The 241,711-nt window shown below is 43.2% G+C and overlaps 2 protein-coding genes and 1 long non-coding RNA gene across 5 annotated transcripts; 1 reads left to right on the top strand and 2 right to left on the bottom strand.

Moving 5' to 3' along the window:
- Window positions 1–27,928: 27,928 nt before the first annotated feature.
- Window positions 27,929–90,397, bottom strand: PARVA (parvin alpha). Of its 3 annotated transcripts, XM_088175671.1 has the most exons (14): window positions 85,181–85,289; window positions 62,041–62,267; window positions 51,629–51,718; window positions 51,459–51,529; window positions 50,747–50,849; window positions 48,576–48,716; window positions 46,542–46,657; window positions 41,057–41,115; window positions 40,200–40,219; window positions 38,914–38,975; window positions 38,145–38,213; window positions 36,810–36,911; window positions 35,952–36,024; window positions 31,574–32,657 (listed from the first exon to the last, which is right to left on the bottom strand). In XM_088175671.1, the coding sequence occupies exons 2-14, from the start codon at window positions 62,066–62,068 to the stop codon at window positions 32,581–32,583; spliced, it is 1,011 nt and encodes a 336-aa protein (XP_088031797.1). In that variant the 5' UTR covers window positions 62,069–62,267; window positions 85,181–85,289; the 3' UTR covers window positions 31,574–32,580. The 3 variants fall into 3 exon arrangements, with proteins under 3 accessions (XP_014737949.1, XP_088031797.1, XP_014737950.1); XM_014882463.2 differs by lacking the exons at window positions 62,041–62,267; window positions 85,181–85,289 and adding an exon at window positions 90,180–90,397 and having other exon boundaries at window positions 27,929–32,657; XM_014882464.2 differs by lacking the exon at window positions 85,181–85,289 and having other exon boundaries at window positions 62,041–62,350.
- A 155-nt stretch (window positions 90,398–90,552) lies between these two features.
- Window positions 90,553–110,954, top strand: LOC148221744 (uncharacterized). Its single transcript, XR_015807603.1, has 5 exons — window positions 90,553–90,632; window positions 93,496–101,954; window positions 103,910–103,960; window positions 109,681–109,765; window positions 110,368–110,954. It is a non-coding gene; the product is annotated as an uncharacterized LOC148221744 (long non-coding RNA).
- On the bottom strand, window positions 96,736–213,315 carry MICAL2 (microtubule associated monooxygenase, calponin and LIM domain containing 2). The gene is made up of 36 exons (XM_088175745.1): window positions 213,226–213,315; window positions 191,567–191,927; window positions 173,873–174,080; window positions 173,142–173,258; window positions 172,072–172,173; window positions 170,092–170,247; window positions 169,062–169,162; window positions 167,183–167,440; window positions 166,180–166,295; window positions 164,423–164,549; window positions 164,143–164,233; window positions 163,905–164,052; window positions 161,245–161,444; window positions 160,677–160,789; window positions 157,588–157,659; window positions 156,901–157,050; window positions 155,674–155,778; window positions 154,239–154,457; window positions 153,926–154,027; window positions 153,198–153,326; window positions 147,098–147,196; window positions 146,605–146,685; window positions 145,069–145,255; window positions 143,910–143,998; window positions 142,845–142,944; window positions 126,628–126,817; window positions 123,643–123,815; window positions 121,760–121,834; window positions 118,173–118,270; window positions 115,223–116,525; window positions 109,686–109,780; window positions 107,696–107,788; window positions 106,180–106,273; window positions 101,202–101,301; window positions 100,004–100,077; window positions 96,736–99,142 (listed from the first exon to the last, which is right to left on the bottom strand). The coding sequence occupies exons 2-36, from the start codon at window positions 191,828–191,830 to the stop codon at window positions 98,958–98,960; spliced, it is 5,814 nt and encodes a 1,937-aa protein (XP_088031871.1). The 5' UTR covers window positions 191,831–191,927; window positions 213,226–213,315; the 3' UTR covers window positions 96,736–98,957.
- Between the last annotated feature and the right edge of the window lie 28,396 nt (window positions 213,316–241,711).

The raw sequence follows: 241,711 nt of genomic DNA, 5'->3' as shown, positions 1-241,711 counted from the left end.
ACAGCCATCCTTGCAGCCTGCCACTGACCCCAGAGCCTCTTGAAAAGGAGCCACTTGAAGCTCACGTTGCAGTTTACAGCGAGGCTGCAGCTGTTTTTTACCTTTGTGGAGCAGGCATGGAGTGTGTGTGTGACAGGCAGGAGGTGTGCACACAGGACACTGACTGAAACCTGCAAAACAGAAAAGTGTGCGACAAGTAACAATATCAAACCAAGCCAAAGTCTGAGCAGGTCTTGGTCAAAGAGGGAATGGAAAAACAAATGTATGTTAGGATATTTTTTTTCCCCACATCATTCCACACTGGCTGAAAAATTTCTTCCCCAAAACAGGCTACAAGAAACCCTTTCACATATGCAGAATTTCTTTTCTCTCCAACTCCTTCTTTCCAAATAGCTCTGGTAATATTGTCTAATAAGTGTCTGAGTGCCTGCACAATTGGTAAAATTCAATCACTTTGCAGATGTCTGCACAAAAGCCATAGTCTCCTGAGTGCACTTAAAGATTACCAACTCTTTTCCAAAGTTGGAACAGAAAAATGGGACAAAACATTGCCCCCTAACACCTATAACACAGATTTTTTTAGTCACTAGGCTTTAAACTTCATCAACTATGCTCACTGCATGCACAGAAATGTGAAATGTCTTTAAATAAACGTGGTTTTTTTCCCCATAGGGCTTTCAGAGGAAGTACCAAGAACACTGACTTTTAAATTCTTTGCATATGCAGGGCCCAAAAGGTATCACAGCTCTGTACATGTGGAGGGAGAGCAGCAAATCCCTGGACAATGGGGAAGTAGAGTTTGGAAACTTCTTACTTATAGCAGTTCTCACAAATGACAGTGGTGCAAACTTTGCAGGACCACGCTCTCCTTGTGGAAAAGAAAACAAAAAGAGGATTGTTTCTGCAGCCACCACTGTGGATGAACACAAATCAGACTCTAACAAGGTTGTAGCTGCTTGCTGTACCTGCAGACAGACAGCTCACTAGCTCTTTAGCAATTCAGAATTCAGAAGAATTGTGGAAGAATAATTAAATTTACCTGATGCCTGTCTATTTTCCTGTTAACTGCAAGCAGCAGGGAAGGCTCACACAATTCTGCCTGTTTCCCAGGTTCTGAAGTTCTCTGTCAGCATCCTTCAGAGGAAGAAATCCTCCCGTGGCAGAAAGACAAAACCAAATGCTTGGGGAAGACTGGGGGCCTTCCACTGGCACGATGTAAAGATTCATCCACAATCCACAGTTTTCAGCTCAAGGCTGGGTGCTGACAATATTTTGCTCCCAGGCCACTGTACACACCAGTGAAGCCAGCAGAACTGAGGCCAGGATGGACAGCAGACCAGAGTGGGGGCTGAAGCACAGCCCTTGTGAAGCACAGCCCTTGTGAAGCACAGCCTGCGAGCTCCTGAAAAAACCAACTTCCTCTGAACACTGAGGGAGGGAAATTCTCTCAGGTACAGCTCTCTCTTTCCACCTGGCTCACATACCCTGGAGATTGTCCTGTCATGCCACACCACACTGGCAGTCACTTCAAAAAACACATACCTGGAATGCCCATGGCTTTGTGACAGGGAAAAATGGTGTACTGGGGGGAGAAAGGTCTGAGCATTTGGACAGATGGTAGAGAGGAGGTAAAACAACATCAGGATCAGCCAGGCTGTTAGTCCAGCCACTGTCCCTGTGCCAGGGGAGGCTTGGGAGGCCCGATGGATAAAGGAGGAAAGTACATTGGCAGCACAGTCATAGGCAGAACTCTGATGAATTGCCTGCTCTCTGTTTATTGATGAATGGCTTCTTCAGGCACACAGGTGCGCTGAGAATTACAAAAGCTGGAGAAAACAAAGGGACATTGGGACAAGCCCAGGCAGGGGCATTTCCTGGGGACAAATGCTTATCTCAGCTAGAAAGGAGACATACAAGTGGGGAATATGAGAAAATGTGGCAAGAAAGGGAAAGAATGAGATTCAAGAAACAGGCACCCATAAAAGGACTTCAGGGAGAGAAACTGGGGAAAGAGACAGAAATGAGGAGAGAAAGTGAGAGCAATTTTTGAAACTACAGGCAGAAGACAGGAAGAAAGAAAGAAAGAAAGTTTTAAAAGGGTGATAAAAATGGAGAAAGTGAAAGCTGAAAAGGAAAAGGAATTGATGGGGCAGAAAGAACTGCTAAAAGGAAACCAGCTGGGAGAGTGAGGGAGACTGTAGCTTGGGAGATGAAAAAATAGAAATAGTAGAAAAGGGAGACAACAGTGAGGAAAGGGAATTAGCTTCACCATGGAAGAAGTAAGGTAAGGAAGGACAGAAAGAGCAAGCGAAAGAATTAGAGTATAAAGGGCTGCAGCACTATCAAGCCCTGCATTTGTCAGTGAAATACTGTTTTGAGTGCAAGTCCTATTGAGTCTGGGGCAGAGGCAAGTGTGAACATGCTTAGAGATAAGGTGGAGGCTGGACTGTGCTTGACATGTAGGAACCACTTCTGTCTTTATTAATGAGACCGCTGATAGCAGGGGGCACTGGGAACATGAGTTACACATTTCAGCCCAGCCACCCAAAAACAGAGCGTGCTTCTGAGTCTCTGAGAGATGAAACAGCACCCAAAGACAAAGGGTTAACAGAACTCCTCTCTGGGAATAAGTAAATTCATCTGCCTAGAGAGCACTGGCAGATGAACACAAGATGGACTTTGCAAATTCTAGATCCAGAGCCCATTTTGGACTTGGAATGAACCTCAAAGCTCAACAACACTTGGACTCCGTGTTTTGGTTACAAACACTGAAAGAATTTTAAAACTTTGCATTTGGATTGCAGTTCAGATTAGGAGAACCTCTAATCCCAGGAAATGCTCAAAGCACTGCATAGATTAGGGTTAATCTATGGAGTGCAAAGAATTAAATATCCAAATCAATGTGCTGCTGAACGTGCCAACAAAAGAGTGCTGTGGGGAGGCTGTAACGTAATGGAACAGAGCTCTCCATATTACAGATCCAGCTGCTGAGCTCTGTAAAGCAGCAGACAGCGTAAAGAATGAAAACAAATAACAATTTAATAATGAATTACAACAATTGAGTCAAGAGGAAGCCAGGACATGAACCATGGCCTCAGAGCCCAACCGAGTTAAAATAGTACAGAGAGTGGAAATATATAAATTCAGACAATCCTGGCGGCTTATTTCTAAAGGTGAACTGAGAGCTTTTTAAAATGACACTACCAGAGTGCAGGGCTGTATATTTCTCCCATTGATGAAATCACTAACACTGAAATGGTGTGGCTCTCGTCCTGCTTTAGAGCAAACAATGTAGGCACAGCAGCCCTGTGTCCTTCTCTGATAGCAATAATTCCTAGGGCCACTGATTGAAACAAATTGCTGTCAGAGCCACTCATGTGGTTGGGCTTTTAAAAATGTATTTTGTTCTACAAATTTTGTGGTGTTACTCTCCTTTCTTGCTGGGAGAGGGGAAAAAAAGGAGAAAAAAATTCCCATTCAAATTCCTGAAGTATCTATTTGGTTCATAAAAATTTCAGGTTTATGAGCATTTCTCAGCCTGCTTAATATGCAAATAGCATATTTTGTTCTCTCCCTTCACTTTGGCCCGGATTACTAACGGTGTTCAGATTTTTGATGTTAGGTGCAGGTAATTTTTAATCTTCTTCAGTATCTAATTACCTAATTTATTTTGGTTTCAATGGAGGTTTAGGTGGGCATTCTATTCTGGGAATCCCTACACTTATCTAGACACATGAATAATAATAGTAGTACAAATAGCAATAAAAACAACAGTAACAATAATAATGAAAGATACCTTAATGCTGATCTTACCCACCCAAGTGCCCTTGGAGGCTTCCTTTGGCTCGTGGTTGAGATCTGCACCCAAGGAATATTTCAGAGCACTTTAAAGCACCATCTGCTGTGAGATCTGTTGCACAAGGTCGTTCCCAAGCATCCACTTATCTCACCAAAATGACTCCACAGGTGACTCCTGCAGGCAGGGGCATTCTGCCATCTCAGCACAAGAAATGGAAGATATTTCACTAGAGAAAGTGCCAGGCAGCTTCCCCAGGGACATGATGTGATCCTGTCACACCAAGTGACACACATGTGCCAAGGGAGAAGTTGCCACGTGTTAGGAAAGGCTACCAAAACCAGTGGAGCACAAGTGACAATGTTTAAAGTGGAAACAAACTGTCCCAGACATGAAAGAATTGTTTAACAGTCCTCATCCATACAAAACCCAAAGTACCACTGGAAGTTCTGACAAACACAAACCCAAACTTCATGCGAGGGGCAGGGGTACCCAATATATGATCAAGGCAGGTAGGACAGATTGCACACTGAAGGCACAACTAGAATACTGCCATCCTTATTTTACACTGATTTTTCCATTTCTCCACTCATGATGGAGGTACAATCACACATGGTAGATAAAATTTAGAGAAAACAGAAGTGAGAAGGTCTGAGCTCTGCAGAGGTGTTAAGGGTGATGTTGCTAAGAAGGAAGAAGTCAGGAGATATCTGTCCTCTTGTCAGAGTCTTCTGTGCCACCTGAATAATGAGACTTGCAAAAAGTACCTGAGTTTCTCATGCTTCATTATTTTCTCAGTGTGTTTTCTTCGGCTCTAATAAAATGCAAACCGGTTCCAGATACCTGCAAAGCTCAGAGTTTATTCAGAACAGAGCAGGGGAGCTGAGAGAGCACAGCACCAGTTCTCAGGCAGTACAGAACTAGCAGGATTCAGTCTTTCCACTTTTAAAGGGGGAAAGAGGGAGAGGAGAGGCAAAGGAAAGGGACTCTTATGAGAATATATTCCCATTTCCTGTTAAACTCAACTCTTCAGATGTTCAAATGAGTATAAAACAAAATCAAAGCGAGGTAATCCATTCCCTACTGCAACTAATCCTTGAAGGCCAGGTTTACATGGTTTTTTGGTAGGAAAATTACAAGGAGTAATTTGCAGTTGATTGGTAATGAAAGAATAAAAAAATTACCTAAAGCTGCTGGGAAATCCTAATGGTGCATGGGTATGCAGTTAGATGGGCTCGCTTCACAGGGATGAGAGCCACTGAAGCAAGTTTCTGGAATGGCTATTACAGAACCTGTAGTAGTAAATATCACCATGCAAATCCCGACCTTTCCTCATCCCTCCCACGGGGGAACCACAAATGCTTTTCATCTAGCCGGTATTTAGGAAGACAGTTTAGAAACAGGGGTGAAAAAAGAGTCAGCTGAGGATGTAGGAGCCACTGGGGCCCATCAGAATAGGATCCCACTTTTCATTTCAGCATCTGACTGTCTCTTCTCTCACTGCTTTTCCTGTTGTGTTCCAGAAATGGCAAACGGCAACTGGACTGACAGTGTTACTTGAAATTAAAACAACTGTTTAATGCATTTAAAACTCAGAGTTTTGCAGCTTTGCAAGCTCCAGTGGATAGAGTGGCTGCCAGGAAGCTTAACCCTGATTGCAGATGCTCTCTTTGTTCTGGCTTTCCTGCTCCTGTGCTCAGGATGTGTCACATCCCATGGAGAGCCAGTCAGGACACGGTGCCAGGGCTTGGGGTGGTCCATGGAGCTGAAGGACTCCCCAGAGCAGAGTCCTGCAGGAAGAGCAGTGTCCCCCAGGCGTGGGGGAATGGCAGTCCAGTGGGAATGGCCAGGATGTGTGGCAGGAGGAGGGGAGGACAGCAGGGCTCCAGGCAGCAGGGCTGCGTGCTCTGCCCGCAGGGGTGGCACAGGTAAGTGGGACACTCACACCTGCGAGTCACAGCCCTCCAAGTGGTCATTACAGAGCTGGGTAGGAGAGTGTCAGACAATGAGATGGTGGAATGGACAAATGTTTATCATAAACAGAGGATCCCGACCTCATTGCACATGTGATTTCATCTTAGGTGAGCTCACAAGCCCAGTCACTCCACCACCTGCACAGCCTTGTCTGTTTTATGCTTCTTTTACCATCTAGATCCTGAGGAAATTAATTAATTTATTATTTTTCATACTCAGTCCCAGATGGATGGTAATTGTCAGCATTTTCCAATTGCATAACATTTATCATTTTCAAAACACTTTATACATACAAAGCAATTCATCCTCACACCACCCCTGTGCCCTAAGCATTAGTATTTCCTTTTTACCAACTGGAAATTATAATGGGAAGTCAGAGCAATGCTCACAGCAACATTCAGTACCATCCAAACACACCTGTAGCACATCAGACTTCCCTAATGCAAGCACACAGCACACGCACCAAGCTGCCCTCAAGTAGTTTTTCTTTCTTATTTACATATAAAAATCCTCTCCTCAGCCCTGGTAGTTCTTCCAGCTTTCTGGTCTCTGGTAGGGTTGAAGAGCCAAGCTCCCAACTTGTCCACAAGTCAGCTTCCAAAATACTCTAAATGAGTACAATTTTTTGTGCCTTAAGATATTTTATCCAAAATGTATTCCAGGTACAACCGATAGTTTTTAAAAGTCATCTTTCTAATTTATTTGCTTACTACGAGGTCACAGAGTCATCTAAATTCCTCGTGGGTACAGAACTGAGGTTCACTGAAAATCAGGCCCCAGCTGAGCTTTGGTGAATTTTTAAAGTAAGCAATTAAATGGCTTGTAAAAGAGAGGTATTTCCAAGCTGACATCAGTAACTCTTGGAAAGAACTGAAGCTCAGAGGGGCTGTGTTCTCAGCTGCAGCAGAGCATTCAGCAGTGTGAAACTCCTTCCAAGCACATGCAATGGGGAGTACTTTGATTTATTAATCATAATGGCCTTACACACACAGTTGTAGGCAGGGGAAGGCTTTGAGTCACTTCTAGCAGCCAAAGGCAAGTAAAGAAGAAACCCTGGGTAGTAGTTAGACAAAACTGGAAGCCTCTAACGCCTTCCTTGGGCAGTGTTTCCTCCTCTGATGTTGTCCATAGCAGCAGAGGGCAGTGCAGCTGGCTGAGCTCTGCCAGGACACCCCCTCAGCACAAAAAGGTTCTGTGACCCCTCTGCTCAAAAAATTACCTGAACAAAACCTAAAAAAAATACCGTGTTTTTTTCCCTGAGAACATCTTTTCCTTCATTCCTTTTAACAAATATTTTCCCTGCACTGGTTGTGTGACTCCAGAGCTGATGCTCCCAAGGACAAACCTGCTGATTTTGCTCTGGTGTTTGACAATTCTTGGGAAAGGGCAGGTGCCCAACAGTGAGACTCAGCACAGGTGAATCAGAGGGGCTCAAAAGGGAAATGCTGAGGACAGCACAGGAATCCTGCCCTCTGCCAGCAGGGACACTGGTCTGGCACAACAGGAGGTGTTCAGCTGTGACCTGAGCCCCACTGGGCTCTGCTCAGGGCGGGGGTCCCTGCTCTGCTTTCCAAACTGGCAGATGGCCTCTGTGCCTCCCAGAAAGAAGGGGACATTGCCATCCACTCCCTTGCAGCAAAGGAGCTCAGCCTCAGCCCACCCAGCACGGAAGGAAACCCAAGTTTAGTGCCATCCTCTGCCTGAGATAAGCCCACCCCTCCAAGCCCCATGGAGGGAGCCCTGCCTAGCAGAGCCTGCCCTGGAGCAGAACAGCAGGGTCTCCTTCAGGGATATTAACTGCATTTTACTGTGCTCCTGGCAGAAGAAAGCAGTGGGTTTCTCCCAGCATTTCTGGGCAAGATCAGTGGGTATTATATCCATCAGTGGATATTCCCCTCCAAACTGGGCACTGAAATGGGATATAATCTCCTCTTTCCAGGAGGAGCATGGACCTTTCTGAGAGGTAAGGGGGCTCCATCAGTTGTGTGGCCTCAACAAAGCCTGGGGAAAATGCATTTGTTGGCTTCATCTGGGCTGGAATTAGACATTAATGCACCTCTGCATTGTAACTCCTGCTCACTCTGCTCCCCTTAGCAATGGAAGAATTAAAGGTTGAAAAAGGGCCAGAGGCAATGGGAAATATAAAGCCAGTTGGAAGGGACAACTGCTCAGAAGGAGCACTCATTGATTTTACATTTTTAATCCCTGGGCTGGGCTCCTCCTGATCAGGCATTATGGCAAAACAAGGGGAAAAGAAACTTGCACAGGATGGAGTTGTTTGAGTAACACATCAACACAAACACCCTACATGTGAAACACTGCCCATAGCTCCCTGCTCTGTTTTCTCTCCTCTGGGTGACTCTGGTCTAACCTGTCTCATCAATTCAGGCCAGTGGAAAACAGTCACTAAAACAGTTTGTCTGAGACATGGGCTCGTTCTGCTGCCCAGGTTTGAAGGGTTTGTGGCTGTTTACCAACATCCCATGGGCACTGGCTCAGAAATGGGAGCCAGCAGCAGTGGCTGAGCAAGGCAGTGCATATCAGCTGAGCTCTGGCTGCTCAGTTCTGTCACAGCTTTATCCATGTGAATCCTGCAAACAGGCCATGAATCTGCTGCAGCACTGGGGAGGGACTTCTATTTCTGCCTAATTTTTAATCTCCAAAAGCATGAAAAGAAAGATAATAATAACATAATGAAACTTCATTAAAGTGTAGCAAATGGACGACACGTGCTGTGCTCCTCTAAGGCACCACCACTATCAACTGATGTTATTGGTGAGCAGGAGAGTTGAGCTATTAAAAATCTAATTTATGTCTCTTTCTTCAGCCCGTGACTCAAACCAGTTTTGCAATCAGTTACAGGTTAACTAGCCAGGGTTAGGCAGGGTGGGGCCTGCAGCAGATTGCAAAACTGGTTTATTCAATGTACAGAGGGAGAAAACATCCTCAAAAACAGGCGTTCTGGAAGAAGAGCAGGTACCTTGCTGTCAATTACAGTGCAACAAAACAGATTTTCAGGCCCCTCAGGCTCACAGGGTGAGGCACTGCATGCACTGCTGCAGCTGCAGGGCTGCCCTGTGCTGGGGCACACCTCACCTGTGCCAGGGCAGCTGGTAAACACAGCACACAGACACAGGCAGGGGACATGGGGGACACTGGGGGACACTGGGGGACAGCTTCAGGTGGATGGGAGATGTACCACACTGTTGGTGTGTCTGAGAGCTCTCCTTGGCATTAAACCGAGGAAGATGCAATGGGGAAAAAAATAATTAAATTACCTCAAAAGTCTCTTGTATACGTGTTAAAATATGTGACAGATGGTTTCAGAATCTTGCACTCTCTCTTGCTACCAAGGCAGCTCTTTTTTTAGTTGTTTCCAGACAATACAAATGTAGGCATTGTACAAGACTCTCAGAGAAAAGATGAAGTATATGATCTGCTCCCCTTTATGCAGCCAATGGCTCCATTGTACTCGGGAGTTTTTCCAGTCTATAGCCTTAGAAATGTCACCAGAAACCAGAGAACCCTGCTTTCACTTGCATCAGTGCGTCTTTCGTGTTGCTCCAACAATGTAGAAAGGTCCCAAACTTGAAGTAAAAAACGCATTTTAGCCAATTTCACAGATATCACAGAGAATTCTGCGTTGGACATCACCCAGAAGGATGCAGCTCTGAAGTGTAACATTGTCACAGCAGTGAACATTTGTTGTGGTGAGACACCAGAACACACTGGTGGGTCAGAGGAGCTTCCTTCCCAGGAAGTTTTTGGGAAGTTGGGATGTGCCTGTGCCAGGGTGGTCTGGGAGCATTGATCCCCTTTCAGTGCAGGACTAGACATTGTTTTTCTGAAATCCCTCACAGTTCTGCAGTTCTAAATGGTTCTGGTTTCTCAAGGGACAATTTCTTTGTGTGTCAGTCAGCGTGATCTGGTTCTATCCCCAGAACATTGCTCCATCTTTTTGTAAAGCCTATCAGCTTACCAACTGTAGTAGTGAAAATTAAAAACTGCATTCCTGGAATTGGCTCATTTCCCAACAACATACCGAAGAAAAGTACACAGAAAATGTATCACACATCATTTAATTAGGATTATTTCTTCTGTGTTTGCTACAGTGTAAACACTTTTTCACTTCTTGCTCCCCCAGCCTGTCCAGCCCAGCTGAGTTGTGAGCTGTGATCCTAAGGACATCCCACTATTGTGCTTTTAAACATGTAATTAAAGATTCCCCCTTTCATCTATAGACTCCCCCAAAACTGTTTGAAGTCCTTCTCTGCCTGCATGGCAGGCTGTTTTTTGCCTCAGAAGATGTCAGTTTTAAATGAAGCTGCCACCTTTGGTTCTGAGCACAGCAGCCCCTCCGTGTTTCACAGTAACATCTGTTGGGAAGGCACTTTACAATGCTTCCTAGTGAAACTCCAGGTATTAACCCAGATTTAACATCTAGAGCCAAAACCAGTGCTCAGGTCCAGTGTCAATCCAGAGCTCTCCTCCCCTTGCCCATGGAAGTGGCCAGTTTGTATCCAGAGCTCCCCAAGTGTCCTGTGCTGCCCCACAGAAGAGGCAGCAGAGCCTCTGATGGCTCCTGGCTGGAACCTACAGGGCAGCAGAGAGCCAGGGGAGCAACCTGCCTTGGGACCTGCTCCCCTGCCATCCCACAGAGCTGCTTTGCAGGGGAACTGGCCCACGTTGTGCTCTGGCTTGCAATATCAGGGACCTGTCCAGTGACAGTGTAGCCCAGCTCCCAAATTTCCACGATGATAAAAAAACCCCTTCAGCTTGTGTAGACATCACTGTCAGCCTTTTGTAGTGTCTTACTGATGCTGGAGGCATCAGCCCCCGGGGAATGAGACTGGAGCTGGCATTTCCCTGCCCTGGGAGGGAAGTGGAGCAGCCCTTGGTGAGAGCTGCACTCGGGGTGATGCAGTAATGAGGTTCTGCAGTCCATAACTTTTCACTGTGCATTTCCTCCCCAAGGAGTCCCGGGCTGCTTTATTGAAATCACACACACAAATAGGTCTCAGTGCATTTCTTGGCTGTAGATATTAGGGAAAAAAAGCCCCTCAGATGATTGTGAAATGCTCTGGTGGAACCTGCAGAAATGTGGGCTTTATTCCTGGCTGTGGGACCAGCGGGAGGGTTGACTTCAAAGGAATCTTTTAACCCTTTTGTGTCGTAGAAAGGGACACTCACCTGCTCTGTGCTGCTGTCATGCCAGCATGGGCTGAGCTCCTCCTGGGAGCCTCCTGTGACCTCCCACCCTGTTCCCTGGGCAGCTTCAGCCCCAGTGGCAGCCAGGACAAGACCTTCACCAGCACCCTGATCCACAAAACAAGCAGGACTCTTTACTGTTGTTATGACTGCAGCTGCTTGACAGAAATCCCATAAAGCATGAGGTTATAAAAAAATAATAAAAACATTTAAGGTCACTAAAAATGTTACTTTGATGCTGAGTGCCAAGTTGGCATGGCCAAAAGTGACCTGTCACAAACTCCAACACTGCTTCTGCTCCCTGCACTTCCCAGAGAAATGCTCAGCCAACCCTTCCTCCACCCACACCAGGCTACCTCAGCACTGCACCAGGGGCTCTGGCTTGTGCTGCTCAACTCCAGTTCAGAAATTGCACTGGATGAGGCCAAAGAGGCTTTGTCAGCACCTCGTGCTCTGCACCCCCTGCCCATGTTATGGGCAAGCCAAGCTCCTAATTTCTAAACTGCTGCTCTGCAGGTCATCATTAGAGTTGAGCTGCAGTTATGTCTCATCTTGGGATGTTCTGTCATAGCATGTGAAATATTATGAAAGTTAGCATTTTTCTAAGACAATAAAATCTGCCTTTCAGAAAATCTATGGTGAATATTTATGAAAAAAAAATTAGGTAAAGTTTAGTTTATCTCCATTTTTATGACTCCTCTGGATGGCAGGACAGATGTATTGGCTGCATAACATATTTTTTAGAGTTAGAAATATATAGCCATCTGTTCAGCTCATAACATGTGTTAATAGGTACCTCAAATTTCAATTCAAGAAATAAACATTTTAATAAATAACGTAACAGTAAGAAACTTGGGTTAACTGATGGAGACCTAGCTGTAGTAGTAGTGCATCTGTTTGAGTTACTCATTACAGAAATATTCAGGTACAAAGTACCTGGCTAAATGGGACCTTTAGCTAAAAAGCATTTTAAAACTGCATTTCCTGGAAGCTTGTGACTGAGACTAAAAAAATGACCTGGCAAAAAGACTTCCAGGTTTGTGTTGACACTTGGATACATTTTAAAGTGATAAGAGAACTTTAGTAACCATTTACTCACCCAAGCATCATAAACTTCTCCTATGGTCTTGGTGGGCCAGAGATGACCCTTTAGACAACCTCAGACCCAGCTGGATTTGGAGTTCAGGCTCCCAGCTCTAGAGAAAGAAAAAAATCCCTTGCAAAATAGATGAGTTAAGAGCACCATTAAATGAATCTCAAATTGCGCAGGACCCTGCTGAAGTGGTCTCAGTGCAGACAACAGGCAGCTCTGAATTTGCTCTGGAAGGTGAGTTAGCTCTGGGTGACTGCACTGGGTTACCTGGCACAGGTGAGCATGAAACAATAAAGTAAAAGTGTGGTTTGGGGTATTTTCTGCTTCAAAAGGCTCTTTTTGCCACGTGGTGAAAAAAAAGTGTAAAAAGCTGTAACTCCAGGTCTTTGGCTGCCAAGATGAAGGAAATGTCACTCTCAAGCAGATGGTGCTGCTGATGCAGAAGGTCAGAGACTTGGAAAATCATTTAAACAACCCAAAACAAAAGCCAGGGAATGGTAGCGACAGTCCATTATTATCTTTGAAAATTAAAAAGAGGGTTGAGGAGGAACAGCAGAAAATGAAAGCCAGTTTATCCTGAGATTAGCTGCAGCAAATGTATTTGACTTCCTTAATAAGAACTCGAGGGAATCATAAAGAAATCCTGGCCAGATCCCTGCACTGGCAGGTGCAGCTCTCACCTGAGCACGGGGAACCACAGAGGACACAGCATCCCCATAATGAATGTCCTTTACAGCAACTTTCACTGCAGAGATGCATTCCACTTCCCCACCTGTGGGCTGGAGGGGGATCAATGCCCTGGCTGATGCTGCTCCTGGCCCAACCTTTAATTTTGAAATTTTTTAAAATTTTTTTAATTTGTTCTGAGCAGAGCACAGAGCAGTTGACATCTGCCATCCCCAGCCAGCCTCATTCCAGCTGAGCAGGCTGGTGAATTCCAGTCCTTTGTGGCCAGCACAGGGCAGAGGTGATACCAGAGAAGTTACAAGAAGATGACTTTCTGATTTCATAAAGTACCTTCACAGGAACTAATTAGGGGGTAAGTTATTAAGGGAGAAACCACCAAGTTATGAATGAACTGTCAGTTGCTGTGCCAAGTAGCTTGCATCAGCAATTACAGGCCTAAATGTTCTGGGTAAAAGCACATTTAATAGGACCCTTTCACGGGCTGTGCAGTCTCTGTCACAGGAACAATTTAGTGGTTCCTTTGTCTGTGCCAGCCACAGAAGGGCCTGGAAGATCTGTGATCTCTATTCAACTTCTGTGACATGAATTTGCACCCATCTTTGCTATTCATTAAACCACTTCCCTCCCCTCCCCCAACTTTTTAGCTCTTATGCCTGGGGAGAAAATGTGATTCAAATATATTTTGGAACAGTAAGATCTCCCTGAGTCTGCAGAGAGCCTAATAAGATGCTTGTGAATATAAACTGCCCTATTCACATTGATCAGCACCTTCTCTGGGCTCACAACCACAGAACTGTTAATTTTTCAGCAATACACCAGAATTAAGTGAATTTTTCAGATGGGCTTTGCCAGAGACACAGCACCTTACACTTTGTTTCTGCACCCTGCTGCAGTTCCTGCCTCAGTGGTTTTCCTGGAAGCTGGAATCTGAGGGATTGTGGTGGATCAGTCCCACTCAGCCAGGCAGGTGCAGAGCTCAGCTCTGGCCCAGGTGACACCAGGAGCCCACACCAAAGTGCCAGCTCCTGGTACCCACACCGTGCCTCTGCATCTCCAGGACTGCTTAGGAATGGAATTCCCATGTGACAGACAGCCTGCCAGCCCATCTACCTACAGGAGGCAAAACCAACCAGTGTGCTGTAATTTTTCATGCTCTCCTTTTCCCCAGAACAGCTTGTCAAAATCCAAGCAGCTTTTAACAGTTGCACAGTAAAACACAAGCATCGACAAGCTTTTGCAAACACACAGCTCCAAACAGAAATAATTCCCACACAAATAGCCTGCCACAGCTCAGCAGCACACACAGGCTTTGAAAACTCCTGCAAACAGAAAGAGACGTGGCATCTGACTGGAAAGAACAACTTTCTATCTTGGTTTTAAAATGGAGTTTAAAAAAAAATGATCTTCCATTTTTATCTGTTCCTTATTAAGACTCACATCAAAAAAAGGGAATATTCATCCTGAAGTTTGCTAAGTAAGAAACTAGCTATTGGTACAGTATTTCCTATGTGTTAGTATTCAAGTACTTCCAGATTACGATTAAAATATTATGAGCTGCTTTTATGAGAGCTGAAGTCATGTAAGGAGATTTATATAGGCTATTCCAACCTTCCTATCAACTGCAACTTTGCTTAAGGCTACTGTTTATGCATTCAGAAAATACTGGACATATCCAAGGTCTAAGGCACCAGAAAAAAGGAAAGGGAGGCGAGCATCTGTCATGCAACGTGGAAAATGAATCCTTCTAGCAACTCCTGCCCAGCCCTAGATTAATATGGATTTACAATTAACATCATCAGTGAATCAAGCAGAGTTGTAATTGTTTTTGCAGCTATTCCAAAACTTTCTTCTGCACAGACATAACCTAATTCTAACTTAGTGAGACAGAACAGCTTGACACATTTGTTATCTAAAGACCACTTCAGCCAAAGAACATAATGAAAAAGCATGGGAACTTGACTCAGAAGCAAAGGCTCTTCTTTAATATTGGTTCTAAAAATAAAAAAGCCGCTCCCCCTTACAATCTCATTATTTCTTATTCTCAAAGGTCTAATTTTGCCCCAAGGACTGCTTCAAAAATACATTCTCTTTGATAGGATTGCTTAATACTGCTCAGTCAAGTGGGATTAGAGCCTTCTGAGGAAAAGAACATATTTCTCATTCATTTTCTTGACTAATTAGTAAAGATTACTTTGGGAAACCTTAGCTGTAGATGTATCACTCACTTCTCCTTCTTCATCGCAGTGGGGATTAACAAGCAGGGGCTCCTGCCCAAGAGCAGTGACAGTTCTGTGACACCAGAGCCTGGGGGAGCCCCTGCTGTGGCTGCATCCTCCTGTGGTGGCCACCAAGGGCGACTGAGCCAGCACAACCCCTCTGGAGTGGTGCCTCCAACCAGTCCCAGGGAGAAAGGAGTGAATTCCCATCCCATGCAGCAGCCGAGGGCAGGGAATAGCCCTGTGACCACAGCTCTGGAAGGGAAGAGACAGAAGATGAGCTGGGAAGAGCAGGCACGATGACAGGCTCAGTTTTGGGTCCTTTCTTCCCTGTGCCATGGCTGGACACGCCTGTTTGTGAGAATTAATCCCATTCCTCCAGGTTTCTTTCCTTAACTAAGTTTCTTTCCTTAAACTCAGTGGATTTGTACAGACACACAAAGAAAAATAAAAAGGATGTGCCTGTGTGCTATGAAGTCTAAAGCAAACAAGGACTCCCCCTTCGTGTGGTGCTGGGTTTTCACTGTGCATTACACCATCAATACAGTCAGGTATTGACACCTGAAATCATTCCTGATAAGGCTGAGACAAGACAAAATCAGACCCAGGGATCTGAGTCTCATGAAATCAAGAGCAGGATGGCTGTCAACATTAATGCTAAATAATGACTCAGACCTTCAAAATCCATGATGTTGACTTATATTTGTGATTTTTTTATTTTATGTACCCGACTGCATTTAGAGCCCTATACATAGGTCCAAGAATAGGACCCAGCCATTGCATTTCCTACAGTTGATTTGCTGGAGTGTTTTTGTAATCTAGTAGGTAAAACTGTCAGGGTGTGAGGCAGAAAAACAGGCTTTAGGAGAAAAGCATGAGACAAAGCTGAGATGAGCTTCCCAGCAGGAGGAGAAAGGGGTTTTTCCTGTTCCTCAGCACCACTGCCCACCAGCTGAGCTGGGACAGTCACCCTAAAACAGCCACAGGGCCACAAGAAGGGCTCCTGACTTCTTTGGAAGGCTGTAGCTCTAAAATTCATCCTCTGGCTTTCTGGTCTAACTGTGCAAACAGTGGATTTCAGACAGATGCTCAGAATTAAGAATACAACACAAATCCTGCAAGAGGTACTAAGTCTTTTTTTTTTTCCTGAGAGAGAAAAATATTCTAGAACAAAATTCCCACTCTTTGTGGCACACTTTCACTCTGAATTTCTGAAGAAAGAAAGATTTCTTGCTTTGCCTAAGTGTCTGGTCATTAGAAACACACTGACAAGTGATCTTTTATGTGTAGAGCTATATACACCAATCTAGGTAACAACAGGATAACATGTTGGGAATTGTTCACTTCCTCATGCCCATATAGCATCTTTCACTTACTTTCAGAGGTTAATAGATGCAAAAAAAATATAAAAAAATAATAAAAAAAAGAGAGCAAAAGAATCCAGGAACATCATTCTTAAAGCACTGCCAGAGCTTCTACTTAGACAAGGACCTATTACAGCAGGTGATGAAATCCATTCCTCTTCACTTTACAGAATGGGACCTGATCAGGATGTTTCTCTTTCTTGAAGAAGTTCTGTCCTAAAAAAATGGTCTCTGAGCTTGACAACATTAGCAATATTAATTGTGCCTGATAGTATTTTGGGACCTTTGCAAAGACCTCTCAACTAGAGATGAGCTGCTAAAAAATCTTCTTTTTTTCCTAAATGTAGCCGAATGTGATGTGTTGCCATGTCCACCAACTGCAGACACGATTTTTCAACAGCTCCAGGGATTGATGTAATACAGCTGTAACCATGAAGCTTCTGGGAAGCACAACAGGACCTCTGGGACTCTGCAAGCCTCCCTGACACTTCCAGAGAGGAATTCTGTGTCCAGATTTCTCTCTCAGGACTAAAACCACCACATCAGGCAGCAAGGAATCTGTGAAGAGCTTCTGAGTCTGCAAGATTGCAATGCAGATTTTACCTTCCCCCAAAGTATCAGGGGGAGCCTGAAGGGATAGCTGTGAAAACCCTTCAGAACTCACCTGCACAGGCAGAAGAGCATCCCCAGGGCCAGCGTGGCAAAGAGCACAGCTCACCTCACAGGGCTGTGATGTCCCTGCAGGAGCCAGCAGCACTGGGAATTGGCACCTTCTGGCTGCACCCTCACTGTGGATCATCAGCTCCAGGTCCACTGCTCTGCAAGCACAGCTGGCACCTCTGGAGCTGCTGCTGAGCTCTCTGCCAAGGAAAGGGCAGCCCCTTCTCCTGACAAACACCCATTGTCACAGGCTGCTGGGGTGATCTCCAGGTTGTTGGGATATTCTCTAGACTGATGGGGTGCTCTCCAAGCTGCTGGGGTGATCTCCAGGCTGCTGGGGTGCTCTCCAGGCTGCTGGGGTGATCTCCAGGCTGCTGGCACTCCTGGGTCTCTGTGAGGATGAACCAGGCTGGCAGCAGTGGGGATGGAGCAGGAGGAAAGGACAAGGATTCTGCTGAACATCCTGGGAAACTCAGGAGTTAAATGTTAGAAGATGTGGATGTTCACAGGCCTTGGCTTTCAAAGATGCTGAAGTACCTTTGAAAAGCCCAGTTCTTCAGTTATATTTGGGCACCTAACAGCCATGTGTATTGGCAGCACCAGGCCTTTAAGGATGTAGGACAGCAGTTCAGATTTAATTAGGCCAGTGACCAGCACAGTCCCACTGCTTCCAGCTCCTGCTTGACTCTGCCCTGAAGCCAGGCATTAAGGGATGCTTGACCCTGGCATATCTGAAAAGTCCAAGTAAATTAGCCATGATCTGGATGGAAACGTGGTGGCAGAGTAATGAAAGGAAACAATTTTATTGCTAGAGACATGCTTTAATGCCTAAACTTCAGCATGTACTTCATTTCAGAAGTCATGAGCAGTCATAACAGAAGAACTAAACCAATCCAAACCTTTTCAAAATGTTTCACTGATAATAATGTAACTGTCTGCAGTTTCTACAACCAGAAACAGATGTAAATAAGAATGGTAATATGATGAATTGTCAATACAAAATGAAGTTAAAACTAATTAAACTCAAATCTCTATATAGCAATGTACATTGGGTTATTAATCTTGTTGGGACAACATTCTGGCTAGGAGGTAGTTAAACTTTTGTATTTTGAATTTGATCTTGTCTTGTCACGAAATGAATTTGAAAATTCTGTAGGTGGTATCTGTTAAAAAACTTCCAGCCTGAAGCACATGGTTAGCATAGGACAAATGTTCTACATTGATATGCAGGAAAGATTTGCCTTGAAAGATTTTCCTTAAATCAGAACACTTGAATAAGCACACTTTCTCTTGGGAAGCAGTTCCTGTGGTCAGGTAGAGCACTCTGGGTATTTCCATAGGAAAATGGTCAGTGTGCATCACAACAAAGTGTCACGCTTTTGGAAAAAGCAGCTCTGCCATGGTGTGCTCTGAATTACAGCAGGCCTCAAATGGTCTCCAGATGCCAAGTCACCAGTTCAGATATCCCATCTGTCCCAATGTCCACTGCATTTCTTCAGAAATTTGGGCACATTAAAAGTAGTATTTCTTTAGTGCGTCTCTTTTCCCTCTCACCCTCCTCTGCCAACATCACCTCCTTTGGGATGTTCAGCCTCCAAAAGGCTTTGGGGGCAGCTTTTGCACAGGAGTCCCACTTTGGATGCTGCTCTGACTCATAACACTAAAAAAAAAAAAAATAGTCTTTTCTCCTCCTCACACAGCAGTGTGCACTCTTAACTTTGCAATACAAAATCTCTGATCCACATCCATCCCTGATACAACTCTTCTGAAATGAATGATTTCAAGAACGGGTTTGGCTGTTGATTTTAATGCCAGAAAAGTGCCTCATCCAGGGAGAAAGCAGAAACTTAACACAAACTTCGGTGTGTTAGACAGCCCTGTCACCACCACGGCTCTCTATTTGCTTTTGAATAGGTTTATTATTCACATCCGTTATTTCTAAATCTGGATATTGCATTTGTTACCCAAAAAAAAAAAAAAAAAAAAAAAAAAAAGAGAGAATTAGTTTAACTGCTCGAGACAGGGAGTGCTGAGACAGCTGAGTTCCAGCATATGTGAACAGCCCAACTGCCCTCATTTAAAGAGATATTCAGCCCTCTAATAAAATGTTGGTTTTTAAAGGTCTCCTCTCCTGAAGCACATGTAACTACCATGTACCATTGCCATCTAGTGGAAAGGTAAGTAAGGACACAGGTTCTCCTCACTTGAATAGCTGGCCCTGATGATCTCTGAGGATTATTTCAGCTAATTCGGAAAACGTCTAAGAAGTGTACTGTTGAAGTCCACACATCTCAGTGCCTGCCCTGCTCCCAGGGAAATCGATGCCTTCCCATTTTTATCTTTCGGTACGACGAAGAGAAGTGTTTGGTTGCTGTTAGCAATCTACTGGAAAGAGGTTTTGTTTGTTTTTTTTCTGAAATACAGGAAACTTAGTTTGTTTTCTTATCTTTGATTTAAAGTAACAATAAATAACAGAAATACAGCGTGTTAGTGGGTACCCAGGGTTGATGAGGAGGTATTTCAGAGACAACAGCTATGACAGGGGAGGTGGTGGGACAGCAGAAATAGAAATAACACTGCAGTAATGCAGCTTCTCCTTGGCTGATCCAAAAGAATGAAATTAACTCCACTTTTCAGCATTAAAAGCGTATGGAAGTTTTGGGCAGGCTGGCAGATTAAGCAGTAAATGGAGGAGTTTCTATACAGAAACTCTAGTCAGGCTGGAAGACTTATTTCTTGTAGCCATTTGTTTAATGAGTTTACATCTGCTGTAACATTCAGAGAAGTCAGCAGAGCTCAAGTGTTTGACAGCTGCTCCTAAAAAACCCAAGGAGGGTGCACTTTGCTCATCTTCCTCACAGCCTTTAGATAAGGATGAGAAATGTTACACTGGAAGGCCTCAAAGGCAAAATACACCATATCTAGTTTTACTAGATTCTTATCGTTTACAGTTCACCCTAAAACTCCCACACATTTGTTTCTTAATGTCCCTCATGCTCCGTTAAACCTCACTACAGCAATGTTCCCATAGGAATGTGGCCACTTGCCAGACTCTCTCATGAACATTTCATTAATCTTCTTGGCTCTCATACAAACTACAAAACATTATTTGTTAGCAATTTAACTGTTTTGCTCCCAAATGTGCCAGAAATGTGATCTTTGCTATGCTTTCATTCAAGAATACACGAGGATAATTATAGAGTAAATGAAAAGAGGGTTTTTTTACATTTAGCAAGATACAGTGCCAAGAAAGGTGAACTGATTACATCTCGTTTCTGGAATTAATTCTCATGCTATCCTAGATGCCAAATCCCTCTCAAATATTAAGATCTAACTGAAACTTAGCAAACTACACATTTAGATACAGTTTTATTTCATTACATTACACAAATACCTCTGACTTCTTTGAATAATTGAGATCATACCATATAATCTACTTACTTCAGAGGATAATTTAACAGAAAATATAATTTCTGTTTTCTGGAAGCTTGGCCTGACTCATGCCCAGTGGTGTTGAGAAAAGACAATTGCTGGCTTTGCAGTAAGGAGGAAGAGTCTTGGAAAGCCTGCAAAGCTTTCAAAGCACACATGACTTGCTAAAGAGAAGGAAAACCATTTAAAGGAGCTTCATCTTCTGCAGAGCAGGGGAATTAAATCCAGACATGCAAACACACAACTTTTATTTCATAAAATGGGAAGCTCCAGAGGGGGATCTGTGGATAGAGCTGTCCTCAGGTGCATATGACAGTGTTAGGAAAGAAGCAGGTTTTATCACTGTTTCCTGTGGGCTTAAAACCCAATAGTATCACACAGACTGAAATGCAACTCAATTTCAAGTGAGAAGTGCAACATCTTAATTTCCTAATTCATACCTTCATATGTGTCAACTCCACGGGGTCTGAGTTTTTATTTTTTTTTAACTAGCTATTAAGAAATACAGTTCATGCCTCAAATCCCATGTTCACTTTGCAACAAGAGGACTGTTTTCAACTGTGCATCCATGGCACTGAATGCAAAGAAATGTGCATCAGCAATGGGGGGTGAAGAGTAAAGAGTGAATTAAGGCTGCAGCCATTTAAACGGACAGGAACAGAGAATTAAAGGGATGCAGACAAACAACAGCACTTTCATGGATCTGTTTTCTCTTCTGACTTCAGTCAGTGCACACAAGACACCAAAACACTTGGGAGGAATCCAAACTCAGGCTCTTTTGAGGTTTTCCCAGCACATTTTGGATTTAATACTGTTCTGCAGTGTAATGGGCAGAGACGTGGAGCCACACTCTTGAGGGTGTGCAGCACTAAACCCGAGTCTGTGAGAGCAGGCACGGATCTGACCAGCCACGAATGAAGCAGTCCCACAGCCTGTTTGCTGGATTTTTTAAAAAATCAATCCTTAGGAGAAAAGAAGAAGGAATTGCAAATTATGCTGCAGGATGTGCTGGGTTGTGGCAAGAAGGGATCGATACAGTTCTTTCAATCCTACCTTTAAAATGATAGCAGGAGGATGAGTGAGAGATTGTCCCCAGTGTGTCCATAGAAGGTGAGAGGCTGAGGACAGAAGTAAGAAGCTCTATCAGTTGTTACATGCAGCCAGATAAAGAAACCATCCAGAGCCTTTCATGTGGCCTGGAGAGAAGGAGGAGGAATGGCACAGTGCTTAAGGACATTTTGGAAAGAATGGGGGTTTGGTGAAACAATGGCATGATCAGCTGCATGGATGCTGGATCCCAGAAACCTGGGTTTTTTGAGCTTTCTGTGCTTTTGGCACTGACCCCCAGCAGAACACTGCTTTGGACCTGAGGCCTTGGAGAAGGCTCCAAATTTGAGTGATGGAGTTAAAATCACGGGTGTGTAGTTAAACAGAAATGTGTGATTTCACTTGGTGAAGGGATTTTAATTTGAGGTTTTTATAATATAGTAATAAATATAAGACAAGATGGAGAATTTTGAGTGTTGTTTCTTTCTGTGTTCTTCCTTCTTCTCCATGATTTCAGGCAGTAGTTTCTGGTTGGACAGTCAGTGCTGCACTGTGGGTCACAGGAGTTTGGTTATTGGATCAAAAGTATAAATAATATAAGTGTTAATTTTCTATTAGACTAATTAGCTTTAAAAAAAAACTTGTAACTAGCTAAATTCACCTCCATTTTGCTCACTTTTAGCTGGTAGCTGGAAGTGTTGTTAAATTCTCTGTATTTTAGATAAGATTTAATAAACAACCAATCCCGAACATGAGAAAATTCGCCTCCTTCGTGTTTTTAATCCTGATTCTGAGTGAAGACAATAAAAAACAAAGACAAGCCACTGATAACTAGTACAAATACCACCTTTTCACATGGTTTTGATTGTTTGGATATTGGGTCCAGCAGCTGCCTTAACCAGGGAGAAGGGACAGCTAGAAAATGAGGTAAGTGGTAAGGCAGGGGGCTTGGGGAGCTGGCAATTTTTGAAGGGATACAGTAGTTAGGAAAAATTTGGCACAAGTTCTCAGGAGAGTCAGTCAATGAGGAAATAAGCAGTGGCACCCAGGAAAGCACCTGTGGTTTTTTTAGATGTTGATGGGAGAGCTGCTGCAGGGGCTGAGGGCACTCACCTGCAGGGTTTAACTTTTAACCTGCGAGGATTAAAAGCACAGACAAGCCCTGGTGATTTCTGTCCATGTGCACCAGCCCAGGGACCAGAACATCTGTAACTTGTCACTGGGAATGAGCACTCCCAGTTCAGCTCTCAACCAGTGGCAAAGCCCAGGCAGATGCCAAACACAAATCCAGGCAGAGCCGAGCTGCTGTACGCTCCTGAAAACTGCAGGACCAGGAGTCAATAGAGTATAACTGACCTAATTTCTTATTTTGATTTCATAACTAAAAACAACTCCAGGGAACCCTGAGCACAGTCTTGCTCAACCCACGCCATAATTGGACTGGCTGATTGAACTAGCTGGTTGGCTAAAATTGTATTCTGATTAAATTGTAAGACCTTTCCTCCAAATGGCAAAGCTCTCCTCCCTGTAATTCCTGAGAGATCTATCCGAGAATTACAATCTAAAGAAGAAGAGAGTGCACAGTGTCAGGCAGCCTCTGTTGTTCCCCTCAGCAAGTTATAAATAAATATAGAATACTTACAGTGCTCTGTACTAGAGAAAGCCAAGATCAAGGCCAAGTGTCACAGTCCTCCCTGAAAATAATTGCAGCATGCAATGTAATCCCACATGCTCCAGCAATATGTAGTCTAAATAGAAATGAACAGCATAGAACTGGATTGTGGGTGGTGGAATTGTACCAGCCCTTGGGGATTTTATGTTAGTTAAGAAATGCTGATTAATAGAGAATGGTAAGTTTTAATAAGCCACTAAAAAAAGAGGAACTGCGTTTAAATAACAGGCGTGTCTTGATTCCTTGGAAGAAATCTTCTGATTCTTAACTGGGGGAATTCACCTAGTGGAAAATGTTGTCTGAGTTAAGACAGCAGTTTTCTGTTGGTGTTACTGTGGTTTCACTCCCCACCCCAGAGGTCTGCCTGGGTAGCTGAGCCATTGGGAAAGAAGCCTTAGAAGCAGCAGAAGTTAATGGTCTTGACACCAAAATTACTGGGTGAGGTTGTGTCACAGCAGAGCAGAGAACAGAGCATCACAAGACTCCTGGGGTTAAATGTTGAAGATCCAGCAGCACAAGATAGCTCAGCAAAAATTCATGTAAGTGCTTGGAAGGCAAATCACAGGTTTGTTGGGAAATATTTTAATGAAGGTGCTGGGACTGCTGTGCCCAGCGAGATCCCCTTCCTCACATCAGGGAACAAACGTTTCTTCCCCCTTCTAGTGGCACAAGTAAACATTCCTTAAGTACAAAGTGAAGGAGAGCTCTGGATCTTTTCCATTACTGAGCACAGGAGCACCTGAGGTTTGATGCAGATTTCCTTGTACAAATATCTCCAAAGAAAGGAGAGCTGACCCAGAGAAACTTGCCCATTACTGTCAAATCATCACATCATCCTCTGCACCCTGGTGCAGACTGCAGATCTACAAGGCTTTATAGGTTATATAAAGGAGCTCTGTCCAATAGAGGGCCTTTGTATAAGCATTAAAAAAGGAATCTAGACAGGTTTGGTAATCCAACCACAGCCAATGACGGCATAAAAAATCCACTGTAGCAAAGGAAAAATGAAAAGCAAGGTCTAGTTATCAGCAATGGCATTTCAGAAGTCAATGTTCAAAACTTCCAGCTGAGGAATACACACGTCCCTGAAAAGCAGCATAATATCACATATTACAATATAATATTACAATCTGTGCCCTAACTGTGCCTCCTAGCACCTGGGTAACTTTCTACAGTGACTGGGAAGTGCAGATTGCAACAATTCACTGCCACATCACCTTCTCTTGCAAGGCAGGACAGTGTTCTGTCCAAGACAGAAAAATCTCTGGGTCTGGGCACAGAGCTCTGGCTAAATGAAGCTGAGTCTGCTACGTGCCTTTAATTTCCTTGCTTTGATGAAAGTCTTAATGTCCCCACTCAGGCAATGAGAAGGTGAGTTAGGGCTTTATCAGGACTAACAGGCAGCAGGCAGAGCTGAGGGCAGATCTCCATTAAGTGCTCCAAGCCACTGGAATTAACCTGTGGGACTGCAGAGTCTGGGCAGTAGTGGCTCACATGCAAGTTTTCATTTCAGAGTGCCTCCAACTAAGGCTCTTTTCAAACCTGCCCTTTTCCCTCCAGCTCTCCTCTTCATGCTCCAGGTAACCTGGGCCCTGCCAAAGCACAAACATAACTTATTAGCCACAGACAGCTGGTGGCACACAGAGCACACTCCTGATTAATTTATCAGTCTGGCTAAGTTCATGTCCAGCTGGCCCACCCTTCCTGGGTTATGTGAGCATGCTGCAAACTATAAAGTGATCACAGAAAGATACACTTCTGTATTCTTCCTTTCAGCCTCTCTGCTTTCATTCTGTGCTTGTTTCTGTAGAAATTGTGGTGGGGTGGGATGGCTTCACCAAGTATCTGAGTGCCTGCCTCCCATTTGCATTAAGAATCCCTAAAGTGCCACAAGGAAAGTGTAGTGATAAGTAAGATTCTCACTTTGATTTATGTCAGGATTAGAGAGGGGTGGTTTTGTTTCCTTGGTTTTCTTTTGATTCTTTTAAACTTGTGTAAATATAATTAGTATCACTTCTGTTTTGACACTACTCTAAGTACTGGTTCAGATTGCCTTCCTTGCAATTTGTATTTGAGGAGTTTATTTGATTTTAGTATTGCTTTATAAAGTGAAGGCACAATGATCCAATTAGAAATACTGATAAAGATATTGACCAAATCATTCTTTACAGGAAGGAAGGAAGGAAAAATTCTCAGTCAACAAAATTATGAAAATCACAATGGGAAATGCCACCTTAAGACTGTACTTCTATTGAAATATTAACCACCACAAATTCGTTTTCCATTTATCTGAATCAAGACTAGGAATATTTTCCCAATGTACTTAGAATTCTGAACTTTTTTTTTTTTTTTCTGTTACTGTTCGTACAGTTTGCAAGGCAAACAAACCAACCTGATTAATTACAATACTTTAAAAGTCTGTCAAATACAGCTGTTCTGTCACTTACCTTTCAGGCTAGTGCATTCATAGGAATCTTTTTTTTTTTGTACTATTATCTCATTAAAAAAAACATGTAAGTTTAGCACAAACTATAAAAATGTGTTGTACACTTCAGCTAATCTAGTATCTTTCATTTCTAAGGAGGATTTGGGTGGAGGCCAAGTTAATTAAAACCAGAATAGAAATGGGTTCTATTCACATGAGTCATATACCTCTGACTCACAATAGAGTCTGTGCAGCTAATGGGTTAATTTGTCCTGATAACAGAAAAAAATGAAGCTGGAGGTTATGACTGTTTGGAGTGAGAGCTTGTACGAGGTTTTTATGCCATTGAGAACACAGACCTGCTCTAATGATGTCCTTTCTGTCTATTCAAGTGCTGTAACAAACAGTTCAGAAGGATCTGGAGGTACAGAAGGCTCAGAAATGCAGGACTGATGCCTTCAAAGCTCTGTTAGTGCAACGACATGCACATGGAAGTGTTTAAGTGACTGTCACAGAGAGCAGAGTCTCAGCCACATGCAAGCAGCCTGTAATGCTGGTAATATTCCAATATTCCCCCAGGCTGATGGCCCTGCAGCACCTCCAGGGCAAGGATTCCTCCCAAGCCACCTGGCAAATCCACACACTCACCTCGCTGCCAGTGCTGAGCACCCACAGCTCTACACAGAAATGGAGAAATCTTCCCAGCTAGAAGCCTTCTTACCTCCTCTGGTCCCTTTGTCCCTGGGACTGGCACCCACACCAGCCTCACTGGGCACTTTGGAGCTCCTGGTTTTACCCCACAACTTCAGGGCAGAAAGGTCCAGAAAGGGGCACTCACTCCCTAATCCACACTTATTGTTCTATTGTGAGGTAGAGAAGTCCACAGCTCCCAATCCACACCTCTTGTTCTGCGGTGGGACAGAGAAGTTCACAGCTCTTCACCTGCACTCCTGCAGGACTGCAAGCCTTTCAAGACAAGGACACCACCATTCATGTATTCAGTGTATCATTGCATATATATGATGCAGAATCCTGGCAGAGAGGAGTGAAAGTAAAAAAGTTCAGCAGGGACTTCACACTGAAACAGAGGTAGATAACACCAGGCTGTTTTCTCTTCAGAATATGTTTGGGAATTTTAACATCTTGTCATTGACTGAAATACAGAAGCAGGCCTTACAAGAGGCCTACAAGACGGGTTTTTCCCCAAAAACCTTTTCCACCTTTTCAGCAGCTTTATCACCAGGTACACTCCCTCCTCTGCTCTCCTTCTGTCTCAGTTAACGTGGAGTCACTCTGCACAATGAGTTGCAACTTCAGCTTAGGCATCAGCAGTGCCCCTCCAACAACAGTAAAAACAGTTTCAGCATCATTTCATCCTGCAGGATTCTAAGAAGGAGGAGGAATTACTCCCATGGCTACAGAAGGGTACTAAACCCAGACCTTTGTGTGAACAGCACTGAGAAGATTGAGGCAGCCAGACCATGACCTTGTGTTGTACTGCAATGCTCGAAGAAGAGCAAGGCTCCTTGCTCCTCAGGACAAACAAACAGAAAATGCAGGACAAAAGCTTCAAGTGCATATGGAGGAGGTTAAGAATGTGGATCCTAAGCAGGCAAAAGTGCTTCTATCCAGCCCTGAGTAACAGACTGGGAATGGAGATTGGCATTAAAACTCACCCAGTCTTTAGTGCTCCCTGTTGATTAGGCAGCTCTGCCTGGTGGTTTCAGCTTTACAAGCAGACCTTAAGATCAAACACCTGCTTCTGGATTCAGGCCAGTAATTCAGTGGCTATAAATGTTGATCTGGAGCACTTTAGATGCCTATATTTTGGACTGGTTCCAAGCTCTGCATTGAAGCTCCTGCATTCAAGGGTCGCAACACAAACAAGTTTATTAAAAACCAGATCTCAAAATCTTCCTAAATGCAATTATTTTCTGACATGGACAATATAATTTCAGTTTGAATGTTTTGCTAACATTCTGTAAGATTTGAAATTAATAAAACTGCTCTGCAGAGAATTGCATTAATCCAGCTGGGATATCCCCACTGAAGTGCTCAGCAATGTCCAAAGGAAAGGTGTACTTTGCTACTTGGAGTCAAAGACAGCATTTTCCTGACCTGCTGCTGTTAATCATTTCAAACACATGTTTACAAGACTGCTTTTGCCAACCCACGTTCAGCTGTCACCAGCCCCCACAGAACATAATAATAAACACCTTGCACACCCACAAAGGGGTTACTGGAAAAGGGCTGGGTGCAGCGAGAGGTCTGGAAGTTTTGAGAACACAAAACACACAGCTTCCCGAATTTTCTGTCACACAACTCACCCTTCCACCCAACAACAACATGCAGTGTTCATTTTCAGGTGCAAATTTTATTGTGAATCGTAACAAAAGGTTTCAGAAAAAGCACAGGAAAAAAAAAATCAGCACGAGCGTGTCTTTTACTTACAGAGTACATATATTCTGTGAAAGCTACTAACTCTGCAGTTGAAGGCAATGCAGCTTAACTTGAATAATTATTTTCGGATACATGTTTAGCCAATTTTATTTTGTTCTTTTCTTTTGTCTCAGTTAACTTTGATACTGAAACTGAGGACCAAATGTTTCAATGACTAGCATTGTTGCAGAGTGCATGGTATTAAATTGTTAGACAGATAAGAGAATATCATTATTGCAGAAAGAAATTCACACAAAATATTTTTAGACTACACAAAATTAGCCCTTGTAAATGTTGAATGACTCAAATCCTCTTTGGAAAATTTGTGGATACTGAGGTATGCCTAATTAAAAATTTTTGGTGATGCTATCTCCATTTTTCATGTGACAAATCAAAATAAAAAAATCTTAATGCAAACTAATTGTAACTTTTTACAAAGGATTTCTTCAGTCTGTAATTGTACTTTGACTGTAAAGAGAAAGCCCACACTGATTCTTACAATAAAATGACAGAAGTCTGGTAGGTAACAGTGTAAAAATCTTGCAAGAGGTCTTCAAGGCACTGTTTTCTCTTTAGATGCTTGGCCATTCATGAAGGTTGTTTTGAGAGGAAAACAAAAACAACAAAAACTAGACCTAAGGCTGGCACCTAGTACATCAAATATCACACATATCTTTCCCTAATGAAACAAACTTCTAAAAGCCATTCTGCTTTACAACACCGTGGCTTGCAGTGAGGTGTCTGCTAAAATAAAGTGAAAACTGTACTTCCAGAATAAAAAGCAAGAGCAAAAGTGAACCAAGTGGCATTTAGCTCAATCACCACGGTCTGCTTGAATGCAGCCCCTCCCCAGCACTGCACCCCTCTGCAGAACAGAGGCTCTGGTGATTTCCTGCCACTGGCTCCACAATTCACTGGAGCACGTTAGGACCTCATCCAGCTCCTGCTGCTCCACTTGAATTCCTGAGCTGTGGAGCTGCAGGGGCTGCTGCCCTCTGTAACATGGAGATACTCCTGACTAGGAAATGGAAAGAACTGGATATTCTGCAGTCAGCTCATTCAATAGGAAACTTGGTTCAGAAATACAGAGCAATCCAATTCTGGGCTTTACGAGCGTGTCTTGGGTAAAATAATGCAAAGGTTCCTTTTTAGAGGACTCGTTCTTTATGGCAAATAACAGCCAGTCAGCTGAGAAAGAAATCTGAAAGGAGCAGGCCTCAAGATATTAGGATTTTAGGTAATTATTTTGGCTATACCTTATTGACACACTGTGAAAAATCTGTAGTTCCTCTTTAAAAGAAACCCAAACAATAAGTTTTGTGTGGTGGAGAGAGCATGCCAGGATCCATCAGAGGGAAAGGATGCCCATCTCCAGCCACAAAATAAACCTAGGTACCATATTGCTGGATGCAATGGAGGAATCAGAAGTCACAGAAAATGCCTCTTTTGGTGGCTTCACATGTCCCACAGCAGCAACGTTTGTTACTCAAGGCAGGCCAAGAATTGGCCACTTTTTGGTGGCTCAGCTGCCTCTGTGTGGCACAGCACAGCAGACAGGCACACTGGGCTCCACGAGATCCTCAGGCAGTGCCTTGGACTTATCCTACCTGGATTTAGGATCCCAGCAGCCTGGAGACCACAGGCTCTCTCCTGGAGGAGCTCATGTCTTACACCAGCCAAATCAATGCATTTGGGTCCACTTCATCATGTAAAGTACTTATAAATAAACCTGAGATTGACTAGCATTTAAACAACTTCTGTCCTGAAATAAACAGTGGGGAGAACTCTGCTCTCAGCAGTACCTCAGGGTGCACTGCTGTGTATCAAGAATAGAAAAAACACAGGTGTGGCAGAATTTGGCCCAGGTAACTTTTCCCTTCCCTGAAGGAAAGGGCTGGCCTACACCAACTGCTGAAAAGCAAGCTGTCTACAGTGGTGTTATATATTTCTCTAGTATTCTGAATCAAAGCAATAAATATTAAGATATAATATCTATATTAAATTTCGTATTTATCTGATAGCTATTTAAATCTACACTGTTAAAAATATAAGCAGTGACCCACTCCTACATGGCAGCATATACTATTTGTGTTTAAGTGTTAAAACTATCACATGGATCTATATTTACATAAGATACTGTTGTTTATATAGCAGATTTTAATTTACAAAAATTCTTACCATAGGATAGATAATTGTGGAAAGGTCGGATATTGTTTAAGTGTTTCTATGGTTCTGCATAATTGCATTTCAGCATGAGGATTTAATAATTCTGTCTCAGTTTAATAAGGATGGAAATGAAGTCTGACAGATAAATCTCCAACAGTATTATAACAATACAGCACAAGAAATACTTATTTGCAAGTCCGGGCAAAGAAAACAGTTTTACTGTTCACTTTACACATATAAATCTCCTCTTTAAAGAAAGTGCACTCCTGAAAACAAAGGCAATCAAAATCTTTCAGTACTGTTGAAATGTAAAAGTGTTGTGGCTGAGTATGGTCTGCAGAAAAAAAGAGAATTCATTTCTTAATTAGCTATTAGAATTACTACACTAGGTGTGCAAATTAAAAACTTGCACGTTAAACATCTAAAGAAGCTGAAATTGCTGCTGATATATACATGAGAAGTTCTGCCTCAGTTTGCTCAAAAAATGTTTGGTTAATTCCTATTGTGTAGCTTCTCAGATATTAAAGATATAAGGAAAACGTTCATTTTTATTGAGGTCAAAATGTCCAGCTACTTCTGCCTGTAAAGGGCAAATAAGTGCTGCTCTGTGTACCTCTAATTTCAGAAACTCAGTTAAAAACACACAGGTAAGAAAATATTTTAGTAAAGATATTTAGAGTGCTTACTACAATCAGATAATTTCTGAGATCAGACAACATTCAGGTAGTGTCCTTTGAATTGAACACTGACCTTCCCTTGAAAAAGTTCATATTATTTCCCAGAAAAATAATTTCTCCCCCCCAGCAGAAGTCAGTATCACCTTACATCTTACTACTAAACATCAGCTGGTGTTTAGCAAAAACAGGAAATAATTGCTGGAGTTCCCTCTGTGCTAATGTTGTACTGGAAAGCTCTACATAAAAGAAAAAAAAGGAAGAAGCCCTGGGAAAAGGAGAGCTGTGCAATGCTTGACATGGTGAGGAATGTCCAGCTGTTATGGGCAGTCCCTGCCAGCCCTGCCTTTCTCCTGACAACGATGCAAGAATTGACAGATCACTTTTCCTCTGCCCTGAGCACTTCTGCCACACCTGCATGGCTTTAACGAGTCTCTGAAGATTTCTGAAGAGTTACCTGGGAATTCCAGCCTGGGGATTTTTTTTTCCCGATTTTGTGAGCCAGGATCCCAGGAATCTGAGGTTGCAATACAACATTTTGATTCAGAAGTGATCCAGGCAGTCTCCACCAGCTTCCCCTGGAAGCACAACTGGTGCTTGGTACCAGTCTAAAGGAACAATCAACTCCCATTTCCCTTCTGTGTCTTGGTTAAAGCTAAAACCAAACAGGTAACAGCTTATAATCGGTGGTAATTAAATAAAAACAACTTTGTAGCCGTGTAAAATCACCAGAGAACTTCACACTGTAATGGAATCTTTGCAGATGGAAGTAGTTTTGACCATTTCTAGAAAACTAATCTTATTTTTTTTGTGTTGAACATTATGCAGCATCACACATTCATCACAAAATCAACCAAAGGGACAATTATAAATTCTATCTATCAATCAATCTAAGCTCACAATCTGATAATCTTGTGATTAAACTGCCAAAATAAAAACAAGCCATTCTTCTACTTTCTAATATTATGTAATAATAAAAATATTATAGAAAAGCTGTATTATACAGATATGTCTTCCTGAAAAGTGTTCTTTGCAAAAAAAGATCTCTGCCTTGAACAAAAAAAGTGACAAGCAGCAAAGTGTTGCTCTGTGGAATGCTCAGCAGCACACACTGATGCAGAGTATCACATTATAGCAAGGCTGAAGGAATGAGTAGCCACTTCATTTTGTACCCATACAAATAAAGCCTAATGATAGCACTGGAACTATACATTCACCAGGTTAAGCTGCTTCTTTTTAGCTGTCATGTGAACAAGTGTATTTAACCGTTTGTCCCCATGCACATTCCTCACAATTAGAATGGAACCTGTCTTATCATGGATAGAATATTCTTCCCCTTCCCAGATTAAAAAAGATATATGTAAAACATAGTACTCAGTACAGAATATTCCTATGATTGGCCCCAAAGGCTGATTTGAATTAAGCTTACTAAATTTTTTTTTCATTGTTACTTCACCTATTAAAAACAGCATGAAGACAAGTGAGACATGAATTCCCCCAAAATACACCCAGGTACCTTCCCCCAAACCCTTTTCTCTCTGTAAGTTATATTAGTTTTAAATCTGCTATGAAAATAGTAGTGCCAGAATAATCCACTAATAATGAAAAATTCTTCAGGTAAATGGTTTAGTTCCTTTTAGGATAGATATGCAGAGGAATACTGATGAAAGAAATGCTAGTTATGATGTTTTCTTTGTTAACACTCCTTTGTGACCTAAATCAATTCTTCACTCCACGTTCCTGTATTTGGAAAACAAATTGTACAGTACTCTCAGTGTAGACTTCAAGTCACAATTTACAATATCTAGAAAAAAGACAAGGGAAAACAAATTAGTAACTTCATTAGCTCCAAATGTTTTCCAGAAAAAAACAGTGCCCATTCTCTACTCCTTTCCCTTGCTCACATTAATACCCGTGAACATTAGATCACAAGGATGGCAAAAAAGAGTAGAAATATTGATAAAACACAATTTTCAAACTGGCAACTCAAAACTTGGTGCTTTAACCACTTCTAGTAAGGGATAGAAATAGCTACAGCTGCTGATGCTGAAATGTAACCAAGCTCAGATGCTCCTGAGTCCAAGTGTGCCCAGGATTACACATTCTTGTATGACTTTAGACTTTCAGTGGCTGAAAAGGAATGATTTGGAAAAAAAGTCATGAGGCAGTAACCAGTGGAACCTTCCTCTTATGTAAGAATTGTAGGACTTGGCATATTCTGGGCTGCAGCATCCTTTACACTAGGCCTCATTTCAGCAAGATAGCTAGGGGCAAGTTGGAATTTTCCAGAGGATCTAAAGAAGCTAGGTATACAAGTGCTGCTTGAACAAACATCTGAAAATTCTTTGAGTTAGCTGACATTCATGGCTGAATCAGTCCTCAGAAACTCAACATCTAAAGTAAAGGATTTATATGAAACAAAAAGCTAATGAATACCTTCTGTTTCAAAGAGCAGTTCTTGAGAAAGTCAATATTATTTCACAAGAAATCTATAAAACAAACTGACAAGTACTACTGCAGCAGTCTACACTAGTGCTTTAGTCAATCTCAAACAGGGATTCAGGATTGCCCCCAGAAAGAGCAGAGTGGAATTAGAATTGTCCTGTCTCTTTCTGTTGAATGAATGCACAGGAACTCAAATTCCTAACTGAGGCTCCTGGAATTGGCCAAAACCTCCAAGTAAACCCAGTAAATGGTTTATTGTAATCATCAGAGTTTAGCCATTATATTTATCTATATTGATGTTTCTCATAGGTTGTGGTCACACTTTGAATAATTAATCCAATCAAAGCTATGCACGGTGTCCTAAAGTATGCCAGCTAAAGATACTGAATTTACATCCTTGGACAAAGGGTGGAAACACTCAAGCCTAGATTTTATGCTGGGCCTGTGCACAGTCATGTAACCAGAGCCAGCATGGGTTTGTGGCTCTTTATAAATCAGATGAAAAATGCTTGGTATAAAATGAAGAGGAAATGCCAAAAGCTGCAGGAAGGGTCCATTGCCCCCACGAATCCCACTGCAATCTGCAATACTGTTTGCATGTAACACTGGAAGTTTCCTCTTTCAGGCCAGCAGAAGGTGCAGAACTACTTTTTTCCAAATACAGAACTATCAAAAAGTTACTTTGTTAGGTCTTTGCAAAGACACCACCACAAAAAGAAGATGCCACCACTACAACAGAATTCCACAGAAGGGCTCAAAGTAAAAGTAGCACACTCCCAGAGAAAGATGGGTTATTTCCATTGCTACATGGGTTTCACCAACACATGTAACATTTTACTGGTTGCAAATTTCTAAAAGAGAAACTTGAGTTTGGCTTTGATGTACACATTGCAAGGAGTAATCTGAAAAAGCTCAAACTGCAAATGAATTCGTTATAGACTCAGCAGATTAATGTTCCGGCCATTTTTAAAGGTCACAGAAAGCTTTTTATGACCTTTTCAATTATATTGCAAATAACCCAAATAAACTGTTGACCCCATAAAAATCATTGGTTTTCATACTCATTTATTTAACTGCATTCTTTTTTTTTTTTCCCCACTAAATATGTTTTTCATATTCTAAAGCACTTTTCAGCATATTTTTTCCTCGAGAACCTCAAAGAAACAGTGTAGGAATTCAAAGAGTATTTAGTGTACACATTTAGGGTAAGATCCTTTTCAATACTCTTTTGCTCACTGGAAATTTTAAGTACGGGCATTGTGCCCAATGTAACAACACATAAAACAGATGTGTTTTTCCATTCACATTGGGCAGGAAGTTTCATATTAAGCATTTCAATAATTGCACAAGAAATGTCTTATATATGCTGAAATATCCTTATGGCTTGATTTATACTGGAAAAATTAGCTGTCCCCTAGAGCAATAAATACCTGAAAAATTAAATGCCATAAGAATTTTAAGCCTCCATGGGGAGTAAGGGATCACAGATACTCTGTGTTTTACTTGGATCCCTCGATTTCACTGTTTCCCCTTCTCACTTTGACTATTTCAGATGTAAAGGTTTGTGATGCACTCACCAGTGGTTTAGCTAAGCGTGACTGTGGATAAGAGTTCAAGCAACCAAAAGAAGTGAAAAAAAGCCAGGCTGGGTAGGTCCAGATTTAATGCACAGGCTTGATGCTGAGATGCATTATTTTGTGTGTGTGCATGTCTCTGTGGCTGTTATAACCTGGAAATTGGGAGGGATGGAAGAAATCCTGAATGGAGTAGAACCTGATTCAGCAACGAGTGCCTGAATCTCCAGGGAGTCCTGACTGTTAGAACACTGACATTAGCTTATGTCAACTCCTCAGGGAATGACAATCCAATGTTGTGGCAGGAAAAGACTGTGAGCATCGTAGAATGTAAGTCTGAAATTGGTCTTGAAAAGACACAGCCACATTGGTTATTATGGCAGGGAACCTGCAGGAGCCCAGAGACCATTCCTGGTGGGAGCTGCATGCCCAGCTCCTGCATGGTAAGAAGTGGTAACTTCTCACAGGAGGAGCTACAAGAAATACCCACTAACCTGGTGAATCAAGGGCTCTGTCTCCAGCCTGAAAAGCTGGATTTAAACACTGTATGCATATGAGCAAAGAGGAGTGGAACCCCAATGCTCCTCAAGTCAGCAGCAGAACCTTTATCCTCCCTGAAGCACATTCTTCTGTTAGAGCCCAGCTCCACATCTAATTTAAATATGCACGATTAGGTCCTGCATTCAAAGGCATCTATGTGAATATGTGAAATTCTCCTTCCACAACATCTCCCTCTTTTGTGAAAATCTTATAAATTACTGGAATACTCAAGGTTTAGTGTGAGAATGTGAGATGGAGGAAAATGGAGCAATTGACATCTGTCAGTGACACCAACCACAACTGTGTTCCTTTTCTTTCAGGGAATATTGGAGTATTACTGCTTATGTTTGGCCAATGAAGAAAGGATATACTGCAACATTTTAAAAAGTGCATTTAAAATTCAGTGTTCTTGAGCACTACAAAATATACCTTGCTTGTTGCTGCTGCATTAACTTAACTTTCATTTAGCCACACCATAACCTTGCAAGACCTGGATCCAACACAGATTTTTAGGAGATACAAAAAGGTAGAATAGGTACCTTCTGGTCTTGGCTTTGGTTTTTCCAATCCACCATCCTGCATGAGCTCAAATGCAAAGGACACATTGACAACCTGGCAATGCAACAAAGGCAGTTTGTTGTTTTTTGTTCACCCTTGTGAACTCTGTACAGAGCAAACGGTCAAGACAAGATATATTTAAAGTTGCAGACCCAGATATTCAGAAGGAAAAAATAGTCAGGGCTCTGTATATCTGGTCTTTGGAATCCAGACAATCCATTGTTTTGCTGTTAATGGGCGATGGGAGTTGAAGAAAGATAGAGGTAATTGAAAGTTAACATGAACTAACATAACCCTTAATAAAATGACTTACAAGTAAGCTCAGCCCTCCTCCTACAAGTTCAAAAATTGGAACATGATGGCCCCTGAAGTGCTCTTGTCTTGAACAGACAGATGAATTGCCTGGATAGCTACAGACACTGATGTAATGTTGGTCTTAAATTGACACATTGTACATATATGCCTTTATGCTTCCAAAACCCATTAAAGCTTTCCAACGTTAAATTCTTGGATTTTGGACACACAGAAAATCAGTTCTGTCATCAGTGCTTGTGGGTAATCCTATATACATTAATGAACAGTAGGTCTCATTCAATGACAGCACCACACAATGGCTGCCAAAATCTGTTAATACTTGCTAACCACTCCATCATTAATACAATTTTCTGTTTTACTCCAGCTAATTATTAACGCTGATTTTTTTAAAATACTTGGAAATGGTAACCAGTACTGTCCATTCTTGATTTCAGCTGTTAGCATCAAACTTATGCAGAAAAGTTTGTGTTATCCTTCTACAACTAGACGTGTTTATTTTTAACAGAAAAATGAAATCTAGTTACCTTTTGTTCAAAACTATCAGGAGTCAAGAAAAAGCTGTGCAGGGGAACAAAATATCCTTCCAGAAGACCCATTAGCAGGACTAAGTACACTCCATCTGCAAACTGTGGAAAAAAAAAACCAAACATTTCTCAGTATGTTTCCTGAAAAATATCTCACTGCTAGTGAGAAATTGGGGTATTGGAACAGGATTGCCCAGAGAAGTGGATGTCCCACCCCTGGCACTGACCCAGGCTGGATGGGGCTCTGAGCACCCTGGTGTGTGGAATGTGTTCCTGCAGGAGGGGTGGAACTGGGTGATCTTTAAGGTCCCTTCCAACCCAAACCATTCCACGTTTGTGTGGTTTTGTCACAGGCCTCTCACCCCTACCCCAGTGGCATCAGGTCTGTTAGCAACCCATCACCTTCCTGAGGCAGGTAATTTCCTTCAACTGATGGAAATACAACCTCTCCTCTTAGGGAGTTCAGATCAATGCCTAAGGAGTTTCTAGGTACATTTGAATGTTTTCCCCCAAAGTAAACAGTGCAATGAGCAGAAATGGGGAATGCTCTTTTTAAAGCCTTTACACACCGTTTCCATCTAAATCTTAATTTTGCCTTTGAAAAATCTCTATCAGATTGGTAGGTGTTCAAATAAAGCAGAGATTTTTAATAACATGAATCAAGACAAAATAAAGCCTGACCTGAAGACACCTGGGGTTTTTTGGTAGTGCAGATCCCATCCCTTGCTGCCTGACCCCATAGTTTTCTTATGATAACTGCCTGAGTTGTTCACATGGGGAGGTATTAATGCAGCAGGATTAAGCTTTCCTTTGAGCTTCTTTTCAGCCAATTTAGCAGCTGAGAACAAGGCAGAAGAGCATGCAGCACACTGTTGCTGTGGTGCAATGGAGCCTGCAGCCCAGCTGTACAGCTGCCTGCACACTTGAGCAGCTCTGCTCCCAAGAATCCCGAATTTCCCCCTGGACAGAGGCACTGTGCTCGTGCAAAGGCAGGCAGCAAACAACTGCCCAGCCTGGAGCTACAGCAAACCAAGCACACTGAATTCCTTCCTGACCAAAACAAGCAGGTCCTCCTCACAGCACTTGGCAGCACCCAGAAGGTAGCATCTGGTAATTGATTTTTATGCTAATGGAAGTACAAAACTGGTTTAGACACTTAATTGGTGATGGTCTTCTTTGTAGAAACATATTTAGAAAGGAAGGGTTTCCTGCTGAAATAACATCTTAAGAGCTGGTTCAATAATAATTCAGTGAAATTTCTGGAAAAAGCTGAGGGCACAGTGCATAACACAGTGCAACTACCTCTCCCCTTTAAGAAAGGCTGTAAAATTCTACCTGCGTGTCCAGTTCAGTCACCTCCAAATTCAATTTATTCAGATGCTTGTTCACAAAGGTGATGAGAGTCTGAAATATGAAAACACTGCAATGAAAGCCTAGTCAGCAGGGCAGCAGTTCAACACCAGCAGTATGAACTCCACTCAGAAGAGAATCTGCATGAGTGAAGAGACTGCAACACAATCTCCGAATTTTGAAATTGAAACGTGACATGAAAAATTGTTTTTAAATTATTTTTTACATGAATGAAGAACAGAAATAAAATGAATGTGATATATATATAAATTTTTAAAATATACTGTTTATATTTTAAAAATACACTGTTTAAACACAGAAAACCCCCACATTTTTAGCAGACTATGGGGAAGTGGGTAATTGGACTCCACTCAAATCTGACAGCAGCCAAAATACTCTAGGGTTAGACCTCTGGCAGCTGTAAACTGGATAACTCCTTGGCATCAGTACAGTCAATGTACCAGTTGGGTTCTACTCAACATACACTTAGTGAGAACTTTTCTGATGGAAACTTTTGATAACTATATGTTGTTCCGTATTCCAAAGTTAAGTTCATGCTGCTAAACATGAAACAAAAAGTAACATTATAATCATGACTTTGTGTATTTAAGCACAAAGCTTAATTGTACTTAATGTATGCAAAGCGTGCCAGTTGTGCATTATATCCACACACACTCACCACATCCACAGCATGTGATACACACAGGCACGCACATGAACACATTAGGTATTCTAAAAATAAAAACATTCCAACCTTTTTCACTACATTGAGCTTGTCTGGGGCATGGTCAAATAAAGTGTCGAATGCATCTCTCTCTGAAAAACATTCAGGACCATTAATATAGTGAGCAGCAGTTGTTCCAGTGCAGAATAAACACTTCCTGAGACACACATTCACTTGAGACAACACAGTCAGCAAAATGGTTCAATATAGTCTCTGTATTCCAAGTACCAAGTAGTTTTGCACACCCCTCTCTTGCTGCAAGCTGCTAGTAATTTATTCTCTATTATTCACAAAAAAGCATCATTTTCAGGTAGGATTTGGATTACCTAAAAACCCTGTTTCTCAAAAATGAGCAAAGAATAGTATCTTTATGCATAAAATCTTAAACAGCCAGATACAGACAGCCAAGTAACCAAATAATTTTCTGCAGAAGAACATGAGTTTACATTGGTCACTACATCTACAGAGGAAGATTTGCCCCACGGGCCACTGACTGCATTATTAAGCATCTCAAGCAGGTTTATGATCACACATCTGCAATACAATCCTTTGTATAGATGTTTTGGGCCACTCTCAGATGCAATATAGGGCACTATCAGCAGGATCAACTTAAGGTAGCATGACTGGAATGCTACTGCAGTCACCTTCTGAAGAAAACAGAAAAATATATAAAAAGGCACCAGAGCCTTTTCTGAGCAATTTCTGTTTCAAAAATCACCTGAATGACAGCAAATGACTCAACAAACATTCATATTCCTCAGTTAAAAAAAAAAACAAACCAAAAGCCAGAGTAGATCCAAAGGCATTTGTAAAAATCAGACTTTACACCAAGCCAGACTCAGGTGAGTGTTTGCTGTTGGCCATCCTCAGTCCTGGCAGTGAGACACATGAGGCACAGGACCAGGCATGGTGTGCAGGCCTGCTGAACAATGACTCCACATCTTTAAAGTATAAGTAGGTGATGGATGTGGAATATCAACATTCACCAGCTGGTTCATGATAAGACACAGTTTCACATTATGCTGGGAGCTCATGACCATTAATACCTCTGCAGTAATGTTCTGGAGGTTAAACCACAAAGCACATGCAAATTAACATGTGCTGAAAAGCAATGAAATGTGTTTTAAAGATGGTCAGAGTGATTTTCATGTTTTTTTCCCCCTTTTGTTAATTGCAAAACAGCCTGTGGTGCATATTTGCTAGGGCAACTTGAAATCCTCTCCTTTCTTGCCATTTGATCAAAGTGACCACCCACTGCAGAACTCATGTACACTCTGGCTGCCTCAAGAAAAGAGACAATAATCAAATGAACTTACCATGCCTTCCTGACAATGCCCTGTGGAAAAACAAAAAAAAAGGAGAAGAAAAAAAGTTACATATAATTCACTTGCAGATATTGTGCTGCAAAAAAACCCCAGCATACATGGTAAGATCTTCAGCTTGGTGAATAATGGAGTAGATTCATGGAATTAGGAGAATTTTGTGAATAACTTCACCACGTTACTCCAGCTGAGGATCTGGCTTAGTTTGGAGTCCATCAGTATAACATGTCTTGGCTTCACCAAAGTCTCACAGCAGGCCAGATCTCATATTCCCTGCTTTGAACCACATCAGCACACCTTGCCTGAATAAAGAAGGCTTTTTCGTGTTGATTTTGTGAAAACTTTCCCCTCTGCTTTGAAGATGCATCTACCACACCAACCACAACAGAAATCCCAAACAATGCTTGGGCTGGTTCTAATGGACTGCAGGACTCTGCTCCAGTTGATCTTTCATATGGCAATCACATATAAATCCATACAGACTAATAATAAGTTAGTAGTGCAGCTCCTCTCCATTCAGTTAGAAACCAGGATATTCTACTACTGCTCTCTTTTGGTTTGGAATAGCTTTTCTGTTAGAAAATGTTCAGTGAGGTGGCACATACAAAGCTGACTCCCACCATTTTACACATCTGAAGTCCTGCTTTTAGTTCCCCTCTCTATTTCCTCCCCCTTTTGTATTTTTAGATGCTTGTTTGCAGCTCTTGAAAAGGCTAAAATACAGTCACTGGCTGATGCATCATCTTCCCTGGAACCCCAATACTGACATCTAAATATCAGCAAATGTTTGAATTTCTGTGACGCATCTGTGTTCAATTACTGGACTGCTGGCAAAAGTGGTGTTGACATACTCAGTGTTACCAGTTATTTCCTCTTGGATTTGTCGAGACTGGAGGATTCCTTCTCGTTTCTGGAAAAAGGAAAAGAAGGGACATTTTTCTCAGTAAAGTTTTATGCTTAGGGTACAGTAAAAATTTGTGATCCACAAATATAATTAGATAAGAAACCTGCAGAATAAGAACTTTCCGTACACAAATTTTCAGCAATATATTATTTGACCCTTGCAAGTATTTCAGAGAACTCTTTTATACATTAACAAGAAACCTGAAACTCCACCTGTAGAAGGAAGTATTTCTTTTCCTTTCTCCATTGTTCTTAATTCACTTTTCTTTTAAAGGCCCCAATTCAGCGAGACATTTGAAACACCCAAACACATATGTAAGTATTTTAGTGGAGTTATGTCTAGGTGAGCTGAATTAAGCCCTGTATTTCAATGAACAGCTTGGCAGATGGTGCCCATGCTTCTCTTTTGCAAAATATCTTGCTCCCAGGCTATTTTTTTGTTTTGTTTTTGTTTGTTGGTTTTTTAATTTTTTTAAAAATTTTTTTCTCAGTGTTTCCTCTCTCTGCAGACAAAGAGCTGTATTGGCTTCTGACAGAATCCAGAATGGAGGTTCCACTGACACTGCCATGCTGCTCCAGCAGTGACTCTGATGTTCCTCAGATGGGAGAAGCCTTTCCTGGCTGCTGCTGAGGGTCCTTTGTGCAGAGGCTGTGCCCAACCTGGCAGAAGCCAACTCCAATCACTGCAGTTTGAGTCAGCTGCAAAATGAAGCACTTGAAGAGTCTGACATTGTTTCAGTTTGCTGATCACACTCATCTGGGGCTGGTGTAAATACCACACATATGTTTTGCCTCTCTTTGTGTTTTCTCTGTCAATTCTGGTTCGCTGGTATTACCAAAAATTTGCAGTACAGAGAGAAAAGTCAGGCAAATGCTGACAACTCCATTTAAAGTCTAGACATTAGACAATTACTCATGATCTTTCACTCCTTGTCACACAAGGAAATGAGAAAAATAGATTTATGCTGGTCCTAGACCCATCTTCTAGGTGGAAAAGAGAAAAGGAGAATAACCTTTTAGAAAAGTCCTTCATGGTATGTGAACTGGGGCTGCTGCTTTTCCCTGCCTGGGAGAAGACAGCACATCCCTACCTGAGGCAGTCCTGAGTGTGTGAGATGTGCTGAGGACTGAGCCAGGCTTGTCTATTCCTTCTACACTGCATTACTAAAATATATCAGGAAATATATTTATTTCTTGTAAGAAAAGCTGAACCTGGTCCTCTGAGTCACTCCAGACTGGCACTTGGAGTAATGTGAACTGTCCTTTCAGCTAGTTTCAGTTTCAGGGGGTTTTCATGATATTTTTTAAAGTCCTGTTTCTAAATACCTTGCACACAGTAAAAAATGCATTCAGGGAGGACCTGTGAGCACTTGAAAGACTTACAAAAAAAAAAAACAAAACAAAACAAAACAAAAACAAAAAAAAAAAAAAAAAAAACAACAAAAAAGGCGAGGAGTCCAGGGTGTTATGTACTGGAAGGGGGGCACAGCACAGCTGCAGAGGCTTTGTCTGTCACACACCCCCAGAGTCTGAAGAAAAATGACATAATTTAGTGCAATCTCTACTTCAGCTTGTGCAGACAGCAGGAAGTGCTTCTCCAGTACTAACTGAAGTAACTTCAAGTTACAATCTAGTTCATGCTAGCTCCACTTGGAATTCCACTCTGTTTGGCATTTTTGTTTATTTTTCCCTTTGCTGCAGGGTGAAAGGAAACTTTTATTTCCTCCTCATCACGACTCTGACATGCCACTGATGCCTTATGCAAGAGCCCTGCTGCTCTCATCTCCTAGAGGGGCTGAGCATCACAGCAATGCTATCTCTATTTTCACTGAGCAGACTGGCAGCATGGGAGCAGAAAAAGGTTTCTAATGCTCTAAACCTTCTCTAGTACTGATATTGCAAATATTTCCCTTTTGATAAACTGTAGACAATATGTTATAATCAAAAGAAACCTGCACCTCAATCTTATTGTTGACAATAACAAAAACAAACAAACAAAAAAACCGAAACCAAAATGATCCCAAACTCTTGTTTTGTGTCTGGCACCTGACCCCTAACACTGATGGGATTTCTACACTGCCCTAATACAACCTGCATCCCCTGGACACTTACCTGACCAGACCATGTCAGGGCAGACCTTCCTGTACTTTTGATTTGCAAAAATGCTGGTGAATTCCCAACAGAATGGGCCTTAAAACACTGCTCTGAGCACCTTCTCTGAAGGCTGCTTCTCATACATCTCTTGCACTTTAAAAACTCTTCACTTCAAAATTGACCTTTAGAATGATGTCACCTATTGTGAGGTTTGTCTTACACTAGACAGAAAATACACAAATTTCCTAAAAATACAGAGAGGTGCTACTGAGGACTGAAAGACTGTCCAAAGGCAACACTGGCTAAAATTGAAACAACAAACTATAAAAATCAACATCAACTATCTGACAGACACTGAGAAAAGAGGCATGAATTAAGATTCCCCATTAAAAAGAAAAGCTGGACATGCATTCCAGTGATGACAGAAGACCTTAGAACAGGCTTGGCATTTTCTTCCCTCATGGCTGAAAGACTTCACAGAAAGCCCTGAAGATATTCCTAATCACTTACAATTTAAAATTGGCAACTACTCCTAGAACAAAAAAAAATCTGAAACTGGGGTAGTACATCTGGAAATAGAAAAGATCTCTTCTTATCTCCTTTTGTGTCAGCATTTCTATGTAACTGAGGGCCAACTGCTTAATTTCCCCACAAAGTCCCAGCCTGAAAATCTTGCCATTATTTGGATGGCTTTTTGCCTGTGTCTTGTTACAACTAATTTCACCTGGAGGACCGTGTTTTATAATTGCCACAACAAAGTGAAATGCAAAATTATTCTGGAGCTTGAAAGAACAAACACATTTGTCAAAGGTTCAGAGAAGACTTCACTGGAACCTGGAGGCAGTGCTGCTCCAAAACATTTCCTTCCCAGGACCTTCCCAGGTAGTGGGACCAAATATCTCTGATTAAGGTTGTGATTTACACACTCATCTAATCTCAGTCATTTCCTAGCTTTGCCTAAGAGTAGTTTATGCACCCAGGAACTGCTGTCCCAGAACATGCTGAAGCCATTCTGGTTGCTCTGCCAATGCATTCTTACACTCCCTGACTTCCATCTCCTGGACACAAACAATCTGTCATCTAACCATTCGTGGATGGTAGAAATACATAATTTTTAAGAAGAGGCAAAATGATGACAAGACCCAGCTCTCCAAAAAAGCTCTCAGTCATTTCAGTAGATACGATCAAACAAAGCCTGGGCTTTGTTCAATGTTATTTATTCTACTGGTATGGCAGGAAAAGAAAATAATAGAGTAGCTACAAAAGGTCCAACTATCACATTTTTTCCTAGTTCAGCTTAAACCCAGATTTTGTATTACTCTCATTGCTAACAGCTTTTGTACAAAACAGCCAAAGGAAACAAGCTTTCATAAGAGCTAGGCTGATTACCTGTTGGACATGAGCACATTTTTTGTTTCACAAATATCTTTTTTTCTATTTCAATGAACTACATCCAGCCAACACAGCAACCCTCACGTTTTATGTGTTTCTATGCCTAACAAAATCATGAAATTAATTAAAGGAGTCTTTCTTAAAAGACTTCATAAAAGTACTTTGTCCTTTCATTTCTGTCTCTCTCCTGTTCTTCTTATCAAACCCTACACAGCAGAATTTTAAAACATACTGCTACTGCATAGTCTGCTAAGCTTCCCTAGGCTCGATCTTTGTTTACAGAATGCACGAGTGTTTAGAACACGAGGTGTGCATGCCTGACCACTAAATTAGGAGTTAGGATCTGCTGATGGTTGATTAAAACTCTTGTGAGCTCAAAGGGTACACGATGCATGATACAGAATCAGTCCCATAGGATGTGAAAGATAGATTTAAAAAATAAAAATAAAACCTCACCCAGCATAAAATAAAAATGAGAAATGTCTCAAACAATTACACTAAATATACTGGCCCCCACCCTCTGTTAATCAGCAGAGCTCTGGAGTCCCACTGACTGTTTTTCACCAAGGTCAGGCTCTGCAGGGCAAAATCTCCTTCAACATTACTTGGATTTTATTCTGGTGCAACTGCTTTCCCTGCAAACCACTGGCGCCTGAGCTGCAGCTGTGTAACTAAGAGTGAGCCAGATTCTCCCACTACTTATTGTTTTAAATTGGTTTATCTGTACTGACTTCAGTGGATTTGCTGTTGAACTACATTAGCCTGTTTAACAAGAGGACAGCTATGCCCACTGATTTCAAGTGGAATTTTGTCTGGAGGTATGGAATGACAGCAGAGGTTCTCATTCTTTCTTTTGGGACTTAGGTGTTATTTTTCTCATTTAGTTTTCCATCATAAAGATGCCCTGCTCACTGCAGTCCAGATTTCTTCAGCTGGTTTTGGCAGAAATTTGAGATAAACCAGTACAAATAATACATTTATAATAGCCAAAGGAACTATGTTTCTTTGAAGCCTTAGTGCAGATTCTCAGGGATTCTCCTTCATCATCTGTAGAGAAACCCATGAAGCAGAATCTGAGTTGATGAGTCACTACCAGACATCAGTGACACATTTACCAGAGACTCTCCTTCAGATTTCTCCCTAAGTTACAAAACTTGTCCTACTTGAATTCTAGAACAGAGAATGTTTACTTTCTCAGATCTGTTTTACAGATTTTCACAGAACTTGAGCAATAGCTCTTTCAATCAGTTACTTCAGGGTAACATCAGTTAAAAGACATAAATAAAGACAGTTGCAGTGTGAAAAATAAAGGCAAAGTTAAATGGAGAGAAAGAAAAGCAGATTAAATGGGAAGAAGCCAAGTAAGATAGAGAAAGCACAAGCTCAGCTGAAAGAAAAATGATGAACAGAAAAACATGAAGAGTTTGAATGGATGAGGCTCTAAAAAGGAGACTGACAAAAGGTTTAGTTGATGGGGATTTTTTTGCATGCTTTTGAGAAAAGCAGCACTGTAATCAGACTAAATTAGCATGCACAGGACTGAAAAAGAATAGTTAGTCACCTAACAGGAATCTGAATGTAATAAACAGTGACAATCCATCATTCAGTGCCAAGAATGATTTGAATCTCTACACAAGTGAGAAGAGCATCAAAAAATGGGGAAAATAATAATTCTAGAGATGATACTGGGTGATAAACACAACAATAATAGTATTTCATATATTTTTAATGTCACAGTCTGGCCACTTCACAGTCAAAGTAAGATGTTGTGAGCCAGAGCTCAGTCTGGGAAAGCACTCGTGCAGTTCAGCAGGGAAGATGCACGAGTGTTCCCTGCCAGCCAAAGAGACACACGCATGCCCAGCCAGAAACCACAGATGCATTTTGGCAAGAAACTCCTCAGTCAACTTCACAACACTGCCAAGAGCTGTCTAAGGCCCCTCTTACCTGCACAACAACCACCTGAATGGACACATGGTCAGGGAGTCGGATTGGTGCTCGAAAATACTGAGATAAGGCAACCAGAAGATGAAGTATGGCTACGAGGCTTTTAGCGTGAACAGCTGAAAGACATATTCAAAGCACAAGTTACAAACTGCACAGGTTTTCACTTCTGCTTAGGATGCAGGGATTATGGGACTCTTTTCCTCCTGCCACCTGGAGCCAGGGGGCACCTTTAAGGCACCCCATCTGTAGTGGGCTCCTGAAAGATGCATCAGCACCAGCGTGCCACTCTTTGCAACGTGTCTGGATGCCACAGGCTTGTGGAGATGGAAATCTAAAGTTAATCCAAAAGCCAGATTTTATGTACCACAGTTTAAGTGCTGTCTCTGCATTCTCCTTGCCTCTCTTTTATTCCTTTTATTTCAATAAGGATTTATGGACTATCAGAAAGATATTTTTGTACTCATAACATGCACTTATTCATTTTTAAGTGTCACAATGTCTGCAGGATGATAAACGAGCCTGTTTTGGCACAAACCTTAAGCAATAACTTATTAAACTCAATGACTCAAACATTCCTCATGAAGTTGTTCTAGTTCTGTTATTGAAGCTTTTTTGCAGCAGGTTTCATATATGGGTAGTTACCACAAACACAACTTACAAGACATCAAAAGCCAAACTCTATGAAATCCTTGATCAAGTATCAAACCATTGGCATGAATGTGGATAATTTCCAATCCTTATTATCACCTTTCTTCTTCTTCTACTTTGTTTTTGCATTTCCCAGAGTAGCATTCCTAAAAGATCTTTGACACTGCAGTGCACTTAGTTTTTTTGTACTTGAACTAATCATTAATCATTACTGCACTGCTGAAACATGATCAGATTCACTAAAATATCCTTCCTCATACTCTTACAGAGCAAGTCTCAGCTATGCCATGGAGATACACATCCATATAAAATGTGGCACTGCTGGCAAATGCTGCTGGAGTGCCCGTGCTCAGGGATGAGGTGCTTTAGCAGAACACTACAAGGATGTTTGTCTGCCTACCACCAGTGTGTGCTACAGCTGGGCCCAGCTGCTGCTCTCTAACTCTACTCCAGCCCTAAAACACATGTAAAACATTAAATTAAAACTAGAAGTTAAATTGTCAGGCCACTCCAAACACCCCGCCTCCAGCTGCACAACAGAGAATGGAAAGAAAACTTGAGGGAGGTTGAAAAAAGAAGGGATGAAAAATATAGCAGGACCACAGAAAGGGGGAAAGTCAAATTGCCAAATGTTCACTCTTCCTCCCTCGAGATATTGCTCTCCTTCTTACTAATTTGTTGTGCATGGAACAGGATACAAAACTGCTCAGCACCAGACAGGTACAGGAGACAGGGGAAATGTGATGTACTGGTCATGGTATTCACCAGCATGACACGATTCTGAAAACCAAACAGAACAGATTAAGAAGCCTAATTTTCTAAAACTGATAAACTACTTTCTGCAACACATACCCACTGAAGTGTCTCGTTTGGGCCACTGAAGGCATTTTTATTAGACACTGCTGTGTTCATTCTTAATATAATAGAACAGGATGGGTGCAGAACTAGTCCTGATGAGAGTTTTGTAATCAAAGCTAGTGGTTCAGACTTAGCCTGAAATCATCAGAAATATTATTCATATCTATGTTGCAAATTTCACACAGAGTTCTAGCACCTAACTCTCCTCATGTCTATCTACTGCCATTTCTGCAGGTATTTGCCTGTTTCAACAAACCAATTTAGCAACACGAAACTTAAGCTGGCATGCACGTGGACTTCAGAGCAAAGGCAGGCTTGGACACACTCTGAGAACACACCTAACTGAACCTGAAGGCTGAGCACCAGTGAAGAGGGTAGAGTGGCACATCTGGAAGTGCCCTTCAGAGCAGTCCCTACCATAAATCCCAGTTTCAGCCCTCCCTTACCATTGGATATTTCAGAATTCCAGATGACACCTATGAACTCCCAGCTGTCAACAAATAACAGTAGAGCAAACACAAAACTTACAGTCAACATTCCACTTAATGTTTCTTTGAGGGAGTTTAAGGGTTTCATTGATCTTTTCAAGCACTGTCTGTAGCTTCTGTTTCTGAGCAATTTCAGACTGAGTAACTTCTGCAACATTCAGCTTCTCACTTTCAAGCTTCTCTGAAGTGATAGAAGAAAAAATGGAGGAAAAACAATTGTCAGATCCAGGAAGAGCACAAAAACATTCCATGCACCTAGAGATACATTCAGGAGACATCAGACTTCCTAATTTCATATTTAACTTTTTTTTTTTTCCAGAGCCTCTTTCCCTCCACACTTCTGAGCTCCTAAAGATAAGTTCATATTTTGCCTTTAGTTACACGCTGACAAGGAGAAGGCCAAGTGCTGCTCTATGCCACAGCAGTGACTAACAAACATTTGCAGCAACTCCCTTTGGGGAGCACCAGACTTGGAGGTAAGGCCCATTACTTCTGTTGCTGCTGGATAAAGGTTATTCTGCATGCAAGTGGCTTGTACAGCAGACCATCAAACCTAGGAAACAAATTTTAACATCAACTTTAAGATTTATTTTATCAGTCTTAGCCTCCCAGCTTCTACCTCAGATGCAGGAGATAAAAATTTTACTTGGCCTATTAGTGATAAAACTGAAGTGATTCTGTATTCATAGAGGCAGAGGATGCATCACAGCAAGGCAAACAAATTTTCATGAAAACAAATAAAACCTCAGGCCATTCCTCTCTATGAAACCACAGCCATTTTCTGCACTCAAAATTTGCAGTAAATTTTAAAATATTAATTTTATGAATTGGTTTGTTACAGTTAGTACAATTGCTATGCATATACACACGTGGATTATTGTTTACCCTTAAAGAGTAAGCAAAGAAAATATAGCAGCTCCCTGGTGACAACACCAGAAACAAAATGCTTGGCCACTTATCAATTTACTTCTACAAAAGACTATCTTCTTAAGAGATATCTTATTTGGTAAGAGCTGATCTTGTTCCCATCCAGGCCAACTGAGTATCTTCCCATCTTCCCAAAGGGAGTGAGCCTAAACTACCAGCCTAAGATTCTGCTATCTCCTAAACCAGCCTAAGAGCTGCTATGTCCTAATCCTGCCTAAAAACTGCAATCTCCTAATCCAGCATAAGAGCTGCTATCTCCTAATCCAGCTATCTCCTAATCCAGCTATCTCCTAATTCTGCCTAAGAGCTGCTATCTCCAAAGGTTTCTTGCACCTCCTCAGAAATCAGTCTGTGCATAGTCTCACCCCAAGACTGAAGATTTAGTAAGCAGAGACCTGATCCATAAGGGTAATGGAAAATATTCCTCAGAAATCAATAAATGTTGGATCACTATATGCATATTTAGAGTCAGGCTGTGTCTGATACACATTTTTTGAATTTTGGGTGAAGTCACTGGAGGTCTGCCCATGACAATCCAATTGCTCAGTCTGGGCATATCCAGCCCATCACAATATATTCAATAGCTTAACCATTCATAGAGGGGAACAGTCTGTGAAGTCTTTATTAGGAGTGCTCACGTGATGTTTCAGGATTCATTTAGGATACTGGAAAGAAATTTACTGGAGACTTTATGAGCTGTAATAACTAAGAAAATGGCTTTCAAGCCAACAGTGTAAAAAGCACATGCCAACTCTGCATTAGCAGTTTCTTTTCTCTATCTGTTTCTCAGCTGAAGCTCAGTTTGCAGTCCACTGGGCACCATTACCTCAGTCATGTTAAAAGCCAGACATCAAACCAGAAAGAAAATCCAACTTTCCAGAGGAACCTTGCAATGTGAATAAACTACAGCACGGAAGGAGCAGAGATTAAAAACATCCACCATGGTACTGAGAATGCCCTTGCCTTCAAACTTACTTTCCACTTGTAACATGGTGAAGTTTGTGCAGCCCATATGCAGATAATAAATTTAATTGGAGTGAATGCTGCTGCCAAGACAAGAGCCCTCCCTGTGCAGCACCCCAGGTAGGCTTTGTGCACCACACATTGCACTGCAGCCACGAGGGCTGTGCATACAGCCCACTGCTCAGGGCTCTTGTAACACAATGCTATTTTTATATCACTTAGTGGCACAAATGTAAGATGATATTGAGGCTCCTGGGCAGGAACAAGAGATCCACTTATTGACAAAGTGCCTCAATGCTGTGCACGTGTATTTTTTCTTACCAAATAATTTCTGCAGTACTTGTCCATCATATAGGTCTTCAGCCAAGTCTTTCACAATAATCCTCTCTCCTACCAACACATCATTAATCCAGTCAATTAGTACCTATGTGGGAAACACAAATTTGGCAGTATTATACACTATTCATTTGCAATTTAAAACATATGTCTTTTTTTCTTAGCAGAAAGGATACCAAAGCTGCAGTGGCTCAAAATACAGTCTGACAAATCTTCAGGAGCAAACAGGAAAGACTCAGCAAGGACTCATCTGAGGTGGCTGTGCCAATGCACCACAAGGTCTACACAAACACTAATTGATGCAGAGTCTTCTGCAGTGAAATCTTTCCCTGGCTTTCAGGAGCATTTTAACATCTCATTGTGAAGCCAAAGGTGCTGAAGTTGATCTTCATGAAGTGTCCTGCTAGACTTCTAACCCCAGGAATCACAAAGACAAGGGAAAGTCAGTGTGATTGTAGATTGGGGTGGGATGGGACTGAGACTCTGGACTCAAGATTTTAGTAGAAATTTTTAAGTTGTGCCACATCTAGAGAAAGATACTACCACAAATGATCTCCCCATTTCACTGGGATTCATGAACCACGTGGTTCCAACTAATTAATATCTAACCAGTGCCTTGAAGTGTTCAAGTGAAAGAGGCAGAGATTGAATTAAAAATAGTTCCACTCTCTTGAGAGGGTTTACATGCTTTCATTACCTTCATTAGTTCTTGTAATTTTGGATCATTTCTTGAATTTGGATCCACCATTGTTCGGACTTCATTCTCCTCTGGAAGTTTTAAAAGAAAAACATTAGAAACCATCCCAGGCACAACACTTCATTTTATATCAAGCTTTCATGTTGAGATGTAAAATTGTTGTGAATTACCTAGCATAGTGTCCTCAGGGTCTAGTTCAAATGGAATGGGACTGAGAGGTAAGTTAATGGCATTTATTCCTTCTTCCTGTAATTCAGACACTAGGAAATAAAAAAAGAAAAGCTTGGTCAAATTTCAATTTAATTTTACTTACTATTTCACTAAAAGTAGCATTAATTGTCTTAATTTCTTTATAAGAACATGACTCTATTAGATAAGCCACTGGGTGTAATTACAGCAATAAAGCAAAACTAACAAAAATGGGAGGCCCGGCCAACAAACCTTTACTTGTATGAGTACATTTTTCATGGATAATGGTGCTGGAACCAAGGCAATTACCTCAAATCTTTTCCAGGATATGGCCCCCTGTCCTCAAACTCTTAAAAGGCCCGCTTGCATGTTAATGGTGCTGCCATTTGAACGCTAATGAATCATTTCAGTTGATGGTTATTGCTGTCAGTATGGCCCTGGAGATGCTGCAGGTTTAGCTCCTGGGGTGAGTCTGTGCCCCCAGGCAGGAGTGAGCAGGCTGAGGAACCATCCTGGGCTAGGATGCAGCTGCAGCACACAGCACACTCTGCTCTCAGCATGCTGATGAGTCTGCACTGCCTAGCTGCAGCAGGCTGCAGGATGCTTCTGGCCCATGCTCTTGGCCTTTCCTCAACACAAATCACAGCAGCAAGGCACGGTGTAGGATGATGAACCCTCTGAAGTGTTGCCGCAGTGTGGAGTCCACACAGGTTGAGAAAGAACCTGGACACAGGAATGGGGAAGTAATCCCAGACCCCACGGTTTGGAGATACCAACGGTTGTCAGGAAATATGGACAAGGTCTTACTCAGCCAAAGTCCCCAAATTCTGCAAAAATCAATGTTCTTGAGAAGACCAGAAAGATCCAGAGAAGTGGTGTAAAGGGAAGCCTGTCGCTTGCTCCGTACCTGGCAGATCTTTGTTCATTGCTCTGGATGACCCAAACTCCAATAGGTTGCAAAGACAAAACTCTTCCTTCACTGCCCAAACATTCCTAACAGAGGACAAGGAATACCAGCTAGCCAACACACAATGAATGCTGTGCTGTGGAAACTGCCAGCACTGAGCAGGGAGAGAACCAGGGCAGGGATCACTCAAGCTTGTCCCTTGCTTTGGGAACCAGAAATCAGTGCAGGGCTGATTTACCAAACCAGGGAAGGGGCTCACTGCCTTATCCATGACCAGGAATGTTACCACCCAATTTCCAGTGCACACACCTTCAACAGAACTGGTTGTTAGCTCATCTGCTCCAGTGAGAGTTTAAACTTAAATAACTTAATCCAGGAATCCCACATACAGCTTAAAGATTCAGGCACACCTTCTGACATGTACTGAAATATCTGACTTATGTGAAGATGCAAGAGTCACTATCCAACTATTCAGATTTTCCAGCTGATGCTGTCTTCGTTTTATTCTGAAAATTACAGAGACAGTTTGATTTCTAAGAAAACAGAGAAGTTCTTTAAAGATCTGTTTTGTCTCTGCCCTCATGGCTGCCTCATAAGTTAGCTTTGCTTCCTTGGTGCAGCAAGTATAGCTAAATTCACACAAACATGTAATCATCAGTCACTTGGTGTGATAACAGGACTTAGAAATTTCCAAATATTTTCTATGCTTCATGAGATATTTTGTGGTCTGCCAGATGAAATGTTTCTGTGCATGCTTCAAGAATCTGTGTAGCTGTATTCAAGCATCTATATAAGACTCACAACAATAATGGCTGCTAGAATGTTTATTCCTTTTAATGGTACAAAAATAATTGAAAAATCCATTACCTTCAACACTGAACCTGTAACTTCATTCCATACACTCACCCTGCTTATGTGTCTGTAACATACAAACACTGAGCAGCTCTAAAGAGACATAAAACAACATTGACAATAACAGTTCCCTTGATTGTTGTATATTCTCTAAAACTGATGGCTGAAAGCAGTGGACCAAATTAATCCCTCATGTAACTCCACTAAGTTCTGAGGAGTTATAGCAAGGATGAAGTTGGTCCAGCATGTACAATCTCGGGAACTGCTTGCACTTAATGGCAATTGTTGAAACTGCTAGCACTCCTTAGAGGAAATCACTGTTGGTTTCTTGGTTTCATTAATCTCTTTGATTTTTTAATTTTTGTTTTGTTTTGTTTTTTTTTTTTGGTTTAAAATGGTTATGGGCATAAAAATGTCAGTGGGTAGAAAACTTCCCTGTGGAGGTCTTTCTTCTGCTCTGAAACGTTTAGCTCATGGAGGACTTCCTCACAAAGTGTCCTAGGCAGAAAACGTGGGATCTTTTCACATCAGTCCCAAGGGGAGCACAGGAAATAAAATCTACCCAAGCCAGCTGCCTCCACTGAGCTCTCCTGTCCCAAAGGGCTGGATGCTCTGCTGGGTGAGACCCACTGGAGAAAGCAGGCAGCTCGTTTTCCAAGGGAAGGACAGTGATGAAAGCTTTTGGCTCCTCTCTCCAGGGAGCAGCCTGCTGGCAGAGCTCGCTGACAATTCTCCAGGGAGACTGAGTGGACCTTTCAAGGTTGAAAGCTATGTAAAGAATTCTTTACAAGGCTCACTGGATCGTGCTGTACCTGTCCTCTAATGTGCACAACATTCTACCTTTACTAATATGACCTCCATCACATTCTCAGAGAAAAAAAGAGAAAGCAAACAAACCCCTGCCACATCTTTGCATGAGAAGTGAACATAAAACACAAATAAGATAATAATAAATATACATGGGAACTAAAACATTGACGTGTTCTAGAATGCAAGTGTTACATTTACTGCACAGCAGGGGCTAAGCTCTGCTTTCTGTACACTGCTGTAAGCACAGACATTTTGCACACCTGCCAGAGCCATTTACAGAACACCACACCTCCAGATGATCCAAAGACCCCAGATGGATCCCGTTTTTAGAGAGGACAGCCCCTCCTCAGCCTCTGCACTTTGCAGTGCACAGTCCATACCCCAGGCTGGTATTAGTGCCATAATAAAGGTTCTTCCTGCCCTCCTGTCCCCCACAAGCAGCAAACATGATAGAGAAACCCTGAGCCTGACAGCATCTTTTTCATTTTTTCCCCCAATACTCAAGAGCAAAGATTTAACTGTGGATTAGTAATACTACTAAATGGAGCAGGTAAGCACATGCATTATATCAAACTGTATGTAAACTGACAGAAAATGTATTATGTAGTACAGCCTCACTTTCTAAGAATTTCCATCAAAAAATACCATGACAAATCACTGCTATACATTTAGGTGTTTATAGAGCAACCACAAATATGTGATTGAGGTTAAGAGTTTGCATACCACAGTTTCAGTAGAGGAGTCAATTTTTCAGCTGCTTTTCATTAATTTGTTTTAATTAATTTTCATGGAAATCACTTCAGCAACTTAGTATTTTAATAAAAAGAAAGAACACAGTATTTGGGCAATTTTTGCAGCAGCTGAAATTAACATAACATAATCTAATTTCTCGAAATACTTTGAGGAATGGCTTTGGAGCATCAGTAAGAGCTGCACTCCGAGCCTTACAGTGCAAGTTCATCAGCTACCACGGGGCTTATGCTCATCGTGCTGATATTGGGAAGAAAGGGACTTCATCCCTTTGGACATGACAGCAAAATCCAGTCCTTCAGGGATTTTTTTCAGTCACCATACTGAGTGGATCTGGCGGAATGCACTTTTAAAGCAAGACCCTGAAAAGCAGCAGCTGCATCTGGGCCGGACAAATCTCTGTGGACCAGCAATGTGAAAGTCCCAGTTTTAACTCCGGATGAGGAAAGGACATTTCTGCTCAGACTTCTGATTCAGCCCCACGTGCCAAATTTCTTATGATGTAATCAAGTGCAACTCCACTGCTATCAGCTGTCAACAGACTTCCTCCTATCATGCCAGCACCAAATTTGGCCCCGGAGCCCACGAGCGAGCCTGCATCAACAGCGACTACAGCAGCTATTTTAAGCTGGATGGAATTCTCGCTGTTGTAGATGCTGTGGGATTAGGAGGTCACAAACCTATGCTGTGGAAGGCAGGCTGTGCTGAGAGGCAGAGCCTGCCCTGGGCTGTGTGTGCATCCAGCTGCCATTGGGGCTGCACGTCTGACAGCGGAGCGCTGCCCATACGGTTCAGATTGCCTTAATGCCTCCAGCACATGCAGCCTGTTGCTCCACATTGTATTTATTAGACAGTTTCATTTGGGTTTTTTTACTCGTTTATTTTGTGCGCTTGAAGGCTTTTTGCTGCCCTATTTAGTATTCAGGGCTTAGAGTTATTCTGATTTGAATGAAACACATCTCATTATTTAACTGAGCTCAGCGATGCCACATCACCCAGTGCACTCTCTGTGGTTTAGATGGATTTTATATCCATCTGAAGAGTCATGAAACAAATATAGCAAGATGCAGAGTAAAACAACCTCTCCTCTGAGTGCTGCAGCCATGTCTTCCCCATGTAACTGGTTTTGTACTTACAAAATTAAAATTACTCAAGTGCTACAACAGGAATGGATGAATTCTGAAAGTGTGTGATTAACTAGAACCAAACCATAATTTTGGAGGAGCACAATGCCACACTGCATATACAGCTACAGACATATACATACATAACATTTCTGCAAGTCTTTAATTGCCTTTCTTTCTTTCTTTTCTTTCTTTTCTTCTTTAGCATAAGGGTTTTCTAGTCAAGCTCTTCATAATTTTAAAAGTTTCACATACATTGGGTTGGGGGTTTTTTGTTGTTTGTTTGTTTTTCTGTTTGTTTTTTGTTTTGGGTTTTTCGTGGGGTTTTATGTTTGTTTTTTGGTGGAGAGTTTTAATTTGTTTGTTTTAGGGGCTTTTTTTGTAGAAGCTGAAATTTGCTGACATTCACCTGACTCCAAGAGTTTAAGCTTTCTATAAGAAAGGCAAAATCTACCTGATATTTTAAACTGCTACAGTAGGCAGCAGCTTTACGTGTCATGTCTCTATCTTAAGCTAGTTTTTCCTGGAACAAGCACCATTTGGAAGGATAACTGCAGACATCATATTGCCAGAACAACCCTAGATATTTGTATGTATGCCCACATTCAAACATGCATGCCTATGCTACGTCCATTTAGATACATAGCCAGAAATTACAGCCAGTTTAGAAAAATGCTGATTTTCAGCACAAAATGTCTTTACTGCTCTTGTACAAGACATACACTCAATTATAGCTGAGCCAAATTTAGATGAATTGGGTTTGGGTTTCACATTCCCTTTATTGGGTGCAAATTTCTGGTAAATGCCCATGACCTCGATGGTTTGCTTTTGTAAGCACTCGTGCACAACAGCAGGTTTAGCTCTTCTACTGCCTTGATAGCCTGTAATGCAGACTTGAGTGTAAATGACTGTATCCACACAGATCTCAGTGGATTTGTGCTGATTTATACCAACTCACTGTTCCCTCTCACATACTCCAGTTCTATAAACCCATATAATTCCACTGGGGTAATTCTGGATTTGTACCTGTAAATGAGAAAACTGACCAAAATTAAGACAGCTAGAAAATGAGAGAAAAAAAGAAAGAAAATATATTTTCAAAAAGTCATAGTTCATTATACTATTTAGTCAAGCAAACTTACATAATTGCTTTCTGGGCCACCTATCCAAAATGTTAATTTCTAATACCTGTGGCATGTGCATCTTAGAAGTCCACAAAGGGAAAAGAAGATATTAATCTAAAATAGTACTGCCTAATTTTCTGGAATACATAATTCATTAAACATGGGTTCTGGCAGCTCAACTTTAACTCTGAAACAAAAGAAATCCACACAAAAGACAATAAATCTGCATTACACATGGTACTAAAATGATCCAATGGATTTATAGATGTTTACAAGTTTGCAGAGTGTGACACAGCGTCCACCAGAAATTTGATATTCACAGCACTAAACATCATAAACATATGTCTGCAACTACAAAAGGGCCTTTTTATGTGGGGATCATTGTTAAAATTGTCTTCAGAACATAAACCTTAAGTTGTAAATGCTACTCCCCATTTATTCTCCAAGACATAACAAATGAGGGAAGAAAAGCAGAGATATGTTTGTAATTGAAAATGTTTCTCAGGAAATGATCTGTACAGGAACATCATTCTCATTCCATTAACTGCTGACTCCAAGCCAACCATTTGTAAAAGTAAATAAATATGCAAACTGGCTGACAACAATGTGCCTGCCTTTAATGTTTCTGCATTAGTACTCAGTCTCCAAAAAAGAATCTATTTTCTTTTCTCATTTCTCCATTAAACCAAACATGGCATGCACACAAAAGGAGCAGGAGTAATGCTGCTCACAAAAGGAGATGGGAGAAATGCTATGATTTGATTTTCGTGTATGCAAAACAAATTATATGTCTTTTGCCTTGAACTTTCTTTAAAGTCCAAAGCCACTCTCGAGTACCTCAGTGACTAGTTTGCTGTTCCTTTCTTCTTTTTTTGCAATTGGCAGGGGAAAAAAAAACCCTCCACAGACAGACAGACAGATGTCTGGTCTAAGTAGGTAAAAAAAAAAAAAAATCAGGAAGCAAACTCAGTCCTTTTTTAAAAGAGTACATGTGATTCTCTTTTGCTAGCTTCATTAAGCCTTCCATGCTTTCACATTTCATTTGGGATGAAGGTTCCTTCTCAGAATTCCCCTCTAGTTTCTAAGAGGTAATAAGCAGTGAAGTGCCAAGCTAACACAGATGCCAGCCATTCCATTCATTCCTTCTACACATCCTCTCAACACATCTTTTAAAACACGTAAGCAGTATCTGCAGATGTTTTGAAAAGACTGTCACCCTACAGGAGTGTTTAAAACTCCTCTGAAAAATCCCAAAAGGCAATTTGGGGAATAAACACAGACAAGAGTTCAATTGATGCTGATTCTTATTCCCAGTGAGGAACAAACCATGCGTATGAGAAACGCTGTGACCATTCCAAGTTCTTATCAAAATGTGTTGTGTGGAATCTGATCCCAAAACAAACTCCAAAGGGTCTCAGATACTTTGCTAGGGTGTTTGTGCAACAGAAACATACAGGTTATTAGCTGGTGGTACCCCTACGTGCAAAATACTTCATTGAAACAAATCCTTTGACAGCAAACTACTTTATGGAAAGAAATCCTCTGGCAGCTAAGATTTCCAACTTACTGAGGTATGTACTGAGAGATCCCTGAACTGGTTTACTGGGGATCTCAGAATTACACAGAGTACTTGGGGCCATACAGAGAGGAAGGGACAGCATCTGTGTGCTCCTCACTGACACTTTGGTACTTCTCCAGTTACAAATCTGTGGGTAGAAGGCAGGCAGACCTCTTGGTGCAAGTAGAGGCAATTGTTCTTCTTACACGCTCACCAGCCTGCTGCAACAATTTTTTCCAAATACTGTGGAGTGGAGAAGCAGATTTTACAGGGCTGACTTGCCTCAATTTGTGAATCACCAACCAGCTAAGAGCAGCTATTCCAACATCAACAAGAGGCGTTCATGCAGAGAAGACAAAACCAAGGATCTGTTCCAAGAAGTCTTTCCCAGCTCAACAAGTTCTAGCTATTCCTAAGAGAAAACCCCAAAATAGTACACAGGAATGTGAGGGCAAACTAGTAGCAAGCTGAGGATTTCCTGAATTTCTTGCTGTTTTCTTCTTGTATATGTAAGCCTTGTTTCTGAAGGACAAAATGTTAAGAGAGACCCTCTGCATCTCAGCAACCTAGATGAGTGCTTCTTCTTGAAAGAAATAGAAAAACGACGACTTTTACTGGAAAGTTAAAGCTCCTTCTCAGACACTACAAACTGGTTTATGTGTCACACATGGCCCCATTTTCAAACTGCAGTTCCTAGAGCTACTTGTGTTTTGAGATAAGCATCTCATCATCTTCAAGGAAAGACCCTGTGACAAAGGAGTAAAAGATTTCTAGTAAGTGGCCAAGCATTTCTACATCCCAGAAGGTAAGAAAACAAACAAAACCAAAACCATGTTAGAATCTTATGAGAGCTTCTCATGCCTCAAGATCTTTCTCTACTATCAAAATTGACCAGGATGAACTTTGGGATTGACACCAAGGCTGGAGAAGTAGCAAACATAAGAGTGATGGAATAACAGTCATCTGAAGAAATTAAAGTAATAATAATGAACACAAATACGTAGATGTATTACTTATTTGCATAACTGGTAGTTTGGAGTTCTTCACTACCTTCTGTTTCAATCCTGAGTATATAACCACGGTTCTCAGATTCAGGAGCTGAATTGACTTCCAACATCTAATTCTGTTTTTCCCCTTGACTTGAAAGATTTTCAGTTTCTTGCTATGTTTAATATTTGTTCCTAACACACAGATGGTTTCTTCAAGTCTCTGCAATATGTCCTAGGTAACTGAAGTTTGTAGTCAAGGACAGAATCAGGATCTAATTTGGGAAGTGGGATCCAACGACAGGCCTTCAATATGGCAAGAATAGGCTGTGGCTTTAGCTGGATCAGCAGAAACCCAGCTACATTCTGAAAGAAAAAGAGGTGGATTTGGTAAAAGGCAGCAAAATGAGACCTTAAAACGGAAGAAATATATCTTCTAGCATCCTGAATCTAAACTGCCCTTCAGGGTTCTCTTGGCCAATGTGGAGGTTTGACAGCAGAAAAGCTTCAGGTAGCTTTGACCGCTACAGCAAGGGGAGCTCCCTTCCCCATCCTTGTCTCACAGGAGTGGGCACTGTCCAGCTGACATCCCACGTGTGGAAGCCCCTCTGCTTCTCCCAGCCATGCAGCACTAAGGGCTAGCTCAGGGACAAAAGGATCAGCCAGGACTGTCTGTGCAAATCCCTGCCTAGAGGGAGGACTTTGGTCAGTGGGCATAAACCACAGTGTGGTGTGATCAATAGCGTGGCTGTGCTATCCTCCTAAAGCACATTTACACAAAAGTGTAAGATGATGATGCAAGACAGGACTTTGGTAGCACAAACTAGAAATCGTGTTTGGATTAGGAAAGCAGAATTTGTTCTCAATTTGCACAGGAAATAAATCAACGCTTTCCAGCCTAAGTTTTCAAATCCCTTCATCAGAATTAATTCATTTAACAGAAGAAAACAGCAGTATTCTCATTCTGCAGCACAGAAAAAAACCACAATTCTAGTTTAAGAAATAGATCTACATATTTCCTTTCTGGAGACAAATTGCACTTGTAAAATGGAAGCCTGGCACTTAAAATACAGCCTTAAAAGCTTGTCTCTAATGTTACATTAGCCTGACAGAGCAGACAGGAATACCTGCACCTCTTGCTTTCCAAACCCATAGCAAGGCAAATAAAACATCCTTTTTTCCATATAAACCAGTTATAATGATTTTCATCCAGCCCTGTGGCTTGCCCTTCACAGGCTCTGCCTGGTACCCTCCGTGCATTCCTAATTTTGCATATTTCCTTATAAAATCAAACAGCTGCTCCAGCTCCCAAATGCCCTGTCTAAAACAAACCACCTGACTGAAGTGTTCATCTGATTGTGGTGTTTCTGTGAAGACCAGCACTGTAAGGGTGAAGCCCAGCTCTGAATTACACCTGCACTGTCCTCCTCCAGGAGATCTCAAACAAGCTGGAATTTCGGAGCAGCACTTGTAGAACCTGTCAAGAGCTGTCAGACAAGGGAAACTCCCCCGTGTGAACTCCTACCTGCCAAATGCATTTCCTGGGCTGCTGTCATTGCCAATGTACCGATTTCATCAAGAGGAACAATCACACCAACACTACACCTGTGGCTGTATTTCCTACTTTGCAGGTGGGCATACCTAAACCTGCAATTCAATCATCCACATAAATAACCTCAAATGGGTTTTACACCATGGCTCTAACACATTTGGAGTTTCCCAGAAATATTCTGCAGCCTTCAGCTTTGATGTTGTGAGTTTGTGTTGCTATTCCTCTTAGAAAGTGCATAATGCCATGAAGTTTTGATTTTAAGAAGCATGAATATTAAACTTCCCGACTGTATAACACATAGTCCATTTGAAAAATGCTATCCCAAGCATGCTTTTGACTATGAATGACAACTCGTCCTGAGTGCAAATTCAGCTGATAAAAATCACCATTTTCACACTGGAGCCAGTGTTACCCAAAGACTGCATTTGTACCAAACTGAAGCTAATAGAAACATATAATCTTATGAAACATCACTAGGATGAAACAGCTAATTCTATTTCATATTGCAGAAATACTTTCACGGAATAACATTAAATATTAACAGACTGCTGTATTTTCTTCTAGTTTTACCCAGGAAAAATGAAGTCTGACACGAGTAAGAAGAAAATAAACTCTCATTCTTATCTTCAAACTACTGCAAACCGAAAAATAACTACTATTGTAAAAATACAAGGTTAGAAAGCATAACCAGAAAAGCAAAACAACCAGATGAGTCGGTCTGGGCTCCTACCTTTAGGGCAAAATGCTCCACAGCCCATCGTAGGGTCGCTGGGCCACCCTCATAGTGCATCCCAGGGGGACCTGCAGTCCTTGAGGTGCTGGAAGCCCCTGGCAGGCCCCTGTGCTGCTCTCTTCAGAGGAGCTGTTTCAGCTTTCCAGCCTGTTTTCCTGCAGAATGGTCCAAGCTCATCACAACTCCCGGCTCAGAGCATCGCTTCAGAACAAGCGACTGACTGCCTATATAATTTAATATGATGCCACATGAGACTCATAGACCATCTGCAAAAGAAACTAAATCTGCTTTTTGCAGCTTGGTGAGTTGCAGTTTTGGTTGTGTGTTTTTGTTATCAGTCATTCAGTCACACAACTAAACAAAGTGCTCAAAGGGCAAGTGCAAAGCACACCTTTTTAGCCATGCCAGTCTGTTTCTGTTCTGGGTAACTTGTACCTCTTCCCCTTGTAACTGAATAAAGTCACAGTTCCCCTCAAAGCATAGGAAAAGTCTGTGCATAGACTCTGCAATAATGAATGGGAAATTTCTTTTTTTTTTTTTTTGTCTGAATTGAGATGCACATGTGATATTACCAAATACTACCAAATTCAGATCCTGATCACAGAATTCTTTTCTCTACAAATACTTCCCTACTGAAATAATTAGCAACACTCACATGGATCAAGGATTAAGCCCTGAAGCAGGCAAAAGCATATAAAAAGCTAAAAAGCAGAGAAAAGGAGAGGTATGAGCCATCAAAAGAATAATAAACTACTGGTAAGAAATAAACTAGTTTTATGGTCTATGGGTTCTTCCAAAGGGGGACAACAATGAAAATATAATCTAAAGCAATTACTTACTTGGGCTAAAAATCAAATTCCTATGAAGTTTTCTACAGACTAAAACTTTTCAGAAGCTATAAAATGTCTAAGTGCTTGCTTCAATTTGGAGCAGGAGGGAAGTGACACATCCCTGGCTCATTTCTAAGTCATGAAAAGTAGTTACCTTTCTAATTTCCAAAGGAACTCCATTTAAAATACCAGTGCCAAAAGACAAGCATGGAGAATGGGGTGCTATTTATTGTTTAGGGTTACTCAGCTGTGCTACACAACATCTCTCCCCAGGTTTCATATAAGGTATGATTCCTTGCAGAAAAACTCTCAGAGCTCTCCTAAGTGTAATGGCACCACATTCTTTGCCAGTCCTAAGGAGGCTCTGATACACACTGCTCTGCAGCTTTTGGGTCATTCCTAAAAGCAGCTCTCCCTGCCAACATTTCTATTTCATGCTGCACTCTCAAGCAGTAATGGGGCTCCCCATTCTGACTCCTGGAGCCCCACTGCCTTCTGGCACTGAAAACCTGCACTGCTGGACTGCTGAATAACAGCATTCAATTATGGACAATACTGAGCTGGCAGCTCTTCACCAAGCTTCCCTTTTCTTAATTTCTGAATAGAATCATAAGTGTCCCAGATACTTCATTATGGCAATCCTGTCTGGGACACAAGCACAACTAAAGGAAAACAATGCTTCACTTGAAATGTCAAGAAGGATGCTGGAAATTATTATATATTAAGCAAATTCACGAAGTCTGAAGTCACAGCTACCTGCATCATCAATTCAACCTATTTTATAAATCATTATTTATATCTGTTTATAAAGTGGTGGTTTTAGCATGCACAAAAGTAGTTATTTTACAAAAAATAGTAAGTAAGATTTGTTTCTTTTATGCTGAGTTTTTATACCTACAGAAACAGACAAAAGATCATGCCCAGGTAATAGGTGAGGTTACAGCAGAATAAGAAAGCTGCAAATCAGCTAAAGCAGAGCTCTTTTCTCGGAAGGTATAACACGGCAAGAAGTTGACAACTTCGGCAGCTCTCAAGTGCACAGCTTGGGGACTCAGTAGAGGAATTTCTACTCCTTCCCTCTGCAATCCATTTTCACTTGTCACAAGCATAAATTCAAGCAGAGCTTGATTTCTAATTCCTGTAATACAGCAACAACAACATCAGCTTTCAAGAAGCCTGTGCACTTTTTTCTTCCCTTAGCAGAGACCACTGCAGGGAGAAAACCCAGCACATTGGCAAGATGCTTTGGGCCTAGAGTTTCCCAAACTGCTCCTAAGGGCTCATTTTCAACCCTGCAATTTTCAGCTTTGTAAAAACAGAAATATGGCCAGGGAGGACTAAAGTCTTACTCAAGCCGTTTTGGCCATCAATACAGGAAACAATTCAAAGGCAACATGACACTGATAGCTTAATTTGTGAAAATGGATAAATACTGGATCTGCCACATAGCACATTAACCCATGTAACAAATAAATACAGAAATAGCACTGCAATACTTGGTTAAAAGGTTTTGGTTCACAGAGGAGGAAATTCAATTAAAGCATGTAATGTCAATTACTGTCATTTGTAATTTTATTTTGCTTCCCTAGAAACAATACAGATGCAGGATTCTAAAGTTACCTGCATGTTTGATGCAAATGGGATAAAATTATCTAGGTTCTGAGAAAATCCAGATAGTAGTAGGGAAAAAGCCCACAGTTTTACCTAACCTCTCTCGTGGATCTTCTTCAGAGTGTTGGTCACATGAGGACTGACAAGCCTTTAATTTAAACACATAAGACAACAACCCAGACCTGAAACAGGACTTTTATGTTTCAAAAATGATGTTAAGTCATCAGAAAGGCTGGGAGGAGAACAACTGCTTAATTCTCAGCTACTGCAAATGGGCACAGCTTTACTAAAGCCAACAGAAGAGCACTGACTGATATCAGAAGAGAATTCACCCCACTGTTTATGCTGATTGATTCCAATTGGAAAATTCCAGGCTCCTAATTGTTTCTGCCTCCTTTGCCCTGCTCTGTGTAAAAGTGACAGAGACTAGAAGCCATGTGGAAGACTCCAAGCATCCCAGCAGCACAGTAACAAACATTGCCAAATCTCATCAGTGCTTTTTCCCCTTTGCCATGGGAAATGCACTGCAGCATCAGCACCCAGCTCTGCTTCCACACCAACAGCAGCAGCAGAGCTCAGTGCTGCACAGAAGCTTCCTACCCACAGCAGATTCTGCTCAAGTCAGGAAATAATGCAAAAAATTAAATAATTAAACTTGCTGTTGGTGACATAAATGCCAGACATCTTTCTACCTTGCAAATTGTGATCTGAGCTACACCAGAACCAGCAGAAAATCTGCTGTAAAAACCTCCAAGCCATTTTCCTTTAAGCATCACCACTTCTAAATATGGAAACATCCTGCCTTTGAAAACCCATACTTTCCTCAATGGTGTAATGCTACAGTGAAATGATGATTAGAATTATAGGAAAGAGCTAACAAAAGAAAGACTAAATCAATCTGATGCTTTCTTATGCCTCTAAATGATACATATAAATCGTGTCTATCAGGTTCCCCCAGGCTATTTCAGGAGCAAGCAGAACACAAAATGATGCAGATTCATTACAAAAAGTCTAAATCTAATCTACCTGAATTTAAAATGCCAGGAATCATGTGAATGGAAGAAAAGATGACAGACCTTGCATGTTCTACATAAGCAGAAACAAGAGTCACACAAGCAGAGAGTCACACAAAGTGCTCATTTACCAAGAAATTACAGGTTAGATCCCTGGCAGTGCCAACATTTACTGGTGTAACTGCAGTGAGGAGAGAGGTGTCTCCAAAGAGCCTTTGTGCCATCCCCTGCCCTCCAGAGGATGATGTGAGCCTGGCACTGAGGGTATGGGTGACATCTAACCTGCCCTCCCCACTCACCAGGGCTAAAATTCAAAAGTTAAGAATTCCAGCCCAGGCTGTGTGGTGCAAGGGGAGAAGGTAGATACCAGAGTTATGTTTTCAGACATGCAAATTATCAAACGGTGTCCTTCCCAAATAACACATGTGAATGCTGACAAAAGTCATTTAAAAGGGGCGATTCCAGCTAGATCTAGGTGGCAAATGCAAGAAAAGTAGACTATTGAAAAATAAAATGCTACTGATGTGACACAGTTCATCCATAATATAACTGACATATGGCAAAAAATAGGTTAGCAAGAACCTGAGGAATTCCAGCTCTCCCAACATGTTAGTATTATTTGCAATGCACCTTGCAAGGTCCAAATGTTACTCAGCACAGGCAGGCCCCTTGCCTTTTCCCCTAAACACACAGGAGGAAGAGAATGATGTTATACCTATAAACACACACACTTTTTAATGCCTCATATCATAAAAAAAATCTTTACTACAACCATACATGCACACAAAATGGGATGGTTTGGAGCACTCAATAATACAGCCCCTCCCTCCTAACAGGTCAGCCTTGTTCCCTGCCATTAAATCAAGACACATTCAGGTTTAAAACTTTCACCTGGAACCAGACTTCTTGACTTGCTATGTGCCGACATTTTAAACTGAATGCAGAATAACTCTTCTCTCATTTTCCAAGCTATGTTGGTCTAAAAATCTAAACATCAGCAATGCTACTGAAAATACAGAAACAACCTCAACGTCAACAGAATCTCAGCAGCACAAAACCAGCATGCAGTTCAGTCCTAGATCATAACTCCTGCAGATTTCTCTTGTGGCACAAAAAATATTACTCACCAGTAGGCAACACAATTGATTACCAAATAGTTTACTCAGTGTTATGTCATTGTTTCTCAAGTGGAAAAAGTACAGTGTACTGACTCTCAGGGATGCACTGAACTGGCTCAAAGTTTGTGCTAGAGCAAGAGGAAAAACTTGATTTATAAACCTCCACATTAACAAGTGCCTCTTTCTTGTTCCTCTGTCTCTCTGCCCTGCATTTAGAGTTCATGTTACTGGAGCTGGATTTCCTCTAGGCCTGGGCCCTGTTCAGTGACTGCATTACTACCCCAGTTCCACTGGAGATTGTGTTTGCAGAGCCCTGCCAAGCTGGCACTATGGTTCCTGAGAGACTACTTTGCCTGACATGCAGTAAGCTATTTATTGACACACCACTGCTCCCATTCACTTCTGCACCTCGGCACTGAACTGGATTGCAGTTCCATATGTTGGATCTGTTACACTTCTCTGGAAAATTATATTACTTTGGGTAAATAAAAAGCTAAGAGCAGCAGGAAAAATATCATAAAAATGCAGCCGAATTTGTTTCATCCTGCCTCCATCAGCAAATTTGGTCTATGACCTCGGCATATGAGTCATGCAAGTGCTTTAAAACTTGCAGTGATTTATATTTTCAGGATAGGAAGTTCAAGGCTTATATTTCTGTTCCCCTACCATACATTATTTTTCTTTACACACAATTTCTTGATAATAATCTATCTAAAATATATAGGCATCTTTTTTTCCTACTTCGTGGTACACATTAACCAAAACCATTCATCTCAATAACCAGCCTCTGGGTTCTTGGCAGAGTACAGCTGAATGTGTAGGTTATTCCTGGAACCATACTAGGCTGATGCTCTCATCATAGTTTTAGTCATGGAAACAGGCTTCTACCAAGACAGGCATTGTTTGTTAAAAAGGAAATTCCCAGCATATCTGTCAGAAACGAGGAGTAATAGGGTACACCACTTAAAAATGTACTATTTGCATAGGGCTGTTCATCAGAAGGCTGTAGTCTGCTCTACAAATCAAGTGGTACTTTTTGGAGCTTTGGGCTCGTGTCCTGCTGAGAAACCAGTGAGTATCCACAGCCCCTCTGCAGCACAGCTTCACTCCATGAGACTTACCTTTATCAAGAGCAACAAGTTCTCTCCAGGCTCTGAAGAGAACTAGCAAAAGAGCTGACTGCTCAGTTTCTCTAAGCATTATTAGTGGGGGTTTTGCAGCCACAGACCTGTGTTTTCTGTGGTCTATCTGGCCTTCACCACAACACTTGCAAGGTTACAAGGAGGGTCTCACTGCCTCGAAAGGGGTAATTTGCTTCCCTTGTGATTCATGAGAGCCACAGTGCAGCTCTAGCCATGGATATGGGACTTTACCATGTAGGGATCAACTCTGAACTGCTGTATTGATCACTGTGAGCTGGACTGATTGATTATTGTGAGCTGCCACTGATTAAGCACTCTTTGCCTCGTTCCTGTAAAATTTAACAGAGTCCCTTCATTGAAAAACGGTGTAAAATCCATCTCCACTGATAAATTCTTTGCAGCTCTGTGTCTTCAGCACTTGCCTCTGTAGGATATTTTTTGACAGCAAAAGCGAAGTGTCTCACTCATCAGAGCCTGGAGAGTTTGTGTCACACTGGTGTGTATCCTCCTTGCTCTCTTGGACTGGTCCTGCCCAGACAATGAAAACTTTTTCGTCTCATCTCTCTAGACTACTAACAGAGATCAATAATTCTGCTTTATCTAATGGAAAATCTCTGGGGTCTTGTGAATCATGTGTTGGCAGCTTTATTTAGATGGAAATCTGTGTTCATCCCTGGGAAGCCTTGCTTTAAAACAATTTTCTGTAACATTCAGACTTCAGTTGATCTTTCAAATCATTTCTAGTCTGAATGAGTTAAAACACAGGTGAAGTTTCCCTGCTGAATGATCAGCTCAAGCACAAAACCTGACCTGACAGATCTGGATCAGTTTTAGAAGTCGGCTGCAAAATGTTACATCAGTGAGCAAGTTAATCCTAACCCAGGACCTGAAAGCTTCTGTTTTTCTTCAAATGTTTCCATTTTCATTAGTACTACAGGGCATGTCAGGCGAATCCTGCCCTTTGTTACTTGTGCAGCCCGCTTGCAATTAAGCTAACAAGTCTGCCGTAGTACAGGATGGTGTCCAAACCCTTTTCATAGCTGTGGTTGCTCAGGAAGAAGAAAGCAAACCCTTAATTTGTCACTGAGGTAAGCATTTATCAACTGCGGGCACAAAGGAAGATCAACACATCTCTGCTGTTTCAGAGCTACAATGGCACTTTAAGCCTCCTGATACCACTTTGATGCAGACAATGCCTATTATCAGTATTTCATGAATATGAGAACAGACATAAAGAAAAAAAAAGCAAAGAGAATTTGCATGCAGCCTCAGAAGAGAACAGGATTAGTGTTCAGGGGCTGCTGGCTCCCAGGCACAGGCTCAGTCCCCCACATCCATCACTCACCCACTGCCCTGATTCAGGCTGGTCACCTCCTCAACGCTGCTCTCCCCTCGTCCATCTCCCCCCCCAAATATAAACAAACAAACAAATAAATAAAGGTGTGTGTTATCACCTTTCCAACCTCCCACTCTGGTGCTGCTCCTGCCACCTCCTCCCCACGGCTTCCCCCCTGTCCACTCCACAGCTGCAGGCACGGAGCCAGAGCTGTCATGTCCAAAGGATCTTGTTTTCCAGATCCCACAGGGAGCAGAACCAGATAGGTACATGATGAAAAACAGTGCCTCACGTTGCCAATCTAATTTCTCATTTTTTGAATGCAGGTATTAAAAATAGGAAGATTATTGTTGACTCTCTCTCGTCCCACTTAGTGGCACCTTAGACCGACTGTTTGAACTTTGCCTTAGAAATCTGTTTCCAGAGTTAACTGCTGATTTTACATTACATCCTAGATTATTTCTCACCATAATCTGCAGTTTCTCTGTAAAACCTTTCTTCCTTTCAATTTCTGCAAAGTCTTTAAACAGTGTTAGGAAGAGAATCTGATAGTCTACACTTCTCAAAATCAGTGTAGGCAGAACCAAATCCAAAAGCACTGCACAGGCAAAAGAAAATATTTCCTGGATCAATCGAGGCTTAGTACAAGAAAGGGAAGATGTTGCCTTTAACAGTCAGAGGAATCTGCCACCTTGTGAAAGAGCACAGGGCAGCCAAGCCGTGCTGAGGAGCACACAGGAGATTCTCCGTGCCTGGCCCCTCGCACAGCAAACCTGTGGGTTTACAGAATTACAAAACCCGTGAGTTTACGGAATTACAAAACCTGTGGGTTTTACGGAATTACAAAACCGGTGGGTTTACAGAATTCCAGCTGTCTCTGCCCTGCCAGGCCAGAGCTGTGCCCCACCACAGCAGCACCTGCATGCAAATGCAGCAGCATCAGCTCAGGGGCTCCGAAGGGAACCACTTGCCATAAGTAAATGCACTTTGACAGCAGCCCCTAATAAGAGGAAGGAAATGAGGGAGAGAAAGAAAAGTGATAGGAGACAAAAGGACTCTATAAAACAGGGCTTTATTGCTTTCATTTGCAGCATTTTCCCTTTGTTCTGTTGAGCCTTCCAATTCCAGATACTGCACAAAAGAGATACCTGTCTAAAAAAGTTTATTTCAATCTGAAACTGACTTGTAAGATGCTTCACTAATTCAACAGCCCATTATCAGGAGTAACAATGAGCTACCTCTAATTAATTTGGTGCAGCCTTTGCTTCTGATACCAATCAAATCAATATTAATGGGGAGATTGTGTTCTCTCATTACAGCACAAAATGGGTACCAATCTTCTCATGAAGATTTTTGGACCATAAACTGTGTTTGAGGTCAGCGTAGCTGGCTTCTTCCCACACCCCTTTTTTCAACCAGGATGGAAAAAAATTTATAATGATGTGCTATTTAGTACCTGGATAAAAATCTACATTCAGGCTGCCTACACCGAAAGATTGAAACCAGTTCAATATGAAGAAATCTCAGTCTAAGAAAATAAAGATTTTAGTAGCTCGCAGAGCTCAAATTAAACACTTAAATAGGTAACACTAGATATTTCTCATGCTGCCTCACATTTCTCTATTTATTTTTATCTGCAGGATCAGGCGTGTTAGAGAGGGAGGCCTGGTAAGAATTGCCTCAGCCATCATTCTTGGTTACTTACATCTGTGGTCAATTTTCCACACTTTCTTCCATAAAAGGTAAAGGAGGCACTGTACTTGCAACAGGATAATCTAAACAATATGAACAATGTTACTGTTGAAGACCATCTGGCTCATCAAGCACAGCTACAGACTTTTAACTCCTTGAATAAAGTGTGGAACCCCGCAGTGTGTTTTTTTTAATCCAAAATTCATTTTTCAAATGGTAGAAGTGTAGGTCCTGGAGACATGAGGGATTCAGACAGAGAGAAAATTCAGTTTCTGGTTTTATCCTTTTAGTATCTTATGGATGTTGCAATTCAGGCTACAGACAAGCACTCAGATGTCAAATTTTTCTTTAAAAAAAAAGCCCTCCGTGCATTACTGGTGTGTGTGGGGTTGGCGATTCAGAAGGGAGACAAGAGGGTTAAGTATTTCATAATTCACTTCAACTTAATGGCCTGATTCTGCCACTTCTTAAAAGGTAATAAAAGCCACAGAAGGGTCACCAGGAATTAGAGGAAAACAGGGAGGAGGGATAAGGGTGAATGTGACCAAAGAAGGCTTTTGCTAATTGTACACACAATTTCTGATCCGTAGATAAATTAACAAGTGGCCGGTCTCTGGGACAGAAACGTGAAAGCAGCGTAGGGACAAAATAACCTGGAAGAGGGCAAGCCAGGAGGGAGAGCACAGGGATCCCCAAATTCCAGAGGGAGCCCTGGAGCAGTGCTGGGGTTCACCCAGGATCCATGAGGGAGAGCACAGGGATCCCCAAATTCCAGATGGAGCCCTGGAGCAGTGCTGGGGTTCCCCAGCTCCATCTGTGCCTCAGTTTCCCCAGCAGCCCTGGTGTTCCCCAGCCCCATGCTGGCACACAGAACAGCAGCCAGCCCCTGGCTTGCAGCACGGCAGCTCCACAGACACACAGCAGTTAAAGAGTCTTACACTTTTAAAAGGACTTCCAAACACACTTGTTTTCCAACTGAGCAACAGAAAGGATTGGATTTTGTCACGGGTCTTTGTTCAGTTTTCGCTCAGCTCCGTGATTTCTCAGTTCTCTGATTTCTCCGTGCACGGAGTGGGTTAAAAGTCCCATGAGTGTTGGCTGTAACAGGGCAGGGTTTTGGTTCTCAAGAGGGTTGTTATCCTCCAAAGAAGTTTTAATGGCATTATAAAAACCAAACCAAAACAAAACAATAAAAACATCCAAAACAAAACCAAAAAACCCACAACCAACTGGTTGCTGAAATACTTCAATGCTTTTTATTTAATTTCTAAACATATTTTTGGAAAGGAAAGCAAAGAAAATGAATTAGAGCATAGTTGGATTTTTTTCCTTTTTGGTGTAAACACAAAAATTAATTTTCATATTCAGCGGTTCATTGGTTTAAATTCTGCATCTTGCTTTAACTAGAAACATCAGCCTATCTGGTTTCTAGGTAGAGCACACACAGGGCTGAACCTTCCCCTACAGTAAGTTCTTCCAGACACTCCCAAAAACATGTGCCCTCAACCCTTTCTCAAAGTCTACTCTAATTTAGATCTAATTTTCATTGAAGCTATTATATCATAAGCCCACTGCAATATGTACTGACATACATATGCTGAATTCTTGGCTTACAAAATCATTTTAAGATGCAAGAAGGACTTTTAAAAATTATTTTAAAAGAAATTGCATTTAATATATGTTCATGACTCATCAATTGAAAAAAAAAGCAATGTTACAGTAAGCAACATCAGGCAGTTCTATGATTAATGGGGTCAAAAAGTTAGAATTCATGTTCAAAACTTTGGCTGCTCACACTGAAACAATTAACCCTATCCATCGAGCATCAGGCCCCAAAAAACAAGGCAAAATTTCAGAAAGAAGCAATACTGTGTTACAAAACACTTATTTTGGTGTGGGTTCCTTCCCTTCGAAAACAGAGCAACAGATTTTGCCCATTTATCAAGAGATTCTCAGGGTGTAACTTAAAACAAATCTGGCTTTGAATGTGAGATGTTAAAGTACAATGTGTAAACGAGGCATGCCCTAATGGCTATTTTGCTGCAAAAAGCATCCTGTTTTCTGCTGTACCAACTGGAAGTCCCTTTGCTCCTACTTGAGCTAATATTAGGGTTTGAAAAATGAAATCAGCAGTCATTAGATCAGCACGGAATCTGCTGCCCAAGCCTCCCGTGCGTTCACGGCAGCGCCGGTTACAGAAGCTCGGAGAAAAATCATTCCATTTATCTCACTGCTAACTCGACCCAGTGCTCATGATAGCCAGCATCAAATGCACTGTAAGCAGCTCCTGGACTTTAATTAAGAGCATTCCACAGGAATAATGCTAACACGTGCTGGGTGATAAACATATAAGCACTAATACTGTTCTGTAAAGCCTTAAATTACACGCTCCAGTGCGTTGGCTTTAAATCCTGGAAGACACTGGCACCAATTGCTGGGATTACAACTTTCAATTAAATCTAGAACTAAATTACTGGATTTCAAACTATTTCTTTAATCCACACCTGTCTGCTAAGCCTTTCACCACATTCACACTTAATAACCCTTAACATTTTTCATCAAGAAAACTCAAAGGTTCTTCCAAATTAAATTCCCCGTCACCACTCCACTTCACACATCTAGAAACTGAGGCCCACAATAATTAAATATCCCAAACTAATGCAGCAACCTGTGCCATGGCCACTGCTTTTGAAAGGGGTGATTGCACCTTGATCTAAACTTGTTGATGAACCTCACTCCCACATGATCGTCATCTCTTATGCAAGTATTTACATGGCCTTATGGTAAATCATGCCACGAAAAAGCTTCAAATTAAAAGTGAGGGGTAGAAGGGATTACATGCATGGAAATGAACACAGCTAGGTTTGTGGCCATTATTTCTGAGGCACCTCTAGGTGGGCACCTTTCTAAATGTGGTAACAGAACGCTGTATTGACTCAGCACAACAAAAGTCTGCAGCTGCCTTTGAAAACCTCAGTCATGTTTCTATTGAAATCTAATTTCATCTAATTGAAAAGAGATAAAAGAAGAAAACAAAACCAAAATAATTTTCTCCTCCTGATTCAGGACTGTTCTCTATTTGAAGAAGTAGTTAATTGCTTTTCTAAATAATGTTGGGCTTACTCAGACTAGATCTCACCAAGAAGCATTTGGCCACTTCTTATGAATTTCATACAGCAAAATACTCAGATTTTCTTAAAACCTCATGTCCATACTCTTATCCACACCACAGCTGCATGGATGCTGTGCATGGTGGAAAACTGTGACACAGGGGAGAGCTTTGCACCTGCATTTCCACTCCTGGAGTGCTGTGCCCCGTTCTGGGCCACAAAGGTGCTTAGTGACCTGGAGCATCTCTCATGAGGATGAGACCCAAAGTCCCAAAGCTCCGGTGCACTCAGGGATTCTCCAACTCAGAAATGCTCAGAAAGTTCAAATATTGAGAGAACTGGAGAACAAAAGCACAGAACAGGACAAAGACTCTGCTGAACCATGCATACCCTCAGATACTCTCTACATGCACAGACATCAAATAACTAATTCAAATTAAAGAAATCTAAGCCACATGCATATACACCAACACCTCATTCCTTTCCTGCACTCCTACAAAGAGTTAGATTCATTTAGTAGCCTGGTAAAAAGCAGTCTATTGAACATATATACTCTGGGCATAAGATCTGTCACAAATTAAAATTATTGAGAATGATTCTGTCTTTCATCTAATGTTTGATCTATTTCATTAGGTATATTGAAATCCTTGTACACACCGGGAAGTAAACGGCCTGACTATTTTGAGAAGTGTGAAGCTAACAAGTATCACTTCTGAGGAAAAAAAAAAAAAGATCCTCTCCTTTGCTGGTTGTCATTACAAAAGTAGGTAGCTGTTTCCTGCAGATGAAATCCCTGAAACTGCACATTCTAGTCTGTACTCTGTAGTAACTGCTTTGAAGCCAAAATAAAAATGCTGCTGCTTCTTGCAAAGGTTTCCATGTCAGTAACAACAATGTATGTAACACTTTCAAAGCCTGAAGAACTAAAGGACAAGGAGGACTCTGCTCAACATAAAATCCCTTACAGTGCCTGGATGAAATAACTGAAGAAACCCACTGCAGCTGCTTGTACTGTCTCTAGGTTTTGGCATTCATTATTTAAGTTCAGTGGAAACTGTTCAGCCTTGAAGTAGACTGACTCATGCACTTTAACTTCCAATTTCCTGCAAACAATCCATTAGTTTTTGGCAAGTTTCATACTGCACAGTACTTCCCTGAAAAGGGCAGCTCCCAAACTCTTCTGATTTCAGCAGCCTTTTTCCAGTTTAATGAAAGTAGAATTTGTACTCGTGCCCTTACAAAACTGAGTGTGATCCCCACCTGAAGGTGTCTGACACACTTAGCAAAGGTAGATGAATGACTTTGCTCAGAAAGGTTCTGTCCAAATGTACTTGTTGGGACAAATCCTACTGGGCTGTGCTATATGGGCATTTCTCAGAGAGCATGAACTGAGTTTAGATGTGCACTGTAAAGTTTTACCTGACAATGAAAGCAAAAGAAATATTTTCATACTACCTATACCTCTTCCAAATGTGCACTACCTACTCCTACACTTGTCTGCTTTGATAACAACTGAAATGAGCTACTTGATAAGTAAATGCTAATTCCATCTTTTGTAGCTACAATAGTTTTTAAATTTACCATTCTCTTCAAATATTTTGTCCCCAAGTGGTATCCGAAATATGTCAGTAACTTAGAATGGAAAATAACTGTGGTATCTCTATTGCCACCAATTGGTAACTGTAGATAAATGTGGTCTAGTAAGCAGGGACTAGTAAAATAATTCTTCCATCCCCAGGATGCAATTATTTAAAAATGAGAAAAGAGATGAAAGTATCAACATAAATACATGTGCATACAGCTTTCAAAGTATTCAGTGAGATTCTAAACCTCCAGTTCAGCTGACACAGTAGAAGAGCTTTCTTAAAATGAATGTTGTTACTCTGTGCACCTTGCAGAGTGTGGTGCTTGTGTTTATCCACATTCTAAAAAAGCTACAGTAAACAGCAGCACAGATTTTCACATCTCAGTATATCAAATCTCCATCTACAACAAGGCAATCATAAATAGGTTGCACAGTCCCGTGGTTTTCATGTTCATTCAGGTCCTTAGCCCTCTCTTCCTGGAACTGTCAGCAAGCACAATTTCATAACTGAGATCTGCAAAATGCTCCACTCTTTATAAGAACTGACCTCACATCATCCAAGGGATTTCACTTAAGTGACAAAACCATCAAATGGGCAGTGGCCACTGAGGGAAAGTCCATGTGCAACAATCTAGGCAAGGTGGTTTAGTAGCAAAAAAGTTTATCAAATGTAGAAGCAAGCTCTAGAAATGTTTTGAAAGGCTTGGTTTTAAGTGTTTAAAAATATATAGTGACTACCAGGGGATTTTACACATTGTGAGAATTTAAGTGGCTATGGCTTTGGAACTGAAGCACCTAGACCTGCTATGTCATTTGGGTGTTCAAAAGACTCCTACCAGCTCTTCAGGTGCCTGCATTCCAGCTGGGAAAGTCCAACAGGTATTTAATTCCCTACTGCTGTACCTGGACACAGGCATAAACCTGACTCAAACAGCAGGTGGTTATTTCCCAGCTTCCTTTCCCAAGCTAGACTGTGCACAGGTATTTCCACTGTAAATAAGATACACAAAGGTGGCAGAGCAAAGTTGTAATAATGATTACAACTTTGAGGGTACCTTATTTTCTGCAAAATGATGTGATGTTTCATAGTAACTCTAAGTTTGTATTATTTTTTTGGTATGTGTGTTGCTATCTTCCACCTCAGAAAGAAATCTCCTACCTTGCTGAATCCCCTTGAAGTATCCCCAAACACTGGTTAAATGCTCAAGTGCTCAAATAATTAGCATAAGCTTAACTTCCTTCCTTCCTCCCTCTTTTAAAAATGTGCAATTTCTTGCAGCTTTATTTAAGGTTCAGTCTGATCCATTCCCTCTTTGCTCTACATTTCCAAGCCTTAGCAGAGAATGTGCCTGATATAGTCTTTAAGCTCTGCCTGCTCTGACATGATCCATGTATGCGCCTCTTTGAGAACATGAATGGTTTCCTGACTTGCCTCCTTGACTTGTCTCCTTGCAGGCTCATTGTTAGGCAGGGAATTAAGTGGTTTGTCAGACTGATCCCAAGTGCTTAGCATCTGAACAGCGTGAAGTTTTACTCCACTGAGTAAGAAAACATTTCCCAGAAGAACTTCATCCCTCTAGCCACGCTAACTGCCTACACACAACTCTACTACTCTGACAAAAGAACAAAATTTACAGACGTGCTTATCTCCCTGAGATTTATTACTGGAACTGGAGACTGATGGTTTGAACTAGGGAAGCACATGAAGCAGATCTGGTACAGTCATCCAGGGGTTAAGCTCATTTGTTAGTGCCCTTGCTGTTTCTTGCTGTCAGGCACGGTGCATCCACTCTCTAAATTCTGAAAAGAACACCGACCTTTAATCTGTGGTATTAGTTCCTTTGACAAAATGGAAGATTATGTCTTTCTCCCACAAGCCTTCATGCAAAGCTTAGCCAGCTTCCATCTGGTCTGGCTAATTAAATGTAAGTTAACATTAAGTTAAGAGCCAGCTCCAGCCCACAAACCTTCTATTCTGCAACAGCAGATTTATTAATTGGCCAAACTATCTGAGTATTTAATACCAATTTTTGATTACTTCTATTTTATTCGCTCTGTCATGAAAACAGGGAAATGTTTTTGAAGACATATTTGCATAATTTCAGTTCAGAAACACAAAACACCAAGACGTGCTAATAAGATTCTGAGCAGCCATAACACTGTCAGGTTTTTTTTTCTTCTCTATTTAACATGTTAATAAAGTACCATCATAACAGTGTGAAGGACCTGCCTATTATGCACAAGATGTGGAATCACTGGAGCTGTACACTTTAAGCTGGCCCTGACCCACAATCTGGCCCTATATGTACTAAAAACTACAGTCAGTTGTTGTATTCCTTATTCAGTCAAAACTTTCTTTGACCCTAATGAGTGTTCTGTCTGAATGAAGAAAAAAGGGATTACATCTAATATGGGCGAGCTACTAATTAGAATCATGCCCACAGCTATTTTTTTGATAAAATTCATTTGTAAAAATGAAAATACAAAGAATTTCCTAAGTCAAAATGGTGCTTTGCACTGCTTTAACATTAACTCTGTGTAGGTCTGGTACCTAATCTATTTCACTGTATTTAACATTAGATGTTAGAGAAGAAAGCAATTCAAGACTTTTAAAATAAATAATACAGAAAAGTTAGATTTATAATTTTTCTAACACCTGACATTACTTTGAGAAAGACTGTTATTAAGTAATACATCTTCAACCTCTTAACCAAACCTTCCTTCTTTGGGATAGAGTCAAAGATCACATTAAGAAATGTTATTATTTCATATATCTATTTAATATAATTCCTGCTGCTACTGTATGTAAAGCATATTTAAAAATTCAAACCCCAGGAAACTTCTACCTAGTTCACATTTAAAAACCAACTGACCAACCAACCAAACACAACCAGTTAAAAGTTTAGTTTCATATAAAATTCTAAACTGTATCAGGACATGAATCAGAGAGTTAAAAAACCAGCAAAAGCTGTGAATGGCATAAAGGTGCCTAATGGAGCAAGACTAAACACAGAAATGAGGAGACCACTGCTCCCTTCCACTTCTTTGCCTGCAGAAGATCACATGAGTAAATCACCTTTTCTGCCTCAGTTGCCCAAGCAGATGGTGCAGCAGAACAAACATTTCTCCTTTTCTGACCTCACCTTAAACTTCTCAGGTGTTTCAGTCAGATAAAGATGTTCTGTGTAAGGGCAGACTGTTAGCAGCTGATATTATGTTGGGAATAGAAATGGACAAGCAATTAGCTTCTAAGAGACTCCGAAAACAAAAATGCTATTTTACAGGGTGCAACACCAACAACAGACACAAAGCAGTTCTGATTGTCTGTAATATGGGATTTCCTTGTCAGCTTATTCTGTTCTCTCCTCTAAATTATAATGAAGTGTTTCAAAAATAAAGAAATAAATAAACAAAATCCCCAACCCCTTCTCATTAAGGTTTCATTCTGTGTCCTATCTCCTGCCTCACTTTAAATTTGTGTTCGCACTGTGTACACCAACTCTTTATTTCAACAGCTCACCCTGGGACTGCTGTTCTGCACAGAATTGTTACCTTTCCCTGGGGCCAAAGCAGCGTGCCTGATAAAATCCACTGGGGTAACTCCTTCAGAAAGGAAATCCAAGCAGCCCCCCAGTGCAGTGTGAAGGTGCTGGTGTGCCTCTAAGGGCAGGCAGGAGGGCTGAGCTCATTCCCAGCACAGAGGCAGGAGCTGCCCAGCCCGGGGACACAGCAGCAGCCGCCGCCGATTCCTCCGCACGCATCGCTGGCACTGGCCCGGGCCAGCTTTCCTCGTCAGCTGGAGCCACCTTGTGCCCTGCACAGCACCTGCACCCTGCTCTGCCGAGGAAAAGATCTGTTCACATGCTGGCCTGCCCTGCATGAGACAGCAACTCCGAAAAAATATTTATTCGGATTCTACATTACCGCTCCAGTTTGGGAGTAACCGTATCAGATCGGTCACAGATGGTTTATTTGCGGGAAGCTATTTCAAGTCAGTTAAAAATGAACAAAAGTATTAATAAAGCTGCAAATCAACTGGATGGTGATTATTATTTTTTCCAGTTCAACCCAGCACTGCGGTAAGGTTCTAGGAGTTATGCAAGACACGAAGTCACTCTGAGCACTTGTGGTACCATGAGGAATACCACCACCATTTCCCAGTTTATTACGTGTCCTTATGTACAATTGAGAATTAAAACAAAGCAGTGACAAGAATGCGAGACCACGAGTTTCACTCTGCAGTCAAAACAGCGAAGTCTCTTCCTCTGCACTAATGAATTTGAGCGCACAGCATAAAAATGTTTAGAAGTGTTGCAATTCAGATTTGGCCTCTAGCCATAAAATTCAAATGCAGCTTTCAAACATGCCCAAAGTCAGAGCTGAATTTTTTTGGTCTCATTATAAAATAGGGATCACATGAATCAAATATGTCTGGACATACTTCCAGAGGCTACTGGGGGAAATTCTGACTCGGGGCCAAATCTACCATATTCCTGTTCTTTTATTCTGACAGGATCAATACCAAGCGTGTTGAGGATATGAGCCAATAGCAAGAGTGATGTTCTTTATTCCAAGTGGATAGGACAGATGTGATCACATCTTCTAATAAAATTAATACTTATCATTTAAACATGTAAGACTTGACATTTCTTCTTAAGCCTGAAAGCATAGGCCACAAAAAACCCCAAACAAACCACAAAATCCAAACCCCTGAACTACAGTTACAATGAAAAGTGTTCTGACCTTTTACCATTCTTCTTCTTCATGCACTCTGACGACAAGTTAGGCATATCATCTTTTGAATTCAGCACTGCAATACATTATACTGCATTTACTCTGAGCACTCTGACATTATCATTATCTTCTTTTGTGCCCGACAGCAACTGCAGCTCCTATAATGCCATTATTGTAATTAAGAACAATCTGAACCATTGACAGCGTTGCCTCGTTTGCTCTAGAATCCCCTGTGCATTAGTGTTCTTCTAAACCAGTATTTCACTATTAATAGTTTGCTACTTTAGAACTGCCTACGGTTAAAAAAAAAAAAAAAAGAAAGAAAAAAAATTAGGCCTCAGCCTAACTCGACGGCCAAAGAAAAAACTTGCTAAGAAAATATAAATGAAAGGCTGTGCACTGGCAAACTGTTACACTTTTCTTTACATGTGTTGAAAATGGATTCACACCCTGCCAACCTATTCAGGCCGTTACCCAGGTGAGGAAGCTTATTTTGGCTTGCTTCAAAAGGACCACCTGTACAGATACAAAAGAAAACATATCTTCTCCCACTAAATGTACCCAAAGTACTTCTCTGTCTAAACTCTCCCTTTCATTAATCCAGCTCACAGTTGGATAAGTAGGGCACGGCAATTTAGGCATTCTTGTCTGGCAAATGCTGGCCTGAGCTCCCAGCCCTGCAGCACACGTGCTCTGCAGGCTGCCTGCACCTGTCCAGGTGTTTGCTGAGGGTGATGCCTGCCTGTCCCCGGGCCAGGAAGGTGCTCAGCCACAGCCCTGTGATCACCCAACACCCAGCCTTTCAGACTGTACCTCCAGGGAAACAACACACCGTGGGCCAAAGAGCTGCAGGTGCAATGGCAGGACAGCACTGACACATTGGTAGGACTGCACTGACACATTGGCATGCGCCTCTTCCAGCCCAGGAACGGCCTCAGAAGCAACTTCAGTTCTCCCTCGGCAGTAAATGAGAAGCTGAGTGCTAAATCCTAACAGAACAGAACCCAGCAGTCACTACCTGCATGCTGTGTGAAAAGGGACCATCGCTGGTAACACTGAGTTTTGGGCATTTTTAGTAGATGTGAACACAGCAAAGCACTGTATGAAAATGATAAAGAAACAAGGCTGGTGGAAAAGAGCTGGCAACTCCCAAGCAGATTTAGACAGATCTGATGGCAGACTTTTTCTTCTTGTGAACACATATTCCATTAAAATGCTATGAACCTTATGTTAAAGGAACATTCAGGAAATTATAACGTTTAGGCTACATTTGGAATTTTTTATTCTTTCGAAGCTTTTGCAGTGTAAGACTGTATTTTTATGTCTGGGAAATCACTGCTGGGCTGGAGCTGCTTCTCTCTCCACCACACCCTTCAGTCTCTGCCCAGAGCTTCTGATGGGGAACAGTGCTCACTGACAATTGCTGCACCCCCTCTCCTCCTAAAGTCCCTTTTCCCAAGTAGGATTTCACAGGTTTCACTATGAATAAAGGCTAATATCACCCATCACTGGGTCAGTGCCACAGGCTGCCCTACCACTCCACTGGAAAGGCAAAGAACAGGAGCAGCTCCATGATAAGCAGGAATCAGAGAAGCCAGAGGGACTTAACCATAACTGCAACTACCAAGAATGACTCACAGAAATTCATATTCCAGGTGTTTTCTTCCACAAAAAGAATTATCTAAGTAACATATTGTCAGCCATGGTACACCGTGTGCTGCTTGACACAAAGCTCAGTAAGAAGTCAGGAAGAGAAGGGCAAAGATTAAAAGGAAAGCAGTATTGCCAAGTCAGGACCTGTGTGGTCTCTAATTTTTTATTAAATCCACATACAAGATAAGAACATTTGATAGCACCACATGCAATTATTTCACATGGACTACTATAAAACTGAAAGGAAACCAGAGCATTTGGGAGACTGTAGAGCCTTGTTATTTTACCCTACAGTTCCTTAATATTTTGAGAGAGATCACTGCTTGATGAACAGTGGCACAGTCTAGAGCCAGGTGCAGGATTTGGGTGAACAGATGGTGGCTAATCTTCCTAATACAGCTCTGCCAGTACAACTCACTCTTGACCAGTCACATCCCTGGGTTTTTTCCTGGCCCTTGGTTTTCTCTGGCCTGAGCACAGCTTTTCAATGGGTAGTTGCAGAGTAGACTAGGGATTCACAAAAGGCTATTGATCTGATTTTGCTTTTGGTCCAAGATAACTTTTGTTCATATTTCAGTTTGGTCACTAAAGTGAATTAACTCATGGGTGCACTCCACACACACATACACACCCAATTCCAACAGGGACAAGGGTATTCAAGCCAAAGAATGTTATCTATTAGTAAGTATTAGCACACTAAGCAGAACATGCATGATGATACATAGAGAGCAAGGCTTTGCTACTCAGTGCTCCAACTGCAGCCACACACTGCAGAGCAGCACAGAACTACTCTGAGCTGGAGAAGGCACACAGAACACACAGAGAGCAAGTCACATCTTCAGCCCCACATCTGGAAGAGCTGCAAGTGAAAATGTGAAGCACTGCAAAACACCCTGCCTTGCAGCTCACCCTCCCTCCAGCAAAATCTGCATCACACTGCTTCCAGCACAGCACGGACCTGCAGGCACCTGGCCTTGCAGGATGTCTCCTTTTGGGGCTGGCTGCAGTTCAGCTGATAAAACTGCTCATCATCAGGGATACAACAACTGTGTTTGAATTGGAACTGGTGTGGGGAGGAAAAGGAGCAGGACACAAGCAGCAGACGGAAAAGCAACACGATTTTAGGTACCCGTCAATCACTGGTTTTCCAAAGTTTCACCTCACATAGAACTATATGCCTACAACTGCTCATTTCAGCAACGCCAGCATTTTGCTGAAAAAGACTGCAGAAGTCTGGATTAAGCTATTAGGAAGCACTTGATCTCGGATACAGTGACACAACAAATGAACTGGACTGTCCTTATCTTAATCTCCATGAGAAAGGCAGAGAGCCCAGTATTAAACTACTGGGTCTGCAGGGAGGGCATCAATTAAGGCTTGTGAAAGGCATTAAAGAAAGAAAATAAAAATTAGGACACATCCCAGAGAGTCTGTCCAAGGGAGACTTCCAGAAGCACAGACCTGTACTTAGAGGAAGCTGCCTTTAAGGTGAGGGGTTTCACAAGATGTAAAGCCCACAAGGAGTAAACAAATTCACTGAGAATTTTTGTCTTGGCCAGAGTCTTGGTCTCTTAGGTCTTCTCTTACCTTCAAGGCAGATTTCTTTAAATGCAACAGGAAACAGCAGAGTTCTAAAACTCCAGGTTCTCTTGACAGCTCACTCACATCACTGAGGATGAAAACTTCATCCTTAGTTGAGTACTTCATATTTATTCTACAGCACTACTCGATTATATCCTTCACTCTGCACACTGGTGATCTAAGGGAATGCATGCTTTAAATCTGGAGATGTAGAGAAAAAAATAGCACTGAAACAAAGGTGCATCAGTCTGAGCTGGTCCCTAGCTGTTTTTGTTTTTTTACTTTTCCATGGCTCCATCCTGTAATCTGAAAGCATTGGAGGCTCTTCAACCACTTGTCCAATGCATGTTTAGTTTTAGCTGAAATCTCAGCTCAGACGATGGAATTATATAAATTGGAAAAAGTCAGGAAATAGAAGACATACTTCTGCAGCAGCTGATTTGCCCACGTAATTTAGGCTGCTTTTGCAAGTCAAATGGAAAGACGGAGCTCAGTGGCTCTACTGCCCTCATGCAGGTAGTCAGAGAATAGTAGAATTCATGGCTGTTTGGGGTCAGAACAGGCAATCAAAGCCCAGGACCTTGGTACATGGCAAAAAGGCCTTCTTTACAATACAAACAGGGAAGGGCAAACCAACAGAATTTTGTATGAGCTTTGTAACAGCTTCATAATCCTAAGAGGTGTCAAAACAGGTATTTCATGATTTCTGAACACGAGATGTCTGTGATGGCCTATGTGAGTCACAAGTGTGCCACTGGAGACATGTAAGATCCACCCAGACCCACTTTTAGCCCCCACCCCCCATTCCTTTTTACAAAACATTTCTGGCATCCGAAACATCCCACAGCAGTAAGTTTCAGCAACTCATCACGCACAGCCTGGCTCTGTGCTCCCTTCACACACATCCCTGGCTGCTTGCAGGCTCCTCCTGCCTCCAGTGAGGCACCAGCACGGGCTCCTTTGCCTCCTGTGTGGCACACAAGAGGCTGGCACTGCTGTGCCCTGTGCTCACACCAAGCCTGGCAGCACAATCCCACACCTGTGTGATCCAACCCCTCTGCACCTGCTGGGAGGCACTCACGTAAAGCAGGCACACACTCATAACTCTGATATACACTCAATAACCTGATGGCAAAAACGCTGCCACTGGGGCTCACACGTTCCTGCAGATCTGAGCTGTATGTGAAACACATGGACTAAGCACAGCTGGGCTGGGCCCTGCAAGAATATTTGAAACAGTGAACCTTTTAGAATAATTTTAGGATTATCTTTTACTTTTGAGGTTCAGAAACGCGTTGACAATATTTTCATGTCTTCCTCCGCACCAGCTGGGGCCAGAGGCTGTTAAAAAAGGGGGACAGAAAGGGCAGAGCTGGGCTGACAGATGCCGAGCAGCCCCAAGCAGGGCACAGCTGTCATTCACATCCGTGCCCGGAGCTGCATCTGCAGGGCCATTGCCAGCCCAGGCAACAGGTGTGTGTTCAGCTTTCAGAGGCAATTCTCTTCCTTCCCACCCAGCAACCCCTTCCACCGGCACAGCACAAGCCTCCCCAGACACCGTATCCCTGGCAATTCAGCTGCAAAGCTCACAGACAACACCCCACTGCCGTCCTCCGTGTGCTCAGAAGGCTTGAAGCAATGAAATAACAACAGACAAAGCAAGCGGGCCTCCCCTCTATTCTTCTGCTTGTCCACGCTCCTTCCACAGAACAGAAGTGTTTTATCCACTTACAAGAGCTTGCTCCAAGGCAGTGATTCCTTCAGTGGTGATGCTAACAGGTTTTGGCCAGCCCTAGCCCTGCAGCTGTGTGCAGTGTGCCCGTGGCAGCACACCAGGACACGGAAACGTGCGGCACAGAGCACGGGGAGAAGGTTGTGAGCACGGTGCAGCTGCTGGGCAGTGAGGCTGGTGCTGGAACACGTCAGTGTCAGACAGCAGAACCAGCTGCTCAGCTGCTCTGGTGGCACTGGAAGACCTTGATGTACTCATGTGCTGCAGTGAGTGACACTAAAGCCTTTCCCATTCCTCCTTTTCACAGGAGACACCACATGCCATCCTCTAAACACACCAGTGAAATTATGAAAATTATGAAATTAGCAACCATGGTTCGTTTCCATCATTCATGCCGTACATTAGCAAATATGATGGTAGGACACAGATCAGCTCTTCCATCTCCTGCTTTTAAGTACAGCACCAGAGAAGAGCAGAAGAAAGGAAAAGTCTGCAGTGTTTCAGCCAGCCTAGAATCTCTCACACAAGAAACAGACAAGCACAAACATCTACTGACACAAAAACTCGTCATTTGCAATTGTGCAGTAAGTTTCAGAAACAAGTCCAAAGAAAATGAGTCAAACTCTAGCAGAACACTTCTTGTACACCAAGAAATAAATTTATTTCATCGGAAAAGGCCCAGACTAAGACAAAGGCATGATCTGTCTGTCAGTGGGTCCCACAGCAAAGCATTTTACTCACGGATTGCAGAAAGACATTTTATGTAAAACACCTGAAAAGCTTTCATCACTCTACATTCACTCTTACTTTGTGTTCTTAGATTTTTCTGATTCCATGTTATTCCATAAAATACATGAAGATTAAGAAAGTTAAGGTTATTATCAAAACCACCAGAATTTACAATATTTTACACTGTTAACATATTCTCCCCTGAGGCACATGGGGAGGCGCACTGCCTACTGTGACCCCATATACCAAAATTAAATCAAAACAAGACACACACAAAAAAGAAGAAATATCATAAGTGGAAGACAGCAGAAAATTAATTCTTTCTCCTGCCCATCAACCCCAAATAAACTGGGCAGAAGAGCATTCAAATGACTGAAATGGTTGTCACATCAATTGGAAAACTGACTGAGCCCATACAATTGCCCTCCACCAAACTGACGGGTCCAAGCTGTCTGTTTCCCATCTGCTCCTCTGCAGTTTAAGCAATTCTGAACTTCACTGCCTGTTCCCAAATGTGTCACAGATTTATCAGCATGTCAGGGGCCAATACTTTACATTCTCCACTAAGGTAAGCTATTAGGAAGAGCACATTTTCTGTGTTTATAATTGCCAGGCCAGGAAAATTTGAGGAGGACAATCACATATAACCTTACTGAACCCACCATGAAAAATTCATTAGATAACACAATCCCTTCTACATATCTTTTTTAAAAAGGCCATTCTGTTCTCTTCTTACATGTGTTTAAAGACATGTTTAGTACACAGTACAGACTAATAAAAGGAGATTACAAAAATCTAATTTGTAGGGGGTTTTTTTTGCTCATATGATGAGCTCTACCATATATCTGAACTCCTAATAGATAAGGACTGGGATCCTTCACTAGCAAATATGGGGTGGCCAGTCGTCAAATGCCTTTCAGGATTAAAGGGAATGGAAAAAACCACAAATAACTTCTTACTAAAAACCACAAATAACTTCTGCACACCTCAGTTCAGTTTGCAGACAGGCCATCAAATATTCCAGTCTTAGTTCACAATTCTGTCGCTGCCTAAAAAGCTAATTCAATTAATTCCAAACATACTGAATAATTTGTAATTTTGCTACCTTAACAGAATGTGCACTCCATTTGAAGATGCAGCTGCAGATGCTCTCACAGGGAAGACCAAAGCACAATGTTCTCATCCTTGAATTACACCCTGGTGATGAGACATTGTAAATGAAAGCCACACTAAGGCTCTGCGTGACAGACGACAACATAAACAACTCTGAGCTCCAAATTCCAGATTCTATCAAATACTCTCTAATATTTAATGGCAATGTATTTTCCATATTAACATATGTCTTATGGTGTGACTAATCCCTGCTTACATCGTGTGATATCTCAAGTATCTCAGGTTACTCTCTTTGTTTTGGTCAATAAGTTGTGCTCTGATATTAGAGAATTGATTTCACCTCTCTAGGCTACCCTCACCCCTTCCACCATTGCCAAGAACTTTGAAATTCATAAGCATAGGTCTGCTATATATTTTATATATATTTATGCATATAAATTAATGTCAATACTGAGATCCCATTTTATGTTGTATTATAAAGTATTTTTGCTACACTGAAACTACATAAACTTTACTCTCTTCATGAATAATCTGCATTACTCTTCATCATGAAGTCTCTTCAGATCCTAAAGGATTTTCATTTGGTGAAGCATTTTGGGTCTATTGTTGCAATATACAAAAATGTACTTTTGACAACGATCAAAACACCTGTTGATGACATAAATACAAAACTCACAGGTGTGTAATCGTGTATCATCTACAACAGTTAACTACACAGATAGCAAAGATGGCACTAAAGTGTAACCAGCATAGCCCCTACAAGAGATAAAACATTTTTGCATTATTAAAACCCATCAGTTCTTAGCCCTTGTGGTAAAACACTGGAATAAATCAGTACGCTTCTGTTCTCTATGGAACAGCAGAATTTACCCCAACTGAAAGACATGGATATTTTCAGCTGTCCCTCATTTATCCTGACTTACACTGAACACTTTCCAAAACATCCTGTGTGTAAGCAGCCGAATGACCACTTCTATGACCAAGACCCACCTCCATAGGAAACCTGCCATAGGTTGGTTAAAGCAGGGAAAAAAACCACCAAAGCTCAGATCCTAGATGAACAAGCAATCTGACCTCTGAAATTCCTAGCTAGGCTCCAAAAATACCTGGAGTCCTACCAAAAAAAAAAAAAAAAAAAAAAAAAAAATAATAATAATAAAAAAAAAATAAAAATCAGCACAACTTAAGATGGAACCTACGTGGGCCACAACCAGCATGGAATAATGCTCGTAAAGAGTTTGCAAACTTGTATTTACTTTTAGTAGAGAAAAAGTTAGAAGGTAAGACAGAGTACAGGCTTCACAGGAAGGCTGAAGCCATCTGAAAGTGTTTCAACCCATAAATCAATAAAAAGAAAGATAAGATAGCATACTATCAATTTCACCTCTATGTCTGCTTCCACCAGAGAAATATCACAAACACACACCCAAGTGAAAAGGATACTAAGGTGAAATTAACACAATACGTTTCTGTCCATCAGCAAATAAGAGTCCTTACAAAGATAATTAAAAAGCCCCAACTCTTTAAACCATTGTTATTTTTAGACAGACCTTAGAAACTAGGGAAACACAAAACACAAGAACAATGCAGTTTCAAAAGGATAGACAATGATAATGAAATGGCAGGTGCAGGTTTTAATCAATAAATGTAATACATTAAAGTAATGCCTCTAACAGTCTGCTGGACATTTGAGACTTCAAGTATCTGTTACTAAGGAAAAAACATTTAATAGTAAAAACAGTAACATTTTAATGGACATACCCAAACTGCCACAAATAGGCTCACTTAAAGATCTCCAAACATACCTAGGATATGGACTCATCAAGGAAGACTGTTGCTAACAGCCTCAGATACTCTAACAGAATAACTTTAAAGAATAAGTAATTAATGGAATTGTCATTCTTTACTGTTTCATCAACATCTGGTCCACCTGCAAGGACCAGAAAAAGCCAAACAACGTGAGCACAACCGTGCAACACAGATTTAACAGAAAAGCAAGGCTGTACATCACAGAAAGATGCCATGAAAATTCCAGAATGAGGAGCTGCAGTCTCCCAACTGTGTCATCCCTGTCCTCAGCACTGGTGCTGCTCTGAAGCACCGTGTGTGTGTCTGGTTTCATTGCCCATGTGCACACGAGGAGCAAGCATGCTGAGCCTCATACCCTTCTTCACACTCACCAGCAATGAATTTTCCTCGAAAAACTGTTCTGAAGTAGCTGTTACTTTGGCTCTATTTGCATCATATTTAAATCAAGTTCGGCTGGGAAAACGATGGGTCTCTTTCATGGGATTTCACACGGGCAAGTTCAGCAGGGGGTGGGTATTAATTCACATGCAGGGACAAAAAACCAGACTGCTGCACACGCTCGGCGTTCTGCAAAGGCTCACTATCGTGAGGCTAAAACCTTTTTCTTAGCTCAAGGATAACTGCGTTTGGAGCGGCTGTGAACATTAAATAGTTGTGTGCATTACACGGAGCGCTGTGTGCTGACCACGGGCACACCAGCACACCGTCTGTGGTGAGTCACAGGGCCTGCAGCACCGCGATTTTGGGAATCCGCACCCAACTGCGGCGGCAAATCCTGCCGAATGAAAATCCCCGTGCGCTCCCAGGCCTGAGGGACCCGCTGCGGGAACGCTCCTGCCTTCCTTCCGTCCCCGCACATGGACCCTGGGAGCCGCGCACAGACCCCCGGAGCTCAGCACAGATCCTGGGCACAGACCCCGGGCACAGACCCCGGGAACTACCCCAGGAGCGGCTCCCGCGGTGCCAGCGGAGCGGCGAGCTCGGGGCGGCGGGACTGGACCGCTGTGCCCGGAGCGGCGGGGCCGAAGCGGAGGGCTGTGGGCAGTGGAGCCGGGGGCAGTGGAGCCGGGGCAGTGTGCCTAAAGCGCCCCCGGCTCGGGGCAGTGGAGCCGGGGCAGTGTGCCTAAAGTGCCCCCGGCTCGGGGCAGTGGAGCCGCAGCGGCGGGCCCCGGGCGGCTCCTCCCTCGCCGCTCGCCTGCCCACCCCACCCCGCACGTCCTTCCCCGCCAGCCCCTTCCTCCCGCTCCCCAGAGCCTTTTCCTCTCCCCCTGTCTCCTCCCTCCCTCCTTCTCCCCCCCCTCCACAGTAAGGTAACTCCCAGGAAATATGCAAACCTGTGAATTTTTACCTTCTTTGGCTTTCTTCCTCCTGGCCAGCGTGCCGCCGAGCTTGCCCAGGAAGGAGTCATCCTTTTTTCTGGAGGGAGGGGATTTCGGGGTAGGGGACTTGGGGGAAGAAGGGGATTTCTGCGGGGAGCTCGCCATGCTGGGCCAGCGGCCGCCGGCGCTGCGGGACGGAGCGGGCGGCTCCGAGGCCGCGGTGCCGTGGGAGGCTGTTCCCGGCTCTGAACGGAAGCGGAATTATTTCAAGCATTTGAGGCAGCTCCTGCTCCACTCTCCCGGCTCTCCCGCTCCTTCCCTCCCTCCTCCCGCCCTCCTCCCGCCGGGGAGGGCCCGCTGCCCTCGCCCGGCTCCCGCAGCTCCGCGCTCCGCTCCCGGCCGGGCACACGGAGCCTGTAGGGGCCGGGGCAGCGCCTCGCTGCGCTCCGGGCTCCAGGGGAACCCGGCACACCTGGGCTGGGGTGAGTGACCCAGGGCAGGTGACCGTGCCCGGGGTGCCGAAGGGTGACGGGAGATGCGGACACGGTGTCAGGCTCGCACCGTTCAGTTCATCCTCTGCTACCCCAAGGTGAAGGGCCGGGAGGATGGGAGGGTCCCAGCTGCCAGCAGATGTTTGTACCGATAGAAAAACAGGATCGTGGTCAGGTTTGGAAGGGGTCTTAGAGATAATCTAGTTTCCAACACACTGCCATGGGCAGGGACACCTTCAATTAGACTTGATTGTTCAAAGCCCCATTTAACCTGGCCTTGAACACTCCAGGGATGGAGTGTCCAGAGCTGCTCTGGAGAGCTTGTTCCAGAGCCTCACCACCCTCCCAAGAAAGAGTTTCTTCCTAGTATCTTGTCTAAACCTACACTTCTTCAGCTTAAGGCTATTTCCTCTTCTTCTGTCACTCACTGCCCTGGCAAGAAGTCCCTCTCCAGCTGTCTTGTCACCCCCTTTAGGTACGGGAAGGCTGCTAGGTGTGCCAGGAGCGTTCTCCAGGCTGAACAACCCCAACTTTCCCAGCCTGTATTCATGGGAGAGCTGCTCCAGCCCTCTGAGCACCTTGGTGGCCTCCTCTGGATGTGCTCCATCACGTTCATCTCTCTTGTGTTGGAGGCCCCAGACCTGGACACACAACTCATGAAGTAATAAAGTGTCCCTAAATAGTTTCCTTCAAGTTGAAGTTCAAGCTTACTACGTGCATATCCATCTGGATAACATTTTGCAAAGCTCTTCTGCCTGCAGTTCTCAGCTGTGGCTGTGGTGAGAAGCAGTGGGCATCGTCATACCCACTTCTACAAAACAAAACAACTTTTGTAGTCAGACCAATATTTCCAGCCTGTGGAAGGAAAGATGACTTAACACGATAGATTGCCTATACCAACCCTGCTTTGATTTGCAGATGAGCAGCTTAAGGGAGAAGTATGTTTAAAGCAGATAATTTGCTGTGACTGGTTCAGGAGGCATCCAGGACTGGAACAGCATTAATGTCATCTGGATGCACTACTTTCACTTACCACTTAATCACTTGATTAACAATTCAGGCAAAAAGTCACACACACTTCATGCAAATATCTAGTTATCCATTAGGCATAATAAGTGAAATGAAATTACCATGAGGATATTTCTAAATCAGCTAATAATTGTTGTGTTTTTACAAGCTGGTAACATTGGTTAGCTGATGAGGGGTAGACATCAATGCCTATTTGTTGCATGCAGTTAGTATGTGCCCTGGAGAAAAACTCAATTCATCCATCCTGCCATCAGTTCTAAGCAGGAATGAGCCCAAGCCTTAGCACAATCTTTCCTTACCTTTGCTCTCTGGTTCATAGCACCAGTTACACAAATTTCAGCCTGAATTTCACACATTATTCTCTTTTTTCAGAAGCACTGCTTATACGGTGTATGTATTAGGAGATGAACAGTTTTGAATAATTTTTAATAATATAATAAAAAACAGTTTCAAAAGGAGAAATACACACATCAAGCACTTTTTAAAATATGCCTGTAAATCTGTGGCATTTACAAACAGAACAGTGACCCAGCTGAATCTCCATTTGGAGCTAAATAACTGTACTTGGATGTCAGTATAGGATTTTGTGGGCACAGTAGAAGAGAGAACATTTTGGCAAGCACAAGTGTGCTTGTCTTTGTATTTCTGTACAGAAGGAACAAGCCTGAAACCTCACAAGGAGCAACGGGTACTGGGCTGTGCAGTACAGGGTACTCAGAATTCTACATGCATTTGCTAAGTCCCTCACAAAACTGTTGAAAAGACCCAGAATCTTTCCTATTTCTCAACACTCAGTATATGTAAATTAATGATAAATACAGTATTGCTTATTTAATAGCCTCGTGAACTACGTCAGTTTGACATCACAAGGGGAAAAAGTTAAATGAAACAATGTGTTTAAGATGAACTTTATCAGATCTGGAAACTCAAATACTGTGTTTAAGTAATGATGCTAAAGCAACAGCCAGACCCTAAGTTTACAGCTTTGATTTTGGGATTTCTTTCAGGATTTATGTGCAGTTCATTGTGTGTAACATTTCTGCAGTATTTTTCCAGTTGTGACGTTTCTCTTTGAGGATAGTTAACAACATTTTCCCCCTGTATCTTAAATTTAGAATTACATACGCTACCTTATTTTTTTCTTTTTATGTAGGAATATATATGAAAATATAGTCTTAAATTAATATTGCATTCATCACAAAAGCCTTTATAGGTATACACAAGTTCTAAGTTATGGCCTGAAATTAATATTGCCTTTATAGGTATACACAAGGTCTAAGTTATGGCAGCTGTGGGGATGGAGTTTGCTCTGCTCTATATTTGACAGTGGAACACTTCCAGGATCATGCTCCACGATCCCAGCACAGGACACAGCAGTCAGCAGGCTGCTGTTCAGGCTGGCCCTGCTGCACCTGGCACGGAGAAATGAGGAGCAGACCCTGGGAGCTCTCACCACGCTCCCTGTCAGCGCCTTGTTCGGACAGATGAGCCAAACATTACATCAAATTAATTGTATCCTGCTCACATATGTACTTTTGCCAGGCAATAAAAGGTGGCTAAGTCCCCTCCTCCTCTCCACCCTTCAAATAATTTTTATTCACCTGCATATCTGTCCATGCACAGCTGGTTTTTATTTCTTTTAATATGAGACTCAGAAAGCTCAGGAGCAGAGTTTTACTTTCCTAATGAACCAGAAGAGGCAAGGTATGTAATATCCCAACCACAGGCTAGGCTAGCAAGAAAGAGCAGCCAAGCTGGTTAAGACTGTGCAATAAATCATTTACTTGCCTTAGAGTATTTTTTAATACTAACATTTTTCTCCTAGGTGTAGCTCTGCTCCAGCCTTTTGACCATTCGGTCATTTAAAGAATGGAAGTGGAATTTTAAAAAGCGATTTATCAACTTGCTGCTACTGCTGTGCTTGCCTACAGGAGCACCCTTTGCTGACTTCAGGAAGAGGAGAACTAGACCAAAGTCTACACATTTTATTTTCCTGAGCACTTGCAGTCATCCTTGTGCTGGCCTGCCAGCTCTGTGTGGTGAATTGCTGAACGTGCCCACCCCTCCCTGAGTAATAGTTAACAGCACAGCAAAGGAGCCTGCAGAGCAGAGGAGGTGTTTCCACACCATCTCCGTGTGCCTGCTTTAGAACAGCAGAAAGAATCCTGTCAGGGATAAAAGGGCTCCACGTTTTCATTGCCAGCATCACCTAAAACTCATGCTTCAAGATAAATTTCTTTCCAGCTCACAAGGTCAGATTTAAGATTGGACATATGCACATGCTGGAATTTAAAGGACACCTATGCTTTCTGCTCTTAACTTCTTTGGTATAAGAATATGCTGTTCAAATAATATAACAAAATAACATAGTTTTATAAAAGTAATGGAGTATTTCCAAACAGATTCTTAAAACATATAATAATTTTTTTTTGTACATCAAGGAGCAAAATAGACAGATGAAGATGTGATGAGGAAAAATGTACATGAAAGATAAAAGATAACATGTTGTATACAGCCACTGAAATCAATAATTTGAAGGCTTCAGAGGAAAGAAAGTGGGTTTAAAACTTTTTGGTAAAATGGGAAGGTCATCCTGGTATTCACTACTTTTGGTAACATGTTGTTACATCAATTAGTTATTCACAAAAACTAGGCCAAGTTTACTTGCATTTGCAACTGTCCTTCTTGAGACAGTTTTAGGAAAAAAATCAGTATTATGATTTCTTTTTCTTAATAAGCTTCAGTTGTGCCCTTCATCTGGGCCTGTGGTTATGTACAGGTGTGTTACATGAATATTCCAGCAGGCACAATACTGGCATGCAGGGCCGTCAGGTCTCTTCATTAGAAGCAACAGAAGAAACCACAAAATTTTTTTTCATAAATATCAGGCAAAGAGATCTGGGTGAAATCCAGCAAATACCTTTGCCATCACGAAGTATTTGCCAGGACCCAGGCTCATGGGATGAAAACTGAAGGAACAGTATTTGCATGATGCCAAAATGTGCAGTCCATGCAAAGCCCAGCAGGGACAGCTCTAGATCTTAACAGAAGCGAAGTCTTAAAGGATATACAGAGTCTCCAGTGTGCTGGGCCACACCCTGTTACTTGCTCAAGCAAGCAATAAAAGAGTGTATCTTTCAGGAAAAGGACTACTAAACCAATGTGAAAATCTCAGTGGAAATCACACATGCCTTGGGCTACAAAGCAGAAGCTTCAAGGCACAAGACCTTTAAATTTGGCTCAAACACACTAAAAATCAGTAAGATGTCCCTTTACTTTGGAGGCAAACGGATTGGTCTTGATTCAACAGTGATTTACAAAATTGTTTTCCCGAGCTTTTTACAGAATCACAGAATTGTTTAAGTTTGAACACACCTTTAAGACCAAGTCCAGCCATTAGGCCAGTACTGCCAAATCCACCACTAAACCACGTCCCTAAGCACCAACTGAGCTTCTTTAGACCTGTGATCTTTTGAAGAGGGGTAAGGTGGGAGTGTGCACACACTGTGATTAGAAGAACCCCAGTAAATTCCTGTGATGGCATTGCTGCCCTGCTCCTGGGCCAGAAAAATCCACAAGATGGGAAGGAAAGGATGTGAAACTAAAAGGAAAATCTCAGTTCAAAGATGCCAGAGATCACACTGGCCTGTGAAGAGAAGCAGCTGTCCTGTGAGGAGGCGAGATCTATCAGAGTCCAGAGTCACTGAGCAGGGACAATTGTGCTGGCCCCAGTCTTATCCCCTTCTCTCCTCTGGGCAGCACATTGTCTGGGGCAGTAGGACTCTCCCACTGCCAGAAAGCAACAAAACAACATGACCTGATAGAGGTAAAGTTAGTGCCATTTGAAAATTGACAATTAATTGACAATTAAGATTTTGATCACCATTTGATCAACACTTTTCCTTCGAGTCTTCAAGGAGCTGTTCTAATTTGTGTGCCAAGCCCAAGGAAACCAGCTGGTGAATTCCTGTGTAATCACATGTGGAAGTTGTTCATCTCCTGGGGTTTGTAATCTCTTCTGTTAAAGATGCCCCCTAGCCTCAATGTCATTATTTCTGAACTACAAAAGGGATCTGTGCACTGCAAGATGCTGCGATTTACTTACCAGTACATGAGTTCAGAAGATGATTTAATTTCTTACCTATAGATCTGTCCTCATCACACATTATTGCACTGTAGGTGTCAGTGGAGAGAAATTTCTATGGAAATGATTCGGGGACTTCAAAGAGTGAAACAGAATTTTATTCTTTCCAATAGAAAATTTCTCACAACCAGCCCATTTAGACACACTCAGTACATTCCAGCATATCACATTATACCCCGAAATGACAATGCCATGAACTTAAAAATGAGTAAATCTATTATAAATTAGTGAGCCAAGTTACAGAAAAGATTGAGCAGCAAGAAAACTGATAACCAAACCAGTGCTTAAATACATTTCTAGTACAAGCCAACCACATGAATTGACCTATGAACAGTGCACATAGCTTCTCCTTTTTTTTAACCCCTTTCTCTAATCTCACAATACACCATGACCTGCTTTAAATGACTTAGGAATTTATGATTTTCTAAATCACTTGCACGGTTTATTTTTTTGATCTAATCTTGTGAGGTACTTAATGTCAGGCAGGGCAGCAGTAGCCTGACAGGTTTTTCCACCCAAGAGCAGGCAGTTTTGGGTGGAGCATGTGTAACAACCACAGGGCATCCAGAAAAGTGTTTCTTTAGCAAAAGAATATTTTTGGATGGCCCTCAGCTTCTGTGGATTCTAATACTCTCAAGAATGCAGCTAAAGGGAAAGCACCCTTTGGAGTTTGGTTTTATAGCTGAACATGTATCTGCTGTAAGCACAAATCTCAGGGCTTATTTGCAACAGCAACACTAATGTGAATGGACTTCTTAATTGTACAAGTGAGGTGAAGAAAAACAATCCTTTATATAACTGGAGATTTCTGCAGAATTCTCCTCCTGTGCGAAGCTCTAAGAATTTTGCTTTCAAACTTTTTTTAAAAATCCTTTGAAACCATTATTACTCTCACAGAAAAGTATGACTTTTCCTAGGCTGTCGTTTTCTCCAGGACTGCATGAGGCAGGATTGAGACAGTGATAAAACCCAGGAATTTTCTCCACAAAACTGGAAATACCAGCAGATCTCAACAGAGAAAATTAAAATATTTATTGCTGCTCTGCCTCTCCTACTTTGTGTCAGTCTTAAGTAATAGAGTTAGATTGAAAAATCAATGACTGCAATCCATCTCAGTAAAAATGTCATCTGAAGATCAGGTATGCTTAGGCTATGAATGAGAAGGGGAAAAAAACAGTCTGGTGGTTATTTTGGAACACATTTAATGATTCTTCTGTGTCTTTTCACTGTGATGAAAGACAAATTATATGTTAAAGCCCTGAATGCTGTGTTTTAAGGGCATCCCTTCAAGTTATGGTCACTGAGAACACTGTTTAAAATCTTAATTCATATCTTATTGCTAATTATTTACCAAACCTGTAAAGCTGTCTACTCTACAGTGCACAGCTTTGCTGTACACAGCTGTTAGAAATAAACATTTTTCCACCAAAATCAGAGACAACATCCAAAATGTAAAATGCAACCAGACACTCTTACGCTCTCTAAACAGACTAATAAATAAAGATAAATAAATATTGCAGGGCAATAGTATAAAGCTTGCACCAACAGAGGTATATTATTCATCTGTGGCCAACAGCAAAAACTTGCTTTTACCTTTAGAAAGGGTATTTCAAATTTCTTGCAATACAAAAAAAAAAAAACAAAAAAAACAAAAAAAACCAAACAAACAAAAAAAACCCCCAGAACCAAAAAAGCCCCTGAAGATAACTCATAAATTAATGTGACAGGATCCAGTGTGTCTGTTACTTTGTTTTAGTACTCACCAAGAGGTTTTTCAGGTTAAAGCTTTGTTAACAGGAATGCTTCTGTCTTTGCCTGTACCATAGGCTGATGCTGCAAATTAGCACTGTTCACAAAATAATGAGAACATCAAATCTTCCCAGAGCACGAGGTAAAAGGATATTAAAAAAAAAAACAAACCTAAAAAACAAAAAAAAAACCCATTCTTTCATTTTCCCTTTGTTCTTTCCAGTTTGAAAATCTAGTGCATCACACATACAGTTGGGAATACTACCAATCTTAAATGGCAGAATTATCTCTGATTTAAGAAGTTACTTAAATTAGGAGAATGTTCTGCATGCTGTTTTGCCAATATCTACAAATGCATGTACAGAAAAGATAGGAGATGGTCCCTTTAAGCAAAAAGTATGCATATATTCTCAAGCAGCAAGATAAATGTAATTTAAATACACTCACAATCTTTTCTATCAAATGTTGGTATTAAAAACTCAACATTTTTTGCAGTCCTTTTATGGGATGATTCTTGGGGAGGTCTTTAACTGCTATACCATTCATCACACCCAACAATACAATTTCTGATTTTTTTAAGAAGAAATTGTGAAGTCTGTCATAGTAAAGTCTGCCCTATAAATATCAATTGGGTCTGAATTACTATTTTAAAATTATCTCGTATCATCTTTTAAAGACCTCAGTCTCTGATATACAGAAACTTTTTGAGCGTGTAACAGCTGAAGGATAGTCATCTCTTTGATAATCCCTTACCATTTTACAAAATGCAGGGATTTAATATTGCTTTAACTTCTTGTTCAAAAATACACAGTGCAATAAAACTTATAAATACCTGAAAAATTAATTTCTGACATTGCATTTACAGTAGTTTTAGTAAGTGCTTATATGTAGTCATTAGTCAAACGACTCTTCCTCCACCAGAAATAAAGACTAACCCTATTTTTATGAGATGCTTGTTTTCTGACTTTTCTACAGTTGACCAGGCTTGGCTGTGCCAAAATATTAACAAAGCCACACAGAGATTCAGACAAACAGATGGAAAGTAAGGCTGTCTCAAAGATGCTAAGTGATGTCATCATGTTCCTCAGAAACTCTACTCTCAGCATTAAAATACAACTCCAAGAGAATAATGGAGCTCTGATTTCCCTTTCACAGACCCTGGTGCCCATCAGACAGGCAAATTCAGTCCAAATCTGTGTCCCAGTGATCCTTTGAGCTGACAGTGAAATGACTGTCTCTGCTATAAGCAAAAGGACTGCTTTAAAGCTTTTGATAACAAAATGACGTATTTCCCAAATAAGCTGATTTTAAATTTGAATTCCTTCATTTTCCAGAAGACTGTATCTCTGTGACAGGGAGTGCTGCTGCAAGGATGTTTATTTGCATGTGGCTGTTTAAATCCTGCTCAGTTGATAACCTGTAGATAGTATAAGGCTTTCGAAGTGCTGGTCTTCTGCTCTTTCTTTCACTCTCTGCTCTTCTAAGGCACAAACAAGTCTGTCCCTTTCTTCAACCACTTTCATCATCTCGGTAAAAATTTCATGCTCTTCGTTCAGATCCATCTCATCTTTGAGGCTGTCTAAAAGGTCACGAAAAAGAGCTTAAGAACCTGATCACTGTTTGCCTTTTAACTGTTAGTGCACAGCTTGAATTAACATTATAGTCAATAGCAGTTAGCATTGTTAAAGTTACAGTTCAGGGAAATTTTCTCCTGGATTTGGGCCACTTGAAGTTAGGGTTCCTAGGGTATAGAGTAGATTTTTTTAAACAAAATTAAGACTGGAAGCAGTAGGAAAAGCACTACTTAATTATAGAAGCAATTAAGCTGTTGTTTAAATTTAGGTTATAAGGTAAAAATCCCAACATGAAATGTAGTACCTGTAAGAAAATGGAAAGCATTTTTCAGAAAACGTACTGAAAACTGCTGTCACTTGCAATCCACATGCCTAGAACACAACAGGACATTTTGAGGTACTCAGTGCTATGGAATCACCCTTCTCCCTGCATTACTCCTCCCCATGGGTGGATTTTCAAATCCCAAATGAAAGGACAAGCCCAAGCTGTAATCCCAAGCACCACAAAGCAGTTCCAAAATACTGTGGTAACCAGCAGTGCTGGTTAAGAGCAGAAAACTTCTTCTGTGTAGGTGACTGAAGAAGTTCCTTTCCCTGCTGTCCATCCCCAGCTGGACACGGCTGCCTGGAGAGCACAAGCAGGGTAATTACTAATTACTCGTGCAGTGCTCCTGCTCCAGCTCGGTCTAGAACTGGGCAGCTCAGCTCAGCTGTCTTCACCAGGACTCAGATGAAGAGACCTCACATTTGTCAGGCTGGGCTGCACTCAGAGGGAGCACAGGAGCCTCAGCCAGGTTCTTTTTGGAGCAAACAGGGTTGGCACGGGTGTCCCTGTGGGCTGGAGCACACTGTCCCCTTTGACTCACCATCAATGGCCATTTTCTCTCTCAGCTTCTGTTCCAGCCTGCTTTGGTGGTCCTCCAATTCTAGCTCTTGGGCTCTGGGTGTAGCAAAAAGTATGTTAAAGAAGCTTTTTTCATTGAAAACATGTATGTCAATATGATTTCAATGACGAGATTCTGTGTTCTGTTTATCCAGTATTTTCTCCTCATGGGCTGCCAATGCTAAAAGGTTCACCTGTGCCAACATCTCCAGAGCAGCTCCAGAAGTAGCACTGCCACCTTTTACATTATATATGGGGTTGAACTCCCCCATACACAGCAATGCTTAAGGCTTTGAGCCATCTGTGCCTTGCTGCTGGCACCCACAGTGGAATTCTGCATAGTGCTGAACCCACACATGAACCCTCACCAGACCCTCTGCACAGGACAAGTCCTGAGGCAAAGGAGTTAACACATCCAGACAACAACTTTTTGTGTCCTGCAGTGCTAAAAGCAGCCCACTGTTGCCTTTTTAGCTCACAGACAGAGTGAGAAGAAAGCATTGCTATCACAGCACCAGCACATCTGGAGAGAAACAGCTGGAGCTCAGGGCTGGGCTGAGTGACATGGAAATGATAAATGGCAATGAGCAGCCTGCACAGGTGGCAAACCCAGGGGTGAGTGAGGACTGCTGAGGCTCCCACATTGCCCATGAATAGTGGAGAAATAGCTGAGAGTCACCTCCACCTGTCTGAGCATGTTCACAGGGAGGCAAGGTGAGGGAGCTACAGCAAACATCCCATCCACCACAGCAGTGGCATCTCAGGTGAGGTTTATTTGCTTCTTATGTTGGTGTATCTGCTTGTTTCATGGCTGTAGTGAATTTCTAGATCTTTTTTTCCTATGCTAAATAAAACCAGATGGATTTGTCAGACTATTTCCCTTTCCAGGAGAAGGTGCCCTGGTGTTCACTGGACCCACATTTTATGAAGGCAAAGCATCTCTGTGCACACTGGTTCAGAGGATCATACAGAACTGAAATGTTTGAACCGTGATGAGAGGGAAGGATGAGGAGGCCTCAGCTGCAAATCTACGTTCAAAACAGGTTGTAGCTACTCTGGATTTTATTCCTCAGCTGTCTCAAACACAGAAAGGGGTTCAGGTGTATTGTGAGTTGTGAGTACATTTTTTTCCCTCTCCTCTCCCCTCCCCGTCTTTAATACTAATGCTTGTCCTTACTTACATAATCAGGAGCTCAGACTCATAACGCATCAATTTATTCTTCTCCATGACCAGCTCAAACCATTCGTGCAGCATCTGATTTTCGTCCTTTGTGCCTGAATCTGTGTGAAACAGGAGACTTCAGTCTGCTTTACCAGCTTTCTTTCCAATGCTTTTGCCAACTAAGTTCTCCTCTAATAGTCTTCCTGTGCAAGCCTATATGACTTCAAATGGAGATGGTTTTGCTATATGCAACTTACCCCAGAAATGGCTGAGTACAACAGCTATGACCTTTCTGTCTGTTTTTAGTTGACAGTTGTGGTTATTGCAACTAAAGATGCGTTGGAATTTAAAACACTTTTGTCCTGAAGTTTTTTTCCTTTCAAATAATCACATAGACTTTACTGGGCACTATTTCTGTCTCTCAGCTCTGCCTTTGACAAGATAGTGTCTGTTGAAACTGGGCTTCAGAGCTGAACTGTGTCTAAGTGGATATTTCATGAACACCATCAGCCTTCAGGATGCACACACTGGCAAGTAGCAACTTAATCCCTGCTTCCAGTAGACATCAGATGGAGTAGCAAATTCTCTGCAGATTTCCCTTCACTTGTCAACTGGTCTCTAAATCTGCATCTGCTTTGAATGACAAATCTGTGATTAATGGGTGGCTTTATAACACTTTGGGCCAGGGCATCACTGATAGAGAGCCTTTCTCCCAGAGAGCTCACAGCTTGACTCTGCCTTGCTGCTGAAAAGGGTGGATCTCTTTCATCAGGTAAGGATCTTTACTCTCCTAAAATACCATCTGTACAAAACTCTTTGGCAATGAAGAACCCCTGGGTATTTTCAAATGGCAAGTCAGAGCACATATATATTTCTTTTCCTTGCTGTCCTTTTTAACATGTTTTCTGTGGATGGAAGCTTATATGATTTCTCCTACTCCAAGAGGGACTGCACCTTTATTTCATATGACTGAGAGCACTGAAACTTAACCCGAAAGGTCTCAGGATAAAGCTCCAGAGACGCCAATTAACAAGAGTATCATTAAACTGGATTACCAAGGGGAGAGACAGCCAGAATCCTGGGAAATTCAGCAGTGTTTCTGATGCCCTTCAGTTGTCATTTTGAAATGTGCTTTGTGTTTTGCCCCAGGAGTTACCCTCTTGTCTCTACAGCTTCAGCTGCCCCTCGTTCTAAGGTCAGAGCCAGGGTTTGACTCCACTCCAAAGCTGCAGTTTAAAGCCCATCATTGGGCAGTGAAGGCCTTTAGCCATCCTTCTGAGCTGAGGGGAATTGCTGGGTGTTTGGGATCACCAGCCACCATCACCCCAGGGAACCCAGGTCACCTCCTGCCAGCACCTGGAGTCACCTGGGCCCCACACCAAGGACAGGAGCCACGCTGCCATGGGTGCACTTTGTCATCAGGACTTGACCCCAACTGGAAATTACCATCAAACAGGAGCATAAAAGAGTGGGAGAAAGCAGAACAATCTCTCTTCAATTCCTGCCTGATTCCATTAAAACTTGGCAGCAATGGATGTGTTCCTGTGGGATCTTCCAAGTGAACAAGTGGTGACAAAAAGTGTCTTCCTAGAGTGACAGCAGGAGAGGTCCTTGCTGGACCATGCCAGTCCAGGGATGCAGAGCCTTAGGTCTTTGTATGCCACCATAAGAAATGGTGGCATCATCAAATTTTGATCTATTTTACTGTCAGTAAAAACACCTCACAGACACAAAAAGTTACTCTTCCATTTTTGTTGTTTCCTTGTTCAGGCAAAAATATTCCTTATTTTAACTTTTCCTCTTTACATTTCAAGAGCTCTGTATCTCCAATAAAAGACTGTGTATTGTAGGTTGATTGAGGTAAGCAAAGATAACGCACTGTGCAAAAAACCATTCATTTTTGCAAAATCCTCAGTGCAAGATGAGATGAAAGTAGCCCTTGTTTTGCCTCCTCCTCCATCCCACAGAATGTCCCCTAAGTGTTCCCAGGGGCATTTTTTTCCCTGAGCTTTTCAAATGTTTGTTACTGCCAATGTTAATTCTTATTTAATTCTCATAGAGTGCTTGATGCCTTCCAAGGGCAGAACAAACCAAAGAAGCATTTTGGATAATGCAGCTTGACAGATGCTGCAGTTTTTTATAGGTTAGAGGGAAAAGAGTTTGTGAGGCTTTTTTTGTGAACCATGTTGGCTTTTCCCTAAAGCAAACCTTTCCTCCTGGTTTAGCTGAGTCTCCTCTGACTGTGATCCATTTGAAAGTCAGACATTCTTCTAATTACATCACAGGTATTTCTATTTTCATCACTTTTGAGGGAATTGTATAGGCTGGGGAGGAGTATTTGCTAAACCTGAACCTTCTGGTCTCCAGATGGATGTTTCACTGGCCCTCTTTAGAGTCATCACACAGGAAAGGGATCTTGGCCAGTTTTCACTTTTTTGGGTACAGTTAAACCTCATATTCCTTATTTCTTCAGGCTTGCCACTGATTTCTTTTGACTCTGTTGAAAATTCTGAGACACCTCGGATATTTTTGTGAAATCAAAAACTAGCTACAACATGTGCAGATATTTATTCACCTTGCAAAGCATGGAGACATTTCCTAACGTTCTCTCAACACAGGTTTTCTTCTTTACCATCATTGTTCATTACTTGTTTAGTCAACTGAGTCCTTATGCTAATTTCAGTGGAAAACGTGTTTTGAGATTTTTATTTCTGTATCTTCTTGTAGGCAGAAGCTTTCCATAAGCCTTCACAAATGTCAGTGGAAAACAAAGCAACGGTACGTCAGTGATTTATTATTTGGCATTTTGTAGCTGAATAAAGGAAATAACGAGCATGAAAAATTATTCATAGGACTGATATTATTTCTTCTCTTTTTTTGGGGTGTTTCTTTGGGGGAGTTGTTGGTTTTTTTTTCCCCTCTAATGCTTGAATTGTTGTCACTTCAATTAGAAGATCATCAAAACCTCATTTTGCTCATCAGTCTTCATGGCAGTTGTTTCACACCCACGCATGTTCTCTTCTAATTCAGTTGAGGAGCTAATGAATAACTCCCCCTAACAAAGAGGCCATTCATCCCAGGCTCACAGAATTATTAGAGGAGAGTTGCGTAAATGTCACTGCAGACTGGTGTTTGCAGGCCTGCCTCTAAATTTGGTTATTCACAACCTTTGCAGCTCGATATTATTGCTGAACTGTGATCGTTTTCTAATTACCTTAATAATACCTATTAAATCTCTTCAATTGCATAAGCGCAGACCTGCTTAAATACAACTTAACCTAATAAACACTGGTCATTCATTAAACAATAATGCTCATTATTTTTAGGAAGCTTGAACAGAATATTAAGCTCAGCAATTCCTGCATCATTGCACATATGTTTCTAGAGCAACAAAGCACTCACATTTAGTCTGGTAAACTCATGGCTTCGTGCTTTTGCACCACAAGAGTTATTGAGAGACAGTAACATCCTACCTTTCAGTATCTGCCCTATTTGTAACTGGCCACCTACACACAAACAATCAACAGGGAGAAAAAAACAGTACTTTCACCTTAATGAGGGCAATCCAATTACCAGGGATGGTAAGAGAATGAGAAGCATCGATCTCTTGGCAGACAGCCTTCTTTAGGAAATGTGATTGTCAAAACAGCAACAACAAGAAGTGGCTCTGGGCCATTTATCCTGGTGCTCAGTGTCTATCCCAAGAACTAGAAGCTTCTTGTCCCTCTATATTTCTGAGGTTTCCAAAAAACAACCACCTTTATACAAATGAGAAGAAAAAAGCTAACTCTCCAAATTCTCACAGCCCTTTTAGCAGACTTTCTTACAGGCAGTAAGAAGGGGTGCTGTTTGATAAAGGAGTATGATTTCATTTAAGAACAATGGATGATAAATTTTTAAATAAAATTTGGAATAGACTGACATGACCAATTCTAGGAAATTAGTTAATAAATATAAAGGGCCAAGAGCTGGCTCTCTTGCTGAACTGATTAGTGCAGTGCCAGAATAGGGGTGAGAGCTGCTATGAAATATGGCATTAAAAAGGCCAGCATGGAGGGGTTGGACTGGATTGCCTGGTTAAGACAACAACAAGATCAGGTGCCAAAACATATCTGGGTTTTCTGTGTTGTACAACTGCCTGTCAGGAAAACACGAGGCTCAGTTTTCTAAAGGGGAAGTAAATAAAGACACGTTTGCATTCAGGCTGTCAGTCCCTCCAGCACAGAGCCACAGCCCCCTCTGAAGTCCCTGAGGGGCATGGTTGGCACTCCCAGCCCCACTGCCAGGGAGCCCTGTCCCTCTGCTTCACCCCTGGGTGCTGGACAGCAACACCAGGGCTGTCCAGGGGCAGCACCCCACTGCCCTGGGTGCTTGGCAGTGCCTCTGCTGGGGCCAGGGTGACACCCCTGTCACCTTCTGCCCATGGGGGAGAAGCTGTGCTCTTGGGGTCTGTGTGTGTGCCTGCAGGCTGCTGTTGCTATAGCATGGCCACTGGCTCTAATCATATTAATGGCATTTCACACTCCAGGAAAGTCATTAAGGACTCTGTTACTAGGCACGGGCTGCTGCTGGCTTGGTAACTGAGATGCAGCTCCTGGAAATCTCACTGGTTCCCTCCACAAGATGAAATTAAGCTCAGGATGGGACTTAAAAAAAAACCAACCAAAAAAAGGGGGAGGGTGGTGTTGGGGGAAATATAAATTCAGGTTCGGTAGCATTGTCAGTAATTCCAAATCTGTGATAGCCAACAGAATATTTAAAGCATTCAATAAAAAGGTGCTTGAGCTAACAGAGAGTTTGAGAAAAAGGTTTATCAATCATTTTTGTCCTGCCAACTATTGCTCCTTTTCAGATTTTGCACCAAACTATTTCCATGACAACCATCAAAACCTTCTGCTTTGGAACAGGTTAAAAATCCCACCACTAAACAAGCAAACTGTGCTTTGTGTACAGGTTAAAAATCCCACCACTAAACAAGCAAACTGTGCTTTGTGTACCTGCTTCTCCTCTTAGTTCTCTCTCCAGTTCGACACCAAAAATCTCCAGAGCTCTTTGTCTTTCCTCCAGCTCTTCTAGCTGGCGCTGGACTGCCTGCAGAAATGTAATGACAGAAAAGCTACAGACACAGCTTCAAAATTCAGAGACAAAAGATGGTCTCAGTGCTTAGAGAAACAGCCTGGAAAGGTCTCAGAGGAGCCGTGGCTCTTGCCAACTCATTGAGTGTTCCAGGCACCTAAGCAATTTAAATGTACCACTAGGTGTCCATCACAATTTTATGTATCACAGGCACCAAAAGAACCTCAAGTTTTTTCCCGAGTTTTAGCTCTCCCATTGTAAAAAAAAAGAGATCACAACATTTCTGTGTCTCACAAGGTGTAAAAAGTCAATACTTTAATATTCAGAGACATATATTGTGAGATATTACATTAGTAAAGCTCATATAAAGGGGGAAGGTTTACAGCTGGAAAGCTCTGCTAGCTATTTTATCATCCATGGGGTTTTGTTTGGCTTGCCTTCATATTTCACCAGCTTTTGACCCAGAAAGAAAAGGGTCTAATAGCTAAGATGTGACAATTCAGCAGCACTTCAGGAAGGATTTCTACATCCATTGTCCATTCCCTTTGAAATAAGATTTTTAGAGGTGTGGTGGGGATAAAAAGCATAAAACACCTTTAAAGGTTGAAATGTCAAAGACAGATGCTCAGCAGTTCCCATTTCAGGCTGTGTTAGGGCATTCCAAACCAAGCCCTCAGCAACATCCTAACAAATACGAGAGATCATTCAAAAAGTTTGGACTTGATTGTCTCCACAAAGCATTAAAATAGGAGTCATCATGTATGCATCTAATGTTACCTCAAGATAATTTGCAATTCTCAGATAAAAACTAAAACATAGCTTCTCCTCTTCCCTTGTACTACACAGGATACATCTGAGATCAAATTGTGCAGAAGTGCATTTGCAAATCTTAAACTGTAATTGGAAATAATAATACATCAGTAGAGTCCAGAGCTTTCCTAGCATTTTCTGAAGAGCAAGGTCTGTATAAAATGAAGTGACTTTCCATCATTAAGGAAAAAATTGATTCACTTTCGTTGTTGTGGCAGGGAGAGAACAAAAGCCATCACTGTATTTTTGCATCCTCCTGTAATGCACAGAGATAATGGCTGAGTTTCTCACATTCTACAGGGTTGATGTTATTTCCCCTTTCTATCTCTTTCCCTCTTCAGTTCCCCTCTCTTATTGCCAGTCACTGTTCCCTCTTGTCCTTCATGCACATTTACAAAATTATGATGGCAATTATGGTGACTCCAGGGACTGACATGGATTTGTGCCCCGGAGAGATGCAGGGCCCTGCCACAGGCACCTCCCTGCTGCTGCTGGCTGGGGGGATTGCAGCCCCGAGGGCAGTGAGCCCCCTGAGCAGTGAGGGGAGGTGCAGAGCCCCTTCTGGGTGCCCCCATCCCCAGAGTCCCTCTTGTAGACAAAGGGGACACCTGTGAGCTCCATTCTCACCTGTGCTTTGTGAAGCCTCTTCAGCTCCTCTTGCTTAATCAACTGCTTTGTCTCCTTCTCCAGCTTCCTTCTCTTTCTGAGAGCCCTTTTTGTCTTTAAAAGACACAGAGGGAAAGAAAAAGGCAATCAAAGCACGAGTATGCCATGGCAGCTTTCCTCAAAGCTCCCCAGAATGGTGGAGCCACTGGGGTTGGGACTGACCCCTGGGGACAGTCAGAGCCCATCCCCTGCCCAGAGCAGGGTGAGCTACTGCAGGGGGCTCAGGCAGAAGGGAAACATCCATGGGGGAACATTTACATGCATTTGCTGTGCTGGCTTTCAAGCTCATAGGGCAACCCTAAGTGAGTGTCAATAAAGCGTTTCCAAATCCCAAAGCTGACTGTGTACAACAACCCACTACACATGGCCATGCACAGGCTGGGCAGAGCACCAGTTTAAGGAAATTCAACCCATTTCCATTGCTACAGCTATAAGGTGATAAATTCCCATCATGGGATACTACCTGAAGCCCTGTGAAACCTTCCCTAATGCCATGTCTGTACTTATTACAGAGATTTTTGCTTTTCCCCAGGGCACTTGTTGCTGCTGTCAGGAGATCAGGACAGCAGTGCTGCAGGGCTGGGCAGGGAATCACTGCCATTGCTCCATCTTGCCTTCGACCCAAGCTGTCCTGAAGTGCTTCAAGGCTGTGGTGTTCCCATTTTTGAGGAGGCAGGATATTTGAGCACCACTGGACAATTAAAAAATTAACCAGCCAGGAAGTCACTAAAATTTTTCTCACTGAGTTCTGCCAGACACAAATGGTGGCACTGGGAAAACAGCAGCCAGAAGTGGCATGAAAAAGGATGGTAGGAGGCAGCTGAAAGAAGCACACTGAGTGGGGAATGTGCATCACAGTGAATCACTGCTAATGCCCATGTGCAACAGCTGATCCTTCTTCCCATTTCTGGCAGCTTCCCTGGAGCTCTGTCCTCTCCCTGCCTGCTCCTGCCCTCCCTGTGACTGCCTGAACTGATGGGGGTTGCTTCTATCCAGTTTGCTCCCATGCCTCCCTTCTTCTCTTTATTTTATTTAAACCTTTTTTTAATTGACCATAACATTATTGTACTATAGATTGTCTTTCCTGTAACAGGAAAGGTGAATGAAGAATCCTGCCATCTCAGCACATCCTGACACAGAGCCACTGGGGACAAGTGCTGCCACACATTGGATGGAAACAGAGGAACCAAAGCACAGCAAAGTCCCACTTAGCTTCCATATTTTTCAGTGTTTTGTTTTCCTTCCTCTTCCCCCCACCCCCAAAGGCAGCAGATCAAAAGGCCACCTCATACTATTAATGACATTTAGTGATATTCTGCAGAGGAAAGAGATGAACACATTTCTGATGAGCTGCTCAGACACTAAAAGCTGTGTTTCCTCTCATCAGAGCTGGGTAGGGGGGTTCAGGGTGCTGCAGTCCCCATCTCCTGCAGTCAGCCTTTTTGGGGTTCAGGATGCTGCAGTCCCCATCTCCTGCAGTCAGCCTTTTTGGGGTTCAGGGCCTGGGTGTGACTCTATCCTAATCAGCACAAGTGTGGGAGCCACAAACAGAGTGTGCTCCAGGCAACCTGCCTGCAGCACTCCTCAAATGAATCTGTATTCCCCCAAAGGAAATCTGCATCTGTTGGCTTCATTTTTTTCAAGGGTTTGCTTGTTGGGCTACATATTAAGGCCACTTAAGAATCAGCTTCAAAGTGGTTCCAGTGAAACATGTCTGTTTGTCAAATTAAGAGCTCCTCTGGGATAACCTGGGGGAATTAAAAATCCAAAGAGGTAAAAGAAATGTTGATGTTCATCTGTCCTCGTGTGTTTTCTCTCCATGACATGTATCCTCCAATGTTCTGATCCCCACCTTGGAGGAATTGCTGCATGGTTTAGATCAAAATCACATGATGGGTTTTAAATAAAGCCCAACTAAGGAAATTCCTTTCTGTTTCCCACTCAAGATTACCTTGTGTGTTAATGAAGGCTTGGATTCAAATTCCTCATCGGAGGATGAAGTAGAATACTCAGTAGCTTGTTTTCTGACAGGTAGGTGTTCATGTGCTGAAACACAATAACAAAATGGTCAGTGAAGCAAAAAACACTCTTCTTTAACTTAAACAGACACTTTGCACCTGCCCTGAGTTCTAATCAGCAGCACCTAGAGCAATTTGGAAATTCAGCTGACAGCACTAATTAAATTTTTTATCCCTGTCAAAAACTGTCTGGCTATATATTTTATTTTATTTTTTTCCTAAGTACTACAAGTAAATTAATTCCTTGAGCACCGTGCATGTAGCACACTGTTCTGAATGCACTCAACAGTCATTAAAATGTATATGTGAAGTTAGCCATATTACCCAAATGATTGTATAAGGCTCACTATACAGTGTAATTGAATGCACCAAGTCTGAGCCAGCTCTTAAACAAATTACCCTTATGTGGCTTGTAGCATCTGGCACCCATTTTTACTACATGACATCTGCTCAGTGTAAAATAGTTGGCGTCAGAATGTCTGGTCATATAAAAAAATCACAAATGTAATCAGAAGCAAATGGACTAAGAGAACAGGGCTTTATCACACGGCCTCATGCAACATAAATATTTCATTAATTATGTCTAAACAAACGTCACTTATTTTTCTGCTTTAGGAATATTATCACATCATTGGGCTGTTGATTAAAATGCCATAAGAAGTCAGGAAAATCCATACATCACAACAATATACTCCATAAGGAAAACTCAAAGGAAAACTCAACTTCTGCCTTTGCAAGAAGCATGCTTTCAGAATTATAAATTAAATTACTTTTAATTGCAGCAATTTTATCATGCCTGTTTTCCCAGCATCTTGTTTCAACTGGGTGTAAATATTTGAATTTCTTCTTAATTTGTCTAATGCATAGCTTCATTCTCTTTATTTCAGAAAATAAAACTGCTTTTGGAACATCTGTCTCTGTGCTTCAACCTGCTGCAGGGTTAATGATTAACAGCTGGGCATCTTGGAAATGTACATTATTTAAAGCTAACAGTGGTCGTTTTTCTTTGTATCTACAAGGCAACAGTTGGCTTTCTAGGTGTATTCAGATTGAAATCACCTCCCCTTCTCCCAGTGTAGATGTTTCTTCTTTGCCTTGCTCTGGGTCCTGGGGCTGAAGTAGGACTTCTGCCTCCAGCCCCAATTTAAGCTCAGGATCTGTGAAACAATTTCATCCCAGACAGTAAAGCAATAAAAGCAAATCCGAGTAATTTGAGGCAGAAATCCTGATTAGTTTTTCTTTTTTTTTTTCAGCAATCTCAGTTTTAGAAGCAGCCAGCCCTTGTGCTCAGTGAAGCTGCAAGCTCAGAGGGATCAGTGCAGCAGACTTGGGTCCTGTCCTCCCCTTTGGGTGATATCAATAATTTAGGAAGCATTGCAAGGTCTAGAGGAGAAGTAGCCTGCTCCAACACAAGAAGACAAACAATCAACAAAAAAACCCCAAACCAAAACCCCAAAAACCCCTCCAACCAAACAGGGTGGGATAGGCAGAACTTAGCCAACAGCTGTGAGAATTTGGACAAAACAAACACAAAAATGTTCAAACTTAGGCCATTTTACTGAGTCATTAAATTCTGCAATTTAGAACTGCAATGCTAAAGTTACATGATAATAATTTGCCTCCAAACATGCCAGGCCTTAAAGTTTGATCTGCTACAGAGATGATCTCAAAAATTTAGGTTGTTTTCCAAATATTAACTCAAGTCTTCTAGACTTGAACTTTCACTTTGTAGGCATCTCATTCCTTCAGACTGGGAGTTGTTTATTACATATTTCCTGAGTACTCCAGCATCTCCCTAATTTCCAAATTAGCATATGCTATACTAGAGCTGTCCCTCCCCATGGAACAATGAAAGTGCAATGCTTTTGAGAACCTCTCCCTTAACATGAATATCATTTTCCCAGGAAACCTGAGCTCCTCTGAAAAGCAAGAGAGGTGTCATGTGAAGGGGCTCCCAAGGAGATCCCTTGTGTTAGATGTGGGAGCACTCCTGGTTGTCCTGGAGATTTCTAGGGAAAACCACCCCTGGTGTCCATCTGCCTGCCACAGCTCACTTCCCTTTCTCTCCTGGGGTGTTTCTGTGCCATGGTACTGACTGCAGCCTAAATACAACACATAAAATAATAATAAAAATATTAATAAAATAAATAAATACAATAGCCTGTCTTGGAGCAGGAGCTGTTTTGATAACACAATGCTGTATTAATGTAACTGTCCAAGATTGCATGTTTTTGTAAAGTCATGGGAGTTAATCATGGCCACTGTAAGAATGTCAGTGTTTCACAAGAGAGAGAGATAAAGTTACACTTATCTATCTCTTGGTGTCCAAAACCAGATGGAAGCTGGCAGGAAATGGAAAGAATGGCCAGTGGAAATCCAGTAGAATGACCAGCAGAAAGACAGGGCTTGGCTACTTGTTTTCACATCTCACATTTACACACAGATTTCTCACGTGTGTAAAATCAATTTACACATGTAATTGATCTTCTAGTGCCTCAGTTCCCCTTCTAAAATACCAAATGAGTGCAGGAGCAGTGTCCTCACTGAGCTGAACACTTCAAACACACAGGCTTTCTGGGGCACAACAAGGCAGTAATGGGAACCTGAAACATTTGCAAGCAACCCCTTCTCAATCTAAGGGTGCATAAAATCAGCTGAGTTCACAGCACATTACATTTTCTCATCAGCTGAACCGCTTATTCTGCTAAAAGTATCAGTAATTAACATGGCACTTTGGCATTTTATTGAATTTTAAAAGGGCAAGTAGGCTTAGGAGAGAACAGGTATCTATCTGATTGAACAATTCTATTGATCGGTTTTTTGGGGGGAGTTTTACTGCAGGTTGGGACATAAAGGAAGCATCAGAGGACAAAAAAGCCTTAAAGATATTTGTGCAGTAAATCAAAAATCTGGAATAGCACTTGGGAAGTCCAGTGTGGTTATTTGTGGGCAGTTGTATATTCTACAGGCAAACTTTGGATTTCTTTTTTTTAAACCAGTCTCTCCCTGAAAAGTTTGCATGAGCCCCCATTAATCCAGTGAGCTTTGTCTAGAATAAATTAAATATCAGAAGTGGTTTCTAAGTATTTGGCTACTCCCCAGGGGATTTCTGTGCCATGAGCTGGCCCAGGCTCATCTCAAGCCCATGAATTTTTGTCACCCAGCTCATTCTCTGGAGCCACAAGCCACGGAGGGAGGAAACACCAGTGCAATGCAATCCCAACCATACCTGCACAGAGCAAGTGGGACCCCACTCAGGACAGGAAAGCCCTGCTGCAAAGAGCCAAGAGGAGGATTAGGAGGAGTCTCATTAAATTGGCTTCTGCAAGGTGCTGGGAGTATTTTTCTTTTCATTAAAGAAATTTTCTGAAATTTGCAGTAAATTTCAAGAGAGGAAAATAACAACAAGTGTGGGCTAAAGCTTGTCATCACTTCATGCCTAAAGTTTGCCAAGCAAGTGCCTGCATGAGACAGAAATGCCATTTTTGAAAGCCAAGCAGGACTCAGCTCTTTTCTAATTTTACTATATACAGATTTTCTCAAATATGAATGTTTTAAAAACTTCAGAGAGCTACAATGTTGAAACATTGAAGATAACAGATTACTGGGCAAATGGCTAGATTAGAATTTAATTTTCCTTTTTCTAAACAGACTTTGCATTGCCTATATTCAATAACTGTGATAATTTAATAATTTCTCTTTTGGCTTGCACAGAGCAGAGGAATGCAACATGTTACACCAGCATGTCTTTTCAAAATATTTTCAGCATAAATAAAATATAGCATTACTCAAACCTTGCAAGAACTTTTCCCATTTCAGTATGAGCACAACATACCAATTATTGTAATGCATTTAGTACAGAGCAAGTCGGGTTGGCTTAGATGATGGGCAGTGATGAGGTACAGACTCTGAAAAGAGTTCCCCATTTAAGAACACAGAGAGAAGTGTGAACCAGCAACTCTCTGTGGCTTCAGTGCAGCCCTGAGCATCTTCTGCCTCAATGGCAATGCCTGGTTTTGTGAGTTGTTGGGTAAAGGATGCTCCATGGATCCAATCAAAAAACCCAGGAACCAGAGCAAGAGTTATTCTATCAGTTTTATGGTATCTATCAGGAGTTATCTATCAGGAGTTATCTATCAGTTTTATGTTATCTATCAGGAGTTATCTATCAGTTTTATGTTATCTATCAGTTATCTATCAGGAGTTATCTACCAGGAGTTATTTATCAGTTTTATGTTATCTATCAAGAGTTATCTATCAGTTTTAATGAGCTCCAGATCAAGTGACTTACATCCTCTATCTTCTATCATCTACATCTTCTATCTTCTTCTCTGCTCACAGTGTGTGGCAGCTCTAAAGCAGAAGGGGATGCAAAAGGATCTGGCAGCTCACTGGAATATTTCAATAACTTCCCATTTCACATGCAGGTTTTATTGCTGAGGCACAGCAGCGATTCTGGGGTTCCAGTTTGGGTTGCAGTTGCATAAAGCAAGAGACAAGCAGGTGTGTTGACAAAATTCAATAGCTTATTTAGTTAAATAACTGAGATTTGCTGCAGTGGGAAGATGGATCACAGAGAAAGACAGGTGGTAATTCTTTCTGAACCTATGCTCAGATCACTCGGATTGCTCTTGGTTTGGCATCAATATTTCTTGTCTGCAGTTTCAATACTAACCTTGCTCTTGCAAGCAAACAAGAAAATTGATGCCTTTTAATCACTGCCCAGATAGACTCACAAATAGGTCAGAGGAGGTCAATAGGGAGCTCTCTCTTCTCAAATTAAACAACAAGGGGATATTAATGACACTGCAAAACTCCCAAAAGTATGTCCACAGTGTAGTTACTCTGGGAGCAGAGCTGAGGAGACACCTGCTGAGGAAGCACAAACACAGAGCACAGCTTCTTGCTGCTGCAACCATATTGCTTCAGCCTCAGGTTCCTCATGGGAGAGAAAACAAATGTACCCTGCACTGCAAAAATCAGAGGTTTTGGTGCTTGTCCTTCTGCTTGCCTGCTCCAGTTCCCCTTCCACAGCTCTGTCACTGCAGAAGCTGCTCTGCCCAGCATCCCACTCTGCCTTGCCACCCCTTCCACCTCTTGAGGACAATTGCCTGACCCAAACATGTCCCAGGAGCAGCCAGCAGCCAACCAAGTTTGGGTCCAGCAAGCTGCTTCTGCTTGCAGAACCACTCAGTTCCTTTTAATCTGTAGCAACTCTTAAATTTCAGCCACAAAATGTATTTATTAAGTCTCCTTATGTAGAAAATGACTAGAAATTAACCATAGCACAAAGCAGTATAGATGTGTGCCTGCATGGTCACACACAGGTCTTTTAAAGGTTAAGTGCAGTTACACAGTAGTAATGATGATGATAATAATAATAACAATAATAATAATAACAATACTACTACTAATAATAATAATAACAATAATAATAATAATTACAAAGTAATTCCACCAGGGTCCTCACCTGTGAAAGGGTAACACAACCTTTCTGGAGAATGGTCCTTAAGGACAGGCAGAGATAACATCAAGGAATTCTGTTCCCTTTCACGAGCTTTGCTTCTCAGTCTATTGAAGAGTGACCCTTTTTGTGCAGAGACATCCAGATTACCCTTGAGGGAGCTCCTGGGCTCTGGAGATGAAAGAAGAGTGGATTTTTTCTTACAGACTTCATCCATGGGGGTCCCTAGAGGACGGTCTTCAAAGGTGAACTTTTCTAGGAGTCCTGGGACTTCCTCCATCCTAGTGCAAGCTGGTTTCTGAGGTATATGGGTTGTCTTGGAAGGCCTGTAGGGTGTGAAGGACACCTCTTCCCTGTGATCCCTTAGAGATATCCCTTCAGAGCCCACAGAAGCATGAGACAGATTTGGGGAAGGGCTCCTATCTCCTACATCTTTTCCTGCCCACTCCCTTACTCGAGGATCCTGTGACTGAGTGTTATTGTTGTTCCTGTTCCTTTGGCTTAGGGAATACCCAGGAGTGCTGGGGAACCAGAAGGAGTGTTCTGAAGAGGCTTTGACTTTGCTGTCTGAGTCCTGCTTTAGTGCTTCTGGAGATGAGGTTAGAGGCTCCCAAAGGGACCTTTTGATAGCATTGGCTATGAGCTTCAGTGGGGATTTTGGCTGCCCAGCTGCATGCTCCCTGGAAACCACATCTGGAATCCTCAGAGCATGCTTTGTGTCTGATGATGAAGTTGGTGGAGCAGCACCTGCAAGTGAGAGAGGCCCAGGACGAGCAGAGTGTTGGAACACTTCTCTTCTCCAGCCAGCATCCTTTTCCTCTGGAGCACTCGGGGCTCCACCATTCCCATTCCCTGGGGCTGTCCTGCTCGGGCCAGACAAGGGCTGCTGTCCACTACGAAGCCCCAGCCTCTGTTTTGCCTCCTTTAATTCTTGCTCAAGCTTTCCTTCTGGGTTTCTGCTATTTTTGCCATCTTTCTCTTTCAAATCCAGCAATGACAGCGCTCGGCTCTTCCTGTTGAAGTGCTCAGGTTCAGAGATGCATTTCCGTGGTTCTCCCTTCCAGCCCCGGGCTGGCTGTGTCCCACTGTCACTGTCTGTGTCTTCAGGCTCATACAAATCAGCAGCCAGTGTCCCATTGCCAAGAGAGGTCCCTGCAGGACCTGTGGTGCTGCTCTGAAGAGAGCAATGGGGAACATAGCAATGTGTGTCTTCAGGCATCTCCCTGCCTCCTTCTTTTCTTTGAAATACTGGGCTGCAGGGTTTGAAATGTCTTCTTGCAATTTCTGGTGGCTTCTTGTAAGAAGTCAACTGTGAAGTGCATAAAAAAATATTTTAGGGATATAAAAACACTGCTTTGTGTAGCTTCTATTTCATAAAATATTCCAATCCGTTTTAATCTTAACATAATAGTAGTGAACATAATATTTAATTTATATACAAATACACATGTAGATGATAATGTGAGAAAAGCTTTTCTCCCTAAAGGGCTAATATTTCTCTAGAAATAGAGATCTAATACTACTGGAAATTTTAATAGTCTAAAAATAATGTTATTCATGCTTAGAATCTGCCATATCTTTATGAATTGCCTTTAATATTTTCTTTAGAAAGAAACAGTCCTATCTCCAGGAAAACAGACAAGAGCAGATCTGCTCTATTCTCCTGTGTGTGTTCTAGCTGCACCACCTTAGAGTTTTGAGCAAGCAAAAGAGACCAGTATCCATCCTCTCCAAATGTTTTTCTAATATTGCATGTTTATGCAGCACAGGTAGGAATGGAAGAAGTGACCAAGAAAAAATTATCATATCTAAGATGGTAGTTTTAAACAATTCAATTGGTTCCCTCTTGTGATTATTTTTCCTTTGATAAAGGTTTAAATTCATTATTTCAGCCACCAAAATAGTAACAGGGATAAATGTATGTACACTTTATGTAGCCATACAAAACTAGAGTTCTTCCTTCCTTCTTAAAAGGGAGGCATTTTATCATCAGTGCTATGTGATAATGGATGGTGTGAAGATTGAATTCCTGCTTCCACTTATGTGCCAGATACCCAAATTCACAGGGGTGAAGCCATTAATCTGTCTGATTTTCATTTCCCAGAAGCATCAGAAGTCAGGCAATGATGCTTCCACTTTGTTTCACACTTCTGTTTAGTGGCTGAAATTGCTACTGGCCAGGATCTCGGATTAAAAAAAATGTAAGAAGCACAATAAACAAATAAACACCCTCTTAAGTCTCACTTTTTAGAGTAAGAAAAAGGCCACTAAGCAGTGCTGGTAGAGCAGGAGCTCTCAGGGGTGCAGCTCTGCTCCCCAGGGATGTCCCTTCCTGGCCCTATTGTCCTGCCCTGGATCTCAGCCACCACTCTGCATGTGGAAGAGTTGATTTTTTCCCAGCATAGACCCTGGGCTCAAGCAATTTCAGTCATGCTTAACCCAAGGGTGAGGACAGATGTGCAGGGATGGAGGATGTGGGCTGGTCCCTGCTCCCTCTGGAGTGCAGGGATGTGCTGCCCTTTGCTCAGGGTGCTCAGTCACCATCCTCCTGCAGGGCTGCACTCATGGCACCTCACCCTTCCTCAGCCTTAAAAAACCTCAAAGTAAAAATAACCCAGAAAAATACCGTGGAAATCCGAGGTCCTGCAGGACACAGAAGATGCTCCTGAGCAGTGGGAGATGTGAAGCCCTTTTCCAGCCTGAACTAATCTGTGATTTTATGACTGCTGCAACAGATTAGTGGCTAACTCCCTGTGTGATGGAGGCCTGAGTCTCACAGCTGCTTGATTTGGGAATGATTACATCAAATCCAAGAGATTACATCAAATCCAAGTCTCTTCCCCACGAGCAGCACAGGGCTGACTCCAAGCTCAGCAGTTACTGTGAGGACCAAAACTATTGAAACTGCCCCAGCAGCAGCCCCAGCCATTCTGCCCTGCACAATTCCCCTTCCCACCTGTGTTGGGGAGTGCTCCTCTGCAGCACCAGCCTGGCAGCTGGCTGAGCTGTCCTTCCCCTGCAGCCCAGGCTTCCTGCTTGACAGCAGAGGAAAGCCTGCAAAAGACACAAAGACACAACCTTTACCTTCCCATCGCTATTGACTTGGTCTTAAGTGAAGTCTGCAATTAAAGAAGAGTGGAAGATTGAACTCTGTTCTCCTGGATAGAGTTAAGCTGAAGAAGTGATCTCCAACATTGCTGTGGCCTCGCTCAATGTGTGTGTGTGTGCTGTGCCAAACACATGCTGATATTTTCAGGGGTGGACCTGAACTGCTTCCCCTTCTTGGCTGGAGGTAATGAAGCAGCTTTTGAGCTCCAGGAAACTGTCTGGAGAAGCAGCCCTCTTCAGAGGGCTTTCAGGCAGTCAAAACAACCTGTGACTTTTGAACTTTGGGTAGTTCCAAGAAATGAAGGAAATGGATGACTTCTGAGAGGGCTGTCCATCCAAACAGGGAAAACATGGGAAATGCATCCACCTGCAGGCAGCAAGGACAGAAAAAAGTCTCCCAAGCCAGGACAACAGGCAGCACCATGGGGCTCTCCAAGGATCAGGCAAGGTAATTAATTACTGAAGGAGGCACCTGAAGGGAGGCAGGAGAACTTTCCACTATTTGTGTGGAAATTCTACACAATAAATAATCTTTGGACAAACAAAAGTATCCCTGATCCAAGATATTATCATGTCCAGCTATAACATGACAAGTATATTCACAGCTCAATTATTAACTCCCAAACTCAACCATTAGTTTCAAGGTCCATGCAAACTTTGGTTCCTCTGCTGGGGATTACAAGGTGCAGAAAGACAAGAGCAACACTCCAGGGAGAGAGAGAACAGTTCCTGCATGGGGACTTCAGCAAAGCCAGGGAGGGAGGCTGAGTCCCCTTCCCTCTGTGTCTCACCTATTTGTACCCAACCTTGATGCAACTTGTTATGTTTTTTTATGTTATATTTTTTCTTTGATCAAGACTGGAGGGACACATTGTGCTGGAGCTGCCAAGGAGCTCCTGCAGGGATGGCAACCAGGCTGATCTTTATATTCTGGAGGATCCACAATTAGGATAAAAAAGGCACCACCACCACCTGCACAAGACAGGCTCACAAGGAGGGACCTGCACGTGTGAGAACACTGCTCCACACAAAGCCACAGCTCCCCATCTCTCACAGGGAAAACACATTTTCATTCCCACCAAAACGCTGAACCTGTATTTTCAGCTCTGCTTTCGAACCAGGATTTTAAAAACAAACAAACAAACAAACAAAAAATAAACAAAAAAAAACCACAACAAAAAAAAACAACAAAAAGTTCCCTAGGGCACTATCAGGATCTGCTTGGCCCAAAATCCAAGATAAATTAAGAGCACGGTGTTCCCTGTGGCCGTGCAATGGGGATTAAAGGTTTTGAAAGGTAATATCCTGCTCTGAGCCTTTCAGCCAATATAGCTGTGACACTGATTTCCTCTCCTTGGCTGCCTACCCCGTGCTGTTTATGAAACATATGTGTTTGGGGAAATATGTCTGAAAAGGAGATGGAGGTTTTTTTCGTGTGACTGATGATCATATGAATTCCTGTAATCAAATTGGATTAAATATAGAAACCATGGCTTACACTCTTCCTCCAGAGAGTAAAAAAAAAGCTTTTATTCTGCTCCCAGTGTATGCTGACTGTGCTTTACACCTCATTTTAACAGCATACTTGAGGTTCAGGCAGACTCATGCAGCACATTGCTTCCCTCTCAAAGGCTTCTGGCTCCCTCTAGAGCCCTTGAGGCACGTGGAAGATTCTAACAAAATGATGGAAAAATTAATTGGCAAACCATTAAGTAATGCCCTTGCTGAGAACAAGCTGGAAATCAGTCAAAATTAAGAGTGACACCCCCTCTAGTCTCCTCTGCTTTCCTGTCTAACAATCTTTCTTACCCCCCCCACAAACCTGGATGGAGAATCATTATTGACTGATCTTCTCAAAACTGAGATCAATTAAGGCAAGACTTTAAACCCAAGCCTTTGGTGGAGCCAAACTCTGATGTCTGTGTGTTCACAGTACCCAAGAGGCAGAGCCAAGGCTGGCAGGGATGCCAGGAGACTTTGGGACCCTCCCATGGCAGGCGTGGGGAGCTCTCCCCTGGGTGGCACACCCAGTGTCAGGGCATGGCACAGCCTGGTGGCTGGGGGTGCAGGGCATCCCAGCCTGTCCTGTCTGCCACAGCTGCCTCTCCAGGGACACAGCTTTGTCCCCTCAGCACCACGAAACAGCCCTGAGTGTGTTCCACTGACATTTACTGAGTTATCCCAATGGGAGGCACTCCAGGGGACTGTGGGTGGGTGGGCAGTGACACTGCTCATGTGCACCTGGATTGAAGGCAAGGCTGATGCCAGAAAGAGGAAATGCATCTTATCTCATCATTTGAGATATAAAAATTCATCCCACAGTGGGTACTCTCAAATAATCCCAAAGATTTCCTGGGCATTCAAAGCAAGCAACCTGAAATGCCTCTGAGCACTGGTCCACTCATGGGCACAGACACCCTATGGTTTCAGAAGTTGAGCCATAACTTCTCTGAGCAGCAGCAGAAATGCCTCTCATTGCAGAGGGTTAAAGAGCAGCTGTCACCATCACTCCCAGATGTGAGAAATGGATTTGTAAGGGATTTTTAAAGCTTGTTTGAAAGTTTACACTTTTGTATATTTGTATGTAAACTTTTAAAAAATCCTTTACAAATCCTTTTCTCACATCAAGGGCCAATGTGATGGTGCTCAGATATTGTGGCACTCTCAAGCTGTGACACTCTCACACTGTGACACTATTAAATTGTGCCATTCTCAAGTGTGACTCTCAGTCTGTGACTCTCTCACACTGTGGCACTCTCAAGTGTGGCACTCAATCTGTGACACTCTCACACTGTGGCACTCTCAAGTGTGGCACTCTCAATCTCTATCAAATCACTGCATTCCTGTGTGATTCCCACAGGGAAATCCTGTGTGATTCCCAAACCAAGGTAAACTGCTGCAGGGCAAGAACCACTAACACTCATTTTCACCCACTAACACTTATTTTCACCATCTCACCTGTTGGGATTGTCTTTCTCCCTTTCCCCAACCCAAAAATATCACCTTGTGGGGTTTTCCAGCAGAAAAGAGGTGACAGAGCAGTGTGGGAGTGTGTCATCAGGCACCAGGAGCATTTCTAATGAGTGACATCAGGCCAGAGCCAGGGTCCCACCTGAGGAAAGCAATCACTGCAGGCAGGGCTAGAGAGGAAATATGCAGCACTGGGCCAGGGGTGTGTGCTCCCACCTGGAGAATTAAAGTGGACACCACCTGCTGATGGGTACAGCTACACAGAGAACAGTCACACAGAAGGGCAGTTTGATTTTATGAAGGTAAGAAAATGGAAATAAACCTTTGGTGTGCTTCAGATCTCTGTTTTCTCAACTAGTGACTCAAAAATGTAAAAATTCTAAAGGAAAGGAGGGAAAACAGACAACTAAAAGACAGGGAAAGAGCATGAATAGAAGATACAATCACTTCTCAGGCTCTACTCACTCGTTTGGATCCTTCTCCTCCAGTTCTGGCACTTATTTAACGCTGTGGACTGGAAGCTGTTGGCTCTCTGGAGTGCTGAGCAGGAACAGAAGGGACACGGGTCAGCTAAAGCAGCAAACACAGAGAGCCAAAGAGGAGCTGGGGAACAGCAGAGAGGAGGAGCAGAGGGAAAGGGCTCAGCTTCCCCAGCAGCCTGCACCGGGAGAGGGCAGCGCTCACCGCGGGCACGGAGGGGATCAGGAACACCCAGTGATCCCAAAAACACACACACCGGGCATGGAGGGGATCAGGAACACCCAGTGATCCCAAAAACACACACAGGGCATGGAGGGGATCAGGAACACCCAGTGATCCCAAACACACACACAGGGCATGGAGGGGATCAGGAACACCCAGTGATCCCAAAAACACACACAGGGCATGGAGGGGATCAGGAACACCCAGTGATCCCAAACACACACACAGGGCATGGAGGGGATCAGGAACACCCAGTGATCCCAAAAACACACACACAGGGCATGGAGGGGATCAGGAACACCCAGTGATCCCCAAAACACACACACAGGGCATGGAGGGGATCAGGAACACCCAGTGATCCCAAAAACACACACACAGGGCATGGAGGGGATCAGGAACACCCAGTGATCCCAAAAACACACACAGGGCATGGAGGGGATCAGGAACACCCAGTGATCCCAAACACACACACACAGGGCACGGAGGGGATCAGGAACACCCAGTGATCCCAAAAACACAGGGCATGGAGGGGATCAGGAACACCCAGTGATCCCAAACACACACACAGGGCATGGAGGGGATCAGGAACACCCAGTGATCCCAAAAACACACACAGGGCATGGAGGGGATCAGGAACACCCAGTGATCCCAAACCCACAGGGCATGGAGGGGATCAGGAACACCCAGTGATCCCAAACACACACCGGGCATGGAGGGGATCAGGAACACGCAGTGATCCCAAAAACACACACAGGGGATGGAGGGGATCAGGAACACCCAGTGATCCCAAAAACAGAGGGGATGGAGGGGATCAGGAACACCCAGTGATCCCAAAACAACACAAGGGCTGGGATGGGGAACCCTCACTGATCCCAAACCCACCCAAGGAATGGGATGGTGCCAGGGCCACCACCTCAGCAGCCAGGGATGGTGGCAGTGTAACAGCAAGGAGAAAAAGGATGAAATCCTTTAGTGGCTACATGGAGCCACACTCTGCTGGGCACGTTTTGGGGTCTGCTGCTGTCTCTGCCTTCAACAAGGGCTCTGTTATTCAAAAGTTGATTTGAATTGCTGTATAAAACCCCTTATTTTCTGCTTGGATTAAAAATGCATATATGGATGTGGGGGTGGTGGGAGATGGGAAGAAACAAATGCTGGTGGCCTTTTATTTTCTGCAGAACCATGTCTTTGGCTGCTTTTAGCAGATCTTTTAGTTCTGACCAGCTCCAGAAAAGTTTGTTCCTAAGAGATTGCTCCCAAGCCTCTCCCCACTTCCCTGCTAGCTATATCCTTTCCTCCCTGTGCTTTCCCTGCCTACAAAGCCCTTCATCAGCTCCCTGTGGAAACCCAAATTGTCACAAGCAGAGCTCTCTGGTGACTCCCAGACTCACCCTTGCCCAGGCAGTGCTGCAGATACTGCATTGCCTAATACCACCCTAACCTTTTCCCAATGGAAATTCATCCCACCCCTGCAAGCCAAGCACGAGGCACAGCTCCTCCAGGTTACCCTGCACCATGCAAATGGTGCTTGAGTTACAGCACCAAAAAGGCAGAAAACCCCCCAAAAAGACAACATGTAGAACACCCTCCACTTGGAAAAGTCTCCCCCAGTGCTGCCTGCACGCCCAGGTCAGGACAGTGCTTACCATCGGCGACTTTGGATGTCCTGGGGCTGTCCTCGGGCAGCACGGGGCTCCTGATGAGCGATGCCCACCTGTGGATGGGGCTGGAGCAGGCGGGGGGCTCGGGCAGCCAGCTCTGCCCCTCGCCCACCTCCGAGTTCCAGGAGTCCCCGGTGACATCAGACTCCAGCTCTGAGCTGCGGGCAAAAGGGCAGCATGCAAGGGGGACATTTCCAGTGATGGGACATTTCAGGGGGTGCAGCAAGCACCAGCACAGCACTGGCACCAGTGTGGGTGTCTCAGAGGAAGAGCTGCTTGGCAGCCAGAGCTGATGGCCTCGTTTTCCCTCCTTCACCACTGTTATTATGATTTGCTGTAGGTGCCACTCAGCTGAGCTATCCCCATTCCTATCAGACTCTGGATTTGCACCCACAGCCATGATATTCACCTGGAATCAAGGTGCTGGGGTGAAACCCCTCCCTGCTCACATAGCAGCTGCAAGGCTGTACAGCAGATGAGGTAAAGGAATTACCTCAATATTTGCAATATTGGGATTGGCCTGCACACAATGCACGAGGGTCAAAACTCTGCACTTTTCATCTTTTTCCCGCAGATCTTTGAAAATAAGAAGAGAAGGAAGCCTGGAGGAGAGACATGAGGATAGCCCAGCAAGCAAAGCTGAGTCCAGAAGCTGCAGAAAACTGTAAGCATAAGTCTGGAGAGAGAGGAATGAGTGAAGCTGCCTCAGCAGCCTTCAAATGTGCAAAAGGTGTCTGCAGGAAAGAAGGAAACAAACTTCTCATTCCTAGGAGCCAGCCCATGGAACACTGAGCAGTGCAGGGAGGCACCCGAGCTGATCACAGAGGCAGATTATGGCATCCCCTGTGTAAATGAAATTAAAAACACTCCACACAAACACACGTGTGGATGACATGCACGTCCTGACCTTGCCCCAGGGCACAACAACGGTTTGAGGTGATTATTAGCCCTTTTTCTAATAATCAGGCACTCCTTTCATCTCTCAAGTCTGTAGGGAGCAGACACCATCAGCCCTTCTGATGTGACCACATTCCCAGTGCCGTGAATGAGTGCAGCAGGACCCAACTCGGCCTCTTTTGCATGCAAACAATACTGCCAAGCTAATTCTTAGGTTTGCTGTGGTGACTAATAGCTGTGCCTCCAGCCCAGAGCAGCTCACACCGTGAGCAGTCCCGTTGGGGCAGCCGGAGAACGCTGCTCTGTGCTCACACAGCAGAAAGCAGAGCTTTGTTGTCACAGCCCAGCAGGAAGAAGAGGTAAAGGAGAGGCTGCAGGTCCTATAAAGCCTCACATTTGGGTAGCACCCAGCAGTCCTGGCCCCCAGCTTCACCCAGATCAAACCAGCAGTCCTGGGAGGCCAGGGCAGCAGGACAGCAGGGAAGGGAACACCTCTCCAGGTACACTGCTCTCTCAGCAGGCTGAATCAGAGTGGCCTTGAATTTCATGCTAAAACACACTTTTTAAGCTGACTTTCAAGCAGATAGATATAGACATATATATAAAAATATAAATATATGAAGGCTTTGATAGCTGAGACCCTGTGTGGATGGAGAGACACCACGCTGAGATCGGGCAGAACGCCACACCAAAGAAAAAGAAAAAGCCCTGCCATTAACATTGATTGATATCTTTCTGTTTTAAAGAGCAAAACGTGTGTTTTCCTTGGCCAGCAAGGAGGTAAGTGCTATAGCATGAGGTTTCTCCTCTCATCTCTGCTGGAAGGGGGGTCACTGCTTACAGTACCTAAAGGCTGAACTGCAAAGCTGTGTCACTGAGCTGGTCACCCTCCCAGTGGCACAGCAGCCAGCTCAGCAGTGCCATTTGTCACTTGATGTTCCTCTCGTCCCCCTTTCAGGCAGGGGCTGGCCCTGCTGTGCTGTCACCTCCTGTGCCACCCCAGTCCTGCTGGAGACAGGCTCTGCTGTCCAGGGCAGGAAAGGAGCTGATCCCTCAGACCAGGGCAACCATCACTGCCTGGACCAGCACAGGGAAAGGAGCTGATCCTTCAGACCAGGGCAACCATCACTGCCTGGACCAGCACAGGGAAAGGAGCTGATCCCTCAGAGCAGGGCAATGGATGAGGGCAGCCCGAGCTGCAGGGTGTTAGCAGGGGTGTGAGCACATGCTCTGCTGGGGAGCTGTCAAACAGGCAGGGAACCCTTCCCTGTGTTCTCCATTTCCTCATGGACAGGCTCATCCTTCCCTGTAAGAGCACAAGCCCCATTTGCATCCACCCCAGGGAACAGCAGAAAGTTGCATTTGTCAGAGCCAGGCTGCTCTCCAAAAGCTGCACACAGGGTGTCAGGAACCTGAATGAGCTTCCCCTGCAGAGCAGCAGTGTTTGCAACACTTGGGCTCTTGGGTTTGCCTTTTTTGCTTTTTGTTTTTTCACTCCCCCTCTCACGTTTTAGTTGTCTGTAAGGAAAAGTGCTTCACTCAGGGGATACCAATCTAATCTTTGGATGGAATGAACTGCCACAGAACCCTGCCCAAAAGCAAACATATTCTAATGAGTGTGCAGAAATTGGGCTTCCTCTGACAGCTCCCCAAGGTTCATCAGATTTCAGATTTCTTAGGGATGGGCAGGCTCCCAAAACCCAGGAGAGGTCCAGGGTGGGAGGTGGCCACATCACAGGATGCACCTTTTGCCACAACACGCCCACTGCCCAAATCCCTGCGTACCAAAAACTGTCCTTTCCAAGAGCTGAACCCAAGCTGATCACAGCAATGCTCATCCCTGTGATTCAGGCCCCTGTGTGGGATGGGAATGTCTGAAGATTTCCTGCAAAGTGATTCATTGTGGGGATTTATGGCTGTGGTTAAGAACAATTGTTATTCTAAGCATTCATGGGAGGTTTTTTTTTGGTTCTTCCCCCCTCTAGTTGTACATACACCCAGTCCTGTATTTTGTTATGATTCTCCCTAGCATTGCAGAGAAAGCCAAGCTGCTCTCAGGTGTGTTTGAGGTACCTGCTGGCATCACTGGCCACCATGACCCGGACAGCCAGGAGGTTGTGCTCGGCCATCTCCTCCTCGGGGATGACCCTGACGGGGACCCACTCGGGGCACAGCCAGCGCTCCAGCTCCAGCTCCTGCTGCTCCGCCGTGCTCCTCGCCTTCTTGGGGGACGTGGGCTCGTCAGCCACGGGCAGCCAGCAGCCTGGGGAGGCACAAAGGGGACAGCAGCCTGTCAGGGGGGCAGGGAGTCCGTGGGGAACCTCACCCCCGCACTGCAGTGCTCCTTGGCTGGGTTCTGCCGAGACAGCCTGGCACAGCACAAACACCCCTGCAGCCCAGCACAGCCCTGCCAGGGCTCCTCAGCTGGCAGCCAGAGAGAAGGAACCTTCAGGGGCAGCCTGGAACCCTTCAGGAGCAGCCTGGAACCTTCAGGAACAGCCTGGAACCCTTCAGGGGCAGTCTGGAACCTTCAGGAACAGCCTGGAACCCTTCAGGGGCAGCCTGGAACCCTTCAGGAGCAGCCTAGAACCTTCAGGAGCAGCCTGGAACCCTTCAGGAGCAGCCTGGAACCCTTCAGAAGCAGCCTAGAACCCTTCAGGGGCAGCCTAGAACCTTCAGGGGCAGCCTGGAACCCTTCAGGGGCAGCCTGGAACCTTTCAGGAGCAGCCTGGAACCTTCAGGGGCAGCCTCAGCTGCTGCAGCTGCAGGTCCTGGTGCAGCAGGATGGGCACCAGGCTGGTGGCAGCAGTGCCACACGTGCCAGCCACACCTGTAGGGGTTTGTGGGATCTTTTCCAGCCCCATACAGACCTGTGTGTGTGGCAGGAGGCAGATGAGCCAACCTTGCTCAGGTGGCTGTACCTTCAGCCTCACACTGGTCAGTTTAGGACAGAGGGAGTGAGCAAAATAAACACAGACCCTTCAGGTTATTTTTGATTGCACACAGCAAATACACAGCAAAAAGCAGCAGCATCCCAGCAGATGAACAGCACTGAACTTCACATGTAGGCAGGGACAATAAAGAATAAAAGCATGTTTTCCTCATTCACCCCAGGTGAGGGAGACAGGAGATCATCTCTCTCTCTGGGAGATCCTTCATTTCTGAGCAGCCCCATCCACCCACAAACTCCCATCCAAGCAAACACAAACATATCAGCTGCAGAGTTTCCTGGGGCTAGGTACAGAAAGTACAAATGGCAAGCTCCAGGAGAGTGGCTGTGCTTGGTTCACTGCCCATGTGTGGTGCTTTTACTGCATCCAACTCAACACTGGTGCTTCTAAATTACACCTGTGTAAGTGGGGAAAAAATCAAACTTGGCTTATTTTCTCTGGAGCAAACCATCTAGTTAACATCAATTAAACTCCTATTTAACTTTAGTGCCTCCATTTATTGCAGGAGTGCACTCACCTCCTTCTCCTTGCAGGAGTTTTCACCTAGAACATGCTCAGCCCCTACAGCCAGCTCAACAGCACCACAGCAGGCACAGAAACCTGTGCAGTGTTTCCTGACTGCACAGGTTTCATTTCCTCTGGGACACATGGGAAGAAATTCATGCCTCTGATTTTTATGTCTGAGTTCTAGTTTGGCCAGCCAGGCCACCCACCCAAGGATGCTGTGGGCTCCAGCAGCTAAGTAGAAATCAGTGTTTTGAGCCAATTTGCAAACCCCAAGTCTTTCCACCCAACTTTCTCCTTAAAAGATGGTGCATTTTACTTGAAAATCAGAGCAAGCAAATGTAAATAAGTTTGTCAGCTCTTTCTATGAATTCTGTAGCCATGCTGGCAATAAATGCTGCCCAAGGTCACTTCAAGTGGCTGCTAAAGAAAGTCAGTTTTGCCATTGGCTTGCACACTCAGTGTTCCTTCCTCTATGGCACCACACTTTCCCTGCCACGCTAACAGGAAAGAGGAGAAAACATGGTTTTGACTAAGAGACACACAGCTGGAGACCATCAACACCCACAGACAGACACACAACCTACAGTGATTCCCAATGTGGTTCCTGAACAGGAACACATTTCCAGTCAACACATCCCTCTGCAATAGCTCACTGCACATCCAGTGTCCAACCATGAGGGAATGTAATGGAGCTGGTGAAGGAGCTCAGGGTGCCACCCAGGACACCAGGTGACAGTGATGGATGGCACCATTACCTCTCTGAAGAGGCTAATTTCTGTGCTTGCTTTTTTTCTACTGCATTCTTCTTTTTTTTTCGTTTTTTGTAAGCTTCTTTCTGGCATCACAATCTGTCCCCTCTTGAAGTGTGCACCCAGGAGCTGACCCTCTCAGGAAGCTGTTCAAACAGCAGAGTTCTTTCTGAGAAGTCAAGTTTACATCCACAGTGATACCTGCAGCAGCACATGGCAGGGGGGTTGGCCTAGCCCTCTGTAGGTCCCTTCCACTCAAACCACTCTAGGATTGACAGCAAACCCTCTCCTTAATTACTTATTTCATCAGTATTTGCAGTGTGACATACAAATTGAATCAATTACGTTGCACTCAGCTCCACAAAAGCAGAGGCTGGACCATGCTGGTGTTTCAGTGCACAGGATGTGCACACGGGCTCCAGCCCTGCCTTACACACCCCACAGGGCATTTGGGAGTTTGGGCTTAGAGCCTCTGTGCCTCATCACAGGGCTGCACCTCGGCTGGCAGGCTCAAACAGAAAGCAGAGATGTCCCAGATGTCCCCCAGCATGGGGGTTTTTGGAGGCTCTGAGGATGTTACAGCACCCAGCTGGTCCCTCCTGCAAAGCAGTGGAGTTTTCAGTCCCTGAGGACAGCGGGGCTCTGGAGAGAGCTCAGGCAGTGGGTGTGCTGCTGCCAGCACCCCACACCTCGTGGGGGGAGTGTGGCTGACCCAAACAAAAGGCCAGAGCTGCACAGGCCTGGATCCCACCTGGCAATCATTCCCTGCTCCCCCAGAGCAGGGCAAACACATCCAGCACTGCCATGGGCCAGCACTGCTGCCCGTGTTTGAGGAGGATCCACAAGGAGAAGTTATGTTCTGATACCAACAAAGCATTCAAAAAGAAACCTGGGACCTCTTTAAAGCCCTTACTTTGCACAGTTAGAGAAAAAGGACTATGTGAACTAATTTCTGCTGAATCAGCCCAAAGGCTGAGTACTTACACAAAGGTGAGGCACGAGTTTATGCTCCTGAACAGATGTTAGGGGTTAACATGTTAGATGTTAAATTAGAAGCAGGTTATCCAGAAAGTTCCAGCCTCACAGCTCTCCCTGGGTCCTGAACAGCCACTCATCCTTGCAGCAAGGACTCAGATGTCAGAACAGCATGGCTGAGCAGGAGGACCCTGATTTTCTGGAATTCTGACTTCAGAGTGGAAACCAGGCTGTAAACCTCAGTGCCCTGATTGCCATCACAGTGCAGGTTGGACTGCCAGGACCTCAGAATGCCAGTGAAGGACCTGAGGCTGCTGATGCTTGAGCCCTTTCCTAATTCTGTGCCTGGCTCTGGAGTGAGGGAACCTCCCCATCCTCTCTGGGCAGCCTGCTCCAGTGCATGATCAATGCACAGGGAAGAAGTTGTGCCTCATGTTCAGCTGGAGCCTCCTGTGCACTAATTCTGTCCATTGCCTCCTGTCCCATTGCTCAGCACTGCACTGAAGAGGACCTGGCTCTGCCCTCTTCTCACCCTCCCTTCAGACACTGATGGGCCTTGAGCAGATCCCCTCTCAGTCATCTGTTCTCCAGGCCCAAATCTCTCAGCCTGTCCTCGTAAGAGAGATGCTCCAGCACCTTAATCATCTCCTCCCCAGGACTGGAGATTTTCCATTAGAAGCCATGGGACTGAGCCAGAGGAGCTGAGCTTTACAAAAGGTGAAAGCTGTGGAGTATCCCGTGTGCAGGATGGCAAAGGCACAGCCCTGTTCCTGCCTGTGCACAGTGGTGCCATGGCACTGAGCTCTGTGTGGAGCATGGGGCGTTCCCAGAGGAAACCCCAGTCCTCAGGAAACAGTCCCTCAGAATAGGAAACAGCCCCTCAAAATAGCATTTCCGTAAGGTCTGACTTCATTTCCATCTCATGTACTCACTCCACATTTCCTCCTCCCTGTGCCTGGACATGAAACACTTCCAGCAGGGGATTTACCTGCTCCACAGCACCCTTTGGACCAGAGGTCCTGATAATCCTTATCCAAAACCCTCAATGACCATGGAAGGGCCCTGCAGCCAGCACAGCTCAGCTGTTGGTGCTGCTTTGGGCTCTGCACCTACACAGCCCCAACCTGCTGCCAGGATTAAAGGAATTTATGTTTTCCATTCCTTCAGCTGTTAACTTCCCCCGTGCCCCGCTGTCACCCACATATGATGGTCCTTCTCACCCATAACCCTGTCCCAGTCTTTGACTGACTTGTATCCAGGGCAAATAACATGGCTTTAGGGTTTGTAGGGGGGTTTTGGTTGTTTGTTTGGTGGTTGGGGTTTTTAAGTTTTTTTTGTGCAAGCGGTGAAGCCTTAGCTGCCTTCAGCTACTTAAACAGCAGCAACACAGCCAGTGATTGGAACAGAACAGTCACATATTCATCTGGCCTTCCCACTCAAACACAATGAAAAAATGTGAATAAAAACAATTCCTCCTTTGTCTGCATTTCAAAACTCACCCTCCTCACATGGGCAGAGAAATTACTGTTCTCTTTATAGGCAAGGATTTAGCTCAGCCCTGTGCTAACTGAGAGGTGTTCCTAAGGCTTCAGCTTGCAGGGCTTGCACCTGGGCTGGCTCTCACCCAGAGGTCAGGGCTGGTCAAAACTCACTGCAATCCATGGGCTTGGCCAAAGAGCCTCTGCAGACCTCAAGGATAGCCACAGATACAACCCCCTTTCCAGTAAAACATCGTTTTTTCTCTCCATTAAGTGTCATGCCAAGTGCTTTAATTCAATGTTGTGCCAGCTCACCTTTGCATTTGAGACAGCAATATCTGCACCAGGCCTCCAGTTAGTCAGAGATGCAGCAGTGAGGAACTAAGAAATTATAAAAGACCTTTCCATCTCTCTGGAGATGCTCTGCCTGGCTGAGCTCTTCAGGAAGCTCAAGGCATTGTCGTGCAAACCAAAAGCAGGCAAATCCAGCATGGCTCTTCTGCTCAAAGTTCAGTGCAACCCTGATTCTCTTAAATGACAGTCTTGTAAAATTCCCATTGCTTACATAGTGATAATAATCTGTAAATAACAATAAGTTAATATAATAGTATAATAATAATAATAATAAGTGAATATAATCCACCATAACCTAAAAAGCATTTTTGCCCTTTTTCTTTTTTAAAATAACTTTTTGTAACAGCAGCCTCAGTCTGGATGCACTTCATCATCTAACAGGGCCTTCAGGCAGCATTGCTGTCCTGCAAAGGCTCTGTGTCCAAGGCAGGACATGGCAGTGAAACCTGATGTCCCCACACCACTGGAGAGAGCCAAAGTCATCCCAAGGCCCAGAAACAAGAACAGAGAAATCTCCTGGGATGTGGGATCAGGGACTCTGGGACCTCAAGAGGTTTTGCTAATACTTTGGGTTGCCTTTCTTCCTTGGGTACAAGGGCAAAGCTGACAGTGCAGCACAGCAGTGGAGAGATCTCTCTCGTCTGTGCTGTGCTGCCTGACACAGACACTACATGAATATTCTGACAGCCCTGAAAGCAGGTAAGGGGTGACAGTACCAGGGTACCACTGGTAAGGGGTGGCAGTACCATTGGTAAGGGTGGTGGTACCAGGGTACCATTGCTAAGGGGTGGCAGTACCAGGGTAAAGGGTGACAGTAACAGGGTAAGGGTGACAGTACCAGGGTACCACTGGCAGTCACTGCACATCTGAGTGCCCCCAGCCCCAGCACCCAGGCACGAGCAGGGGATGCTGTCTGTGCTGTGACTCCTGCTCCACAAGGCAGCCTGACTCTGACTCTGACTCTGGCCAGGCTGCTGCTGCTCCTGACTCCTGTGCCAAGCCCAATCCCACTGCTGTGACCTGGCAGGAGGTGACAAGGCCTTGGGAAGCTGCCAGCTTCAGGCAGAGCCAAGCTCCTGCTGGGGCAGCTGGACCGGGTCCGCCGCTTCCTCCTCAGCTCAGGCACAGCACGTGCTGCCTGCCCACAGGGGCACAGAGCCTGGGCTCTGCCAAAAATCCTTCCCCTCCCTGCCAGGAGCCCGTGCCAGGCAGCTCAGACACCGGCTGGCCAGGGCAGCTGGAGAGATCAGCTCCTCTTTGATCAGCACTGGCTGCTCCCCACGCGCCTCTGTCTGTCCAGCACGGACAAAAATGGTCAGAGATGCTCCACTGAAAATCCCCGACAGCCAGCTCCCCATCCAGGCAGTGCTGCTGGGCCACAGGCAGCCACAAGTGCTCACATTTCTCCTTCCTCCTCCCCTTTAGCTGGTTTGAAGTCATGCAAGGGGAATTCATTTTGAAGCAAATCCTGTGGGATTTCTTGGCTAAAGCGAGTCAGACCAAACGGGAGCCCCACATAAGAAGAAAGGGGGAGCAAACCTCACGAAGTCAGCCAAAGTATGAAAACTCACATAAACCCAGAGAACATCCCTGAAGGCAGATGAAAAGCACAGACAGAACTACGAAACACCAAATTTTAGAATTGTATCTTCCTTCTTTGGCCCACAACACACGCAAGGTACTGGTGGTCAGGAACAAAGTATCTGGGGGGAGGCTGGTCCAGAAAACAGCTCCAAGAGCTCCTGATCTGCCCAGGCTGGGGGTCCCCACACACCAAACACAAGGTCTGGTGGCTGACTGGATGGACAACCCCTAGCAGGATACTCAGAGGGGACAAGGAATTATTCCTACCTGCTGCTGGCAGTGAAAGGGGACCCTGCCACAGCTGCCCTGCCCCAAGGAGCTGCCCTTGCTCCACAGCTATGGAAAAGCAGACAAGAAACAATTCCTTGTGGGTCTTGTTTGGGGGATAGGCAGGAATCCTGGAATCAGCTGTCCCAGCCCGCAGTGGGGATGTGATGTTTTGCTGGGGGATAGGGAAGAAGAATGGGATCTCCTGGAATCAGCTGTCCCAGCCTGCTGTGGGGATGTGATGTTTTGCCACCTCTGGCACACGCTGAGGCTGTGAAGCAGGAACAGTCCAACAGTACTTACCCAAAACTGCCCCAGGCACTCAGGACTGGCACAGGGCTGAGTGAAAGGCTCCTCAGTGAAGGGCAGCACCCAGATGTGGCAGTGCTCTGGGTGTGGGTGCCTGGCAGAGGGCACAGCACAGTGCCCCTCCAAGGCTCCAGCCCAGCTGGCATGGTGCCTGCCCGGCCATGCCGAGCTCTGCCATGACCCTGTCACCTCATCACTCAGTCACAGGGCACAGGACCCTGCCTGGCCTTGTATGGAGCTGCTGACTCAGGCCCTGACAGGAGTGGGCAGTTCTGGAGTTACTCACACACGTGGGCAGCTCCGGTGGTGAAAGCAAACACCAGCTGGCATCGAGAACCAGCATTAGGAAATTCAGTCAGCACACCACAAACTGATCTGTAGCACACCCAGCCCGCTTCACTGCCTGCCTTCTCACTGTGCAATGAACCAAAAAAGCAATCTGAGTCCAGCTTACAAAGCTGCAGTGCTGCAGGAAAGCTGTGGGGACAGGAGAGAGGTGTGTTAGCATCAGAGCTGTGCAAGAACAGCTGGAATGAACCCAGTGAGCTCAGGGGTTCCCTGAGCACAGATCCTGAGCACAAAGCACCCTGCAGGGAAGCACAGCCCCCGTGGGACTGGCAGAGGCAAGGAGGAAACATCTCCAGCTTGGTTAGACCTTGGTGCTGCTGAAACACAGGGCTCAGCAGCCCACACGAGTGAAACCCAAGCTCAGAGCTGCCAGGGCTGCATCCTGCACCCTGAGCTCAGAACACACAAGGCTGCATGGGAGCACTGCCTGTGCCAGAGCTGCAAACTGAGCACATCCCACTGAGCTATTCCACACTCCCAAACCCGTGTCCTGTCCCAACTTTGACTTTTCATCTCACCTGAGATACCACCAGGCAGGCTTTTGCCCTTGGGAAAAGATTCCTACACAAGGTGTGATGGCTGATATTTCACAGATTTCAGCTCTTGCCACATCTCCCTTTCTTTTCCCTCATGCTTGCTTCACACTTCCAACAGAAGCCAGCTCCACTCTGTTGTGGCCAACACAAGGCAGAGCAAAGGGAACTGCTGCTCCCGTTATCCATGGGGTGGCACTGAGCTTCCTGGCACCAGAGCACCTGCCTGGCTCCCAAACCACCTGCAGAGGCTTCCCTGCCACCTCCTCTCCATCCCTGAGCAGGGATGAGCCCCCTCCTCCTGTCCCCCTGCCAGGACATTCTCTTCCCACTCCCCTGTGAGCCCTGCCAGCACCTCACAAGTTCTTCAGCAGTAAAACTTCTGAAGTTTCTTCTTCCAAGTCTCCATCACTTATTTTGTGAACAAACACTTCTGAATCCTGGCACAAAATGCAGCCAAGGAGTTTGAAGCTCTCCAAGCCAGACAGAGAACCCCACGATTTTTTAATGCCTCTGAGGGGACAATGCACATTTATGTGGTAATACAAACTGAGCAAAAATTAACAGAGACAAAGGAGAAAAAAAGGAAACTTAGAGGAAACCTATTAGATATACTGAATATGTGTCTTTAGGAAAAATTGTCTCTCAGACAAAACCTGCTATGATAGCACACTACTTCTATCATTTTAGAGTAAATATATATTTAATTAGAGCAATCTGTGTTAGTCTGGTATATTAAGGCATGTATTAATTATGAATTTGGAGTGCAGCAACACCACTTTCAGTTTCCAGTGTCCATCAAAATAGTATTTTTGGACACAGATTCAAAGCACCAAGAAACTTAAAACAAAGACATGAATGAATGAATGAATACCTGCAGAACAAATGCTGAAAGGGCAAATTCAGTACTACAGCAACAAGGAAATTTCCTCATTTCACATTTAAAAAAATTTCAGAAATTCCATCCATTTCAAACAAGTCTGGAACCCACCACCTGATGAGATTAAAGCCTTCTTTTTATGTGAGCACAGTTCATGAAGGGAAGGAAAGAGACTTGGGGAAATATTTACATGACTAATACATGCACTTGCATCAGGCATTAATACATAATGTCTTCCTATCTTCAGTGACATGATCTTTCAGGCAAAAAAAAAAAAAAAGAAGTCATCTGCAAACATGTCATGTCTTCAAAAACATAAATATTAATGCAGAATTCAGTGCATTTCAAAACTCAATGTTTTGATTGGAACGTGAGGAATGAGTGAGCCAGAAGTGAATTAAAGCCAATTATAGTAACTAATTGCCATAATGCTGTGGAAAAATGCAGACCATGGTCTTTGCTTGAGGTTGGAAGACACACAGAAGCAACTTTCACTGGCATTTTACAGCTGTAGCAATTTAGAAGAAACTCAGAGGAACAGAAATTACTCTTCTTGGTAGAGTTAATGAAAGGCTGATGTTTGAATTTGAGCCATTTTAAGAAGCTTTGTCTGTATTCTTCTATTCAAATCAAGTGCGTTTAAAACCTGCAAGATCTTTTTAATTTTAAAGGTTTAGCATAATTATAATCAAGGTGGGTTACCTTTAGTGAATGCTGACAGGTTTGGTTTTCATTAACAGACACCTAGGCAGTTAATGCTGCCTGGCTTTGAGAATGAAAGGTTAGCCTGGCTCTTCAAAAAGAGAAATTTAATAGAGAAAATAGGCACATCTCTGTACTTATTTTCAATCCAAATGGCAAAAGACAAGTTCAGAATCCATTTGAAGCAGTGTAAGGAGGAGGAAAGACAGAGCAGCTCCTGAGCCTGCCAGGGTCACCTGTGTCTTTCTCATGCTGGAGTGGCACCTGTGACATCAGGTCTTAGAGGGCATGAACTGTGCCAAGAGGCATTGGAGTGCCCTGCTCTGAAACCAGGGGTCTGGGGAGGCACCCAGGGCGAGCCCAGAGCAGCAGCCTGCCTCTCATTTCAGCTCTGCAGCTCTGCAAGGGACACAGCTCTGCAAGGGACACAGCTCTGCAAGGGACACAGCCCTGCACAGGGACACAGCTGTGCACAGGGACAAAGGACACAGCTCTGCAAGGGACACAGCCCTGCAAGGGACACAGCCCTGCAAAGGGACACAGCTGTGCACAGGGACACAGCTCTGCAAGGGACACAGCTCTGCAAGGGACACAGCTCTGCACAGGGACACAGCCCTGCACAGGGACACAGCTGTGCACAGGGACACAGCTCTGCACAGGGACACAGCTCCCAGCTGTGGGGGCACTGCTGCCAGCCAGGCTCTGCAGAGATTTCCAGGAGGAGCTGCAGGTCTCCTGCTCGCAGGGCAAGGTGAGGAGTCCCAGCCCAGCTGGGTAAATTCACACAGACCTTCACACACCAGGCTCTCCCAGCAGCATCTGGCCATCTGCTCTCCCAGCAGCAGCAGAACAGGGAACACGTGGTGGTGTTGTGTCATGATGTGGACCAAGAGTGAGGGAACCAGCACAAACTTCCTCCTCTGGTGCTGATTATTTATTTGGTCAGTTTTATTTCTTATCCATGCTCTGTGTCCTGCCTGGCCCACGAGTGCCTGGGTTGTCTACTGCAAGGTCTGTCCCTCTGCTGCCAGCACTGGCTACTGATGGGACTGCTTGGGCCTCCTGCAGCTCTGGGAGAAATAAATCCAGGCTTTACATTGCCCCAGTTCCAAGTCATTGTCCTGATATTTTAGCAGGAAGGAGTGAAACTTTATGAGAACAGCATGAACATCTGATGCCTCTCAACGCTTCAGTGCCAAACAAATCATCACCTTCTGCAGGCAAAAAAACTCTTCTGATGTTTCCCTGCCACTGCCTCTGCCTAAAACTGTGAACTGTGCAAAGAAGAAATTCAGTTTCATCCAAATTGCTTTGTCTGTTACAATTAAGTGCCAAGCATTGTCCTCAGTGGTATTTCTTGCCCCATGTTTTCATGATGGATATCATCTCCCCCTCGGACAGCAAACTTTTACTGTGCCTGGTGGCTTTTCCTTTGGTGGGGAAGATGGAATAGTTCATTGAGAATAACATTTGCTTTTCTTTGGCAATGTTGTCTTTAGCAACAATTTAAAAAAAAATAATTTCTGTCGTTCAAACAGCCACAGTGAGGCTCAGATTTAATTAATTAAATAAAAAAATAAAATCATACAATCTTTCCATTAAACTCTTGGAACTATTCTTTCTGGGATTTGTTTTTTTCTTGTAATGCAAAGGAAGAGATTATAGCTTAATAATTGCAGAGTAAGCAAAAGAAAGAAAATGAAGGGGAGGAAGACTTAGGAAAGCTCTTTTGGGGAACCTGCTAATTAAAAAGAATTCCACCACCAGCTTAGAATACAAAAATTAATTTAAAAACAAAAAAGGTAATTAAAAAAGCAAGGCAAGTGTTAACAGGTAATGGGTCACCATGAGCTGCAGCTTCCAGGGGTCCAGAAGGCACTGGGAACAGCACTCCAGAGTGAGCAGCAAAGGTAAAGATTTATCCTGGGTTATTACCTGCTTTTCCTGAACATAACCAAAAATCCAAACACGTTCATTATTACCTTTATGACACATTAATCTGTAAAAGAGCAGGGTAAGGAAAGGCAGCAGAGGCCAAAGAGAGGAGGACAGTGCTGTCTGTGTGTGCCCCATGCCCACCAACACCAGCTCCCCACGCCCGGGAGGGGAAATGCCAGCACCGGCCACCCTGGCTCTGCAGGGAGGGGACAACTCCTCAGGCTCCCGATGTGCAGCCCTTCCCCAAGGGACACACATGCAGTGACACCAGCACAGGGACACCCTCAGGCCTCTGGCTCAGGCCACAAGCAGGGGAACACCACAGCTTCCACCACAAGAGGAAGGTGCAAAACCAGCGTGAAGTCACTACCAAGTCTCTGTACCCAGGAAGTTTGTATAAAAGGAAGAGATGAAACAAGGAGACTTATAAAGAACTACATTTATTTTTGTTTACAGCAGATATCATAAATAAAGCTAAAACAATTTTCGTCGTGTGCAAAATACAGAACTTCATGTGAAAATTTAAATACAGAGTTAAAAACTACTTAATAAAAATATTCAGTTAAGATTATCAAGTAAAATGAAGACAGAAGATTTAAAAGGAGAAGGACAGAATCCTCACTGGGCAGGAAGAGCAAGGAAGACTCTGCAACAGAGAGTAAAAAACACAGCAATAGGAAGTGGTTTGAAATGGCAGACCTTAATGTCATGACCTTCATATTAAAGCATGCTGAGCTTTGTAAGAACACACTGCAGCCCTGAAACACACTGGGAGTCACATCCCAGCCATTTGTGCAGGAAGTGACACTGGAAACACAGAGAGATTCTGTGTGGGCACAGCGTGGGGACTTTCAGAGACTTCAAGTCATTTTAGGATACCCACACAAATAAATACTATTGGCTGAGTCATGCAAATGTAGAGACCAGCAGGATCAGGAGCATGCTGCCTGAGGCTGGGAAATGGGGCAGAAGGTACAGGATGTTTGCCCCTCCTAAAGCTGCTCCTAAGATCAGTTCCAAGGCCCTTCCCTTTGAGAGGGATCCTCAGCTGGGTCAGGACCACACCAGCCAGGCTCAGTGCACTTGCTGGTCAGCCTGAGCCCTTGGTTCTTGCTGGGATTCATTTCCCCTGCCAGACTGTCCCCTGGTGATTACACCAAGTGGAACTCATGTGAAAAAACAGACACAAAATCATGGTGGGGGTTGGTTGTGGAGCGGGGTGCTGAAGAGAAACCCATCCACCAGAGTGCCAACCAAGGGAATAAAACCTGCCAGACCAAAGCACTCTGGAACTCTTAGGCCTGCCTAAAGGTGTCACTTGGGGTGGAACACTGGAATTTGCACGGTTTTGGCTACTTTTTCTGCAGAACCTTTTGTACCAGACTTTTCCAGTAGGAAAGCAGGGAAGTGCTCAGACACTGCTTGCTCATGGAGTGTGTGAGCTCCGTGCAAACAGGTTAACCTGGAGAATCAGCTGGGTAATCACACCCTGGCCTAATTTTAAACCTTTCCTTCACAGTTCTTTGAAAGAATAAGGCCTTAACAAGTTCTTTCAATAAACCCTTTGCTTGCCTAACTTACCTTAAAGGCACAGGGAAGGGCACATGCACAGACACAGAGAGAAAAACATTCCCTACAAAGAGCACAGACATTATCTTTTCTAGAACTGTGAATTCAGCAACAGGTTAAATAATCATGCCAAAGCTCCATTAATATACCAGACACACAGATTGCTCCAACAGTTAAAAAAAACAAACAAACAAACCCAAAACACACAATGAAATGACGTCAAACAACAGGGTTAGTCATGTAATTTTGGAACGGGAAAAAAAAAAATCACCTGAGAGCAGAAAAGGCTTCAGCCAGTGAGCGGGTGCAGCACCGGAATGTTGAATTGGACTAAAAGCAATGAGGGAGATTGGCAGAGAAGACAGCAGGGAAGAAAACACAGAACTTCACTTGGTTATGGAGGAAAGCATCAGGAAGATTACATCGGTACAGAGAACAACTGGCCAAAATGAAACTGCCTTTTTTTCATTCAATTATCAACCAGGACAAGCAGGTATGAGTATTACTAGCAGAACAGGAAGATGAAGAAGTCAAAAAAAAATCGACCAATCAGAGTGATACCAATAAAATAACCCTCTCAACAGAATCACCTGCAGAATCCCAGTGGAACATGCATGGTAATTAAAAACATTTTCATCATGCAAATTCCTGAATTCTGCTGTGGAAATACAGGGATTTATGCCCCATTATACAAATCTGTATAAAACCAATACCGTATTTTAATTTTTTAATCTTATTTTTACACTTTCTACTAGTAAGATTCATTTGGTTTAAGTTCATTGGCCAGAGATTTCCAAGTTTCTTACTGCACCACCATTTTCTCTACATTTACCATTATGTTCACTCTGCCATAGCAAACAGCAGGAGAAAACATTAGGAAGAAGTGCTCCTAAAGACTCTCCTATTGACAAACTGAAACCAAAATTGATAGCAGCCCAAATCTGGAAACCTGACCACTCAGCAGTTTGCTGTGTTGCAGGAGCAACCACACTGCAGGCTGTCACCTTTTTGGGGTGAAGCAGTTACTATCATTAGCCAATAATTAAAAATAATATAGTGTTTCCAAGCTGGGTTTTTAAAATGTTTTAAAAAAGGTGCAGGTACATTACACATATACAGACAGCCACCATGTAACTGTAATTATTGCTGTGCCCACTCAATGTTGTAGCAAAGTTTGGCTGAATACATGTTTGAGCATTAATGGCAATTTATGAAAAGGAATACTACCTTGTATCTAACCATTTTCTTCAAGCATTTTTTCAAGTTCTGTGCATAAAAATAACAATTTCCCCCCCAAAATATATAATCACTCTAAAATGTGAAAAGCTCATCCTCATAGTTTAAAGAAAGTCAAACTATCTAGAAGAAAGATCCAGTTTGTCATTTATTTTAAACAGCAGACACATTTCCTTTTGCTAAGAAGCAAAACAATTCATATCATCTTTTCCCACATTATATTAAATCAAAACAAAACAAAACAACAAACCCCAAGACCTGCCAGACCATAGGCAGCACAGTTATTTGAGACCACTGGCAGGTGATCCTCAGTTTTGGTACTAACTGAATGCAACCATTTCCTATTGTCCATGCCACATTCTTCTGGCTACAAATAAATGCTACAGATGCTTTTCATTTTCAGCTACACATACTGCCATGTTTAAGGATTTACCTATTTCCTGGTAAACTTCTGAGTATAAATAAGGACTTGAAAGGCATGGAGTATGCTTACCTGGCTGGCTAACTAGGCTGAAAGTAATGAGCATTGGGATGTCACTGTGTCCTTGCTGTTTAACTGACTAAGGTGGACCTTCTGATTAAGGTAGACCTTGCTGGGGGACATCTGAAAGAAACTGACTCATCTGCTGCTCCAGATAATAGAATTTCACCTTTCTGCCACCAGCTGCACACGTTGAAATGAATTACCCAAGTAAGAAGTTATTGTCTAAGAATACATTTAGAGGCTTTTGATGTTTGCTCTAGATCTGTGTTTTTAAAAAATTCCAAAAGACACTGGGAGCAGTGCTTGCCCAGGGGTACAATAGGAGTGACTTCAGTTACAAGGAGTGCTCCATAAATTGATATTCCTCATATCAGCCACCAAATGAGGAAGCCTTGACTTGAGGAGTGCCTGGTCTACTTCTTCCTACCAGTTCCTTTGACTTAAAATTTCAATCAAGCCTTCACTCAACTATGATTTGCTCTTCAAATTTATTTAAAAATTTCAAATAAATTAGTAGAACAGATAATACCCACTATCAATAAAAGGTATCCTTCACAAGCAATGTAAAAGGCATGACTAGGAGCAACATGAATTAGGTACATGACTTTTTTTAAAACATATTCATGCAACTTATAAACCTCATAACCTAGAGCAAAGATGAAAGCAAGGAAAAAAAAAAAGCTATGTGCCATACTCAGGTTTCAAAACCCAGTCATTTGTCAGAAATATTCCTGAAAGAACACACATTCTTTCTTGGTCTAACTGAATAAAAAAGAAAAAAAGAAGCTGGGGAGAGTAAGGAGAAAAATGGTTTCAAAATATGCCATCTTCTCCAATGGTGTGATCACAGAATAAAACAGGGAGGGAAATAATCTAAAATATATCCTTCATCTGAGTGCATGTTCTGGAAATGTGTTTGGACACTGTCCTTCATGCTCTAACATACAGTACATTTTGTGTTGAAAATTTTGATTGTACCTCGCTTCTATCAGAAGGAACCCACCATTCAACGAAGCCACGCGTGAAATTGCATAGGAAACAAAAAACCAAAACCCTCCAAAACCAACCCCCCCCCCTGGAGAAAATAGCCAGGCTGTTAATCCTGAAAATCTGAAAGGCACGACTGAGCAAGACACGAGTCAGACCCCACAGAATCTCTTCACCCATTCAAGCACGTTCTCAAGTGAGAGCTCTGCCTCCCGGTACATGTGAGTGAGCACCTCCAGGAGGGCGCAGAGCAGCGGCACCCCGAGGCTCAGCAGCTCGTACAGGTAGGTATAGTTATAGGCATTGTCCCTGAAATGCAGGTGGGTAGCGTGCAGGACACCATGCATCCAGTTAGCCAGGCGGCTGGGAATGTCAAGCAGATCCCTGGTCACCCGCAGGGGCCAGCTTAGCGCGCCCCCTAAGAAGGAAGTCAGGATACCTGGGGACCTGTCCTCTGGACTGCTAGCAGTGGACAAAGTGCTTTCTGTGCTGATCTCTGTGGCCTTGGCTTCCACTTTCTTCCACGCGTCTATGGCCTCCTTAGGAAAAGCATTCAAAATAAAAAGAGTTAAATATGCCTCCAACGAAGGTAAGTCCAGCTCCTGCCTCCAAGCCTTTTGTGTTCGATTGCAATACAGGATGTGACCAGAAGTCCGTATTCTATCACCAGCTGTTTAACCAGCTGGGGCAGTGTTTATCTTTCCCACAACCCATCCTTCCTCCAGGAGATCTCTCCTGTTCATGGCCATGCAGTCCCAGGGCAGGGCTGATCAAATTCCATCATCCCATTGGGAGATGCTCCAGCCAGGGCAGGAGCCGAGCATTTCCTAGCCAGATCAAAGGGGAGATTTGGAACAGCAGAGCAGCCTTTTCCCACTGCATCCCAGAGGAAAACCAGAGCCTTCCACATCATCCCTGCAGCTTTGGAGGAAAACTGCACCTTGTGCAGGAGCCCTGCTCCAGCAGAACCACATCTGTCACTGCAGGAGGATGCAGCCACCATGGAATGGGACTGCACCAACCCTGACTGACTGACGGGGGCAGCTGGGATTCTCACTCTGGCAGTGGTTTTGGGTTTGTTCTCTGTAATACTGGATTTCTATTTTAATTTTCCTAGTAAAGAACTGTTATTCCTATTCCCATATCTTTGCCTGAGAGCCACTTAATTTCGAAATTATAATAATTTGGAGGGAAGGAGTTTACATTCTCTATTTTAAAAAGAAGCTCCTGCCTTCCTTGGCAGACACTTGTCTTTCAAACCTAGACACCTTTCCATACATTTGAATTTCCAGTTGCTCTTAAGTTCAGCTTTACATTGCTAGAAAAGCTAAATTCCATTGAGAACCAGATGAGAAACACACCAAACTCACAGAACCAGGTTTGTATTTTAACACTGATTTCACTGCACGTGAGGTAGAAAACATCTACATCCACACACGAGTATTGCACTCTGCCCCAGATAAATCTGCCCCAATATTGCTTTAACAATATAATCACTCCATACCTGTCCATGGATCTGTATTGTTGCCCTTCTCTTTCTGTGTTTTGTACTGGTTTTGCAGTGCGTAAAATGAGGTTTACAATAAAATTTACCTACAAGAGAGAAAAAAAATCAGTTATAGGAGATATTATCTATACATACACAGACTGAAAAATCACTGTTGCATCTATAAAAAAAAACAAAACCAGGATAACAAATGGTTGGGCAGCAAAAGGAATAGGAAACCTGGCACTGACTCTGATTAACAGCTCTGAATAGGTTTCTTCTACAGATTTGCACGTTAGTTCAATAACACGAGGTTATTTATCTACCTCTGAGGTATAAGACTAATAAACAGCAAAAAAACCAACATCCCATAAATACAAAGTCACAAACCAACACAAGACATCAAGCAGAAAAAAGAAAGACAAATAATCAGCTCAAAAGGACATCTTTGCAGATTCTCCACACTGAAAAAGAATCACTTTGAGCTTGAATTTTTAATCCTGTTGCAGATGGAGATCTGGTTAATACTCTGATCTACTCAAATACTTCAGAAGGGGCAAAGGAATTTCAATTCAGTTTGATAATTCCATTCCAAACTAAAAATAAAAAATAAAAAAATAAAAAGGCAAACTCCAGGATTTAGAAGGGAAGAAGCACCCAAGATCTGAACCTCTTGTTCTACAGCAGCTTGGAGCCTGAAATAAATCACACTGTGCTTGGCTAGTCCTACTGCTTTCAATTCCTGACCATAACATCTTAAAAGAAATAACCTACATTCCCTGCATCCGTGTAAATCTGCCACTATTATGGCTTGTCCTTATAGACCACATTATTTAATGGCCAGTTTTAAATGGAGATAAGAATAACTATAATATTGGAGAAACCTCCCCCCTCCCCCCCCCCTTTACTCTGACCTGTGATTCAATAAAGTGCATTTTGGTCACTCAACTTATTTTCCACTGAGGATTTCTTCATTTAAAGCTCAGGTCTATCATAAGTCAACTCTTTAGAGAGACTGGGACTGCCAGGACAAGGATTCAAGGATCAGCAGGGTACAAGCAGCATACTTGGCAGACCTCCTCCTGACCGTGCTACCGGGCCAGATCTTTCTATTGCTATTTTTCAAAGCACCAATACTCAGACATTTCAAAATACTCCTAAATAGCTCCTCCATTACCTTCCTCAACATCAAAGGCATAGATTCCTAAGCGGAGTGTGGTAGCACATATTTCACACTTGAAGCACTCCCTGTGGAAGAAGTGGCCCTCTGCACTCAGCCGCTCCATGACATAGACCCGCTTCTTGCAGAAATAACAAATGTCACTGCCCCCGACGGACTTGGGGAATTCTTTCCGCAGAGAACCCTGTTCAAAGAGAAAAACACAACATAAAGCTGGGGCTCCACACCCAGATAGAAATCCTTAGGAAGGGGGCAGCTGCTTTAGCTGCTTGAAGCGTTGAACAGCACCCTCCAAGCAAAATTACAGTAAGCACCAGTCAGCTTTTTTATTACTTATTATTGCAATTCTGTATATTTATGCAGCAATTAATAAATCAGATATCACAAGGACTTTGAAGGGGTGACTTTGATGCTGGACTTGCATTCAGTTTCCCTCTGGGAGTTCACCAACATTTTGATTACTCAGAGCCAGGAGCAGCATCACTCCCTCGTCACCCGGCACCGCCCTGGCTCAGGGACTCGTGTCAGGAGGTGAGGGCACACCTCACCAGCCTCAAACAGCAGACTTGCATCTGCAGCCAAGCAAAAAAAAAACACCCTGAAGACTCAGTTCAGTCTGGGGGAAAATGCAGGCTTGTGCTTTGAGGCCCAGGAGGAAAAGCAGACAGGGTTAAAGGCTGCTGACTGAACCATCCTTCCCATTGCCACAGCCGTGCCTTCCCTTTCAGTCCTGTTCCTACAGCCCAACCTGGGCTTGGTTAGCTTCAAAAATCACTTTGTTTCCTACTACATGCATACAGAACATTTTTAAGGCATTCAAAATACAATCCATATTAACAACGTAGAACTATTTTGAAAGGAATTTGTTGAAATTAGGCTGGTAATTAACATTCTTTAATTGCCACAAATCTCTTAGATATACATGCAAAAGGTACTGAAAAGTGAACCAGAAATTGATTAGATGCCACTGGACTTCCCTTTCCTCACTGGAGGCAGGTATGAGGATGTTACTTTGCATTACTGTGTTATGGTTGGTTACAGGTGGGTACAGGTGAGCGTGCTGTGCCTGCCACATCCATCACACCCTCCCTCCCTCTCCTTGCACCATCCCTGCTGCCACAGGAGAGGTACCACACGTGGGATGGAGGAGGAGAAGTCCAAGGCACATTCAGACAGCAACACACAGTCCACACAACTCATCTTTCATGTGCCAGCAAAAGGCAGCCTTGGATCCATTTTTTAATGTTAAGTAGAACTCACAATTGCCATTGTCACATAGCCCTGTGCTTAGAAGTTGAGAATTCTATTCCAGATTTGCCATTAGCAATCCATTTTGCTCCGATGGATCATTTTAGAGCATGAATCTTTCCAAACAAACAACCATGCAAATGGAAATCCACACAAATGTGTTTTTAAAACCATGGTGTTAATAGATCAGATAGTTACAGTGAAGCTGAAACAACTGAGTTTAGTGCTGCCTGGTAAGTAAAGTGTCATCACTACAACACAACACCTTGCTTGGCTTCCCAGTACCTGACATCTCTGAGCACTGGAGGCAGCAGATGGAGACTGAGGAACGGGGCAAGAACCTGCAGCTCTGTCCAGAGATCCCTTCTGAATTCAACACACAACAGTGTCAGAGTTGAGAACAGCCCTCTTCAAAAGGAGGCACAGTGATTCAGCACTCATGTGTTAAAAATAACTGCATAAGCATGTACTGTACAAAACTGGCTTTAGAAGCCACCCTGAGTAATAATTGTCTTCTGTTACTAATTCTACAGCAATTACATTTAATAAAAGCCTCCTGAAGTTTTAATTCACACAGTCAAGTAACAGAAATATAAATAGAAGACACGGTGAGCAACATTTCCATCAGCACATAGTGCCAATGTGCACTTGATTCTTTAATAGGTGTTAGACCTTTTATAAGGCTTCAGGTGTTCCACAACTGGGGTCTTAAGTCAGGATGGCAATGGGAACACTGCTCTTAAGTCAAATTACTGTTTCTTTGTGGGTTTAGTCTTACCAGTTCAAGCTGTGGCTTGGGCCTGTGATCATTCACATACAGATTTACAAGAACTTCAGCCACAGCTCCAATGGCACGGGAGACCTTTCCTACAGTCATCTGACCAGGAAAGGGGAGAAGATGAAGAATAGAAGGAAGAGCTTTAGTTACCCTTGAAAGAGAATTTAGAGACAAAAAAGGACAAGAATGATGTGGACACATGCAAACACTGAGAGAGAGGGGGCAGGAGAAAGAGCAGAGGGCAAGCCCAGCAGAGCACAAGCATGTCCATGCGTGACCAGCATGGTCCAGCTGGGGCCACAGAAGGCTTCTGTGCAGCCCACAGGCTTCTCCCTGAGCATGACTGAGAAGCTTCTGGTGGGAGCAAATGCCTCTCCTCAAGCTTCCTGCTGTGTCCATGAAAGCCTGAGCTGGGAGCCACTGCTGGACATTCTGACATTAAAAAACCCCCTATTGTTCGCTTCAACTTCTCTGGGACTCGGCTGTCACATTTCAGAACAGGGGTGGGATTGAACTCCACACTAACACTCCCCAAACTGTGACATTTCAGGGAACATTCTACAAAAATGTGTGAGCCAAGTCCCACACAGAAGTGTTTTTGTTGGTGCTCACAGGGTGAGTGTTGGTGCTCACTCTCCCCAGTGACTCCCTGTAACGCCAGGGCAAACTGGAGGAACCACGCTCGTGAGAGGGAAGCAGCTCCTTTAATCTGCTTGGTCACACTGCTGCAGCCACCAAAGTTAGGCTGGTTTTAACCCAATGTATGAACCAGGCCTGCAAGGAGCCAGCAGCTGCTTGGGCTGTGGCTCCAAGTGCACAGCAGGCAGGGCAATGACTGGTCCATGCTTCCCTGCCAACACACCTGGAGAAGTTCCTGGGGGCTGGAAAAGGGAAAAGTGTGTGTGCATGAGTGTGTGAGTGGCAGCAAGTAGCTAGGTACTCTGCCCCTGGAAAAAACACAGTAAAGACTTCACAGATTTAGAGAAGTATTTTCTACCCTAAACCAAATTTCCTGCAGTGATTGGGATTTTAGCTTTCGAGTCAGTGCAAGATCCCACAGCCTCTCTGGCAGCAAAGGCAATTCCTGGGCTGGCCAGGTACTCTGCTTCTGAAGTCAAGGCACTGCTTTTTCCATGAGGACAGACACTTCATATTGATGCCTTGGGTTTTAGCTTTTATATTTTTCAGAATCTCTGCTGCTTAGTGTGTAACTCTGAAACTTCGTGGTAGGTGTTGGTAAGTTCTCTTCACAGGGTAGTTTGACAAAACAATTCCTTTCTAGCCAGAGAATCAAGGACAACTGGGACCCAAAAATCATAAACAATGGAGAGGGAAAGGGGGCAAGCCAGGGGGGCTGAGACTCCATAGCCTGGGGCTGTGGGTGGACAATTGACCCCAATGTGTGGATGAACCAAAACTTATCAAAGTGAAAAACTCGTGACCAGGATCCACCTTGGATTTGATTTGGGTGTGGCCCCAGCCAGGCTCTTGCACTGCCCAAGGTGAATCCTTTCAATAAATACTGATTTTATCCCTTTTTCTCTGCCTAGTCTCTGTTCCAGGTCAGCCTTTCCAGGCAACAATATCCTATCTAACCCTCCATTTGCCTCTCACAGAGCCCAAATCTCAAGGAAGTCTCCCTCTTCTCAGTGAAATTATTTGGCTACTGCCACCTCACCAAGTCTCGCTAATTGTAGTTTTTAAATTACCAGAAAGTTACTAAGAAGAAAGGAGAAAAATAGAAATGCAACAGTACTTGGAAGACTTGAAAACAATTTAAAAGCATTTTCTATCAAGTTTAAAAGACATTTGTGCACTGTGGTGTATTTTCAAAAATGATTATGGATAAAAAAACTCAAGGGAACACATCCAACCCTTTACAGCCCCCCTTATCTTTTGAGAGTTCTCTCATAATTAACTTGATATCCAGGCAGGTACAAAATAAACACGTTAAGACTACAAAGGCCACTTAAGGGACAAATTTCTGCCCTATTTGGTTTTGTTTAATATAAAGAGATTTTAAAATATTTTTCAATATCTAGACAACTTGTGGGTAACAACTGCAAAGCTAACTGCTAATTACATACCACAATGCTGTCCTAAGTAGTACACCAAATTATAAGCCACTACAAGAAGTGCTACTTACAGGAAAACTACATTCCTTTGATTTGTTTAAGAACATGGAACAAAAAATTTTTCCTCCCCAAATTCTGCACCTCTGAATATACTGAGCAATTTCTGGGCCACATACAAGTTCTTATCCACAAGCTCCAAAGTAAAAGATAGTGTTCAAAGTCAGTTGAAGCAGAAAGTTTTCCTTGAACTAGATAAATACTGGCGCAATCAGTCAAATAACAAGGCTGTGGGTAAAGTACAAGCAGCTGAATTTCAGGAAAAGCATCCTTGAGCCTGAACTACACCTTGAAATTCATCAGGTTGGCTGATTTCTCTTCTCCACCCATTGGAACAATCTATGTCAACATTAAAGCAGTCAAAACAAGAAAATTGCATGTTTATACACACTTTAGAAATGTTATTAAAAGGAATATTTTCCTGTAATGAACGTGGCTCCACATTTCAAGTAAAAGCAAGTGAGATTTCAATTTAATTTAGCAACAATTCCCTTTAACTTTTGGCCAGCCCTGACTGGGTCAGGCAGGAGATGTTTGCTGTACATCCCTTCCAACAGAACTGCTCTGCTCTGTCCAGGTGCCACTCAGTCACCAACCAGAGACAGCAGGGCAGGATGAGGATCCACCAGGGCAACCCCAGGAGCACCTGCCACACTCAGAGACACACAGAGAATGTCCCTGAGACACACAGAGAATGTCCCTGAGACACACAGAGAATGTCCCCAGTGCCCCATGGCCACTGCAGAGAATGTCCCCAGTGTCCCAGGCCACTGCTGCACTGAAGTCACACACAGCTCTGTGATGCTGGGGCCACTGTCTGCATGGAGCAGGCCACTGCTCCCAGCTCAGGCAGCTTTATGGCAGCAGCTTTAGAGCCTCTGCTGAGCAGGAACCCTGAAGAGTCAATCACCTGACAGGGTGTATTCAGGGGACAGCCAGAAAACCCCCAAAGATGCCGAGGGGTTGTGAGTCCCTCAGAGTGCTGAGCTGTCAGTGGCACAGTGCCTTTCAGCAGGGTGGCCAGGGTGGTTATTACCATGGAAGAGAGAGCTGCCTTCTGTATTTCCCTCGGTTCTTATTCAGAACTGCACAGCCAGCCAAGTAAGCCTCAGTAGCATTCTCATAAAACAAAGGAAACATGCTCTCTGCCTCCAAAAGCATACAATGCTTCCCCTTTGTTCTTTCATATCCTTAATGATTTTCCTGGTCTTATTTTGCTTTGAGGGTGATTTATTTACTTTTGGTACAAGCTGCTACGTATATTTTCCCTCTGAGATAAATAACATTTGAGTAATAAGTTTCTGTGTGTAGGAAACACCCCAGCCCTGCTTACTGCTGGTAATTAGTCAGGTCACTGAGGGAAGTCCTTGGTCCAAGCTCTGCAGGGAGCAAATTGATTGCAAAAACTTCTCAGTTCTTACCACACACTGTGGGGATTCACTTGTGCAAAGCTCAGATGAACAGAGTTTTCTGAAGGTCAATCCAACCTTGAGCAGAAAACAGGAATAACCAAAGCCCAGCCTGTAATATAATATATGCTAACTCATCATTCCAGCTGTGTGAATTCTGCCAGCTGATTGAAGCTAGAAGGTACTTTTCATTATTATTGGCATATTGCACACAGAAGGTCATTCTCACTAAGTTGCAATGACTGCATGTCTTGAAAGAAACAATACTGTCCCACAGCCTTGTTTTCAAGTGCTCCTTGCAGAACTTAGACTTAATAACAAGTTTCTGTAATTAGACAGCATGATTTCATAGCCAGTCTTTTCAATAACTGTGTCCCCATAACTAATACTGTTCCAAGGAAAACTCAACAGGTGCAATGGATTGTCATGTCTGGCAACAACTCAGAACTCACCTGAAATTAAAATGACAGCACTAGCTATTTAAAACCATGGGAGGGTGCTGACATTTATAGGTCATAAATCATGAAGACTTACAGAACTTAAAACCCTTCTATTACCTTCTGTTTTTCTGCTGGGAAAAAGCAGAAACACTGACAGCAACACACAGCAGCTCTTCCTGTTGGTTTATCAATCCCAAAACACTTTCTGATACTGAAGTGTACACTTAGGTAATGATAATTTTCAGAGCAGAGACTAGAAATACAGATTTTGAGACCCAGAACACCCCTTCAGATAGCAGAGACAAGGGCTGTTCCCAGTCCATTTTCACAGCAGAGAGGTCCACATGTATTGCTAAACAGCACTTGAAAATACACTCTGTGCATCTGAAACACTGTTTTTATTTATATAGCACAGCACTGCACATTTAGCCAGTGTTTTATACAGCAGGATAAAGTTTTCACATTCTGTGCCATCTGTAAGGATAAAACAACAATTTGACCACAAAAGGGCAGGGACAGATTCTATTACCACTTCTGTCCCTGACAGGAGGAGTAGAAAATCACCTGATCATTAGATCAACAGACCTGCTGCTTAAAAATCCTCCAAAATGCCACACAAAATGTCCCATATTTACACCTATGAAATGCATGGTGTAGGAGAGGCCCTGAGCCTGTAAAACACCTGGAGCTGTGTATGCAGGCATCAGGATGCTCATGCATGTAAATCTGCCAAAGTGTAAATGCAGTCCTACTTAAGCAGCCAAATATTTACCCAGTGAGATGAATATATATTTACTATGCTGCTGACAGAACTAGATTTTCTTGCTTCAGCTGAGCAACATCCTGCCAGGATGTCTAGAGAGAGCAGCACTTTTCAGCTGAAGTAAACTCAGCCTGAGTGAAACCAAGTCACAACAAACTATTGCCACACCGTTTAAATACAAAGGCAAACTAATCAAGGCTGTCAGGGCACTTTAAACAAAATGCAGCTATTAAAATATCTGAAAAAAAAAAATTGCTCAGGACAAATGTTCTCCAAGAAGAGATGTTGAAATCCCAGTGAAATTATTGCTCACAGAGTCTCCATATGATTAAAAGCCTATTCTCATATTCTAATATGAATATTCTCACATTCTATTTCAGGTAGCTTGGGTTTGGTTGTTTTGGTTTTTTTCCTATTCTCTTTGCAGAGTCACAATAGCTCTCCAAATCAAATTAACATCAGCCCCCAATCTTTTGGAAACCATGACTTAGCTTGAAACCCATCACATGCTATACCTCTTAGGTCATAAAAAGTAAGAGGTAAATCCAGGCAAAGGAATTACTCTGAAGCTGAAGGGAATTAGGGGATTAGAGCAGGGAGGCACCTGCTGAGCCTGCAGTGTCCTTGAAGGGCCGTGTCCCCTCTACTTCCCTGGGGACTGGGAGCCAGGCAGTCACTGCAGCACAGCCCTTTAACATCAGCCTCAATAGTAAAAAATGAGTAACTCTGACCCAAGTGTCACCTCCTCCTTTCAGAGGATGGATGTTTCCTCTCCACAAGGTCTGCTGTTACAGAGAACTGTATTCTAGCTATTCACATGCAGAAGAAAGTCTAAAGTACAAATACTTACACAAACAATAATAAAATGTCTGTATTGGTAAGTGCTCTTACAATTCTAACACATGTCCATTCTAAGATGTGGTTAAAATAACCATCACTGTGCATGTTTTCCCCTGCAGACCAGACAGATATTCTCATTAAAAGAAACACAAATGCCACTCAGGAAAACTAACCAACCCCACAGTATCCAGTTTCCTTTATAATGTGAAGCTTTCTTCAGCATGCCTGTGGTATTATCCAAGAGCAGATCATTTAAAATAAGCAGCAATGCAAAATTTTCAGAACTGAAATTAAAAAAAATTGCTTTGTTCTTCAGCTTTTACCTGAGCCACTTCTGATGAGGACATTTATCTTACAAACATGCAGAACTAACAGTAGTAAAAAAGGCAAGTTTGATTTAAATGTGAACTACAATTTATACAACAGGTCTGGGGGCAGCACCTTCCATCCAAGCCATTTCTCAAGCAGCTTGAGCACAAGTTTGGGTTTTACATGAAAAATCTCTTAATAGAGTACCTGTTGAGAAGAAACAGCAGAGGAAGCTGAACCAACAGATGATGAAGCAGCAACAGCTGAATGATGAGGTGGAGGGCAAGAGGGAGTTGGGGGCTGAGAATGGGATAAGCCTTTAGTAGGTAGTTTATTCTGTGTAGAGCAGAAACAGGAGAGTTATCCAAGAGACAGTGACATCAACACAGGTTAAGTTCACAGTCATGCATCAAAAAAAACCAGAAAGGCAACAATGACAGTTCTACTCTTCTCACTACCTCTGCACAGAAAGGGCCCACGGAAATCATCATGGCATCTTCATGGGAAATGATATTATTTTGTACTGTTTTTTAAACAGAAATATTCACAGTGGGCAGTAAGGTAAGATCATGCTGGGAGAAAGCATAATGAAATCCAGGGCAAAGCAGAGTGCACCAAGTACCACTACTCACCAGCTCATTAGAAACTGAGAGCCAGCAGAGTGTGCTTAAGCACGAGACAGTTTATTTCAATACATTTCTCTCCTGCTAAAGCACTCCGATTAGCTTTATGACTCAAATTGTTTTACCTCAATTAAACTGTGCAATAATATTTAAGAACACTTTTTACTAGTTTCAGTGGCATCCACATTACTTTTCAGATCCACACAGGTTGAAAGAAGTTAAGACCAAAACCATTGCATTTTTTTTTCCCTTCATGAATTCTTATACATCTTCCAATTCAGCAGTTCTTCAGGTGCAAAACTTAAAATTCACCTTCGGAAACTCCATGTATCCAAACATTGAGGCAAGATGTGCTGCTTTCTCTTTAATGTTCTTTTTATGGAATTCCCTATTTGCTATGGTCTGAGCTCTTTTCTGCAGTGACAGCCAGGAAAGGACAGCCAAGAAAAGAAAGAGAGAGATTCCAGTTAAAACCACATCCATCAACAGAACACAGAAGTTTGTAGAAAGACTTCTTATTGTCTTAATACAACCTACAGTCAACAGAGAACAAGCCAACAAAATCACAGTACACAGATTATCACAGGCAGTTAAGAGACAGAAAGGAAAAGAAGTTGCTTGTCACCTGTTTCATCTTTTCCTCCAGGTGCTGAAGACGCTCAAGCACTCCAGAAAGTACAAATGCAGCAGAACAGGCAGATGCGAGATTTTCAGAGGTTTCTGACAGACTGGGCTGGGGATCTGTTTTGGGCACAGTCTTTGTTCTCCTGGCCATATGATCAGAACCATTTAAAGACTGTTTGGGTTCCCTGACCTCGTGCTCACTCCTAGCTACCACCTGAAACTGGGAAACACTGGAAGTGAACAAAACTCTGCTTTCTGCACTGCCATGCAGTAAATGCAGCTTTTAAGGATGCTTCCGAAAGCGCGGCACAGTCATGCACAGAACTGGGAATAAAATGTTCTCACATCACTCTTGGCACACTTCCTACTGCACTTGTGGTGCTTGTGCACATGCACTGAAATCAGTCCTGTACAACTCGTGCAGGCCTTGACATCCTTCTCTAGGTTTGTGAGGTTTTGTGAATCACCTCACACAGCAGCACTGCAGAAGAACATCTTGTTCTAGGGTTTACAGCAAAGGTTTGGGGTTGGGTGTTTTCAGCATCACATCTGCCTGAAACTAAGCTTATAATCAAATTATATTTATGAGGATTTCAGCAGTAGTTCTTGCCATAGTTCTAGATCTAGTCTGACCCAAATCAGTACATAATGTATTTCAGATTTAAGGCATTTTCTGAGGAGCTCAGAACACATCTCTGAATTTGAGTTTTCATATAAAATAGCTTCTGACCTGCAGATTTCCACATGCAATACAGATCTCATTTCACTGCAGACTGCTCTTGAAGTGCCACTGCAGGATGTTTATTTCAATTTAAAACTCTGATGTAAAGTGAATATCAATACTGTTTGAGATGAGATTGCTTTCAGTGAAAGTACCAAGAGACAAATTTAGACTACATTGTCAACATTTTCCCCCCATATATGTGATGCTGCAAAAGAGCTTTCAGCAGAAATTCTTATCACGAGTGCTACTTACAGAAATTAAACACCTGGGCATCAGTATCAGTTTTCAATGCTCAAGCTTTTATCTTAGATATTTTTCCCAGGTTTCTCTCTTAGCCTTATCATTACAATAGCCCAAAGCATTGAGTACATGCACAAATTTTCAGGTAGTGCTGTAGTTTCACACGTTAAATGTAGCTGTGTAATTACATTCATACAATTTGGAGCCTAGATGTGCTAACACAGAAACCAACACTTATGTTTTCAGGGTATTTCCACACTTTCAGAGAGTCTTCTCACCTGGCAAAGCAGGTGTAAAATAAATTTCTATTGTGGTGTTCATGATTCTCAGCTGAATGTGTCTGAGAACTCTACAGATGCCATCCCAATTCCAAATATTGCTTTTTTTCTTGTGTAGCTCTGCAATAACTGCCAGTTCCCAGCAGTAAGAGGAATGCTGTGCTTGCCATGTGTTTCCCACAGGAGCTTCCTACCTGCCTTTTTGGTTGAGGTGGGAGAAGGCTTGGATCCATAGGTTTAGCAAAGCGAGGATTGACAGGAGGGTCAGAGGAGAGCAGGGCTGGTCTATCTGTTATCTCCTTGGAAAGCATTTTTAAAATTGCAGAGACAGAGTGAAGGAGAGAAAAAAAGAAAGACAGTAAATAGGATTCAAAGAATTTCTGAGGCAGAAAGAAGTAAAAGCTTCTCTTAAAGACACATTACTATGAAGCTTAACATTTTGCAGATTTTTCTGCCCACCCATTTTATTAGCAACTCCTACCATCAAAGATATATCTAAAGTTGAACACATTCAGTACTTTTTACCAGAGTTTATGATCAAAATAACTTCCTTCAGCATGGCCAAGGAAATCTCTGGCCACTTAGCACACACAGAAAGCTCAGGGCATTGACAAGTAGCCAGGTAGTGTGCAAACAACTTTGGTTCAAGGACAGAGAAAGTCACTGGACATCTAAAAGCCTACACTACTGGAAGACCTAAACATTTAAATAAACAGATGGATACAAGGACAAAGAATTTAAAAAGCCACCATCTTTGTCAAAACACCCACACCTTGCTCATCCTTTCTTCAGAGCTTTCCAGGGACAGGTCCAAACTCTGCTGATTCCAGCTGTTCCTGGCTGAAGTGTGATTTTCAGCCTCTCATCCCTACCCTGGCAGCATGGGATTGTTTTTAAAGCACCTCTAGTCACACCAACAACAAACCATGCAAACGCTGCACGATGCTCAGACGTGTTCCACTCGGCCTAGTTTTGGAATGGAAATGGCAGCCAGACATATCTTGCAAAAGATTACATTTCCTTTTGACACTTCCTACATTTTCCATAAAGACAGACTCCACAGGATATGCAGTGTCCTTTATTTGAAAAATACAGGCAACAACAGGCCTTCTGCAATGCTGTAAGCAGCCAGATTAGACTTCCAAATAACACAAACTCCACAGACTGACTCACATGAGATTTCTAGACACCAGAACACATAACAATATGTTATATTTATATGCATTAGTCAATCTATATGAGTTGTGCTTGTTTACCAAGTATTGAGAGAAATACTTTTAATTTACATAAAGTATGAAAAAAGACAACCCACTTCAAACATCTAACAGACCCCTGTCTTCCCTTGGAAATCTGCACCACCTTCACAAGGAGGGCCCAGAGTTTAATTTCAGACATGACTTTCACATTCATCTATGACCTACCTGTCTCCGCAGAATTGTATTGGAAGTGTTCTCCTCAAACTTTGCCAGCAGCTGAGTTGCCATGGATTTGACTTTGTTCTGGTTCATTCCTTCTCTGCCATCACTCTGTTCTTTCCCATTGTTTGTCCCCTGGCTTGGAAAGCCTGCAGTCTGCAAAGAAACAACAAATTCTGTTTTTCTTAGGTTTCCTACAGCACTCATGAAGGGAGAGGCAAGAGAGATAACATCCCTATCAGCAAAGGGTGAAAGGAAATACAGTCTGCAGTATACTAAAATGACATGTTTAGCATGCAAAAGTCACCAAAAATATTTTCTGGGTCCCAGAGTACAGTAAAAGGGAACATTAATCAGCCCTGCTATGCATAAAGCAGAGTCACAAAGGTGACTCATCAGAGAAGGGCCAGAAACCAAGCTGCAGTGCAAACTCTTCAAATAAAAAATTGTCTAAAGAGCTGAGTTAGGAAAAGGAAAATAATCCCAATACCTTAAACGTTCTTGTGTCAGAACAAAAACTAGTGCAATTTAGTTAGTGCTCTACTCCCTACCAAATGATTTAAATTAATTTAGCTCTTCTTTAGTGCATGCCACAGTAAATTCAAGGTTTCATGGGAGAGGTGTTTTTTCCTGCCAAGCTTTTTTCCCTCCCACCAGGGAGCTGGACAGGGGTGGGCACCACTGAACACCCACCTGCTCAAAGACACCAAAGAGTCCTTTCCGACGCCTTTTGTTTGTCTCGTTTTCTTCTGTTTTCCCTTCAGCCTGCAAGGGCAAAGCCAAAACAAGTTCCACGGGTTAGTGCAGCAGTTCCCAGGTTCACCCCAGCAGTTCCTCCCAGGATAACCACTTCCATCCCCAGGCAGGTGAGGTCTGTGCCCTGCCAGCACACCCAGGGGAGCAGTGCCAGCATCGGGGGTCTCACTGCCCCATCACACCCCCAGCTCTGCAGGACTGCCCCTCCTTTTACTGCAGTAAAAGCTGTCCCACAGGCCCTGCCTGGAGCTTTCACTGCACTCCAGGGTGTGAGAACATTGTGCTGGACACAGGCCCTACAGCTTGGGTGTTTATCTTTCCCTCTTGCACTACCGAGGAGTTTATAATTCATAAAGCACTAACTTTCCTTGAAGAAAAAGGTTCTACAGCATGAGTTATTCTGTGAGTTTTCAGCTAGACTGCACTGTTTTCCAGAGAAATAACAAAATCCAGAAACCCCTCACTCTTTCACTACAGCCCCCAAATCTCTCTTAACCCATCTATCTGCATGCAGATCATGAATTCATGGCACAGTCATACTTCCTTTTTTGAGCAATTACTGGCAGCCTTAAAGGTCTGTCTCCCTCACAAGGTTCACATCCCTGACTCTGGTTGAACATTACAATACTTAAGCAACCAAATTGCTTCTTTTGTGCTCAAGCTATGCACATATTTCATTATTTTACTCAACTAGAGATTACACAAATCAGTAATACTTCATACTCAATCTGCACAAACTTGAAAAGTAGTCAGTGCTTGGAAATTTTTATCGCTTCTTATAACATTCAGTCATGAAGAATTGATACAGTGATCATTTATGAACAATAAACTACATTCCACTTATTTGCATTTACCCACAATACAACTTAGTGCCTGCTCAGTCAACTTAAAAAAACCCGAAAAGGAATAAAGAGAGAAAGATCAAAGGCTTCATTTTTACATATAGACTGTTTGTAATAAATCATTATGCAGTGAAGATGAGTAATCCCAAACAACTTGTGGGCAAACACCAAAAAAATCAGATAACAATATAAGAATCAGATGACAATATTTCAGTTGCTTTGTCTGCTTTGCTACACTGTCCTTCAAGCAGCAGCTCAGTACAGCCCAGCTCTGCAGTACCTACAGTCATCAGTCCACCCAGAAAGGGTGAACACAGAACAGTACAATGTGCTCTGCATAATAGCCCTGGCCACATAAAAGCAGATTTTGCTTGAGTGAATGGAGCAAGTAAGATGCTCCCTTTCAGAAATCTGACAGAAAGGACTCTCATTAACATGCTGACAAAGAAATGAAGGACAAAGCAATTTAATTGCAGAGCAAGACTCCAAAAGGGCTGCGCCCTGCATTGTGTAAACACCTCCATTCATTTATTAGTCTGGAGCACAGGAAATCTCAGTTCCTCTCCAGCCAGGCTGACACTCAGAGAATGGAAAACATGATCCAGCTCAGCACAGGCTGCCAGAACAGCCACAGCCACCCCAGCTCCAGGCTCTGCTTCCTGGTCCCTTCACAGCCTGTGCTCAGATAAGGATCCCTCCTCCAGCCCAATCCAAGGAACTGCATTCCATGGGAAACTCAGCAGCAACACTCTGCTCTCCTAAAGCCTGGACAGAACATGTGATAGAACAAGTGTACACACTTGGGTAATGCTCAGCACCACTTTTTGCAGGGGAAAGAGCCCTAAAACTGAACCCTAAAACTCAAGTAGCTGCTTTCCAGGGAGCTTCATTTCCCAGCCTGTTTCAGCTGGTTGTGGCACTCCCAAGCCTGTCCTAACCCAAGTACCCAACCCAGCTTGCTTGGTTTCACAGCCCATCCAGGACAGAGCTGCAAAAACTCACACAAAATGCCTTGTTTCCCAAGCTGATTTGGGAAATAACACTTCCACTTCTGGTTCCCAACGAGCCTCTGCAGTGTGAAACCACAGGGGCCCTTCCAGCAAATCACCTCGTGCTTTCATGTTCTGCCAAGAACTCCAGCCCCTGCTATGACAGAAGGCTTATTTCATGACAGGAGGTTAATCAGAGGCTCCAGGGCTCAGTAATGGAAAGCTCTCCCCACTGCTAAAAGTCTATTTACTTCTGCAAACAACTCATTGAAAAACAACATTGTGGTCACGATAAAGGTTTTCCTTCTAAAGAAGTCACCCACGAGAAAAAGCAGAGTTTGTTCTGCCTGTTTGGATTCTCACTGCTTGGCTATCTGGGAAGCCATGTCACTTAGTTTTGTGTATATGTGGGTGGCAGGAAAAAAATAATTTCCTAACAAGGATATTTGAAGTTACTGGACAATTGACTGTCCACAGGTTTTGAAAAAGTGTTTGCAGATGGAAAATATTCAAAACAAAAGTCCATGTAGGAAGTATCTGGAAATTCTGGAGTAATTCTTCAGGTGAAAAAAATAGAAACCACATTTTTACAAGAGAGCAACAAATATAAAAAGCAGTATATTAAAATACTGAGCAATGCAGTAGATGTGTGCATGTGTTAACTCAGGCCTCTGCAAAGCTTCAAGGCTCGTGTTCCTCAATCACAGCATGTATGGGCATGGATATTTTTATAACACAGGGACATAACAGGGCCTGTCAGTAAGTTTTCATTAATAAGTGACCAAGAGACAAAAGTACACGGGCATGACTAAGAGATTGTTATCCCAGAGCTGCTGATCACCCTGCCCACTGTGTGTCACCATTGCAGGTTTCTCCTGTAAGAGCTGGAAAGCTTCCCTGCAGAACCCTGACAGCATCCACAAACTGTGCAAATCATTGCTTCTTTCAAAACTCAGCACTCCCTCCCAATCAACAGTTTAGCATAGCACTGATTATTTGAGCTGGTATATAATAGAATGGCTGTATATTTAACTCCAGGAATACAGAGCTACAGGACTCCTTTTCTTAAAGGTAGAAATAGCTCAGAAAATTATAGCAGTATATATATAAACCCCTTATTTCTGAGCCTGAAAGTTTATTTTCATCTTTTCAGAAAAAGAAAGATTCACAGGGCAAGTCTTGCTCCACAACTCACCTTTGGTACTCGTTTTCTTGGTAAAGTTAAATTGATATAATTATTAAAGATGAAATTCGATGATTTTGCTGAACCAAGATCATTATTTTCTCCATTTTGCTTCTCAGCAGCATCTGTTGAAAAAACAACTGCTTAGAATATTTACTTAGATTTGTTTTTAAATTATTCTGACCACACCAAAGCCTTCCAGTTGAGTGCTGGTAGCAATTATATATAAGAAATACGGGAAAATAAAAGTAAATACATACAGTGTAGGGTGGCTTTTTAAAAAAGAGAAAGAGAAAACACAAGCACGGCTGTGCTGTGTGCAGCCATCCCTACCAGGGAATCACACCAACAACTTGATATATGACCTCCATGATATCAAGCAGCACTCATCCAGCTGCTCCTCCTCCCTGACAGCACCAAGGACCCACAAAACCTTGGTGTTCCATCAGGCTTTGCCTTTTCCTAGGTAATTTGTGCAGGCCAGGATGGCTCTTGGCTGCAGAGCAGGGCTCTGGGCAGCCTGGATGAGGATGAGGAGCTGCCCGTCCCCACTGCCAAAGCCCAGGCACTGGGTGCTCACCTACAGCTCGCAGAGGGGTGCCCCGGAACAGCTCGTAGAACTTGGACAGGTAGAGCACCATGCTCAGCTTGTCGGGCTCCCCGGCCGAGCCCAGCTCCCTGCCCGTGGTCACCGGCGGGATCCCGAACTCCTGCTCGGCCACGTCGAACGCCAGCTGGTTGTTCCTGACCACATCGTCCTCCTTGAGAGCCTCGAAGTCACTGCGGGGACAGCACGGGCTTCAGCTGCCTCCCTGCTCCCTCTGGGAACACCACTGCATCCCTGCTCCTTCTGGGAACACCACTGCATCCCTGCTGCCCCTTCTGGGAACACCACTGCATCCCTGCTGCCCCTTCTGGGAACACCACTGCATCCCTGCCCCTTCTGGGAACACCACTGCATCCCTGCTGCCCCTTCTGGGAACACCACTGCATCCCTGCCCCTTCTGGGAACACCACTGCATCCCTGCTGCCCCTTCTGGGAACACCACTGCATCCCTGCTCCCTCTGGGAACACCACTGCATCCCTGCTCCCTCTGGGAACACCACTGCATCCCTGCTGCCCCTTCTGGGAACACCACTGCATCCCTGCTCCCTCTGGGAACACCACTGCATCCCTGCTCCCTCTGGGAACACCACTGCATCCCTGCTCCCTCTGGGAACACCACTGCATCCCTGCTGCCCCTTCTGGGAACACACAGCATGCCATGCCCATGGCACAGCAGCAGCAGGAATGAGGGCATGGGCATCTCACCAGGCCAGAGCGCAGGGTCCACACAGTGCCAAAGGTAACAGCCTCACATTAATCCCCTTATTGCAGAAATATTTGTTATTTGAAATGCAATTCAAAAGCTTTTTCACTGAACTGGACCTTGATGCAGTCCCACAAGAAAAGGTCCTCTTATTTATGGAGAGATGCAATTCTTCCTCAGAAGTGCTAAGAAACCTTTTCCTTCTCCAAATACAGCTGAACTGCTACAGAATTCATCCATTAGCAACAGATGACTTAGGTTCAATTAGTTCTCTAAATCATCAAAGCCAGGAGGAATAAATTCAGGACAGCATTCTATAGAAGTACCATGCTGTATGTGTGTGCACACAGGCACAGGCACTACCTTTCCTTTTTTAAAGTGTTACATGCACAGTTTGAGCAGGGACCTCCTGCCCAGGTCCTAACTGAATTTAGCAGTGCACTAAATAAGTACATCACACATCTGGAACTCTGTTATCCACTCTCTAATCCATTTTCTATGGGACCTATTCTAAGACTCTGATCTTTTGAACAGCTTCCAAAATTCGTGATTAAAATAAACATGTGAATAAATTACAAAGCTCCAGGCAGGGTAGTTTCTTTCTCCTCACAGTGGAATGTGAGTTTCTGAATCCCCAAAGCATTTCTCCTCTTCCCTCTCCCACCCACTGCCCATTTCTGAAGCTGGGGGCTGTCACTGGCAGCCACCCCTCCTGCCTGCCTGGCTGGCTTTCATCCAGCCAAGTCCTCCTGCAGGCTCATTGAATACAAAACGCCAGCAAGATCCAAACACAATGTTAATTGAACAGCAGGAGGTCTGTTAGCTCGGGAAGATAAATTTATCCACTTCATAGTGAGCAGTGTAGAGAACATGTTTTCCACAGGCAGCAAAGATTACTTCGCTTTCTGTATCCTCTCCCCCAAAAACCCCATAATTCTAATTGTTTTGAACTAATCCAAGGCAAAAAAAATTCTATTCTTTAAGTCTCAGCTCTTAGTCTGGCAAATCTGTACAAACAAGCACCCTAAGTACCACTCCTATTTTTTCCAATTTATCACACCTCATAAAGAAGCTCAATCATTCCTTTCATTTATCCACAATAAAGGGAGGTTGACAGTAATTCATGTGTGACTCCTAAGGCTCTGTAGGAAGAGAATGCATCCACCACATTTCAGGGACTGGTGAGAAGAGAGAGTCACCCCACTGACTGCACCCAGCAGTGCCAGCAATTGCCATTTCCTGGCACCTGTTACACACTTGTATCTAACTATGGGACATTACAGAATATTCAGATGCATGAAGTTGGTCATGCAGCACTAGGATGCCAGAAACTGTGCCAAAAGGGGAATTCTGGCTCACACTCAACCCCTAGGGCAGCTCATTTCCAAGGTCCAGCCCTTGCTGCGCCCACGTGAAAGGGCTCTGTGCTCTCCTGGAGAGAATTGTACAAAACTTCCACCTCCCTGGCCCGACATTTCCCTGGGTGACTGTCACAGCAGCCAGTGCAGCACACAGAGGATGGCTCACTCCAGGCTCACACAGCTCACCTGGAACTCAGGACTGTCCTTCATGGCTGTGCTTTCAAACAAACACCAAAACCTGTCTCCAGGGATTTCGGAATGCAGCTCTACACCTTCCCCCAGAACTGCCATTAGACAGACACATGACTCCCACAAACATGATAAATCAGATGGTTCAAAGCCTTCCTAGTTCTTTGAAAGCACACCTATTTCATTTTAAACGACATGCAAGGGCACACAGAAGAAACAAAGCGAACCCAAGCCCACCCTGACCACCCCCAAACCTGGCCATGCCGTGCACTTCCTTGCAGAAAGCAGCCCCCGAAGGGACTGCAGAGAGTCAGGGCTGTCCTGGCTGGTCTCACACTGCCCAAATGCCCCACCCAGGCAGCTCCAGAGGTGTCACTTACATGAGGTCGGGCCTGAAGCGATGGATGATGGCACACAGGGCAAGGCCACTCTTCCACGAGGTGGTCAGGTCAGTGACATTCACATTCCTGTACCCCTCTGTCTGCTTCTGGCACCACGTCAAAAGCTTGTTAGGCCGAATATCTGACTCTGCACAAACAGAACAAACATTTCAGTCAGCTTTTGCATGCTCAGAAGGCCACAAATGTGAAGCCACAGCAAGCAGGAGGTGTCACTTACCTTGTCTTCTGAGGTTCACTGATCTTCTGATGGAGCTCACCCTTTCCAGAGGACACTGCTGCAGCTCATTGGTAACATATAATTGCCTCACCTACAAGGAAAAGCAATTACCAGCCTAACACCAGACAAAATAAAAGTTTTGTTTCCAGGTTAACTTTTATCAGCAGCTGGTTCTAAATTAAGGAGTCTCCCGAAGATTTTGTTTACACACTCCTTGCAGCTCTATTTAGCCTTGACAAAAAAAGAACTGATTTCACAAGCAAGCCTTTTCAGTACTGACCTGGTGAGGTCGAACACAGCTCGAGTTCAAGTTGGGGTATCTTGTTCCTGGGTCGATGGTGTACTGGTCAAAGTTCTTATTAATATTTTCAGGGGTCGTCTGAGGCAAGAGTCGATAAATGCTCTCTCTTGCAGAGGAAAAAGATGCAAGAGTTATGTATTAAAATAAATATTTATTATACAAAGAGAGTGGGGATTTTTTGCAGCTGCCTGAACCTTATTTTGGTTCTGCCAGAACAAGTGTTATGGACTAAATGCGTAATGCATCCATCCCATTTCTTATCCTCACTCAACAGAAGGATGCCAGACAGAAAAGGGACAACAAGGACACTTAGAGCTTATGTCCATATTTTCCTGAGGCAGGAAGTGAGCAAGAAAAAGAAGGAAAAAAAAAAAAAGAAAGGAGGTTACATCATCCAGTCATCTGGTTTTGCTTTAACATCTACTCAAGGAGTAAGTTCTTTACCACATAACAGCACTAAATCCTGTCATCTTGCAGTTCCTATAACCACCATAGCTGTTTTCACTGTGCTGTTCAATTTTCCATTTGGGACTAGGCTGTGTTTGAGTCATCCCACAGGCTTCTACCTTAAATCTTCCCAAAGTGCTGGGGTTAGTAAAGCTCCTGCTTGCATTCCCACAGCCATGACTCTCCCCATTACACATCTGTCTCAAAACAGCCTGGGCAGCTGTAGCAGAGCAGGGTGGCTGCCAGCAGGACCTAAGTCAGCAACTTCAACCAGCAGACCACGGTGACACCAGGACTGCTGCTGTACTTAACAACAGGTTTTCTTGTTCCAGTCAAAACAAGCTTCTGGTGCAGCATTATAACGATTCTCCTTTGCCACATATTTATTGGCCTAAAGAGAGCACCACTAAGGAGTTAAAATCACAGAGACCAACTCTGAAAGCTGTTAGTGTTGAAGAATTATTTATTTAGACTCCTTTCAGGATTTTTTATTATTATTATTTTTATGACAAAAAAACAGGTGTGGAGATGGCTGGAGGTTTGGGGTTTTTTTGGTACAAGGTCTCCTTGGTTCATTTCTTTAAGAATCACACTTAAGCAACATAAATCAGTGCTTTAAACCCTAATAATATTTCTCCTGAGAGCATTCTGAAGCCCACTGTCATCTAGCACTGCTGTGGCTCTTCACAGCACTGGAAATGCTGGGGACCGTGTAAAGGAGTGGTGTTTTGCACCACTTAATTAGTGGTTTGCCTGAAGTTTCTTCTGTCTTCACTCAGAACCAGGATTAAAAACATGAAGGAGATTAATTTTCAGGCTTGGTTGTTTATTAAATCTTATCTAAAGTACAGAGAGTGCAGGAACACTTCTAGCTACCAGCTAAAAGGGAGCAAAATGGAGATGAACCTAGCTAGTTACAAGGTCTCTTAAAGCTAAGCAGTATAACAAAGAATTAACACCTATATTATTGATACTTTTGACCAAATTCCTGTGACCCTCAGTGTGACTCTGACCAACCACAAACTACTGCCTGAAACCATGAAAAAGAAGGAAGATGAGCACAGACAGAGACACCACCCAAAACCCTCCATCTCATCCCATCCCTATTACTGCGTTATAAAAACCCCAAGCTCCAAACCCTTCACCACGTGAAATCACACTCTTCTATTTACGGAGTGATTTTAACTCAACTGGGAAATTGGGAAGCCTCCTGAGGTCCCAAGCAGTGTTCTGCAGGGGCTCAGTGGCAGGAGGTGCAGAATTCCAGGTTTGTGGGGGGCAGCACTCACCTCTCAGCCAGGATCTCCAGCGGGGGCTTGCCCTGTGCCCAGCCCCGCACCATCCACGCCGTGTCAAAGGCAGCCAGGAAGCCCCGGGCACAGCCAGTGCCCATCGGCCAGAAGGGCTGCAAGAAACAGCCACACTTCAGATCCTCACACTTCAAATCCTCACACTTCAAATCCTCACACTTCAAATCCTCACACTTCAAATCCTCACACTTCAAATCAAGTTCTTACTACAAAAGCAGCTTCCAATGCGAATTTGGAGTCTAGGGTTTCAGACCGTCTCGAAAAAAGAGTCAAAATGCAACACGGGCAGCACTGGCAGGTTTTAAAAATGACTCTCCTTTAAGTCTTAGATAGGGAAAAAAGATGACTTTTTTTTCCACTTTTTCCTTTTTTTAAACTTCTACATTTAAAAACAAATGTCTTAGCCTCAAAAGGTAAAGGCTGAGAAAAAAAAAAAAAAAAAAAAAAAGAAGACTCGAGAATTACTCAAGGAAAAAAAGATGCTCTTCTCACTTCCTAAATTTGCTTTGGACTGTTCTTTTCAAATGCCTCAGGCTGTCAGCGTGAGTTTAAAAAAAAAGAAAAATTGCAGCATACACTCTTCACTTCAGAAAGAAAAAAAAAAGGGAAGGTACTAAGGCAAAGAGACTGCAATAATAATTTGGATCAAGTTTTTGTCTATGATGGAATTCAGTAAAATTATGCCATGCACCCAAGCTGAGGACACGGAGCTCACAGTTTTCAGACAGAAACACAAGTTGCATAAAGCAAAATGGGATCTCAGCCAGAGGCTGTCAGCCAAGCACTAGCTATGACAAACCATGGCATAAAGAAAGAGAAAAGAAAAAAGGGGGGAAAAAAGTCTATTCCAAAGAAGGTACCACTGTTTCATGACATATAGAAGAGGACATTTTATATTGGAGGGTAAACTGAATGGTTGGATGAAGGAAATAAAATAAAAAAAAACCTGAAAATACTACTTGGAAGGCATTCCAAGATGTACCTCAAGCAAGCTATCTCCAACAAGGGCCACCAGGAGCTGATGTCTGTGCCTCTCTCTCACCAGTGCAGCGTTCTCAGATGCATACATGGAGGTAAAATCAAACATTGCTACGTCTGGCTGCCCATAGTGATTAATGGCAAAATCCAAGGAAGGCAGCTGGTAATTGGTTGCAAAGTCAGCAGCTTCTCTGGCATAGGACAGCAAATTGCTCTGGTTCACATTTTCCCCACAGAGCAGCAGCTCGGTGTCAATGGAGTCCTGCAAGGAGAGGAGGATGTGGGGTGAGAGACTCCAATATCCAATATCCAATATCCAATATCCAATATCCAATATCCAATATCCAATATCCAATATCCTCTCTGAACTGGAACACTGCAGCCTCACAGCAGGACTGGGAGCCACACATGTCATAGCAATGAGAAACAAGTGACACTTGTCATCTCCTCTGGAAAGGCAGTGCACAAACACAGGTACTGCCCCAAGGAAACTCTCCTTGCCCACACTGAACGAGCAGCTTTGTTTGCAAGGGAAGATTATAGCTCCTCCCAGCTCCTTGGTTATGTGATGTTTTCATAACATTACTTCCCTCACATCAAAAGATGTTATCCACATCACTGCAAGGCTTTTCTGCACACCTGCCCCTCACATCTGAAACCACAGGAGAGCAGAAACTCTGCTGCTGTAACACGTGGGGCTCAGCCTCCAGGTTTGAGGGATACCTCAGGAACAGCTCCACATTCAAACCCGGATTGCAGCAGCTTTTCTGCTGCTCATTTTTGGGATGGGGTGTTTTTTGGCCAGAGTGGTGAAGGAGCCTGCCTTTACAGGTCATCCTACTTAAAGGCAGTGATCATTAATAAGGCAGGTTCTATTTCCAGCCTAATCATGGATGAGACCCCTAATCATAGCTGATACCACAGAACCCCTATTAGCCCAGTTGCTCCAGACACACTGGGGTGGCTTTTTTTTTTTTTTCCACTCAGAGCTGAGTAGGTCAGGAAAACAATTCTGATGAACCACAGCTGCTCGTCCTCTGCTCCAAACCCTCCACAGATCCCCTGGGACTGCCCTCACCTACAAACACCAGCCCCAGGGCCCCCAAAGGATTCCACCCTTCCTCTCTCCCACCCTGGCTGCTCACGGACACAGCTCTGCCCTAGGGCAGGGAGTCATGGCACTGAGCTAAGTGCACCCATCAGAAAGCCAAGGGCCCTTCTGACAGCTCCCTCCAAGTACTTCCTTCAGGAAATTACATTTGGCTGTTTTGGCAGTATTGCTTTGCAAGAAAAATTGACCTCTCTTGAGTTTCCAGAAAGGGAAATTTAAGTGGTGCCATAACACTTTTTAGAAACAAAAGAAAATAAACCCTATATTTTACAGAAGAAGAAAAAAGAAAAAATACCTCAAAGTCCCAAATATTTCCCTGAAAGGTCAGGCCATCATGAATATAGCTTTCTTTATGTTTTGCCCACTTTAGAGAATTTGCAATTTAACCTGGGGTAGGTTTTTACACTTCCTTATTTGCCTGAAAAAACTGGACATAGATGTGCTAAGTTCACCCTTAAATAACTGAGGTTTTTATTTTCTGCTGTGATGATCCCACCCCGTATTTCCAAGGTAAGTCAAGATCCCATTTCAGACAGTTTCAAAACTGATTAATTTCGGAAGTATTGTTTTCAGTTCTCTTCAGAAACTTTGAGCTGACTGAAGGGAAAAGCAAATTCTAAAACTGTCAGAGTAAGATCCAAGTGACCTGAGCTTGAATGAAGTGATTAAGTCTATAAACACCCTCTCTAACATGCAGCAGCCTTTATGTAGGTGTTCACACTTACTCTGGGCCAAGTAAATAAAATAGGGTTTTACCAGCGTTTTTACATACATTAATAATCACTCCTTTGTCCAGAAGACTCTGCTTTTTTGCTGTCATCACAAAATAATGCGTGCTGTCTTTATAGTAAACAATATTCTCCAGGTCAATGCCTGCAAAGAGACACACATTGGTCAGAGAGTGCCGTGCCCTGCCTGTGTCACTTCTAACAATGTGGGACTGATCCCAGCAGGTGCCTCTCCTTCCTGGGATGCACCCACTCTCCCAGCTGGGATGAAGGATTAGTGGGCAAAATGCTAGGAAACAAAACTAGAGAGGAGATCGGTCTGGCCCAACAGGAGTTCTCCTCAGCACACTTTATTCAGCATTCTTTCAGGGAACAGCCAGGTAACTGCAGCATTAACAGCTCCTGAGGTAGAACAGGGTGCCAAGGGAACAAAGTGGCTTTTGAGTTGTTAAGGTTCTGCCACTGGGTCTAACCAGGGGATTTGGTTTTAATTATAATAATAATTTTTTAAAAATCAGCTGTAAATCTAGAATAGAATTGATTGTACTGACAGTGAATGCAACTATTCTGAAACCCCTTTCCATTAAGATGTGTTTCACAGTTTATATTTTTAATATTTATGGCAGATTCTAGTTCTCAGTTTATCAGCTCCACACATCAAAAAGGAGGAATAAACTCCTCCCAGAAGGGCAGAGACTTTTTCAAAGGGTTTAAGCTGTTCAGCATGTGAACGGACAGAAACACAACAAATCATGTCTTAAGGGAAAATCCTTGGGCCCTGAAAGTGCTCTTCCAAATTTGTTCAACATAGCAGACATTTTTGCAGTAGAGAAAAATTTAAACACTAAAACAAGCCATGATGTGGCAACACCCAAGCTAAAAAAATATCCCACTGTACCATAAATGGACACCTTCATCTGCAAGCTTCTGACATCAACAACATTTTATCACTTGGAAAATTTTTATACACATTATTCAAAACTGATGTTACCAGTAACAAGAGGGTGGCCTGGCACTCAGAGCTCCCCTGCTGCCTCTTGGATTTGGTAGTGGAACAAATGAGGATGCACCCACCCGTTTCTTCTTTCAGGTCCTGGAAGAACTTCTGGTTGAAGATGAAAGCAACCCCACTAATTTCTTCTACCTTGGCTTCTGCAGTTGTGTTTCTGTTTATAAAATTGGCAGTGATTGCAATGGCCAGCTTTCCACGAAATTCCTTCCTCCTGAAGCCTGGGGAGCAAAGACAGGAATTAAAACCACGGCAAACTTCAGACTGGACACTGAGGCAGCATCAGCTCAAGGCAGCTCAGAACCTTTCCCACGCTTCATCAATCAACATGCCATCAGTAGTTTCCACCATGCCTCCAAAATTCCCCTGAATGTAAAGAATCTTTTTTTCCCACCTTCAGTTGCCAAACTGGAGCTGCACTGCATTCAAGATAGAATATCACTGAAAAAAAACATGGTTGGGTGGGGAATTAAGGGAAGAAGTTAAGGAAATATGACTAAAGAAAAACATGAAAAAATCTTTTTGACATGTCTGGAAATAGAACAGGTGCATTTCAGTGGAGGGAAACGTTTTTAGCATGCTAAATGGCAAGTTAGGCATTTGTTATATAGGTGGTAAACACCTCATGAAAAAAGAGGCAAGAGATCAGCAGCCAAAAGCAGCAGAGAACGATGTGAAAAATAAAAACCTGTCACAGTGCTTAGGTGCACACACTACCAGCTAATGACATTTTTCACAGATATTTGGGATAGAAAAGTATTCAGTGGCTTAGCTGCTGTGAGACCAACTGAGAAGCTCCTTGCTTCATCTTTGCTTTCACTTTTCACGGAAAAGAGCCCCCTAAGCCACAATCCTGCAATCACACACTGAAGCTTTTCCATCTCTATGCTCCCGTTAGCTTAGTAATTAAATTATGAAGTAGGACAGAGGATCCTTAGAGTATCTTTAGCCCATTGTAGATGACTTCAGAGAGTATTACAGATAATATTCTTCAGAGAATATTATGTAGTTATTTTACAACAAGAAATAAATTGGTAATGAATTTTTGTCTCTGTGCTTCTTGATATGCTCTCATTATTTCACTGGGGCAGATTTGATATGACAACATCAGCTTCTGTACATATCTTCAGTGCACCAATCACTCCCCTGCATCCTGGTATGATAATAAACATTAACCTCTCAACAGACTCTGTAGCTGAGATAAGAATAATTAGGTTTTGCTGGTGCCTGACTATTCAAACAGTCTTTTATGGGGGACAGCTGGACAACAAAGTAGGGAAATTTCCAGTACAGCATTATGAGGAATTAACTGTAAGCACATTGTGGTTGGCAGATAAAAGAATAAGCAGACAAACTATGAAGCTAATAAAAAAAAAAGGAAAAAGTGTACTTAGAGAATGGAAACTAGCATGGATATAATTAGAGTTAAAAGAGAAACACATAATTAAGCAACAGGTTTGTTCCTGTGATGCAGGAGCAGCTTATCCAGTGTGTCTCTAAGAAACACAGCTCAGGTGTCTGAATTCTCAGCAGTGACTCTGACCAGGAAACATTGACCCCCTCTCCTCCCACACCCTTAGAGCTATTTATTACCTTTTGTTATTATTTCTAAAGGAAATGCTTCTGAAGCTCAGTCTCATTTACAAAGAAGCAAAGCCCCTGTTGCCTTCATTAAATACCTGGCAGTCACCTTTTGGTCATGAGTTCAAGCACACAGGGCAAATTCACAGCACAGGCTATGCAATTCCTGACATGTCAGCCTCCTTCAAGTTAAATCCTCACATAATTACTGAACCTTGAAGCAGGCCCAATGGCACCATGATGCATTCAGAATGCAGGGCAGACACACAGAGCTCAGAAACACAAATGACATTAAATGTCTTATTTTGAGCTACACAAAACCAAAAGGTGCCACATGAAATAACAGCTTTCACACAGACTTTGTGGATTGAAAGGTAACCTGCTGCTTTGTGTTCTCCTCTGACTGTCAGATCTTTCAAGGTACCCTAAAGACCACCGATAAGGCTAGAAACATATTCACCCACCTTCTAACGTGTTCCTGCGGCCATCTGCACCAATGATAACATCAAATTCATACTCTGACAAAGGGTGATCCATGGGGAGAAATTCAGCCCTCCAACCTGTCTCTGAAAACACAAATAATATTTATTAATTCTCCAGTATTACAACGGAGAGGTGATTTCAGAGTCTGAGGAAAGGGTGCATTTGTCTTTCTCTGGATCATTTAATGCAGTGACTTCCTCTCAGAGCCACACCACAAGAAGATGCTCAAGCACTCGATTCTCACAGGAATAGCCCCACAGCCACCTTGCCAGGGCAGTACACACATGTGGTTACAGCAAGGAAGAGCTAGCTACTAAAAGAAGAAAAATAGCATTCCATCCTCAATGCTTTTCATTGTCTTCTAAATAGGAATTAAATGGAAGCATACTCACAAAGCTAAATTTAATCTTTTTACAAAGCTGATTATGTGAAAGTGTACTGTCCATATTTTAAAATTGTATATACTTTAACTACTTAAACCAACATATCTTTTCTACTGTCAATATATGACCCTTTGAAGAGACACCATAGTGTTTTAATTAATGTTTTAAAATGTTTTAGTGATACTACATCCTAAATACTAATATTTAAAAAAACCCCAGAAAATTAGAAATCTTTTTCTATTGTTTAAAAATCTTGCATAAGAGTGCTGATAAGACTCTGTGTGGCAGTGGGAGTTATATCAAATGTGAACACAAAACAAGGCCCTGGGCATTTAATCCATCCTCAATATTTATATTATCAATCAAAATCTGTTTTTGCAAGAAGATCCCAAGAAGCCACACCAGACTCCCTACAAAGCCTCAAACACATGCCAGAAGGCATAGTGCAAAACCTCAGCTTCTCAGCCTGGGTTGTATTTTTAGATTTATCAGTGCTCTGTCACTTATCATGACACTTATCATGCCTGTAACTGCACAGAGCAAGGCTGAATAAGAGGGGCAAAAAAACTCTTTCTTTAAACAGAGTTCAACTGCCTTGTAGGACTTCACGCAGCATCAGGCACAAAAAGAAGCTGCTGTGAACAGAACTGTATTATGATAAACAATACTTTGGTTTTCTTGATCTTCAGGAGGCTCCAGGACTTTCACAAACTCCAGGTTCACGTGAATTTCCACTCCCAGGATGAGTGCAACTTTGAAGAGGATGAGCTGAAGCTGTCGAATACCTGTGGAGAGCAAGTGACAAAGAAGTGTTTGATGAGCAAGCAGCCCCAGCTGCCCCAGAACTGAAATCCATTGTGAGCACAAGCGTGCAGCATTTCCATTTCCCATGCTGTAATCAATGCAAACATAGCAACCACCACAGGATGTTGTTCTCTTCCACCTCCCTTTCCTCTTGCAGCATGATCTCGTCAGTAAAACTTATTTCAGTTGACTTTCTTAGAATGCTTTTCTAGAGGTTTGCCACTTCATGATATTTAAAGGATGTGTCAACCAGCATGTTTTAACATGCAAAATTTTACAGCATACTTCCCTGTAAAACAGTCCACTCTGCTATTTGTGTCTACTTCCAATATACTGGAATAAATATCAGTATTCTTCATACCTCATAATCAAAACCTGTTGTTTAACCATACCAGACTAACAAAAAAATCTGCTCCATAAGACTGTAGCTTGTTTATTGCCACTTTGCTTAAACAAGACCATCTCTTTTCCCCTCTGTGTGCACTTGCACATGGTTAAGGCAGATGAACTTTCTGCCAAACCAAGAAGGTCTCCACCAATCTTCTGCTCCTGGTAACCTCTTATCCAAACAGTGCCCACGTCCCCAGATACTTACTGATGTGATCAATAGATCCTGCACAGAACTTCCCATAAAATTTCTTTGCTCCCAGTCCCCGGAGGTCGTGGATGGTGAAGGGCCAGAGGTGCAGCACATTGTTCCTTGAGAAAGTGTCCCTCTTCTCCACGACCACAACCTTGGCTCCCAGGAAGGCAAGCTCTATGGCAGTCCTCAGGCCACAGGGGCCACCTCCAATAATTAAACACTGGCAGAGAAAAGGAGGAGTGTGACACACAGTTTCCACACAGTTTCCAACTTACTCTATTGGTATGACTTGAAACACAACTGGACTTGCAATACTGAGAGCACAAAGTAATTCACTTAAATCAATGAAAACTAATTTTTTTTTGCATGTGCTGTTTAGCCTATTTAAAAAAGAGGATAAATGGTGCTTAATGCAGACACAAAAGCATCTGATGAAGAGAAAAAAACAACAAAACACCAAACAGTTTTGAGCATCTGCTTGCACAATTCTAACCCTCATTTAGCATTTCTCAAGTGCTTGCACTAAGGAGCATTACAGCTGTGTAAAAGGGAGGGGAAAGGAAATAAGTGGTCTTAGTGTAGGCTTTTTTTATTTCACAGAGGAAATGGGTGTACATTTACTAGATTTGTTGGACAAACCCACGATAAGCCAGTAGCCTTACAGTATTAGCTCCTCTCTTTCAAGCAAGGGTGGATGTAACAGCCTGGTTCACCTACTGATGTAAAGCAGGACATGCCAAGGGAACTCAGCACATTTGTCCTGCTCTGCCAGGGCCAGGCAGCTCATCCTGTCCTATTCCATTTCACCCAGTGTTAAACATCCTCACTTTCAGGACAATCACACTTCAGGAGTTTAAATGTAAGTTTGGGCATCCTCAGAATTACATTACAGAGGATTCCTGCCCAAATTTTAGCTGACAGCTGTAATTTTTCACAGACTAGGAGGCAAAGGATTTCCAGAAAGCAAGCTAATTAAACCCCAAGCATATCTACACTTCCTTGACTGATTACTAAAAACTGATTAGAAACAGCCTCATAGCTGGACAATGCTGTTTTTCCATACCTCCTCCAAACCCCCCCAGACTTCACAAAACCCATGCCATGAGTTCCAGCTCTGCTGTGGCTGGAGCAGGGAGAGCTGAGGTGGGTCTGGGAGGATGGGAGAGCTCCAGCACAGCCGAGCTGGGCTGTGCTGAAAATCCAAGGCCAGACAGGCTGCTGTGAGTCCTGCACACACAGCCAGACACTGACTGCACTTCCAGAGCAGGCACAGCTCTATCTGCAGGCTCCCTGGACTCCAGCCTGGCTCCCATCACATTGCAATCTCAGAAAATAGAGTCATTTATTTGTTTTGGTTTGGTCATCATTTGTTTTCAGATTTAACAACTTAAGCAAAAAGTATCCAGTGCTGACTTTCGTCCAACCCAAATCATAGAAGTGCAAAAATGTCTTTTTTCAATTTAATAAATAATTCTAATAAATTCCCATTGAAAGAAGAACTCCTGTGAGGTGCTTTGGCTTCGCTTTAGGCAAGTGTTTTGTTAACCAGAGATATTAAAGTTCGGCTGCTGCCTTAGCCACTTGGCTTTGTTCCTCTTCAAAGAATGTACTTAATTCACAATTTCAGAACACTCCTCACTGCACGATGAATATTTTAAAAAATAAAAATCAACAGATGTAACAATATAAAGGAAGAAAACAGAGGGCACATGTAGCCCAGCAGAAGAGGATCACTGATGGATCTGGGTCAGACTTTTCTGCACATGCTTCTTGTGATTAACATGGGAACTCTGAGCTCTGGCAAGTGAATGACTCAACTGAGCCTTCACAGCTACAGGGTTTTCCAGCCATGCTGAACAGGCAGCTAGAAACATTTTACAAATAAAGCCCATACATGGTCTGATAAGGTGAGGGTGTTTTTTTCGCTTACCAACTGTGTAATATACAAATAAATGCAACTTTAAAGAAAATAAAAAATAAAAAGAAACTGCAGTCTTTGGAGATTTAGTCATAGCGGGCCCTGCCAAGTAACAAAACCCACACAGAAAACCCTTCGTTCCCCCTGGTGCTTTGCAACACGCTCTGTTAGCATTTTAAGGAGGATTCTGCCCTCTCCCCTCCTCCTATCACATTGACAAAGTATCTTCATAATTGCCTGCAGACACCATGAGAAATGGTTGTATGTTTGCCACCAGCCATGGTTACCTCCAGAAACACATTCATCTACATCACAGAGCTATTTGTTCTTTGATTTATTGAGCACGCTTCCTGCTGGTGTAGAACTCACTCTTGGCACCTTTTCATCTAATTTTGAAACTTCTGGGGTCAAAACCAGCACAAAACCCTTGCAGAAGTAATTCTTGCTACATTTGTGTTCCTATCTTTATTATGTCGGGGAAGGGCCCCTGCCACTCCCTGGCGGTTCTGCCTGCCAGCAGAGTCCCAGAAGAAACCTTCCTGCAGACAGCCTAGAACAAACTCTGAACGGCATCCTGTTTTCCCCTCCTGTTATCCCAGTCTCCTGGCTCACCAGGGCCTGCCTTTGGAACGAATTTCTTGCAATTTAACACAGATCATGACAGCTGGCATCGCACAAGGGAGTCTCAAACAATCCATCCTGAATGAACAAATGCCCACATCACCACTCACACATCAACTGTGCCAGACCACCCCCTACAAAGCTAAAGGGCAACTTGACTTTTCAAAGCATCTCCCACAAATTACTCCGAGTAACAGCTGCTGAAAAGAACAAAGAGTTCTTGCTTATTTCTTGCTCAAGCTGGAAATGAAGGGAGAAAGTCTTGTATAGTTTTACAGGGCAGCTTATGAAAGAGTAAGATCATGACCAGACTTCTGTGACCTGCCTGAAAAATCAGGATCATGCTGGATGTTACACCTTGTTTTACGACTGAGAGAACACCACGTTAGTGCCAGATAATACCAAGAGAAGACATTTTTCTTGGTGAAAACCTCTTAGTACAAATGGCTGATCTTCTGCCTGCAGATGTACTTGAATATTTTCTGTCAAAAGACACGATTCATTGAATTCAACACATTCCCCACGAACAGCACCTAAGTAAAGGCAAAATTACAGAAAGAATATGGGATACAAAATTCCCATTGAACAAGACTAATCCAAGTTTCCAGGACAGTAATAGTTGCCTAGTGACTAACTTAGGACTATTTCAGTTTAAATTCATACTTAATAAGTAAAGCATGGGCATTTTTGCACTTCACAATAAAACACTAATAAGCCCATGCATATTTTATAGAAGTTGTTTATTCAAGTTGCTGAGTAAATACTCTGTTTCTATGATATTGTTGAAAAGTATTGTACTATTCCCTAAAAGATAATTGCTTCTGTATAAATCTTGTCCCACACTACAACCAAGCATAGTACACAATGTATTATTTATTTTAAGACTGAAAAAGAGCAGAACTTAACTGATTTCTTCCTTCTATGATTAAAATGTATCAGAAGTTTTCACTTATATTTACTAATATGAACACACAGAGAATTTGGTAATTCTCATAAGCTTGACTCGACTCAAGATTCAGTCTGACTGTAAGAGATACTGCCTTCTCTGAGTATGTTTAGGAATGGAAAATCTTGAACATCTCTAGGAAATATTCCTAGTGCTGAGCTAAATGGCAGCACAAGTCACCTCTACAGTAGCAGAGTGCCTTCTGTGCCAGGCACAGGATTTTGAGATGATCTCCTGTACATAATGTACAAATACATGACTCAAAATAGGAGGGGAGGAAAGGGAGAGGAATACAATGTGGAGCCTCTTGCAATCCCTCCTTTCTCCCACTATTAAATCAGCAGCCTGTGAACCCAGGCACCTGCATCCCGTTCTGGAAACAACACACGCAGTTTAACAAAAAAAAAACCCAAACAAACAAAAAATAAACCAAAACCCCCCAAACCAACAAACAATCTCCACAACAACAACAAAGACTCGAAAACACCCACACCTCAAAATAACACTCCACAACATCCTAGTCACAAAAATCTCATCCACTATAACTGAAAGGCTGAATCTACTCATTGACCTTGACAAAAGTACAAAACCATCAGCTCTCAGCATTTGCATGCTCAAGGGATTTACCAGTGTGTAGTAGCATGGGGATGGGGGATGCAGCACCTGGCATCTCTTGGCACAGCCAAGAGCAGACAAATCCTCAAAAAAAGTGGCCCAGTGCTGTCACTCTACTCTCCTGTCCAAGGTACCCACACCTTAAATTAATCCTGGAAAACAAAGGGGTGTTACATGATGATCCATTCCCTGTATGTCCTTGGGATGAAGACACAAGTTTCAATTGCTCCAGGAATCCAAGATTTCCACATTTCTGCCCTTCAGTTGTTTTGGAGGTGAAAAAGAGTTGATTATTTTTAGCCCCCATCTCCACAGCAGCTGGACAGACACAGGCACAGCCCTTTGCTGTCCCATGGCATGCCAAGCCAGCAGCACCGCTGCTACTCTCCAGTGGAAATGCACACACAGGCTGGTGAAAAACCAGCAAAACCCATCTGCCCACCTTACTGAGCTGCCTTTGGCCAAACCATGGACTGGAAGGGATGGACCATGCTCCCAGGAGGAAGCAGCAAGGGCTGGATTTCCCCTCAGAGCCCCTGATCCCCATGCAGCCACAGGAGCTCTGTGCTTTGCTTTTGCACAGCAAACATTCATTTCACAGTGCAGAGCAGGTCTGGGACCGGGAGAGAAGACAACTCTCACACCAACCCAGCCTTTGTGCAGCTCCCGAAGTGATGGGGGCACCAAGGACTGGCTTGGCTGATTGCAGAGGGTCACACCCCACACAGATTTGGACAAGGGTTTATTGGGGATAGGGCTTAATGTGCTGCAACACGAGACAGGCACAAAACAAGACATTTTCTGGAACAGCAATGACTGCTCCCCTGGAAAGGCTCCCAAGAAAAACAGCTGCATAAGCAGCTAAGGCAGACGGCCACCAGGAGCTTTCTCCACCACGATGCTTTCCAGCCCATCCCCTTTACTAGATATGAAAACGCTTCTGGCAAAAATAGGACTGCTCAGTGGGACATTCCTGATGTCAGATTTTATCACATAAATTCACTGACAGCCACCGGATACAACACTGCAGCCAAATGTACCCTGAACCCACTGAATAATCAATTTAAAGTTTGAAACATCATCACAGAAGACACTGAAAAATGAAATTCTATATGCCACTTCACACAACATAAAGCTTCGGTTTGTGACATTTTTAATCTTTAATAAAAAGTAATTCTTCCACCCTCCCACCAAGAAAGGGGGGGAGAAGGCCTAGGAACTAATTGAACTTGACTACAAAGATTATGTGATCTTTAAAAGGGTGTTATTCTCTGTTCCACTGTTTTATGAGTTCCTTATAGAATTAGTAAGGTTAAAAGACATGTCATTTGATAAACATAATATTAATTTAGATGCATTTTAATGAGAGACCCTAACTCTCCAAAGGGTTATGCGGACACTGCTTAAATACACTACAGATAGGTCCAAAAATCTACCTTAAAATCTTGTTAAGGCCAGCTGGATCTTGCTGAATGGGCATTTCTGGAGAGTGAACACTACATAAATGCCACTGTTGGGGAAGTTCAGAGGCTCACACACCCTTAATGGAACGAAACCCTGTGTCAGTGCATGAATTCAGTGCCTCACTACGAGTCCACTTCTGCTTTAAATCCCTCCAGTACTTTACCCTTTGTACCCTGTACTGCTGAGCACCTCAGAAATGTGCAGTTTTGTCCTCTCCCAGAGCAGTGCCTGGCATAAACGGAGTCTCAGCTTTATTTTTCTTTTCCCTCTAGGCCTGTGCCATGGATGTGAGGCCACCTAAGCCAGGGTGACTTTGGCCAGAGCTCTTTCCCCAGCCCCTGCCCTGCAGCTGCTGCACTCGCAGCTGGACACAGCACAAGGATCAGAGGATCTATCTTTGCTGCCCTCCTGTTTTATGGAGTCAAAATGCCACAAGTGAAACATTAGTACATTTATTGCATTCATCTGGCTCATCTTTACTGGGAATTTTTTCTCTGTTTTGGAAGATAAGCTACTGCACGGAAAAAAGCACGTGCCTTCATTTTTCCTGGATGTATTTGGAAACACTTGTCCATCCAGTCTCTCTGACACATGGATACATGTACTAATATTAGACCTATGTATTAAAAAAAAATCCTTTCCATAGTTTGAAATTAAAACAATGGTATGAAAGACGTTTGAAATTCATATTCTGCTATGCCACACATTAACGAGGGGCTGTGTGCACTCAGGGTGTTAGAAAGTCAATAGTGCTTTCCATAATACATCAGAGCTGTCAGAACTTTGGAGCTTTTCTGAAAGAGCTCTCTCAGGTGGCATTTGTTGTATTTAAATCTGGTGACTTGATCTCAGACCTTTTAGAACAATTTGCAAAAACAGTTCTTCAAAAAATTGCAATTGACAGTCACAATACAGCAAAGTGTGCCTGGAAACTTCCAGTCGCCCTGCACCAGTTACAGTCATCCAAAAAACCTAGACATTACTAACAAAAAAATGTTACACTGATTTCAGTAAACATATCCACCAGAAGCCAGGCAAATGCTTTAATCCAAAATGCTCCTCAAATAAAGCCCAAAATAAGCCCTCCAACATCCTTTGGAATTAAATGTGTTTGCTGTTTTCTTACCTGCCTTTCATTGTTACCAAAACACAGGGAAGAAAAGAAAAACAAGCCCACACCCAAAAGCCAGAAGAGATTGCTTTCTTTTCTTTTCTTGGCCAGCTGCTTAAACAATCAAACGGAAAACAAGATAAACCTTGCAGAAAGAATGCTGCCTGACTATCCCAGCCATGAACAGGGCTGGCAGCCTGTGAGGAGTACCTGGCCTGTTTTCTGTAGGCTCACGCCTGTCACACGGAGATACTGCTCAGGGGCCACGCTCAAAAACTCAGCGGAAAGAGCCCAGAACAAAAGCAGGACACAAAGAATCCATCCAGAGACAAAGAGCAGATGGGGAGAGAGAGAGAAGGGAATGAAGGCACCCAGGGGCTCAGCTCTGAGCACAGCAGACACCAAGGCAGGAGTCTGGGGAGCTCTGTGAGCAGAGACAGAAAGCGGTGCATCCTCTGCATGGTTTGCAGGGGCTTTGCTGGCCGGCCACAAAAGGACTGGTCTGCATAGCCAGAGGAAAGGATTTCTCATGCTCTATGGCATCTAAACCATGCAGGCATGTTGGTCAACAACCACGGCTCTATCACAGCAAGAGCGTGGTAACAACGCTTTAAAAATACAGCCCTGTTCTCCAGCCTGCAGAGAAACCTGGAACTCGTAACCAAACGTCACAACAATCCAAAGAAGAGCTGAGCTCCCACTTGGAAGCTGGCTTTTTCACCGAACTGGGGAGTCAAGTTACTTTGAGGGTATTTCACAGAATAAGTTCTAAAATTCATTTTTCTATTAGGTGAATTGTTAACCAACACCCATTTAAGATGTGGCTTTCAGAAGCCAAATGAGCTCATATAGAACTAAATATCAGAGCTGAGTCAGAATTCAGATTTTTAAATTTACGTATCTATTTATTTTTAAAGATGTTAATCATTTAATCCCATCATTCCTAACTCTCCCAAGCAGAATGACTGTACAGCAGTGTATATCAGCTACAGAGGAGCTCAAAATGCAATACTCTACCAGAAGGCAACAGTTCTGGGCTTCTGGAGTTTTTTGGGTTTTTTTTCCTAGTTCATCATGCAGCTTTCAAAGTCACTGCATTTCCATTGCTAGCACTCACAGACATTTAACTAGTAAATCTAAATACAGCTCCAAAAAGAGTGATAATCTGTTTTTTTTTCTAGTTTAACTGGCCACTTGCACAAACCAGTTTTACCATAGGTAGACGATGCTTTTATTTTTTAGTTTTTCTTAAAATTTGAGAACACTATGAATTACCAACCATGCTTCTTGGTAACACAGCATCCAAAAGTGCCAGCAAGCAAGATGGGCTTGAATTGTTCAAACAACCAGAATAAAAAATATTTACCTTTAGCACAACATTTTAAAGAAGGCTTCTAATAGCAGGGAAATGTAACAGCCCTCACAGAATCCACAAACCAGGCTGCTGGCAGCCCATCACACACTGAAAGCTTCATTTCATTGCCTCTAGTTCTTATTTCCAAAAACTTTTTTTGGCTGAAAACAAAGGTGGCACATAATAACCCTTATTACTGAGGGAAAGAGTCTCAGAAAATAAATATAAAATGGTGAAAAAAAAAAAAAAAAAGAAGGATGCTTCAAGAAGAGGGGCAGAGAGACATAAGCTTTGGCAGCAAATTGCACATCACGAGGTGTAATAGTCTCTGTGACACCAACATCCGAGGCGGCAGAAGGGAGATAAGCACACACAGAAGAGCAGTGTTTATTTACACATTTAATGAGCCTGTTTTGGCATTCCAGGCAGGGTGAAATGCAGATGCAGGCACCTGCCACGCTTGCTCTGCCACTACCGGGCTGTACCTGGGCTGGCAGGCACGGAACCTCCCGGGCCAGGTGCCTGCAGGCAGGGCAGGGCAGGCAGGACCACGGCTGGCCAAGGAATGGCTCCCTGCCCCTGCCCCTTGGTTCTCACCTGGCTGAAGCACAGGTGAGAGAAAAAGGGGCGAGAAGAAACCTGAGAGGAATGTCTTTGCCTTGCACAGAGCACTGGCTGGCGTGCACACCTTGTTATTAGTGCTCTGGGTGTGTAGTGCTTGGCAGGAAGCTCACTGCCATCTCTGCAGTGTTTCTAATCTGAGCTGCAGTTCACCCCGCAGCAGTTGTTTCACCTGAGCTGTGAATGCTGCAGGATGGCAGGCAGAGTGCAGCAGGACAGGGCCAGGAGGAAGGAACCCTTGCTGCTGCACAGGCCCTTTCAGAGCTGCTCTCATAACTCTTTCCGAGGGGCAGGAGAAGCAAACAGCACAAGGCTAACTCAGAACGTGGCAGAACCACATGGTTTCTGCTCACACAGGATCGCAGCCAGGTGAACAAACCCAGAGAGTGGTGCAAGACAAGTCAGGCAGTATCTCTTAGCTGGTTTGTCAATTAGAAACAGCATGCCCTTGGAAAAACACGAGCTGTTCTTCAGGAGCAGCAAATGTCCAGGACAAAACACAAAACTTTGAAAAGCTCGTCAGAACATGATCTATCAGCATCAGCAAGGTGACGAGAGACAGAAGGTGAAATGGCACAGCAGTTCTGGTTGTGCTCCAAAAACCCCCTGGTGCTTCCCTTGGGCTTTCCCCAGCATAGGTGAAGGTATGGAAACATTCTCCAGAGCTCTGACCACTCTTACTGCTCTGCTCTGGACTTGCCCCAGTTTATCTGCCAGAATATTTTAGCTGGGGTCTCACCTGCCCCAAGGAGGTGGCTGGATGTGTTGGTCCTTACAAGCACCAGATCATTTTCTGCAGCGTATTCCAAGTTTTCTCCAGGTGTTACACTGCTCTACTGGAAGGTTCATAATCTCCTAGTAGCTTCTAGCAATTTCACCTTGTTGATCCCAGGTTAAGATACAAATATCCCAGAGACCTGAGATAGCAAACAGTTTGCAGAAACCTGGCTGTCTGTAGAAACAAATTATGTAAGTGCAGACTTGTTAGGGAATGTGGAAATTTCAAGAACTGTTTGACAAAAATAATCCCCCTTTAAACAGTGCAGCAGAGAAAGTAAACCAAATTAAATCAATTTCATGGGCATTAAAAGGGAATTCTACTTTTTCTTTTCAACAGATACCAGCTAAGCTTCTTTTTTCACCATGAGTGCCATCAATGTTGTGGTTTTTTAGAGAGAGAAAACATATATAGAAATTTTCTTGTTTGCTTACAAAAATAATCTTCTAGTAATATATTTTACATTTTCTCTTCTCGTACAGCATCTTAGAACTGTGGTATTTCGCAGTCTGTGAAAAGTGTATTCATCTGCACTGAGGCCTGAACAGCAGATAATGCAGAATTCTGTCATCAGAAAGAGAGCAACCACATGCCCAAACCCCCTGTTCTCAGGGCAGACATGGGAACCTCGGGAAGGACCTGAGCTGCAGGAGACAGGAAATTGCCTTATTGTCTGAAACCTGGGCTTTAGCAGCCAAGTGCTTAATCACTTCTTGGTAGCAAAAGTTATGTATTTCCTCCCTGATCAGCACACAAGCACTAGCAGAGCACAGCTGGAAGCGGAGCTAACAACAAACCCCTATGGGGCCACATCTGGCAGTGACCCTGGAACAACCACAGGGAAGGCAGGACAAGGACCCGAGCCCAGCCCAGCACCCTGCCCTGAGCTGCCCTTGCCTCCCAACCAGCCTGCCTGGTGGGTGGACACAGCCCAGCTGCTCCGAAGACCCCAAGCCCAGCAGAGCCAGGGTCAGGGCACACACCCTGCCGTGACCTTTTGTTTCATTCAGACCTCATTAAGCCACTCGCGGTGACAATAGCGGTGGCTTGTGTGAAAGTAACTGCGTGTCACTCCCTGTGGGAATCTTTGTAAAATATCTAGGAAATCAGGTCAGGGTGGGACAGTTCCCTTCTCTCGATTACTTGCAAAGCCATTAAGTGAGGGACAGAGACACAGCACAGTCCTGTTAAAATACAGATGTAAAGCTACTGTTACCTTCCAAGCCAAAAACAATTTAAATTCCACATGCCTAAAAGGTCTTATCTGGACTGTCTGATTGCTCTGCTTTGGCCCAGCTTCATTCCTTTTCATGACTGATAAAGCTGAAAAAACGGTGTGTTTGTGGAAGTGTCTCCAGGATAATGAAAATAAAGTGATTTCATTACCAAATCACATGCCAAACATTTGCTTTTGCTGATGTAATTTGGCCCAATCTCAGTTTTAAAACACATCACAAAGAGTCAAATACTTTGCTTTGTTTTCAAAGAACTGTCTGCTGTGTGTCCTGTCATCACCCCAGCTTCTCCCTATCCCCTCTCTAAAAATCCTTAGAGAAATGAATGCAAATGCAGTGTTCAACAACTGTTGTTTCACTGCGTGTTCATGGGTGATTTACTGCTTCTCCACTCATCTCAAGCAAATCCTCCTCGCCACTCATCCTCATTAGTCCCTTATTTTCTACACCGTTGAAACAGAAGTTGCTTATTAAAATCCTTAAAAACAAGTCTACAATGGAAATGTGGTGCAAGGCTTTAGAAGCCCTGTCCCAAAAGGCAAAAGTCAAGAAGCACCAATATCAAGATAAACAGCTTGTCTTTCTAGTATACCAAACACACCTAGGTGCCACTTTAAAAGTCAGTAGAACGTGCGGCCTTTAATATTCCCAAAAACCTCAACAGCTTCTGGATTCTACTATCCAAGCACTGTTTGTTTAAAAAACACAGCACACACACACAAAGCAGCTGAATGCCTGTTTGCAAAAAGCCACAGTCTTTCATTCACTCAGCTTCCTACCTTGGCACTCATCTTCTGCCTGACTAGTTCAAGTTTTGTGGACTTCATAGGAATGCCTTTTTATTAAAATAAGCAAGACTATCTAATATATCTGCAACAAGTTTGGTGTGTTTGTTATAAACCCTGATTATAAGGTTTGGAAATCTACCAATTCCAATAATTATTTTGAAGAAATTAGTAAATGCAGCAAAAGGGATGGGTATTTACTCTTTATACAGTAAAGAGGTTCAAGTTTTCACTATAATATGGATATTTTTTTCCGTTGGAGCATAAGTGGCTTTCCCTGCTTTCATCTTTCAATTCAATTACCCAATTAAAAACCAAATGTTTGTCTTGAGGGATGCAATCAGTCATGTCAGTTGAGCACTCAGACTTCTGTACTGGTATGCACAGCATGGAGAAACCTGGCTGAAAATCCCCATTGCCTCTGAAGGATCAACAAATGCCAGCACTTGGGGAGGAAATTTGGCCACCTCACCTGCAGGTCCATACACGCTGCATGATTTGCTTAATCGAGACGCAAGTATTTGTTGAGCAGGGCAGAGGAAGGCAGGGAGAGGAAACCATGTGGAACCCAACCTGCCTGATTTACCACGAGGGCCAAGGCTGCAGAATGGATGTTTGTCACCAGCTGAGGACTGGGGGGAAGGCAGTTTGTCCCTAACACACCTGGCACCCTCTGCTCATCCTGCTGAGCACCCTCCGGCTCCGGGCACGGCAGCACCCAGCCACACCAGAGCTCCTTTCCCTTTCTCAGCTCTGTGGCAAGGACAGCACCCACAGCAAAGGAGATTTGTGAACTCCCAAGGCATTCATCTGGCAGCCTTTAGAAATGGAGACAATGTGAACAGAAGAGGGAAGGGGTTTGCAGATAAAAACCATCCCCCACTTTACCGCTCATGGTACACCAGTGTGGTTAGAACGGGGAGACACGGTTTGGGTTCAGTCAGAAAACCTCCAACCTCCTCCTCCTCTCTGACTCACACCCTGGCCCAGCTCCCCCGAAACCACAGGCTCTCTGTACTGCTGTGTTGGCTACAGCATCACCATGGAGCCCTCTGTGCAGCAGGGACACCCACGCCACCGAGTCCCAGTCAGACTGACAGCACATGGCAGTACCAAAAAGAGCCACTCCATCCTCACCTAAGTCCTGGAAACGTGCTTAAAAGCAATTCTAGAGTCATTCTCTTGCACGAAGTCTCCCAAGAGGAGTTTTTGGAAGGAAACCTCACCTATTGTAAAACAAGATTTGAAAGGCTGAGTTCAGGAATGAGTAAAAGAGAGGCCTCTGGGGACCAGGTTAGTGATGAACACAGTGGTGCTGGGTCAACCAGCTGGACTCAGTCTTAGAGGCCTTTCCTAACCTAAATGATTCTGACAGACTTCAAGACCATTGAAAAATTTTTTAGGATTTTATATGATTCCATATACACATATACCTACCAATGCACATATGTATGTTTTTAGATGCACTTTTGGAAGTTTTCAAATTTTGAAGCTTTCAAAACATCTTAGTTAAATTTTATTTCCTTGCTTTATGCTAATATTGTTCAGCCTCAAAACAGCAGCCCAGGAACTGTGCCCAAAGTGGGGTCCAAAATACAGACAATGCTCAGAAGACCAAAGCTGACCCCAGGAATTTGTCCCTCCTCCACTGGGGAGGTTTGTCCCAAAACTTGTACATCCAGAGAGAAATGCCAGAGTCTACCAAGGCAGCTACATGGTATAGCACTTTTAAAGTTAAAACTTTAAAAAACAAAGTGTTCTTAGTTCTCAGGTGGAAGCATGTGTTTTGCAAAAACAGCATGCACCTTTGAAGGAGAAGGCAACACCACATTTGCATGCTTTAGAGAACCAACACCTCTCAGAGTGAGCCTGGGATGTTTCCATGTGCAGAAATCTCTGCTCTCCTGAAGCATGGGAGAGCCTGAATTTCGGGTGCACAGCATGAGCCAGGTCCTACCCCCTGATAAACATTCATACCTATCTCCAACATCAGTGGGAGCCTCATTTATATGTGCATGCACATACTCGTATCATTTGCACAGGTAAACTGAAAGTAAATGTAAATCAAGTGCAAGTAATGAATCTGCTCCATACACAGAGGCAGCACTCACAGATATCTTAAAAAGGCTAATGATTTTACTAACAGTAGCTGGATGAGTTCTTGTTCATCACTGCATGATGTTTTGCATGTTCAAAAATTCAGACCGACATTCAAACTAGCATAGGGAACAACATGCATTAAACCTTTCATGTTCTTCGACTGTCCAGCTTCATTCCCTGGAGAAACAAATAATCACTTCAGAGCCCAACTATGCTCCTCTGCATTAATTAGTAGAAGACCAAAACCAGAGAGAAGTTTTGTCAGCATAAGAAATTTGTGCTTTTTCTGCACCACAGTGTGATATCCACAGTTTTGCCCGGTTAGTACAAACTTGGGTCTTTCCCTGCTGCTGGTGCACTGGGCAGGTGCCAGCTCCAGAAACAAATCTTGAACAGGACACATTCCTGACTTACAAGTTCAAGACTGAAGGAAGTTTATGTTTTGTGAAGATTTAACACTCGTACAGGTGGTTTCAGAAAGTTCATTTCTGCCCCAATTCTGTACACATCTTTCTACAGCACTCTGATTTTATTTTGAGGCGTTTGTGGTTTTTTTTCTTCTACAAAGAATTCAAGGAAAAATAATGCCTCCAGTAAGACAACTCTGAAATAGCAGTGGGTTTGAACTCCTTGAAAATTGCTCAACCGGTTTTATTCATCCAGCTTAAAATTTTATCAGTGTAGAAACTTTGAAAGCCATATTTGGCAATGTTGTTCAAGAGCAGTTAAGACACAGGATTATTGTTATTTAGCTGGACTGGAACGTTCTGTATGTATAAAACTTGTGTATATTGCAATGAGTAACTTAAGTGTGGCTGAAGAGTTTACAAGCACAAAAATCAACAAGTACGGCACTCAGCTCTTAAATACTATGCAAAAAAACCATCCCAAACAGTTTTGGGGTTGAGGCAGCAGATTTTCATTAAAAAACAACAAAACAAAACCAAACAAACCAAAAACCTCCTACGAGTCAATGAGTCATTTAGAACCCAACTGCATTTTCTTTATCTCCTCCAAAGATTGGGAAGATTGCAAAGCCATATCTAAGAACCATGAGCTGCAGGCTCAGCTGCAGCGTTCAAGGCCACAACCTCATTTAAAGAGCCTTGAAGTCATGTATTTTTTATTTTTTTTTTTGTAATGATGCCTACTAGCAACCTTGGCTCTGTTTACAGAGCTGCAACTGCAAAAACCCACTTTTAGCTCATTGCTGGAGTTGTGATGCTGCTTTAACAAGTAGGGATCTTTACTCGGGGCTGATCTGCTTTAGGCAGTGCTGGGCAAGGCTGGGCATGGCTGGACAATGCTGGACACTGCTGCCAGGATGCAGCTGTGAACCCCTGTTTCACTGGCACAGCACACAGTCAGACAGCAAAGCTAAAATCCCCAGCTGCACTGAAGGGAAGGGTGCTGTGCATACTGCAGCCTCATCCCTGCACTGCTGGGCACAGCATTTCTGAGATAACATCCCTTACCTGTGAGCAGAGCACAGCACAGCACCACAGTGCCCACCTGGGATGCACACTCCTGCTGGGCACAGCACAGCAGCCTCCATCCCATCCCCAGGACACACAGGGTGCACACTCCTGCCCAGCACAGCAGCCTCCATCCCATCCCCAGGGACACACAGGGTGCACATTCCAGCACAGCAGCCTCCATCCCATCCCCAGGACACACAGGGGTGCACGTTCCAGCACAGCAGCCTCCATCCCATCCCCAGGACACACAGGGTGCACAATCCTGCCCTGCCCAGCACAGCAGCCTCCATCCCATCCCCAGGACACACAGGTTGCACACTCCTGCCCAGCACAGCAGCCTCCATCCCATCCCCAGGACACACAGGGTGCACAATCCTGCCCTGCCCAGCACAGCAGCCTCCATCCCATCCCCAGGACACATAGGGTGCACACTCCTGCCCAGCACAGCAGCCTCCATCCCATCCCCAGGGACACACAGGGTGCACAATCCTGCCCTGCCCAGCACAGCAGCCTCCATCCCATCCCCAGGACACATAGAGTGCACATTCCTGCCCAGCACAGCAGCCTCCATCCCCAGGGACAGGCACACACAGGCTCTGCAGCAGTCTGTGACTCACACCCCAGGAATTTTGGGAGATATCCCCACCGAGCCCAGACTGCAGCCCTGCTCTCATCCCCAGCCATGTGAAGATTCATGTTTCTCTTGTTAAATCAGTGATGACACACTCAAGTGCAGGTCTGGGCACGGGCCAGGCTCATGATGAACATCTCCAAGCATTTCACAGAATATCTATCCCCACACTCTTCACATACAGACATTCTGTAGCCATCTGCAAGTTGATCGTTTGTGCATCATAAAAATGTCCACGAATTTCTGCAGATACTTACACCATGCCACTAAAAATAAATGTTTCATCTCAAGGGGCAGTAATACCATACTTCCAGCACTGTGGAAAGTGTTGATTAGCCTCCTCCTTGGCAACCTTGTAAAGCATTACACAGCCTATATATTTTATGTATCAACCCATTTCCACGAGTCTTCTCACAAAATAAAAATTAATCACTTTGCTTAGGAAGTTTACAGAATAAAGCCTTGGCTTTGTAATGTCACCATTTGAGAGAAGAGTTAGTTTTTACATTTCACATGGCTCTTAAAACTGCTTTTTTGCGTTGCAAATACTTCCTCAAACTCATCACCTCAGAAATTTGGACCTGGGGCTCTGTGTATGGTGAGGTGCATGTCGAATACTTCCCATAATTTGTTAATCATCAGACACTTTCTCATTCCTTCCCTTTCCTGTCTGCTTTCATCACAAAGATGCTTCATGACATATGTTCAAGGACTTTTCCAAAGAACAAAAAGGGAGGAAGGAAGCACAGGTCAAAAGGGGAAATAAAGGGGAAAAGGAGAGAATAAAAACAGATCCTGCCAGGAACACAGTGCAAATAGCAGCAATGACACTCCTTTACTAAATAAAACTTTTATGACCTTAGAAAACATTAATAATCATTGGGAGCTTATGAAAAATGAATAAAATCAGAGGACTCTATGTACTGAAGGTAACTTGGTGTCCTCCTCCCTCATGCTTTCGAGAAGTCTCAGTCAATGATACAAACCAGAAGAAAGAGACTTTCAACACTGCCTATCTACTGAGTCCATGAAAGAACACTTCAGTGATAGTCTTAAATTAAAAATCCCTCCACATTTTGGTGTCTAGTTATCCCCCAGTATGCCCCTCCTCTCTGTTCTACCTCTATACAGCCAAGTGGCTTCTTAAAAGTTACCCTTCTTGGGGCATTAGCCATCACTTGGCTGTAAATGAATTAATTGCTCTTGGGACAAAGCTAGAGAAATATTCTGAGATAGTCAGACGAAACAACTGGCAGTCACTAGAATATTTTGTACAGTTTTGTCAGCAAGATTTACACCAGTGCTGAGTGGTGCACTGTATCCAAGTATGTATTGCATGCTCTGTGCAAAGATCATTTCCTGTCCTCTCCACAACCCAGCAGACCTTCTCCCTCAGGAACTACCACAGAGCAATTATCCACACTCTGCTTGTGAAAAAGCACTACCAGGAAAGGACTTCAATCCATAAATAGAGCAGGATTGTCTTCTGCTGTTGTTCAGCAACTGGGGCCAATGCCAGGTGACAGAGACAGGTCCCCAGAGCTCCAAGCAGCACTTTCAGAGAGCAGCTTAGGAAGTGCTGCTGAAACACATTTGGCCAGCTCTGGTCTCTTGCAGCACACACAGAGCTGAATATGTTACAGTTTGTACCTTGCAAACCCCTGGTTAATAAAGCAAATGGTTCTTGAGAGCCTGTAAAGAATGCAGCCTACTTCTTCAGAGGTTTGCATCTTACACTTGTTTGATGATGAGATGTAAAAAGGACAGAAAGTCTGAGACAGACTGGGAAACAGGATCCTTTAAGGTTTATATATTTTATATATATAATGTATATATATTATATATATAAATATATATATATATATACATTGTGAGTTTCCACAGAAGAAAAACACATTAAAATTTGTCCAAATCAGCCGATAACCAGTTTCAGCACATTAAAGGAAGGGCACTGAACAGACACTCTATGTGATGGCAGAAACCTTGATCTGCAGAAAAACAAGTCTAAAAATTCCCAAGCTGTGAAATCCAAAACTGAACTCCACTTACCTTAGTGTTCATACAAGACTTCCCACGTTTATACTCTTTGTGACTTGCTCTTTTATCAAGCTTGTTCCACAAAGCTTTGGCCTTCCATGTGGTCACTCTCGATTTCAGTTTGGTGTAAAAGTTTCTATTGTCCAAAGGATCCAACTCAAGTTGGCGAGTGAGAATATTGAAGGCCTGAATGGTGCCTTTGCATGTCGATGCTTGTACAAAGTTTTCAAATATCTGGCCAGCTTGATTGTATTTTTCATCATCGTTCTCCCCCATGTTCTGAGAGCAGAGCTTGAGGAGAATGATTAAGCTGGAGCTCTTGTGCTGGGGTACAGGTGATCAACAACAGCAAGTACTTCCACACATGTTATTCCTAGAAAAGACCAATACAGGTCATATTAAAGCAGGCTCTGCATGATCAAATTAAACCCACAAACTGCACACACAATATGAACATAAAACCCCAGCACACAGTGACTAGACAAGGCACAAAAAGTTAGCAGTGCTACCCCAGTGTTACAAACATGACACACTCGTGCTATCGTGATTTGTACTCATAAAACCCCTGCTAACTCGAGCCTACTGCTACAAGAAAACTAGCTTCACTGAGAGCTTGAGGATTTCTTTCATTTTTGTTTTTTTGTTCAGTCTTAGACAACTGATGAACAAACTCCGGTGTCCACATTCTTTCCCCAAGCAGAATTTATGTAACAAAAAGTGACATTTTGGTCTTAAGAATCCATAGAAACCTGCAGCCAGAAGTTAACATGGCTTGATGGATTTTTTTTATGCTGTTGCACAGGTTAGGGCCAAGGGTGCAGCTTACCCAAAGCAATTTAGAATTGGCACAATCACTTGCCACAAGCAAATGCACAAAACAGCCTGCACACAAACACCATCATAAGTTACACCAGAACTGAAGAAACCAGAAAACAAGCAATCATAGAGAGCCCCCCTCTTCCTAAAACTCTTGCCAAAATGAGAAAGGGTTTGGTGCTCTAGTGCATAGAAAGGAATTTTATCTCCACGTCTCCACATGTCCAGTGCTGAAGTTATGTCTTTGGAGCCTTACCTTGTCATGTGCTGATGATAGAAAGTAATGATGTTTGGCCTGCTAAGCCCCACTGGCTTTTCCTAGTAACATGATCACTGTCAAACTGTGCCTGATATTCCAGATAAATACCCTGACATCCTGCAAGAGCAATGCTATTCTAAATTAACACGAGTTTCAAAGAACTAAAATACTTTCATTGCAGCACTCCCTTATCCTTCTTTAACCTTGCTCTCCAGCTCTAATGGGGAGCATCTTAGAGTCAGCCAAGGTCCACAGAAAGATTCCAAATGGCTTTCACGTTTTCCAAGAAAACTGTTACAGGTTATGTATAAACTTGTCCTCAGAAGAAGGTTTACCTGGACTCAAGTTCAGAAATTTAAGTCATGTATTCTTTTTCTTGCTATTAAAGAATTATCTGCCAGTCCAAGAAAGCAAAAACTAAATCAATGCTTGCCTAGCTTCCCACATAATTAGTTATTTTACTTGGAATGTCATCTGTTAGCTGATAGTTTCAGAATAAATTGTTAGAAAGGCCTTTGAAGTCATGCTTCTCAGTTTAACACTGTTCACAATCTATTCGTTCTCTGCTTGCATTTCCTTCAAAGAAGAAAAAAGGAAACATAACCAATGTATTTAAGTAGAGACCCACCATGTCTATCTAACCATCTCTAATACAGAAAAATATTATGCAACTTATTAAAGAGATCCCACAGGGAGATATAAGGAAGCATTTGGAATACTCACATTCCCTGTCTGTGCTCAAAATAAATAACCTTTGTATGCACATCATCAGTCTGTTGTGGATTTGTGGGTAAAATAAATTGGCAATGTTGAGAGTTTGTACATTTTCTTAGACCAAATGTCATGATTAAATATTTGGTGCCAAGAATAAAGTCAGGAAATTTTTGTTTTCCCCTCTGAGTACTTCATTTATAGCATGTTTCATGCCTCCTCTGCAGAGCTTTGTGAGGTAAAAGCATGAATGTTTTACATGCCCTGCCTTTCAGAAGATGTGAATTTTCCAAGCAGTGGAGTGCCATGAAGTTTCACAGGCTCATGAGAGCTCAGGACACCTTTCAGAAGTGTAATTTTCCAAGCAGCAGAATGGTTCTTTTATCAAGCTTGTTCCACAAAGCTTTGGCTTTCCATGTGGTCACTCTCCATTTCAGTTTGGTGTAAAGATTTCTATTGTCCAAAGGATCCAATTCAAGTTGGTGAGTGAGAATACTGAAGGCCTGAATGGTGCCTTTGCATGTTGATGCTTGTACAAAGTTTTCAAATATCTGGCTCAGATAAAAGATAAAAGTCACACGGACTTGGGAGAGCTCAGGACACCTTTCAGAACAAGAGATTTTCCAAGCAGCTGAGTGCCATGAAGTTGCACTGACTCAGGAGAGCTCAGGACACCTTTCAGAAGATGTGATTGTCCAAGCAGTGGAGTGCCATGAGCTCACACAGGCTCAGGAGAGCTCAGGACACCTTTCAGAAGAGGTGATTTTTCCAAGTAGCTGAGTGCCATGAGCTCACACGGATTTAGGAAGAGCTCAGGACATCCCGGGCAGGCTGGAGCCCGGGTGATGGGCGAGCACAGCCCCAGCAGCAGCGAGCCTGGCTCTGGGTGGCAGAGCTACACCACAGGCTTAGACCAGGCCTAAAGGGACTGATGGACCCAAGAGCTCCATGGCAAAGGCAGGGAACAGCCGTGCAGCACAGTGCAAGATGCTGCCATGTGCTGGAATGAGCCCTTAGTGAAGATAAACACTAATAACCATGGGGCTGGAACAGCTCAGTGGGCACACGCCTCAGCATTTGTAGCCCATTTCTAAAATATACTTAAGATCAAGGCTAAACACTTCCTTGACCCGACTTTTCAACTTGCCTGAGATATTTCTCTAAGAGGGAAGTGGAAGTATTTATTTTCCTTTTCTCTCAAAATAATTGGAGGGAATGGGGGAGCAGGGCAGCGTCAGAGGCATGTGCCAGCAGGACACGCTCTCCTCTGTCACCATCACCTCACATTCTGCTGCCTCTCCTCTGTCCTGTGAGCTCAGCCCCAGCCTGGGGGGCTCAGAAAACACGAGCATCCTCAGAAGTTCATTCTGATCTGAGAGTGATCACAGCCTCCTACCCCAGTGCCTTTTTCTGCCCCCACACACAAGAGTTTATGGCCTCAGCAGCTTCTGTCCAGCAGGGAAGAGCAGAGCAGTATCTGAACCAAGCAGAGAAGAAATGCAGCATGTGGCAGTGCTGGTAGCAGCGAGGACAAGGCAGCACCCACTGCAGACAAACACATTTTTAGCACAGAGTCCAAGTGCTGCACACACACAGACCTGGCCTTCCTCTGCCTTCCCACTGGGGAGCACAGCAGGACACCTCCAGCCTTAAAGCCTCCCTTCTCCAACACCACAAAGCTGAGATTCTGTTTTCTGGGCACAAAATCTCCTCAGGAACTTCCAGAACACTCCCATCTCGCCCATACTGAAAAACTGAGGAGTGGCATCTCAGAAGAGACATTTGCTCACTAGTGAAGCATTTCTCCTTGCTGTGTCAGAGGTCACACTCTCCAAAAAAGTAACATTTTGTGGTCAAAAAAGCAGGACGAGACAGGAGACTGGTTACTAAGGTTTCTGGATTGCTGGGAACACCACTTATTTTCTCTTTTTTCTTTTTTTTTTTGGCATGAACAATGTGTTGACAGATGACAGAGCTGAAGATGGTGCTCTAAGTATATGCAGCTGATGGAGAAGTATGCATTTCTTTCTGAGGAGTCACTGATATTTCACTGCAGTACTGTATATAACTCATTAGAAGCAACATAATAAGGATAAGAAGTTCAACAAGGTCATTCTTGCCTATAATTAAAGTTTCCTGTTCTGTAACTGTCTCAAAGAGACAATGCATTCACTGCTTACCTGTAGAAGAAAAATTAACATTGTTTGGCAAAGTACTTGAGTTCTTAGAGTATTATCATTTATCCTTTTACTTCCTTCATCATACAGCTCACTCTAGGGATGAACTACAGAGCCAAAAATCTCATCAAGGTGAGTACTGATGCTGAAACTGCAAACTATGCTTTTTAAAGTGACTTTTGAACTTCCTCTAGTAGCACAATCCAAAAAATAAAATGCATTTTATTTGAAACTTCACTGAAGTGGTGCAGAGCCCAATAAAAACTTGGGTCAGTGAAAGGAAAAGAAGGAAAGAGCAGGAAACAGGCAGGACAAATAGTTCTTTTAAGTCAGAACTGAAGCATTTGTGGGTTACTCAAGAATTGCCATTTTAGGACCCATGCATGATGTATTCAGCACTCACAGGAACTTGGCCTTCCCATAGCATTGCAGGAGTCTCTGGAGGGCACGGAGCACACTGGAAAGAAGAAGGGTTCCATTTCAGTGGCCCCTCCACTGTCAGAAGTAATCCCTGCCCCCTTTCTGCCTCCAGCCAGGGTAACAGGAATGTCAGATAAGGAAAGCTGAGAAGTGCTGCTCGTGCCTGGTGGCTGCCCAACAAGAAAGTGAAGGTCTTGTTACAACTAAAAGGAAGCAGCCTAAGTTAAAGCAATGGCACATGCACGGGTGTATCCATAGGAAAGCTGATGTCTCCAGTCTCCGCTGGTATTTCCTGGCAGCAAAGCAAGCTCTGCTACTGCAAACAATCCTGAGAATCCTGAAAAAAGCAGCTCCACTGTCAGGGCAATTCCAGCAAGTATCTCTAGTCAAAGGGAGGTATGGAGCTCATTCACATCTGCACATGGAGCCTCTCAGCAGCAAGCTGAGCAAGCAGCAAAGTTGACATATATGAGTCATTACAGGAAAATAACACAACTTTTTGACAGCAACCCCATACAAATTGCTTGTCAGCAAGGTCTCGAGGTAGCACCCGCAAAAATTAAAAACCTCTTTTGGCTTATTTGTCCCACTGCAATGAGAACAACCCTAATTTAATTCAAACTTGAAGCACTTAAGTTCTTCCCTAGTCCCTTAATGCGCTGCTTCTAATACTTGAGAACATGTTCCTCGGGGAGATCAGAAAAGGATTAAATTCCTAGCATTTCAATACCACTAATCCTGATTCCATTTTCAATACAGCCCTAATTCTGCCATGTTTACCAAGACTAAATTCTTTTATTAAGACTCCAGTTTGGCATGCAGGATACAATACCTTTATTGTTGGCTTAAGGTTAGAAACAACAACAACAGAAACAAAAGACTGCGTTCTGCAATATCTGGTAATCACAGCAGTCATCTACTGCAGCCCTTCCTCATCATCAGTTCAAAATACAGTATCTCTGCTGCCTCTTTCCCTGACTGTGAAACAGATCAATGCCATCACAAAAAGTGAAGTTTGCAAGTGAAACTGGCCATGTTACAGGACCTCCTGAGTTTTTCAGCTCAGTTTCTATTGTGATGCACTTTGTTTTTGTGGAGGCCGTTTTAAATGTAAACATTTCTATCTGGAGGAAAAACAGCTTTTTGGTGGTTTGGTTTCTTTGCATGTTGTCCTAAAAATGACATAAAAGGAAAAGAGGATTATATGCGATTCTGGTAACAAGTAAAGCTCTCATTTGCTTTGCTTATAAGACTAGTTAAAAGCAAGTTGGTCTGAAATACTAGTTTTGTGCTGGCCACAGACAAGCCATTCCTTAAGATGCACAGTCCCACCAGAAACATCAATGAAGGGAAGCTGCCTCTGAACAAAGCCTCACAAACTGTCTCTGTAAACAGCCAGATTACTCTTCTCTATTTTTATGAAAAGCCGACTTCCACAGAACTCCTGCAAAATAACTTTTGGGGCCAAGTATGGAATTCAAAACAGCTCCCACTGAGACACTGTGTGCCTGTGCACTCACAAGGTTACCATGCACGCTATCAGCTTGTTTTGCAGGGGTGGTTACACGAGACATTTCAAGTTCCATGAGCCATTTCAAACACAGGCCTTCCAACAAGTGCTGCTGTGCCCGTTTAACCTGCTGCAGCTGGAAAAAACACAGCTGGAAACATGTGCACAGGCACACTAAGGCTTGGCATGGGATATTCCAGATATATCCACAGGAAGGTCATTTCATTTTATGCTATCTGTAGGATTTTATCTGCCACCCAGACCGAGTCACATTCCACACGTTTTAAAGCTGGAAGCTTTAAAAATAGCCCGGTTTGTTTCTTGATGTTAGCGACCTGAGCTTGGCTGTGGGAATACACCATGGCTGTGGCAGTGGCAGCAAATCAAAGTGGGATGGCAGTGCTGGGAGTGCTCACACTGACCCTGGAGAGTGCAAAGCTTCCTAAAGGAGGGCAGATTTCACAGGGAAGCCTGGGAAGAGTTCTGCCCATTGCTGGATTAGGGATGGGATAAATCCTTGCACATGGAGAAGAAAATCTGTATCTGTGTGCATGCAAACACACGTGCACGTATGCATCTCTGAAAGTACCCAAATAGAGAGCAGTGTCAATGAGCAGTCAAATGAGTGACATCCAGGCATCTGTATGCAGCTTAAATTACTCATCAGAAACACCATAATTTCTGAAGAGTGAGTTCTAAAATAAAGATTTTCTTTTTATTTTTTATTTTAAAGCAATGCTGTTGGTAGTTACATCAGTGGAAATTATAACTCTAAACATACAAGTCCAACAGTTTTAAGGAGAAATGTCTCTAGCTCAATTCTTACTCTGTGCAGGTTACAATAAGCACCTAAAAATTATTTTTTACAGGGCTGCTGCAAGCTCTGCTGCAAAGTCCCAAGTTTCCATGTAGTCTGCATCTTCAAAGGTAACTGTAGATGATTAGACCACAGTCATTTGGGGTTAATGCTATGCATAAACAAGATATTAAAACCTGACTCTTGTTTAGACTGGTTACAAGGAAGAACATTTTTCAGCTCTGTTGTAGTAGATCAGAAACACAATATAAACAACAGTAGAAAGTTTATGCTGATGTTTTCCTAGGTTAGGATTACAAGAACAAAAGAAGACAGAAGGGTAACAGCAGCCTACAAGAAAGCACACCTCTTAAGAAAAGGCACCTGTTATTTAAGCTAGAAGGATGATTTATGGATATAGTCTCAGTGAAAACAATTTAAAGGACAATCTTTAAGCTCTTTGAAACGCCTGCCTTTCTTTTCCTATAGTGACACTTCTAATTTCAAGCTCACAAGCTGGAACAGCGTAGATAATCACAGAATAGGCAGTGCTGGCTGTCTTTTGATCAGCACAAGATTTTCTACTTTCAATAGGATGTTTGGAACACTGAGCCAGACTAACTTGGAGGGCAAGTAATACTCTATTTTTCCATTCCCAAAATCACAGCAGCAGGGAGATGGCAGGACAGGACACACTGAGCAGGGATGGATGACACAAGAGGATGACGGAGAGGGAACTCTGGCACCACCCCTGCCCAGCTGCCAGTGGGAACTTCAACATCCCACTTCTCTCACAGCCCCGTGTCCTCCTCTCTGCTCCTCACCCCGAGGTCACAGGCAAAACTCAGATGGCACAACTGTGACCAAGAGGAAGACAAATAAAAGCATAGCCTGTAGCTGACAGAGCCCTGTCAGCAAAACCCCTGGTACATAGAAAGTTATACCAACAAAACTGAGCCACATTCGGCAGTGGCTCCTTTAGTGCAGCTTTCCCTTTGTGTGCACGGGGACATAATTAGAGAGTAAATATACCATCAAAGAAAACAAACACATGAAGCAGTAAAAAGCAGACTCTTAGTCAGCAGTCACAGACACGATGCTGGCTCATGGCACTTTGAGAACAGGGATAATGCAGAAGGATGGGGCAGCAAGAGAGGCCATGAACTGGCACAGAGATGTGGGATTTCTGGTGCAGCCCAGCAGGGAGCAAGGCACACAGAGTGGAATCCTTGAAGCCACCCAGTGCTCAGGTACAGCCCGTCTGTCCCCTCACTGTGATCTCTCCCAGCACAGAGAGCAAAAAAGAGCAGCAATGCTGCTTCTCTGAAAGCTGCCCAAAAACATCAGCTGGAGACACCAGAAAATGCCCTCAGAACACTGGATGCCAAAGCAAGGCTGTCTTTTGTTTCTTCCCAGGATTTCTGTCAGAAAGGAAATTAATATTTGTTCAAGATTTTTTTGAAATAAAATTATGAAATGATGGCTGTGCTGAAGCAAACACTCCAGGTTACATCTTTGGGGAGACAAAGAACAGCACCAGCGTTAGTTTTCACAGGTATGTGCCAAAAGCTCCCAGCAGTGTGTTTCAGATCACCTTCCCAAGCATGGATCTGTAGGTCTCTGCTCTCCAGGACGTGTCCCTCTGGTTGCTGGGGCTGTGGCAATTATCCAAGAGGAATAAACAGCTGGCACTGGGGCTGCAGGACCCGGAGGGCTCCAGCCCACAATAATTCATTTGGCAGAGCTGCCCTCATCTGTAGACATCAGACTTCCAGATCAGTAGCGAGGATTAATCCATTGAAAACACAGACAGGATTGCTTTGCCAATGATCAAAGAAATGAAACATTCTGGGCAGCACTTCATATGCATACACACACATTTTTAGGAATCAACACATTCCATCGCTGTAATTTTATTTTTTTTTTCAAGACAAGGTAGCACACACAGTCCTTCCTGTGCTTTACTGGGGCATTAATTGCTATCAGTCACACTGAAATCCATAGGAACCACAAAGTTAAGGAATCAAAGAAACCCCAAAGCAGTTTTGAGTTGAAAATGATAGGTTCCTCGGGTGCAGCAATGCCAATTCACCACCAATAAACAGCCATTGAATGGCAGTGGAGAACTGAGAAGCCACACCCAGACAAGTCAGCCAGAGGGTGATGGGAAACCAGAAGATTAGATTAAACACAAAACTCTGCTCCAAGGAGTATTTACATAAAAAGACAAAAACAGACAGAAAGCTACTTGTTAGCTTTGTATCTGTTTTATGTTTTTGTCCTTGTAAACTGGACCCACAGTTACCAGAAGAGATTGGAAAAGACATAGTTTCTGAAAGTAGAAACAGTATTTTTGGAAGAAAATGTGCAGGACAATTTATACCCTCCCTCTGCCCAGACTTCCCAAAAAATGAAGAAAAACAAAGTATAAAAAAAAACAAATAAAGATGCCAAGGGAGTTACAAAAACATGATCCATTTCCGCTGCAGAAAATTCCTCACGGTCAACCTATAGAATACATCCTGAGATATTAGTTTTGAGACATCCACCAGAAAAAAAAAAAAAAAAACAAAAAAAAAAACCAAACCCATGGGAGTAATATGCTAGGAAGCAGTCCCATTAAGAAATTAAATCATTAACCAGTAACAAGAGGGATGACAAATGCATCACTGCTTTCATAAGCTGAGATATAGTCAGGATTAAATTATGATTCATCTTCTTCAGCACAGCAAATTTACTAGAAACTGTGAAAGACCAAATAAAAACCCACTTAACAGTAATTGTTCATCACACAGCCTGGCTCCAGGAGCCTAAGGTTTGAATTCTCTATGTAAGTCCTGTCAACAGTAATGAAGATCAGAGGTGGTTGCACCTTCTCAGTTGAAGCCTTTATGCAACAATGGCCATTTGCTTCCAGCATGTCCCAAACTGAATGACCTGTGCTGTAATATATGGATGTTATCATCATGCTCTTCATTAGTCATCCATTGATTTGAAAAGCTTATTTTATCATGTACCTGTATATCACTGCATCTAAGTGGGCACACACTGTAGGAATGCAAGCACTTTTGAAGCACCAAGGCAAAGGACAATGTCGATTTTTTTCTAACAAAGGACAATTTCGATTTTTTTTTTTTTTTGCTTTTCTCACTGCCATCTAGTCCTAACATTCACTTCACTGTACAGAAGAGTTGAAATGTCTCAGTGCAAGCATGCATCTGTGGCCAGCACCAACACACATACCTGAGAGACAACGTGAGCCCTGCATTTAGAGCTGAGCCTGTGTAAGTGCACAAACATCACAGGTATGTTACACAGACCCAGGAAGTTTTAGGGCAGTGCTGCTGCTTCATTCCCATATATCGACATGAGGTTATGTGGAGCAGCCACAGCTGTTTGGGGACCCTGACATGCTGCCATGAGTGACTGTGTGGTGCTTACTTCAGCATGGTGTTTCCAGGGCACAGGAGATAAGAGGCATCACATTTCTTCCTGCAGCTACAGGAAGGCAGAACTAAAGCTGCTTGGGTGCCTCAACTCTCAAACAGCCTGTAATTTTCAGAAAGAGAAGGGATTAACTGGTTCTGGGCTCCCAGAGTACCCAAGGTGCTGATTAGAACTGGATTTGTGAGAGAAAACAACAATTTAGAAAGAAAACATCTTGGGTCAAGTTGGTTTTGCTTTAGCTGAGCCTGCAGCACTGATCCCCTGGGCACCACATTCCTCCCTCACTGTGCTGCTCTGCCAAGGACTGGGGAATGGGAACTGTTGGAACATTGGAAGTTTTTATCCAACTGCTGATCAGGAAAACCAGAACCCATTCAGCCAATGTGCCTACAACAAAGCAGACCAACTGAAGACATGTTCCATTATTACAGTTCCTTAATATATAGTTCAAACAGCTTTAGTATTCCTCAATTTATAGAGACCAAGAAGGGAAACAGAGAACTGACCTTCAGGAAAAGGATGGAGAGAACAATGTGTGGATCTAAACTATTCACAAAAGAAATACTGTTTAGTTACAAATACCATGTATTTTTTTTAAAACATTCTGAGCCCAAGACCTGATGCTGGCTTGGACTTCATTCTGTTTCTATATCAGCACAGATTTCTCCCTCTCTTCTGCATACAGGTAAACAGGATTGCTTTTATTTCACTGAAATGTGTAACCAGATCTTTATCTGTGCTCTAGCTATCAAGGTTTAGTTAACAAGGAATGAGGAGTTGGCTAATGCCCTAATACTGTATTACCAGTGTGATTAAATACCAACACAACCATTGCCCCAAAAGCCATATGCACAGAACAGGCTTTGTTGCAGCATCTTTCAAAAGTAGGACATCCTTGGAGCTCACTACACAGGCTCTGAGAGGTCATAAACTCATGAAAACAGCACAGAAGCTCAGCTTTTCTACCCAGACAGGGATTTTTTTTTAATATATTTTATACCCCCCAACAATTGCTTGGAACTGCTACTTGGATTACCAAAGAGAACAAGCCAGTGATACACTGCATAAAAAAGTTTGGGACAGTTGGCACACCAAGTCCAAAGGATACAATTTGCATGTTATGAGCTCACCCCCATCAAGGGAAAAAAAGAGTTGAGTCAACATAAAAACTAAATCTCAGGTGAAGATTAAAGGGTATTTATATCAGCTCTGGAAGCAAAAATTTCAAGAAACAGTGCTTTCTTTTGTGTGCAAGTCATACCACAGCCAGACTACTTAAAAGAAAACTCTCACTCCAATAGCCAGAGTAAAAAATAAAAATAAAAAATACAAGGAAAAAAGCACAGCAGCATAAAAAAAGCTCATATGCCAGGCCAAGTATTTCCATAATGCATTTCTAAATCAGAAAACCTTATGAAAGGAAGTCTGGAAGTGACTGCAGCAGTCACTGAGTCAGTCCATTTCCTCATTTCCTTAAGGTACAACACGAGAGGCTTTACCCCTGCCCTCATTCCTGCCAGTGCAGAGCCCTGTGAAGCACATCAAGTTCAAATCCTGCTGTGTGCAGCACAGACTATTCCAGCACAGGCTGGGAACATCCCAAGGGAACGTCCCTGTCCCCTCAGTGCTGCTCCTGGAGCTGGGCAGGGCTCTCAGACCTCCTGCTCCTGCCACAGAGCACAACTTCTTCACTGATGCCATCAACTCCAGGCAATTCCTTCCTTCTGTGCCTGGGGAAAATGGGCTCCTCTCTAGGCAGATTTACCTGCTACCTGTGATTGCCATGTTCACGACCACAAACATCCAGGGAATATCACAGGCATGGATTTGGATTGTGAGCACATATTGCAGTGCTCCTGCTGTCACTAGTGATGTGGAGCTGCCAGGAGAAGCTCTTGCTGTGTTTCATTTGAGAGTTTTTGTGTCCTCCATGACCAGAATTGCACCTCCCTCCACCACACACAGCAGGGGCTCTTCCACCTCTGCCCTTGGCTGACCACCAGTCCTGCCAGAGAACACAACCAGTGCCCTGCCTGGGGCAGCAACACAAGGTAACACCCAGAAAAACCTCAAAAGCCTTGGAAACGAAGGGTTTGCTCACCAGATGCCCTAGTGCATAAGTCAATGACATCCAGAATAGTCTATTCTTGGCTTTCTGTGATTGACAGGACAAGCTAATAGTGCTAGAACCCTGGTTTCTTCACTGGACGAAAGATGCCATAGGTTTGCATAAAAGAAGACTAAAAAAATTGTGAAGAGGTACAAGTTACAGACGTTGAATTGGAGGCTACAACCCTCCTTATGCTGTCCATGAATACATAAACAGAGCCTAAGGCAGATCGCTAGGAAAAAAAGTGCAGAAGGCAGCACTTCATTGGATTCCTAATATCCAGCATATCAAGTGATAATGAATCAACTTTTGCAGAGCCCATTTCCCCAAGGCGTCCTGGCAGGCAGGGCATGGCAGCACACCAACAGTTCACCTCGGTATTTTCAGTACAGCACTGGGCAGAGAGCACCCGTGCTTTCCAAAACCAGAAGCTGAGCTTAGCACAGACCCCTTCCAGCTCATCTCCTTGCTGCTGGGTGATGCACTTAGGTGCTGGCTCCTCTTACCTTTCCTGGCAGCGACACTGGGAGTCACCCTGTCTCATCTGGCAGCTCTTGGGCAGGGCTCTGATCATCTCCAGCAGGTTAAAAGGTCAGCTGAGCAAATCTGCTTAGGGCAGAGCCCGGCAGACAGGGGCAAAGATCACAACCAGGACATCCAGCACTGCCACTGCTGATGGGGCTTCACCACTGGGGTGTGCAAAGGGCTGTGGGGAGAGGAAACAGCCTGGGCACAGAGGGCAGAGAGCATCCAGCTCTGACAGACCGTGTGACTGCACAGGCACGGACCCTTCTGGGTTAAATGCAGTAAATACAACGTCCTTGCACTCCCAGACAGAAACCTCAGATTTGAGCAACAGCTACCTACACAATTAGCAGGTGCCTTTCTCCCCTTTCTTGCCTACACCCTCTTTTTCTGATCCCTGCGAGGCTGCACACACATCTCACAGCGGACAATTGTGCTGCTGGAAATTTAATCAAAAGCGATAAGAATCTAGAATAGAGACTTAGAGGAGAAAATAAACAGGTAATGGCAAAGAAACTGAACGAGCAATTAAAGCACAATTTTAGTGGAAGAAAGAAGAACCTTTGGCCCAAGTCTGGCTGCCACTCTGACACTTTGTGACAGAAGTTTCACAACAGCCTTGTAAGCAACGCTGACCAAAACCTTCCAGTCACAGTATCTTGAGTGAAATTTTTAAACGTGCTACACAAGCAAAAAGCTCAGCTGTCTCCACATCTCCCGAGCGCTGGCAAGGTTATCATTAGAGTGTCAGTCTGTAAAACAAACCCAGTCATCTACCATTGCAGCAGGGAGAGGATGGCTCTGCTGAGAGCACCTGCCAGGGTGTGCCAGGTGAAACTCCATCAGCACAGCACATGACTCAGCACCCACCGCCTGTGCCAGCACCCAGCACCCAGCTGCAATGAAGAAAACCTCTCCTCACCTCCCCCCTCCCACCCATGGGGAACACAAGAAAGGCAAATGGAGTTTGAAGCCTTACGAATGAAAAGAGCCCAACGGATCACGAGATGCAAAGCAACTCTTCACACAGGACTGTGAGTACAAATACTCCTTTCAAGATTCAACTTTATCAAGTTTAATCAAGGTATCAAGAAATATCAGAAATGTGGATCCCAGTGCCAAAAACAGAAAGGGAACACAGATACACGGAGACTCTCCATGTGAATACAGATCTGTTTAGTAATTAAATAATTAATGTAAATGTTACCTTTTTTGCTTCATTCTAATTGTGAGAAGTAATATTTATGTTGCCAATACTGATTTCTAGTGATGAAGTCCAAAATAATCTATTAGTTTTCATTTTAAATTCCTCATATCTAGCAGAACAGAGGAAAGCTCTCACTCCTCTGGATATTCTCCCCAAAGAAATCAGAATCATCATTATAATAATAAGAATCATCAGCCAAAAGGAAGAAAACACTGTTTGACTTCACCTCCTCCTCCAAAATTAAAAGAAACACTCATCTCAGCCCTGTGACTGGCAAAATATCCCAGCTAAATATTATACAACAGACAAAATCCAACAGAAATGGAGAAAATTTGGATTCAAAACACAAGGTGCTTCTTAGTATGACAAAGGGGTTTTTTCATTAGAGAAACAGTCATTAAAACTAAATGTACTGATGGCTTCCATGAACTGATCAGAGCACTGCTTATACCCTTACAATGCCTTTTGAGACCTAGCAGGAAAGTTGGGCTAAGTCATGAATTAAGCTGACTTTGTACAAGTCCCAGTAACTCTCTTGCCCCCACTTTCAATAAATGTTGCATGTGGGTTGCCCTGCTGGCTGGATAACAAGTGATAATGCAGAGTGGCAAAAACTTTGCCATCCTTGGCTAATTCAGTAGAGCAAATAAAACTGAAAACTATTGGTTCACATTCTTTGCTCACTAGAACCATTAAAGAAAAAAAAAAAAAAAAAAAAAACAACAAACCAACTGTGATATATCTGCATTAATATGTACCTCTAAATTAAATCTTGTGTGCAAATGTAAACCTGCTATACTATGTATGTCATTTCCGGATTTATCTTGAAAATTAATGAACTAAGACAGACACTCATACTTACACAGCTGTTTTTCAGAAGCCAATGTTTGCAGTTCTATTGACTTGTGATTTCAAACGAGCCAAACTGCCTTACAAACATAAATCCCATCAAGTTCTGGGTCAGAATCCACAAAACTTTATGACAAAAAGCAGAAGTTTCATATGGACAGTGCTTTGCAGAACCTCCAGACCATCCTGAAGGATGCACGCAGGTGCTGCCTTAGAAAAAGCTGAGTCAAGAAACTTTGTCTAACACAGCATTAAGTTATTCATGTATTTTACTGAGTGTCAGGGAGGACCTTAGACTAACCTCTGTAAGGGAAGAGTATTGTGAACAACACACAAAAATATCTCACCTTGCTCTGAAACAGCCATATAGCTCTTTTTGATCTCCATTAATACCTGATAAACAAAATAATTGGGAGACATGCTTTGATTCCATAACTGAGTTTGAAAATGCTTCTACACACGAGTTTCTTAATACCCTCAATCACTAAGTCAGGTAGCAGCTGAAGAAGTAACTACAGACAGGTGTGGTGGTCTCTATCTAAATGCATCAATAGGGCCTTAAGATTTCAAGCTCCTGCAGTTGTCATGAAATAGCATCAGAAATTCTGCTGGAGCCCTCTCAGCACATGCATTCAGCAATCTGGAGCCCTCTGTGTGAATGAATTCAACAAACAACCACAACCCTTCCCTCAGTCAAAAAGAAAAAAGAGAGAGAAAGAAAAGAACACTTCCCTTTGCATAGGAAAATGGGGGATTAAATCCTCGTGGCTCTCCTTTCCAACATAAACGCACAGAGGTGAACTCTACTGTGATTGTTCTCTCCCAGGTGGGAAAGAACCCCAGAGAGAAACCCTTCTGAGAGAGGGGACACCTAATGTTGACTCGGTGCCACGGCAGAGTTTCACAGGGTAAATAAAGCAAGAAGGATTTGATTATACCCACAAACTCAGTTTTTTAATGCACCAATAGCTCATATTCATGGAGCTTGTGTCCAAGCCTTAACCATGTGCATGTTTCTGACATTCATTTAAGCACATTAATGTTCTGAACAAAAATATTGTACACAGGGGTGTCAGCTGTTACTTTTAAAAATCCACAGATAGAAATGGGAGGAACCTACACTCCACATTCACAGTCTGCAATCTTAAAAATGGCTCCAGACTTCAATATTCTTCTGTCCTTACAGCCATGTAATTACTGGAACAATTTTCTGAACTGACAGAAACAGTTGGCTGCATAGGTGGCAACCAAAGGAATTTGTAGCACTCAGTGAAAGGGGAAAATCAAATACCAAGCAGAAGGCCAGGAGATCAGATCTGAATGAGAACTCGTTCACATAAATTATCCAAGCCCTAATATCACATTCCCTCAGGAGTTCTCCGAGTTCACCTAGGATGCAAATGAGACCTGGAGAAGTAAGCTCTTGTGTCAGGATGCCCACTGCTTTGCTGCCTCTGAAAGGAGAAAAGCAGTGGCAATTCAAGTGCTCAGCAGATCCTGTGTCCGACCCACAGCTGGGGTGAATGGTGACACGGGGGTGATTAGCACTGACCGTGTATTTACCACCGCCAAGTCAAGCCCAACACAAGCCCTGTTCTTCCTTCTCATCAGCTCAGATTGCCATTTTACATTATTCCCCAGATCAGCACAAGGGGCCATAAAGACAATCAGTAAGAAACAGCCTGATAACAAGCACATACAAAGGTGAACCCGTATGAAAGGAGGGCAAACTATGAATAAGCAGAAACCAGAAAGTACCCAGTATCTTGTCAAGTTCATGTTTAACCAGAGGCTTTCCTCAGCTAGAAAGGGTGTCAGCAGAGAACACTGCATTCCGTTCTGAATTCCTCCCTTTGCTTTTAGCAACAGCCTTCAGAGCCTGCATTTGTTTCTGTAAATCCTTCTGTGCTGCTCCCTGCGTGCAGGAGTATAGAGGGCAAGGGTATTGCACACCCCTGACACCACTAACAGATGGGGCTCACCTCAGCCAATAACACAGATTATGGTCTTTGCAATACACTCTTATCTGATTACACACAAAAGAGAATTCCACTATCTGCCAAACACGAGGCTTCTCAGAGGGGAAAATTTGTCTTCTGCTCCATCTTCTGCTTGGCTGTTTACAAAACTGGGTTTTTTTGGTTTTTGGTTTTGTTTTTTTTTTCTTTGCTGGACTGCATCATACATGATTTGCACATCATAGGCTAGGAAAAAAAAAATCTTGCAAGATTTAAAAGCCTTCCAGTTAGCTACGGAAGTCACCTATTCAGGTAAGAAAATGACAAAATATGTTATCAGAATCAGGTATTCATTTAATGTCCTTAGTCTGCTAAAAGTAACACTATATAATAAAAATATCACAGTTCTAGTGTCTCACCACCCCCAGAGAAAAGAATTTCTTCCTGACAGCTAATCTAATCCTGCCCTCTTTCAGTTTAAAGCCATTACCCCTTGTCCTATCACTACCTGCCCTTGTAAAAGGTCCCTCTCCAGCCTTCTTGTAGCTCCTTTTGATACTGGAAGGGTGGTCTAAGGTCTGTTGAATTACCATAACACTATTTAAAGGTGATTACAAAGCATCCCTGCTTATTCCCAACAAAGATTTCGCATGGCTTCAGGAATTCTGTTTTGATGCTCCTGCATGGCAGCAATAGAGAGCAATGAACTGCAGCACCCCTTTGGGCATTACTGCAGTCCAAACAGGCAATAAGCTGCCAGCTTAAAAGGTCTGAGAAGGATTTATGTGGACTAACAGATCCAAAGAAACTGCTTTTGAGGAAGCCAAAACTCCACAACACACAATGCCAGGCGCAGTCATTTTTAAAAGTGAATTGGTAATGTCGCCTTGGCTGAATGCAGCAATTGGAGAAACTGCTGTCCTCATTTCTCCAGAGCACAGCAGAGGAGATGCCAGAGCCAAGAACAGAAGTCTAAATCTAGTCCACTTATTTCCATCACACAACTCCATAAACCACCTGCCTCTCCAGGTTTTGCCATCACAGCTCTAGGGGGCCAAAAGCAAGAAGAAACAAACCCAAGTTTCCTCCTAATTACACCAGTGTTACTGGGACATTGAAATAAGAACAATCAGAATGTAACTAAATATAAGCTATGGCAGTAGTGTATTCTAATTTGTGTTTGCTACCACCTACCTTTCCCAGTACAGAATGGGGTTGCTCTTGTTCCTCTCCCCACACAGTAAATTGCCCACAAAAATGTGGAGGAGATAAGAAAACCCCTGAAAACATAACCCCCACTGAACACAGGGTTATCAACCCAGAGCAGAAAGAGGGCTTGATAGCACACACAGCTCAGATTTAGGGACAAGTATGAATTTTTTTCCTTTCATGGAAAAGATAATTTTGGGTAACTTTTTACTTGCTTGTAAATGTAACTATGCATACATGAAAGAGTTAGTCATCTTCTCCAGGTCAAAAATAAACACAGCAATTTCCAGAATGTGTCACAATACAATATTAACTGCGTATCTGCACAGTCACTGAATCAGTGGACACTTAATAGCCTTAATTTAGAATACCTATATTTTCCAGAATCACTCTAACATACCCTGAACTACTAAGATCACTTGTGGAAGGGTCAGTTTGCTGTACAAACACCTCTAAAAGTGATCCCAGTGATAAGAAGCGAGCAGTGTGCCCTCCCTGCACAGCTGAGCTGCCACACACAGGGCGAGGGCTGAGCTTTTCAAGTTCATGGACTCCACGCACAGAAAGAGCTTGAACAGCAAAGGTGCAGCCAAGAATCTGCTCACACACCAAATTCCTACAATACAGGTACACATCTATTCTAGAGATGCACGCAGGCCAGGCTGCCAGCACAGACACAGAAAACAAGCCCTCAGCCTTTCTGTAGCTCCTTGGCTCCGGGTCCAACACGTGAGAAAACAGGAGCATTGGGAGGCAGATCTCAGCTTCAGATACCTGAAATTGTCTTCATTTGAAGGGAATCTAAACACACCATGCACTCAAGAAGCACAGCCTCTTCCACTGGGAAAGAGAGCTTTTCTGCTGACACCAGGGGAATCAGGGTGAGGAGAAGGAACAGGAACAGGTTACCAGGCACTCACAGCAAATGTCACAGTCCCAATGGGACACAAACCACGTCAAAGTCTTCCTTTGAGTTTTCAAGATACCAGTTATAAAATACCAGAGCAGCAAGACAGCTGGAGCAGATACAAGGTATGTGCTAAAAGAGGTGAAAGACTTAAAGCGCACTCATGGAGAAACTGGAGAGCTATCACCTCTCCTGTTTTATGGTTTCTTACACTTCAGGAACATCTCCAGCCAAAACATAGGCTCTCTCAACCACCACAAGGAATGGGATATCAACAGGATAGCGACTGGAAAACCCTGCTTCAGCATATCTTAGTAAAAACCAAGCCTTTTCAGATCACACGTCTAGATTCTAGGGGAAACTGAAGGAAATGCGATCTCCCCACAAACAGCACCACCCTGATGTCAGGGATCTGGTAATGCTACACAACTTCAGAGCAACACTGAGGCAGTTCACTAAAAACAAACAAAAAGGAAATTCAGCGTGAAACAGCGACGACTTCCCATTTCTGTATGCTCTTCTTTACACCAATTTGTTAAGAATTCACCTGATTTTACAGACAGGACAGGAAAAGTCACATCACTTGTTGCAGACCACACGGCAAGAGGAAGGGGAGTGAAGCATGATTCAGTTTCCCTTCAGAATTTCACTTCTCCACCACACGCTCTAAGATGTAATCCAGTATTTTTTCCTAGTGCCATGAAGAGAACAGCACTAACAAACATCAACCAGCATTTTAAAAGGTGTGTGTTGGTGTGAGCCCAATGCCCCAGCTCTGCTCTCTGCCTAGAGGCCATAAGGAGCAGGAGGGAAAGATTCAAATCAGGGAAGTAAAGTGGCTAATTACTCCTTTGAGCAGCAAGTAAAACGGTTAAAAATATACATTTTATGTTCTAAAGCTTGTATTTTCAAGCAGAGAACTGTAAATTTGCATGTTTTCTCTATTTCTAAAGAAGCGAAACATGACAAATACTGAGACTGACGTAAGAGTCAGGCAAAGTAAGATTTAAGATCAGGGACATGCTGAGAGTTGAGTCAACACAGTTTTAATTCTTAAAACCTTTACTGACCTCATAATACGCAGAGACAAACTGTGTGACATCTCTAGAGTTAGGAGCAAAAGTCTATTGCTGCTTCAGGGCAATTTCTCAAATGCATCCTCCAGAAAGGATAAACCCAGCTGTTTTTAGAGAAACACCCAGACACCTCAAACTAAGCATAAATGGGCATACACTCATTTAGAGAGCCTGTGTCAATGATAACAGACATGAATTCCAGCTCGGTTGTCAGATAATCTGTTTTCCACCCATGTAATGTAATTAGCACCCAAAACAAAGTGGCGAAATGAGGGAAGCAAGATGCCCTCTTTTCTCCCAGATCAAGGCGCTTCGTGAGCATCAATTAGATGTTAATGTCCCTGGGAGGCAAGCATGACAAGTCTTATTAAGCCATTTCAAAGATTAGGACAGTGAGTCACAGAGAGATTAAGAACTTCCTCAAAACCAAAAGCAGAGTCAGAGAGGGGGCAGCTACACCCCGGCTGGGACTGGCAGCAGAGAACGGCGCTGCTCCACCTTACTGCAAGGTTTAGAGCCTCTAAAGGCAAAAAAAAAAAAAAAAAAAAAAGTCCGCGCTCCCACGAAGTTTCCCGGCCATGCCAACACGCCTCCGTTTTGACCTGCAAGGGACCATCTTTAGATACAAGACGGCAGTCCCATTTCCACGCTCAGAGCTCATTTTGGCTGAAGGCACCAACAAGGTTGCCAGCTGTAAACAGCTTTTAACGTCGACAGCCACCTCCAGATCTTTTTCAACAAGCTAGGGAGAGAACGTAAAACTTTTTGATACTGGCTCAACCTTACAGGCGTACCGATAACTAAATCTACAGTCACCAGTCCACGAGGCAGCTGTGCGAATTCAAGTCACATGCTGAATTTACACATGAAAAACGGAGTGATCACGACAAGACAATCGCTATCACAGGTTAACAAACACTTCAAAGCGCAAAGAGAAACTCAGCAACTGCCACCCCAAATTAGCCCAAAAGGTGAGCAGAGAAGGATGTTACGCTGATTAACACACTCATTAGGACGCGACCAAACTAATAGCCCGCTCTAGTGTTGTAACACGTTTGGAAAACGCTCGGCTGCCTTAATCGCGGACTACTCACGGAGCGAAAAGATTATTTTGACTTTTCCTGCGTGGCCGTGCGAGCCAGCGCGGCGTCACCGCCCGGCACCGGACCGGCCAGTGGGGCACGGAACGGCCCGGCCGGGCTGGGCACGGCTCGGCACTGCCAGTGGGGCACGGTACGGCACTGCCCGGCTCGGCATTGCCCAGCTCAGCCCGGCACTGCCAGTGGGGCACGGAACGGCCCGGCCGGGCTGGGCACGGCTCGGCACTGCCAGTGGGGCACGGAACGGCATTGCCCGGCTGGGCACGGCCCGGCACTGCCAGTGGGGCACGGAACGGCCCGGCCGGGCTGGGCACGGCTCGGCACTGCCAGTGGGGCACGGAACGGCATTGCCCGGCTGGGCACGGCCCGGCACTGCCAGTGGGGCACGGAACGGCACTGCCCGGCTCGGCAGGCACTGACCGCCGCCGCCCGCGGAGCAGAGCCCGGCTCGGGGCGCTCCCTCCCTCCCTCGCTCCCGCCCGCGGAGCCCCGTGCCCAGCCCTGCTCCGGTCCGGTCCGGTCCCAGTCCCGCTCCCAGCCCCGCTCCGGTCTGGTCCCAGCCCCGCTCCCGGTCCCGCTCCAGCCCCGCCGCACCTGCTCTGCCCGTCCCGCGGACCCAGCGGCTGCGGCGGCGGCGCCGCTCTTCATGCTGCCGGCGCTGCTCGGCGCGGCTGGCCGGGCTCGGGGCGGGGCCCGCGGCCCAGCCCGGCCCAGCCCGGCCCATCCCAGCCCCGGCACGGCCCCATCCCAGCCCCGGCACTGCCCAGCCCCTGCACGGCCCGGCCCAGCCCATCGCAACCCCGCGCAAGGTGCGCGCTCCCCGCCGCCCCGAGCGGGGCTGATCCCGGCCAGTGTCCCGGGGCTGATCCCGGCCGGTGTCCCGGGGCTGATCCCGGCCGGTGTCCCGGGGCTGATCCCGGCCGGTTTCCCACGCCTCTTTGGGGTGTTTTTGCGGAGTTTTGGGTCCCCGAGCGGGGCGGAGCGGGGAATCTGCCACGGGGGAAGCGCTGCGAGCTTGAGGAACTCGGGGCGCTTCCTCCCGGCTGCCAAAGCTCTGTGTTTTGGGGAAGTGTAAATGTTGTCACGTACTCGGCAGGTCCAGGAAGGTTTCGGTCAGCAGGCAAGCAGAAAAACTCTGGGGAGAAAGTTCAAGGTGAGCTAACAGCGCTGGCACTGTGACAGCCCGGCTGCCATCGGCAGGAACGTCTTGCTGACGGCAGAAGTGAAGTTGGATGAAAAAGTAAGAAAGAAAAACAATCGGGAATCACTTGAAGTGCCGCAGCAGAAAGGGCAAGTGAGCTAAAGCCCACATCTGCCAGCCGAAAGGCTGGACAAAAGCCGCAGCAGGCGCACTTTATGGATAAGCTCACCAGTCACAAATAGTGCCATGTGGCACGGTCACTGCGCCCGGGTGACGCTGCGGCAGGCGGGGCAGAGCCGGGGAGCGGGACCCTGCCTGCCACGGCGTGAGCTCTGACCCCCATCACTCCTGAGCCAAATTTGAAGCGGCTTCTGGACAACGTGGAGACAGAAGAAGTGTGAACGTGGCCCTTTTCATCCACGCACAGCTGAGTGTAACATCATCTCTAGTGACCCGAGCGGTTCAGCCAACTCTCTAAAATAACTTGTTGATCTTAAGGCAAGAATTTTGTTGTAGAAAATACCTCTCATTTGGGTTGAAATTTGTCTTCTAGGTTTTTTGCGTCGTGCTTGGCTGAACCCAGGTATTACTCAATGATTAACTTTGAATTGCAGTATGTTTGTCTGCTGTTTTAACTTCAAGAGATTAACTGTACTTTTTCCTCAGAGTGATAAAAGCAAGAATATAGATATAATGGTGCATACCATTTCCCTGTTATCTAAAAGACTATCGTCTTTAGCAGCCTTGGGGAAGGCAAGAACAAGGAATGAGAAAATCCTCTTGGCGAACTTCCAGGGAAAAAAAAGTGATCTGTAGTTAGCAAAGGGGGATGTGTGTATGAAAGAAATCATATTTGTATGAGTTTTACAAAGTCTTGCTAGTTTCAGTCCACCACTGAGAGCCAGAGAACCCAGAAAATACAAAGTCTGAAAGAACTTAGCCCCTGTTGGGAAATACTCCAAAACTTCTTTCTTCAGGATAGATGTTCCTTTTTGGTAAGGAAAGAAGGTTACAGCACTTGGTCTCCCACATATCTGTTCACCTTCACAACTCCTCTTCCCTCCATGCCTCTCAGAAAAAGTTAATAAGTCCACTAAAAAAAAACCCTTTCCTGCCAAGTTCTTCCAAAACTTTTCTGCATCATCGGGGGCTGCATGAAGACCAGCAGGAACATTGCTGTTGATGTTTATTAACTATAATTAGTGTATTTACTCACTGTCCTTAACTGTTTGATCTTTGACAGTGGCTGAAAGATGACTGTATAATTCACACTAAGCTGTTATCACGACCATCTTTAAAAATTATGTTTCATTAGATGTTACTTAACCAGAATTAAGAAATTCTTTATTCACAGTCACACCTACCTCTCTCCAGAGGAAAACATAACTGAGATAGATGCAGTCTAGTCACTCTGGGCTAAGATGAGCACACATCAGTTAAAGATTAGATGAATAGGCATTAATTAGGAACCACCAATCTGGCATTACGTGGGGCTCTGTGGGATATCCTAGCCCACTCTCCCTTCTTTGAGGTGTGGGACTCACAAGCAGAAAGAGAAATAGCAACTTCCCCTGGTGCTGCACAGCCTCCCCTTCCCCCGAGACCAAGTTCCTAACCCTTTTTTTAACAGTGTGGCTGCTTTGTAATTTTTTTTGGTCCAATCCTTGCCTGTTCTCCTCCATTGATAGGAGAGGAAAAGGGAATAAGAATAGTCCTTACAAAAAACAATCCAGCCTTACTAGCTGGTCTAAAGCTGTGCCTGCTAACTCTGCTGCAGGATGTTGATCCCTCTCTGTGGCTGGTGATGTGCAGCACTCCCTTTCCTGACCTGTGCAAGCCTATCTATTCAAATTCTTGTAAATGAGTTCCTATCTACATACCCAGCACAATAAAACCCTTCTTGTGGTATTCAAACAACTTGTCTGATCCTTTTGAATGAACTGTGGGTGTCTTCAAAGTTAGCTGAATTTTTCATACAGGAGAGATGGCCTGGCTATGGCCTGGCTCTCAGGAGACCATGCTGAGCTCCCTCCTCAATCCTTTCTTTCCTTTCTGACTTGGAGAATTCATCATGTATCAGTTTGTGGTCTATAGGGTGCAGGTGATAGGACTTCTTTCCCTTATGGGGGTTATGAGGGTGAAGCCCTCGACATTCTGCTGCATCATGTGAAAGGCCACTGTGGATATTCTCCTGTTCATGGCTTGAAGATGCTCATAATGCACAACTGGTGAGAATCAGTAATTAAATACAAATTTTCATGTTCTCTTCCTTCATCAATGCTTTTTTGGTTTATATCAACATAGAAAGCTGTGAGGGCAGTTCTTTTAGAGGAATTTTGCTTTGTAGAGTGAGGAAAAGAAAACAGATCTAAGGAAAGGAAGCTGAATTCTTTATGTGGGAGCATGTAATTTTCCTGAGGCCTGGAATAGCTGGATTTTCTTACCACATGTGCAGGAAATAGCCCTTCCTACCCAATCCTGGGTGTATCAGATAATACCCTTAGCATATAAAGGAGCTATTCCAGCGGGAGCCACCTTCTAAACAACATTTCTGTTCAAGTTTCCAAGCACATTAGCAGATTTACACAGGTCTGTTGAGGCAGAGTTCAAAACACTTTGATTCATTAGAAAAAGCAGACAGAAGTACCTGTGAAGCATACCCAGCTCCTTTTCTAGCCTTTTTCCCACGGGAGTTCATTTGTTAGGGAAGTTTGGGGATGAGTCCTTCATCATCCTGCCTCCCTCCCTGAGCAGTTTCTCACATATTCATGGTGCATGTTACTGACACAAATCTAGGAAACTTCACTCTTTGGGTCACGTGTCTTTGCTGGCTGAATCTCCCTGAGGCTAAAAAGGATTTTACTGATGTGCAATTTTTAATAATATACCAAATATGGGCACAGGATGATCTCTTGCTCCTGGTATCATTCAACATTAATCGGTTCATTTCCTAAGACACTTTTCTAAATGCAATTTCATAGAGAGACAGACCAGCTAGCCAGCACCTGCCTCTTCAAAATCTTCAGCTCATGAATCAAAAAAATTCCTTCTTTGAAGGCAGAAGAAATGAATCTCAGAATCTCTAGGATAACTTTGATTTCAGTAAGGCATGAAATTAGAGTCCCATATTTATTCCTGTAATGGAGTCACGTCTCAGTGTCATTTTACTTCATTAAGGGCTAATGTCAGCTCTGGTAATGTTGTAATTACAAGTCCTGGAAACATTTTTTGAGTTCTGAAAAGCAACAGTCACAACCCTAAGAAGTTTTAAACCTCTCATGGGGCACAAACCATCTTGCAAGGTGTCTTTGAATTTTAAGATTTGACAAATAAAGTGGACATTATGAAGGGTGGAATAAACCATTATTACAAAGAGCTGCATCTTTTTCTTTCCTTCTTGTAGCCAGTCTTTTAGTCAGCTCTTAAAAGATTTAGTGTTTCATAAAGATATGTTTTGATTATCCTTAGGAATACATTAAAAGCCCTCATTTTATCAGTGTTAAGTCATCAGAGTTTATTCCCCAGATATTTTATATTTTCATTTCTGACGGTTTGTGTGCTCAGAAGAATAAAAAAGAAGCTTTTGATTCTGCTTTGATTTGCAGAAGTCAGTACTCTGAGAAATACATGAGAGATATCAAAGCCATGGAGCTGCTTCTGTTGAAATAAATGCCAACATCTCACTGACTTCAGAGCGAAAAGGACCGAGTAATTAAGTGTTGTTTTGCATGGATTCCAATGGGCTTGGGCTCAGGCCTGGTTTCCCCAGCCAGTGCTTTGGATTGTGCTGACAAACGACTCAGTAAAACTCACCCACCGAGCTCAGCAAAGCCGATAAGATTTCCTTCCTGCACTGCCCTGCTAGCGCCTTCCCTGGAAACGTGCTCTGCCTTTGGCCACGCTTGATTTCACATTAAGGCTTTGCAGAGAAAAACGAGACTTCAGTGTGATAAAGTGATAAAATTTAATGTACACTCTTCCGAGCCAAGTGATTCCAGGCTGTGTGCAGCTGGGAAATAGATTCTGCTTTGCTGGGGTGCTAGAACATCTGCATGAGCCAGTAGCTGCCAGCTGCTTGAGGGATTGTCACATTGCAAAACAGGCAGAGAGGGATCCGATTGTATCAGGAGAAAAACACAGTGCTCTGTGAGAGACATGTTGGGGAAATTTTGTGAGGAAAGAAAGAAAAAACCAAACAAACCCAAACACACAAACAATAGAAGCAACTCACACACCTGCGTGGAAACAGTTCCTAGAATGTGACTGTCAGTGAGCAAGGGGAACGTTCTGTAAACACATTCTTAATACAAATTAACTTTTCTCTGTGTGTTGTCAGCAAGAACGTAGATTATTTCTTGTCTGTGGGAAACCTTCTGTCAGAGACAAAGATCACTTTCCACATGCTTTGATCTTAGCATATTAAATCCTAGCAGAGATTTTATTTAATTAAATGTTAATTTATGTTTTGTGGGTGTTACTGAACAAAGACTTCCCTGAGTGTCATTAATGGAAGAGTGACAGAGGATTTGAAGCAGGGAGGGCCATCACGATAAGTCTGAATGGAGAGATATTTTAGGGAAATCACAATTTCTCAGAGAGCTGAGCACTCAAACATATTTGCCTAACTCAAGGATGAAACCACAGCACTTCTCAGTGCCATCCTCCTGGTCTCAAAGGTTCTTCATTTTTAAGTTGAACACTTACAGTTGGTCTGTGCTGCTGAAATTGTTTCTTTAATTGCCGTGACTCTGTACACATGGCTGAAGAAGATATGGTCTTTTTTAAAAATTATCTAACACAAATGTTTCTGACTTGCTCTATGGAGATAATAGAAAACAACCAGCAACTGCTGGGCATGAGTTTTGTCTGTTATACATTATTGTCTGTCTTGACAGCAAAAAATTAATAAATTATATGTATTCCAACCGTCTTTGTTTAAAAAATAAGGTTGCTAAGAAACAAGAGTTATGCACGTTTAATGCCATTTAAGGTCAGAGGATCCTGTCAATAGGAGGGGAATAACTGAGGACTTATAGTTTCCACATAAGTTCTGCTCATTGTAGTTGAACACACTTCAGCAAGAAGCGTTGATAATGATAAAAGTTTGGTTTACCTATGGGTTTGCATCCCAGTATGATTTACATATGTTACAAATAATTGTATATGTAAACTTTGTTCAGAACTGATCAGTTCTCGTGGTCCAGGAGGTAAATGTGCATATTGATTTTTTCAATACTATTCTTATTGTTAAGAGAGAAAATTAATCCAGCCTCCTACATTTCACTGGAGTCAATACTATGCTCGTTTAAACCAGTAACCAACTTTTCTTCTGAACTTGCTCAACTGCTCAAAAAAAAGAGAAAAAACAAAAGAAAAGGGAAAAAAAAAAGAAAAAAAGAAGAACAAATGGCAGCAGAGCAACACAGCTGCCAAACGTGAAAGTATTCCTGACACTGCCAGGCTGCCCATGGTACAGACACACAGGAGATATTTCCCCAAAGTTGGTGTTACAAAGTTGGGAGCCACAGGTCTCTAATCACTACCTTAGACTTAGGAGAATTATCCTCAAAACATTGCACTTCTTGCTGGGTAAAAATACAACAGTGTTCTCAGCCTGCTGCTCAGGAGCATGCTCTTCAAAGTTTAATTGCTTTTTAACTACTCACTGCAACTCCAGCCTTTTACTTCTTTTAATTTTGTATCCAGCTACAGCAGCGCTCAGGATTTCTCTTTCTTATCTGATCACAGGGGAAAAAAAAAATATAGCAGCTTATTCTTGATTCCACCCTTTCATCCCTGGTTTCTTAAACGGGGCCTAAAGCCATTTTCCTGTTTAACCTTGTGGGATAATTAAGCTGTTCGAGCTTAGTCAGCTTCAGTTTTCCCAGTTCAGCTGGCCCCGCGCCAGCGCTGTCATTTTTCCAGAGGCGCTGGGGAAGGAAGGAAGGTTTCCATCACATCTGTGCTCCCAGGGATGCTCGGTGCTGCCCTGGGGATGCACACAGACATGGGGGCTGCCAAAATCGCTGTGCTGCGTTCTGGGGGGCTGCTCTGTTTTTTGGGGATGCTGAGGATGCTGCAGCTGCTGCTTCTCCCGGGCTCTGCAGGACCACATCTCCTGCCTCTCCTCAAATTGTCACCAGGGTGACACCAGGGCTTGCTGAGCACTTTCCCTTTCCCTTTCCCTTTCCCTTTCCCTTTCCCTTTCTCTTTCCCTTTCCCTGGCTGTCCCCAGCTCACACCATCTCCCCACATGGCAGCACGAGCAATATTGTTCCTGACAACCTGCAAAATATTTTTATGAACTTCGCCGTTTAGTGTTTAAACACGTCGTGTTAGCAACTTCACACAAACAAGCATGGCTTGCAGGGAGACCTTTGCAGACTCGCACCATCTGCCAGTAGCTTTCCTGTGTCAGTGCCAGCATTAAAAAAAAAAAAAAAAAAAAGTATTCTCTAATTAAAAAAAGAAAGATCCCGTGCATGTGCAGATTTGTCAGCAGGGCATCCCTTCCTGCTCCTCGACACGGGGTTTGAAATAGCAGCTCTCTTTAAGTGCCCTACACGTGCAGTGTTTGCCATCCACACCTGGACATACCTGTGAAACCCAGCACAGCCCCAAAGCCTTCTCTGACATTCAGCCTTCCTGATTTGCAAAGCTCCTCTCTGCATGAGAAGTGCTCCTTTTAGCTCCCTGCATTGCATCCTTGCAATTCCTTAATGAGCAGCAATTATGCTGCTCTTCCAAGATAAGCATCTGCCATCATCCGTTCACCAACATACAATGTATAAATGTATATATTGCTTATAGAGCAATAAGCAATATATATATTGCAATGTAATATATTGAATATAAATAAGCAATGTATATATTATATATATACACACGCACAATATAGCAATGTATAAGATAAAGACTAAAAGGCATTTTCAGAATTAAAAAAAAAGTCAGTTTGAAATATGTCTGCAGGATTCAAATGGTTTATTTACTTCCTGGTGAGCAAGAGATCACTGGCCTTTTACTTTCACTCACAGAGACAAATATTTGTTATCAGATGGTAAACAAAAGTTTAGTTGTACATGGATAATTCATATTGAACTTCAGTGCAGCATGAATGCTGTCCAAGACTGTTCCAGAGAATGGTTTCTTGTGAAATCTCGCAGATGAAACTTCCTTGTTAAAAAAAAAGAAGTTCTGTGTCTCGAGCAGGCTCCCATTTTAATGAATGGAGTTGAAGGGCTGGTTTCCTTCATGCCACTTCTGTTGCCATTTCCTCCAGGCAGGGACAGGGCAGGACATTTTTCCTAGTGCCCAGTGCTTTTTAACAAGCACGTACATTTTGCTGGGTGCTCATGGAGAGAAAGTTTATGCTTTTGTATTTTTTGTTTCACAACACATCCAGACTTTGGAAACTTGCCAGGTCTTGCCTCCTGTTTTGCTTAAAACATTTGTCTACCGAGCACCAATAAGCATCTTAAACTAAACTAATGTCTGCATGTCATTGTTTATAAACGTGTAGGTGCTTGCCTGGAGGCAGAAGAGCCCATGATACTGCTGCCACTGACTGTTATTTGTATGTAGCCTTTCTTGGTTTAGAGTTTCTGCAGTATTTTTTTTTGTCCCAGATTTTCATTTTGCTCCACTTTCACCCTAACAGCTGAGGCCAAAGGGGGTCAGCTGAGAACAAGGGCTTGGAGCATCTCCCAGGGCTGGGCTGGGCTCTACCACCAGCACTGCTGAGCACAAATATGCAGAGTTTAATGAAGTCAGTGGAAAGACTCTTCCTGGCTTCAGGTTAGCTGTAAATTATGGGAATTTGATGTTGTTTCCATGACTTGTCCACAGTATTTTTTGCCTGTGTTAACGGCACAGATCCTTTTTAAACAATGGCAGAACTGCTCTTTCCAGTCAAGTGATGGGTTTGTAAGTAAATTACACTGCAGTGTGGCCAGATAGGCACCCTGAGGTTGCTGCTGGTTGGAAAAAGGGTGAAAAGAGCCTCTTCCTTTGGGGTTTGGGGACAGCCATTGGCTTCAGGGGAATCATCCAGTACCCTATTATTCTTTGCATTCAGCAGTCTGAAATAGGGGAATAGTTGTTGTCCTACCTTTCCAGAAGAGCAATGCCAAGGTAAATCACAGCTCTAGGAAATTATAGATAATTTATAGATATAATATCTATAAATATATAGATGAAATCTATAATTATAGGGAAATTAGAGGAAAACTGGTCTCCTGTGACTCCCTGGCTGGCCAATGGCAGAAGTTATACCAGCACAGGAATCCCCAGTTCGTGTTCCATTTCTGCTCTCTCTGTTCATGTGACATGTGACATTCCCAGACTGTGTCACAGAAGAAGGACCATAGGAATTGCACAAGAAATGGGATTTTGTCAGTTTGCCAAGTCTAAAGAAATACATGTTCTTGGAATCAAAAGCACAGGCCCTGGAAACAAAAGGACATCTTTCAAGGCAGTTTATTTTGAAGTTATAAAGTGATTACTCTCCCTATACATTCATCTAAATAAAATAAAGATGTAAAGAAATAGTGCTAAGTAATTAAAGGGACCTAAATTTAAAAAAAAAAGGAAAATTTTGTTAAAAATGCTGGTGGTGTACAGCAGACAATGTCTGTGTAGTCATGTATCAACAGACTTTGCTCTCTGAGCAACAATTTTCCCTCAGAACATGTTCTATTTATAACCCCCCTAAGCTTTTTGCAGTATGTTTCCTGTTCAGACACCAGAAAATGACTCAGCCCATCAGTCCAGTCACTTCCCAAACATGGGATTCAAAACCAGGCAGAAAATCATGAGCATGCTCAAAACTTGACTGATGAGTCAAAATACTGTTTAAACAGATTTTTTTTTTTTCCTAAAGGTACATGTTAGAAGTTGTTCACATTGTCATTAGGAACACTTAGGTACTTGTTCCCCAAGAATGATAATATTTTGTTCATTCATACACTGTGAAATTCTTTCTATCTCTGTAATTACTCTACCACAATATTATATCTCAAAGCAATGGCCAAAAGTTGTAACTTTTCTGCTCTTCTTTGGTCTGGAGTGGGCCTTATTATGAAGGAGTGCTTGATACTTTTAGCTTGCATAAGAAACTATCTTGGAATCACAGACAACTGGTTAAAATTGTAGTTTTCATCTTATTTACTGCCTCACTGCTAATTTTTCAACTCTAGAATATGAGAGATGTTGCTACATTTTCTATGCACAAAAATGAACTGTTTAAATAATTTTAATAAACCTCCTCCAGCACATTTATCTGCAAAAGAAATGGAGATGGAACAGGAGTACAGAGCAGAAATATTTTCAATTCTTCTTTCAAGAACAGAAGCATTATCAAAATCTAAGGATGGGATTACATGTGAAAAGAAGAAGTGATGCATAACTGCAATCTGCATGATTCATCATGGCTACAACCACAGAAATCCTTCCACACTCCACAGCTGAAAAAGAGAAGTATTTCTTTTTGTCCAGACGTAAAAGCACCACATTTCTGACATTTCAGCAATTTAGCTTAAAGAGAGCCTCATCTGCAAGTCTTGTACTAATCTGTTTGCACTAAAAAACCCAGAATATTCCTGACCCTTTGGAACCTGAGTAATGTCTTAGAGTTTATGAGACCATGGTCTATTAAGCAGAAGAACACACATGATCCACAGCTAGAAAATTACCTTCATTTGATATCTACTTCAATTTATTTAGGTTTTTTCAGAAAGACAAAACAGCTTTTCTCTAATCCCACTTTTTTCAAGCAGATCCTTAAAGTGGGTTGAAAGTGGCAGAGGAACATGGTAAATACCTACAAATGAGAGAGGGCTTCTGGAATTAAACCTTTTTCACAATATCTAAATTGATATTGAGAGTCTTCACAGGCATGTGCCTGGCATGGCAGTGGGTGCCCCCACCCTGCACTTAATCTGCATTTTCTCTTAATGAGGACAAATTATATTTCTTAGGTAAGGTACACCTACCTTCCCTTTTTTTTCTGAGCCAAAGTTCTTTCAACTGGTCCTATATGGGACAAGGTGACCTTGACTTCTAAAAAATGACATTTTCATAGCTTGACATGCAAATATTTACTGGGAGTGGACAGAGAGATGGGTCTGCAATGTCATCCCAAGCTCTGCTGCTGACCCAGGGCAAGCACACATGACCCTCTCCCTATAGCTGCAAGAAGTTTTGATTTAGAATTTTGTTTTAAAATAGATTTGGACAACTGCCTAAGTCTGAATGCCTGTGCTGCTCTCTGCAACAGAGAGGAAAGAGGCAAAGAAGAAGGGAAGAGGGAAAGAGGGAGGAAATTGGATTAAAAGAAAACTCCTCGAGTAAACTTAGGTGAAATAATTAAAGAAAACTCCATCTTACTTTAAAGTTCTTAGGAAATAAGGATTTAGAAATACAAACAAGTCAGCCAAAGTATAATTAAACAGCTCAACAGTGTACCTTTTATTTAACAAAATGTTATTATACAGCTGCATTTTTTAGATTAGATGGAGCAAAAGAAGTTGTGTGCAGAACAGAAAGTACCACTGGGCACTAGTGTGACTTTCCAAGGGCCCTGTTTGTGTTCATAAAAATTCCTTCACTCTCTGCTGTGCAGGGTGGCTGGGCTGGTCTCTGCTTTGCACTTTGCCCTGACATGGGGAGTTGGGATGCACAAAGCAAACCTGCCTGGGTTCCCCTGCCCAGGTAACTCTGTGCACCTTTCCTGGGAGCTCACAGCAGCAAACTCCACCGGGCCAGGGAAGGCACATGACAGACACAGCAAAGTGCTGCTGGAAATTGTTCCTGTCACTCACTGCACTTAAAGCCTTCCCAAGGAGCAGCAGAGCAGCTGGCCTTTGGCTAAGAAATGCTTTAAGAAACCAGAATCTGTCAATTGTGGCAGAAATGGTTCCAAAAGAAGCACAAACACCACAGGGGACCCTGACCTGCAGGGATCAGCCTGGGCACGTGTTTGCACACACAAATGTTAATTAACACTCACCCAGCCTCATCCCTCTTCCATGGACATCACTGCTGGATCTGCATCTGCCTGATGAGAAAATAACTTATTTCCTTACAATGGTAACCCTGTCCTTCAGTGCTCCTTGGGGAGCTGGTGAGGCTGGAATAGGCCAGGCTAAATGATCTTTGAGCTCAGCCATGTCCTGTGGGCTGGGGCTGCTGCTGCCCCACAGCCAGCACCTCATCCCACACTCCTGCAATTGTCATGCAAAGCAAATGGATCTTCTTAAGTCATGCTCTTTACTGAAACTGGATATTAAAACACTCAAAGTATTGGATTATTTTAAAACAATTATTTTTTTAAATTTTAATTTTTAAATTTCAAATTTTAATTAAATTTTAATTAGGTTTTTTTTCATTTTAAAATAATTATTTTTTACCAGTCCTGATAAAATTCTGTGTGAATTGTTTTATGTGAGTGTGAAATAGCAAATAACAGGAATGGAGCCATGTCTTCTACCTGTTCAATACAGGTTGAATACACCCCTGATAGCAGAGATTAGTGATAATCAGAAGGAAAATAGGCCTCAAAGGAGGATACATGCATAAATAAATACCTGAGGAACTTTATCTTAATTTGATTTGATTTCCTATCTGACACTGGTTGTTAATTTTTAACTATGCACTTTCTGTATATAGCATTATAGTACCCCTTTTAGAAGTATTTTAGCCTTAATTTAAAAGGCTGAAATATTAAAGAAGATTCTGAATACCAAAAAAAATTGCACCTAGAGCTAGCTTGCCTCAGAATAAAAAAACTCCCACTGCTGTAGGTTATTTGTAGCTTGAACATATCTAGTTTCTACTTCCAAATTTAGGGTGTTTCTTCTGCTTGATGCCAGTCACCTTTCCTTTACTGTCATTTAACCAGGTATTTAACACTGCATTTCTCTCTCTTTTGTGTTTTTTAATCAGAATGTCCAATGTTCTTAGGATAATTTAGTCATACATTCAATCAACACGGGGGTGTTTATAAGCCACACTTACAAATACACATTATCTGTCCATTGCCAGGCTCTATCACCTATGAAACTTTGTCAGCTGACACTGTTTATGTTTCCATCAATTATTTATTTTCCTTTTGCAAACCATCTCGAATTTTGTCTGATTTTGGCAGACAAAAAGTAACTGTTCTGAAGTTCCTGATCCATACCTTTTCCCAATTTAAATACTGATATGTCATCTGTTTTTAGTCCATTTTATCCTATAATTTGGTAAAAATGCTACGTGGTCAAAAAATTCTTTAATCATCCCAGCTATATCCCTGAATTATTGGACTACAATCAAAGCTGAAAATGTTTTTTTTAAATAAAATTAATTACAAGAGGGACATATGTCATCACACAATGCAAAGAATCAATAATAAAGTGACTTGGAAATTTAAAAATAGTATATATTTCTGCTCTCACTATGTTGGCTGTAGTCAAACCCTCTGCCAGCAGTGTATGAGCAGGAAGTCTGGCAGGGCTCACAGTAATCCAGCCCGAAGTAAATAAAGGTGTGGGCAAGTTTCAAAACATCTCGGGTGGTGACAGGGTCACAGCCTAGGGCTCTCCTATGAGTGGTGAAAAGAAAATGTTCAAATGCTTGAAATGCTGTTCTGCAATGGGAAGATTAAAAAATAGCACAGCAGCCTGAGTCCAAAAGGGCACAGTAGCTGAAAAGTAATTCCATAAAAAGAAAAAAAAATAAAATCAGTAAATTCAGTAAGTGGTTATGTTTAGAAGGCCTCAGTGCCAGATGGATTTCTGGCAATGAATTGTTGCCAGCCCTATTCCTTCTAAAGATAAAGAATATCAAAGGGGCAGCTTTGGGTCAGGAGAAACAAACACGAGGATGGTCAAGGCTTTGCAGAAGCAGATGGGGAAAGGCTGCACTGGGCCATGCAGTGGATCAAACCTGATATTATGGATTTCTGTGGCAGAGTTATCCATCAGAAGGAATAATTTCATTCACAGGGTTGACCCTCCTGGCTCTCACACAGGGATCCCACATTTACACTGGCCCCAAGCCTATCTACCCTTGAGCAAAAACAAGTATGACACTGATAATCAGGGCAAAATCAGCACACAGAACATGACAAATAATGTTGGGCTTTGAAAAGTCACAGCAGTATTTTATGGTTTATGAAGAATTTAAATCTTCCAGTAACTTGCAGTTAACATTCTGGAACCTTTTCTGAGTTAAGCTCTGCTCTTGTCCCATTGATAGATTTTGTTTGTATACTTTATATAGAATGATTGAGTGGATTAGGAGTCACTGTTACCCACATGGGAGAAGATTCTTCACCTGCTTAGGATTTATTCTGGTTCCCAACACTGCTGGGCCAATATGCCAGAGCTGGGAATGCACACTGAGCAAAGCCCAGCTTGTGAAGAACGCTGTTTGTGGCACAAAAACCAGGACAGCTGTGGTGGCACATGTGACACCACAGAACCAATGCTCTGCACAGACACAGAGCTGTGTCAGCTGGAGAGCCTAAATTTATACCCAGCAGCATCAGGTTTCAGATATGCACCAAAACCACCTACATGTCAATATTTACGTGGTCTTTTGGATTTGTGGATGCATTTGAAAGGAAGAAAAATGTTCAAGGACAGCAGATGCACCGAGTTTTAACCACAGTTCCTGTCTGGGTAAACTTGGCTTCTCCTCTCATCTCTTCAACAGGATGTAAAAGTATTTAGAAATGTTTCTTCTCTGCGAGGAGGACTTTACTCATGTGATTAGTGGGTTAAGAGGTAAAGATGAATGATTGTAAAGTGCTTTGAAATCCAAGATGAAAGGTAAAGGCATTATGCAAGAATGATTATTTTACACCAGTTAATGTCATTTGTTCCTGATGATGTAACATAATGAGGAAGGAAGTATTCTTACACTAGACACCGAGGTCTGGCAAGGGAACTTGGATTCTGGCTGCCACAAAGTTTTCATGCCCCTGTTACATCACAGGCCCTGACCACAAAGGAGAAGTGACAAAAGGGTTTTTTTGCCCCTAGTGTTCTTAGCAGAACTAATGTGTGTTTGTGATGGGTGTGAAAGTGCTTGGATACACATGCACACAATGTAACACATCACAACAGGGCTAGCATCACATCAGACAACACAACATCCATTCTGTAGGTCTGAAATAGGTGGCAAATCACGTGGGGAAAAAGAAATACCTTTTTTTTTTTCCCCCTGCACATAAAGTCTTTCAGTCCAGCATGTTGCTTTCCTTTTGTGGGCCTCCAGCCTTTCTGGTGCAGGTTTACAACACAGAGAAAAAAGACCCACCACAAGAAGAGGAGATTTGTGTTTTTTTTTTTTTTTTTTGCCTAGCGTTTAATCACCTGGTTTGTGGACATTCAGAGCATCCCTGTCCCACTGTAGGTCACCCTGGCCAGCAAGTGAAAGAGAAAAGAGCCCAATGTCTCCCTGCATCATTTCCCCAGTTCTGCTTGCCTCACCTGTGGAGCAGAGGGGAGTTTCTCCTGCTGCAGGGAAGCAGTGAGGTCAGGGGGAAGGATGCAGTGGATGGAGGTGGTGCCCTCCCTGTCCCTGTTGCCACAAACAGGCAAACCTGACACTTCTCCAAGGCACAGCCTCACACACTGTGTGAGCAGATCCATCTCTGTGTGTGTGCAGCCACGCAGAGGAAATGTTTACACTGCCTGCATTTGGATTATGAAAGCATAAAGCAAGGGAAGGCTCCTGGAGGCACTGTAACCCATCAGAGGGTGCCAGCCCCAGCAGGGTGAGCTGCTCCCTACAACGTGCCCTGGATGTCCCAGACACTGGGCTCTGCTTTTAGGCAAACCATTCCTTCACTGGCAGCACCCTAATCCCCTTAGGATGGCTCTGATACACTGATCACCAAAATCTAGGGCAGCCCTCTGAAGTAGCTGGGTCAGGCTCTAATACTCCTTTAGATCGTAATCCTGCCAAGATTTAACATTTGCAAATAACTTTATCATGTGAGTGGTTAAATGGGATGTTGGAGGACCTGGGTCAGAACTGGGGCATTCAACAGATTCCAACTTTGGTTATATCTGTCAAGGATGCAGCAGAAACAAGGCAAAAGTCAGGGTGGCTGCTGAGAGAGCCTGGCTCTCTTGAATATGCAGCATTTCAGGACTTTGGTATCAGCTTAAATTCACCCACAACTATTCACTGCTATCAGCCTCAAAGGATTTTAATCAGCATGCACAGCTAAGTAAATCTGCAAAAGATAGGGAGTGGGCCATTGCAGTCTTCCTTCTGACACAAATATTCTGCACTCTGCCCTGCCCCAATGCCTATTTTAGTGTTTTAACACTCTTGTTTCTAAGCTTCCTCCTCCAAACTGGACACCTCAGCATGCAAATGCTGTGATGCTTTTACCTGTGCCAACCCAAGATAAGGCTAGAAACAGGAGAGCTGAAAGAGAGAAGCTGCTCTTTAATTTAAAAGCTGAGCAATGAGTGTTTGCAGCCCTCAGCTCAGCTAGGCTACCCTGCCCTTGCCACCTGAAAAATTCTGGCTGTGGTTTTGGCCTCTTACCTTCCGTGCAAAGAGCTGGAAGTTTAATTTAAGGGAAAAGAGTTGCATTTCTTGAACAACTTTTGTGTGTTTATGGGGGGGAGGGAGGAAGAGGAAACTGAGAGGAAAAAGGTGTCCAAACAAAATATATTCTAAAAAATGGGGCTGATCATAGATGTGTCAGGTAATAAGTATTTTTTTGGTCACTGCTGGGTTTGATATTGGATAATTAAGAGGGTTATCTAATTTTCCATGAGTATTTCTGCCTGGGGATCTGCTACAGCCCTGCTGTGTTCAGGCTGGTGTTTGTCATTAGAAAGCCTCTGTCCTATTGCTTACACATCTTCTCTCACAGGGAGAATAAACACTCACAGAAAAATTAAAAGTATTCTGGAAAAAAAAGAGGAAGAAAACAACTGCTTGGACCTGGAGTCTGCTTTATTCAATTTATGCATGAAGGATGAATGCCAGGTATTACAATTTTTTCTTTTTTCTTTTTTTTCACTGTAAGAAAAATGAGACCAGGGAAAAAACCCAACAGTAATTAATGCTGGTTTTGTAGATCAGTATGCAATTAAGATTCAGGTACTAGAGGAAGAAAAACTGGGCAAGGCCTGAGTATGAACAGTAAGTTCATAAATTCCTGCCTGTCTGAAAACTATGTGTAATTGTTCAGATACTGAACAGTGCAATATGAAGGAACAAGCTTTAGCATGTAATTAAGATCTAACTGTGTTCAGAATCTGCCCTTTATTTACAATAAATAATTTTTTTACATAAATATTAAATTAAATAATTTTACATACATAAATTAATTTTAAAATAATAATTTACAATAAATAAACAAGTGTTCCCCTCGCTTGGTGAGGGGAACATTTGGTGTGGATGTTTTTTTAGCAGCCATCACTTCCTGTTGTCCCTCTGAGCTCATTTCCAGCCCTTGCATAAGGATTCAGCTCTTTTTGTGCAGAGACACAGGGCCTGTAAAACCGAGCTGATGAAATGGGAACAGTTCTACAGCTCCCACAGCACAGGCACAGCTCAATCTGTCACTGTGCTTGCTTCTGTATTGATTTCAGCCCTGAAAAACAAATAAAATCCCTCTCCTTCCATTACCGGGGGTCTGGTGCTAAATTCAAGGTTTTGAACAAACCTTCATGTTAAAGTAGTTTATTAAAAGCTTCAATCCTAAGGTCTTGAAAAGCTGCACAAGTCAGAAATGCAGGAGCAGAGGCTAAAAAGCAAAAATGTCAGAATATAATAAAAGAACTGACCTTGCTAAATTACATCTCAGAGTCCATCAAGATCCCACAGGTACTTCATTCCTTGCAGACTGAAGGCCTACAGTAATAATTCCCCAGGGTGTCAAAAAAGTTTCTAAAATTTAGCTTAGACAAATGAAAAATCAAAGCACTAATCAAAGTATCTTTCTATACTTTCTGTCTGAAGAGAAGGAGATGTTACCACTATTTACTGCACAGAATTCTGTATTAATTAGGTTAGAGCTGAAAACTTGAGAGCAAAGTTATTTGTTTAAAATAAAGGTGACAAGGTATAAAAATAGGCTGCTATTTTCAAGCCACACAACAGCTTGGAAGAAAAAATAGAAACCCTCATCCAAGCAAAACCTTGAATATTAAGGAGTTTTGTTTTTTTTTTACAACTCTATGTATAATAAAAAATTTATTTTCAAAAAGCTATACAAACCCTATTTTTTTCAGTCATTCTTTAAAATACAATGTTCATTGTAGGTGTCTCCCAGTAACTAGAGGCCACACTCATTAAGTAGCTCTGATATTCCTGGTTTAGAAAAACTCACAATCAGGAGATCATCTGACCAGCCCATAAACACATTTAATTTTTATAATAATTGGCTAAATTATTAGTCACATTTCTAGAATGTGTTGGAAACTACCATGTGCCTAAGACAGCACAGTCAGTAAGCATGTCTAAATAGTCATCAAATTCCAAATCCAAAATGTTCCAGTAATCCTGTCTTGTTGCTTGCCTGCTAACAAACAACAAGCAACTGTGCATGAAATATCATTGCATTTTATAATCATGGCCTTAGTCTGAAGCTCTCTCACAGTAAATATGCCTCTAATTTGTTTTTCACATAAAACTGATCAGGTTTTAAAGTGCTTTTAACAGCTTAATAGGCAAGGTATTTTCATATCTATTTTAAGGTAAAAAATCCAGAAACTGGAGCTCAACAAAAAAACTCCAGCAAAAATCCTGACACTCCCATGATATTGTGGAAATCTATTGATGAGATGTGTGGAAAAATGAACTGATACAAGGAGTTTTAAAAAGCTGCTTATTTAGTTTCATCCTAGCATGGCAAATAGACCTACCCAACAATTTTAGCAGGCATGATAAAAAGCTTTTTTATCAAAAGGAATTCGGGTAAGGCGGGCAGGCTAAACAACAGAGTCCTGAGACATCAGAAGGGAAAAGGAAACTATTTGCTGGCCTGCAGAAAAAGGAAAACCTCCTTTAACTAAACAGCCAGGAGAAAAGGCAGCACGTGGGGAGCTCGAGGGGTTTTGTCCCTGGCACAATTTATCCTCTGGATTTTATCCACTGGGGTCTGCCTGAGCAGGCACATGGGGACAGACAGCCACTCCCTGCTCCCTGCTGCAGGGACAGCCCAGCAGGACCAGAGCTGAGCCAGGCACACCTGGATTGGAAAGCTGCAGCTCCCCTCCCTGCTCCCAAACCCTCCCTGTGTGTGGATGTGACTGCAGCACTGTTTGTCCTGTAATCCTTCCTTGCTGCATCCCAGGCCATCACTGTAGCACAGATTCAGAGGGTTCTGTGGGGTTTGTAAGGATGTCCCTAATTCCCTGAAGAGCTGCTGTGAAGCTGAGCTGTGAGTGCTCATCCAGCTGTGCTCCTCCCCACGTTCACCACAGCTGGATTTCACCAGAGCCACTGGGGCAGAGTGTGGCTGCTGGGTTTCAAAACACCTGCAGAATGTTTGGGCCGAATTCTTTGAGGAGGATTTAATTCTTTTTAATGAGCCTGAGTAAAATCATTAGCTTCCAGAGTGGCACAGGCAATCCTTTGGGTGATTTTATGAGGTATGCTCCAGCACAGCACAACAACACACAGTCACACTTGTTGGACATGTGATCTCAGAACAGAGAGCTGCTCTTCTAATGCTTCTACTGCACAGTGTGTTTTTAAAATACTGAGCAAACCAATCACACTGATTGATTTTGCTGCGCCAGAAATTATGCACAGGTGTTTTTTCTTTACAATATAACTGATAATCCTTTTCATGTCATGATTTTACCATGAACACCCATACTGAAGTGCCTTCATGCCTGGAATCAAGCAAGGAATTACTTTGGAAAGTGGAAAAGTGGGAATCTCATGCCTTTGGAGCCAGATCCTTCTCAGTGTTCACTCAGCATATGTTGGAACCCTGAAGCCTGGGAGTTTTGAGCTTTCTGTGCTTCCTGGCACTGACCCCCTGGAGAACACTGCTTTTGACTTCAGGCCTTGGAGAAGGCCTCCAGATTTGAATGATAGAATCACTGGTGTGTAGTTTGAATAAAAGTGTGTAATATCACATGGTGAAGGGTTTGGAATTTGGGGTTTTAGAATATAGCAATATATGAAAAGCAAAGTGGAGGTTTTAGGGCAGAGGCTTTTTCTTTTTCACCTTCTTCTTCATGGGTACAGGTGGTACTTTTGTGTTTGTATAGAAAATGCTGCACTGCAGGTCACGAGTGTTTGGGTCAAAAGTAAAAATAATTTAGGTGTTTGTTTTTAATTGCACTGTTTAGCCTTAAAAGACCTCGTAACAAGAGAGATACATTGCCATTTCACCATCTTTAGCTTTTTAGCTAGAAGTGCTGTAGCACTCACTGTAATATAGATAAGAATTAATAAACATCTGAATCCTGATAATCCAATATCAAAAAGAATGAAAACAAACTGTGGCTGCAGCCAGTGGTGCATTACATTTTCTGTTCTCACCAGCATATTTTATAGGTCACTGTTTGGCCAAAGAAACATAACACGCTGTTCCTTCACCACTTCCCCCTTGCCCCCCTTTTTAAATTTGAAAACAGGTATCTTCTTCCAAGCTAAATACTTTTAACCACTGAACTTCACAGAAAAAGAAGGTCACAAGCTGACTCATCAGCAGCCTGGGCTCATCAAGAGGCTGGACAGGACATCAGGGCACGTCAGTGATAAATGCCAGGTACTGAGATACTCACCACCAGGGAAACAGGTGTATGTGTTCTCAAGGTTTCCTGTGATTTATGAGGTAATAAACATATTATGCCAGGCCAAAATGTCCTGGGCCTGTTCTTGCACTGCTTATGATCATGTACATGTGTATACATCTCCAGCCTGTGCACAGAGTGAGCTTTCCAATAAATCAGAGCCGAGGGCTCATCTCCCCTGCCGTGAGGCATAAACACACTGCAGGTGACTTTGGGAAGCTGACCTGCTAAGTTCACTGCCAGTGAGAGGGACAGCTGCTAAAGAGTCCAAGCCTTTATCTAAACAATTTGTATTCCAAGCATTCAAAATACAGGAAAACTGTCCTTTGCAGTTACTATTTGGCACCACCATCTGGATGCTCTAAGGAACTAAAATCTAGATTTCTTTTTTTTTTTAAATTGCTTAATACTGGAACTACCAGCAGTGTGATCCTGTGGTTTATAGTTTTTCACTCTATTTTGACTTGCTGGTAATGTACAAATACCTGGTCCCTTCTGCACAGGAGGGGGACCCTGCAAGAAGCAGAGGAAAATATTCTGTTCAGACCCTGCAAGTGCAGAGGAAAGCTGTTAGAAATCAACACATCAGCTCACAGGTTTTTTTACAAAGGCCAAATTTGTACTTTGTTACTGTTACAAGTACTCGGCATATTTCATTTCTTCGGTGTAATATACAAGGTGAGCACAGCAGGAGCACAGCACACCATTCAATTTCTTTCTGTAGCAGGAGGTACCAGAGGTGTGTGAGCCAGGGAGGCACAGCCTCAGTGCTCAGTGGGGAGCAGTACAAACACATCAGTGGCCCAGCAATGTTTTGCTGCCCTTGTCCCTCTGCCAGGGCTGCTGAATGCCATGGAAAGACATAAAAAGGAAATAAAAGTGACCTCCTGCAGACCCAGAGCTGGTGTGGTGGTGGCAGGAGATTGCATCTCTGCTCCCAGTGCTGGAGGCAAAACTCCTGCACACAATTTTGTCTGGAGCTGGGTTCTCCTCTCTGCTTGAAGGGTGAAATGATTCTACACAGCCAGAGGAGTGAGCAGCTGCATGAGACACCAAGTGTTGGAACCCTGAAGCCTGGGAGTTTGGAACTTTCTGTGCTCTCTGCCACTGACCCCCAAGAGAACACTGCTTTTGACCTGAGGCCTTGGAGAAAGCTTCCAAAATTAAGTGATGGAGTCAGAATCACTGGTGTGTAATATCACATGGGTTTGGAATTTGGGGTTTTAGAATATAATAATAGGTATGGGACAAGATGGAGGTTCTGGGGCATTGCCTCTTCTTCCTTCTTGTTCCTTCTTCTTGGTTTTAGGCAGCAGTTTTTGGTTGGATAGAAAATCCCCCAGTGTGGGTCACAGGTGTTTGGTTATTGGGTCAAAAGTATAAATAACATAGATGTTAGCTTTTAATTGGATAGTTAGGCCTTAAAAGACCTTGTAACGAGCAAGATCCAGCTCCACTTTTTTCACTTTTATCTTGTTAGCTAGAAGTGCTGCAGAACTCACTGTACTATAAATAAGAATTAATAAACAACTGAGTCTGAACACGAAAATCCATCTCTCGTGCTTCAATCCTGACTCTGAGTGAAGGCAGAGGAAAAAGAAGCTATCCACTAATAACCAAGTTTTATGTCCAGAGAGCTGGAAGTGCCCATCCCTCCTGTCAGGTGTGAACCTGGAGCTCCCAGGGTGATTTCCCTGCTGGGACTGAGCTGTGAGCAGGCACACACACAGTGCAGCCCTGAGGAAGCAGGTCAAGTGGCACAGTGACAAGGACTGGGATGGAAAAGGCTTAGAGAGGCTGAGTCAGTCATCATAAGCAATGATTAACTTCGGGGCTCTCTGCTTTTGGCATTCAGATCATGCAGAATCATGGGATTAGTGCAGTGCCAGCCAGCCTCGTGTCTGAGCCCTTCCCTCGGCAAGGAGGAGGCAGATCCAGCCAGTAGAGGGAAAGGTGAAAGCTGAAAATGCACAAAATGTTCACTATAATAACTCCTGCCTCAATGTAAGCACTGCTGTGGCTGCAAACAAATAAACAATAAAATTTGGCACAAGAGCTGGAATGGCAGGAATGCTGTGGATCAGGATTAAAGTGCCCTGGCAGAGCAGGAACAAGCCTGGCACCTGTCCCCACGGTGCCTGCCTTGAGCTAGGGACAGAAATCCCCTGTCCCACAGCCACAGCCTCCAGACCTGCAGCTCAGAACAACACCCTGGGCACTGGAAACCCTCTGGGGGAGATTTCACTGGAAACCTTTCTTGGGGAGACTTTACTGGAAACCTTTTTGGGGGAGATTTCAGTGGAAACCCTTTGTGAGAGGTTTTGCTGAAAAGGAGGATGCATGCACAGGACAAGCCAGCTGAGTAAGAAAGCAGTATGTACTCATAAATGTGTTTGTAGGGGAAGGATCTTACCTGTTCTTAGGAACAGGATAAGCATTAAAGGATGTGACAAGAGAAAGGACATTTTACAGCTCCAGCCACCTGAGGTGCTGCACAGCTTATTCCAGAAAACCTTCTCAGTTTCTACCTGGAGTGTGCTGCTGGATTTAGGACAGAATTTCCTGGCCTGGATGGGATGATGGAGGAGCTGAAGCCTTGCTGACAAATATCAGCAATAAGCATCGGATTAGTTAGATGCCATTATTCAACCATGCTTAAATAACTATTACACCATTGCAGCCACTAATCCTTTCTGAGGAAGACAAACAAGACAGCAACAATTGGGTGACCATTGCATGAGGACTGTACTTGCTTTGGGACTGAATGTAGTGCAGTTTTTGAGGTGCTCTATTCCTTCCTGAAATATTCCTTACTAAGCCCTAACTCTATTAATGTCAAAACTCCTACTGATTTTAGTGGGTCTAGGAAAAAACCTTTTTTTCTCCATCCCCTATCATCTAAGAACAACTCCCTCCAAAGATAGGAGAGAGAGTCGATATAGGATTTTCTAGCCATGTTTCACATGAGGATAATACTGTATTTTCATCTTTTCACAATAATTTGTCAGTAATAAGTACGAACGTGCCAGCTCTCAAAACCTAATAAACTCTTTCTTATGTAAAATATATCCTGAGAAAAGCATTGTGAGGAGGGTATGTAAAGCCTGAAAACTTTTCAGTGTTTTTAATTTCTTTTAAAACTGATGCAGAAAATTTCTGGACAAACCACCAGAGATGTTCTTGTGGGCTTTAGGGATAATGGACCCTGCAGGGAAAAAGGCAAAGCAGTCTATGATGGAAAGTCCATCTGAATTATTGCATGTGGTTTTGGAATACCCATGTAAAATTGGAAATGATTTTACAGACAGTAGGAGGTTCCTAATTTCGTTTCCCTTGAGGAAATAAAGCGGAGTGGAAGCAGAGGGCAGGCAGTGTCCCGGTGTGTCCTCACCCCACTAGATGGGGATATTTCCATGGGACACTCCTGGCAGGGCTCAGCCTGCACCAGCACCGGCTCGTTCACCTCTCACATCCTCCACTTCTGGGCAGCATCAGCCTTAATTGTCACAATTAAGCAGTAACAGGCAGTCTGGGGCAGGATTTCTGTTTAAAGAGCAGCCCATCCAAATAATGTTTTCACATGGGACCAGGTGAGCACGTTCCTGTGCACGTGTAGATGTATTCAGGAGCCTGAATGGAGTGAAAACCCCACTGCTCCTTAGCTGGAGTAAGTTCTGTTTGAAAGTTAGACAGCTCAGACACGCGAGACTTTGGGCACAGACTATTTTTTTGGTGGCCTTCTGGTTTTTGTTAAAACAAGATTTAAACTCGGTTATGCATTTCAGAAGTATTTGCAGATCAGAAACTTTTCGTTTTGTGTATGTGGAAAATCCTTTTCTGCAGCTCAGTATTTTTCAGTCTGTGAGAATCTGGTCCCTGTGCAATGGAAACAAATGGGGTAGTTGCTTATTCTGATAATAAGAAACTACAGAAATGTTGGGGTTTATGAGCTCCTTTTTTCCTTACAGGTGCTAAATCAGAACATGGAAGCATGCCTTATTTTCACCCTGTGTTGCACAGATTTGGAGCCCCCCAGCTGACCCCCCGTGTCAGGCAGTTCTGGAGAGTGATGGGGTCTCCCCTCACCCCCTTTTTGTCCAGGCTGAACACACGCAGTCCTGGTTTTAAAGGATTTCTGTCTTCTTTTACCAGCATTTCATCTGTGCTCTCTCTGCCCCTCTGTGTTCCTGACGTGTCATACCCAAAATAACTGAAGAACGGATTGTTTGGTATTTCTTGAAATCACTTCCAGTTAAAATGGTCTTTATTTCTGTGAGCCACAGGGAAGCCAGGTCCTACATGAGCTCCTGCATGAACTTCACACACTCCACAGCACAAAACAGATTCCAGAGACCTGGAAGTCACAGCAAATACCACGGAGCTGAATCACTGCAGAAATGTTATCTTCGTTCACTATTTATCCCCTAAATGTTATCTTTGCAAACTATTTATTATTCCCTCTCACCTACAAACTGGATAAGAGCACAGGAACCCACACCTCACTATCAGCAGGGACACACTGCTCTGGGTTTTGGTCTCACCTCTTTTCCATTTCACTGATAACTGTGGATTTTTGCCAGCTGCCAGTAGCTCTTGGCTGGCATTTGAGAAAGAACTCAGCTGGTGCCTGGGGGAAGTATGTAGGGATGATCCATCAGAACAAATTAACTCCTTGGTCTCTGCTGTATTTCTGTGACACCACTAGCTTTTCTTTTAGTATCAGGTGCAATTCAGATTCTCTGAAGTACTTTCTTCTGTCCCCCTCTTAATTTGTTTATTCAGAAGTATTTCAAATGGCAAATTGGAGGCATGCTTTGGGCTAAAGCATGCATAAAAACCCCCAACTTACAACCCCATCTCCTTGCTTGTACACAGCACCAGTAAGAAAACTGACAATGTGTCTACAGCCTGCAGTGTTTCTGAAATAAACCATCAGTCAGTAATCAATGCAAGTTTAATTCTGGACAACTTCCCAGCATCGGTGATATAACCTAGTGGAACTGCCAGAAATCATTGTCCAAGACAAGCTAAATAAAATCTTTATTTTAAAGCAAGGTGCTCTCTGTAACATCACGTTTGCAGAGAAGTGTTTGCCCAGTCTCTTTTTGTTTTTATCAGCAAATTGCTACTTCTCCAAACTCTAACATCCCATTAACTTAAAACAGCAAGTGCTGTGGGGAGCATCTTATGCCTCAGTTGGACTGCACAGCATTGGAAGAAAATAATCAGAAGCTCTGTTTTAAAGGCTTTTCTCAATACTTCCATGTTCTTTTGTCTTCCAGCCCTGCAGAGCTGTAAAGAGAGTGGTGCACAGCAGCTGAGAACCAGCCCAAGGAATTAGAGACAGGAGTAAAGGAGTCACTTATAATGAGTCACTTGTAAAATTTCCAAAAAAAATATTGCTCACTAGAAAATGCTGTTGTTATAGCTTTGCTGTGCTCCACACTGCAAGTGTGACCTTCTCTTATCTCTCGATGCAAATGCTACCAGTGCCATGGTTTGTGTTGCTCAACAGCAAGTCTCGTTCTCACAGCTCCTTATCACACAAGCACATCTTTATCCTTCCACATCACTCGGGAGAGAGGGAAACAGTTTTAATCAAACTCCTCAGAGCCTGCAGCTGTTTGGAATGTCATTTAAAAGCCATTCTCACCAGCTCTAGATGACCAATGACATCAGACCAAGCAGACCCAGCTCTGGCCAGGCTTAGGCCCAGCACTGAGCTCAGTGTGTGGCATGGGTCAGCCTGCAGCCCAACACTCCCACCCTAACTCCAGTTATCCCAGAAGGAGCCAGAGGGAGGCTGTGACTGGAATGGAAAAAAAAATCAGAATGGATTCAATATCACAATGCAGCAAAGGCAGATAAATTAGGGTGAAACCCTTCTTCTTCCAAGACTGACCCAGTGCAGGCAGCAAATAAATACAAACCCATACACTGCTGTGAATGATGCTGGAAAGAAATATGTGTATCTTAAAAACCCATAGGAAAACCTGTCCTTTGAATAGCATATTATTTAGCTAATAAAACCTTGAGATATGTGGCTTATTAAGCTATCTTTTGCCCCAAATGATGACAATACTGTAGCCTTCTGAGAAATCAGACACAAGTGTGTGTGTCCCTTGCTCTTTCTGTACCAGATGTACATTCCAGAAGGATGAAGGATACAGCAGGATCAGAAACTGGGTTTTGCTATGCAGGACTTGGCAGATCAGTGATGGTGGAAGTGTTTGTCTGTCTGGGAGCAGTCAGGCAGAGACACAGACAAGGCTGCAGCCTTGTGAAGTGGAGAAGCTGAGTATTGAAGGTTTTATTCCAGCTCAGTGACAGTGACACATCCCCAGTGAGCTCCTGGCCACAGGGCTGCCTGCCTGAGGCTGTGTCAGCCTAGCAAAGTGAGGACTCAACTCTCAAACCATGGGCCTTGAAATATGGAAGGACATAAAAATCAAAGATTCCTTGCATGCCCAGAGTACTTCTTGCTCTGATAAGGAGAAAACAGAAATTTCTAGGTGCAGCACTTACTTTATTACTCATTTATTTCTGTAGCAAGGTGTGTTTTCATGGCACAGATACAACAGCATTGTCAGGTGATATAGGCCAGCTTAAAGATTACCAAAACCCAAATAAATGAAACTTCTTTTTATTTCCTTCCCAGATTTTGTTCTGGAGTAGAGATGACAGCAAAAAAATGATCTGCAGTGCTGTCAGCTACCTTTGCTGGTGCCAGACTCCTTGTTGGGCCAGGACAGGTTCTGCACAGTCAATATTCCATTGCTGCCACTGGAGGGGCAGCTAAAACCTGAAGCATTCCCTGCAGCAAGCACAAAACCTTGTGGTGAGTGCAGAGGTTTCACACAAGTGGTGCAGGAAACTCTTCCATCAGCACATGAAGCTGATGCACTCCACAAGGGGCAAGGGTACAACGTGTTGATGTTCAGAAGCCCAGAAAGATGATCAAAGATGCAGAAATAAAAAGTATATGAAAAGATTCTTGGAAGAATAACACACCTCCCAAGGCTAGGGAAGTCACATTATCAAAAATGGAAAGGCTTCCTAGAGAAAAGGATGTGCTTTGTGTCACTGGCCCCGGGAAGGGCTCAGTCACCCTCAGTGCCATGGGTCCCTCCCTGCCCCTCTCACCCTGCTCTGCACCCCTGATCTCATCCCCAGAAAGTTGCCATGCCTGGCTTTGCTGCAGGCTGACAACTGTGTTGGTTCATTGGTTTATTTTGAAGTATGACTGTGTTTGAATCACAGATTGCCTGGCTGCTGTGTCAGACACATCATGTTCCCTCAGCTCCCCCAGATTCTCTCTCTTTTGGAAAAATGGTGATTTCTTTTATGCCTATGTTCATTTTGGGCAAATCCTGGGTGTTTCTTCCTCTCTTGAATAAACCCATCAAAAAGTGGCCATTGTTAATGTTTTTGAGACGTTCCTGATGAATTTTCTTCTCTGATTAATTGCCTTCTCTCCACAACTTCTCCCCCCAGTTATTCCCTACAGCTGATGCACATTCTGCTTTTCAGCAGGCATTGTGACTCTGTTGCTTTTTCTTGGTTTAAAGCTTCGTCACATCATCAGCCTTTCTTTTATTCTTTCTGACAGCCTGTTTCTAATGACAAATCTGGTGGCTCGATGCAAACACCTTGCAGCTCCCCTTCATTTCCCTGTGCTTGCACAGGTGTAAGATGGGCACCAGGAGCACATCTCCAGGGTTTGCAGCCCTGTGTTTGTGGCTGGATTCTGGTCCCCAGCAGCCTGTGACACTCTCAGCTGTTGCTGTGCAGCCAGACACGTTCTGATAAATGTTCTGATAACATTTATGGCAAATTCCTGCTGCTCTGCACTGCCCTGCACAGCTGGAACATCTGCTGCTGCTAAACCCTGTCCTGCCAGTGCTTATCATTTTTAACATCATTTTAGGGTGGAGAACAGCCTCCATATTGCAGGAGCTTTGGCTTTCATAGCCTCACTTGTTTATTTTCACACTTCTTGCAGCAATTCTTGTTGCCCACCTGCCCCTCCTCTAGCACATTTCACCCAGCACATTTTATCTCTCCTTTTTGTCAAGTCAGTGTCACCTAGGTTTTGTTTTGCATGGGGCTGGCAGCCCCTGTTCCTTCACTGTGACCACAAAAATTCACTCCACAGTAGCACTCTGGCCCACTT

Source organism: Sturnus vulgaris, chromosome 18 (assembly GCF_052056855.1).
Source record: "Sturnus vulgaris isolate bStuVul1 chromosome 18, bStuVul1.hap1, whole genome shotgun sequence".
NCBI lineage: Eukaryota > Metazoa > Chordata > Aves > Passeriformes > Sturnidae > Sturnus > Sturnus vulgaris.
Note: the sequence above shows the minus strand (reverse complement) of the source record. Positions and strands in the feature narration are given on the sequence as shown.

Coding starts and splice junctions, on each gene's coding strand:
- MICAL2 (XM_088175745.1), bottom strand. CDS start 191,830: ATGGGGGAGAACGATGATGAAAAATACAATCAAGCTGGCCAGATATTT. Junction 167,441..169,061: donor ACAAAGGAGTGATTATTAAT/GTATGTAAAAAC, acceptor CTCTCCTTGCAG/GACTCCATTGACACCGAGCT. Junction 121,835..123,642: donor GACATCCAAAGTCGCCGATG/GTAAGCACTGTC, acceptor GTTCCTGCTCAG/CACTCCAGAGAGCCAACAGC.
- PARVA (XM_014882463.2), bottom strand. CDS start 90,315: ATGGCGAGCTCCCCGCAGAAATCCCCTTCTTCCCCCAAGTCCCCTACC. Junction 48,717..50,746: donor AGTACTGCAGAAATTATTTG/GTAAGAAAAAAT, acceptor CTATCACTTCAG/AGAAGCTTGAAAGTGAGAAG. Junction 41,116..46,541: donor TTCAGGTGGTTGTTGTGCAG/GTAAGAGGGGCC, acceptor TCCTTTTTCCAG/AAACGAGAAGGAATCCTCCA.